The 237,438-nt window shown below is 33.3% G+C and overlaps 1 protein-coding gene across 1 annotated transcript; it reads right to left on the bottom strand.

Annotated features, from left to right (window-relative positions):
* Positions 1-15,312: 15,312 nt before the first annotated feature.
* LOC147064401 (neprilysin-1-like) lies at positions 15,313-232,188 on the bottom strand. Its single transcript, XM_085957925.1, has 13 exons — positions 231,269-232,188; positions 116,060-116,104; positions 28,137-28,382; positions 26,839-27,044; positions 25,332-25,511; positions 24,059-24,270; positions 22,747-22,963; positions 21,935-22,117; positions 21,102-21,264; positions 19,274-19,393; positions 18,120-18,316; positions 15,880-16,042; positions 15,313-15,708 (listed from the first exon to the last, which is right to left on the bottom strand). Exons 1-13 carry the CDS (start codon positions 231,642-231,644, stop codon positions 15,599-15,601), a joined length of 2,418 nt encoding a protein of 805 aa, XP_085814051.1. The 5' UTR covers positions 231,645-232,188; the 3' UTR covers positions 15,313-15,598.
* Between the last annotated feature and the right edge of the window lie 5,250 nt (positions 232,189-237,438).

Here is a 237,438-nt window from a genome sequence, read left to right as displayed (position 1 = left end):
GGTCTATGTGCAAAAAAAAAAATTTTCACAAGAGATGAAAAACACTTTGATAAATACCAACAATTTCAATGTTTTATGGGTATATTTTGAAAGATAAGAATTTTTTGTCATCTTAAAAATAATATTTTAAGATAACACGTATGTAATAGAGCAAATAATAAAAACATAAAAAATAAAAAAAATCTAAGTAAATGTATCAAATTGTACATCGCGTGTAGGCCCATCTTCCACACGAGCCAACGTTTTCAAACGAATTTGATAAGATATGTGGCAATATTATGAAAATTAAATTTCCCACCATGTGTATACTGTTATAATATACGCCCTTTAAATAAAATATAATCACTTTTGACAACAATGGTCAACAAGAGCCACATTCTGGATTTTCATAATATATAAAGAGCCACACCATAGTCACATTCTCACGTTGTACCTATTACATACAAAAAGTCAAATTTTATTAAATTAAAGGAAAATTATTATGTAGGTAGTTATTAATCAATTAATTTAAAGGAAAGCTCGCGAAAATATCAAGTATAAGGAAAGAAAATACCAATATTTTTATCAAGATATATTGGGAGCCGCACTTAATCCAACGAAGAGCCACATTTGCCCATGTCTGATATAGACCCTTTTTATACGCCTTCAATTAGAATAATATGTCTCTAAAATATATTGATCTATTCTTTCAACCAGGATCAATATGCTAGAATTTAACTTATATTTTCTCTCACAATCTGTACAGTATCATATTTTCATTCATTCTTTTCACTCATAAAGTTAATAATTTTCTATAGGTACCTAAAATGTTGCCAGTGGTGCAATTTTGTTCAGTGTTGATAAACATAGAATATAATAAATAACTAAGTATAATATTTAGCACATTGACCCAACTTTTATATTTTATAATATATTTTCGGGAGTAACAAGGAAGGGTATGAAATATGGGGTTTTATCTAAGTAATTCTTACCAAAATGGTTGGCCACCACTTCTTTATATCACATTTTTTTGTTAATTACATTTTCAAATCGAATAGCCATTTTCTGGATCCTTTGTGGCGACAGGTGACAGCAACTCATTTAGCATCCGTAATTTTAGCAACAGGCCCAGCGGTTCATTGCTAGACTCAAAGTGAGGGAATGTACCCAGAACCCCCCCCCCCCCCCACGCAATGCCCTAAAATATAAAAATAAATTATTATATTATTTTGGATTTTTTTGTGAACGAAATGTACAGAAAGAATCCATGTTTATTGAGCAAAGCTGCATTAGCATATCTATTTTCAATGTGTATTTGGATCCAGAGCATAGATCTAATAGGTTAACGAATGGTTGACAAAGATTTCTCATTTTATTCATATCTGTTAAGAATGCTTTTCTGCGCGACGAGAGCAGTGTTTCCTATGCAGAATATGGCTAAATAGATGAGGTAAATATTTATAACATTTACTCATTGTCCATAAATGACATCACAGATTTTGTAATAAAATAGTCTAAATTACTTAAAATTTTTGATCCCTCCCCCTTATAATATGTCTTCTATTATAGTTTTGACAGAAAATAAGTCAGAGTTGATGCCGCACCGAGCAAGAGAAAGCGATTCAATAGGCTTGATGTAAGTGAAGTCGGAATAGAAACCGTAACAATAATCAAATTTTCCCTCTGTAATTTGCGCACACTAAAAGAAATTACATCTGCACTTCATGTTCAAGGTTATATTGTTGCACTATGGCTGTTTATTCAATTAAATAATTATTAAAAAGTATACAGTAATCGGTAGAGATAATTGGTAGAAACCTAATCATATAAAAATTGCCTAAATGTTTATCAACGTTGCAAAATACAAGTGATAATTAGTTGGATAAACGGGGAAAGATACAGTTCAATACATTTAATTATGTTAATTGAACCTAACAAGCTATGTCCTAACAATTGTGTTTTTTTTTGTTTGGCGTGTCCTAGATACTATTGTTTCTGTCAACAATAATAATAACATGTAATATTAACTCTTAATTAATTGTATTACTCAAAGATGGTGAAAAAAACCTTCTTCTATAGAGATGAAGCTAAAATGTATGAAAACCATGTTCGATCCTGAGAGGTTCATATGGGCGTCGATGGAGTGGAACGAATATCATTATATATGTAGATATTTCCAAAGTAATAGCACCTGGATGCAAGGATTTACTTGCACCAATAGTGTCTATTTTAAACTATCTCGATAATAACTGTTTACACGTAAAAGTGCCAACTGTCTCTCCAATCTCATTCTTCAAGTATAAGCGAGACGCAATGTTGTCATCGTATTGGTGCTATTTGACAGATTCAGACAGATTCGGACAGATTTCGGACAAGTTCTTAGCTAATCCGTAGACGTCAAAATACAATGTGCGGTGTAGTTCTATTATTGTTCTACTGCGTATGCGCGCCGCCATTCAAGTACCAATAATTATTGCGTGAAAACTCAGGAGCTTCTGAACTTTTTAGATACATGCATGCAATCTTGCAACTTGCATGATAATACATAACATTACATGATAATAATAAATGATGTTAACACGTGCATTTTCTTGTTATGGCTGTGCTGTACTTATAATACTATAATATGTACTATAATACATACTGTCAGCATTAAATCCATGCACGTATAAACGAGGTATAAGTATTAATTCATATGATTGGGTAGTACATTACACTCTCAGTAATCCGTCACTCGATTATCCGACAACTACTATAATCCGCCGTTATTATTAGTAGTTGAAAGCAGAAAATCAAGTTCTATAATTCGCCGGTATTCGATTGTCAAATTCAGTAGTCCGCCGCGTCCAAGTATGCAACGTAGATGAGACGGGTTTATTTTGGAAACTTCTCCTGTGTAAAACGTACGTTCATCACGAAGAAAGTAATGTACCAAGGAGGAAAGTGCCCAAGGAACGCATCACAATTTTATTATGCCGTGCTCCCACACAAAATGAAGCTTTTGATCATAGGGAAAGCCAGGAATCCTAAGCCATTCAAGAATATCTGCCTCACTGAACAACTGGTTGTGTCAAGTGATTTACTGTTTTATTTAGTTAATAAATTTAGTTTATAAATATTTATAATTTAGTAAATACTTACTTGATTTTGATTATAAATAAAACCGTAATTTGTTAGTACAAATTTCTCAAACAAACTATTTTTACGAAATACCTATTTTATTTTTTACCATATTTTGTATGTATGCATTATAATTCGCTGCTTTCACTAATTGGACACTTTTATGGTTTTTGGGGTGGCGGATTACTGAGAGAGTACTGTATGTAATTAAATTCGACTTCAATTGTGACATGTCACACATCACTCATATTGCTTTATCAAGGTAGAACATAAAATTTAGGCAAATCTGGAAAGATACTCCCACGTCAATTGTATAATGTTATTTTTAAAACCATTTTTTTCACGTAAAACACAGAAATGCGAATGTAACATATGTAAACAAACCAACAGACTTCAAACCAGAACATGAGCCGGCATTTTGTCTTTTAGGCTGTCGATAGAATGAGAAAATAATAAACTTGTTACCAATAAAGCTAGATATACAAATTGTTCGATTCGAAAATCTGACTGTCTCGCCAATCTCATTTTTCAAGAGAAACCAAGATGCGATGTTGTCATTTTATAGTAGGTACTATTTGACAGATCGTGAAAATCGGTTAACCTCAAAATGAGTCTGCGAGGTGTAGTTCGTTTTTTTACTGGCAAGTTCGCCATTATCGTTCTCCTGCACAGGCGCAGATATAGAAGAAATCCCAACTATCGCGTGAAAATTCAGAAGCTTCCGAGCTTTTTTGATTCATGCATGATAATACTTGTTTACATTAGAGGTGAGATAGAAATAATGTCACCAGTTTGCGTACTCAAGTCTCGGCATGTACTACCCATACTCAGTACGTGCAGCCCAATATACTTGTTACAAAATATTTCGAACGCATGCTACGAGTATGAGATCTCAGCGTCTTCGATACTAACGAGTCCGCTAGCTAGTTGGTACTATTGCTACCTATGACATAATCGCACGCCGCGACTCACTTATGTATAAACAATAAGTGATAAATTTTGTGTAATATTGGACCACATTCCCACAGGCTTATTATGACAGCTCAAAACATGTTTGAAATAGAAAAAATCATTGTATATTCATTCAAGAATATTATAACCTAACAAAAAAACAGCTCATAAATTTAAAATGTGTTTAAAATCGACTCAGCGCTCAGTGTATTTTTTGGCGATTCTATTAAAGCCGATATTTCAAATCGTCATTCTCTCTCTTTCTCCCCAATTGAAATGTAGTATGAATAGTGAAGGATAGAAATGGTGACTATACTGTAATAATATGGAGTTAGTTTTAGTTCCAGTTGAGTACTACTAGTAAGTATTTTGGAACAAGTTTCGATACCAAGTAATTTTTTTTATACTGGTAGTAAGTATACTTAGTTCGGCGAGATAGTATGCGGGACTTAAAATGTCTTAACAGGCCAAAGTAGCATTTATTCGCAGACATGATTCTCTTGTTGATTTCTTCTGTAATGTCATTATGTCGAGTTACAAGAGATACAAGGTATATGAAACTGTCGACCGTATCAAACTTGTATGCATCAATATCTAACTTTGGTGCGCCTTCTCGTGGTGTGACATAGACAGGCATGTATTTAGTTTAGCCTCGTTTATTTGTAAGCCCATTCTTCCCATTCATCTCAAAGATTCGCTGGTTGGATGGAGCTACCAGTGACTGCAGTATTCTGAGGGTACCGAATTGGAAAGCGGCCACACTGGATAGGGACAGGTGGAGGGAGCTGTTGGAGGAGGCTAGGATCCAAGCCGGGTTGTCGCGCCCCTGATGATGATGATGAGTAAGTATACTTAGTCTTCAAAATCGACCAGTTTACCCACCTCTAGGTTACATGTGCATTTTCTTGTTATGGCCGCGATAATAGGTACTGTCAGCAGTAAATCCAATGCGCGTGTAAACAGGGTATAAGTCATTGAGAATATGTTAATATGTAAATAAATAATCCTTTTCAATCTAAAAATTATCCAACTAAGTGCTTGGAATGATCCATTGGAATATTCAGGAAAATGCTTATATTATGGAAAGATTATAATATGAATACGTGTATTAATTAAGGCGCTAAGTACCAAAAACAAAAAAACTGTCATTTTTATAGAAAAGTGTTCTACACACTAACGCAAATAACTTCAACTATGGTCTAAGTGCCTCAAACAAGTCAAAAAAATACAGCAAAATATTTAAACCTGTCGACGTTGTAAGTCCGTTGGCCTGTTTTATTTATAATGGTGTAAATAGCACTACAGTGGTCAACCTCATTCAATATAAAATGGCTGACGATGGTGTGTTGTTGCGAGTTCTTAATACCTAAAATGATAGAAGCTACCGTGATTGCTTCACACTGTAAAACCACATTTTTCAAAAGGTCTGCTTCATGAAATTTTACTGCAATGACTCGGTATTTTGTAACTACAGGCAATACTACTTTTTGGTACTTAGAGCCTTAATTAATACACGTATTCATATTATGACTCAAATAAAGAATTGTATTAATCTATGTTCATCTCAACATGATACTATGAATTATGTGTTCACGACCAATTATTAAATATTTTAGGAGTGAGTGGTCAAGCTACATCCTGTCTGAAATGTTTGGACATTCAAAATAAATGAATACATAATCAATAAATTAACATAACATTACATAACATAATTATAATATTAATATAATCGTGACAACTAATATAATTGTATGCATGCATTCAGTGGCAAACTTCAAATTATGCCCTGACCTCTTCAACATAAAAAAATGTATATTTCAGAATATTTTTATTTAAAAACAAGTAGGTAAATAATTAGCATGTGTAAATGTGTCTCCACAGAGTGGATTTTATATTAACATACTTACTTATTTTACAAGGCTGTTGTTCACCTTTTGCCCAACCCACTGGATCATTGCGCTGGACGAAATACAGATTGAAAATATCGTGTATTTTATTGTTGAGCCGTGTGTTTAAACCTGCTACCAACAGTTATGTATTTATATAAAGATGGTCACCATTTTTGTTGTATGTAGGTATTATAAAAGTATAAAAATAATAATATATTTCACAAATATTCCAGAAAATCTATATTGCAGTAGCGCGTTTAGGGTGGTAGAGGCCCGACGCACTGTCTGATTTTGAGGTCCCCACGATAAAAGATGAAATAAAACCATAAATTCCAAGTTTTGTTTGTATAAGATTTTTTTGATGATTTTTTTAACGATCATTGCGGAGGAATCATCCCCAGTGACCCGTGTAAACGCACATTCATCAACGATTCATCGAAAGGTTCTACTTTTTGATCATTTTTTGATCATGACGGATGATTGCAAAAATGCTGCACCTGCACACGCACACCGCTGCCCACGCCACGCATGAGTACTGTCATCATATCGACCCTTAATCGGCAGAACAACGTAAGCGACACTTTTTGGTAAATTGCGTTTTAAACTGAGAACCGTTCAATATCACCTAGCGCGTAAGTGACAAAAATATTAGAGCCCGATCTCATTCGCATGACATTTTTTTAGGGTCTGTGCCTTTTAGCGTTTTAACTTGTACCGCATTATAAAGTAGAGCAAAACAACGTAACCGACGTTATTTGATAGTGTAAGCTACGGTACGGTTTATTCGGTGGTCCGTCTGGTAGTGAGTTGTGCGAAAACCGATTTGGGAGCAAAGCTCGCGCCGTCCAGTAAAACTGGCTGAGATAAAATAAACCTGGTAATAGAGTTTATTAAACAATAATTACCCGCCGTTTCATCTCACTACTGTCGGAATAATCTACGAATAATAGTATCTTCCTGTAGATTTTTGAAATGTTCAAAATATATATAAAATTTATACTGAAAATTTGGATTCTTTGAATGAATCCACTAATGTCGTGATTCAGAATGTTTTCAGAAACGTATTTAATAGACAGTAAGTTCAACTTGGGTTTTCATCTACCAAAAAAGATAATAGTGTTCTTTTTGCGAGAAAATAACAAATATGTCTGGTGACAAGAGACTTCGGCTAATTGAAATGGATACTTAGAAATGTCCCCTTACCATAAAGGATAAATGCAAGGAGATGTTCTTTAATGATCTGGCCAAAAGTAAAAATCACAATGATGTTTTGTGCGCAAGTTTTGACCTCGAGAAGGTGCAAAAAACTCCGTAGTCGAAAATACGCATACTATAATGAAAGTATCTATGAAAGTGGAAAAAATAATGGATACTGCTTTTTATGGGGTGAAACTGATGGTAAACGTGGCAGTAATGAGATCTCCGAAATAATGCACAAATCTTTGGATAGGACTGACAAAGCGGGAAAAAATCAAGGATTTATTATACTGTGATTGGTAAGAATAAGAACCGGGCAACACTGGCTATGCTATCTTATATTATGAAAAATTCAACTTTCATTGAATTGATAGAAATACATTTTCTATTACCAGTGGGTCTATTCTATATTTATCGACCGCTAAAGTGATAAAGTGATAAATATTATCAAACTTAGAGTAGGTTTGTATCATAGAATTAGCACTTATAGTAACAATTACAATACGTTGATTGTAATTGTTGCAATAAGTACTAATACTTTCATACAAACCTACCCTAAGTTTGATAATATCTATCACTTTAGCGGTCGATATAGTATAGAATAGACCAACTGGTCGTACTACGATGCTGGTCGATTCCATTCATGCGAGAATTGAGTCATTTATAATCAGAGTAGTTTGGGCACTATCAGAATGACCCACCATCATTTCCAACGCTAGGTCATCATTTCATATGCAGAATTCCGTGACTGGAAATCTCTCGCTGCTACTTGCATTACTTCAAAGTTCAAAATTAAATTTGGGGAATTACAAAAGGCATAATTTAAAAAAACTTACCAAATATTGTACCTACTCTGGTGACAGTAGGACTAAACTGTTAGACCTAGAAAATGTCATCAGATCCCGATCAAATGCTGTGATGCTTTAAACGCCAGCCACCCTTGCTGTATAGTGCTAAATCACCAATATCGGAGATCGAGTATAACAATCTTAAAAGTATCCGTGTTAAATGTAATATCCCTCAGAGATGACGGATGAGTTTATGAAACTGCCACATAGATTATCAGTGGAAGATACTTTACCGGAATCCGATCAGGAAGATGTGAATGAGGATAATACAGCGATTACTGCTTAAAAAATAAGGGACAATAATTTTTTTGTAAGATTACAATTTTATTTTATCATAATTAGTAGGTCCCCGTACTTAATTATGTACGAGTAGATACGTACATATTTCATTTTGAAAAATAACAATACCTAATAATATTAATAATATAAGCAAACCCTTAAAAATACCAATCATTTATTTTTATTTTACCTATGTGGTTAAGTATCTACAAGCAAAAATTTTAATTTAAAAAGTATTTTTAATTTATTTAACAACGCCCCCTTTCGTGAAATAAATGGGATGTTATTTATTTTATTACTTAATTATTAATGCCCTGGCATGATAATTAGCATGAAATTTATAAATAAAAACAACTACGCCAAATAGCGTAAGCGACATGCCTGGAAAAAATATCGCGTCATAGACATAAGCAAAACAGCGTTACCGCCACTATCTCGAAAACCAAAAGCATTAATGCAATTGTTTTATAATTTCCGTATAGGCAGTAACCAATTATTAGTAACCACATTAACAGAATTCATTTTTAGAACTAATTACGGAAATAATTAAGAAAAAACCTTCTCCTCTAAAATTTATGAATTGTCGCTTACGTTGTTCTGCCGATTAAGGGTCGATATTCCCCATGATATTACATCTCATTACCCATGTATATTAGTATATTAGTCTATGGTTTTATCCACCAACGACTTTTTTTCTTATTCCTCTTTCTCTCGATGAAATTTCTGCATTCATAAAACAAACAATGACAAATTGATTGAATTCCAACCTGCAGCGCCATTTCACTTCACGCCATTTTGGAATGAATTGAGTATTTCACTTTCGGTGACACGTGTAAACAAAAAATGAAAGGCTCCATTCAATTCACTGCGGATGATCATCAAAATCTAAAAGTTTTTGTTTTAAAAAAATATATGAAAGCTAATTACAATACGGGAATAGATTATTTGAAGAATTAGCTTCAAACACTGATATTTATTCATTATGCGAGCGAGCGAGGCAAAATATTACCATTCTGAGTGCGCGCGACAACAATATTGAGGCACCTTTGAGCATTGACAAGAACCGACAAGTTTTGGATAACCCGCAGCAAGGCTCGGGTGAGCCGCGTACTGACTGAGCAAGCAGCCTCGCGAGGCAAATGCTCATTGATACTATTGATATCATTTATTTAGTCTACCTACTGGCCGATGAATTTGCAATGATATTGACAATAACATTATTATTCCATTTTCAAAATTAAATGAATATTATTGACAATGAAAATTCTAGTGTTACCAAATGTGGAATTAAGTTGCTTAGTCGTAAGTTGCTTAGTCGCCAAACCTGCTCTAGGCGATTTTTTAATAAAATTAGTTTTGAATGTACGTATGTGCTATATCGATTGGTCTACTTACTCAAGCTTTTTTTTTTTTCGACTATGTCCGATCCTAATAGGATCGTATGGGCCTCCACAGAGTAGAGGTTTGTATTAACAGATTTTGTTTTTTTTACGAGAAATGGATGTCAGCCACTTGCTCAACCTATTAGGTCCATGCCCTGACAGACACAAATTGAAAAACAGTGTACTTGCCAGACCCAGGATTCAAGGTTTCGGCGTTATAGTCCAACGCTTAAGCCGCGCGGCCACCATGGGTATAGCATACATTTTATTCGCTATACAAACGTCAGCACTACTAGCATTAACATCATTGTAAATGCACAAACAGTTTTTCATGGTTTACTCGAAGCTCAAAAAAACCTCCAGAGCGGATTTAATGACTAAGAAACTCAATTATCACTCATGCGTTTCACGGCCATTTCCCTTGCCGTTGTCGAGGGATTACTGTATTTTATGAATGTGAAAACTATCCAAATATAATATATTGGAATGATTCATTTCAATGTTCCAAATAGTTTTTTCATTTTGAATTGAATTCGCACCTTTATGTTAGAACAAAATATTAAAACTTAACATTAAAACGTAGAAATAAAAACAGGTAAAGCAAGGTCAATACAGGATTTATTTATTTTTATTGATACAATTAGTTTATTCACGTTAACTACAAAAATAATAATCGAGTAACTCATTACAAACATAATTTAATATTCTATCATATTATAATTTGTGTAAACATGTAAAAATTCACTATTTATGTATAAGCTATTAATTTATGGGCAAACACCCAGCAGGAATTTTTCTTTGATGGATATTAATTAAAAATTATTAGCAAGTTCAAGTAAGTTACAACAAAAAATCTTGGAGTGATCTGTGACGTCGATTAGTAATTAAAGTAATACATACTTACTTTGATTTAAAATACAAAAGCCGATCCCCAATAGTAACTCAATTTGGAAAGCGCTTCAGAGAGTATTAAGAGCCATCAGTTAAAATTTGTCACAATTAAGTATGGCGCTTATAGCATAGTGGGTCGTGAAACCAAAGAAATGCAGGTTCAATTCCTATTGGGTTATAATACAGTCGCATTCGGTTATTACGATCATGGATATAGCAAGATCTCGGATGTAACGAGGAAACATTCGTTGTCATTTTAGTTTATGATTTTCTCTATACATTTATTCACTTTTATAACGAGCTACTTATCGGTTATATCGAGCTAAAATATGGTCAAAAATTCTCTTAAAACTGTTAATGTGTCGATCATTTAAAAACATTTCGACCCTAAGCAATAAAATCTGACTGGACAGAATGCTGCTGGAATCGGATTACGTTTATGACACTAGTTAAACTTAATCGGTGTTTTCGCCAACAATATTGAAAAAGTATACACGCATATGGTTGAAATTGCATGTAAAACCTACCAGCGTTTATTACAATAATCAACTTCTTTTGTAGTTTATGAATGCCATGCTTGTTTCGGGGAAAAATTCTAATTCTTCCCATCCCATCTCGCATCTTCCACGTAATCCCATCTTCCCCGTAATAACCAAGTTCGACTGTATATTTTCTCAGAAGTGTTGTCAAAATTATGCATGTTCAAATTGTTTTATTTGAATACAGCATGTTGGAAATACTCACTTCTATATTTGGCTGTCTATATAATGCTTAATCGATGATTTTTTTCCCTGCATATTGCTGATTAAAAGGCGCAAAAAATCATGACTTTTTATTCAAATGAATTTCCTGACTAATTAATTTGATGTACCCATACATAATTGGTTTTGATGAAACTTATGGTGGAATAAAAAAAAAATGGTACAAAAATCTTTCATTAAATGTGCACATATTGATTTTTCAAGGTGTAATGACGATACCTTATTACATAAATCAATCAAAGCGTGGAACATTTTAGAATGAACATTTTCTCAGTTATACTAATTTCAAAGCTGTCTTTAAGTACATGCCCAAAAAACGAGATATTTAAACATATTATAATCACATTAATTAATGATTTTTTGTGGTTTAGTTGCTCCAAAATAATAAAAAAACATCCACAAAAGTTTGTTTACACGGCCTTAGAAAGTAATCAGTAGTACTCGCCACTTGCACTAATACTGATACGTGAAAACAGGTTGAATACTAATAAGTGCGAGTTAATAAAAATCCACCCTATTTGCTAATCGTTAGTAGTTACCCCCACCATAACTCCACTCGCACTTGCAACTTGTAAACTGTCGCATGTTGTCCAACTAATGTTTAGTGAAAAATAAAAATTCGAGCAAGAGTATGCGTTATTTATTTTTTTGTATTTGCTCCAGTGCTACTAATAACTTAGTGTTTTAAGTAGCTTAGTGGTTAGTCCGACTACCTAGTACTGATGATTAGTGCTAATCCCGTATAAACAAACCTTAACATCGTTGCCCTCGCACTTGGACACTGGATCGAGTATTTTCTCATATCATTTTCTTACCCATTTGACACTTGCATGGCACCACATATTATATGACAAATAAACCATTTCGATATTCAAATTTGTCACTGCAAATTTTACAGGTAATAAACTGATTCATGCACAACTGTCCGACTAGATAGGAGGAGCTTGTTAGTTCACAGTTTTAATACGTGGACCACTCGACGCGAACCAGAAGGCGCTATAATCGAAGTGCGGTTTAAAATCGGAGGAGCTTGTTAGTTCACAGTCTTAACACGTAGCCAAGAAGATCTTGTTATACAGTAGTGGTGCACTACAATACGGGTTCTTTCTCATGGTAACAATCACATCATGCTCACAGAATGTAGATAATTACATTGTATATATATCAGTGCGCGAAAGGAAGAGGGCGATAAGTCTTAAAAATCGAAAAATGAGTTAAAGATGGCAAATGAACTATCATACTACACATATGCACAAATGAGAAAAAGATAAATCAAATCAACACCTTTGAATTACTAAATTCTATACAGAAACATTGGAGTTCATTGGAGGAATGGTTTAAAAATTAATCTTCTTTTGCCTGTCCTAAAAAGTAACGATTTAAGACTTAACGCCTTCTTCCTTTAGCACACAGATATAAAGAGTTGATGTATTCATACTCCAATGAATAATGACATGAATATTTTGATCTATTTAGTTCAAAAAGACGTACATCATGGTAAAAGTCCTTACATTCTTTTATATGAAGATAAAATATTAAAAACTTCAACGTGGAAGGAGACATAATGCACGTTGAATTCAAACATATTTACATCCATTGCATACAAGCGCTGACAGAGAAGTGGGAAGTCTACAGGTAAATATTCAAATTGTATAAGTATATTAACACTAGGATTCCAAGTGAAGCGATTCGATTTAATATAATATAATATATTTCTGTGTCGTTGGATACAGCATTTTGAATTTAGTTAGAAACAATAGATAAATAATTAAATATTCAATTAAAAAGACATTACAATGAAAACACTTTTGGACTAAGCCATATTATAATATTATTTAATGGTATGAAGTATTTATTATATACAAAGTTTGATATGCATAAGTTTTTATATGTTTGCGTTTCATAAAAAGGAAAAGTATACCTACATAATATTTATTTCTTGACATCAGACGTAAAAGGTTGTATGTCACAAATTTGGAAATTCTTCAGGAAAGAACAATGAATAAAATAAAACAGTTTGGCACATGCTCAATGGTAAAATTTATGCATTTTTATTTTTTACAATTCTAATTTTTTTAAGGTCTTTAGGTACTCATCTGGACCATAGAACTTTAAACACCCAACTGCATAAAATGACTTATTACTTTGTCCAGTTATGTTATATGCCATGTTCATAAAAAACATACACCCCATCTTTTACTTTTGATTTAGTTACAGATTTGAACTGTTAAAAAAATATATTAGTGTTAATAAACTGTACGTCGTTTGGCCACCGTGGTCGGGCGGGCAGCGGCGTGTAGAACTCAAACGTATAACCGTGTGTGATATGCCCAAAAAAAAGACACTGTATACGAGCATTACACACACGGTTATACATTTGAGTTACGCACGCCACTGCCGCACTGCCGCCCGCCCGACCACTGCATTTTAGCACTAAGAGAAATCAAAAACTTACGACTTCCGCAATGTGGCATGGCAAGGTGCATGTTGGGCATAACGCGTAAAGATCACAAAAGAAATAAATGGATAAGGAAGCAGACAAGAGTAAGCAATGTGATATAGGTCGCTAAGCAGATGAAACGGCAATGGGCTGGACATGTCGCTCGGCGAGTAGACGACCGCTGGATAAAAAATGGTGTCATACAGTGGTACTAAACGCCCACAGGGACGTCCTAAAACCCACTGGATAGATGAGCTCATAAAGTTTGATAGATGTACGTGGCAGCAAAGAAAAAGGGACCGAGAAGAGTGGAAAGAGCTAAAGAGGCCTTTATTCAGCAGTGGATCGATACCGACTGATAATGATGATTATGACTACAAACTGATAGTAGGTATTTGTTGCATTAGATATATATAATTACATATTATTTTAAATCTTTTCTTTAATTAAATTTTATACTAATTTGCATGTTAGAGGAAATAAAATGATTACAATGCGAGATTTTTCATAATCATAGAATTCAAAAGTTATGTAAGCCTCAATGACATTGAGCTACTTTACAAGCTGCTTGTTGGCGAATTTACAATCTGATTGTAAACTCGCCCAGTGTCATCATCGAACAAGCTAAAGCTTGTTGAAAGTGAAAGTGAAAGCACAGTAGAGCGATAGTAGCGACCTCCTGGTAAAAAAACGAACTACTCAACACATTCTGTCAAAATAGTACCAAAAATGACAGTTTCAACTCGCTAGCTTGTTGGCTTCTGAGCGAGTGGAAAGTTTTGCGTGTCATCATCACAATCGCACTAGCTGACTCGCCCGCTTTTAAATTCGCCAACAAGCAGCTTGTAAAGTAACTCAATGTCATTGAGGCTTACGGTTACCTATTTTTGTTTTTAATTACCAGTTTAGTTGATCTTTAGATGTTTATTATAATACTTATATACATTTAGATATTTTTCTAGAAAAATTATTTAAAAAAAAACAGCATTATATATTTCACTTTGTGTCAATAGTGGAACTGAAGAATTTTGACCAATACTAAATGACGAGATTATTTCTTTATTAGCATTACAGGTTATAAGATAAGGTAGAAATTTAGTTACAATACTTATATTTTTACATACATAGATTAATCACAAGGATGTAAAAGGAGTAGAAATATTATTTTGACACTACAAAATAAAAAGTTTTTACACATATAAAATATTAAAAATTCTACAATTCCTTTGTTTAATAAAATTTACTAAAAACAGAACAGTTTTGAAATTATATTTATTTAAGTATATAAATGAATAAATAAAGCTATATAGTGATTCAATTAAAAATATTTCCATAATTCATTCTCTATAACTATTAATTATGATAATATTTAAATGATTTGACATCTATACAACAACGAGAAAATTAATATTAGATTTAGGTTTAATCGTACGCTTATGAAATTATATTTCCTATAATAATAAAAAATCTTAATGTTAATTTAATCCTATGAATACAATATACTTAATAGAATTAGTGTAGATATAGAGGATATTGATACATAATAATATGTATTTCTAATATAAATAAACAATACTGCTGTAACAAGCTTTTATTATTGAAATATACATTGAAAAGCTTTCATATTCGCCTGTATTGACAGAACACTTAAATACATACAAAGAAGAAGAAGAAGAATTTCTTCAAATGTCAAATAAAAAAGAAACCATTACAAATCTAAAAATTACTTCTATCAACTTCATGACGTATTTAATATAAAAAACCACTAATTTTATTATTATTAAAAGTCTGTCGACAATCATATCACAATGCATGAATTGATTTTCAAATGGTTGCTCCACAATCTTGTTTTGTATTGCGGTTACCAAACATCACATTTGTTAATTGGGTTCATGGGCGAACCCAGCGGACACCTGTAGGCTTCGGCGAAGTCTAGAGAATTAGACAGAGGTCCCATCACTCGTATAAGTCCTAAAAATAAACATAAATTCTATATTGTTTATATATTATGATTTACATTCAATCCTCATAAAGAACCCCATCTATGATCATAAATGGTGAAGTATGGTTAACGAATAAATGTGAACAGATATTTTTCATAAAAGTGTGTAAGATAAATCAAAGTTGTTAAAATATTCATACCTGGTGCGTGAACTGAAGATCGAACTTTAGTGAGGGCATCCTCAGGTCTCATGGATCCACACCATATCTGGGCATAGTTGAGGAAGAATAACTGGTCATGGGTGAGGTTTAGTCCTGGCAAATCAGGCTCTGCACCGTGCTGTGATACCCATTTACGATATGCCTGCAACAAAATTGTAAAGTCTGAAGGTCAAATTCACAATTACTCTATAGTTGGGCTTGGCCAGATTTCTGTTTTCTAAATTTTCTATCAATATCTATAACTGAATTCGAATTCAATGGGTTGAGGTGCTAAAATCCAATCCTTGTCAAAAGTATTGAGATGCTTACAATGTAAATTCCTATAACAAGTCTATTAATCCAGTGCGCAGAATTAGTGAAGTTCGTTCTTTCCTCATATTATGTTTTCATCTTATATTATCTATTTTTTGTCCAGATTATTAAATTTATACCATTGTATATTATAAAATATCAGTGGCGAGGGTGAAGGTACGCTCTTAAGATTGAACATAAATAGTGCACACTAAACTTTAGTGTGCACTATTTATGTTGGATCTCAACAGCTTACCTCCACCCTTTGCCACTGTAAAATAATAATAAAATTTATAGGATGGTTTTATTTATTTATAACATAGAAACACTTTGGGCCCACGTTGGTCGCCAGTTATGGTATGTTATAGTATTTATAAAATAGAAACACTTCCGGTTTTAGTATTTATTCTGAGTTCACAGAGATTAATCAACAATAACAGAGAATACTTCAAACGGTACATGAAAACAGATTAACAAGATAAGATGACTCGCTCGACCGAGTAACCAGATGAACTTGCCAAAGGATTAGTTCAGTTTAGGTTGGTATCACATTTGACAACTAGATACCACACTTATCACTAGAAACGAATCTCGATAGTGTAAGGTCGTTAGTCTCAAAATAGAGGACCTGTATGTATTTGATGTTATTTTCACACTACACGCTACAAAAATATAAACTGATAAAATGAAAACGCCACCGGCGCTTGTAAAATGTTTTATCCACTGAACAGATTAATAAATTATAAAATCCGAAAGCCAGTCACCATAGATCTAGACTTTGATGGCAGCATCCTGAATGTTCTCAAATATTCTCTCGACCATGTCCGATCCTAATAGGATCATATAGACCTCCACAGAGTAGAGGTTTGTATTGACAGATTTTGTTTTTTTACGAGAAATGGATGTCAGCCACTTGCTCAACCTATTAGGTCCATAACCTGACACACACAAATTGAAAACAAAATGTGTACTTGCCAGACCCAGGATTCGAACCTGGGACACACGGCGTTATAGTCCAACGCTTAAGCCGCGCGGTCACCGCGCCACACACATTCAATATTACTAATATTCAATGCGCATTTATGTGATAACCTTAAATGCATATTATGGCACTCGAGAAGCGTACCTTCTTACTACCACACCCAGAACGTAATGCACTTTACATCGTGTCCCCTGGTTATATTGTATTGACAAATGTAAAAATGTTGATATTAGGATACCACGTGGTACTGCACTAAATTCTATTTACTGCTGTACGAGAGAAATGTTAAAGTGGGACAGCATATAAAATATACTCCAGTTATATGCCATCCTAATTCGGATCACGTATAAGAGGTTTAATCTAGTATTTTATACGATATTATGTGGTATTATACTGACACAAATAATATAATTCCTATAGAATTTACAGATTTTTAAGGATTAAACTACTAAATTATGTCTCTTCTTCTTCTTCTTTGGCCATATCTGCTCCTTAATTGGAGGAATCCCTATCACTAGCCAGTCTTTTTGCATCGTTCCATGTCAAACCAGCATCCCATAGCTCCGCCGTATACACTCTAGAGATAGTATTCAGCGGCCTTCCAGGACGCCGGAATCCGGTTGACTTGAAGAACAGACAAAATAGATTGAGGTTTCCTTCTGGCTCAGTATACGGTTGCGCTGACCCTTCGTAAGGTGCCATGATTGCTACCGTAAAGCAGCACCATCAGAATGCAAGCGTCGAATAGGCGTCATTTGGTTTTGACGGAGTACAATCGTAAGTCCCAGACACTCCGCATTGAATTGAATGTCGCTCCATCCATTCCCATTCGGATAGCGAGCTCTCTCTGCTTTTTTTTACTAAATTATGTGCCTACCGCAAATTCTTTATCTTTGAGATATTCAGAACTTTCAATAAAAAATAAAAATAATGAAAGTATGCTCACCCTAAATGATTGCTTGAGTCCTCCATTATCGGCAATGTTTTCTCCCTGCGTCATTCTTCCGTTGATTTGCATTCCTATTTCTTTGATGCGATATTTAGAATACTGGTCAATTATGCATTGAGCACGCTCTCTAAACGCCTTCACTGTGGCATTGTTCCACCATTGCATCATGTTTCCGTCTTTGTCAAATTGTCTCCCTGGAATTATAAAATGTTTGTAATGTTAATTAAGGCTGTCAGGCTGTCCACTACGTTAAAAAACCTGTGAAAATTTGATGACAATAATAAGAAATTAAAAAATATTTAGTTACTTTTAACAGAAATACACAGGATAATCGAATGAATAAATATACAATATTTACGAGTGAGTGTGTTGGCGATACTGAAACTGGACTGAAGTGAGTTGAGTGAGCGTTGCAATAGTACCCCCCTCATAGTGAATGCGTCCACTATTGCTTTTATGTTAATGTTTAACCAGATACTCGAATGAATAAATACACCATGTTTATGAGCGCATATGTTAGCGATACTGAGAATGGCATTAGAGTGAGTTGACTGAGTCTGTAGAACGATGCACTGTTTTATTCATTAGGCCTTTTACACATGGCACATTTTAACTCGCGCGCATTCCAGGTACACGTGACCTCGTTGAGCCATCCACACTCGCGCCGTGACGACTGTTGCCCGCAGTCAAGGTACAGGTGACTTCATTAAAGTGTCCACATCCACTCGCAGCGAATCGTTGAATTCACATGTTGTTTTTCAATGTGTGTTTGAACCACAGTATAGAAGTAATAGTTTGAACGAATGGCTAACATCCATTTTTCGTAAAAACAAAAATCTGCTCATATAATACAACCTCTCTGCAGAAGTTTATAATATGATCTTCTTATGATCTAACCTGGTAATAAAAGATGTCTCTAGTGAAGCGAAAAATTTCAAAACTCATTTCATATTTTAACCATAGTGTTTTTTTATCTAGTGTCATTGACAAGCTGCCGCCTAGTGAATAAACGAATGAATATGTATTTGTATCCGGGACATGGATCTAAAGAGTTGTACGAATATCTAACAACTAATTAAGTACCGTAAAAAGAGATGTTAAAAATATAATAGTGATTTACCAATTATTATGTGATGAACATTATTACCAACCTTTATCATCGAATCCATGAGTAATTTCATGACCAATCACTACTCCGATGCCACCGTAGTTGAGGGATTTTGGGAAATGTTGGCTGTAAAATAACGGCTGAAGAATACCAGCTGGAATGACTGCAAATTCATAAAAGCAAAATTAGGTTCCTACTACGTTTTTCAGTTTATTGATAAATCTAAACATATAACTTAACTAAAATAAAGGACAAACAATGCTGTCGGCATCTTGCTTTGGTTACGTATTTATTTATATATTATTATATGCGATCTTACATGATTGTTCATCTAAATAATGATGGGTCATTGTATAATAAACTTCTTTCAGGCTTGTAACATGAATGCATCACAGTGCAGTCTTGGGAAATAAATCCCACAGTACAAGACATGACGTGAAGTTTACAACAAATGAATCAACTTGAAGTTAATTTAATCAGTGGCCTTTTTCCAATCTTCATTTTCATTCTGAAGCTCCATTCTCCGAGAAGGAGATGTGAAATTCTTTGAACCACGGCGATTTGCTAAGCCTGGACCTAAATCATGGTAGTTCCATTGAAGATTATGCATTTCTTTATTAAAACCTTTGATTTTAAGGATTATTTTTATAATAATAATATGTCGATGAACGAATAAAAGTGTATTGTGTAGTGAAATAATCGGTTTGCATAATTATGCAAAAAATGTATGGTATGTGTGTATATTAATGCGTCCCTTAACTTTTTCTATGCCTCACAATATTACTATGGCAGTATCTGACAGGCCGCAGATTTTTAACGACACACGTTGAATGTAGACCGAAGCTCTTACTAAAATCACTTTAATACCGATATTTTGTTGCTTAGCATTTCATACAGATGTCACTGTGTGTTTAATTTTTTGGATTATGAAAATCAGTCGACAGTGGTTAGTAATTTGAGTTTAAAGTCAAATGAGATTGTATATTTGTATGTGCAGCCTGTCGATCACAACCTCATAGAGCGAGATAACTCGCTAAAGGCATAGACCCGGTTAAGAAGTGTTTAGGTGTTAAGGTGAGTTTGTCCATCATTGCTCTAAATAGTCATTCATACTGTCATCTCCGAAAGATGAGGGAGGGTCTGAAGTAGGATCTGGTACCCCTCCCGGACCGTTGATAGTGTGGCAGATGAGGTAGGTATCGTCTTGCTTCCGGATTACCGGATTTCAAGAATAACTGCGTATTTTATTTTTCAAAATACATTGATTACTGCAAGTTACAGCGTATATGTACATTTAACGGAAATATTTATAAAATAAATAAATTCTAATTCGTGGAGACGCCGGCCGGACGCGGCCGCCGTCTCGAGAGCCTGAAAACCGAATAACGAACGAATAAATTTTGTCACTGGCCATATCCCTTGGTTAACTCTCAAAAAAACAAAAAAAAATACTATCTGCAAAATTCTGTCGCTGGAATTGACAATGAGAACAGTAATTATTCTTAATACGAATTTATGAAATAATATTAAGTTTAGACTTTGTTGGCGAAGTTTCAAAAGGGTGACTATAATATTTCTTACGGGCTAGAAATTGGGACGTCTCGTAATCGACCTCTGCATGTCTGCATGAATCCGCCTAATGATGGTTCAGGCCTCATGGCATTGGATCCTCTGAGGATGCCATGCTTTAGGCGGTATCAATACATACGATACAAAAGACTAAAATAAAGACTGCAAAATATGGAATAATTTAGATGAATGGATTATATTTGTACAATATGAGTGTATCCAAATCCAAGTACTAATTATTACTAATTATTTTAAGCAGATTTTTAATAACATAAATGAATTATTGTTCATGTTTAATTTACCGATATCATTTCTATTTGGATTGTAGAACGCGTTGACGATTGCCGGTTCCGTAGTCCATTTATCCTTATTGACAGGTTGCCTCAACAGTTGAAGATTGCGATATGCATCATGTCTCATCACACTGACTACGTTTAGAATAAAGTCATGTGTTGTTATGTTCAACTAAAAAATACAAAACAGAATTATAAAAGCAGTCATTATACTTTTTGAGCTCTTAGACATTGGCATTTTTTAGAAGTGTCGTAAACACCGAGTTTCTATTTAGATACGTGTTGCATACTTGACGAAAAAGTGGAGCCATTTTTTAGAGCTCATGCGTATACATACTGGTATTTGCGGCGCTAAGGATAAGTTAAGGTTTTAAGAAAGTAGACTTTTGAATAAGCTAACCCTAAGCCGGCTCTCACATTAAAACTTGTCTCGCTTGCAACGCGTCGAATATGTCAATGTGACGTCATCGTTATACACAGAACATTCGTTGCCAAATCGAGCTCCGTAAATTGGTCAAATGCAACTTTTTAGTTTAAAAAAACATCTACTGTTACAATCGACTAGTTGCATGCTTCTCAGGCTGCGAGTCGAAGACGCCAGGACGTATATGAAAACCTACGAATTGGTTATTCCTATATCGGCTCGCCAATTGCCGCATCCAAATATCTATACGTTTCGAAGATTACATGTGACTGTCGCTAGGTATATGTGCGATGCAACACCAAATTGACGTTCTTGGAAGATTTGATTTATGGCTGTGCGGCAGACGAGGCGAGTGAGATGTATTACATAGAGTCAGAATATTAATGTGTTATAAATAGTAAAATAAATTGCTTCCCACCATCAGATACTCCTTGCTTAGCTCTTCCGGTTGCTTTAGAAGATCGGGATATCCAATCCTTTCATTCATAGCGTTGGCCTTTTCTTTTGCCACCGCCCGTGTCTCGTCGTCCATCCAATGATTATGGGCCAGCAGCTCATTGAAAGCTTCTCGAATTGTGTGTATCATGTTCAAAGCGACTTCCTAAAAATATAATGAAATCTTTATTAATTTTACTATTTCTTTCTTTTTGTATTTTACGACGTGGTAATTAAAGTATATGAAGACGTAATTCCATGAAAAATGTCTCATAAGTCAGACAACAAAACAATAACAGTCGATTGCCTAAGAAACAAAATCTTACAGTTGCTGTACTAGAGGTAGAGTAGAAAGAATTGTCAACGTTACTGTCTGCTATAATCGATCTGTCGATCGAAACAGTCCATTTCATTTTATTTAATTAACATTAATTATTATAACTAGAATTTAGTTCCATTTAAATTTATTGTGTGCTACATATTAACATTTTTATTACATGACTTATGTATACTATGTAACAGGTACATTCCTTAATATAAACAATAAGCATATTATGAAACATAACTTTCAAAGATTGCTTGTCGGGCGAGGATTTTCACCACTTAATCTAACGACTCACGTAGAAAATATTTCCTTTATAACCACCCATCTGAATTGTTTTCGAATCCAATCAATAAAAGTCTACCATTTTTTGTAATAAGCAGAATTTAGAAAACAGAAAAGAACATCTCAGATGTATAGTTGTTAATTGTTAATGAAATATACATATAAGATTTTTTATTATCGATGCATACCTTGCTCCCGTGGTTGAAATTATCCCTGATGAAGAGTGCTGAGACAGCCATGCCAAACTTCTTGTTGGTCCACTCCACGCACATGGACCAGCGATGGCGCTCGCTCAAGATGCCCTGCAAGATCTTCCGGAAGTCCACGCTCGCTTTGTTGTATTCATCGATCATGTGAGGGATGATTGCGTAAACTATCCGCCACAGTACATAATTGTACACTGTCCTATTGCATTCATAAGAAACTAAATTATTACCTATATCATATTATACTTACATGACAATTGTCTGTCTTAATCTTATAGCGCCTGTAACTACACATGCATGGATTTACTTGCACCAATTGTGTGTATTATAAATTATCGCGATAATAACTGTTTACACGTAAAAGTGCTAACTGTCTCGCCAATCTCATTCTTCAAGAGTAAGCGAGCCGCAATGTTGTCATTTTATGGTACTATTTGACATTTCGTGAAAATCGGTAAACCTCAAAATTAGTCTCTTAGCGGTGTAGTTTATTTTTTTACTGGCAGGTTCGCTACTATCGTTCTACTGTACAGGTGCAGATATTGCACGATCCAATTGTCGCGTGAAAATTCAGAAGCTTCTAAACTTTTTTAATTCATGCATGCAATCTTGCCATTTGCATGATAATATGTGTTTACACGTATTCTTTTTTGTTATGTGCACGATAATACGTACTGTCAGCAGTAAATCCATGCACATATCAATACCCCAGTTCAATAGGGGAACAACTCATAAAACCTTGTTCCAAGATAATGGCGTTTGAATTTTTTGCAGTAATTCTCATTTTAATTTTAAAGCCTTGATTTCGATGAAAGTGTATGTTTTTTTATATTTAATTTAATGGAATTCGAAATTGTACATTTTAAAGAAGAATTAACTAATAAATTTGATTATATAACGGAATTACTGATTAATCTCAGAAAGGGTTATTCGATTTTATGACACATTAAAGAAATTTTTGATTGTTTTTTTTTGCTGAATTATAAAGAGAAAATTATTCTACATCGAATGGCATTCTTAACTCAAAACCTTTAAATTTTGAGTTGTTCCCCTATTAAAATAGGGTATCGAATTATAAACGGGGTATTTGAGCGGATTTGTTCTTAATTGTCATTACAAAGATCAAAGTTGAAGTAAATTACTAGTTTTGTTCTAATATGCAGGTTATATTAACATATTTTTTTGTAGGGAATGATTATTAGTGATATGCCTAATCAACTAGAATTATTTTCAAATATAAATATATTCATATTTGAAAGGCAATAGATTAATTTTAGTACTGCAATATTCAAACCTTGTATCCGTTTCCGCCAATATCTTTCCCATTCCTGTCAAATAAGGCATCGCATAGCTGACCACTGGTTCCTCTCCCGTTACTGGAACATCGAGGATAGTATTCAAGTAGAGCTCCCAATTCAGCTGTGGGATAGCCTTCTGCAATTCTGCCAGCGTCATTTGCTGATAAATTGAACTCGTGTCATGGCGATCAGCCTCCGATAAAGACACCTATAATTTGATGGTCAATTGTGTTAGACACACAGTGAAGATATTTTTTCAATATTATTCCACGGTTAGGAAGAAAACTCAAATGCTCTCCATCACAGCTATTTTAAACAATTAGCACGTTTCCGTTATTTTCATTGGTCCAAATTAACACGGAAGGCATTCAATACACAAGTTCAAAATTTAGGTAGGTAGACATGTCGGTCAAATTTGGGTATGTTCGTGCTGATGGATATGCCCGAACCCAAGAATTTTATATTGAAACGTCAAACATATCTATATAACCTACAATTTTATTAGTCATGTCATTGCGATTGAAGCACAAATGGCAGTGAAACAAATATTATATTACTACTGGCTGGTACTAGCCACTCTATATTTGACAGTTCACGAGGAACAATAAATTAAGACGGCGCCCGTGACGTAATTATATTTCAAAACAGTCTTGCATCTCAATTCTCAATATGTAACATTAACGTACGCTATCTCGCTCTAAAAATTAACACAGCCAAGATATGGACTAAAAAGATAGCACTTTTTACAGTTCAGACAGTTAACTTATTGTAAGATTAACTGCCAGAATACATAAAGTGATAAATGTTATATATTTATCAGATGTAGCTCTTTTTGGATCTCAAGTGATATGTTAGAATAGCCTCACAGATGGTCTGATTTGACTGGATTTAATATTATATCACGTCTCATGTAGATATGTCAGGTGACGTAGGATAATGCTAGGTGGCTGTAAATTGGATCATATGTAACATCGCCAGGTGGTTTTCTTTTAGTCGGGCTTAAACCTCAGTCACATAAGGATACCAAAGCTATTTTTTGTTCACTTCATTTTTGTATTCCTCACAAATTATTATTCGAGTAATCAATATAAGAATGAAAAAATTTAATAAAAATAACAGCTGCCTATATAAAGATATATAAGTATTGTAATATTAAAATATGTTTAAAAAAATAATATTAAAAGCTTTCAGCAGCCTTGTATGATAGAATATTAATTATTTTAGCAATGACTCAAACCAAATTCTTTCAATCAGTTTTGTATCACTCACATATGCCAGTTTCTTCTCAAACTCAACGACCATGTCAAGTTCAGCACCGACTTTCTCCGAATCCGCTCCCAGCAGCACGGCAATCCTGATCATCAGTTTGTGGTATGCTTCCATATCGTTGAGAGAGTTTCCTTTCAGATAATAGTCTCTCGATGGTAAGGTGAGCGACATTTGGTCAATCTGAAATTGAAACATTATAAATTGTGTTTGTCGTAAGCGCCTATTAATACTAAACTAGGTTCCTTTGTGTTTATAAAAGATAAAAATTAATTTACTTTTATTGGTGGCTCTACTATTCAAAAAAAGTACTTTTATTTCACATTAGGAAATTGTTACAGGCAAATACTAGAGACATCTAGTGATAGAATTATGAGACTCGCCAGTAGGTAGATACTGAAAAATTACCCTATAATAAACATACTTTCAACTCAAAAATAAACTTATAAGTAATTTAAGAAAATCTATTATAGATTGAGCGTTTGCTGAATACAAAAATGTTGAAATATAAAGATGGCATCTTCTACAATTTTGGAGGTTAAAATATCGGCAACTTTTTTGAAAATACTTCAATAAAATAATAAAATAAGTGGGATAAAAAGGTGCCCACAATATCAGCCTATAACGTCGTGGGTCCCAGGTGCGAATCCTGGGTCTGGTAAGTACACATATTGTTTTTCAATTTACGTATGAGTCAGAGTATGGACCTTATAGGTTGATCAAGTGGTTAACATCCATATGATCTTATTAGAATCGGATATAGAAAAAAAAAAAATAACATTAAGTAGGCAAAAAATATTATTAAGTTCACGGACGAGGGTTGTCCAAGAATTAAAGACCTTTATTCATTTTTGGCGACGCGGATGTTTTTTCTCTCAAAAAAAATGGCAGCACTGACGTGTAGCGTAGACTTCCCTCTCCAGAACGAGTGGTGAGCCGGCTCGGTAGCTGCTTCAGTATGACCTTTGCGTCCGTTTGAGATGGACGCTCCGCTGTCGAATTCCGCCGCCTGCGAGGTGCATTCAATCGTCTCACATCCAATTATGGTAATGTGATGAACCAGCGGAATGTCAGGAAGTGGTGTACTGAGTTTTCGAGTGGTAGTAACGATTGTTCATGATGAGGAGGGGAGAAGAAGGAGGTTTTTATAAAAACTTTTATAACTTGATAACTTATATTATTATAACTTAGTCAGCGTTGCAGGCGAAATTAAATTTCTTTTCCATGGATTTTAAAAATGGTGTTATTCTTTTCCTTCCTTTATTTCCCGTTCCTTAAAATGTGCTGCCTTTGCAGTATATGACCTACCTAAGCACGAGTTGTCACTGCGGCCAAAGGTGACCTATGCTGTTGTTCAGCTAAAGATGAAGTTGCTACCTACATAAAATATTGCTCGGCAAATTCTCGAAAATGTTCTTTAACCTATTCTGGCTAAGTTAGAGTCTACTCGCAGTCACATAATGGCGTAGCGCGGATGTGAACGTGTGACTACTTCTTACTTTGTTCGCACCTGGATGATGTTCACGGAGGAGTTCTTGTCGTCGGGTCCGACCCACATCTCCACCAGCACGCCCTCGTTCAGGTCCCTGCGTGCCTTGCCCAGCAACTCTTCGATGGAGAAAGGCGGAGATTTCCAGTCGGGAGTCGCCACTGGCCAGCCGCCGTATGATGCCAGCACCTCTCGCAGTTTCGCGTCTCCCAGCTTACCGATTTGGCCTGAGAAAAGAAGGTCATCAAAGTTAATAATATACGGAAAAAATATGTAATGCAAATATTGTTTGGAACCATCCATCCGTTATTTTTGTTAAGTCTTCACGCCTTTCTCTCTCATGACACTTTTTATTAAATTACGTCTTTCATTAAACTCAGTCAAAGCTCACTTGATTCCCAAGACTTGGGTATCAGCTCCTGAGACATTTCCAGGCGTAAACAACTGCTGATGTTTCACACAAACGTAGAGCCTACTGTTGAACAAGTTCTTGTCCAAGTGTTAAAACTTTAAACTAACACCCCCTAACCACTAACAGTCCCCTCCAGTGCAGTCCTGTCGCACATCTGTTTTCAAATGAGGAACGCCCCCAAATTTATCATTACATTTTACGCTTCCGTGGTGTACGGATATATCAATTTACGTAATTTATAATAAAAATATATCTAAAACGATCAGAATGATGTTAGAATTATTATTAGTAAATTTTTGGTTTATTGCGAAGAAGAAAAGGAGTCGCATCGAAAAAGGGAGACGATACATTATTTAAACACACCTTCAGCTCGCGTTGCCGCCATGGCAGGTAACTCACTGAGAAGTCTTCTATAATATATGACTACATCGATTCCTTGTTGTCAGACAGTAGTGATACTTTCAGACATACTATAACAATATGTCATAACAAACCAGAATAGTCGTTCAAATATGTCCTGAGAGCTTCCCAAGAAAAACTACCAAATACCTTCAAAAGATTGACGTGGCGTGCAGTCACTTAAAAGGTTTGGAGCCACTCTAATAGCAGTGACGTCCCTAGATAAAATGCCGCCCCTTTTTTTATACAGTATTCTTAGTTAAGGTAGCTATTTCTATTATATTCCAAATGATTCTCCTCGATTTGCCGCCCTTCGAGTAACTGCCGCCCCAAGCGACGCTCAATCTGTATACCCCCACGGGACGTCACTGTCTAATAGAGTTTGTATGATTCCTATAGCGCATGGATTCAATGAATTAAAGTAGTGATTAAGAACGATTAAAATTCACACAAAAACCTATAAAAAAAAATATTATGTTTACATGGTAATACTGAAAATGCTACTCACGAATATCCATACACGATAAGTAAAAGACTTTGGCCTTTGTTGTCGCTTCACTGTCGTGATCATTGATCGGCTCCTCGAGGACTTCTTTTAGAATTACTTGGAGCTGGTCTGCCAACACCTCGAATGTGCTGATGGATGCTCTGTCTTCGGGGATTGCGTGCTTCTTATTCCAAGTACCGCAGGCGAACTGAAAGAAGTCCGTGCAAGGGTCGGCTGAGTAATCCATGGCTGCCATTAGCGACGCCGCTGAAAAAAAAATGTAAAATAATGAAATCATAATATGAAATTGGAATATAACATAATAAGTGATATGTACTTATATGGATAATACATTCCGTTACCTTACTTTGAAAAGGTTCTAATCGCACTTGACCATATTTTGAGCTATGAGCGTTTGAAATTCGGAATGGTCATATTTCAACATAAAAAGACAATAGAACTGCGGCATACTGCTAATTCCCATATTTGACAACAGATGACTCTGAAATGAACGTATATGATAGAATATGGATAAGGGAACCTTTTCACACCAAAAAGTCATTTAGGCCAAAATGTCAATTAGAACTTTTTCAAAGTAAGGTAAGAATTCGTTAAAAAAACAAAATATTATATTATATAAATTTGGGTAGGTACGTATTTTTAATAATCCTAATAAAAAAAATCAATTAAATTAAATCCTAGAAATAAAACTATTGCTATACCAATAGTTTGAACGCATGGATTTATTTAGAGAAAATTAAAATTTGCTTGTTCGTTTTCTATCGTAGGGGTGTTCAAAACAAGTTATTTTGTCGGGCTTCTACGTCACTGAACGCGTCACTGATTTATTATACGACACACGAGGCCTGTGTTAATGGAACTCACTTACTGGCACAACCATCTGAGGCATCCAATGTTTGGTTTATTATTCTGATGAGGCATGTCTAAAAGACAAGACAGCGCGGATGACACAAACGGACAATAACGATCATTATAATTATCACACATTAGACAACGTGCATTCGATAACCATTCGTGGATGCGACCGGTCGCAGTAATAACCATTTGATACAAATTAAGAAAGTTATACGTAGCAGCTATACGTAGAAGGCGGGGTAAATGTAGAAGTCAGTGCCGCCTACTAGATTTTGTTCCCTCACACTGCCTTAAAAAATCAATAATACATTACTATGGATATTTTTTCGAAATAATCCCTTCCCACATATAATTATTCTGTATATACGGGCTATACGAAGATTACAACGCAGTTCCATCAATTTAAGATTGGGAGACTGCGATGGTTAGGTCATGTGCACCGTATGACTGACAATGAACCGGCAAAGAGAGTGATGTCCGGCAATACAATCAGGAGTAGAAGAAGAGGCAGGCCAAAGATTCGCTGGTTGGATGGAGCTGCCAATGACTGCCGCGTTCTAGGGTACCAAATTGCAAAGCGGCTACACTGGATAGGGACAGGTGGAGGGAGCTGTTGCAGGACCCCACACTTACACACACCAGTTACCCACACTGGATGGTCGCGCCCCTGATGACGATGATGAATAATGACGCAAAAGTAAATAAAGGCATTGTAGAAAACATGAAACTAAAATAATATTTTAACTATTATTAATAACCTTCTTTTTGTATGTGTTCGATAATTTTCCTAGACGGTACAGGGGAGAAAGATGGTTTAGGACATTTTTTTGAAAATTAACTGAAATAATTTGATACTATGAAATAACTAATGCATCTTCTCAAAACAATGTACAAAATTAGAGTTAATAATGGAGCTCTATGGAGCGGATGTTATGTAAATAGAAGGAACAGTTTTAGCCATAAAATTTTTCCTACGAACTGGGTCCTTGCAGAAAATCAAATACACATTGAAATACAACGTGACATTGTGTTTTGCCAGCCGGGATCGAACAAGCAACCCATGGCTTCAAAAATCATTACTAAATAATTACAAGATAAAAAGAACTTTTTACTATTTACTATTACTATACTTACAACGTTTTTAAATTTTCTGTTGAACCATATAAACTTGACTTGACTAGATTAGACGATCAAAAAAATTTGTACTTGACATGTCATATTGATTTCCATTGTAACGCACGTACTTATATATTAATAATTTAGTTGCTAGGACTCCAGACCCCTAGCAACCAATAATAGTATCGAAATAACTTTTCATACAAAACAGAATTAACTGAAAATGAATTCAATTCTACTTAGAGATGGCTAAAAGTTTTAAAAATGCACTGGCATCGTGTTCTGATATATTCTAAAAGTTTCAAATGTTTAGCTAGTCGGGAAGTTTGTTAAAAATCGATTGCAAGATTTGTACCGGACAAATAAGAATACGTGCTAAGAAAAACATTATAATAAAATAGTTTTTCTGCTTAAGATAACAGCAAAACATATTCAACTTTTAATGAATTGATGCAACACCAACATTTGGGTTGGGGCAAAAACAATACTCACACTGACGCATTGATTGCAAATCGTCTCTTGGCTTAGGATAAAATAATATGTTTTTCTCATTGTGTAAAAATCAATATATTTTGTATTTTTTCTCCATTTCTTACTAACTTCTTTCGCTAAATATATTGTTTTTTTATTATTAAAAAATAAACAAAGAACATAATTTTTATTTTCCAATCACATAGTTTTATTTCAAAAAGCACTATTTCCAGGAAATAGTCATGTTGGCAAAAATAATAATATTAGAATAACGAATTTAAAATACTATTCACACAATGCCAAGTTTGTTTTGCAGTTTGATGATTTCAAATTAATTTATTACACTATTTTTGATTAATTCAATCATAGGATTATGCTTGTGTTATTCGTTGTCATCCAGTCGTACCCAAGAGGTACAAAGCGTCCGCAAGGTAGACCTAGATACCGCTGGATCAATGAAATAATAATGATAAAGTTCTGCGGAAGTACGTGGCAACGCAACGCACAGGACCAAGAGAAGTGGAATCAGCTTGGAGAGGCCTTCATCCAGCAGTGGATAGATTCAAATGATAGTTTTTTGGCTCTACTGAAAAGTTCGATTTTTGGAAATAGTAGCTTTTGCATTATAACACCTCCGATTGCGCCAAATTTTAACTGTCAAGTGGTTAGAAATGTTTGCTGGAACACACCCAGTGCTCGAAATGGAAAATTTCACGAACAGGAACGCTGTATAATTTTCCGAAACTAAGTACTTATGCTAATCCTTTCTTTACGTACGTACGTACTTTTGATATAAAAATGCAACAATAAACTTTAAATTTCTTACGTGGATCTATATTGGGCAGGTTGGTAAGGATTGTCAGCGCCGCAGGCGAAATAATCTTGTTTTAACAAAGTATACCGTCAAAAATTGTATTATTCTTTATTTTTACTTTATCTACCACTATAACCAGTGCATGATACCTCTACCACCACTCGTCACTGATTATAACTTACTGTCTCATTTGGGATAGATAAGTTTGTAATTAATTAGTCATAACAAACAACATATCCACATAAGTACCTTATAGATTCAAATTAAAAAAATATTTACGTACTTATAGAAAATTTTACAAATTCCATTTAAATACGAGCACAGAATATCAAACATCAAGAAATAGTATTAAAATAGTGTTTAAAAAATAAAGAAATAGTATTAGAAAAAACAGTAAGTGCCTACCTATACCAAGAATTTATAAAATAGCGTTCACATAAACTCGTTCTCACGCAGGTGGAATATACGATTATCCGAAGCGATTTGGTTGAACATAGTTATTTCCTGCCCAATTATCATTAGCAATTATTGCACCTTGGCAGAACAAACAACTTAGATTATCAAGAAAGTTATAAAATAATATATAATAAAATCAATACTAAGTACCAATAATGGCAGAGTTCTCATTTGTACTGGGTAGATATAAGTTGGAAAAAGTACGTAGCCTAAATACCTAGCTCTCTTTTTAACTTTCAGAATACAGTATGTAAGCATATGTCTTGAGAAATCAATCGGATAAAACCATGGATAGTATCCACTATCCACACAGCTTTAAAGGATTCTCAAAGATTTATTTTGAACCTTCTCCACTATAAGGGGCATAAGGCCGTACCTACATCTAATAAAAGTTTCAAGTCATCCAAACAACGTAAACATAGCATTATTTGTAATTAAATTACCAATGGTGTGTCATTTTCATTTATATAAGATAAAACATGACGGAAGGTGAAACTCAGGTTGCTAAGCGCGATTCTTATAGAATAATATAAAATTGTCATTAATTAGTACCTACTATATTCAACATTATAAGGACTAATATTGTATTGTATGCATGTTATGTTACAATGGTGATGCTTTGGTTACCATTATTGTAATATACATCTACCACCGTATTTATTTAATAATCTATGACTAACACCACCTAAGATAATTAGATGTCCGCACTGGACACATAGGTACCTAATTTGTTAGTACCTACTTATTCTAAACGATTCAATCTATGTTGTTTGTCCTTCCCTACTCACATTATTATTGCCATGGAAATGATAATAGGTACCTACATACAATACAGATATTATGATAGTCGTACATTTTTATTAAAGGATATTCCTATATTTTTTTTAAACAAATTTACAAACAAAAATTAAGTAAAAGTTCTCTCCACACTACCTATGTATTATTTCTATTATTTTTAAAGTCACCAGCTACAATGCATGTAATAATAATTGTAATACAATAGGAACGTCCCAAATAAATAAACTCTGCAGAAGGCTATTCAATATTTTCTGCCCAAACCATCAATGGCCCAAACACATTTTTGTAGAAAAACTCATTCATTATTCATTGTGAAAATTGGGGTTTACGACTTGACTTATCATAAATATTTTTTTAACACAAGTCAAGTTGTTGAGATGATAATAATTATTGAATCACAGAACAGATGTTGCCACTGTATTGTCCACCGGAAAGAATTCCTAATGTTTTAGCAGATTTACACGAAGTACCTACTACGTAATTAAGCCTTCATTATTTTTATAAATATCCACAAAATTATCAAATTGTGCGTGTGGCCAGAATTATCTTAAATCAGTTTGGATACCAGCGACAATAGTATATAGGTATATATGTAATAATATAATTATGTAAAAATGGCGAATTTGTATCCCACAGGAAAGTACTTATTAAAAACGATAATTGTAAGGGTGATTATCCACTTAGTGTTACGAAGAAAAAGCGAATTTAACATAATAGACTTTTTAAAATATTATATTATAAAGCCTATTATAAGGAAAGTATTCATCCACAGGTAATTAATAAATAAATGTCAAAGGTTAAAAATTCTCCTCCTGTAATAGTATTTTGGTTAATTCGCCATTTTTACAATACACCGACGATATAAAGGTATTCGTACCGCCTGCTGAGAATTTTAACTAACTTTTAAGAGAACAAATTGTTATTAAAAAATATGTTCAACACAAAGTTAAAATTAAAACACAAAACTTACCAGAAGCAACAAAATTCACTTACAAAAAAGTATACTCATCATGACCTATGGCAAATAAATGAATGAATGTAGTAGTTATATCACAAGATTTATTGTACTATAGTCGCAATTCAACAATAATGTAAATTACAAAACAAATGTAAACATCGTAAAAAGAGGGGTTTACGACACGTCATAAGCTTTTTTTAACAAAAGTTAATTGTTGAGATGAATACCATCTGTTTCCACTTCAATGGTTATTGGAGTGAATTCCTAATGTAATGTAATGTGGTTTTAGCAGATTTACACGAATTACCTACTACTTTATTATACCTTCATTATTTTTATAAATAACCACTCAATATCATTTTTTAAATGATCAAATTGTGTAGGTATGTGGCCAGCGTTACGTTACCTGCGACAAAATATTTTTCAATAGTTTCGGTTAACACGTTTCGCCTGATGACATTTTTGACCAACTTTTAGAACAATGTTTTATTAAAAAATCAAGTTAAACACACAGTTAAAATTAAAACACAAAACTTACTAGAATGTAGCAAAAAAACACCAAACTAATAATATAAACAATTTTGTTTAGAAACGTATTTATATCTTAAATAATACAAAATATTTTAAAAGGCAACTAATAGGAATATTATAGCGGATTGCACGAGTCAAATTATCAAACTTTTTTGTACTAATTTAACCATCGAAAACACAATTCATTCACCCGAAAATAAATGGCGAAGTAATAATTTTTGTCACTCCGAATAAAATAATATAATAAATTAGTAGGTAAGTAAATTAACAATGCGTAAGTCAAAGGCAAGATTGTATTGAGATTTGAAATGTTTCATCCTTTAGAAATTATTAAACAATGTATACTTTATTTTTTAAGAGTTTTCAAATAGTGTCAGCAAGGCACATTTTTTTGGGTAATAAAGTAATTTACGCTTGCAGCTGGTTGTTTCTTGTTATTTAGACAATGCATTTAGGCATGGACATATCGACATAAAATAAGAAGGTTGAAAGAAATTTAGGGATGTCATAATTTTTATTTTTAACCCTTGCACGCCCGGCATAACATAACTTCGTTAATTTTTAATTTTGAGAAAAACTTTAAAAGATACATTCATATATAATTATCTCAATCTAACGAACCGCAACGCAATTTTAAATGAATCCACGAGCCGGAACGGTATATTTTGGAATTCCACGAACCACAACGGCGCTCCGGTGCGTTCCTGTCCATTCCGAGCGCTGAACACACCTGTTATATTACTAAACACATTATAACTAATTGTAAAATACTCTGTTAACTAGGTACCTACCTAAAAACTTTTCGGAAAAGTTGAAATGATTTATTTCGAATTACTTTAGTTTAGATTTATTATGAGCGTAATATTAAATTAATGATCCCAGATTTGTAGTAACAAAATTTCACTTTGAAATTTTTTACAATGGAATTTATTTTACTATAATTAATGCACGTATTTACAATCATAACAGTCTTTAAAATCCAGTGGAAATATACAATTACTTCACTGGTAAAGCACCGTTGGTAATAAATAGCTATGCTAGAAATCATAATATATTTATATCGGTACAAATCAAATAATAATTGTTGTCCTTTCTGGCACCACAACCCTACGTGAGCCTTGGCTTCTTGCAGCATCCGCCTCCTTCGAGGCCTGTTCAAACTTAAATTTAATTATTACACAACGTCTTATTACTCCGAGAGTCTGTAGGTATTGCATCGCGCCAATTCAGTATATGTAAACTGGAGGATTTGGAGCCGCACAAACAAAAACCAGCGTAATAGCTGCACTCAGGTCTGCGCATCTATTTTATACACAAGACTGCTTTCGGCCGCTACGACAGGTATCTAGGGTAGGTTTGTATCGAAGTATTAGCACTTATTGTAACAATTGCAATACAGCCGTCTAAACAGTCAAAACTGTATATCTCGCTCTAAAATGTTGCATAGCCAAGAGAGGTGCTGTTAAAACATAGCACTTATTGTAACAATTACAACTAACTTATTGTAATTTAATAAGACAGTAGTTTAATAATTTATTCATATTGAAAGTAACTTTGACGATTTTATACGTATAATATGGGCACCCACGGTGGCCGCGCGGCATAAGCGTTGGACTACAAAGCCGTGGGTCCCAGGTTCGAATCCTGGGTCTGGCAAGTACACATATTGTTTTTCAATTTGTGCGTGTCAGGGTATGGACCTAATAGGTTGAGCAAGTGGCTGATATCCATTTCTCGTAAAAAAAACAAAATCTGTCAATACAAACCTCCACTCTGTAGAGGCGCCCATATGGTCCTATCAGGATCGGACATGGCCGAAAAAAAAATATGGGCTGTTTCCTTATTAGACGCTCGTGTACTGGTCGATAATAGCCGATCACAACCGAACGTCAAAAAGTTCAGTTTTATGTTTTCGGACTATAGTACCGTATGATGAAAAATACTTAGGCTTGCGTTACAATCTCAGTCTATACCAGTAGCGCACCCAGGGGGGGGGGGCAGGGGGCCTTGCCCCCCCCCAAAATATGAAAATCATCAGAATGATTTTACACATTGAAATCGAAAGCTAATAAACTATACATTGTAATTCTTCAGCACCCTTTTTAGTAAAATTTCTTAGATTTTCATTTCTAACACAAAAATTTCGAAACACTGATGTCAGGTTTTTTTAGAAACCCGTTCCTTAATGAAATTCTCGGTGTCCACCCGAATTCTGGAGTGGTATAGGTGATGGCTAGGGAGGGTTGACAGGGCTCTAGCCTGGGGGCCCGGGCTGTGGGGGGCCGGCGTGTCGGGTTGACCAGATAAGTGAGATAAACACACATCATAAATTATCTTTAATAGTAAAAAAGTCGCCTGCGGCGCTATTACACTTCATGACTATGAACATTTTAAATTATATAATTGTCCAATATATTTTCAGATTATTATGTGTCGATACTTGACAGCTCCATTATTAAAGTAGATGTATTGAAAATCGCTAATAATTCACTGTATAAGTACCCTCAATTTGAACTAAAACACAATTTGAAAAACTTTAATGTAGTGTTTCACACTGTCTTTAATCTAAGCGGTGGATAGGGGGTCCGTCAAATACCATAGCCCAGTGGTCGGCAAACCCATTGGTCAATAGAGCCAAATATCAACAGTACAACGATTGATATTTCTTTTGAGAGCCAAATTTCTTAAACTGAAATTATATGCGTAGGTAGTAAGTAGGTACACTGCTAATTTACTTAATAAACTTTAGTTAACGTTTTAAGTCCTAATTAAATTATAGGTAGGTACACTGAATAAAACTGAATATCATAAGTAATAATGATCTTATTTATTAATAAAAATTAAATTGTAAGTCAGGTATCCATAAAAGTGAATAATGGCCTTGCATCTCCTTGTAAATTTTGGGTAAGTCAGGTTCGTATGGTGTTGATTTAATTTTAAGCACGATTCCAGGTTCTCATCAATAAATCGATTTCTCAATTTACTCTTGATTTCCTCTCTTGGAAATCTTTTTACTAACCACAAAACTTGCAATATTAACATTGTTGAAAGATTTTATTCAGTACCTACCTAATTAAATACAGAACTTTATTTTTCTTGACTCTTCTCCTCAGCTGCTTTCTTCCTTGCATCATGGACAGAATATTTAGCGCAAAATTACGAGTGTTTAGTTGTAGTATCTCTCTAAATTTGAATGCGCTAATTTTTCCCGACACATAAATAAAGGTCGGAAAGCCATTTAAGTTTTGAATAAACGCGAAGTCTCGGTCTATTCAACATTACATGTACGGTTATCCTCTTCCATTTTATTTGCTTCTTCTTTGTAGCCATGTCAAATATGGCAGAGAGCATCTGTGGCAGACCCGCACTCAAGGAGCCAAAGAGCCGCAGTTTGCCGACCACTGCCCTAGCCTGAGGGCCCGTTTCATGATGTGGGGGCCATGGTGTAGGTACACCGATTGCAATAGACAAAAGACCGATAAACGAGATATTAGGCTGTGTTGTATTGAGTAGGTTGTGTATAATTTAAAAGCAATAATACTTTTTTTGTCCATTTTCAATAAATATGTTGAAACCTCAATATTAAAAAACCAAAAATCTGCGATAAACATTCGGCGAAAAGAACGACTACACCTACTACGGTGGTGGTGTAAATCAAAAGAACATTTTTTTGGTGGAATTCGTAATAAATATTTTTCAATTTCAATTTCAATTTCAATTTTAATTTCAATTTTTCAATTTCAATTTTAATTTATTTTACATATTGTGGACATTACAAATTATAAGTTTAAGACGTTCACAAGCTCGTAGCTCTCTAGACCAGTGTTCCCAAAACTTTCGACATATGTGTACCTCTTCTATAATTTTCGTAACACTGAGTACTCCTCGTCAAAGAAAAATGCATATTAGTACTTTAATAACAATCAAAATATTATATTCCTTTTGTAGTACATAAACAAAATAATAATAAACGAAAAATAAAATTCATTCATAATAAAATATAAATAAAAGTTATATTATAAAAAATAACATTCATTATAAACCATGCGAATGATGAAATTATTTATGTTGAAACGACAGATCATTATAATTTGGTTCCCTGGTTATTAATTTTAATCTGAGATGCGGTTCCACACCCAAAGGCTGTTCCTTTTTTTGACTTAATGTCTACAAATGCTGAAAAAGCAGCTTCACATACATATGAAGTTGAAAAAGGCATGAATTTCAGAAATTTCTCGGTTAAAACTGGATACACATGTTGCATTTGCAACCTAAATGATGTTTAAGTACACTCCTTATATTTATTTTGCAAGAATCCGTCTGAAGCTAATAATTCCAACAATTGCTTTTTTTCCGCATGCGATACACCTTCTAGCATGGATGTTGTATTAATGCTTGTTGCACCAGGCGTAGCCATAACCCGGTGCAGCGCGTACCCCCACCAAACTCTTCCCGTATCCCAGGGGGTATGCGTACCACACTTTGGGAAACACTGCTCTAGACCAAGCGGGTAGCACAGCCGATATTATTTAAGTACTGTTTAAGTATACTAGGTACACATGTCCAGCATGGTCGCTGTTCACTTCCAATCCGCCAGTCGCTGATGACACGCTCAACGGTTACCGCCACTATGCCTCCAATTTAATAAAAACTAGGAAAAACTGTACAAATATATCGCCGTGTATTGTGAAATTATGTAAAAATATTTATATGAAGAAGAAAAAGAGCATATGGGACTAATTTCCATTATCCTCCTTCGGCCCCCCCCAATAATAAATCCTGGGCGAAGGGTGACTTTTGAAACGAGATGAATAGATACACACTAATTCGATGAAATTTCTATAACTTTACTCACTGACGGCATACAATTGAGCGATGAGTTTAAATTATGTATTTTCCTAAACATTTATACATATCAAAAATCATTAGATTATTCAAAATTAGGTATATTTTATTTTTAAAAACAATCTTTATTTATAATTAACTATTTCTTTTATTCAACGAATAATTCACAAGATTTAAGAATGTACCATTCTAATTATTGAACATACATAATTTTGAAAAACACTACTATTCAGCACACAAAGATGATACTAAAAAACATCACTATTCACGGAAAATAATTAGACTAATTTGTGAAAGACAGATGTCGCGCTGTTGCATAATTTTTAAACCTTTCTGTATAATACAATCCTACTTTCCTACATATACGATAGATGTCGTTGGCAAATTAAATAATTTTGATAATAGATTATTATATCTACGTCAATATGCAATTTAAAATTATTTTTCTTAAGAAGGTAGGCTTCAAATAATCGTCTAGTATGGATTCGTCGCCACATTGGTCTATACATATATATAGGGATTGCAATACCGGTATTCCAGTATTTATCAATACCGAAATACCGATTTAAAAAACCTAAAATACCGGAATTTTCGGTATTAAGAAAGCACACTCGTTTACGTTTTTGAAAATGAATTATAAGTTATGTCCTGCTAAAATGCAAATATATTGACTGAATCCAACAGAGGTGTAAAAATAATAAAACAAATTTCATCAAATATATGTATATAAGTAATTGTCGCGATGAATAATCATAATATTATTTCGAAATATAAAACATCCGTGACAAAAATGTTCAATTATTCTATAATTATTGATGACTGGACAAGCGTTGAATTTAAGAAGTTTTTCCTGCAGCCGGACTTATTTGCACTTGATGAACTTTTGAGGGCTTTAGTTAAAATTATCAATATATTCAAAGTATTTGTAAAAAAATCACTAGTTCTACAATAATTATGATCAATGTATATTTTTAAATATCAACATAATAAATGTAGGTATGTATATAGCTATAGTTATTGATACGTATCTACTTTTGTTTTTTTAATGTATAAGAAATACCGGTATTTAATAAGAAATACCGAAAAACCGGTATTGACATTTTCATTCGGTAGTGCAATCCCTACATACATACAGGAGTAAAATGTATGATCACGTAAATTTGGCTTATTCTCGTGTGTCGCTGATGAAATAGCATTTTTTTAAATAAACTATTTCAGTAGCCCTGATCTCAACTGTAGTCAAATAATATCATTATTATGTATTCAATATGTGAATTCGATAAGACGGAAATTAATGTAAATTCTCTCTCTATACACGATTGGATATATTATTGAAGTTTCAAGTTTTCCGTTGATTTGGCCGAGAAATTTCTTCACCTCTAGTTTCCCGATTTCTGCGCCAGCCGGACGGCGAAGTTCCTTTTTAAAAACAACTCCGTCTAGCAGCAGACTGATAACGAAATTACTATTCATGGCTTGCCACCTAATCAAGTTTGCGGTTACTCGTCCAACCGTAGTAAATTACAAGCTGCGAAACTTTCAATATGGCCTCCCTCGCGGGGTTTTTATTAAATTTATTTTTTAAAGTAATGTAATCATTATTTTTAAACACTTGGGTACATTTAGCAATGGCGATATAAGGGTCACAGCACAATGCATACATTTCATGGTTACACGTCATGTGACATTTTAACATACCTCTCCGACGACCCTTCTCAAAACAAATATGTAGTATAGTATAGTATAGTATAGATAGTTGCAGCCAGTTGGAGACAGTTGGAGACTCTTGGAGACAGTTCGGATTCTACGAATCCCGAATTAAATGAATTCACCAGCAATAATAGATTGTCTGGAATAATGTCCAGACGTACTCTGAAGGCGACTCCACCGATTGGAGACCAGATATCTTTGTCAAGAGTGCAATGTGCCTCTTCACAAAGGATCTTGCTGGCAAAAATACCACACAATAAATAATTATTGATTGCATTGTAAAAAAATCTGAGTTTTATTCCAATGTCCCCATAAATATATCTTTTATAAGCATTTTAGTACAACACTATGTAAAATCAATAATGAAATCATGCCGGTGTGGGAGGGTTTTCTATTTTTTTTTGCCGGTATTGAAACGGTTAAGAGCGTACATAAGTGAAACGGCAAATAATTTTCAACTGTATGTGGAACGAAATTACGGCCGCGTTGCCATTCGGAGAGCGATAGTCGAGGTGTATGCACGTCGATTCGTTTTGTCATGGCGTTGGATGAAAATATTCTTAAATCGTGTAAAGATGACTAAAAAATTTTACGTATGTACTTAAAAAAGAAAACATGTTAATGAATATACTATTATTATTACGAATATAATGATAAACATAACATAAAAAGGACGCATGTTGACCTTTTATGACAAATTATATTTCGTTCGGCTTGCGTCATTTGCACCCGCGACCCGCAATCCGCGCATAGCCTAGTCACGATCTTTTTAGACCATGCCTCAGCTGAGGTATAGCCTTAAGCAAGGACAGAACTCCAATCCATAGTATCATCGCATAACTACAAAAATATATTTTGTTTTTACTTATACTAGGGATGATTTACTTAGTTAAAATAGAGAGAGTCATTTTAAAATGTTGTATTACATCTAGTAGGTAGTAGGTTAAGACTTAAGCTTTCAATCTTTGATATCAACCATCTCCTCCAGTAGTCATCTTGAATTAATATAGTTTAGTTTTTATTAATTAATATTAATTAATATAGTTTTAACAAATTTTAATAAAGTAATTAATATATATTGATTAATATAGTTTAGTCTAGAGTCCGTATCATTTATGCTGGCGTTCGCGTCACGTCGCTCGCGGACGGAAAGCATTGTGTCATCGCGTTCGACTGTTGCAAGTTTTCAATGGAAGGGAACGAGAGGTAATGCAGTGTTAAGATGCTGTAGCGGGGGGGGGGGGGGGGACCGCACGCCCGCATAAAGAATACAGACTCTATATTACTAATATCCCGACTTCTAAAACACTTATTTTTTATCTCGGTATAATCACGCCAGATAAATCTCATTATATATGTATTGTGAAGCTTGCCTAACACTATTCTGCAACTCAAAATAACTTACAGATATTTGAATAATTATTAGGTATATGTACCTTTTTCAGTATCAGATTTATTTATGAATAGGAGAAGGATAATATCGTCCCCTTATTTGCATAAGGTCGTATGTGCAATTTTGGTCACTATTGAGTTGTGTATGCCACATTATGAAGAAATAAAATATCTTTCATTTGAAAAAGGTCCCATGTGAATCAGAAGATTTCTAGTGGTTAAAAATCAACATAATAGTTTTTTGTATGTGCATTCATTTTGTCAAAACATAATAGGCATTTTTTAGTATTCGACATAGCCAATTTGAATTATTACTTTATTAGGTACAATTTAGATAGTTAATAAATAAATAATATATTAAAAATAGTGTCAAATGTAAAAATACTATAAGAAATAGAATTGAAATATATAAAGTCGATTATCTCAGAATGTCCTAAAAGTCACATGCGACCTTATGCAAATAAGTGGATGAATAAGGCTTGTTTTTAACGTGCTTGATTCAGAGCCATATAATATGTACCACCAAAAATATGTAAATCCTACTGTTACGTTTAAAAAGACTTATAGTTACAAATAATGTTACAATACCATCGGTAGTCAGATGGCAGAGGGGCCCATCTGTAAATTTCTAAAATGTTGACGAGAGTAATAATAAGATTACAATTCAGTCTAGCGAACAAAATATTTGAGTGATTTTAGAATTATTTAACTTGTTTGGCTGTTTGTTCAGTTTGAAAAAAATATGCATATTCGTTTTAACTGAGATATTCGATATTATAAGGCAAATGGGCCCTTTTGCCATCGAAATGTTTTTGCAATTGTTACAGATGCCTCATGTTTTTTTTATTCCGATTAGTAGTAAAAAAATAATTTTACCATTACTATAAGAATGAGTAACATAGTTTTTACAAAATTGTACCAATCTCTCAGTATAAAAATGGCCATGTCTTTTGACTTTGCCTTGTTTATCCATGTATGTCACACCCAATGTGCGTATGCCTGGCTCAAAAAACGTGTGGCATTTGGTTTGTAATGCACTGACAGATGTGTCCTTTTGCCACATTGAAGATTAATGTATTTAACAGCGTTTGTAGTAGAAAACTTGAAAACAGAAAAAATGCAGATGGGCCCTTCTGCCATCTGAATACCGCTATATTTATTTTATTTTTCTCAATGTTGAATTAAGATATTGCATAACAGTTTAAGGTGACGCATCAGTGAAACGCCAAATAATTTTCAACTGTAGGCGCGACGAAATTTTGGACTCGCTGTCATTCAGTGAGAGAATGTCGAGCCAGAAACACGTCACTTTGCTGCGTGATGGCGACGGGTCAATTAATTCTAAAATCGTGTTAAGATGACTAAAAACGTTACCCATTTACTTTAAAAAGAAAACATGTCAATGAATATATTATTATTGTTACTAATAGAACAATAAACAGAACATAAAATGGACGTATGTTGGATTTATATGACAAATAATATTTCGTTTGACAGGCGTCATTTGCACCCGCGACCCGCAATCCGCGCATCGCTTAGCAACGATCTTTTTAGACCGTGCCTCAACTAATGCATGGCCTTAAGTATGATGTCACCATGGGAACATTATTAAATTTTATGTGGTATACTAAAAGTATCTAACTTCTTAATTTATTTTTATTTACTACAATTAAAATATAATTGTTCGGAAGACTGTTATTCTGACAATTCAGATAATTGTGTTTTATTCAGTTCAGTACCGAGTGAAATTCAAATTAAGTAATATTTGTCAGATAAATATAGCAACAACCCTCATTATATTACCTTTAAACAAAGCAAACGGTTCTTCTTTTTGTTTTACACATCCGGGATGGTGTACAAATACAGGCGACCCTCAAATTTAGTCATTACCATACAAGGGTAGATTTAACCGTGCAAATTATAATGTTATTATCTCTGTATCGTACAGATTGAAGAAATTGATCAATATTTTAATATTATAATATAACATTGTACCTATTAAGTAAACTTGAGTTTGACAAAAAAAAAACATCATAAGAATACGACAGCCTCAATTGGGTCCTGGTCTTCTCCAACAACTCTTTCCACCTGTCCCTATCTGTAGTAGTGGGACTGGGACAACTGGACGCCAGGACAATTGGGCGCCGCATTGTAGAATGAAATAAATATACGTTTGTTACGATTTTATACAGAATGTAGACGAGGAATAAAATTTATCTACTACTTAGAAGTTTTAATTCATTTTGCTCCTAATATAATGTTTTTATTGCGGATTGAGAATTATTATGCCTGAAGTTTTATATAAAAATAAAAGGTTAAAGACAATTAAAGCATATTTCTCACCAAGTATTAAACAATAATTTAAATATAAATAATAATGTTAAATATATATTTTAAAAGTAGACATATAGTTTAAGAACGTCTATTTATTTTCGAATTTCAGTCGATTGCGTGACGCCCAGTTGTCCCGTCGCCGAATCGTCCTAGACCCGTAGTAGTTGCTCTTCAATTCGGTACCCTACTAATAACATTGTTCATCATTCTGTAATGATTTTGAATATATTGACAAAATCTAAAATACCTCACTATAAAATACGACTTCCAGTCTTTGGAACACTAGATAGGTTAATACAATATCTTAAATTAAAAAAATATTTTTAGTATAAAAATTATATTTTTCACATATACCTAGTCATAATATGTATCAGAGTGATAATAAATAAAGAGAGTTAGTATTGTTCGACAAAATGAAGTTGTGTTTCTTACGTGTGACGCACAGTAAAATCTAATTTTTATTATTATTAACTTTACTATGAAACGTTATACCATCATGCTGCTTCTCAGTACGGTTACCAAATTATAACACAACATATTTAACCATATTTTCTCCTAAATTAACTAAAAATAAATACTACTAACTTTATATTTAACACAAAAACAATAAATGTAAGAAACACGTGTCACTCACAGTTTTTAAATGACTATAGTCACCCAAATCAATATTTACCGGCGACGTGTACAAAAAATATTTAATTCAGCCGCAGATATTCTATCTTTCTCTTACGCATATTGCGGAGATCTAATCGTGCCGAATGCTTTCTTACTCGCACTTTTACGGATCATTTTTGTTACTAAATTAAAACATTTTTTTAGATATTGTTCTTATTGTTATGGCACACGAAAATGATATCTGCGATGTTTTGAAAATAATATATAGAACCAATATTATTTACCGAAAAACTGATTGGGAAAATACGGTACTAATGCTTCAATAGTTAAATCACATTATTAACAATGATTTATTTAGAAACTAAGCTTTAAGTTATTTCTCTCTAGGTTACAATGGATGAAAATCATATGACAATGAATAAAGAAACACTTTGATTTGATTTTGTTATCCTTACTATAAACTCAGGTATACTGCCAGTGCGATAATTAGTTTAAAAACTAACCTTGTTGTACTCTTATACCAATGAAACCAGAAAGGTAAAATTACATTCGATATATTTCTATAATACCTATTTCAATTTTATTACAAGCCGTAAGCTGAAAGCCTTGAAGCAGAGGTGAGAATGCTCGATTATTGGAATTACGGGTACGAATCCAGAGACTATAATAATTGTGATGTATTGAGTTGAACGTATGGCTCATAACCTATCGACGTGAATAAAATACACTGTGATTTTTTTATTATTATGGTTTTTGTGAAACAAAGTTATTATTTACATAGGTGGGTACTTAAAATGCAATATTTTAAATATTTAGATTTTGGATATTTCTACGTTTGTAAATTGATTTCGAACTAAAAATCAGGTTTCATTTTAATCTAGTCTTTTTTAAACATTGATTTATTTAAATTATAGTGGATTTAGGTTTTCTACTATTCCATTTGAGTCGTTTTTACGACCTGGGTTTCGTCTTTCGGCATCTTCAGGCACTGTTTACACTCACCGAAAGGCAAATAAATACTGACAACGAATACTATTAACTCTAACTTATGTAACATATCAATACAATAAAGTAGGTAAAAACTTTATTACTTACCTACCTATGAAGTCAAGGGTCAGAATAACAAAATATACAAACAACTTATGGATAAAAAAAACCCTATATCTTATTAATAATATAATAATACACTCGATAAGCGTATAATAAATGATCAAAACCTAATAATAGATCATTAGTAATTATAGACAATGAAAATACTACACTCAAGAGGTGTAAAATCGTCCATTCTGGGAACAATGGTAACGTATTGGAAATTAACGGAGTTAACTAATGATATATATCTATGATATCTTCTGATTGATTTGCTAGCAGAAATCTGACAACCAGTTTTTATGTAATCCTTACAGTTTAAGAAATTCATCTGAATCACAAAATAATATAAGTACCTACAGTCGAACTTGGTTATTACGAGGAAGATGGAACCGACTGAATATGATCATTATAAGCATTACTCGTTATATCGTTTTATAACATTTTCGCGCCACGTTCTATTTAAGCATAGAACATAAAAAAATCTGAAGGCCAAGCATGGCATTCATAAACTACAAAAGAAGTTGTTTATTGTAACGAGCTGCCGGCGCTGGTAGGTAGGTACCTTCTGACTTCACAAAGCCTGGATTTTTTACATGCAATTTCAACCATAATATGCGTGGATACTTTTTCAATGTTGTCGGCGAAAACACCAATTAGGTACCTACTTAGACACTTAACTAGTGTCATAAACGTAATCCAATCCCGGCGGCATCCTCTCGGGTCGGATTTTATTGCTTATGGTAGAAATTTTTGACGATATTTTTGCTCACACGATAAGTAGCTCGTAAGAGAAAATCATAAAGTAAAATATCAACGAATGTGTCCTCATTCCATTCGAGTTCTCGCTATTTCCATGATCGTAATAAGTAATAACCGAGTTCGACTGTACTTACCTACATTTAAGAAATACAATAAAGTTTTTGCAATAATTTCCTAACTTTTAAAACAAACAAAACTTTATTATACAACTCCGAGACGTACTTTAATGTTTTAATTGAACCAACCCAGAAAACTTGCAGTGTATAAAAGGGGAACTGTGGGAAGAATTCCATCCGGTCATTAATTTTTTCAAATTGTTTGCTCGAAACGACGTCGGCGTCGGTGGGTAGGCTGGGGCTAGGGCTGGGGGTGTACACAGCCTTCCATTCGGCGAAGTCCTTTAAGGTTTGTATAATTACTATGACAAACACTTATATTTGAATAACCTTTTTATTCCGTGTCCCATAAAAGAGTTTCTACTCTGTGAAACGCAAACTGACTTTAAAAGCAATGTAGCTACCGATGTAATTTGTATCAGAATTTTTTAAATTAAAATAATTCAAGAGCCGAACACAAAAAGGAAGAAAATGAAACCATTGTATTACCTATTTTTTTACAGTATTATTTAAGAATTTAACTATTTACATATTCTCTCAGAGGCGCAATAATTCGAGTAGGTTCTGACATCTTCTACCAAGTTTATCTACCTGGTCCTATCAAGAGTATCATGACCAGCGTTGCCAACTTTTTTCTTACCAGATCTAGCATTTTTGAATAAGCATATCTAGCTTGTAAAATTTCCATCTGGCATATGGCGTTAAATCTAGCATTTTAGACACCGCACACAGCTTAAAACTTTTCGTAATAAAGCTAGAATATTACATCAGATTTCCTTGAAAATCAACATGCGGGTGATTCATACTTTATAAATTTTACTAGTACAAAACACCAGGTGGCAATTCAACCTATCAACATTCTTGTGGTTCAGTGTGTTCAATGCGTTGCAGATATACTATAATATATAGTGTGTGCATCTGTATATTGTGTCTTGCGCAGCGTTACAGAGAGATAACTCAAGAAAATAATATACATCTTATAATTAATACACTAAATGTTACATCCAAAATGACGACTAAATTTCTTACCTACATTAATTTTATATTTTATGATCTGTTCTAAAAAAATACTATTTTTTTTTCGATCTTAATTCTAATAAAAACGTTGTTTATTATTATTGTGACTCATTTTTTGAAATGTTAGTATCTAGGACAATTTTGAAATTTTGAAAAAATCTAGAATTTTATTCTGTCATCAAGCTTATTTTCTTACCCTATCTGGCATATTTTTCTGAATGTCAGTTGGCAACACTGATCATAACTGACAGCCCGTATCCGGAAATTTGTACGTAAACAGTTAACCGCAAGACACTTATTCGTGCGCCGCAGTAAGTGAAACATGAGTTCGTGTAACATTTAATCAATTGACGAGTTCTTCGTTGAACCTTTCGCCATGGAGTATATTTGTACGTATGCTACAACATGTGGCGAATTTTATGAGATGTCTTTAGTTTAGGTTAGTTTAGTTTAGGTTAGGTTAGGTTAGGGTAGGTTAGGAATGGAAAGGAAGGTGGGATGCCTCCACAAAGGGCAGGTGGACACATCAACTCGTCGGAAACCTAAACGCGTGGTGCGAAAGGAAACACGGCGAGCTGAATTACCACCTGACCCAAATGCTCACGGGTCATGGATGCTTCTCCAACTAACTTCACAGGATAGGGAAAGAAGCGACCCGCGAATGCCATCACTGTGGAGGCCATGACGATAACCCTGCACACACGCTGTTTGACTGCCCAGCTTGGGAGGAAGCCAGAAACACCCTAAAGGGGATTGTCAGCGAGGAAGCAATGTCGCTGACGAACATGGTTCTCTCAATGCTGGAAAGCACAGATGCATGGTCGGCATGGGCAGAATTCGCATCGTCCTCCTAACAAAAGGCAAGGGCATAGCTGCCTCCCTGAAGTAATGCAAAAAAGCGGATTCCGGGGGGGCTGCTGAGAAGAGGAGGGGGGTTTTAGTGGGTAAGAATCCCACACTACCATCAGTCAGTCGCCGCTGACTGCTGGTGGTGTCTTAAGAAGATTTCCCCCCGCCGGAAAAAAAATGAAAAAAAAAAAGGGGTTAATCTAATTGGAACAGTATTATTTGCAAACTATCGCCCCATTTTGTAAGATACGTACAAATGTATTCCACGGTGAAATGTTCAACGAAGGACTCATCATTTGATAGACTGTTATACGAACTCATGTTCGCGTACTGCGGCGCACGAATAAGTGTCCCACGATGAACTGCATACGTACAACTTACATGTAACCCTGACAGCCCTCCGATTCGGCGTCATCGACAGATCCATCTAGCCACTGAATATGGCTTCTTCTTTTACAGAATACTGTATTATTGAAAATCACCATCTACGGGATCCACTCGTGCTCAGATACACTTGCAAAATCGTAATGTAAAAAAAAGGCAATGATGAAAGTATGTAATTATTGCAGTCTGGAACCTGTACATGAAATCGACTGTATACCGGTGGCGAAGGGTCGAGGTAGGCTGTTAATATCCAACATAAATAGTGCACATTAAACTTTGTTAGTTACACGTATTTGTTTTTATTAAACTAAGACGGATGATGTTGGTAGTTTTTAAAAATCAATTAAACCCTGCCTAACCAAACCACTGTGGCCGCGTGGCTTAAGCGTTGGACTATCGCGCCGTGGGTCCCAGGTTCGAATGCTGGGTCTGGCAAGTATACATATTGGTTGAGCAAGTGGCTGACATCCATTTCTCGCAAAAAACAAAATCTGTTAATACAAACATCTACTCTGTGGATGCCCATTTATTATGATCCTATTAGGATCAGACATGGTCGGAAAAAAAACCAAATCATATTAGTTTTGGTATATTTTGGGTGATCCGAGAAAATTTTGCACACTTTTTCATTTTATACTTATTTGTTTTCGTTGAATTAGAAATAAATATTACTGATGTTATTGGTTATTTTTTTAAATTCAATAAGCTCTGCCTAAACCAAACTATAATAGATTAAAAAACATTATTATCTAAAATTATGTATGATTTAATGACATAATTTTAGATATTTTGTAGATGGACGAGTATTTTCGACTATTATCTATTATGGTTTGGTTTTGCAGTGTTCAATTATTGAATTTTAGAAACTAACCAACACCATCTGTAAATATTGTAGTCTTATTTCAATGAAAACAAATAAGTATGACTGAAAAAGTTTAGTGTGCACTAGTTATGTAGAATCTTAACAGCCTACCTCCACCCTCGCCATTGTCTGTGTACACCACATCTTTATATTATCTAATTGTTAGGAAATAACACAAAAATAGCTGAGATCCGCATTTAACGTTGTGGGAAACCCCTACAGTCCTCAATGCCATTGAATGTAGTAGTCGCATAGTGGTTACACGCGCTGTATGGACATTTATAAAAAATTGATTTTTTTTATTAAGAGCGTACCATAAGTGAAACGGCAAATAATTTTCAACTGTATGTGGAACAAAATTTCGGCCGCGTTGCTATTGGGAGAGCGATAGTCGACCTGTTTGCACGTCAATTTGTTTTGTAATGGCGTCGGAGGAATATATTCTTAAATATATGACTAAAAAACGTTCCGCATGTACTTGAAAAACAAAACATGTCAATGAATATACTATTATTATTACGAATATAATAATAAACATGACATAAAAAGGACGCATGTTGAATATTTATGACCAATTATATTCAAGTGTTTATAGATGGATGTATATTTGATGAAATTGTTCGCAGAGTAAAGCTAGGCTGGAGTGCTTTTAGCCGCCTGAAAAATGTCTTCAAAAATGACCTTCCACTGTGCCTAAAGCGCAAAGTGTTCAACCAGTGTGTGCTTCCCGTGATTACATATGCGTGTGAAACATGGACCCTAAGTAAAAGGTAGATCCAAAAGGTAGCACAACGTGGTATGGAGAGGTGCATGCTGGGCATAACGCGAAAGGACAAAAAGAGGAATGAGTGGATAAGGAAGCAGATAAGGGTTTGCGATGTAATAGAGTTTATTAAAAGCCTTAAATGGAGATGGGCTGGACACATAGCTCGAAGAAGAGACAATTGTTGGACAAATCTTGTCATCCAGTGGTATCCAAGAGGTACAAAACGTCCGCAAGGTAGACCTAGAGGCCGCTGGATTGATGAAATGATAAAGTTCTGCGGGAGTACGTGGCAACGCAATGCACAGGACCGAGAGAAGTGGAAGCAGCTTGAAGAGGTCTTCATCCAGCAGTGGATAGATTCAGGCTGATGATGATGATGATGATATTTCGTTCGGCTTGCGTCATTTGCACAATCCGCGCGTCGCCTAGTCATGATCGTTTTAGACCATACCTCATATGATATAGCCTTAATCTGTGCATTTTAATATTCGCTCTGTAAAAAAAATGAGGTTAGCCGCATATTTTAGATTATTGCCATTCAAATTTATCATTAATTAGTACATAAATACATTTTACTTACAAAATTCAGATATCACTTATTTTTCAGAAAAATATAGCTTTCAATATAATATTTAAAGGGTTGATAAACGCCAAAAGAGGTATTCACCATATATGATTGAAAAATGCTGCTCCAAATAATAATATAACCTTTCTTGTCTATTCTTTTATCAATAATAAAAACCTCTATAAATTAATAAGATGAATTATTCAAATGTGTACATCGTATCAAAATCAAATCAATCATATAAGAAATGAGATACTTCGAAAGAAACCCACGCACCCAACCAACAAGTTAGCATAGAGATCGTATTTTAATGCCCTCTGAAAAAAGGGAAGATTGAAAGAAGCCTCGTCTTCAAATACGAATGGATGAATTTTGAATGATGGTGAATGAAATCTCTACCTACAATGTATATATTTCTTTTTATACATTCTAAGTATATAACATTGACACGTGCCTTATATTAAATATGTTAAAAATGTACGTATATTAAAAAAAAAATAGAATATTTCCCGACTAGCTAGATATTTGAAACTTTTAGAATATATCAGAAAACGATGCCAATGCATTCTTTTAATACTTTTAGCCATCTTTAAGGAGAATCGAATTCATTTTCAGTTAATTCTGTTTTGTATGGAAAGTTATTTTAGGAAAATCCGTAAAAAGTAAAAGACTATTATTGGTTGCTAAGGGGGTGGTCCTAGCAACTAAATTATTAATATATACGTGCGTTACTATGGAAATCAAAATTAAATGTCAAAATGACATTTCAGTATTCTATATTTGTTTGTTTGTTTGTTTTTTTATGAACTTCATATCAAGTACAAGTTTAAGCATATTTAGCATAATAATTCAAATGAAAATTTAAAAACGTTGTATATGAAAAGTTATTTTTATCTTGTAATTATTTTTATATGAAGATAATAATATTATAACTGTCCATTTGAATTATGTAATTTTAAATTAATTCTACAGTAGCGCAGATAGTAGAGAGGCCGTCTCTGAAACTATGGGTGGAGATTCGCTCCCGTATCTGACTCAAATCACATGTTGCTTTTTGAGTATTTGGTCCAGAGCAAGAATAGGTTTGAAAAATTGATAGTAAGAAGAAAAATGTTTTCGGAAGAAATGCTAAAGAAAAATTTCTCGACGGAGTTTTCATTTCGGGCGGAAAAGCTAATTGTACTAAGGATAATTTTTTCAAATATTTAAAAAAGCTCCTGACTGTGATTATAGAAGATTTTTTTAACGGAAACTTATAAGAATCATTAATTGAGTTAGCATTTACTTGGTAGAATTCCATTTTACGACAAATAAAATGAAATATTAATTATATTTTCTTTTCTTGTTATAAGAATCAACAAATAGTCAAATAGCGGAAATCTTTAAGCAAATATGTATTTCACAAATAACCATTAATTAATTTACAAGTACATAATTGGTCACAGGTCACAGTTAGATAATTATTGGTAAAACACATTGGCCGAAATCCAATCGATACGGGTTCAAATGCCGTCCGGTTTTTGAGGTGTTCAAATTACTATTAAGATTTTAGAACTTCTTTTAATACGGAATTCGTATTCTTACGGTAAAGGTCACAAAGAAGTCCATAATTTCTCAACTTAACTACCACCAAAGAGCGTCTTTTCTCGAGGAATTCTTTCTATATTTCGGGAGAAGAACTGGTAGCAAGCAAGAGGATACCTGTTCACACAATTGGCAAGCATCGGGCATGAGATAACTACTCCTTACAAATTGCAGATACAAAGTTAACGCTTCCTGGCTTTAGGCTTCCATGAAAACATCGTCTAGGTATGTTTGAACTTGAGGTAAAAATTCGTCGCGGTGTACGACAGGGATATAAATTGTCACCTCTGCTATTTAACCTGTACTCAAGAAACTATTTTCAAGGAAGGAAGGAAGGAGGAAGGTGAATCGGTGGGTATTTTGGTTAATGGAAAAATATACGATGTCGATGACACTGTGCTGATTGCTGATAGCTTTAAGAGTTTACATCAACTGGTAGAAAGGGCTATTGAAGTCAGTAATTAGATTTAAAATGAGCCTCAAGAAAACCAAACTATTACTAGTATCAAAAAAGGCGACACCAGACAACAACACAAATTTTGTCATTAACAGCGAACTAATCGAACGTGTGACCCATTAAAAATATTTAGGTACATGGGTCAATGAGAAATGGGACCAGTCTCAGGAAATAAAAACTAGAATTAAGATCGCAAGGAGTGCCTTTCTCAAAATGAGACGCCTCCTCAGCAATCGAGACTTTAACCTAGGTCTGAAACTGCGTATGGTACGTTGTTATGTTCTCTCAATTCTTGTCTATGGAATGGAAGTATGGTTGCTAAACCAAGAGATGTCACGGAGACTTGAAGCTTTCGAGATGTGGCTGTACGCATCCTCAAAATTCCTTGGACTGACCGGGTGACAAATGTTGAAGTTCTCAATCGAATGGCTAAAGCCTCAATTACATTGAGCTTCTTTACGAGCGAATTTTAATTGGCGAATTTACAATCTGCCTGTAAAGTCGCCCAGTGTAATCATCGAATAAGCTAATAAGCAGGTTGTAAACACTCTACCGAGAAAAGTTGAAAGCCGGTCAACTTTACACGCTACACGCCGGCGTGTCTGCGTCTGCGCAGTAGATAGAGCGCAGTACCAACCTCCCGGTAAAAAAACGAACTACGTTCCGTCAAAATAGTCGCTGGCTTGTGGCTTCTCAGCGAATGGAAAGTTTTGTGTGTAATCATCAAATCGCAGTAGCTGAATTGCCGGCTTTTATTCGCCAATAAACAGCTCGTAAAGAAGCTCAGTGTAATTGAGGCTTAAGGACCGAGAAGTTCTACGTAGTATCAAAACCAGAAAGCTACAGTGCCTCGGCCACATTATGAGAGGACAAAGGTACAGCATTCCCCAACTTGTCATTCAAGATCAGATCAATGGTAAGCGTAGCAGAGGACGGCGCCGCATTTCATGGTTTAAGAACCTCCGTGATTGGTACGAGTGCAGCTCCACTGAACTGTTCCGGGTAGCAGATGACAAATCTACGATCTCCTTGATGGTAGCCGACCTCTGCTAGGGGATGGCACAATAGGAAGAAGATGTTTGAATTGAATTAGGCGTGGGTATTCCATGTGCACTTATATTATACATACGTGAGGTTTGAAAAAGTCCCCAATAGGTATGGTAAGATTCAGACTACGGAACAAATTGTGGAGTAATGTATTATAACTTCTATATTTCTTATATGTTTTTCCGCAGGAGTTTCAGTCTGAACACTGAACAAAATTGGAGGCTGTTGCATAAAATGGCTTTGCCGGTTCAACTATCACTTGTTTTGTGATGTTTTTTCATATTATAATTATGTAGTATTCTTTGGTTCGGCGGAGGATATGTATTGCAGATGAAAGACAGTAGTACCTAGTTGTTCGTGATGATGGAGGAGGCGAGAATTTATTTACTGTTTCAAATAACTACAAGGGTACAATCGATGCAATATAATAAATATAACGGCAATTCGGTGCGATGTGTCTTTAACGGAAACTTGTAATCGAGTGAGATGTCTAATCGATTCCGATTCGCTATTTATACTTACTATGAAATAATATTTTGAAATTATTATGAAATAATATTAATTCGCAATATTATGAAATTGCAACATTACGAAATCATAATATTATATATAAGTAGGTAGTGTGACACCCCCGTATGGTCCCCATTTGGGGATGTCTTTGTGTATCTGGAGAGGCCCGAATCGGTATCAAATCCAACAAATAGTAAAGCGCTGATTACGAAAATAAATAATAATAATATAGCCGAGCCGGCAATGCCGTAGATTATGACCGTTGAAATATTGCAACGTCGCCGTTTTTCGACAACGCTTTCGTTGAAAGCAAAGCACAAGATGGCGGGCAACGCTGCCAACAGCCAAATCGCAAGCGCGTACATTTCGTCCTCCGTAAAATAAATTATTAAAAATGTAACTATTATATAATATTAACTTAAAAATACCTTTCCGTTTCCAAAACAATTCCGGTGTGTTATTTGTTCACCTACACATTCCGAATCCAGACGAAAAACCAGACAACAAAATAAAAGTGACAGTTTGTTTTCACTTTCCAAAATGGAGGGAAATGATAGTAGGTACTAACTGATTGTACGTGAAAAATGAATATTTAATAAATAATATTATAATTGAGATCTGGGTTCCAGGAATCCGATGACAGTCACAAATATGATTACATATTATAATACTGATTCGGTTATTGCTTTTTGTAAATTCTTTCCGAGAAATTTATCACTATACTACACAAGGGCTCCACGATTTCAATGTTTTATAGTAATTACTCAAACATTTGATTGAAATTAAAAACCAAATTTAATCTGTCATTTCATTATTTTTAATGCGACTCTTGAAATCATCTAGGCGTGAAGCCACTAGTGCAAGAGTCCCGATTTCGCCAAATTGGTCCTATCGCCCCAAGATCGGACCTGTTGATAATAATGTGTGAGCCGACATATCTATCGTTTCTAAATCAGGCATCAGGACTAATCTAAAATTTAGTTTTTGTGACTTTACTAAAATATATATTTAATTACATTCGAAAGTGTGTTCGATCCCTTCCTTTCCATCCAAGATTTTTACTAAATTTTTTCTATGTGTATTTCTGAAGCTTTCCGAAATTATTTATTCGAAAAGTGTTTAGAAATCAAACTTGTTTATCATAGCAACCTTGTATATTAATTAGTCTGTTACTTGTTATCTTATAAGTAAAATACCGACTGTCAATCATAATAATAGTATAACAACAAAATAAGTTATAATAAGATATAGAATGATCAGTGACGTACCTAGACAAAATGCCGCCCCCAGTCAGTACCAAAATGCCGCCACATTTTTTTTAAACAGTAGGTACTTTTTATCATCTTTTGATGACTCCAATATCTAAAAATTGTATTGTATAGATACATTACTAACAAGATATATAGGTACCACTAAATCTAATTTATATGCCATCTCTGCTTCGAAAGACAATATTACGAGTCATTTAAACATACACCTGACAACTTCCTAAACTCGCGAGTGGCATATTTGGATAAATTTTAAATCAGGTATGCACGTGTCATTGCTGTTCACGAAAAACGTGATGTCCAATGACAGCGGAAGTAAACTAGACATCGCGAACCCGACAAAAAAATAAAGTCCTGCTAAAACTTTTACCTTTGTTTCCAACCAGTGAGCGTAGTTTTTTTAATGGAAAGATATTTTCGTTATTATTATTACTAAGTTTAGGTAGACATTTCTATATATACCTAATGATTCTCCTCGATTTGCCGCTCTTTGGGTAACTGCCGCCCCCAAGCGACGCTCAATCTGCCTACCCCCACGGGACGTCACTGAGAATGATGTCATAAACATAAAATATAATCAATGTATACTCACAATATGACAACATTCTCACTTGGTTTATCAAAAAAATACTCTGCGTTACAACGATTAATTACTATGTATTGTAAACCTCATGGGTTTACACTACACATCACTTCACTTGAAGAGTTTACCGTGTAATACTTACAGTAGCGTGCGGATATTTCAACTCGCCGGCTGAAGCAATTAATTAATTTCCGTATTCCGTAATTATACCCATGGCCCCCACAACGGGGGGCTGACAGGGCTCTAGCCTAAGGTCCCGGGCTCAGGGGGAACCCGGCGTGATGGGTCGACCAGATAAATGAGATAAATACACATCTTAAATTTGCTCTAATAGCAAAAAAAGTTGCCTGCGGCGCTAGTTTCCTTCGGGATTATTAGCATTTTAAAATATATGGTTGTTGGGACATGTTGAATAATACTCGACAACTCTATAATTCGATGTGTTAAAAAATCGCTAACTTACACTGAATTTTATTTGAACTCGAACACCATTTGAAAAACAATACTGGAGATTGTCAGACTACCTTTAACCATAGCGATAGGTAGGGGGGGGGGTCGCCCAAGATCCTGGCCTGGGGGCCTGCTTCAAGACGTGGGGGCCATGATTATACCCCATACGTAGCATAATAATATTATTTCAAGATATTTTTTAAAGGTTTTATAAAATACGTTAATTTTTATTCTACAATATCCATCAATAATTGTTTCGTTTTAATTTACATTACCTGTAGATGTGTCAGTGTATTCAGTCAATAGAAGTATCAAGGAGATATTTTGATCTGAAAAGAATACCTTATTTTAACTATAGAATATCTGAATACTTTTCACTCTCTTGAATCTCGTAGGTCTCTTCTTCTCTTGAAACACTTTTGCTTGTTAGCGCGAGGGATGGTTTCCAATCCTGGTGTCCTAATAAATTTGAATTTACATGCGCCTGCCAATTACCTACGTGGTCACAGCCATGATTTATTCTGGATCGGAACCGTTTCCTCGTGTCAAGCCTATCACACACCATTAGCGAGGGGTGCAAGACTAGTCAATGCGCTCCCCAACGACGTAAACATTTTCGGTGACGTGCTACGTATTTTGTATTCGCAATTTTATTTTTCTGTATAAAAATTGTGCTTATGGTTTTTTTTATTTATGATTATTATATTCGTGGACGTACAGGCAAAAGTCACTAACTCCAAATACACCGTTCTGAGATAATCAATGTTTTGTGTTTTTAGTATTCTTAAAATGGTTGTAAAATCTTTATTTTTTGAGTTATTCATTACTTTTATTTTTTTTATGTTCAATAATCTTAAATCGTGACTTCTGCCAGTCAAGCAGCATTACTTTTTCTATATAACGACATTAAAATCTCAATTTCGTCAAAACTGGAGTTAGTGATTTCTGCCTGTACGCCCACGATATAATATATCGCTGTTCTGGCAGAATACACTAATTCGAAAAAATGACATTTTGAGTTAGTACCTACCAAAATGTTCCTTATTTCCAACTTTACCGTCTGGAAACCTTCTTAATAAATAAACAGTCTTTATTTTAAAGTCATCCTTTTTACGAATACTTAATAAACTCACATGATAGACCATTATTTCAAACATTTTAACAACTTCAAAATCAAATTACTCAAAACTAGTATTCTCCAGTTAGTGTGTTCTGCCAGAACAGAGACGATATATTCTCTTCTTCTCTCTTGTGAGGGTAATATTTGTTATAATGTAAATCTCATGTTGTGAACGTCTTGAATTTAGATTTGTTATGTCCACAATGTTTTGTTTTGTTAAATAAATAAAATGCATTTGACGTAAGTGTCCTTAGAAATGCTATATTAGAATCGAATCGAACATCTTTTCCCAGATCATACTGTCCATTTATTTTATTTTTTGTTCTATCAATCGTCAATGACGACGCGTTTTCGTCTCTGATCACTGAAATTTAATCGGGAAATATCGCATTTAAAGAAGTATAACTTCAAATAATTACAAGATAAAAAAACTTTTTATACACTACGTTTTTAAATTTTCTGTTGAATCATATAAACTTGACAATTCCATGTATTAATAATTTAGGACCACAGAACAGATAATAAATAGATTACCGATAGGCAATATTCAATACGCCACATGGTGAAGCAGGCTTTTGAATGTGTGAGTGCCTACGAAAATGAAGCACGCATTATGCACGTGCAATAGTGTGTGTAATACACCAACATTAAATGAGCGTAAATGCATAAACCGGAAGCAGTTTTTAGTATTCGACGTAAAACGTATTCTTAACACGTGTGTAAGTTTAACCCGGATTCTTCCTTACTCGAGTCGGTTACCTGCTATCACCTTACCCGTTGTGTATTTCAGTTCCCATTATTTCTGAGTTTCTTGTTTAGGACAAATAAGGCAATTGTCAACAAATCGTTTTTTGCTATTTTGCAACAAATAAATATAGAATACTGAAATGTCGTTTTGATTTCCATAGTAACGCACGTATATATTAATAATTTAGTTGCTAGGACCACCCCCTCAGCAACCAATAATAGTGGATTGGATTACGGATTTCTTCCGAAATAACTTTTCATACAAAACAGAATTAACTGAAAATGAATTCAATTCTATTTAAAGATGGCTAAAAGTATTAAAAGAATGCATTGGCATCGTGTTCCGATATATTCTAAAAGTTTAAAATGTCTATCTAGTCGGGAAGTTAGTCAAAAATCGATTGCAAGGTTTGTATTGGATCAACAACCACCGGACAAACAAGAATACGAGCTAAGAAAAACGTGGTTAAATAAAATATGGAAACATATTGTAATAGTTAAGTGATTTTTCATTTTGTACTGTAGGTGAGTGGTTTATTTTAGGCGTATGGCATTGTGTGCTCCACTGGGAATACACACGTCAACGCAAGGCCTGCTGTTGACAAAGGACGTAACATCACAGCTCTGAAGAATAGATTAATTATATATACATGATAATGTAAACTGCCACAACAGTCGTATGTCATATTCAATTGCGGATAACTCGACGTCAGTGGGATTTTCTATACAAAGCTTGACTCTGAATGACATTTCATAATTATTATTATCATTCAGCTTCCTTGGCATTTTTCTTTTATGTGTGTTGGAATAAACACCAATATTAGATCCATACGTACTGTATTATAGTATTAATAATTTAGGAATTACCAATTACAATGACGATAATAATTTCTTTGAATAATAACGGAAATAAATTTCACTTGATTTCAACATGTGAGCTTTCTATCGGAAAGAGATAACCGTATACTATATGGACTCAAATTGTATTAGATTCAATATGAACATTAATTCAATTTTCATAGCTGATTTTGGCAAAATTGAAGAATTATTCAACAATGAAAACCTATCCTAACCTAACAAATAATCTAGTATATCGGCTATTTTCAAATTGCTGTTAGCTTCCTGTAAACTGTGAACCGACAAGAATCTTGTTTTATTTAGACATGAATTTTATGTCAGTAGATACTATACGACCCAAAGAGGTTGGACGGTCTTTAAAATACGGCTACTAATATAGAGCTATGGAACCACAGATACACAACATCCGCCACAAGATCAATAAAGCAGAAATTTATTCCAAACATAAACTCAGCCATCACTCTTGCCAGGAACATAAAAATATCACACAAACTCACACAGATACTAATAGGCCATGGAGCGGTGCGAGCTTATCTAAAAAGATTTAAATTGAGGGATAATGACTGCTGTACATGTGACGGCAACACATCTCAAACTGTATGGCATGTCATCAACGACTGCCCTATACTAGAAAGGGAGCGATGGACTCTCAGGACTCGGTGTAGACAGCATAATCGTGAAATTGACCTCCAAAAGCCTCACGAAGTACTAAGCAATAGAACAACACAAGACCACTACACAAAATATTTAATCCTGGGCATAAAGAAAATTAAAGATATAAATGGAGGAACCTAATTAGCCCCACAACAATGCAACTAACCCACCCAACCACCTTGTACGAAAAAGCAAGGGCATGGTTATTAATATTTAAAATATATATGCGGCCATATATTTCCGATACCTACAACATTTCGCGGTGAAGTGTGATATGGCGAACTGCATACGTACAAGTTTCCGGACACGAGTTTATAGATAATCTCCAATACGACTGAAAAAACAAAATGCAATATAACGTAAAAATACATTCAATAAAACTAAGGACTTCGGAACTCTTTTCTTATAGAACCACAACATAGGGTATTCAAATGTCATCTATTAGTTATTACGTTACATTCTACGTAAACGGGTGAATAAAAATGGATTATTAGGTATCTACTCGAATGGCTTGCATTTCGGATATGTCATTAAAATTTGTTTTTCTATGGGAGGCTAAAATTTATGCTACGAATAGGATCCCCAAGTGATTAAATCCACCCCTATCAAGCTAACATCTCTTTTTTAAATATGTATACACGATGCATGTACATATAAAAATACAAATATGGTTTATACTGTAAAATGTAAAAAAATCTCATTTATTGATTGTTGCCAATTAAACGAACAAAACTATTATTTTAATCATGTCATGCTGCACATTTTATTAGAGAATATTTGACTATTCGCTATAAAGTTGTATAGCGCAAACACTTATTTCGATTTTCCATATAAACTACCGCTGAAACTTATAGTTTTCAATTTCGAAGAGGAAGCTCTAGATTGATAAACATTTTGTTTGTGCTACGAAACTTAAATATCTGTTCGAGTAACACTATAAACTTTAACCAGTGAAGTGCTTTGGAATAATATTATTGACGGCGCATACAAAGCATACAATATCTATCTATCAGATATCTATCAGAATTCTTAGTATTGTATCAATCCAATAGAATAATATTTTTTTGTCTTGCGGTTTCACCTTCTATCGATGGTTGGTGATATAATTGCACTGCGACCTATCAAAATTCTGACATATAAAATCTCAGCATAAGTTAAATTAGATTTAAGTTTCAATGAACCGTCGCCTTTCAAGAGAAAGTTAACATGGATGAGTATAAAACAATGATATTCTACGGAAACTACACTTATAGGGACTTTGTTTTTAGAATTTTCTAAAAAATCACAATACATAAATCAAAATAAAAATTGTCTTTTTTTCAATGTCAATAAATAAAAAACTAATTAAATTATTATACTAATCAAACTTATTAATCTTATTAGAAACTCTTTGTGAATATTATAGATTGTTGATTTTTATTGAAATAATACAACAGCCACGAGGCCCAATTATACTAGTGTAGTAGCTGGTAGTAAAACACAAGTGTAGTGTTAGCAGTGAACCGTTCAGTTTGAGGAAACTACAAAAAAATCTCACTGGGAGTCAAGCCCGGAAAGCCGGTATGACGAGAAAATGCAATGGTCTCATATTCGAATAGTAAGAAATCATTCGCAAAGATTAATCTGGGTTTAGGATGGATAAAACATTCACCAGGCAAAAAAAAATGGTGGGTTCGAATTCCTTTCGGCCCAAAAAAAATCAAGGATTTTTATTTAATAAGTATGTTTTTGATGCTTATGTATTTCCAATAAAAGTACCATGTTATTATGTAAAGTTAAATACGAAATATATACATTTTTGTTCTTAAATAATATGTTTAGAATCTGTTTTCGCGTATGTGTTATACGCTAAGTCGGCTATGTTGAATATAATAACCGTATTCAACATGTGCATTCATAATATAAATTAGTACATACTACACAAATTTTTTATTTTATTATATGTCAGTATTTAATTTTATACAAAATATGCAAACTATATGAGTTAAAATTAGTTTTAATACATAATCGTGAAAAATATTATTTTAGAAGATTTTTATGGCAGTCGAAAAAAATAATATCCATCCTTATTTTGTGTCCGTTTAAATTTAATTTTAGTATCGTGTACGTACATGAACGTTTGGAAATATAATGAAATCTGTTAAACAAAATATTTAATATCGTTTACAACGAGTTAGTATAATTCGCTGCGCCCCCACATTTTCCTTCGGTAAGCCACTGCCCTAAAAAAGTTATAGTGTGACAGAAATCTTCCCGTGTCACTTGTCTACCACATGGAAATGATAAACTTAAACTCCATTCATAATATAATATTTTGTTGTAGATTAGGAACTCAAATAAGTACTTATGTTTCACAGAGCTTTGAAAGCTCGACATATTGTTATTATCTAGCATTGTTTTAGTAAACAATTTCAAGGATATATAATTGTTCTTATAAAAGCAAGCTAACAGTATTTTATTAAATTTTCCTCACATTTCGTGCCCCACTAATTAAAATTATTTATTTCTGATAAGTAATTTGATTCTTTTCTATTTGAGAAAAATCTTTGTGAATATACATAATTTGAAAACATCTCATGCATAATACACACTAGAAAAAATACGTCACCCGACGGGACTTGAAACTGCATCTGCTGGATTCGCGCCGATAAGCCGATAACCAACATTATAACGCAATTCGATAAGTATTCCATGTAACTACTACTAATTCAAATCGCCGTAGTTCAGTAAGATGCTCATAGCTTAATTAAAAGCATACTGACGCGAATCCAACAGATAAGTACAGGTTCAAGTGCCGTTGGGTGTCGTATTTTTTTCTACAAAATGATTTTTTCCTCCACCCACGGTAGCCGCGGGGCTTAAGCGTTTGACTATAACGCCGTGGGTCCCAGGTTCGAATCCTGGGTCTGGCAAGTACCTACACATATTGTATTTAAATTTGTTTCTGGCAGAGTATGGACCTAATAGGTTGATCAAGTGGCTGACATCCATTTCCCGTAAAAAAACAAACTCTGCTAATACAAACCTCTACTCTGTGGAGGCCCATATGATTCTGTTAGGATCAAACATGGTCGAAAAAAATATCCATGAGATGTTTTAAAGTTATTTATATTTAGTAGGTATATAGAATATGAATTGAAACATAACATTTTAACTGCGGATTAAGCACATAAATTGTTTTCAGTGCGTACAAGGTAGATGTATTCAGGTGACTTGACTGTGATAACAGATACACCACCATGACTGTCGAATATCTCAGTCACCTGCACTTTGCTGACGATATCTTTGTCTCCAAAATACCCACATCAAGAAAATCGCAAAAGAAATTACGTTTAAAGCTATACTGAAATCCTTCTACAATGGCACTGTGGGTAGAGTTGGGTATTTCCCGAGAAAGTCTCAATCTCGAGATTCGGGATTTCCAGAAAAGAATTCTTGAGAAATCGGAAAATTTCAAAAAAACCTGTAAAAATCCTAAAATTTCTGTAAAAACAAATTCCAATTTTTTTTTTTTTTTAATTTATGTAAGAAGACAATCAAAATAGAAGTAGGAAAACAAAACTAATTCAAAACATTAATTATTAAAATAGAATTTCAAAAAACACAGACTGTCAATCGCTGCGTCTGACAATCGCGTACGCTTTTGAGACACAAAATTCCCTGATGTTGCAAAAATAGCGCTCGTTTTGAGTCGACGTTAGCTTATTTCTATTAAATGCCCCAATCAGTCCTTGAATTGTGTGTTTTCTGTCCACTTTTTCCATATAGAAAACCGATTTTTTTCCCGAAATCCCGAATCCCGAGAAAAGATTCTCGAGATTCGGGATTTCCCGAAATGTTTAAAATTTCAATTCTCGAGATTCGTGATGAAAAGTCCCGAAAATTTCTCGAGAATTCCCGAAACCCAACTCTAACCGTGGGTATGGTAAAAGCGATTCTCAGTTGTATTGGCACTATTAGCATTGAAACACAGGTATTGTAGCAAACAATACTAATATAACAGCATTTGCCATAACCATGGTACCACTGTAGAATGATTTCAGTAAAAATTACCCAAATACAGAAGTAATGGTACAGCTTACCTCATAAGCCTCATAAATGGCTCTTACATCGAGTGAGTCAACAACTACGCCTATCTCGGACAATATAATATGTATTGATACATTATGAGTGGAGAGATTTCGTGCAGAAACAAACTGACATGGAGTGCAATCGGACATATTAAGGCTATACCTCAGTTGAGGCATGGTCTGAAAAGATCGTGGCTAGGCGATGCGCGGATTGTGCAAATGACGCGTGCCGAACGAAATATAATTTTTCATATAAATCCAACATGAGTCCATTTAATGTTTTGTTTATTGTTCTATTAGTAACAATAATAATATATTCATTGACATGTTTTCTTTTTCAAGTAAATGGGTAACGTTTTTTAGTAATCTTTACACGATTTAAGAATTAATACCCCCGTCGCCATCACGAAACAAATTGACGTGTTCACAGCTCGACGTTCGCTCTCTGATTGCCAGCGAGTCCAAAATTTCGTCGCACCTATAGTTGAAAATTATTTGCCGTTTCACTGAAGTACCGTCTTAATAGCATTTTTTAAATTGCCTTCCTATTGTGCCTATAGCGTAAAATCGGTGGCGAAGGGTGGAGGTAGGCTGTTAAGATCCGACATAAATTGTGCACACAAAACTTTTTCGTCATACGTTTTTGTATTTATTGAACTAAGATTACAATTTTATTTTATTTACAAATGGTGTTGGTTAGTTTTTAAAATTCAATTAAATCCTGCCTAACCAAATCATACTAGTTTTGTTATGGGCGATCCGAAAAAATGGTGCACGCTTTTTCATTCATACTTATTTATTTTCGTTGAATTTAGAACACATAATATTACACGTGATGTTGGTAAAATAATTAAGCCCTGTCCAAACCAAACTATAATAGATAACAAATATTCTTCTATATATAAAATATCCAAAATGATGTGTGATTTAATGACATACTTTTAGAAATTTTATAGATAGACGAGTGGGTACTTTTGGAATATTATCTATTATGGCTTGGTTTCGCAATGTTTAATTTATTGAACTTTAAAAACTAACCAACACCATCTGTTAATATTGTAGTCTTAGTTCAATGAAAAGAAATACGTATGCCTGATAAAGTTTATTTTGCACAATTTATGCTGGATCTTAACAGCCTACCTCCACCCTTCGCCATAGCGTAAAAGTATTGTGAGCGACCAGTGAAGACGGATAATTTCCAAAAGTAATGTAGCATGAAAAAGATTATATTGTAAATAATTACCACAAAATAAACAAAAGAATAGTGAGGCACAGACTATTATGCGATGTCAGAGTTGTAGGTACAATCTTATAAAATGTCAACGGGCCGAACATGTCGTTCGGTGAATGAATGTTGGAACTATTATGCTATTATACAGCGGTAACCAAGATGCACTACACGACCACAGAACCATCATAATATCAACTGGTTCGACGGACTCTCCAAATTGACAGGTTACATGTAAGTTGTACGTACGCAGTTCATCGTGGGACACTTATTCGTGCGCAGCAGTACATGAAACATTAGTTCGTATAGCATTTTATCAAATGACGAGTTCTTCGTTGAACATTTCACCGTGGAATACATTTGTACGTATCTTACAAAATGCGGCGATAGTTTCCAAATAGTACTGTTCCAATTAGATTAAGGGGGGACATGCTCGTCGAAGGTCAAAATTGAGTTTTTATTGTATTTTCAAACCATGATCCTGGACACTCCTTAAACGTTGTAGATAATCTATTTATATAATTTTGAAGCATTATTATCCTTTATAGTTATTTTAAACATTTGATGACTGCATGAAGTATTTTTGTTACATAAAATAGTATTCTTTTAAACCTCTCGCTCTAATGTTTTAGAATATAATCATATTTCGGTACATAACTGTGCAGTGGTGTTAAGATTTTTTACATTTATTAATTTTTAAACGCATTTATAAAACCATTAGTATAATTAATTACGAGATAATTTTTGTAAAATATTCACGATGAAAAATTATTCTTGTCAAATTTGGGATCATAGAGATTATCAACATAATTTTTCATCGTGAATATTTTACAAAAATTATCTCGTAATTAATTATACTAATGGTTTTATAAATGTGTTTAAAAATTAATAAATGTAAAAAATCTTAACACCACTGCACAGTTATGTACCGAAATATGATTATATTCTAAAACATTAGAGCGAGAGGTTTAAAAGAATACTATTTTATGTAACAAAAATACTTCATGCAGTCATCAAATGTTTAAAATAACTATAAAGGATAATAATGCTTCAAAATTATATAAATAGATTATCTACAACGTTTAAAGAGTGTCCAGGATCATGGTTTGAAAATACAATAAAAACTCAATTTTGACCTTCGACGAGCATGTCCCCCCTTAAGCCTAACCTAACCTAACCTAGTAAAGACATCTCATAAAACTCGCCATGGCATACGCACAAATATACTCCACGGTGAAATATTCAACGAAGAACTCGTCATTTAATTAATTGTTACACGAACTCATGATTCACTACTGCGGCGCACGAATAAGTGTCATACGGTGAACTGTTTGCGTACAAATTTCCGGATACGAATTTGACATTGGTGACAGCAAAAATCTAGGGATTCAGAAGAGTGGAAGGATCTAAAAGAGATATTTTGAGAAATCTACATAATATTATGTAATATGTAAATGTAAAGAAAAATTCTAGTATGTATGTATTAGTATGTACATATTTAATGAGAAAATTTTCTACGCCATTGCTTCACTGATATATTTTTAGAAGAAGTAGGTAACCCACGAAGACATTTCAGTTCACTCACAATGCTGAATAAAAAACCATCAAACCACTGAGAACTATCTTAATCAACAGTGGCGTACGAATACAGAAAAGTATGTACTTGCAAAAATATACAAAATAACATATTTTAACTAAGAATTTTGTTAATTAATGACAGTAGTTGCTACCGCATAGTAATTTTATTCGTATTGCAAGTAATTATTAGCAATAGTGTTCTAGATATTAAAATGTAAGGAAAATAAAAATACGTAAAGAAACAAATTTGTCACTAAGCTATAACAAGGTCTGGTTGTTTACACGACCTATACCATGTCGTAACTATAGGTAATTGATTGTATAAGTTTTACTAGAAGTATCTCTTGACCAACATCAATTTTATTATCCATACAATATTTTCTTCAAAAAACTATTACTCACGTAAGTATATATATACCTACAGCGATATTCAAGAATTTTACATCGTTTTTCTTAGCTCGTATTCTTATTTGTCCGGTGGACATTTCCCGACTAGCTAGACATTTGAAACTTTTAGAATATATCAGAACACGATGCTAATGCATTTTTTAATACTTTTAGCCATCTTTAAGTAGAATTGAATTCATTTTCAGTTAATTCTGTTTTGTATGAAAAGTTATTTCGACACCATTATTGGTTGCTAGGGGTCTGGGGTCCTAGCAACTAAATTATCAATATATACGTGCGTTACTATGGAAATCAATATGACATGAGTCAAGTACAAATTTTTTGATCGTTTAAGCTAGTCAAGTCAAGTTTATATGCTTCAACAGAAAATTTAAAAACGTTTATATAAAAAGTTTTTTTTGTCTTGTAATTATTTATAACATTCTGTCATTAAAAAAACAATAATTGGGTATTTATAAAGATGCTGACTATTGTTTAATGTGTACTCTACCTCTATATAGAATAAGGTTTGTTTCAATATCGTTGTGTTCACCATAAATAACCTTGAATAATACGAATTGGAGTGGCCCCTTAACGTTTTGAATAATCTCCATAGCAGATTAAATGAGTGTCACCAGTGGATTTATCCTTTCATATATTACTAAATAATGCAGCAACCATAGATAAAACAAAAAATGAAAAATAAAATAAAACTATCACCTATAATATAATTTCCGGCTGCCAATTTACCGTAAACCTCAATGATCGTAGTGGTTACATGTAAATTATACGTAAACATTTCACCGTGGCACACTTCGCCGTGCACTTTCTTATAGGAAAGAGATGACCGTATACTATACGGTCTCCAATTTTATGAGATACAATATGACCATTAATTCAATCTTCATAGCTGATTTAGGCAAAATTCATGAATTCAAGAATGAAAACTTAACCTAACCTAACAAATAATCCAGTATATCGGCTATTTTCAAAATTAGTTTGCTGCTGGCTTCCTGTAAAGTATAAACCGACAAGAACCGTGTTTATTTGGCATGAATTTTATGTCAGTACTATACGACGTAAAGAGGTTGGACGGTATTTAATATACGGCCATATATTTACGATACAACATTTCACGTTGAAGTAGTGTGATATGACCAATGACATTAATAATATGGACGAAGCATCTGGAAAAAAAATGACACTCACTTTTTTATCGGGTCTGCCGAATAGCATAATCTGTTCTAACGCCATTACAATAAATGTGATATTGCTATAAATTCCCGATGTTTTTTGTCGGGTCTGCTGAATGGTTCGGCTCGAACGGGTTCGCTCAAATGAACATTGACACTAGAAACACTGTTCTAACGCCATTACAATAAAGGTGATATTGCTATAAATTCCCGATGCGTGATATCGCATAATGGAAATTGCGTGACGTCTATCTATACATGTGCGAATGTCGCTATGCGCGAATTTACTTGCTAGCTACTGTACTGAGTGCGTTGTCCATTAATAATGTCATTGGTGTGAGTATTGTTTTCGCCCCAACCCAAATGTTGGTGTTAAAAGTTGAATGTTTTTTGTTCTGTCATCTTAAACGGAAAAACTGCTTTAGTAATCGTTTTTGAAGCCGTGGGCTGCTTGTTCGATCCCGACTGGCAAAACACATTGTCATGTTGTATTTCAATGTGTATTTGATTTTCTGCAAGGACCCAGTTCATAGGAAAAATTTTATGGCTAAACTGTTCCTTCTATTTACATAACATCCGCTTCATAGAGCTCCATTATCAACTCTTTTTGTACATTGTTTTGAGAACATACATTAGTTATTTAATTATTATCAAATTATTTCAGTTGATTTTCGAAAAAATGTCCTAAACCATCTTTCTCCCCTGTACCGTCTAGGAAAATTATCGAACACATAAAAAGAAGGTTATTAATAATAGTTCAAATATTATTTTAGTTTCATGTTTTCTACAATGTCTTTATTTACTTTTGTTGCTTCATTATTCATCATCATCATCAGGGGCGCGACAACCCGGTGTGGGTCTTGGCCTCCTACAATGTGCGAATTTACCTGCTAGCTACTGTGTTAAGTGCGTTGTACATTAATAATGTCATTGGATAAGGCGAACTGCATACGTACAAGATTCCGGATATAGATCGTAGTAGGGGTGCATTAGACTGCGCGTGCATCAGTCAGGTTTTGGTGATAAAAGATTTTTTCAATCATCCCCGTGATAGCTGTAATAGCATATTACACACCGTCTTTCGATTAACGAATTTCTACAGATACAACTTCTCAAAAAGATTGAAACTATGTAACAAAAAATATTGTAATCATTTAAATATACATTTTTTTTTGCAAATGAAAATAAGTCAAGAAATAAATATGTAGGTCGATGTTTCGTAAAACGGAAGCCGAGAGAAATAATATTAGGTAGTATTGCATTATTTTGTTCCACGTATTTTTATCCTGTTAACACAAATTGAAATGTCTGTCACTGCCATAAGTCGTAGAGTCCGTATCTCCACATAGAACTGGTCCCGGGGGAGCAATGGAAACAGGAATGGCGCGGATCCGAAACATAATATCCTCAAGTCAGAATAAATCACTGCCGACGACTCAGAATGAAAAGACGACGACAATGGTAGAATTTCGAGCGCACCATTTTTCTTGAATATTATCTCAAGTTTTTTCAACAATAAAGTGGGTAAGTTAGTATAATTATTGTATAGAAATAAAGATTACTTTTGTGTTTATAAAATTAACTACTTTAAATTCGCTGATAAGTCTAAATTTATAATATATATATATATATATATATATAGTATTATTACAGGACACGTAGCTCGAATACATAGAAAACGTTTGAAACTGTTCTGCAGTGACGTCCCGTGGGGGTAGGCAGATTGAGCGTCGCTTGGGGGCGGCAGTTACTCGAAGGGCGGCAAATCCAGGAGAATCTTTTGGTATATCGCTCATGAGAAGGCAATACCTCGTATGCCACATGACACTTTTTGTGGATGAGATGAAAAAATATCTATATTCTCTATGATTCCATCAAATTTATCACGTATTTTTCGTATTCTACTATTAATCTTAATAGTGATATACAAAATATGAAGAATTTTAATGCCTTGATAGTGCTAGAGAGAGTTTTCTTCATCTCGTGTTTTGTGGCATACGAGGTATTGTTTTCTCATGAGCGATGTATAGAAATAGCTACCTAAACTGAGTACTTAATAACGAAAATATCTCTCATTTAAAAAAATCAGCTCACTGGTTGGAAAAAAATGCATTAATTAACGTAAAACGTTTAACAGGGCTGTATTTTTTTTGTCGGGTTCGTGATGTCTAGTTTACTTCCGTTTCCCTTCGACGTCCTTGGTGACCAGAAACGACACGAACACGAATGATAAAAAATACTGTATACCAAAATGGGGCGGCATTATGGCGCTGCCCAGGGGCGGCATTTTGTTTAGGGACGTCACTGCTGTTCTGTACAATTATGAGATCGTGAAACGTCCAGGATCGAGAGGAATATAATAAACTTGGAAAGACGTTCATCTAGCCAATGAATGGTGATGATGATAATAATATCTAAATATAATAACATGACACACTTTGAAAAGGTTAAAACAACATGCCAACATTATTTTTTATGGACACCAATTCAAACATACAAACATTGCGGGATTCGCTATGAAGTGTTGTAATACAATAATAATCCCTTTATTTAACCAAAACTCTTTACATCAAAATGTTAACTTTACTATTCAATCGAAATCTATTTTCCTTTTTCAGATCGTATATCGATTTGTACTTTTTACTACACTGATACGCCTCTTTGCCTGACTACCTTGCATAAAATTAGATCAAATGATATTCACTTGTATTAATATATACATTAATAAATAAATAAATAAATAGATAATATATGTAAAAAAAAAAGTATTTTTAGAATAAGTATACATCATTTTCATCCTAGAGAGGAGTGCTAAGTAATGAAACTTGGGTATATAATACTCTAGCCCTCGTACACCGCCTAGTGAAAATTAGTTATAGGTATCGCAATCGATTTTTAATAACATTTTTGACATGTACCACGTGTCAGGAATCATCATAATTAGTAGAATCACGCGCGTATAATCAGATTATTTGACAGTTATCGACACATTTTACATAATAAGTTGTACTATGTACTTATATTCTTTTTACATCAAAATTAATGTTATTTATTCAGTTTACTGTAAAATTATATTATTTTATTTTATGTATGATGTGTATTTTATTATTAATTTCGTTTAGTTTAGTGTTTTCATATTTTAGATTGTTTTGTTTTTCAAATCCCACGTTGATCGCGGAATTTCGCTTATCGCGACCTTGTCCAAAACGTAGCCCCCGCGGGTTACCTGTACACAATTTATTATGTGCATTGATTATACGATAATACTTTGATGTACAACAGTGGCGAAGAGTAGAGGTAGGCAGTTAAGATCCGACATAAATAGTGCATAGAAAACTTTGTAATTTAAATGAATTTCCTTTCATTGAACTAAGACTACAATATTATTTGGATAGTGTTTGTTAGTTTTTAAAATTCAATTAAACCATGCCTAATCCAACCCATAGTAGATAATAGTCAAAAAATGTTCGTTTATCTATAAAATATCTAAAATAATGATATTAAACTAAACATAATTTTAGATATTTTATAGATCGAATGGTTTATGGTTTGGAGTAGATAGGGCTTAACGAATTTAAAAAAATCTAACCATAGCATGTGTAGTATATATTTTTAATTTAAACGAAAATAAATAATTACGACTGAAAAGTGTGCCTTATTTTTTTCGGATGACCCATTTTTTTCGACCATGTCCAATCTTGATAAGATCATAAATGGGTCTCCATAGAGTGGAGGTGTGCAATAACAGATTTTGTTTTTACGATAAATGGATGGCAGCCACTTGCTCAACCTATTAGGTCCATACTCTGACTCATACACAAATTGAAAAACAATATGTGTACTTGCCAGACCCAGGATTCGAACCTGGTACCCTCTACGCTATAGCCGCGCGGATATTGTGGGTGATAAGGGCGGATCACCCATAGCATACCTAAACTATTATGTTTAAACAAATGAGTATGATTGATAAAGTTTAGTGTGCACTATTTATATCGAATCTTAACAGCCTACCTCCACTACTCGCCATTGGTGTACAATTATTAATACATCAGAAATATACTCCCATACGTAGCTAAAACTAAAATATACAATTGGAAATAACTATAAAATAAACGTACTGAATATATCTCAGAGTAATGATAATATATAGAGAGGGCCTATTTTTCAGCAAAATGAAGCCGTGTTTCTAGCGTATAACGCACAGTAGAACAGTGATTTTATTATTATCAACTTAACTAAGAAACCTAATACCATCGTGTTGCTTCTCAGTACGACAACCAAATTTAAACACAACATAGTTAACCATAATATGTTCTATTAAAATAACTAAAAATAATTACCACTAACTTTATATTTAACACAAAAACAATAAACTTCAGCAACACGTGCTCGCAGTTTTTAAATGCATGTAATCAGCTAAATCATTTTTTTCCGGCGACGTTTTCAATTTTTTTTAAATTCAGCCGTAGAAAATCTTACTCTAACGGAGTCTAACGCATAGAGCGAAGATATAAGGGTGCTGAATGCTTATTCACTCGCACTTATGGTTCGTTTTTGTTCAGGCCTTGGAATATATCATTTTCCCCATAATAATCTGTACATACACTATTTGTAGCGGAATAGGTACAAATTAAGAACAAGTTTAGTTCTAGTTTGAACTTAAGCCGATACTTCAGTGAAACGGCAAATAATTTTCAATTATAGGCGAGACGAAATTTTGGACTCGCTGGCATTCGGAGAGTGAACGTCGAGGTGTGAATACGTCAATTTGTTTCGTGATGGCGACGGGGGTATTAATTCTTAAATCGTGTAAAGATTACTAAAAACGTTACCCATTTACTTGAAAAAGAAAACATGTCAATGAATATATTATTATTGTTATTAATAGAACATTAAATGGACGCATGTTGGATTTATATGACAAATTATATTTCGTTCGGCATGCGTCATTTGCACCCGCGACCCGCAATCCGCGCATCACCTAGCCACGATCTTTTTAGACCATGCCTCAACTGAGGTTTTCCCAGAATTCTGTCATTCTCTCGCACATTAATTAACAAAGGCGTGAAATCTCCACCAATTGAATTTACTAGGGTCCGTAATCCATTTGATAGAAGGTGCATGGATGATATATTTTACATCTCTAAATTTGCATTTATTTGCATGTGATAATTAATAATGCTTGACCCTAAAATAAACTTGAATCAGGTGGTCCATTTTAGGGTCAGCGATAGTTTGTAACTACATAATATACATTGAATTTAATATGGAAATTGCTACAATAATATTATAATATATATGTGGCTCACGATGGGCGTGTAGCTTAAGGGGGAGAGGCATGCCAGCAGAGAACCTAGCGGAAAAATACGAAGCTTGCAATTTGAGATTTTTTTTTGATAATTTACAATTTCTACTGTATTAATTAATAAACATGTATCTGAAAACATTAAAAGAATTTTTTATTTATTTTTTAATTTAAAGATAAACTTACAATTGTAAAAAATGTAATAAAATGTGAATTCGTTGCAGGATCACATCTTATTATTACATTATATTTTATGGTCATATTTATTATTAAAATTTAGTTTATTAAGTTTTAAATTTTTCGTTGTTTAGATTTTTGACTAATTCGTCGTTTTAATATTTTTTATATTTATTTTAAAAAACATTGATTTTTATAAAAATATAAATGTGTATAACTTGAAATCCTTTTTATTTATACCAAATTTTATTTTAGGTATGGTCCCAATATTGAAGCTTGATTGTAAATTATTTAAAATGTAAATTATCAAAAAAAAATCTCAAATTGCAAGCTTTGTATTTTTCCGTTAGGTTCTCTGCTGGCGTGCCTCTCCCACTTAAGCGCCGGTCTATAGTGTCGAGGGTCCCAGGTTCGAATCCTGGGTCTGGCAAGTATACATATTGTTTTTCAATTTGTGTATGAGTCAGAGTATGGACCTAATAGGTTGAGCAAGTGGCTGACATCCATTTCTCGTAAAAATAAAATTTGTGAATACAAACCTCCACCATGTGGAGGCCCATATGAACCTATTAGGATCAGACATGGTCAAAAGAGAGAAAAAAAGATTATAAATGTGGCTGTCATCGGATTCCCAGATCTCAATTATAATATTATTTATTAAATATTCATTTTTCACGTATAATCAGTCAGTACCTATATATAATATAATTTCCTAATATTATGAGATAGTGGATCTGCAATTTCATAAAATTATGAATTAATATAATATTTCATCATAATTTTAAAATATTATTTCATAGTGTAAATATGTATAAATAGCGGGTCAGAATTGATTGGATATCTCACTCGATTACAAGTATCCGTCAAAGACACATCGCACCGAACTACCGTTATAATTTATAATATTGCATCGATTGTACCATTGTAGTTATTTGAAACAGTAAATTAAGTCTCGTCTCCTCCATCATCACGAGCAACTACTACCGTATCTTATCTACCAATGTATAAAGGAAAACCACATATATATGAAATATTATATTATACGTAAATTTACATCATCTTCATATTATTACATACTAGATTTGTATTTTTTTTTTGAATATTTGATAATTTTTCAAAAATATTTAAAACTTTTTTTTCATCGGTTTTACAATTCAGCGTGAATCTTGGCCGTCTCCCAAAAAGGTTTCTCACCGGTTTTCTTTTACGAGAAATAAAACTCCACTTGCTCAAACTATTATGACCATGCACTCGGTCACACATATGTTGGCACATGTCAATTGGCCAAAAGCGGGATTAAAACCAACAACCTTCGACATACCAAATGGATACGTTACCATTCGGCCATCATGAGCGCGATAGGATACGGAGTTAACCGAAAAAATACTATTTATATTAAGGGCGGACGTGCTCAGCGTGGGTCAAAATGGAGATTTCGTTCTATTTTCAAAGCATGATCCTGGACATACGTTAAACGTTGTAGATAATCTATTTATATTATTTTGAAGCCTTATTATCCTTTATATTTATTTTAAACATTTGATGACTGCATAAAGTATTTTTATTACATAAAATAGTATTCTTTTAAACCTCTCGCTCTAATGTTTTAGAATATAGTCATATTTCAGTACATACATGTGCAGTGATGTTAAGATTTTTTACGTTTATTAATTTTTAAACGCATTTATAAAACTATCAGTATAATTTATGTTGACATTATTATAGTGAAATATTTACGATAAAAAATTATATTGATAATCTCTGTGATCCCAAATTTGACAAGCATTAGGCATTTTATTATTCAAAAAATGGGCAAGATTAACACATTTGAAGATAATTCTAACGATACTCATTATAAGCTATGTCTTTGACCATTCAAGTGTGATAAACATCCTACGAATAATGATTGCTTTATAATAATTATTGACCTAAGAATAAGGTAGTGTTTTTTTTTAAATACGCCATTTCTTTTGGCATTCCCAAGTGGTTAAGCTACAACATACGGCCGTAGCCATAAATTGACAAAATATAATTAAAGTAGGGAGTAAAATGATATTAACGCGCGTATTTGAACATGTATCTAACCGATTTTTTTTAAACGGTGCATGTTCAAATAAATAATAAGTATTATTATTATAAATATCAAAATTAGCTGCAAGGTTTGTAATAAACATTTTACCTGGCAGATCTGACTGGCGAACAATCGGGTTTGTGGGTTGCTCGATTATAACGTTCGACAATTTATTAAATATTAATTGTAGGTATTACAATGTTTTATAAATCCTTAAAATAGGGTCTCCTTAGCAAACTCGGTGTACTTATTTGAACTTCTATAAATGTAAAATTGCTTTACATATATATGTATATGTTTATATTATGTTCTCTTTTTATATTTTTATATTTTCATTTTATCGCTTTTATTAATTTTTTCTCTTCTTTATAATAATATTTCATGTCATGTTGTGAACGTCTTAAACTTATAATTTGTAATGTCGACAATATGTTAAAAAAAAATATTGAAATTGAAAGTAAATACCTCTGCATCTGAAGTTTGATTATTGGATTCCTCCTCAACCATAACTTTCAAACATAATATTATAAATAATTCTAGTGTAAAATCAACTAAGATTGAGCCACGTAGTAGTCGACTATTAATAATAATAATATTATATACCTATATGTGTCACTAGATTTCAAAATTAGCCATGTTCATAATAAATGAATAGGAGAAAAACAGCTTTTCGTTTTCTCAAATACACAGTCACAAGGGTGAAAGTTTATATTATATATTATATATAGTATAGAATATTTAAAATTAATAAATTCCACATTTTGATAATACAGAAATGTTAGAAAGCAGTAGTTCTTCAGCAATTCACAAAAAAGTCAAAAATACCTAAAGGTGGACTTGGCTGATTTTGAAATGTAGCGACACATATTATACTCTATCGGACATCAACACAAATAATAAATAATTCGTGATAAATTTCAAATCATATTTTATCGAGCATAATCAAAAGTACGTAGTTATATTTTCTATAATAACAACAATGAAATGTAAAATGTGGATATTTTAGTATAATATACTAAAATATCCAAATATATTATATTTAAAAGGCTTATTATTAATTTATCAAAATGAGTTATATTTACTTTTTAAATAATTTTATTTGTATAAGTCAGCAATATAAAAGTATTACAATTAACTATTTCTTTTATTCAACGAATAATTCACAAGATTTAAGAATGTATCATTCTAATTATTGAACATACATAATTTTGAAAAACACTTTCTGGGAGAGTATAATATTATAACCAACAAATAAAATCTTTGGAGAAATCCACGACGTCGATTAGTAATCGAAGTATTAGGTATTAAGAAACAAAAATCGATTGCCAAAGTAGCGTGATTTGGAAGAGCGCTGATGATGAGTAGGTATTAAAATTGACCAATAGTTAAAATTTGCCGCAATTAGTATGTCACTGCGTAGCATATTGGTAAATGCGACGGATGGGGGGCGTAAACCCGGTAGATACAGGGTTCGATTCCCCGTCGGGGTGGCTTACTTTTTTCAAAAAAGATTTTATCTATTGGTTATAATATACTCTCTCAGAAAGTGTTTTTCAAAATAATGTATGTTCATAAAAGTATTATTTTGATGCTAATATTGTATATTGTGCCAAAATTATAATATTAGCATTGATTGTATTAATTTGCTAATAGTTCACTGAAATTGAAATTAAAAGTAAACACCACGTTAAATACCAATATTCCATAACTGTGTTGTGACTTGGTATACGTCAAAAGACCAATAAAATGTGCGTTATCTACAGCGTAGAAACGTAGACCCGACGTTTCAATTTTGTAAAATATACCACTTTTTTATGACTCCAAGGAAGGATATTAATCCGTAAATCGGTTAAAACCGTGTGAAAAATATGAAGATTTCAATCAACTAAGAAGCCTGGTTAAAGTATTTGCAGCATATGTGGGATGCTAAGTGAGGGTTCAATCAGACCTACGCATACAAAATGATCTCGGACAGGGTGATGTCCTTGCTCGTCTACTATTCAATAATAATGCTGGTAAAAGTAAAAATCTGAATATAAAATCTAAACGTCATTAATCATATACAATAAAAACGTGCCAATCTTCAAAATGGGAAGGTAAATCAAGGACATATATAATACCTGCGAGTGAGACTCAAGACTTCAAGATCACCACTTATGATTATTGACGAAGAATTTCTTAAATTCGATTAATAAATGCATACATTATTTCTCTAAACGAAATTACCTAAGAAGTAAGTGGTTGGGCCAATTATGGTCGCATTCATCATTTCTTCCCACCAACCTCAAATCCCCAATTATTGTCACAAGACTAAGCAAGTCAGCAGTTACGGATCATAAGTCAACCGTAAATGCAAGTTAAGCTTAGTGACATCAAGAAAGAGGATGCGTACAGGCTTTTTATAGCTTTACGAGTAGTTTTAAGCATACTGACTTATTCAAAAAGTTAAGTGCATATCACGAACGTATCCAGTACAACTGTTGTGGAAACCATAACCCTATTCGATTCTCCGTGTAAACTCCATTAAATCAAACCACCTGTTTTCGTGTTATCGTCACAGGTGTCTCCTCAATCATCATATCATTCATGAAACGTGTAACGTGAGAGTGCCTATTAGGACGTGAGGGTATACCCCAGAAACCAGCTCCAGCCAGACTGCAGAATATCAAAAAGGTCACTGCCTGGCACCCTACCTGTAACCCCCCCTTTAGCATCCACGTGCATTATCACGATCACTCCACCATCATCAAATTACAGTTCACCGCAAAAACGCCACCAGTAAGTATAGAAGAATTAATTATTTATAAGATATTACCAAGCGCGGGATCAAACACGCATCTACACTCTGTTTTGGGGTATTCGAATCAGAGCAAAAATTGAATGGGTTGGGAGAATATCTAATCGTTCCTTGTAAAATATAACCCCCACCCTATGGAAATCGTAATGCTCCGCTGACCAGGGAGGATTTTTTTATTATTTTTATTATACATTTGTTTTCAGAAGAGCTATACATTATCATTACCACTAAAAGAACACTATTTATATCTGCTGATAACGTCAACATGTCTACATTGGTTAAAACTTTTTTGACAGATTGTTTTCTGTATCGGTAAAGTTTCTAACTATTACCAAAATATATTATATAATGTAATATAGCTAAACATAATAAAGCATTCAATATTAAGAATGAAAATCTTAATGCCCTTTTATATGAAAGTTTTTAATCTGCGAGGATATTAACTTATGAAAATTTTTATTCGATAGTCATAAAAATAAGATTTCATATAAATAAAAAGGATTTCAAATTACTTAAATACATTTTTATATTTTTATAAAAATCGATGTTTTTTAAAATAAATATAAAAAATATTAAAACTATGTATTAATCAAAAATCTTTACGACAAAACATAGAAAACTTAATAAACTAAATTATAATAATAAATATGATCATAGAATATATTGTGTAATAAAGACAAATTAACATTATATAACATTTTTTACATTTGTAAGTTTATCTTTGACTTAAAAAAAATTGTTTTCAGATAGGTACCTATAAATTGTAAATTATCAAAAAAATATCTCAAATTGCAAACTTCGTATTTTTTCGATAGGTGCCTCTGGTAGGTATAGGTAAACGACCAAACCAAACTTTAAATAATTACAAGATAAAAAGAAATTTTTATATACGTTTTTAAATTTTCTCTTGAATCATATAAACTTGACTTGACTAGCTTAAACGATCAAAAAATGTGTACTTGATAGAAATACTGAACAATGAAATGTCATTTCATATTGATTTTCATAGTAACGCACGTATATATTATTTAATAATTTAGTTGCTAGGATCACCCTAGCAACCAATAATGGTATCGAAATAACTTTTCATACAAAACAGAATGAACGGAAAATGAAATCAATTTTACTTAAAGATGGCATCGTGTTCTGATATATTCTAAAAGTTTCAAATGTCTAGCTAGTCGAGAAGTTAGTTAAAAATCGATTGAAAGATTTGTACCGGATAAATAAGAATACGTCCTAATAAAAACGTTGTAAAAAGGTTGGAACCACTGCTTTAAATCTTAAATAAATAGATAGAACGATATCAGATTCTTCTGACAGTGTGGCAGTGTTTCACTTTCAAAAGACACTAACACTGTTCCAAAGTGATATCGTCGTGACCGCAATGCCAGAAGAATATATCATTCCTCTACTCATAACTATATAATAAATTCTGGTAGTGAACAGTAAACCTTATCTGACTACCGGAAACCATGATACTTATAAAATATTACTAAAAAAACCCCGGAAACGTACCTTCGGCAGCCTTTTAATGATGCAACATTACATTGGCACACATCGACGTTTGAATCTCACCCACACATGAAAAGCGGAGGAAATTGCTTTTAAAAAATGTGCAACAGACTCGAAACGCCTGCCAACTGAGGCGTGTAATCCGTTTCAAATATAGAACTAGGGTATGATATTATTCCATTCCACACAAAATGTCATCTCGGATGATGGAATATAACAATTCGACTGTTTGAATTTTAGACATGATGCTATTTAACCACCAACTGAATAAGAAAAATTTATAGTACATGGTATAATTATTATATGTTTTTAAAATTAGAATTTATTAAATAAATTAAACAAACTACAAACAAACATTTGTTCAACGCGTGCGTGCTAACCTGTGCTCCTGTTCCTGTATGACTGTGAGACATGGCATCGTACTAAGCTTCAAAGGTCTCGGCTTTTGAGCTTTGAGAATCGATGTCTCCGCCAAATCTTAGGGGTACATTGGTACGACCGCGTTAAAAACACCTGTGTTCATGAGCGGACACAGCAGCCTTCGATGATTGGCTGGGACATGTATTCCGGATGCCGCTAAATAGTGCAACACTTCGTACCTTTGTGGCACAGTCTCAAGGGCTTCGTCGTCGTGGCCGTCCTCCCTCACCCTGCAGCGGTGCTTCAAGAGCGATCTACGCGCTGGAGATCTGGCATGGCGGGAGGCGCAAGAGTTAGTGATGGATCGAGTAAAGTGGCGTGAACTTATGGCTGCCCTATGCCTAAATGTTGGGTCGTGACAGGGTGAAAGAAGAAGAAATAAATTATATTTATAGTTTCAATTAGAACGCACCCACGATGACCGCGTGGCTTAAGCTATAGCGTCGTTGGTCCCAGGTTCGAATCTCGGGTCTGGCAAGTACACAGTCATATTGTTTTTCGATTTGTGTATAAGTTAGACTATGGACCTGATAGGTTGAGGAAGTGATTGACATCCATTTATCGTAAAAAATAAATCTGTTAATACAAACCTCCACTCTTTGGAGGTCCATAATGATCATATTAGGATCGGACAAGGTCGGATAGTTTCAATAAATTCGAATATGAGCACAATTTATATGAAGTTTATTGCGCTCCTTTATTCATTATCTTAGCGAAATCTTTCAAACATGATTAAAGCAAACCGAAACCTATTATCCATCTTATTTTTAATTGTAATCTTCTACGTTTATTTATACTACCTGTACCTAAATATAAATTATCTAACTTTGTTTCTATCAGTCGCGAAGGGTGGAAGTAGGCTGTTAGGATCCAACATAAATAGTGCACACTAAACTTTGTCAACCAACCATATTTATTTTCATTGAAGTAAGACTACAATGTCTAGACAGTGTTTGCTAGTTTATAAAATTCAATTTAAGACTGCCTAATCCAAGCCATAGTAGGTAATAGTCAAAAATATTCGTTTATCTATAAAATATCTAAAATGGTGCCATTAAACCATACATCATTTTAGATATTCTATTATATTTCGTCACTGTTCTGGCAGAAGACAGTAATTCGAAAAAATGACATATTGAGTTAGTTATACCAAAATGTTCCTTATTTCAAACTTTACCGTCTGGAAACCTTCTTAATAGATAAACAGTCTTTATTATAAAGTCATCCTTTTTATGATTACTTTTTAAACTCAAATGATAGACCATTTCAAACATTTTAACGACTTCAAAGTCAAATTACTCAAAACTAGTATTCTCCGGTTAGTGTGTTCTGCCAGAACAAAGACGTTATATTATACAGTCTTAATGAGTTTTAAAAAAAAAGCAATACCATCTGTAATATTATGTATTCTTAAATCAACGAAAACAAAAAAGTATGACTGAAAAGTGTGGACTATTTTTGTCGGATCTTCCATAGCGTACCTTAACTATTATGTTTTGGTTTAGGCAGTATTTAATTGAATTTTAAAAACTAGCCAGCACTATCTGCAAATTGTATTCTTAGTTCAATGAAAACATATAAATATGACTGACAAAATTTAGTGTGTACTATTTATGTCGAGCATTAACGGCCTACCTCCACCCCTCGCCACTGGTATCTATAGACGGTGAACAATAAATTTCAGCTGCTTATAGCGTTGGTCAAAAATGCTCTTGTCCTAAAAACATTTATTTTTCGGGATACGGATATTATGAATTAATTAAACATACATATATAATATTGAATAAATGAGAAAAATCCATAAGCATAAAATTTTGTTTGTCTCAAAAATATTTAAATACGCATAAAAAAATATCTGGCCCGATTCTTTCCGGGTCATCTATTTTCACAGTTCGATATTATATTATTAATAAATGCCATAAACATGATTTATTTAAAAATAATAAAAAAAATATGATTTACGATAAAAAGTCTTTTTGTTTAAGTATTATTAAATTTAGAATGCGGTTTTATCTATCACCATAGCCTAGTAACACACAAAAAAATATCAGATAGTAAATTGACAGACAGTAAATTTCTATAGAATAATATTATATATATATGTGTTTTTCCAATTTTAATTGCTTAATAATTCATTACCAATAGTTTTAAAGTCATCTGATGAACTTTCTTATCAATGAAAATATAAATGTTGTCACTTTATCTTGTCATGTCTAATTTAGGTCGCACGTCAGATTTGTTTTATACAAAGATAATATTATTGTCTATTACGTTTTTAAAATTATGTCTGATTAATTTATTACAACGTCATAAATGATTCATAATTACCAACATACTAATATTAAAATAATAAAAAAATACATTTAAGTACTTGATTGTACTTATATTATAAAATCATGTATTAATTTTTTTCTGATTTAAGTCTGATGTTTCCATTTTTATTGAAAAATAAAATAATATTATGAAGAGTTTGTATGAGAATTAGATGTCCAATTTTTGGTTTTTTACTTTCATACTTTTAGGCTCCAACTCTAAACAAGAAGAATTTCATCAACATGTCTAGTTAATATGTTATTTGACATTTTCAAGAAATTTCTTCTTCTTATTGTGCCATCCCCTAGCGGAGGTCGGCCACCATCAAGACGATCTTATCTTTGTCATCTGCTAACCGGAAAAGTTCAGTGGAGCTGCACTCGTACCAATCACGGAGGTACTAAAGCCACGAAATGCGGCGCCGTCCTCTGCTACGCTTCCCATTGATCTTTCCTTGAATGACAACTTGGGGAATGCTGTATTTTTGTCCTCTCATAATGTGGCCGAGGTACTGTAGTTTCCTGGTTTTGATACTACGTAGAACTTTTCGGTCCTTCCCCATTCAATTGAGAACTTCAACATTTGTCACCCGGTCAGTCCAAGAAATTTTGAGGATGCGTCTATACAGCCACATCTCGAAAGCTTCAAGTCTCCGTGACATCTCTTGGTTTAGGGTCCATACTTCTATACCATAGAATTTATTTAATATGTAGTAATTCATTGACTAAGTGGTTTTCAAACTTTTTCGTTTCACTAAGCAAAACCACACGTTGTCTTTCAAATTATTTACAAAGTCACTAGCACCTATCAGCCGATATTGATATATATTATTTGACCAACAGAAAAATATGATTTAAAATCATTATATTTCATTATTAATTTATTATTTTATTAATTCTTTTTATCATAAAAACAGGTAAATAGCCTCAGGGAAAGTAATGTAGCGAAACAGTAATGCAGCAGTAGTAGCAAGTGAAATGCCGTGTCCACACTGCTAACCTCATTAAATTTCGATAAAAATATTTTTTCCTCAAACAAATTTTGATAATTATCGTGAAATTTAATGAGGTTTCCAGTAACTTGTTGCCAGTGTGGACACGGCATAAGAGCCAATCACGAAGGCTTTGATAAAATCACATAAATATGTGGTGACCACACCGGGAATCGAGTCCAGTACCAGTGCCAATCGAGAGGGCAATAACCATGTTTCATGAAATCGCTTCGGAAATTGATATATTCCACTTACGTGAGGTGAATTTAGGTGAACGTTGTTTTATAAGTTTTTAATGTAGCGTCTATCAATAGTTCACTTTGTGTGCTTCCATCTACTTTCGTTTATGTTATTTTATTTCTTTTCTTATTTTATTACATATTGTGTTATTAACTCTCATTGCTCTGTATTTATATTTCAAAAATTGTTTAAACTTATTTTATGTCATCTCGTGAATGCTTTAAATTTTTATTTGTTATATTCATTACATGTAAAATAATTACATTTGAATTTGAAACTACAAGGGCCGCGTTTTGTCTTTTCTATTTGCAATCATTATGCAGGGACGAATATACTTTCAAATGTGTAGATATATATAAAGTATCTTTCTATTTCAAGTATGAACCACTGTAATTAACAATAAATTTTGAATTAAAATAAAAGTACATTATTTGCGTAATAACTACTTCATTTTACTATAGTATAGTAAATGTTTGTGTCGATAATTTACTAAAAAAAAAACAAATTCCTCGACCATCCAATCGCACTGACTTGAAAGAACAAAATCATTGTCTGATTGCTCAAACAAAATCCCGAAATTCAACACAACACGACCCCAATAAAACTGTGTCGACGGGTGAAACATTTTAAAAGAATAGAACCCTAAATATATAGTTAAGTTAATGAAACTTGAGTGCTACTGAACATTAACTGGAACGAATCCTATAAACACATACATACTCTGGTAATAATACTTAAACCTTTCTCACAATGTAGATATTCGTTTAAAAGAACATGTTCTATCATTTTGTCGCAGAATATAAATATCTTATACCAGATTTTTAAAAACACGATGGTAATAATGTCGTCTGTAAATTTTTATCGAATGGCTGAATTACAAAATCCGACTCACCGATTCACACCAAGCATCATGAGCAATCGCTAACCGTAAGTAGCTATTACACGTAATGATTCAGGTATCAATTCGATCGTTTTAGGGTTTGTTGTGGTTAGTGCATAACATACGTTGTATTCACGGTGTTAAAAATATGAGTAGAATACCTAAAATTACAAAATAAAAAGAACTTTTTATATATGTACATCGTTTTTAAATTCTGTCGAACCATATAAACTTGACGTGACTAGCTTAAACTATCAAAATATTTTGTACTTGACATGTCATATATTTCTGTTCTGATATATTCTAAAAGTTTCAAATGTCTAGCTAGTCGGGAAGTTAGTTAAAAATCGATTGCAAGATTTGTACTGGAAAAACAACCACCGGACAAATAAGAATACGAGCTAAGAAAAACGTTGTAAAATACCTTCTAGTCAACTTGGTAGTTATACTAAACAGTCTTCCATCGTTATTTATTACTTCTCTAGTTATTACTAAAATCTCATCGCTTACTGCTGGAGAATGTATTTAGATAAGTAGAAACTTTGTGATAATATTTAATACAAGCCATAGAAATCCGTGTAAGGTTTCTCTTTCGTTTGATACTTTCACGGACACGTACGTAATCTTTGATGCAATCATTAGCCTCAATCTGATCGAGCAATATTGTTTTTCTATTTAACTCACTACATTTCTAAAATTCGATAAAACCTGAAGGCCTTGTCCAGATAGTGAGATTCGACACGCGCGCATTCCAGACATGACCTCATTAAGTCGTCCACATATAATCATCACGTGTCACGAGGTGATCTCATTGCGCTGTCCACATGCACTTTCGCCGTATCGCGGCGAGACACGCGTCATCTAGACAGCTCGAAGTCTCCAAACGACAAGCCAATAAATGTCTTATGCATTGGACTGCGAGGGCCGTCAAAAACAACATTCTAAAATAAAATAAATATCATTTCATGACTTTAAATCTACTGCCGTATAATGTCCTAGAAGGTTTTTTTAAATACAATATTAAACGTAACAATTAGCAAAATATTTCTTTTTAATTGATCATTGCTCTCCTACTGCGGTAAGAACCATTTTAGCGAAACGTAAACATTCTTCCGAGCGTAAATACTTTGATTATCTTTGGGGCGGTTTTACTGAAGAAAACTTTTACAAAGAGCATTTTCCACTCGACCAACTTGTGAGTATATATATTACAATTATCTAAATTGAATCTATATTAGATTCCTAAATAATAATACCTTCACATTTTCAGCTTAAAGAAAAATATTTTTTCAAATTACAAAAAGTATTAATTTTCTTTTATATATATATATTGCATGATATTAATTGAGTCAGCAATACTTGGTAAAATTCCATTTTACAAATGAAAATATAAATTAATATTATCTATCCTTTTGTTGTATGATATCATTTGCAGTGATGCAGTACCTAGCTACCGTCTTAGTTCTGGTTTGTCTTTGTGGTAACAACATTTCTGATAAAATCAAAGGTATGTTAGGGGCAATAATATTATTGCCTTGTATTATAATCGGTACTTAAAGCTCATGTTTTGTTCATATTTTAATTTTTTTAGAGTTTTATGCAAAAATATCTCGGACAGCAAGTGCCCATAGACGGAAGCATGCACGATGAAATTGCTCGCAGAACAAAGCTGGGATGGAGAGCTTTCGGACGTCTGAATAGTATCTTCAAGAATGACCTACCATTATGTCTTAAGCGTAGGGTGTTCAACCAATGTGTGCTGCCCGTGCTCACGTATGGTTGCAAGATGTAGACCTTCAGCACGATAGGTGTCCAAAGGTTAAGATTCGCACAGTGAGGCATGGAGAGGTGTATGTCGAGCATCACGCGAAAGGACCGTAGGAGAAACGAATGGGCTAGGAAGCAGACAGGAGTACGCGATGTAATAGACATTGCCAAACAGCTGAAATGGAGATGGGCGGGGCACATTGCTCGCCGAAAGGACGGCCGCTGGACAAATGCCGTCATCCGATGGTACCCAAGGGGCACAAAACGGCCACAGGGTCGCTCTAAAAGCCGCTGGATTGATGAACTGATAAAGTTCGGCGGAAATACGTGGCAGCGAATGACACAGGACCGAGAGAGATGGAAGATGCTTGGGGAGGCCTTCATCCAGCAATGGATTGACCTCGGCTGATGATGATGATGCAATAATTACAATTTTATAAACCCACGTGCTGATCTTATTAGTTTATTGAACATACATAATTTTGAAAACACTTCTGAGAAAATATATTATAACCAATTGAAAAAAAATCTGTATTTCTATGATATTCTCGGGTATCGCGCCCATGCACATATAACACTATGCTAAAGGCGTCGTACTTAATTGCGACAATTTTTTTAATACTCACTGAAGCGCTTTCCAAATTGAGTTATAATTGGCGATCGGCTTTTGTATTTTACATCAAAGTAGGTACTAACTAACGGTTACTAACCGACGTAAGTAGTAATATTCGTTCGACTAAAGCACAGCACCCGGAATATGATAGTTAAGGGTCCAAGTGGCATTGGGTGCAAAATATTGGGCGCGATACCCGAGAGATGCTGGTTCGATTCCTGCGGGGTGTCTTGCTTTTTTCAAAAAGATTTTTTTCTGTGGGTTATAACATATTTTGTCAGAAGCGTTTTCAAAATTATATATGTTGATTATTACTACGATAGGTATTTGTGTTTTAAATAATATGTATTATTATATCCTACTATTCTAATAAAATATAATAAAGATACCTAATCATTTGCTTTATCATTATATACACTATACATAGTTTCGATCGGGATATACTTTTATATTCTGTTTTATTTATGGACAGAAGATTTCTGCTTGTGCCAACAATAATGTTATTCTAAAGGCCAGAGAAATAAATGAGAAAATCTATTTCGCTCCGACAGTGGGTCAAAATCATAACGCTTTGACCACATCGGAAAAATGTGTAGAGAAAGGCGATAAGATGGGGACGCTTCGGAGGCGGCGAAAGCGGCAACACATTCCGCTGGAGGGCGGCAATGTTTTCCCGCGAGACGCGCCCGGCCGGTGATTTCCCAGAGGAACGCGTGGAAAAACTTGCGCGTCGAAAGTCAGTGCCCGAAGCGGGCCCTCATTTATGATTATCTGTTTTCAGGGTTGCCACTATTACTTACAGCATTCCATATAGTTTCAACAAACCAATGGATTTTTTGTTACATATAACATATTATTCTTTTCAGTCGTTCTCTCGTGGCTGAGGATCATGACCATCCTGAAATGCAGACTTCTCATTGATGTCGGTTTTTATCCCAGTAAGCACCTACGTTTGGTTGCTTCGCATTCCGTAGAGGCTACCTAAAACCACCTATCTCACCATTTTATCTAGTCCGCGCTGAATAATGTCTAAATAATTACAAGATAAAAAGAACTTTTCATATACAACGTTTTTAAATTTTCTGTTGAATCATATAAACTTGACTTGACTAGCTTAAACGATCAAAAAAAATTGTACTTGATAGAAATAATACTGAAATGTCATATTGACATTCATATTGATTTCCATAGTAACGCACGTATATATTAACAATTTAGTTGCTAGGACCCCAGACCCCTAGCAACCAATAATGGTGTCGAAATAACTTTTCATACAAAACAAAATTAACTGAAAATGAATTTAATTCTACTTAAAAATGGCTAAAAGTATTTAAAAAAATGCATTGGCATCGTGTTCTGATATATTCTAAAAGTTTCAAATTTCCAGCAAGTCGGGAAGTTAGTTAAAAATCGACTGCAAGATTTATGCCGGACAAGAACCACCGGACAAATAAGAATACGAGCTAAGAAAGACGTTGTAATAACAAACATTTCAACATAATTTTAGATTTACTCAGATAATCCATTCCATAAATGTATTATTATATGTGCAAATACAGCCCAAGATAAACCTCATAACATGTATATATTCTAAATTGATGTCTTTGATTGCAGCGGTGGTTATACAAGAATGTCCACGGCGATGACAGGTGTGAAGACCCCCGTGTGAAAATGTTTTCTATGCGATAAAACTTTATTGATTAATTACTAAATACAAATACGAAACATATTCGACTTGTACCGAAATCAAAACGTTCACACTATAATGCGAGTGTTACTATAACTGTATGTGAAAAGAAAAAGATTGCCATCCAGATGAACACAACGAGATAACCATCAATATTTAGAGTAGGTACTTAATTAGATGAATAATCACGAAAATCGTATGAAAAACGTTTAAAAAGTGGGATACAGTGTTGTCGTGAACTGTTTTTAGGATAAATCTAGCAAATACGATGCAATTGGGCTCATCTCCCGACCCCAGTATTTCAAGGCCGTCACAAAAGCAAGTAAATTTTTCATTACCGATTTATAACGAAATACGACGTAAAAAAAGTATTTTTTTATTTTGTTATCACACATAACACTTGTCTTTTCTTTATAAATATTAATGTCCGCGAATATATTTATACATAATTAAAATGTAGGTGCTCGTGTATTATTAAAACTGTATAACCTTCACACGGAGGCGATATATAATTGATATTTATTTATTTATAAAAGAGTATTATGGCATTACAGCGATTGGAAAATGCGCCATAAAACATATTCATCTTTGACAATGTCCGATCCTAATAGGATCATTGAGAGTAGTTATGCACAAAGCAGCCAAGCCACAATTTTGAAAAAAATAAGTTATTGTGATTTCCATAATCTCACACGTTTGTTTTACGTTCTGCACAAATCAGCCAAGCTGCTGTCATACAAGCATCTCATATAAATGCGTTTTAAAGATTTTGCAAATCGCAGAATATGACATTTTCGATTTGCATAAAGCAACCAAGCTGCTGTCATACAAAAATGTCGTATAAATGCGTTCTAAAATATGCAATATTCGTTCTGCAAAAAGCAGCCAAATGATAATATTATGTACTTAAGTAAATTTTTAAAATCGTGACTGTAAAGTGTGTTTTTCTACATTCAATTAATAAACATTATTTTTTAAATTACATTATATGTATTTCATTTTATTATATATAATATAATATACAGATTTTTCATATAAAAAATAGTGCCAGGCAGCTAAATACTGATGTATAATTTACAAGTTTTTAGAATTATTTTCAGAATTTTGAAATTCCCATAATAATTTAGTAACTTAGAAGGCTATTTTTAAAGAAAATATTCAAAAATAAAGACTTTTCTTACAAAAATAAGAGATGGCTGCATTCTGCAGAATGCACATTCTAAAAAAAATCATTTTACTCAAAACACCTGGACTGCTAAAACACCAAAATTTCATAGATTATATGCTTTTATCTCTTCAAAAGTTATACAAAATCATATATATATATATATATAATATCTATCATTCAAAAAGTATACACAGTATACAGAGGCTTTGCTGATTTAAAGAAACACAATTTACATAAAAGTGCTTCTATCTCTGTTTGAGGTTTGTGTGGCTCGGCTGCTTTGTACATAACTACGCTCATATGGGCCTCCACGGTGTGAGGTTTATATTAACAGATTTGGTTTTTACGAGAAATGGATGTCAGCAACTTGCTCAACCTATTAAGTCCATACTCTGACTCATGCACAAATTAGAAAAAACAATATGTGTACTTGTCACACCCAGGATTCGAACCTGGGACCCACGACGCTATAGGCTGATGCTTAAGCCGCGCGGCCAACGTGGGTGTTATAATAAATACAAATTATAAAAATGACTTCTTTACAAATATCAATCAATATAAAATGAAAGTAGAAAAGAATGTAAGTATGTGCTTATGTGGATATTAAAGTAAAATGATAAATATAATTTTAAATTTAATTTATTTAGCCCGTCCACAAATAAATGATAGAGTTTATAAAAAATCAATCAACCTTTATGGTGCCATCAAGTTAATTGCACGATACACAGCATAATGAAACATCACATCCGTCCTGCGATAGGTTATCATGAAGACCGTATAGTTACGAGTGATATTGGTGGGAACATGAAAATTAATATTTGCCAGTATATACGGATTGTAAATTAACCCACGAAGAAGTGAAAATGAATGCTTTAAAAGTTTAAAAGAACAATCACTCTTCGGGTGGACAGGGGTTGCATTAATAGCATACCCAGAAGAAAACGAACGATTCATTTTATTAATATTATAATAAGGAAAGAATCCGTATTTCCTAAATCTCAATCACACTTCCAGATTACTCGTAAATATATATTTAAATTTTTCAATTCAACTATATATAAAAATAATAAATATCGGTGTTATGTAACTTCAAAGAGTTTTACATATAAGCCAGTCAGAAGTAAGCTATGTGGTCAGTTCATAATAATAAGGGCGAATCAACCATTTTAGCGAAATCGAGATTTTAATGAAAATACAATATGTACCATACTAGCTTTGTTGTGTAAAAACGGCGAATTTTTATCTCCACAGGAAAGTACTTAAAAACGATAATCGAGTAAAATTAAATTAATTAAAATTACGAAATAAAAAGCAAATGTGACATATCAGGCCTTTTCAAATACTATATAATAATACCTATTATAATGACAGTATTCTTTCTAAGCTTTATTATAAACTTATTAGATATTTATAATCATCTACAGGTAAAAAACAAATAAATGTCAAAAGTTAAAAATCCTCCTCCTGTAAAGTAGGATTTTGGTTAATTCGCCTTTTTTACAAAACACCGACGATATGCAAGATCGGTGTAAATGTTCGTATTATCTTATTCAATGGAAACAAACTCACTTATGAATTTGTTTTTAGATTATATTTGCAAAAGTGAATGTCTAGATTTGCTTGTGAATATAGCTGACATCATATAAATTTAATGTAGTATAAAGATTAGAACTAAAAATACTCATTCGACAACCCTACATAGCGTCCTTTCATATCCTTCAAAAGTGGTTTTCTATGAAAATTGTTGGCTGGTAATTGGCACTCTTTTCTCAGAGGCGCAATATCATAATAATTACTTCGTATATCATCAGTCGACGCTACGATCACATTATTTGCCTCTATTATCTTATTAAAATAACATCTCGTATATTATACATGTAATAATATCTATTATTTGTGTGGAATATAATATATAATATATCTATATCATTATTCATATCATAATAACCCAATACTTATCGATACAATAGCAAACGGTCGGCACAAAACAATTATTTAACCTTTAATTTGACATTAATTATATAATTTTATATCTAGAATAGATTTCTCATAGGTAATTATTATTTTTAACTTGTTTACAATGATTATTACTTACGCAAATAGTGTAAAATGGCTAAATGAAGGATTTCAAGTTATACACATCGATACACCAGTTTAATAGGGGAATAACTCAATATTTAAAGGTTTTGAGTTAAGAATGCCATTTGATGTAGAAAGGTCTTCTCTTTATAATTCAGCAAAAAAAAAAAAAAAATTTCTTCAATGTGTCTTAAAATCGAATAATCCTTTCTAAGATTAATCAGTAATTCCATTATATAATCAAATTTATTTGTTAATTCGTTATTAAAATGTACAATTTCATTGTGTATTGATGAATTCCACTAGATCAAATACAAAAAAACATACACTTTTATCAAAATCAAGGCTTTAAAATTAAAATAATAATTACTGCGAAAAATTCAAACGCCATTATCTCGGAACAAGGTTTTATGAGTTGTTCCCCTATTGAACTGGTGTATCGACATGTATATTTAAACTATAATATACTATAATATAAGTAATAGTATAATAAACTAAAGTATAAATAAACTCAATTTTAATAATAAATATGACCATAAAATATAATATATTAATAATAACGTTACTACAAATTCTGATTTCTTTTTTTACAATTGTAAGTTTATCTTTGACTATATATTTTAAATATTTTTCTTTTGAATGTTTTCAGATACATATTTATTAATTAATACAATTGAAATTGAATATTATCAAAAAAATGTCTCAAATTGCAAGTTTCGTATTTTTCCGCAGGTGCCTATGGTTTCGTCCACAGAACAGATAATAAATAGAATGCCGATAGACCATGGTTTCCCAAACTATGGGTCGCGACCCACCAGTGGGTCGCGAGCAAATATTGAGTGGGCCCTCGCCACTGTATACATGAATTATAAAAAATAATAATAAAAAAATTATACTTTTATTATTGAAAACCAAGTGCAGCCTAAGATGAACGTACTGTCTGAAATTTCCAGTCATGATGAAAAAGTTTGATTCGTTGCGTTGGATTTGTAACCCATTTCAAGACGACTTACCAACTAGTATGTCAACAAAAGGAAGTGAAGAACTCATTGATTTATCAGAAGATACGTCACTGAAAAATAGTTTCAATCGTAAACAGTTAACGAAATTCTGGCTCTCAGTTGCTGATAATTATCCTTGCCTGTTCGATAAAGCTATGAAAGTCCTCCTCTTCTTTACTAACTCATATCAATGTGAGGTCGGATTTTCGGCTATGGTTAACATTAAAAGTAAATACCGAAATAAATTGGATATATCAAACTCACTGCGATTAAAAGTAACTAAAGTTGAAGTTGATGCTAAAACTGTAATGAAGAAAAATAAGAAACAAATACATCGTTTCCCATTGAAAGAACTTTGTAAAAAAACCTTGCAGGTGTAGGTATTTAAGTAATATTTTTTTTTAATTTAAGTTGTGTTTCTTACTTCAACTGCTTTTCATTCATATTGGTAAAAAATATTTTTTTATTTCAATTAGAACAAATAAGACAGCATTAAATAGTTCCACGACTCGCCACTAGGGAATCTGAGCATTACCAATATTTATGCCCTCTTTTCCCTAAGACAGCTAAGAAGTGGGTCCCAAGATTGGAATTTTTTGTTAGATGGGTCGGAGCCCAGTCAACTTTGGGAACCACTGCGATAGACTATATTCAATACGCCGCATCTTGATACAGGGTTTTGAATGTGTGAATGTCCTACAAAAATGAAGCACGCATTATGCACGTGCAATAGTGTGTGTAATACACCAACATTAAATGAGCATAAATGCATAAACCGAGAGCAGTTTTCAGTATTCGACGTAAAACGTATTCTTGACACGTGTGTAAGTTTAACCCGGATTCTTCCTTACTCGAGTCGGTTACCTGCTATCGTCTTACGCGTTATGTATTTCAGTTCCCATTATTTCTGAGTTCCCTGGTTTCGTCATTAGACTGAGTTGGTATAAGGAATCCCAAAATAATGGGCGTATGGTCACCGTAATTATAATATTTAATATTTATAAATACATTCATTCATGATTGAAATATTAATTTATTTTTGAAACTTATATTATTTTAAATAAAATGACACTGAGTGTTTTGTCACGTATTTATACAAGCATAAATAAAGGTACAACCATCTTGACATATATTATTTTATGAAAGAGAAAATCAAAGACAAAATAATCGTTCTAAACCATGCTCATGCCATATACAAAGATGTTTATCTGCATGACTTCATTTCATTATAACATTATACATATAATATATACCTAGGTAGTTATTATTTGTAAAGTATATTTTTAGATGGAAAGGCAGGCAAAAGGTAGTTGGGTATATTAACATAATATGGCACATGAGTCATTTTACGAACACACATTATTAAATAATAGTGATATTATTTTACTCTGATTTTATTACCGTAGGCATTTCAATAAATTATTCAGACTTCTGATTAAATATAACGGATTTACAGCAAATGTAGACTAATGGTTATTTATTTAGTGACATAGATAAAAGTGGAATGAGTAGCGTGCGCAAGATATTTGCCCAGCAGGGTAAAACAAATAGCAGAAGGACGTCAGAATTTTTGTTTACATGCATATTGCAATTTATTTTTACTAAAATTAAACGTACATTTTCTATAGAGTTTTTAAAATTATCATATTATCGATATGTTTATCGTACTATACATTATTATAATAACAATAAATAGCAGAGATTGTTTTTTTCTTTGAAAAATCTCAAATTATTTAATCAAAATCAATCGACATTTTAGATTATATTAAGATTAGAGGAAGTGAAAATTTTATACTATATTAACACACATGGTATATCGTAAATGTTTTATAATTCTTGGCAACCAGGGAAAACACTTTTCTCATGGCAAATAATCGATTTTTCAAACGCGATTTGACGCGAGAGACGATTTATGTCAGCAAATTCAGAAATAATGGGAACTGAAATACCTAACGGGTGTGGAGAAACAAGCAACCAACTAACGAGTGTGGAAGAATATGGAATAAACTTAAACAAGTATAAAGAATACGCTTGTTGTTTGTTCTGATAGCTGCTCTCGTTTTATGCACTCACGCTCATTCAAGATTGGTGTATTGGTAATTGCAACACACACTATTTTTTTTATTTATAATTATTAATAACCATGTTTTTGCTTTTTCGTACAACGTGGTTGTTAGTAATTTTGAACAATTACAGACACCCAGGCTTTGAGAAAAACACATAAATATTGTGTGTCTTGACCGGGAATCGAACTCTCGGGTGGAAGGCAAGCGCCTTACACACTGCACCACGAGAGTCGCCTAGCAACACACACTAATGTACGTATATAATATTGTGTGGTTCATTTTCGTAGGACATCCTTCAACACATTCAAAACCCTTTGTCAAAATGTATTGTATTGGGGAAAAGCCTATCGGAATTATATAAAACAGTAAGCCAACAAAATATCGTAACTTAACGAAATCTTTAAAAAAATAATCAATATTGTTTCAAAATACACATTCAAATAAGAATTCATAAAACTAAGCAGGAAGTAGATCCTTTTTGAGTAGTGACTATTGTAGGATATTGTGACATGGTGGTCAGTCTTCTAAGAATCGATCCTGTTGTACTTCTAGCATGAATGGCAAAGAAATATTTAGGTACAAGCAGATCTTTTGTGTCACTTTCGCGTACAGAATTTAAAACAATTAAAAAACTCGTCGAGTACCATTACGCACGCCACTGCCTGAAATAGATTTATATCTAGTATTATTTGAAATCAACGACAACATAATATTATTATTATGCTATTTAGTGATTATAAGTACACATTTTAAAACTTTAGTACATACCGAAGTAATTGTGAATTAATTTAGTTATAACTAAATATTACAATGTTTTTATATTTATATAATTACAGATTAACAACAAAGTTGACATAAACTATAACTCAAATAATAAATATCTAAATAAAAAATGAGATTAAATCTCGCCACATTAACGGCCCACATGCCCAACATGCTCAACAGTCAAAATGGAGATGTTTTGGTATTTTCAAAGCATTAGCCTTAACATTCATTAACGTTGTAGATAATCTATTTATATTATTTTGAAGCCCTATTATCCTTTATATTTATTTTAAACATTTGATGACTGTATTTTTACAACGTTTTTCTTAGCTCGTATTCTTATTTGTCCGGTGGTTCTTTGTCCGGTACAAATCTTGCAATCGATGTTTAACTGACTTCCCGACTAGCTAGACATTTTAAACTTTTTAGAATATATCATTACACGATGCCAATGCATTTTTTTAATACTTTTAACTATCTTTAAGTAGAATTGAATTCATTTTCAGTTAATTCTGTTTTATATGAAAAGTTATTTTGACACCATTATTGGTTGCTAGGGGTCTGGGGTCCTAGCAACTAAATTATTAATATATACGTACGTTACTATGGAAATCAATATGACATTTCAGTATTATTTCTATCAAGTACAATTTTTTTGATCGTTTAAGCTAGTCAAGTCAAGTTTATATGATTCAACAGAAAATTTAAAAACGTTGTAAGTATATAAAAAAATATTTTTATCTTGTAATTATTTTTGTGAAGTTTGCAAGAAATACAATATCTGCAATATAAATGTAATTTACCAATCCCTTTCACATGTTGCTACTATCTTTATAAAAAAATGGTTTCTTTAAATTTTTTGTTAACAATAATTTTGTATGCTATTATTTGGGTAGGTATCTTTCTAGCTTAGCTTGGGTAGCTTTCTGGTTCATGGCGCAGTTATAGTTAAACTAATCACTGAGCGTGGTCAAATGGTATTATAAAAAATTTAGCACCCCTTCCTCTTCTACCATTTATCAAGTAACTCAGGAAAGCCACAATAATTAATCTTCACCCATTTGATAAGCTTTTAAACAAGTAGAGCTTAATTAGTTTGGTTGGATTAAGCACGGAGTGATGCATTTAAAACGGACGGATTTAGAAATTCAACCTTTTATAAGTTTGCTATAGAATTAGTTGAGAGCTGTTGTTTTCTTCTTGAATTAATGTAATATCCGAAATAAAATTACTACGTAATAATGTTTTAAATTCAATTGCTAGGTAAATCAAAATTATAAAATAATGTGTCATAATACTTCACTAAAATTTATGTATTTGTACAAATGATAAAATATAAGTGAAAACATCTTTGTGATTTAGAAATATTTGCGTTATGATCAGTATTTTGACTGTGTCCACAATGTGATTGTTTTTGGATATAATATATCGTCTCCTCAATACTATTACTAAATAACTCTGATTTGTTCACTGTTGGAAATTTAAACTTTACTTGATTAATATAAATCTAGGCTATAATTATTGTTTAAAATAAAAATAGAAAACTGTGCTTGTCTAATTGGGTTCAATTAAATAATGTTTAATTGTATGAAAAAATATTGCAGATATATTATTTTATTTATTTAATGCATTTATGGTTTCAATTCATCTAATATTTTCAAATATAATATTAATACAGTTCCCATTAACTTCTGACACACATAGTTTTATCATTTTGTAGAAGAGGAGACGTAGAATCATAAAATAGCTATCTCAAAAACAATGAAAATCAAGTTATCTGGTTGTAGTATTGAGGTGACGATATTTTCACCGAAAAATTGGAGTTTTTAGACATTTTCCTAATTTTTTGGAAGTCTGTATAAATTAAAAAATTTACTTTAAAAAAAAGTGAACCTTTCCGTTCTTTATTGCGAATTAGTTAGGCATGTTAATCTCGAAAATTTGACTAAAAATAATCGCATTACCCATGAATCGACAATCTAAAGGCCTTCGCAGGCTTCGCTTGTAGCTTAACCACTGGGAAATGCCAATAGAAATGGGGTATTTCAAAAAAATACTACCTTATTCTTAGGTCAACAATTATTATAATTATAAAACAACCATTATTCGTAGGTTGTTTTATCACATTTGAATGGTCAAAGACATAGCTTATGATCATAATCTTTATAATTATCTTCAAATGGTTAATCGTGCCCATTTTTTGAATAATAAAATGCCTAATTCTTGTCAAATTTGGGATGACAGAGATTATAAAATATATTTTTATATCGTAAATATAATGTTAACATTAATTTTACTGATGGTTTTATAAATGCGTTTAAAAATTAAAAAAGCTAAAAAAATCTTAACACCACTGCACATGGATGTGCTGAAATATGACTATATTCTAAAACATTAGATCGAGAGGTTTAAAAGAATACTATTTCATGTAATAATAATTACAAGATAAAAAGAACTTTTTATATACAACGTTTTTAAATTTTCTGTTGAATCCTATAAACTTGACTTGACTAGCTTAAACTATCAAAAAAAATTGTACTTGATAGAAATAATACTGAAATGTCATTTTGACATTCATATTGATTTCCATAATAACGGACGTGTATATTTTTAAATAATTTAGTTGCTAGGACCCCAGACCCCTAGCAACCAATATTGGTGTCGAAATAACTTTTCATACAAAACAGAATTAACTGAAAATGAATTCAATTCTACTTAAAAATGGCTAAAAGTATTAAAAAAATGCATTGGCATCGTGTTCTGATATATTCTAAAAGTTTTCAAATGTCTAGCTAGTCGGGAAGTTAGTTAAAAATCGATTACAAGATTTGTAGCGGACAAAGAACCACCGGACAAATAAGAATACGAGCTAAGAAAAACGTTGTAATAACAAACATTTCAACATAATTTTAGATTTACTCAGACAATCCATTCCATAAATGTATTATTATATGTGCAAATACAGCCCAAGATAAACCTCATAACATGTATATATTCTAAATTGATGTCTTTGATTGCAGCGGTGGTTATACAAGAATGTCCATGGCGATGACAGGTGTGAAGACCCCCGTGTGAAAATGTTTTCTATGCGATAAACTTTATTGATTAATTACTAAATACAAATACGAAACATATTCGACTTATACCGAAATCAAAACATTCACACTATAATGCGAGTGTAACTATAACTGTATGTGAAAAGATAAAGATTACCAGGCAAATGAACACAACGAGATAACCATTAATATTTTTTAGAGTACCTAATTAGATGAATAATCACGAAAATCGTATGGCATGATACCGAAACGTGAAAAATAGATGATGGCTTTGAACTTTTGTTTATAGTCTCGCATACAAAATTATGTGAATTCTGAATGTGTATAGTGTAATATATATAGTGTAATAATAGTATAATATATTAAATAGTAATCAATCTGATTGAGGTACACCCAGAGACAATATTGTATTCTTCTATTAAACACCCACGGTGGCCGCGCGACTTAAGCGTCGGACTATAACGCCATGGATCCCAGGCTCGAACCCTGGGTCTGGCAAGTACACATATTGTTTTTCAATTTGTGTGTGAGTCAGGGTATGGACCTAACAGGTTGAGCAAGTGGCTGACATCCATTTCTCGTAAAAAACAAAATCTGTTAATACAAACCTCTACTCTGTGCAGGCCCATATGATTCTATTAGGATCGGGCATGATCGAAAAAAACATTCTTTTATTGAGATGGAGTTTAAATCAATGGATGAAGTGAAGCTGAAAAGAAAGTTATTATGTCAAATGCTTAAATTAGCTGTTTCGCATTGCATTTCATTTGCAGCAAGCTTCATACCTGTTCTCTGTCATTTTATTTGACAGAGGCAATAAAAAGGCTTATTTAGTGTTACAAAGTATATTATTTATACATAATACACCATTATTATTTAACTATGTAAAAGAAAGTTACACAAGTTTCCATTATATTTTTTCACTTACAAACAATACAATATAATTATACCAAACGTACATGATTCATTCTGGGAATAGTTCAAACTCTTTATTTTTATATATTTTCTATACTATTATGACAAACAACGTATTTCCTTGTGAATTCTGACGCAGTTATACTATTTAGTTTAATAAACTTAGCCTGTTAAAAACCAAACGCCGCGTGTGGGAAATCTTTTCTTAATATCTCCTTTTGTGTTCTTCAACTTTTACCCAAACTGCACTTTTGGTAAAAGTTTATAAACTACTCACGAACAGAAGAATTAGTTTGTCGAGATAGTTCATAAAATTATTATCCAAGTTATTTTCATAATCTCTCAACTTGATTCATTCATATCTTTTTATTATTAAAACATTCCAAGTAGTAAATGACTGCTAATTTGTAGTAAAGTATGGTAGTTAGGCTAGATTAGGGATTCGAATCCCGGGATCCCGAGCTATTTTCAATACCTATGAATCCCAGGATTGATTTTTTATCAATTTTTATGGAAAATAAAATAAAAACGAAAATATAACAGAAAACATACCTTTAATAACAAATAACTACATTAGAAATAAACTGAATTTTCAACTTGAATGAAGTTTGATTTATACCCATGTATAAGTTGCCGATTCATTTTATTTTTTCACATAAATCAATAAAAATCAGAAAGATTGGAAAAACAATGCTTCGTACTATTAACAAAGTAATTCCACCATGATCTCATACGTTTTACGGCAGTTTCATATTTGGCTGACAATTAGATTTATGAAGCGGAAAGGCCATAATAAGTACACCATTATTTGCTTTACTATTTTAAATCTCGCTAACCCATTCATTAAGTCTTTATTATCAGAAACAACAATCTCATATTAAATTCACATTATTATTTATATTACAATATTATTTACTCCATTAAATTTATGTATTTTCAAGATTGAACGTATTCAATATTAACAATAAATGTCTTAAATAGTATAAATTATACTAGATTTATTTTTGACCGATTTTATCAATGTTATTTGTAAATATAAAAATTTTATATTAACAATGGAAAAAAATGCCAATCCCGGGATTGTCAAATTGTAATCCCGAAATCCCGGGATCAGAATTTTGGCTCGGGATTGGATTCTCTTGGCTAGATTATGCAAACCGTTGGGACTCAATCGGACAAGAGGATTTAAATCTCAGTCCGAAAGTTGTTAATAAAAAAAATATATATACAGTATTGTGCCGTATAAATCGTATAAAAATCTGAATGTATTTTTGGAAAAAAATCTTAAAAAAATTGTTCTATTGATTTTAAATAGAAAAAAAATTGGACAAAAAAGTCGATTAGATCGGGGGGAAAAATTGAAAGCAGAGCTAAAATACGCACGATTTTGATTTTAAACGGTAATTCTTGGACCAAAGTTTCTATATTTATATAGACGATCAATATTTCTATCTGCGATAGGTACTGAATTTCTCGTACACTAGTGGTTGGCTTGTGCCACGTCTGACCAGCTTTAGAGTCATGCTAGTTGAGTAAAATTCTAAAAATTCATAACGAAATTTTACATAACGAAATCTGGTTGTAACGCATTCACACTAAACATAAATTTAATTATAATATAGTCAATGTAAAAAAAAACAATATATTACATACCGATGCACAATTTTGTTGTTAACCAATTATTTTTTTATATGTAATAATCCCTAGTCTAAACAAACATACACATGTGAATGAAAAATGAACATTGTATGAAATTATTTCACTACGAGAGGGGTACTGTCAACCCTGGCTCAACAGTATTGGTATAAAAGAATAGATATTTACTTCATTGGAACTAGGCCAACTGGACGCCAGGAAAATTTGGCGCCGCACCGTCAAATGAAATAAATAGACGTTCTTTACGATTATACACAGAAAGTAGACGAAGAATTTTAATCGGTTTCCATCTACTACTTAGAAGAATTAATTCATTTCGCTCTTAACATAATGTTTTTTTTATTGCAGATTGAGAGTTATTATGCCTGAGGCTTTACTATAAAAATAAAAGAATTTTCTTTTCGTTGGAACTTAAACATATGCACAATTACATAATTGTATACATGTGCAAATTTAAATTCTCACCAAGTATTCAATAATAATATAATAATTTAAATATAAACAATAATATTATTAAATATATATTTTTAAAGTACCTATAATTCACGAACGTCTATTTATTTTCGAATTGTATTCGATTGCGTAGCGCCCAGTTGTCCCGGCGCCGAATCGTCCTAGACCCACTTTATTTGAGTATCCGAATAAACACAACGTATTATACACATTAACTAACCTCTCTGACGTTGTAATTTATACATATAGAATTAATATTTTTTACTAAGATTTAAAATGATCTGATCCAATAATAAATTGTCCTACGTGGTTTTCTGTTCCCCCGTGGATGAGAAACATTATTCACGTTCTTGGTCTGAACTGGAACTGGATGTGAGTGGAACACAGATACGTAAAGGTGCATGACCACTAACTGAATACATTGGTATATCAAGTCTAAGATCTTAAATCAGTCAAATAGTTAATAACTACAGTCTAAGCTACGTGTCCATTCTTCATTTTATTCCCGGCCATTCCGGTTGTGACCGAGTTTGTTTTGAAGCCCAATCCAAACAGCAGGGGTATTAAACAAACGATTAATGCACTATTATTGCGATCTTTATTTTTCACAATATCCATCTTATGATATTAGGGCTCGTCCATAAATGAAGCCATACGATTGCTCGTATTTTTGACAAATCGTTATACTTCATCACAAAATATTTCACAACACTGCCTAAATTATCCTTCATGAAAATCACAGATTAACATCACCAATTCCCGCGATTAGGGAGTGACGTCATATATGGATGACCCCTTATCTCAAAGCATATTCTTAATCTTTCATATAAATGCTAAAATCATTAAATAGCGTTCATCAATTTTATAGTATAATATATTATAATTTAATTATTACACCTGATTTTTATTTTAAATTGGGTCTATAATCCGAAGTAAATCTTGAACATCGCACAAAGAAGTTGATTTTTTGAGAAAAAATGATAAACACCTACTCGTTCAAGCTAATTGGTCAACGGTCTTGATCCAAAAACATAATTAAAAAATAATGGATATCCAAACGCGGGATTCGAACCCATCCACGGCTTTAGACCCGGATTACGGCGAGAACTGTGAATGACAAATTATTACGCATGATTAATAAGTAGTATGGACGCTAAACCAAGAGATGTCACTGATATTAGAAGCTTTCGAGATGTCACTGTATAGATAGATCATCCTCAAAATTCCTTGTCCTGACCGGTCGCGACCCGAGAACTACAGGGTTCTAAGTGAACAACTGCAGCAAAAAAGTTATGGGCTGTTGAAGTTTTGAACGCTTGTATTTTGTTAATTGTGAATGGTTTCAATTATTTTTTTAATTGAATATATCAATGATGGTACTGTTATGTTGTAACTATCAATAAAACTACGTTAAAACTAGTTTTTAATGGTTAATTTTATACATCATAAATTCAGTTAGAACTTTGTCCACCTGAAACTCAAACAATTCACCCTTACTACTAACTAACTGAAATTTGTATGGAAATCCTAATGATTCAGGACACATAGTTTCACTTTTCATGTTAAAATAAATAAAATTCTTGAAAGTTATCTAATAGAATATTTTTTTTCGGAGAAAACGTATGGAAATTGTTGGGAAAATGGAAAATTCGGAAAAACTTAAATATTTTTTTGTATTTTTTGTTTAATACCATTTTAAAATGAAAATTATGTTGAAAATATAATTTAATAAATATACAAAACTATTATTGATGCAACAAGCCCAATGTTTATTGTTCAATTTCAACTGGCTTGTTGTCTTCATCTACATCAGATACATTTATTGTAATTGTGTATACAAGATTGTTGTTACTAATGGCTGATGGAATGTTGTGTAAAAATTCTTCTATTAAATTATTCGCCTCAGTTTTATAATAATCTTCAAGCCAGCAAGAAGCATGTCTTTCAGATCCATCATAACATCATAATGATATTGTATAATTAATATACTAAATCTCTATAGTGTGAGAATTCTCAGGAATAGGGATTTTAGAATACAACATAACCATTTCTTCACCTGATCTACTGAGATTTGAAATATCTCAAACATTTATATCACTTCCAGGAAGACTTTTAAACCTAAAATATTAAATCTATGAATGAAAGAGCCTTAAAATACTCTCAGTATTTAGACATTATTATTAATAAAAGGTTAAAGAATAAAGTGTACAATGTTCGTTCGACATTCACATTATTAAAATAATCAAGTACGTTGGTATTGAAATTAACGGTTTGTGAATATGTAACTGTAAAGTCGTTTGTAACGAAATTTTATAAAATAACGATAATATAATTAAATCTGGTACTGTTTGGTTATACCGGAGGCAGCGGAAAACGCATTTTGAAAATAGCCGATAAACTGGATTATTTGTTAGTTTGGGTTAGTTTAGGTTCGGTTAGGTTGGGTTAGGTTAGGTTAGGTTAGGTTAGGTTAGGTTAGGTTTGGTTAGGTTAACCTAACAAATAATCCAATTTATCGGCTATTTTCAAAATGCGTTTTCCGCTGCCTCCGGTATAACCGAACAGTACCTTAAATCTTACTTACGTTTCATAATATTATTATTCATCTATTAGTGAGTTCACAATTTACTGTTGATATCAAATATCACGAAACATTTTTTTGAGGTTATGTATCTCTAAGCTATAGTAGTTTATGTAAATACTCATGGTTTATTGTTAAATACACTGCATGAAGTCTAAATAATAAATTTAAAATACAAAACAACAAGATTTTACTCTTCATATTGCAATTTAAACCATTTTAACAACTTTAAATGTATTCACAACCACGAAATGTCAAAGCACATAGAACTTTGTAGAACGACAGATCTTTTTAGATTCTGATAGAACTCTGTAGTACCACAGATATTTTGTAAAGTGCACATAGAACTCGGTAGTATTGGGGTTTAATGAAAAAATATAAGAAATATTGACCTCATATTGATATAGTATGTAGATAATGTGACTTGGAAGACTTCCTCATTATTACTTTAGTTTGGCCAAAAATCGACACTTAGAACCTTGTAGTTCTCGGGTCGCGCGGTGACAAGTTTTGAAGATCGAATGGGAAAGGACCGAGAAGTTATGCATAGTATGCATAGTATACTATTTTTGCGTAAAATCGATATATTATACTAACCATGCCCCTAAGGAGGGGCTGACAGGGCTCTATCCTAGGGGCCCGGGGTTAGAGGAGGCCCGGTGTGATGGGTCGACCAGTTAAATGAGAAAAACACACATTTTCTCGAATAATAAAAAAGTCGTTTGCTGCGCTATTTTCCTTAATGATTATTAACATTTAAAAATTTGTAGCTGTGTGGTGTTATTTGATGTAATATGATGATTGATGCAATTAAACCATTAAGAGCGTACATAAGTGAAACGGCGAATAATTTTCAACTGTATGTGGAACGAAATTTCGGCCGCGTTGCCATTCGGAGAGCGATAGTCGAGGTGTCCGCACGTCGATTTATTTTGTCATAGCGTCGGATGAAAATATTCTTAAATCGTGTAAAGATGACTAAAAAAACTTACGTATGTACTTAAAAAAGAAAACAAGTCAATGAATATACTATTATTATTACGAATATAATAATAAACATAACATAAAAAGGACGCTTGTTGAATTTTTATGACAAATTATATTTCGTTCGGTTCGCGACATTTGCACAATCCGCGCATGGCCTAATCACGATATTTTTTATAGTTATAGTAGTATTAGCCTTAATATAAATTAAACGTGTAGAATTTTACTTTATAATTATTTTAAGTGTTTCTCAAAAAATACACGGAATACCCTTAACCCCGGGGCTCCGCAAAAACCACTTGGAGAAAATCACACTGCCCTTAACCTTAAACGATAGGTAGGGAGGCCCGCCATAGAACCTGGTCTGGGGGCCCGTTTGAAGGATGTGGGGGCCACGATGCTAACAATATACCAAAGTTATAGTACAAATACTATAAGCATAATACGGTTGACAACACTGTGCAAATTACTGATAATTCAAATATAAAGAGAAAATAGGCCAAAGAGAATAAAACTTTACCGACTTCATTGATAATAATCAGTGGAAGGCAAAAGTTGAAGACGACTGTCATTTCTAGGCTCAGCCGGTCTGTTGCATTCTGTGCAAGATGCGACGTAATGATATATTACATTATTTGCATTTGCACACACCAGTGATTGCATACCAGGGTTCTGTCAAAATTAGAAAAACAGGCAAAAAAATGCAACTTTTTTATAATATATTATCTAATCAATAAAAAGAAACGTATCCAATCAATGCGAAGCATTTTGAAAGATTTGCTTGATTAGATTATAGTTTGGTGTTCACCGCATTAAGTTAAACAATGACGGTAGTAAAATAAATAATTACAAGATAAAAAGAACTTTTTATATACCACGTAGGGTCTAGGACGATTTGGCACCGGGACAACTGGATGCCACGCAATTCGAAATTAAATAGACGTTAGGTACTTATAGGTACTTTTAAAAAATATATTTAATATTATTATTTATATTTAAAATATTAAATTATGATTTATTATTATTTGATGAGAATTTAAATATGCACAAGTAAATAATGATTTAATCGTGCATATGTTTAAGTTCCAACGAAAAAATGAGTTTTTTATTTTATATAAAGTCTTAGGCTGACTGCCATCCATTCTGCCCTGAGAGAAGCGGAAGATCGAGAAGGATGGAAAGTCTTGGTCGCTCAAAGGATGGCGAAATTTAAATGTAGTCACGATCCTCAGCCATGAGTGCACGACCAAGAAGAAAGTATAGTAATTCTCAATCCACAATAAAAAAAACATTTTGATAAGAGTAAAATGAATTAAAACTACTAAGTAGTTTTAGCATCTATTTTTCGTAAAAAAAAATCTGTTCATATAAAACCTCTACGCTGTGGAGGCCCATATTACGAGGGTGGGTCAATAATTCCTTAGAAAAAAGCATTGAAACAGTTTTTATTTTTGTATTTTTTTTTATTTCTCAACATAATCTCCTTGGAGCTCAATACACTTGGTTAGACGTTTCTCAATTTTTTTTAAACCGTCAGAAAAATAAGTTTTCGGAAGGTCCTCAAAATAAGCATTTGTCCGATCGATGACTTCTTCATTTGAAAAAAAACGTTGTCCACTTAGCCATTTTTTTAAGTTTGGGAAAAGGAAAAAGTCACTGGGGGCTAAATCTGGCGAATACGGTGGGTGGTCGACCAATTCGAACTTCAATTCTTCAATTTTAGCCATTGATCGTAAACATGTGTGAACACGGGCATTGTCCTGATGAAAGAGGATTTTTTTCCTGTTTAAATGAGGCCGTTTTTCTTCAATTTCGTTTTTTAGCTGGTCCAATAAAAATGCATAATAATCCCCTGTTATTGTTTTTCCTTTTTCCAAATAGTCAACGAAAATAATTCCACGTGCATCCCAAAATACAGTAGCCATAACCTTACCAGCTGATTTTACGGTTTTCGCCTTCTTTGGACATGGTTCGCCTTTCGCAATCCACTGCTTTGACTGTTCTTTCGTCTCGGGAGTATAGTGGTGTATCCATGTTTCATCTACAGTCACAAAGCGACGAAAAAATTCATCCGGATTGCGTTGCATGAGCGACAACAGGGCTATAGAGGCCACCACCCTATTGCGTTTATTGTCGACTGTGAGCAAACGCGGCACCCATCTTGCAGAAATTTTTTTCATGCCCAATTTGTCATGTAAAATAGAAATGACGCTAACTTTTGAGATCCCTGTAACCTCAATTATCTCACTCAACTTTAATCTTCGGTCACTTAACACCATATCGTGGATTTTATTGATCATTTCTGGTGTAGTCACCTCTACAGGACGTCCTGAGCGTGGTTCATCCTTTGTTGATGTACGACCACGTTTAAATTCATTTAACCAGTTATAAATAGTTGCAAGTGAAGGAGCAGATATGCCGTGAACTAAATCCAACTCATTTTTTATTTCCTTTGCTGTTAACCCTTTTATATTAAAATGTTTAATAACAGCTCTAAACTCAATTTTCTCCATTTTTGTAAACAAGCAATTTTTTTTTTAAATGTACGAAAATAAAAAACAATAACCCGACCAATCTGATTGAAACTTCGCAGCATACTGAATCGGTAGTGCCGCTGCATGAAAACAAACCGCTTACAGTACTAGTCGCGCCACCTGTCGGCTTTTCTAAGGACTTATTGACCCACCCTCGTATCTTATTAGGATCGGACATGGTCAGTTAGTTTGATTATAGGTTATGATTTATTAATACTATTAATATAAAAAATAATTATTATTTAATTTTATAACAAGACAGTTTTTCAAGCAAACTAAATGGAATATTATATTTGGAGGTTAAGCACACATGCCAAACTCATTCAAAGTGTTCCTGGTCAAAATAAGTTGGGAGTCACTGATATGGCAATTATAGTACGTATCTCACCGAAGAGCAAGTGCGCCTCCACTCGACATCACCGTATCCATTGTTGGGACGCAGGTTATCTTGGTGAATGGTGAATGCAACAGACGCCCGGAGTAACTAGATTGCATTTTAAACTATTCAATGCGGTAACATCTAGACCTGGCTAGGATTGATTACATATACCTAACAGATTATAGCATGCCGTAGCTTAACTATCTACTATTTTCCATGAAATGGTAACCAAATGTAATGTTTAATATTCCGATGGAATTTATAGTTCAATTTATTACAACGTTTTTATTAGGTCGTATTCTTATTTTTCCGGTGGTTGTTTATCCACTACAAATCTTGAAATCGATTTTTAACTAACTCCCCGACTATCTATACATTTTAAACTTTTAGAATATATCAGAACACGATGCCAATGCATTTTTTCAATACTTTTAGCCATCTTTAAGTAGAATTGAATTCATTTTCAGTTAATTCTGTTTTGTATGAAAAGTTATTTCGGAAGAAATCCGTAATCCAATCCACTTTTATTGGTTGTTAGTCTGGGGTCTAGCAACTTAATATATACGTGCTTTACTATGAAAATCAATATGAAATGTCAAAATGACATTTCAGTATTATTTCTAGCAAGTACAAATTTTTTTGATCGTTTAAGCTAGTCAAGTGAAGTTTATATGATTCAACAGAAAATTTAAAAACGTTGTATATAAAAAGTTCTTTTTATCTTATAATTATTTTTATTAATTACATAATATTTAAAATAATTTGATTACTCGTAACAGTCGTAAGTAAGTTTTTTAGGCAAAATATTGGAACACAAGATCGTGATAGTCATATTAAGGTTTTACTTTGAAATTATTCCTCTACAGGGGAGATGTTGCATATTAATTTATAGTGCTAGTACCCAGTAACAAAATTAACACTCGTAAATTTTGTGATACAGCCGCCATCTTGGAAAATGGCGTGCGATTTTCGGTTTTTCAGCTATACCTCATCAACGGTTAACAATATCGAAAAAATATTTTATATAAAAGTTGAAGAAAATTAGATACTCATTGAAAACAAAAAAAATATTGTAGGTATCTGCAACGGTTAACGGATGATTAAATGATACGAAAAATATTTAATGTATTATTATTAATTTAATTATTTAGGTATGGTCACAATATTGAAGGTCGATTTGATATAAATAAAAAGAATTTCAAGCTATGCACATTTATATTTTTATAAAAATCGATGTTTAAAAATATTAAAAATATGAATTAGTCAAAATTCTCTTCTAAAATTCCATAAATATAATATACTATGTTATAATAAGATGGGGACGAAAACAAAATTCACATTTTATGACATAAAAAAATCTTTTTAATGTTTTCAGGTACATATTTATTAATTAATACGGTTGAAATTGTAAATTATCAAAAAATGTGTCAAATTGTAAGCTTCGTATTTTTCCGCGAGGTGCTTCTTTAAAAAGGCTCAGTAAAGGCTTCACCTTAATTAAAATACTTGAAGAATATCAATAAATAATAAATTATATTAAAATTCATTTTCAGTAATACTGTGGTTAGATGCCGCTAGTAAAACTACCGTAACATTGCACTTCGCTCAGAATATTTTGTTAATAATTAAATTAACATTTTTTTTTCTGACCATATCCGATCCTAATAGGATCATATGGGCCTCCACAGAGTAGAGGTTTGTATTAACAGATTTTGTTTTTTACGAGAAATGGATGTCAGCCACTTGCTCAACCTATTAGGTCCATACCCTGACTCACACACAAATTGAAAAACAATATGTGTACTTGCCAGACCCAGGATTCGAACCTGAGACCCACGGCGTGATAGTCCAACGCTTAAGCCGCGTGGCCACCGTGGGTGTATCGATATACGATCAATAAATAATTATCCAAATATTAAGGCTATACCTCAGTTGAGGCATGGTCTAAAAAGATCGTGGCTAGGCGATGCGCGGGTGCAAATGACGCATGCCGACCGAAATATAATTTGTCATATAAATCCAACATGCGTCCATTTAATGTTCTGTTTATTGTTATATTCTTCTTCTTCTTCCACCCTGTCACGTCCCAACATTGGGGCATAGGGCAATCACAAGTTGGCGCCACTTCCCTCGGTCCATCGCCAACTCCTGCGCCTCTCGCCATGTCAGACCTGCAGCACGTAGGTCACCGCTGCAGGGTGAGGGAGGGCCGGCCACGGCGATGGAACCCTTGAGGCTGTGCCACAAGGGTACGAAGTGCCGCACTCTTTGGCGGCATCCGGAATACGTGTCCGTAATAATTACGTATTAATTTTTCTATTAGTGACAATAATAATATATTCATTAACATGTTTTCTTTTTAAAGTAAATGAGTAACGTGTTAATTCATCTTTACATGATTTAAGAATTAATACCCCCGTCGCCATCACGAAACAAATTGACGTATTCACACCTCGACGAGTGCCAGCGAGTCCAAAATTTCGTCTCGCCTATAGTTGAAAACTATTTGCCGTTTCACTGAAGTATCATCTTAATAATAATCGATAAGAAAAAATAGTTTTCCACGATTAGACCTAGATTATTTTCAAAAATAATCTAGGTATCCAGAGAGTAAATTTCGCATTATTATCATAATTATTATTCGTTGCCCGCAAAAGAGTGTCCGAAGTTAACGGTTCATCACGTAAAATGACCCGTTCAAAGGGACAGTATGGAAGTTGGGCCAAGCACTTCCGGACGGGTCTTTTCATGCGGAAATCGTATCCGTATCCCAGAGGTAAATTATCGTAACCTAAATTTTCGTTATTCTGAATCCGAGAGGTAAAATAATTTCAAAGCACGTCACAATATTTTAGCCATCGCAAAAACAAAACGATGACAGTATTTTTCCTGCAACAATCATTTTTTTTAGCATGTAATATGGTAGGAATGCTTTTTGCTTTCATTATAAGTAAACCGGAAACATCTACGAGTACTCCTTTTGATTCTAGAATTAAATTGAAATTTTATTTCATTATTAAGTTAGTTTTATTCTTATGTTAGTTCCTCATGAGTCATGACTAGGGATTCCAATCCCGGGATCCCGAATTATTTTCGATACGTATGAATCCCGGGATTGGTAAACATAATCCCGAAACATTCGGGATAAAAACGAAAATATAACAGAAAAAATACTTTTAATAACATACAACTACATTAGAAATAAACTAAATTTGAATGAAGTTTGATTTATTACCCATGTGTTGCCAATTCATTTTATTTTTTCACATAAATTAATAAAAATGAGAAAGATTGGAAAAAACAATGCTTCGCACTGTTAACAAATTGATTCCACCAATTTTTAATGCATTTGTAATTTTTTATTTTAATTGAACTTGTATTTGTCATTTTTTCATAAATAAATAAAACTGTTTTACTTTCACATTATTATTTATATTACAATATTATTTCCTCCATTAAACCTATGTATTTCCAAGATTGAACGTACACAATATTAACAATAAATGTCTTAAATAGTATAAATTATACTAGACTTATTTTTGACCGATTTTATCAATGTTAGTTGTATCCCGGGATCATCACATCGTAATCCCGAAATCCCGGGATCAAGATTTTGGCTCGGGATTGGATTCCCTAGTCATGACTGAAGCCTACTGCGCGACTCAGTTTTACCCTTATTGGCAGTGATTTACAAGTTACAAACTTTTGGTTTAGCCTTTCTATTTGGAGAGAGATCTTTATCAGAATTTTTGATCTGCAATCTGACTGTCTTGTGTTAGTTTTTTTTTCCAAATTGTCCTTTTTCTTACGGACTAATACTGGACAAAACCTGGAGAGTCCTGAGCAGGCAACTCGAACACCTAGTATTATAATGACATATTATTTTCGTTTGTTTTACAATGTATATAATGCCTACCCTTTTAACGAGAAGAAGTTACAATAATTAACAAACCACATATATATATATATATATAATAGTATACTAGTGTAAGTGTTAAAATACAATATAAACAATAATATTATGTACATACACATCAAACGGCCCCGCTAGAAGCCCTACTCACCCTACGCTACACACGCAAAACAACGATGCACACGCAGTATTTAAGTTTTTTTTTGTGATTTTACCGAGGCTTTGACTGCGAAGTATTTAAGTTAAATAGTCAATATTCATTATCTCGAAAAGTAGATTGACATCATCTATGTTTCTTTGCAATTTTTATCTGGAAACTGTTCTGAAGGAATCTATTAGTGAAGGTGTCAGATCGACAGCGTCATTAATATTTTATTGAAGAACGTCATATGGAGGCCCCATGTTTGGAGTACCGCACCGCCCTCAAATTTTAACAGAATATATTAATTAAGGAATTAGCACATTTGTACCGAATTGCAGACATATACGGGAAATTGTCGAAAATTGTACGTGACAGAAAAACTTAAAAGAAAAACCTTAGCCGGTTACATCTAAACTCGTCTCGTCTGCAACGTGTCGAATACGTCGATGTGACGTCATCGTTATTCACAAAACACACGTTACCAAACGGAGCTCCGCAGATTGGTCGAATTCGACTTTTTAGTTTTTAGTAAAACATCTACTGTTGCTATCAACAAATCGCATGCATCGCGGGCTACGAATCAAAGACGACAGAACGCATATGTTCTACGAATTGGTCATTCCTATACCGGCTCGCCGATCGCCGCATATTTCGAGAGGTTACTTGCAACTGTTCCTAGGTAAATGTACGCGGTCTTAATATGCAACAACGGATCGACGTTCCTAGAAGGTTTGATTTATGGCTGTGCGGCAGACGAGGCGAGATTAGATGTGAGAGCTGGCTTACAGTTTTTAGACTGTCTTTTTATTTTTAAAACGATAGGACAACATAAAAAATATTCTTTCATTATATTGGTATATTAAAAAAAATATATATGTTAAATAGCACATAATATATGATAGTTTACGTCTATGGTGTAGATGTTATGGCTCATAATCTGAGAATCGATTCACAAAAGGACAATGATGTAGAGAAAGAAGCTACTGCCTCAAAGAACAGGCCGACCTTTTTGCCCCTCCGGACATAGTGTAGTTCTAGTGTGTAAACTAACCGGGATAAATTGGGCCAGCTTCTGCATTATCCATAGAGAAAGATAGAATAACTACCTACCTATTATCGAAAGGTTTTCATAGATAATTTAGATGAGTCCTGTATATTGGAAACCATAATAATCGAAAGCCTGTGTATCGTATATTAAAAATAACTTTCGAAAAAACGCAATTTAAGATTTTTCTACCCCTTGATGTTCATACAGTTACAGTTTTTTTGGTGTTAAGAATACTTTGAGGTTTCTGTTATATTTATACTGATAATAATATATGCTATTTTAGGTACACAATCTGGCGACGCATTTTACAGCGGACTGTAATTTTTATATGATTATGGTGGTGGATTTAGATGCTGGGGGTCGGTTACAATGGACTTAGTCCAGGCACTAACTTTAATGATGTTCAGCTGTCCGGCTGAAGCTGGTCCCTAGTGCATGCTTTCACATCCTACTTGGGTTTATATGATCAATGAGGAGACATCCTGCGCCGGTATCACAGCTGGACAGGTGGTTTGGTTTACTGGTTTACACGACGGTTACACTGTATGCGCTCGAGGTCTGCACTTAACTTTTTGAATCAGTCTGTATGCGCTTTTAATTACTCTTTAACGCCGGCCAAACTATAACAAGCCTAGACGCGCCCGTTGACTTGCGGTAACTATTGTTTTTTAATCACGGTCCACTGATGACCCGTAATGATGAGTTGCGCCTGGACTTGTGACAATACTGAGAATTTGAGGAAGGAGGGAAATAAAGTAATGATGGCGATCATAATTGGCCGAACCACAATCATAATATGTCTATGACACACTCTGGGATACAGATATATTTTTGTTTATATAATATTATTTTTATCATTGGAATTGTTTTTACGGCAGCAGTGTTTTTTTAGTGTATGCAGTCATAAAATAATAAGAAGACAGTTATATTGATTATTGAAAAGTATTAGATATGTTTTTCCAATCAGGCCCATCTCATTACTGGAAAAATGTGCATTTTACGAGTTCAATTTAGGGGATGGCCAAAAATCCGTTTTTGTTTTAATTTACGTGAATTTACTAACCTCCACCCTTATCAGTGATACAATCATATCTGAATAAAAACTACAATACATATTATAACAGATGCACTAAACGTAAAAATCTATTTTAGCAGTCATTGCTAGATGAACAGTGTAGATATTATATTTTTATTAGCTCTTCAACCCGGTGTGTAACTCGGGCGGGATGCCTCTCCCGTTTTTCAAATAATTTAATATGTACCTAATATTTTTCCACGTCCGAGAAGAAGAAGAATAACTCATATGTGATTGATTGATGTTATGTTGCGTGTTTAAAATAATATATATGTGTGTATGAAAATACTCACCAGTTCTGACGCATTCTTCTGTGATGCAAAAAGTTTTTCTTCTATCTGAAAAGAAACAAAAAGAAATATTAACGTTATTATTTTGTATTTAGCTTAGTATTGGATTTTTAAAAGCAAAGTTGGTATCAGTGGCTTACATAATTAAATATATACGCCCACGATAGCCGAGAGTCATGGGTCCCAGGTTCGAATCCTGTGTCTGGCAAATACACCAAATATTGTTTTTTTAATTCGTGTTTGAAGTCAGAGTATGGACCTATTAAGTTGAACATGTGTCTGACATTCATTTCTCGTAAAAATAAAATCTGTTAATATAACGTCTACTCTGTGGAGGCCCATATCATTCTCTAAGGACCGAACATGGTTAAGTAGTAGTACTTAGTAAGTAGTAGTAATATATAAACATAATCGTGTTCATAATCCACCGGAACTTATTTATGACAATAATTGTACAGATGTTGAATTAAATTATTACACCCGTTCTTTGAACGGGGTACCAGCCTTTCGTATAAAATATTATATTTGCCTAGGATTTTGTAATTCTTAATGTTAAATCTCTCAGTCGTAACACAACTAACCGATTGACACTTCATATGAGCGAGCACAATTTATATTTAATATTATTATATCAACACACAAATATATTTGTTTCGAAGTGAGATGGAATAGGGAACAGGCAGGGTAGGTTGGGTTAAGGGTTAAAGAAATGAACCCTGGTTTTATTATCTCCTTCCAAATAAATATCAATTAAATTATTACAGATAAGTTTACAGATTATAATTTAGATGGGTGAAATCACGACTATGCGTTCTGATGAATTGTGAAATCGATCGGGTAAAGTGCAACGATAACCTTACGGTTGATTCTTTGATAACTGAATGACTATGTTGCTTTCTTCTACTGAGTGTTTTATATTGATTCGATACAATAGAAAATGCTGCTATCAACTACTTGAATATTTTTGATAATCACGCTTATGAGGTTTATTGTGCAATGCATGATTCGTTTCGTAAATTATAAACAATTGATTTTAATTTGAACAATTATGAATAATCATTGAGTCAGCTTGATTTTCATACAAACAACTTTTGTGCATATTATGGTTAACTTACATAGCATTATTAAAATTTATTAATTTGCGATATTATTGATCATTAGAATTATTATATTATTTTACTAAATTAGCTTTCTGTTGAAATTTGATTGACTCACATAAATCGCTTGTTTTGCAATTTTAACAATATTATGTTGCAAGATATTATATTGTAGTTATAATATACATGAATATACTTATGACAACCCATCATTAATACACTATCGTTATTTATAGATGAAAGCTTTTCTTTCAAAACCGAATTAGTGTCGACATAACGGTCGCTGCTCTGAGATTGCCATTTCTATTAATTTCTGATATTATTATTTCACAGAAATGTAAAAAAACGAACAGATCAATACTATCGATCACTAACAAAAAAGTTATTTTATAAATTGATGTGCAGTATTACTGTAAATTTTGTAATAATAAATATGCAATTATGTAGATAATCTTATATTTTACTCATAATTTACAATTTAAAATGCTTTAAATAACCAATACGATATTATTATGGTAAAATATCAAAGACAACCTTTGCAATTCTATGAAAAATGCTACGTATTTCTTGTTTAAGTACTAATTATTATTCATGAAAATGCGTAAGTGTTGGAAAAGAGTTTTTTATTTTACCAGGTAAGTAACAAAATACGTGAAAGCACGTTACCTCTCGCAATAAAAATGTTTACGTATTTCAATTAACTCTTTCTTCATACATAATTCTAAAAACACTCATGAATAATTACAAGATAAAAAGAACTTTTTATATCTTACAACGTTTTTAAATTTTCTGTTAAATCATATAAACTTGACTTGACTAGCTTAAACGATCAAAAAAATGTATTTGATAGAAATAATACTGAAATGTCATTTTGACATTCATATTGATTTCCATAGTAACGTACGTATATATTAATAATTTAATTGCTAGGACCCCAGACCACTAGCAACCAATAATGGTGTCGAAATAACTTTTCATACAAAACAGAATTAACTGAAAATGAATTCAATTCTACTTAAAGACGACTAAAAGTATTTTAAAAATGCATTGGCATCGTGTCCTGATATATTCTAAAAGTTTCAAATGTCTAGATAGTCGGGAAGTTAGTTAAAAATTGATTGCAAGATTTGTACCGGATAAACAACCACCGGACAAATAAGAATACGACCTAATAAAAACGTTGTAAAAAATATAGCCAATGAAAAAAAAATGAAAAAAGTAAGACATCCGGCAGGAATCGAGCCTGCGTTTCTTGGGTATCGCGCCCTCTGCATCACCACTATGCTACGACTGCCATGCTTAATTGCGACAAATTTAAACTTTGGCCTTATTAATATCTACCTTCTTCAAATTGAGTTACGGTAGGTGATAGGTTTTTGTATGCAAAATTAAAGTATTTATTACTTTAATTACTAACCGACGTCACGGATCACTCCAATATTTTCTGTTGTAACTTACTTGAACTTGTTAATAATTTTAATTAAGTATTTCTTTTATTCAACGAATAATTCACAAGATTTTAAGAATGTACTTACTATTCTAATTATTGAACATACATAATTCTGAAAACACTCATGAGAAAATATATTTTCTTCTGCCGGGTCTTACTTTTTCAAAAAAAGATTTTTTCTATTGGCTATATTTTCAGAATTATGTATGTTTTACGTATTTTGTTAGAGTAAGCAGACTACTGGATGCAAAACCAGGCCAGAGTGGTGATCATCTATATCTATCCATATAATTTTAAAATGCATTCTCTGCATATTATCATGATTGAAGTATTTTTAGTATTCTTCAATATATTTCTCAAAATCATATCTTACAAAAATCAGTAGCCTTTCCAGAAATCTTAATGTTGTCTCGTGGGAGATCGGGGGTGGGAGGATTCCGTGGAATCACGTTTGGGAAACGCTGCTATAGTATGTCCCCTGACAATACTCTTTACAACTGAAATACTTACTTACTAAAGTACACGAAGTTACAAACAAAATAATAAGCCAACTTTCAACTTCATTATTGCTACAAAGCTTGCGTTTCTACGGCAATCTAGCGACTGACAAAGTAAGTTTTATCTGTCTTTGTTATCATAAACTTCTTCAAAATTTCGTTAAAATTATATAAACAATGATATACCTGCTTATAGTAATTATTAGATTACGGCAGCCACCAGTATATGATTATGGTAAAAAAATTACAAATATTTTAAACATTTTTTTTTAAATTAAAAACACGAATTACTGTTGATGGAAAAGAGCCGCTACACCGGATAGAGGAAAAGGTTACAAATACGGTCTTCTTAAGGGTGATCACATCAAAAATTGCGTTTGATTCATTTTGTAATATATTTCAATTGAAATAAAATAAAATTGCAATTTGTAATATATTTCGGTTTTAGGACCTCAGAGTAATAATATAAAGAGAGTGTGTATTGTTCAGCTATAAAATTATGAAGCCGTGTTTCTTGCGTATAACGCACAGTAAAACCTCATTTTTTTATTATTAACTTAACTTTAAAACGTTATACCATCACGTTGCTTTTCAGTACGGCTACCAAATTTAAACACAATATAGTTAACCATATTTTCTACAAAATTAACGAAAAATAATTACTATCAATTTTGTATTTATCACATAAACAATACCTGCTCACAGTTTTTGAATGAATGGAGTCATTCAAACCAATATTTGCCGGCGATGTGTACAAAGTATATTTAATTCATCCGTGGAATTTCTATCTTACTCTTACGCATATTGCGGAGAATATAAGCGTGCCGAATGCTTTCTCTTTTTTTTTTTTGTTTTTCTCTTTGTTTTTGTTCAGGCCTTAATGAGGACCAAATAACCTAAGAAACTGATGGTTTTCGGTAACCTCCGGAGAAGACGAAGCAGAAGCTAAGCGCTGACGCGCTTTAGCGACAATGTGAAGAAGCTTATTGGAGACAGCTTTTACTCTGCCCTTAGAAAAATATAAGTACGTGACTTATGATCTAATTGTATACGAACAGACTCGCAGACTTATGCCGATCATGGGTTCGTGTGCAATTGTCAACATTAAATAGCAATAATTACTCACAACGACCAATCTATCACCTCGTAGTAGTGTTGCATGGAGTCTCCGCCCACGACTCAATAAAATATAGAAAATGACATTTCTCGATCGAGCCAGACGGCCAGTACGAGTCGCTCGTATAATTAAATTTTTACATACATAACTTCAAAACATCTCAGATATATGATAAATAGATAGATAGATGTTCAATATATGGAATGTTACAATCTCAAAATCTTATGAATTATTCGTTGAATATAAGATATAGTTTATAAAAATTAAATTTGTATTTTACTAATCTCTACTAACACATGGACGTGTATGTCTCATTAAACAAATTTAATTTTTTTTGTTAACGTTTTATCACATCGCAATCTTTAACTTTAAATAAATCTGATGATGTCAGACTTAGCAAAGAACTTGCAGACCCCACGATTATAGGGATATCTACAGTGACGTCCCGTGGGGGTAGGCAGATTGAGCGTCGCTTGCGGGCGGCAGTTACCCGAAGGGCGGCAATCGAAGAGTATAATTAGGAATATATAGAAATAGCTACCTAAACTTAGTAATAACGGCAATATCTTTCAATTAAAAAAATCAGCTCACTGGTTGGAAACAAAATGTATTAATTACTATAAAAGGTTTAACAGGACTGTATTTTTTTGTCGGGTTCGCGATGTCTAGTTTACTTCCGCTGTCCTTGGACGTCACGTCCTTGGTGATCAGCAATGACGTGATGTGCAGATTTTCGAGTTTATCCAAATATTTTCACTCGCTTTGGAAGGTGTATTTTTAAAATGTATCTGAAACCGTGGACTCGCAGTATTGTCTATTGAATCAGAGATGGCATTTAAATTAGATTTAGTGGTATATATCTTGTTCGTAATGTTTCATACAAAACATTTCTTAGATATTGGTGTCATGAAAGGATGATAAAAAATACGGTATAAAAATGGAGCGGCATTTTGGAGCTACCTAGGGGCGGCGTTTTGTCTTGGGACGTCACTGGACATCTATTTTATGCATTCCTCGCAGCCGGGACCTAATATCAAATACTTGTAGTTTTTGGGAATCTGTTTTCCGAAACGTAGCACAATCTTGATAATTTCAATAATGTTTTATATAGACAAACTGTGTGTTTCATTATATCACCTGTTAGCGTTAAGACGATACTTCAGTGAAACATCAAATAATTTTCAACTATAGGTGCGACGAAATTTTGGACTCGCTGAGAATCGGAGAGCGAACATAGAGGTGTGAACACGTCAATGTCTTTCATGATGGCGACGGGGGTATTAATTCTTAAATCGTGTAAAGATGACTAAAAACGTTACCCATTTACTTGAAAAAGAAAACATGTCAATAAATATACTATTATTGTTATTAATAGAACAATAAACAAAACATTAAATGAACACATGTTGGATTTATATGACAAATTATATTTCGTTCGGCACGCGTCATTTGCACAATCCGCTCATCGCCTAGCCACGATATTTTTAGACCATGCCTCAACTGTGGTACAAGCCTTAATGATCTTCCTTGTTATTTCATTACTTATATTGTTGGTAGTACTAGGTAACTAAACTTATATATTTCAGAGATTTGAAAAGAATTCACAACGATCTTACAATATAAGTGCAATGATAAATTGGCCTTAACTATACTGAGTACCTAATAATTATATGGGATAATAAAATAACACTTACAAGTACCTATATCAATCTTCCCACTTAATGTTATATTTGGACTCTAGGTTAAATGTAGGAGTAGAATTGAGGAGACAATCTTCCAGCATCATGCTGCTGGCGACTCGACGTTTAGTATTCTGACTGAACTGCCATTGTTTCTGTAAGTGAGATGGGCAGTGCCGTAACACTATAATCAAATTTAATTAATTAATTCATATTAATATATAATTATGTACATATTCATACTCATAATCAATAATCTAATACAATTAGGTATAAATGGTTTTGTTTTATAGTGTACTGTTTTTCATAGTATTTACTATATTTATAACAACTGATGTGACGTGATATTCATAACAATTATTTTTAGCATGGATACATGCCTTTGTCTTGACCTCCCGGGCAGATTCGTTACGAAAAATCGCACAGGCGTCACGGAAAATAATGTCACAGAAGTTGCGCGGCCGTTAGAGACTCCAGTCGGCCGCGAGCCTTTCAACCAATTTTTCAGCCAATCAAATCAGCTAATTTTCACACGGTGAACACGACCTTCTCTAATCAATAAAATTCCACCCAATACAAATATTTTGATAGAGCCATGTTTTCGAAAAACCGTTATTTTGCAAGCAGAATTAACTTAAAAATTCTATATTGTCAAAACCTTAACCTCCCATGTGGTATAGTTGGACAACTTAACCGCTAAAATACTTAGATTTCTTTCCATGTAATGCATGAAATAGACGGGCTTATTTATTTATTGTCTCTATTTATTGATATTGTTGACTCTGTTTATATCTTGTCACCCCTCTGAATATCTTTTGTTTCTTATATGTATATGTAATAAAAATACTTTATGCAGTCATCAAATGTTTAAAATAAATATGAAGGATAATAAGGCTTCAAATTATGTAAATAGATTATCTACAACGTTTAAGGAATGTCTAGAATCATACTTTGAAAATAGCATAAAAGCTCCATTTTGGCGTACGCTGAGCATGTCCCCCCTTAACAGCGGCTTTCTGATTAATGGAAAAGAATTGGAAGAATATATTATATAGGTACCTACCTATCTAAATCGATAATATTTTTTTTTTGCGTATATATTATGTATACTTTTCTAAATAAGTACCTATGTAGATAGTATCTATATCGGAGTTCAATAAAGCACACCGCTTAGCAAAATTTCGTTTTATACAAACTATAGCCAAGTTGGCAGTTCAATCTCGTTGCGTATATTTGTTTACATTATTTTATATAACGCTGTTATTATCTTGGGTAAAATAATTATAAAAACCTTTTTACAGTCCGCGCTCACTTATATAAAAATTAATTCGAAAACAAAACCATTTAAATATAAAATACGAGTGTTATAACTTTTATATAAAAGTAAACTCACCACAAAAAGTAAAGAAATCATACACTTTTTAAGAAGAATACTTTGTAAAAAGTTTTTAATTTTGCTTTTATAACATCACGTATTCAACAGACGATTCTAATTAAAAGGGGAAGAGCGGGTAATACGAAACCGATTCCACAATCGTTGCATAATATTATTAACGCAAACAAAAAGTAAAAGTGGATATTTTACAAATTCGGTATAAAAGTTTTATCATCTGTTTACTTTGAAATTTGTTGCAGAATTTATTATCTGTGACGCTTGATAGACAAACGTCACGTCATCGAAATACAGTAGAAACCAAGGCCTGAACAAAAACGATGAATAAGTGCGAGTGAGAAAGTATTCGGAACCCTTATAATATCTGCGACACGCGCTAGAGTAAGATACAAGGTTTACAGATGTGTGAGATGTTTGCTATGGTGTCGCCGCCAAATCTTAGTTTGTTGCTTAACTAAGCGTCGATAAACTGCGAGCACGTGTTGCTAAAATTGAAATTTTTTATGGTAAACATAAAGTAAAGTTAAAGCAAATTATGAATTTGTCTTTTTTGTAACCTCTGACTAGATAGGTAGGTAATGGAGTTTTTACCTACTTTATTGTATTGATTACTATATAAAGTAGAATTAAGAGTGTTCGTTGTCAGTTGTGTTTGCCTTTGGCGAGTGTACACGACGCCTGAAGATGCCGAAAGGCGAAACCCGGGTCGCAAAAAACGACTTAAATGGAATAGTACAGAGCTTGAATCCATTAAAATTTAAATTCAAATTCCATCAAGTACCTTCGGTCGATAGTATTAACATGTTATTCAGATAAATCAAGTTATTCCATACAAAAAAATGTTGCTTGAATTTTATGTTTAAAAATTTTATTGTCTAATTGTGTATAATTCACATATCCAAAGCATGGACCCAATAGGTTGAGCAAGTGGTTAACGTCCATTTTTCGTAAAAAAAAACTATTAAAAAACCTCTTTGTGAAAAGGCCAAGATCCAAATCATATTGTAGAACCGAGTATATGCATTTACTAAAAGTTTAATTAATATCAAATGGTGACAAAGTCAGTTAACGAATGCTTGGGATATCCTCCGCTAGGTACTGATTTTATGGCACAAAACCATCAAGGTATATTTCATATAAAGTAAGATTTAAATTAAATGCTACGTGCAACATGTATAATATCACTATTCTTTTCTTTCGACCATGTCCGATCCTAATAGGATCATATGGGCCTTCACAGAGTAAAGGTTTGTATTGACAGATTTTTGTTTTTTTTTTTTACGAGAAATGGATGTCAGCTGTCAGGATGAAAAACAATATGTGTACTTGCCAGACCCAGGATTCGAACCTGGGACCCACGGCGTTATAGTCCAACGCTTAAGCCGCGCGGCCATCGCGGGTGTATCAACTGATTATACAGTTGTATATACCTTCAATGAAGTGGATCTTGTAGAAATGATTTAAAACTAAAGGTCTGTCAGATGTACAATGCGACTGAATGGTTAGTAGAAAATAACCGATTATTTTAAATGATGGTTTATAAAAAAATGTCATTAAAAAGAAACTTAATATAATTATGAAGTTTTTTTTATATCTACGTCACTCACAATGATTCTGAAAGTAAATGAGCTGGCAAATATCATTATAAAAAGTTATTCAAATGAAAGCAAATCGTATGCAAGCGACGAGAGAATACTCACTTGCTTTTTGCATTGTTTTGTGGATTCTCTTATTTTTATCGTTAGGTAGTAAAAATAATACAGTCGCGTTCTCCTCTTTTGAAAATATTTAGCACTACTTTTCAATACGTTTTAATGAATTATAAATATGTCATTTTTATAAACAATTGAAATGATTTACATTCATTGCATTCTTTCAATGAGGGTACAATCTTATTTTAAAATGAGGTTTTTACCAATCCAGATATCCGAGTCAATTGAAAATAATAAATAAGTTACACCAGTGGAGAATCGGGTCATTGTTGTTGATGAGAACCCAAGAAGAGAAATTACAATTTCAAAAAAATAATTGTAACATATTTATTATGAACACAGGAACACAGGCCGCCTGAATAGTGTCTTCAAAAGTGACCTTCCACTGTGCCTAAAGTGTTCAACCAGTATGTGCTTCCTGTGATCAAATATGCGTGTGAAACATGGACCCTAAGTAAAACAGAGATCCAGAAACTTAGAGTAGCACAACGTGGTATGGAGAGGTGCATGCTGGGCATAACGCGAAAGGACAAAAAGAGGAATGAGTGGATAAGGAAGCAGACAAGGGTTTGCGATGTAATAGAGTTTATTAAAAGCCTTAAATGGAGATGGGCTGGACACATAACTCGAAGAAGAGACAATCGTTGGATAAATCTAGTCATCCAGTGGTATCCAAGAAGTACAAAACGTCCGCAAGGTAGACCTAGAGACCGAGAGAAGTGGAAGAAGCTTGAAGAGGCCTTCATCTAGCAGTGGATAGATTCAGGCTGATGATGATGATAAGTATATAGATCGGTGCATACTGATAACTCCGTGTAACTGGATCAAGTGTTAGGGTGCTCAGAGAGTCCTTCATGTTGGGATTAGAATGGAAAGTGGAAATGTTTCTTTTTCAGTAAAACTAAAGAAAAACTTGATATTTTCACATCTCCACGAGGGGTTGGCTTGGTAAATTTTTTGATATTTTTAACACAAAACATTATCTATTTTTATGTGACACGATTTAACACGATGCCAATGCATTTTTTTTAAATACTTTTAGCCATCTTTAAGTAGAATTGAATTCATTTTTAATTAATTCTGTTCTGTATGAAAATTTATTTCGACACAATTATTGGTTGCTAGGGGTCTGGGATCCTAGCAACTAAATTATTAATATATACGTGCGTTACTATGGAAATCAATATGGCATATCAAAATGACATATCAGTATTATTTCTATCAAGTACAAATTTTTTTGATCGTTTAAGTTAGTCAAGTCAAGTTTATGTGATTCAACATAAAATTTAAAAACGTTGTAAGTATATAAAAAGTTATTTTTATCTTGTAATTATTTGAAGTTATACTTTTTTAAACGCGATACTTCCCGTGTAAATTATTTCAGCTTCAGTTCCATCAGGATAGAATAGGGCTTTTCTTCAACATCTTTGTTTGAAAACCATTATGTTATATTGTTGTTAGTGATTCATACGAGCGACATATGCCTCCGGACGAATGACGACAGAATAGTAAAGTGTGTAATGTAAAATGTGTGCAAATGTCAGGAAGTAAGATCTCATGTCGCTTTCAATGCACGACTGACTTTGAGTCTAAGGGAGTCGAAGAATTTGAATATTTCTAATCTAATACTTAGCGTAACTGTCTGAAATTGTCTTCACCTACCTACACATAATAGGTTCTGTCATAGAATGTCTTTATAAAGACGAAATTTTGAACGAAGTCTGTCAGTAATATTTTATATTATTTACCAATATATATATATGTTACGCTGAATGTGTGAAATTGCGTATTACATAAAATCGGCAAAATGTTGCCTATTTCATGAAATATGCAAGCACGTTGCCTTATTCATGAATTAGACAAAATATCAGCTGAGTGCGTGAATTCGGCAGTAGTTTTTCTGCTTAATTCATATTGGATAGTAGCGCTACGGTGGTGTTTTTTGCAACTAAACCAAATGTGTCAAATGCTCATGCATTGGTCAAAATAGATGGTCGCGCTCCGGTGGTGTTTTTTTTTGCAACTAATCAAACTAACCAAATATGTCAAACGTCATTGATTATATAGAAATATACACAATCAATAACTACAATGACGTTCATATCCATTTACTATGCCCAAAAAAAATCTAGAACTATAATATGATAACGGAAGAATTTTATTAAAAGATATTTTCGCGATTTGATTCGTGCTTGGGTCTCAGGCAATGGTCGATTGTTTGTTTGCGATAGTATGATTTGATAGTTTGTTCACACTTGTTAGCTAACCTCAAAATGGACATTCAGTTGAACTCAGAATTAAAAAACCTACCCTACCCTAACCTAACCTAACCTAACCTAACCCAACCTAACCTAACCCAACCTAACATTACCTAATAATAATAATATTATGTCCAATTATAACTAATAAAACCATCCGTATTAAATTTACTCTTTCTACTGTCATGTTGACAGTTTAATAATTCCATACCCTGCCAAATTCACGCACTCGGCAGATAAATTGCCTAATTTATGAATAATGCAAGCCCGTTACCTTATTCATGAATTAGGCAAAATATTGGTGATTTCGTGTAATACGCAATTTCACACATTCGGTGTAACATAATATATATATATATATATAACTTTTGTTAACTAATGTTACCCACATAATATACGTATGTAAATAATAGTGGAAAATACTACTTTATTTTGGAAAGATTTTTTTTTTTTTTTTTACTTATGTATGATATTATTATCCCCGTTTGATTTTTATTAATAACTGTGTAAAAACTAAGAGATATTCAAAATGGCTGTCACACACAGTGATTTTCATCTCTGATATTTTTCTCGAAAAAATAAGCTGCATTGACTGCTTAAGTTGTGATTATATTGAGATGCACGTCGCACACTGCCATGCTATCACGGCGGTAAATTTAGTCTATAATTTCGTCATACGAAATGCAGAATATTTTGAACAATCACCATATCTGTAAATTCTATGATGGAGAGTGCCAACTCTAATGTATCAGTATTTTGAATTATTATTCATTACCCATGGTAATTTCAATTAATTTTAATAGTTTATACGTGTGCGTACGTTAAAATTACTTACGATATTACATCCATAGATTATATTTTGAACAGAACCCAACCTGAAAACCATAGATAATAGACAACATTTTTATAGTTTAGAAGATACATAGTTCTATCCGCAAAAAACACGCAATTTTTACATAAGTCGAAAATGTGTAGGCATGTAGAAAATGATAAAAAACGTTTGTTGAGTCATACAGGTGTCGATGCAGTGCGGTACAATGTGAGGTGACCTCATTGTGGTTCTGGTGATTTCGGCAGATTTTGCTAACTGACAATGTTCGTTTAAAGGTTCAAAATGTGCTACGGGATGAAAGTATCAGTCTGATAACATTTTAAACTGTTATTGGTTACCTTGCTTACTGTGACGTCACGTGATAGTACGAGATGTGCAGCATAATATTATTATCACAACTTTAATTACAATCAACCAAGTCAGTTGATTCTGCCTTGTTTCTGGGGTAAGTAGGTATATGTATTTATTATTAACCCGGCACAAGTGATTATGTTTGTTTTATAATAATGAATGGTAAAAGTCGTACGTGCTTTGTTGTAATTGCCAAGATTCTATATAAACAAATATTTCAGGAGACTACGCGTCAGTACGATGGTGAAACATTAAAAAATCTCTCAAATATTTTGTTTGTCAGTGCATTAATTGTACAATGTTTTCTATCAGCGGTGTAATCCAAAAAATACAATGTTTATTTTGTTTAGTGGTAGATATATGTTTATAATTATGGACTAGGCGTTATGCTAAGCCACGGGTTGCCAACCTATGGGTCGTGACCTCGAAGGGGGTCGCAACGGGTTTTCTGTGGGGTCGCCAACTTATACATTCAACTAAAAAAATATTCACTATAATTCAATTTTTATTTTTAATGTTGTCTCGAAGTTTGAATAATTTCATATTTTTTTTTAAATTAAAATAAGTGTAATCTAGGTACGCTATTCTGTCACAGTTGGTTGAAACATGTGTTGAGAGTTTGGGAATGGTGAAATGCCTCTATTGTTTGAGGCAAGTCAGTGTGGTAGATGAATCTGAAGGTGAAATAAATGAAAAAATTAAGGAGGAGATTACTGGGCATCTCGAATCCCTTGAAAACGAACTTCAGCATTACTTCCCTGATCTGAAAAAAGAAGAATCTATATTGACACGAAATCCATTATCTGCTTCCCTTGATATAGCCAGCATTCCCGATGAATTACAAGATGAATTCTTGGATTTGCGAAATGATTCCTCGGCACGTAACATGTTTAATGAAAAATTGCTCACACAATTCTGATGTGGTATGTATCATTCATGCGATGTCGATACTTGCCTTTAGAGTTTTAGTTCCATTTGTGTCTACATATTTCTGCAAGAGTGGATTTTCAACTCTTCTTCGTTTAAAAACAAAAGAAATAAATAAATTAAATGTTGAGAATGACATGAGGTTGGCGTTAACAAAAACTCACCTGCGAATTTTGGGCTGGTTAATACGAGTAACATGCAATTTCAATCATGACATTAAATTCATTATTAGACATAATTTAAAATAAAATTATACTAAAAACTATGTTCGTTGTTTTTTTTAATTGCCTTTTTCAATTGCATCAGGGTCGCGGGTTCCATTGATTTTATAAAAAGGGGTCGCCACCCGAAAAAGGTTGAGAACCTGTGTGCTAAACAATACAAAAGTGCCAAAAGTATGTTAATAACACCGCAATATTAAAGTTTTTACACTGCGTTAATTTTTTTCTTTGTAACTTATCGTATAAAGTAATTCTTCACAAACGTGAATGTAATAAGTAAATAAAAAATTGCAACTTCTATATCATAATTTTGTTTTTTTTATACGTAAAAGTTTGTAACATTTTGATTGCTGTAGTATAATATAATATACGTAGGTATATTTAATTAGTTGAAAAATCGTATAAACTGTTTTTTAATCAAAAGTTTCTCTGGCGAGATTGTTGATCAGTGGTCGTAGAAGAAAATCTCGCTACATAGAATAGCTTCAAAATATTTTTATATTAAACCTTGAATATTATTAATCCCACAAATGAGTAGTTACCCCGTGGTGGAGTTGTGGCAGAGTACTCCTCTTTTAATACTTTGGACGCTGAAAACGCATATGCGCGTAATGACCAGGCGGCCGATCGATGTAATTAACGTGCATTTTAAAGGTGCTAATTAAAATCTCATTATATAGTCAGCAGCGAATGAGTTCAGGAGTGGGTAGAGGATTTAATTTATATTTATGGCAAAAATCACACGTTGTTTTTTTCAGTGTGTGAAAATGACAAAAAAAATAAAGGTAGAAAAATAACCAATATTTTATTATTAACTTTGTTTAAAAAAGATTAAATTGCAATTATTGCACTTGAGTACATATTATTAAAGTTTTTTTTTTATTAGAATGAAAGTTCTTTCGATATACCTAATAACGAGTACGAGAAATAATCGATTATTCAACATGTGTTTGATTTAGAGAAAGAGTCCAATAGTATATCGTCACTGTTCTGGCAGAAGACACTAATTCAAAAAAATTACATATTGAGTTAGTTATACCAAAATGTTCCTTATTTCAAACTTTACCGTCTGGAAACCTTCTTAATAAATAAACAGTCTTTATTTTAAAGTTATCCTTTTTACGATTACTTAATAAACTCACATGATAGACCATTTCAAACATTTTAACAACTTCAAAGTCAAATTACTCAAAAATAGTATTCTCCAGTTAGTGTGTTCTGCCAGAACAGAGACGATATGTTCTAAAAGCGGAATTTGAAATTCTGAACCATCTGGTAAAAAAAAATGTGAACCTCCCTCCCTTATATCATAAAAAAACAAAAGTAATTTTTCGAAAAAAAAAAATATGAAATATATTTTGATCGCCTAAAACCATACATCCACTGACTAGAGAATATTGCGCCGCAGGCGAACTTTTAACTGCATTTATAACAATGAAAATATTAAACGAATGTAAGAAGATAAGACTATTTTACAACGTTTTTCTTAGGTCGTATTCTTATTTGTCCGGTGGTTGTTTATCTAGTACAAATCTTCACATTTCAAACTTTTAGAATATATTAGAACACGATGCCAATGCATTCTTTTAATACTTTTAGTCATCTTTAAGTAGAATTGAATTCATTTTCAGTTAATTCTGTTTAGTATAAAAAGTTATTTCGACACCATTATTGGTTGCTAAGCGGATGGTCCTAGCAACTAAATTATTAATACATACGTGCGTTACTATGGAAATCAATATGACATTTCAGTATTATTTATATCAAGTATGTACAAATTTTTTTGATCGTCTAAGCTAGTCAAGTCAAGTTTATATTATGATTCAACAGAAAATTTAAAAACGTTGTATATAAAAAGTTCTTTTTATCTTGTAATTATTTCAGAATTAGAACATTTAATTAAGGGTAATGAAAGATGAGGAAGGTTCGTTTTTATCCAATTTATTAGGCAGGCACCATGTATTTCTCAGAATTTCTCGAATATTCGTACGTGCTTTCTTTAAAGTAAGTTTTGCACACCACATCTGTGACAATTAAAGATAAAAAATCGTATGATATATATTTATATGACCTCAAACGATAGAATGGTATTTTATTAGAGTTATCCCAATGCATGATTCGACGTGCTGAAATATGATAGTGCACCTTGAAGTTTCGTTATTATCTGTAAAAAGGGCTCCAACGGATATCGGTCTCGTACACTGCAGTGTCTTGCACAATGTAGTTCCGTCACTAGTTCGTTTTCCGTTTAGTTTACTTTTTGAAATATGTATATTGTTTTAATATTCCAAATAATTTCTTACACGCATTCCGTATTGGGAATTTTGAATGCAGTTCAATTTTCGAATCGAATGATTATATTACGTATGGTTGTAAGTATTGGTAACCAATTCATTATTGTTATCTTCTATTGGCAGCCTTAAAAATAAAATAGTGGCTCACAATCCGGTTTGAAGTATTTTACTTTATTTACATCACCATATTACTTTATATGATTTTTCATCTTCAAAATAATGACCAACGTATTGTTTTTGCTGCATATTATAATGTTGACAAAGGAGTTTCCATATCTAAATGTCATATTCAAATATCTGTTTTGTTACGGAAATATATGAGTTGCCTGAAATACCAAATTTAAGTCGAATTTAATTATACACTATCTAATGAAATGGAGTATTTAAGACTATGGCATAATTTTCAGGTTTTTTTTTAATATATTATTTAATATATGTAATTAACTTATCTGGTAACTCTGAAATTATAATTGAAATATCATAGCTGAAGTGTAAAATTCTCTTCAAATGAACCAGCACCGCAAAGTCACTTATTGCTAACTTAATCAGTATAATAGAGGACCTTTATTTACTTCAATTTTATAAATTTAGGTTCCATCTATATAGAGTATATATTATGATAGAAGGTCATTTTTAACATCGTTGTTTTAATCCCCGTTTTAAATTAAGTTTACATTATTTTTTTACCTGCAGCCTACCGCCTGCAAAACTAAATAATATATAGAGATATCCGTAGCATTCTTCACATAGTCAGAGTCAGACCATTGTGTTGGGGACGTCCCTTTTCCGCGTCAACCCTCCAATATTCTGCTTTTCAAATGGTTGTCTTCCCTTATGGCTATGAGACCAAATGACTACAGAACTTATTGGAAACATATGAGATTTTGCTTTCGAAATAGATATAACCATCATCCTTATTTACCATCTATCTATGCGCAGTGGCGAAGACTCCATACTAGGCGATTATTTAAAGCCTACCTTCATAAGAAAAATATTTTTTATTTTCATATTGACGTATTTATATAATCACGAATAATAATATATTCAATATGCCCAAAACATATATCGTATAATTGTCATAATTTTACGATCTTTTCCCATATTTCAATAAGCAAAATCTATGGCATCTCTCGAAAGTTTAATAAAATAAAACACACCGCGTTGCGCTACACATATTGTATAGGATTATTTCGACGTGAATCGTCGGGTTTTTCAATATGATTTTTTTTTATCATAATTTCAAAATGTCTGGCGTCCCGCATACAAATCTACAAGTTGTTTTGTTAGCGCTTACGTCGAGAGAGCACATTTATTAAAAATAATTAATAAGAAGATAATTTAAAAAATAATTTCTATGGTATTCAATCACATAAATATGTATTGATTGTTGTTAAAAATATAAAATAATTTATCTCGTGATTTTTATTTATTTATTAGTTCACTCATTAGACAATTTATATATCTGATATTGTACCTACCTAAGTCTGTGTTTAAAATATAGATGTATTTTAAAATATCTAGTTTTACGGGTTAAATTATAAATTGTTATGGAACATAATATATACACAACAACGGTTATTTTCAAAGATGATAGGTAATATATTTTGAGCATATGTTACATTTATAAATGTTTAGGAAAATACATAAGTAAGTCAAACCAATTGCTTATTTTTATAAACTAATTATAACAAACCAATTAAGCTTTTGAAATTTCATCGATTTAGCGTACCTATTCATCAGTAGTAATATTGGGTTCTTCTTATTTCCCGTAAATATATCTGACAAGCATGGTTACTCCCACAGCCTACCTCTTTCAAAAAGTCACCCTTTGCCACTGATCTATGGAATCCTTTGAATGCGCCCCCAAAATCACATCTCATCGATGCCATAAAATGTATAATTTGTTATGTTATTTTATGTGATTATTATGACAGGTCAAAATTTTTTCCTGAGATCTTATTATAATAAAATTTGAAAAAAAAATTATATAGATAATAATTTCCATTCACCAGATGACCGGAAAAGCGCACTCGGCAGCGTGCGCATCTGCTTATTGAAATAACAATGCATTTATCTATTTATTGAATAAAATATAACGGTTTTTTGTCACGTCAGGTCCACGGATTCTCTCTCTTGGGAATGTTCGTATACCACGCGTAAAAAAGTTTTATTAATTTTAATAATAGTAAAGTGTATTGATTTATGTAACTTATACAAAACAAATCTCTTAGAACAATCACAGATGCCCCATGGTTTGTACGCAATACCAATCTCCATAGAGACCACGTCTAGAAACTTTCTAAAAAAATCAAAAAATCTACAGCTCCATGACAGAGACTTCCCAAACCAGTCTATCAAAAATCTAAACAATTACGATCCAGCCATCCCCACCAAATTTCCGAGACCACTAGCAGTACTGCTCTCAAAGTCTTCTTAGTTTATATTTTTCCCTACAATATGAGACAAAAAAGAGGTCATTTGGTAGCTTCTCCATCTATATAGATATAAAAAAGTGCAGTGCTGATTCAGTCAATTCCCACGACAAAGAGCCATGCGCTTTTTTTAATAGGTATACAAACGCTAATACTACAGATGACGAGGATAAAAGGCCGTTTGGCCTTGGTGCCTCATATTAATTTTACCTATATATTATAATTAAATTGAAAATTATGTGACTCCTATTTACATCGAAAATTTTCTCATCTAATTAGTAATTTATCGATTTAAAAGTGAACTAATTGAAACGATTAATATAAGTGTCGATTTTTTTAATTGGAATACAAAACATTCCAAACTGACACCCCCCGTCGATCTAGAGAAGAATTCAAAATGGCTGCGCGGGAGCAGGCGAAAAGCGACCGGAAATTAACATTCCGCTTCCATTTATTGACATCATCATTTCCTCCGTAATGCGGAATAACAAACATGGCGGCCGATTGTAGCGCCGCCAATTGAGCGTTCCCGTTTTTCCCGCCCAACGGCGCGCTTCAAGACTCATTTAATATCCTGAACACACCGAGAAAATCGTAAAAAAGACATCCACGCGGTAAAATTGTCCAATTTGCCGACAGTTTAATCGCTTCTCGAACACTTCTGAATTGAATTTGTTACCCGACAGCAGTGACTTTCAATCTCGTTCGTTAAATATATCGTATACATTCCCAAATTAGGTTTTGCCGATATGTTGGGATTAAATGAATTGATAGGCGATCGTAATTTATACGCCTCCGGTATTATACGGGTATATCTGTAATTCAGGAATTGCCAAGCAGATTACATTCAATGGCGTAGATCAGTGATTACCAAAGTGATAGAATACAATCGCACATTAGAATACAAAATAATATGATGCGTTAGGCCACTCAAAACCAATGACATATTAAATGGACAACTCACTTCATATCGGCGCGCACGAGAAATTGTGCATGAAAGTTATTCACAGATGTATAGGTAGACGTCACGTGACCATATGACGCACCATCTCCATTATGCGATACAAGCTTTGAGAATATATAGTAATATAACCCTTATTGTAATGGCGTATTAGTTTCATTGCGTTAGAAACAGATTATCGGTTACTTACGACTTCTCGGAGATTAGACGCAAGTGAGCCCAGCGTATCACAGGCGTATGTCCAATGGTTTCTGTCATTCAATTGCAATGAATAAACATTCATTAATATCTTAAAATGGCATTTTATCAATAATAAATAATACTAACACATGAAAAGTGATATCCCATCTTTCTTGGAGTGTTTAGTAGATTTTTTTACAATTTTAACTAGGCACATTGGAATTTTGTAACACAATAATAACGGCGGAGTCGAATCCGAAAGTCAGAAATTTTGTATTGGCAGACCCAGCGGTGTCGCCAGACTGCTTGCAAGCAGAATGTTCATTTGAGCGTAGGATACCGATATTAAAATATGAATTTCGCCATCCGGCAGACCCGACACAAAGTGAGTGTCATTTTATTTTCCAGATGCTTCGTCCATATTAATGTCATTGCTCAAAATGATCAGAGAATACAAATCGATACATCAAGTTTTTTTATTTGTGTGAACAATGTTCGGCGTTTTGAAATTAGCATGGATACATTCTTTTGTCTTGACCTCCCGGGCGGATTCGTTACGAAAATTTAAAGTCACAAAAGTAGCGGCCACGAACGGCGCTTCGGGAATGACGTGTAAACCCGCGCCCCGCAATTTATTTTATTTTCTTTCAAATTTTGACAAACCAGCATTCAGAGGATCAGTAGGCAAAGCATGTTTCATGTTTAATAATTTTAGCCGTCAGGGTTTAATTTTTATGAGAAATAGATGTTTTATGATACGTTATGCATGTAACATAACAAACATATCGGATTTTAATGGGTTTCTACCAAAATGTGTCATTTTATGTGTTTTGATGTGATTAAACATTATTCCTGTAGGTATATGAGCATACATCGTAATGAAATAACTATCTTAGAAATAGAAAGCATCAGTTGTTTATTCTTCCAAAGTGCAGAACCAACCTGCCACTGGTAATGCCAATTGGGAGGGCGATAACTATGTTCAACCAAATTGCTTCGGGTGTTGATATATTCCACTTACGTGAGGTGAGTTTAGTTGGACGCTATTTTATAAATTTTAAAAATAGGGTTTTCTTAGGAAACTCGGTACACTTCCTTGAACTTCTATAGATGTATAATTGTAGTTTCACTGCTTTTGTATGTTTATATTATGTTATCTTTTCATATTTTCATTTTTATCGCTTTTATTACTTTTTTCCTTCCTTATAATAATGTTTCATGTCATGTTGTGAACGTTTTAAACTTATAATTCGTAATGTCCACCACATGTTAAAAAATCAATTTAAGTGAATTGATTTGAATTGAATCGCATTTAGGTATATGGTTTTTCACCGGTGCGTGACACTTTCTGTATTTTACGTCACATTTTAAACAATTTTATTTATTACTAAATAATAATCAACGTATAATTTTTGGTTGACTTACTAGAAATAGACTAAACATGATCTCATAAAGGGCAATAATCCGTAAAATGCTCCGATTTTAGACAAATATAGCTGTATTAATACTATCGACCGAATGTACTTGATGGAATTTGAATTTAAATTGTAATGGATTTAAGTTTTGGACTATTCTATTTGAGTCGTTTTTGCAACCCGGGTTTCGCCTTTCGGCATCTTCAGCCGCTGTGTATACTCACCAAAGGCAAACACATACTGACAGTTTAATTAATACTATCGACCGAAGATACTTGATAGAATTTGAATTTAAATCCATTAGAATTTAATTATAGCTGTATTACAACACTTCATTTATAATTCAAGTTTTAGTGTTTAAAATTTGATAATTAACAAATAGCCTGCGCATCTTTGTGATTGGATTAAAGCACTTGATGGCGATTTCAGATTATTTATTGAATTTTTCGAAATAGAGGCCTGTTTTCACTTGTTGTTATACTGTACGTAAGATTGACTGACGCGGTACGTAAAAAAACGCAAGTAAATATATACGTATTTAAGTTATTTATATAGAATAATATAATCTCTCACCTATTAGAATTAATTATATTAAATGAAAGATACATTAAAATATACTTAACACTTAATCCACCAATTTCATAATACTATGTTTCTCATTTTAATCTGTTATAAAATTTAGTTTCGCTATTTTATATTTAATAAACAAATGTTATTGCTTTTTTTATATTAAAGCTTACAATATCCAATAGGAGTAGCACAATTTCAATTTACTTTAAATGAATTTCGGCCATTGTATATGCTATTTTGGTTAATAAACTATATATATACAACAAGTGTCTATAGATGGATTATATTTGATGAAATTGTTCGCAGAGTAAAGCTAGGCTGGACTGCTTTTGGCCGGCTGAATAATAAGAAGAAAGAGTAGCAAAACGTGGTATGGAGAGGTGCATGCTGGGCATAACGCGAAAGGACAAAACGAGGAATGAGTGGATAAGGAAGCAGACAAGGGTTTGCGATGTAATAGAGTTTATTAAAGCCTTAAATGAAGATGGGCTGGACACATAGCTCGAAGAAGAGACAATCGTTGGATAAATCTAGTCATCCAGTAGTATCCAAGAAGTACAAAACGTCGAGGTCGCTGGATCGATGAAATGATAAAGTTCTGCGTAAGTACGAGGCAACGCAATCCACATGACCGAGAGAAGTGGAAGTAGTTTTAAGAGGCCTTCATCCAGCAGTGGATAGATTCTGGCTTATGATGAGGATGATGCTATAAAAGACCTACTTAAAATGATATATCTGTCAAATCGGTTGAAAACCACTGTCGCGAAAACTCGTGCTTCAATCGTTCATTTGGTGTAATGAGAAAATTCCACTTTCAACTCTAAAATTTTGGCAAAAGAACTTTAATTACTATATAAACATAAACCCAAATATAAACAATATTTTATGGACATATTTCAACTCAACACGGGTTTTATGATGCACGTAACAAATTTTATTTTATGTTTTCAACCCCTTTATGCTCGGTGAGTTTTCTTTTAACATTTTAACACCCTCCACAAACCCGAAAACGCTAATAAATACTATAAAAATATTATGATAATTTTATTCATAATGATATTTTACAAAAATTGAGCTACATTATTTAGATTTTACAAGTTGGTATGTATCAATTAAAATCACCAAATAAATCTAGATTTCATTTATAACGTCATAATGAAATATGTAACATTAAAACGTGACTATACGATCTTTGTTGAAAATACATAATTTGAAAACACTTCCTAGAAATATATAACCACTAAAAAATATGACGTGAATCCCCAGAGGCTCCGGTTCGAATCTTGCTGGGTGTCGTAAGTGTTTTCAAATTATATATGTTAAATAAAATAATGTTACATTCTTAAATATTGTGAATTATTCGTTGAATAAAAAATAGGTTATTAAATTATTACCAAATCCAAGTATTTTAACTATAATTTGCAGAGATCCTGTCACTGTGTCACCTGGTACTTCAGTGAAACGGCAAATAATTTTCAACTATAGGCGCGACGAAATTTTGGACTCGCTGGCAATCGGAGCGAAAATCGAGCTTTGAACACGTCAATTTGTTTCGTGATGGCGACGGGGGTATTAATTCTTAAATCGTGTAAAGATGACTAAAAAACGTTACCCATTTACTGAAAAATTGATAAAGAAAACATGTCAATGAATATATTATTATTGTTACTAATAGAACAATAAACAGAACATAAAATGGACGTATGTTGGATTTATATGACAAATTATATTTCGTTCGGCACGCGTCATTTGCACAATCCGCGCATCATCTAGCCACGATCTTTTTAGACCATGCCTCAACTTAGGTATAGCCTTAAGGTAATATTAAAACTTTGATTTAAAATACAAAAGCCGATTGCCAAAAAGTAACGCATTTTAGAAAGCAATTCAAAGAGTATTCTAAAAACTTCCAGTTAACATTGTCATAATTAGATAGGACGCGTATAGCTTAGTGATCGAGCACATGGGCGCAAAACCTGCTGGGTGTTTTATAGTGTGTATATATTTCTTAGAAGTATTCACAAATTATGTATGTTCAATTAGAGAATGTTACATTCTTAAGTCTTGTAAAAATACTTTAAACAATTTTTGCCAATGAATATCATTATATGTGAATAAAATTCGGCGTTGTCTGGCCTATATATTATAGTATTATAACATGGCTATAATTTATTATGTAGCCAGATAATTAAACCACAAATATGAACCTTACAAAGTATATAAAAGTTTTGTTGATAGCTATTGCATTATAATACGAAAATTAATATTATAGGCAATCCGAATTAGGATGGCATATAGTTGTAACATACATGCTGTCCCGCTTTGTCATTTCTCTCACGCAGTGGTCAATTGAATTTAGAGCAGTACCACGTATTATCTAATTTCAATATTATTGTCTATACGATGTAACATTTTACAAGCGTCGGTGGCATTCTAATTTTGACTTGTAGCGGTCTTTATCTAGGTTCTGATAGTGACGTAAATTAATTTAACAAAAACGAGTTAATAAAGGACAGCAGCGTGAGTTCATAGTTGAACTACGTTATATGATTATTTATTGATGTTACATACGTCAAAAGATTGGGATAATATGTCCAATATAGCTATCAGACTTCTTACATTATAATATACTTACAACATGATACCTACATATATATATATATATATATATATTATTGGATTCCATGACAAAACAGAACAGTGACAAAACATAACATAACAAAACAGAACATGACAAAACAGAACAACGATAAATATAACTATGACCTTTCAGGAAAAAAAGATTAATATTGAAATTGTCCTATCTCTATTACGTTGATAGATTTTTAATAGCACAGCTTTTCAATACGCCATAATAAATCAAATTGGATACCTAATTTCTGCATTCCTAATTGCTGGAAAGCCTCAAATAAACGGGATTTTGTCGGCAAGCTTAGGATATCTTATCTAAATTAATATAATATGTTCAAAGTGATTGGGTGACTAGGTACAACAAAATAATGACCTAACCTAACCTAAATAGATTCCACAAAAATTAATGTTTCATTTTTCCCCTGGCTGTTCTGTTTTGTCACTGTTCTGTTTTGTCCGGTAAATGTATCATATTTGATTCGCAAATTGATTTTTTGTATCTAAGACCTAACCATAGAACTATTGGAAAACACTAGGTACCTATCTAAATAAAATGAGAGGAGGGGGTGTGGAAAACCGTGTCTGGAAACCTGTACGTATGCAGTTTGCCGTATCATACTTCACCGTGAAATTTTGTATCGGAAATATATGGCCGTATATTAAAGACCGTCCAAAATTCATGTGTAAAAAAATAGGGTTCTTGTCGGTTTACACTTTACAGGAAGCCAGCAGCAAAGAAATTTTGAAAATAGCCGATATACTGGATTATTTTTTAGGTTAGTGTTACACTCTCAAATGGTGCCCATTTGGGGATGTCTCTGTGAATCTGGAGAATCCCGAAACAGTACCAAGCCGACAAATAGTAAGGGTTGATTACGAAAATAAATAATAGTTATCCGGCAACGATGTACATGTTTGGCGCCAAAATTTAATATTGGCAACGCCGCATTGGTACCGCTTCGTAAGCGGCCGTTTTTTTTTGACGCGACAGAACGCTGCAGACTGTCAAAAAGTAAACATTATTAACTCGCGCTACGCATAAAAAAATTATAAAAATGTACCCATTAGTAGATATTAACGTAAATAAATCTCGTCGTTTCTGACCACAATCCGGTGTGTTATTTGTCCTCCAAGGATACCTCCAAGTACCGAACCCAGGCGAAAAACCTTAAAAAATAAAAGTGACAGCATCTTTTCACTTTCGTAAATGGAGGGAGATGACATTAGATTAGGTTTTCATTGTTGAATTCGTGAATTTTGCCAAAATCAGCTATGAAAATCGAATTAATGTTCATATTGAATCTAATAAAATTAGAGGCCGTTTAGTATACAGTCATCTCTTTTCGGTAAGAAAGCTCACGACAAACTGTGCCACGGTGAAATGTTATACGTATAATTTACATGTAACCGTGAAAAGCATGCAATCCTTGCGTGATTCGAAAAGGTATACGACAAAAACTATATACAGTGTTTTTAGGTTTATATCGACAATATACACCAAAATTTAAATTTTAGATTTTCATATCGCACCCGACCTTTTAATGATTTTAATATATATACTTATCATTAAATATTTTGAGATTTTCTAATCTAAAAAATGTATGGCGTTAACACTTAAACAAAATTAAATACTTACGTAACAATACACACCTACATATAACGCACTTAATAATGTACCTATACCTAGAGTCCTCTATAATGTATTAAGATAACCATTATATTCTGAGAGTTTTCATGTAAATTGTTGACTCGAACAGGGGCGGAAAATGTAATTATACAGACATTCTCCATACTGAAACAATAAGAATTTGGCCTTCATACCTATCTAAGAACAGGAATTTTTATAATACTAATTATAATAAATTTATAAACGTCACAGGTGATAAACTATTTTTATGATAAACATCATAATTATGTTTTACTAAAGCGATTAGATTACAATTGATTATATAAATTATATTAAAATCTACATGTGCTTTTTTAAGTATATAGCTATTTCGGTTGTATCCATTGATATACTACTGGATGAATCATATGCTTCTTAAAATGACGCCCGATTTTCAGCGAGTCGGCCTTTGTTAAGACTTACTGAGTAAGCCCGGTCTAGCTTGCATCTTACTCTAACTAATAGTCAGCGCATGACGACTTGTTCTGTCTGTTTTGCGTTGCAGCCACCCTTAGGTTCACTATTCCAAGAACGCAAATTTAGTTTTACAGCCAGGGCAATACGGGTGAAATTCGGGAATCCATGTTAACGATCTTAACGCATTATACCTACAAGGAAATATTATAAGACGATATTCGTTATATCTTTTGTGGTACATTTTTAAAATGACACTTGTATGGGAACTGCTCATCTAGTAGTATATCAATGGTTGTATCACCATTATCAAGACTACTATGGTGCTACAACCGAAATAACTGTCGACTAAAAAAACATCTAATATAATTTATACTATCATTATTAATTGTAAAATGGAATTCTAACAAGTAAAAGCTGATTCGTTTATTAAAGATATTATTATTCGACTGTTATTTGATCATGGCCCCCACATCCTGAAGTGGGCCCCAGGCCAGTATCTTTGGCGGGCCCCTCTTTACCTATAACTAAGGTTAAAGGCAGTCTGACGCTCTATAGTGGCGTTTTCTAAATGGTGTTCGAGGTCAATAGAAAATCAGTATATGGCGATAATACATATTACAAATTGAATTAATAGGCATATCTATGTAGGTATCAAGTTATAGCTAACTTTGTAGATCAATGATCGCGACAATAATCATTGTATATCTGTTCTCACTTAGTTAGTTAATAGCCTAATTATTACAAAATTATAAGTTGATAAAATAATAATCAGTACGTCATGATTGATAAAAAGAAAATTATTCGATTGTAAGTTTTCGACCGAAGCACATCGCTCAGTACTATGATTCACATTATTGTAACAATTGTACACATGTACTTACGCAATTTAAATAAACTCACACCCTTCATAATCACGACAACGACTTCTCATCTCTCCTCGTCACAACACCATTGGCCCTTACATCGACAACCCCTACAAGTATATTGTTAGCGATGTTTTACACATCAAATTATTATGTAGTTGTCGAGTATCAACACACAATAACCAAAAATTGCATCACTCAACCATATATTTTAAAATGGTAATAACCCGCGCGATTTTTTTACTATTAGAGTATTTATTATTTAAGGTGTGCTTATCTCAATTATGTGGTCCACCCGCCGTGCCGGGCTCCACCTGAACTCTGGACCCTAGACTAGAGCCCTATCATCCCCTCCCCTCCCTAGTGGGGGCCATGTATTTGACAATTATTTATCTGTGTTTTTTCGACTTCATTAATCTGACTTATTTAAGTAAATATATATATTATAAATTTATTTTCAGCCGACATTTTATGAGGAAAATTTAAATTTTCCCTAAATTATTAATATCTATCACTTGTCGGTAGTTGAGACATATTTATTATAGGCACCTATCTATAACTGGAGAGTGTGGCGAGAGACCGGAGTGAGTGGAGAGCGGTTGTGGAGGAGGCCAAATCCCACCCCGGGATGTAGCGCCGTGGAAGAAGAAGAAGAACCTATCTATAACTTAGGCATCCCTAATATTTTAGTCTAGAATCTATATGAATTAATACAAATAATTATGAAAAACCTTATGGGTATTAATTTAAATAAAATTAAAAATTTAGTACTTAATATAGGTACATAATTTAATAATGAACAGGACCGGCTTCATCCGCTTAAAGGATCATTGTCAAGCTGCTAAGAATTACAAATTAATTTCGTTTGATTTTAATATTATTAATATATAATATAATGTCTCTCCGCCTGGTTATTGAGACTACGTCAAAAGCTGAAAAGAAATTATTAACTTTTAATAAATCATAATAATTATGTAAAATATTTTGATATTCGAACCGAATATAATATTTTTTATAATCAATTTCTAGTAAATAATAATTACTGCATAATATATCATATAATAATATAATATGAGTAGTTTAAAATAAGTGTAGAACTAACTAACAGATTTTTACGACGGATACTGGGTGTGCTTGGACGTTGGACCAGGCTCTGCCACGTGCTGCGGATGCCAAAAGAGAACCTCAATCTGGCTTGCCTGTTCTGGCTTCAAGCCAACTAGATTCCGGCATCCCGGAAGGCCGCTAAATACTCTATATAGTGTATATGGCGGAGCTAGAGGATGCTGGTATGACCTGGAACAATGCAAGAAGACTGGCGAGCGACAGGGATTCTCTGGGGTGCTGCGTGGTGTCCATATGCTCCAATTAAGGGGGGATATGGCCGAAAAAAAAGATGAACTATTCACAAAAATATTGAATTACCGTTAGTTCTTTGATACAACTCATATATTTACGTGGTGATTGATTGATAAAGAAAAAATGCATCTAATATTATATCTCTTATATTTAAAAACTACTAAAATATACGATTCACGATGGCCGTGGGGCTTAAGCGTCGGCGTATAACGCCGTGGGTCCCAGGTTCGACTCCTGTGTCTGACAAGTACACATATTGTTTTTCAATTTGTGTGTGAGTCAGAGTATGGACCTAATAGGTTGAGCAAGTGGCTGATATCCATTTCTCGTAAAAACAAAATCTGTTAACCTTAAACCTACACTCTGTGGAGGCCCATATGATCAGATTAGGATCGGACATGGTCGAAGTATATATGTGTCGCTAAATTTCAAAATCAGCCAAGTTCATAATATATGAATAGGAGAAAAACAGCTTTTTGTTTTCTCAAATACACAGTCACAAGGGTGAAAGTTTATATTATTTCGAATATAGAATATTTAAAATTAATAACATCCACATTTTGATAATGCAGAAATGTTAGAAAGCAGAAGTTCTTCAGCAATTCACAAAAAAGTCAAAAATACCTAAAGGTGGACTTGGCTGATTTTGAAATGTAGCGACACATATATACGCTAGGTACCTACATAATTCTAAGGATACGCATAAGATCATCACATAAGTAAAATAACACCAATAAAGTGACGAAATCAATTTGGTATTCTAACACATAGTAAAGTAATAGAATATATAAATATTATTTAAAATAAAGTCGTAAACTAGTCTGATTGAATAAATAATTTAATCATGATGATAGCTAGTAAAATAAATAATATAATGTATTGTCATGTAGCACATATTCGATGTTTGTTCCCGCCCAAGCCAACCTTGCCAAATTCTCAGATTTCCTAACCCTATTAATTCAATACAAATTAGGTAAATAATGTCTTTACCCGGTTACGGTAAACCAGTTCCAGCAATGTGGCTTAACCTACCGCAACCGTAAATTAATTAAATTCACCTGCCTGTACAGGTACACTCCTCCCATTTTATGTTAACAATCGAGCAGCCACCACTAATATCATTTAAATAATATGCTAAACTACTACGATGCAATGCAATTTCCACTGCGGAAATCTTCAGAAGATGTTTTATTCGATAAATATTTTCAGCTGAATTACGACACAATCATATATATTAGGCGGCTCTCGTGGTGCAGTGGGTAATGCGCTGGCCTTCCGCCCGAGAGTTCTGGGTTCGATTCCCGGTGAGGACACAATACTTATGTGTTTTTCTCAAAGCCTAGGTGTTTGTGATTGTCCAAAATTACTAACAACCACCTTGTACGAAAAAGCAAGGACAAAGAATTAACTTCAAATATATAAATTTACCCTATAATCAGACAGCAAGAAATACTTGACAATGTTGGCTTCACCTCAAATATCAATCTGAATAAGAAAAAAGATACCTACTCGGACTATAAAAAATAATGATAAAACCCGGAATATCCAAGAAGACAACAAACATTGTAAAATTAACCAGATTTGAGTAAAAAGAAAAATAGTCTTACACATCATATATTTATTTCTTCGTTAAACTAGGTTCTTTGGGTCTATTCTATACTTATCGACCGCTAAAGTGATAAAGTGATAAATATTATCAAACTTAGGGTAGGTTTGTATCAAAGTATTAGCACTTATTGTAACAATTACAATAAATTGGTTGTAATTGTTACAATGAGTGCTACATTTTAACAGTACCTCTCTTGGCTGTAATAAAATTTAGAGCGAGATAGACAGCTTTGACTGTTTAGACGGCTAACTTATTGTAACAATTATAATACCTCAATACAAATATGTAATAAATACTATCACTTTAGCGGTCGATAGTCGCCTTGTGTATAGAATATCATCATCATCAGCCGGGGTCAATCCACTGCTGGATGAAGGCCTCCCCAAGCTTCTTCTAACTCTCTCGATCCTGTGTCGTTCGCTGCCACGTATTTCCGCCGAACTTTACCAGTTCGTCAATCCAGCGGCTTTTAGGGCAACCCTGTGGCCGTTTTGTGCCCCTTGGGTACCACTGGATGACGGCATTTGTCCAGAGGCCGTCCTTTCGGCGAGCAATGTGCCCTGCCCATCTCCGTTTCAGCTGTTTTGCAACGTCTATTACATCGCGTACTCCTGTCTGCTTCCTAACCCATTCGTTTGGGTTAACGAACGAATGGGTATATAATATACCCGCTGACATACATAATATCGTCATTCGTCACCTCAATACTACAATTATTAGATAACTTGATTTTTACTGTTTTTTGAAATAGCTATTGAAAATGATTGTATATTTCCTTCTGTACAAAATGATACAACTAGGTAAGTCAGAAGTTAATGGGAACTGTATTAATGTTGTGTTTGAAAATATTAGATAACGTCTTTAAAACCATAAATAATGTATTAAATAGAATCTTCAATTTGCCGCCATTCGAGTAAATGCCGCCCCCAAGTGACGCTCAATCTGCCTACCCCCACGGGACGTCACTGAATACACAGATATTATTTTTGCAAATATCATTATCCACGAATATGCAGATGTATTCTGAATTAACTACTAACTAACTAACTAATAACTAACATTAAAGTGAAAATTTTCTAAATACAAGAATTCTAGACGACAGATGAATCAAGTGTAAGCTGGAAAGAATACTAAATATGATATGATAATGTTGTATATCAATAAGATTAATCGATAGTGTTAAACAAATTTAAGGGACCCGTTAAATGTGAATGACAACGACGTAGGACATTGCCGACTCAAGTAGAAAGCCAATACATTCACAACGACTGGTCCTACATTTTTCGCCCCTCCTGTTGTTGTCTATGGATGACCTGTCATTGTTCTATAGAGTGCTCATACTGACGCGTCTGTCGTGTTCACACAGAGAATGGTTTGATTTGAATAGATAAGTTACAAATAATACAGTATCATTAACACACCTTCTACAAACGTAATGCATAGATCAATGCTACATATTTTTTGGAAATCGATTTTACCACCGGTTTTTGTGTGAAGGACTAGTCTGATTTGCGAGCTGATGGTTAACAGGAATGTATATTATTTTGAAACGAGAAAGGGCGAATCAATTAATTGTCAAGCAATCTAGGATCTGATTTTGACAGCTGAACAGTGGACCACGCATTGCTTGTGCAAAAAGATATGCTCAGGCTTTATAAATGTAAAGATGGCGCTGCGTAGGACCACACTGAGTGAACGAAACAAGGGAAGAATTCAATGAATGAAATCAACATTGAAACGTAGTGAATTTGTTCTTTGTGTTGGAATTTGGCCGTATTGAAATGTTCAATATGGATGGATGAGAGAAATGCATAAGTGAAATAGAAGAAACTCTATATACTGCATGTATTCCTACAATTTTACGACGATTGTCATCTTGGCGCGGGTAAGTTTAAATTAATTGCATGAAAAAAATATGCACATTCGTCACAACTAGAGTGGGTATTTCCCGAGAAAATCTCAATCTCGAGATTCGGGATTTCTAGAAAAGAATTCTCGAGAATTCTCGAGATATCGGGAAGTTTTAAAAAAAACCTGTAAAAATCCTAAAATAATTGTAAAACAGACAAATTCCAAAAAAATATGATTTTTATTTATTTATGTAAGAAGGCATATAAAATAGAAGTAGAAAAACAATAATAATTCAAAACATTACTTATTAAAGTAGAATTTCAAAAAACACATACTGTCAATCGCTGCGTCTGACAATCGCGTACGTTTTTGAGATAGAAAATTTCCTGATGTTGCAAAAATTGCGCTCATTTTGAGTCGACGTTGGCCCCAATCAGTTTTTGAACGTTTTGTGTTTTCTGTCCACTTTTTTCATATAGAAAATCGTTTTTTCAATTAATATTTAATAATAAAGAAATTCCAAATCCCAAGGAAAGATTCTCGAGATCCGGGATTTCTCGAAATGTTAAAAATTTCAATTCTAGAGATTCGGGAATGAAAATCTCGAAAATTTCTCGAGAATTCCCGTCGGGAAATTCTCGAGTCACTCTAGTCACAACTTGAAATATCAAGTAGCTAAAAAATAAACAGATGCTTAATTAGTTAATAATCAACCCCTAATGATCATCAACATAAAACCGTAATGTTTCACGTACTAGATAGCAAATACAATGCTCTGTTAATTCAGCTACGATAGCCAATAAACATAATAAATAACTTTCTGTGTATACGGAAGATAAATATATAGATACAGTGCGAGCTGCCCTAGGGTTGGAAGTGAGTTAACTTCTGATTGGATTCTGTGAGATTCTCGTAATTGAATCAGTTAGTGTAACAGTCACGGGCCACCGTTTGATTAACTCCTAAACGTAAACTTTATATAAGTTGAGACGTCCATTAAACTTCAACACAACATCCATAAACATTACATTCCATGATATTATATATTTTAATTAAAATTTTACAAAATACTCTTATAAATCATACGTCGAAATATAGTAGGTTTGTGATGATGTATGGCATTATGTACTACACTGTGGAGGCCGTACAACCGTCAGTAAATAAATATTCTACACTAATGTCCCCCACTTAATGGCCCCCACCAAACCACATCCGCCCCGCACCACACCTGATCTTAATCGGGCGTATCACGGAACCCTACGTTTGGATGTGAAGCATCATTTTTATTTTTATGACTGGGAATGTCTCAGGAGCAGTTACCCAAGACTAAGGTCGCCATGCACTCAAATGTGCTTTGACTGAATTTACATGACTTTAGGTTAAGGTACCCATGGGAAATATGGGCACGCGGAGGCAATATTAAAAATTGTAGTAAGTAACAAATTAAAGCTAATACACAACTGCCGAACATTCTAAGTGAATAGATCTTCACGTTGGCAGTATGACGCCTCAAATTTTCTAAACGCAATAAAATTGGCCTTTGTGGCGACCAAGTCGGACGGTCCGATGAGCCCAACAGCTGGTTGAACCGACTTGAGCATCTCTTTCCTTTCCGTACACATTCTAGGACATTCGCAGACTACTGTCCGACAACAAGAAATCGGCGATAACAGGAAGTCTTTTTTTAGAAGACTTTTCAGTGACGTACCTGTCATGGCGGCAATGCGTGCTAGAGGCGTGTTTAAATAATGTATCGGCCCACCTTTTAGATGCGACTCTTTTTCTTCTTCGCAATGAACCAAAAGTTTACTAATAATAAATCTAACCTCACTCATAATTGTTTTAGACGTTTTTAATATAAAAAGCTTCAAATTACGTAAATTGACAGATCCGTACAACACGGGAGCGTGAAATGATAAATTTCGGGGCATTACTTATTTGAAAACAGAAGTGGGATCAGCTGCATTGGAGGGGATTGTTAGTTCACAGTTTTAACACGCGGATAAGAAGTTCTTGTCCGACAATAGTTGCTACATGATGTAAAATAATGACTCTTAATGCTATAACCCAAAACTAAAAATAATTTATCGTGTTTTCCATTGTATAATTTAGCCTTCCCCAACCAAGTAGAACAATCTGAAGTGAATAATGTTAAATTAACAAATTTAACTGTTTCTCTTTTAAAGCCACCATTTAATAAATTCTTATAAGTACATAAAGCAACCTTCAATCCAAACAGAAGTGGCAATAGTGGCATGAAATCACCATTGCTCATTTCAAATCGGCCCGCTTAACTATATTGAGATAATCCTAGTTAACACGCACAATGACTAGAGACAATTTTCCATCTGGCTTAAAAAAATCTCAGTGCATCTTAGTTCTGCAATATTATTAAAAGCTTTGCGCCTTCGCTGAACTTTGAATTTATCAAGCAGCGGTTCTTCCTCATCCACAATGTTTCTATTATTTTATTGATTGTGTATTAAATATAATACACTAATTTCTACCTAAACGCAACCACATTTATCCACTTCTGAAATAACTTAAATTAGAATCGAGTAGGTATATTTACTTGTGATACATCTATGGTACATTCTTATATAAATTGACATATAATTTTCAAATCGTATTTTATATCCGAGGCTATACTTCTTTATATCTTTCTGCCAATATGTTATAAAATAATTGTAATTTTGTTTAATACTTTCCATATACTCGATATGCTAGTACTGCACTATAAGCATCTGTCAAACTAATATTAGGTTTAAACTGTTTTATTTTATCCATTACTTGGATGTCAGTTTATTTTAAAATTTTAGAATTTGCTTTTACCTATATGTTTGCTCTCTCCTTTTCCTTTTTAATACGTCTTCTCTCTCGCGCTCTTTCCTACATAGTATATACATATCTTTCCTCCCATGCATTTCAGACAGATTAATATGTGTCATTGAACCTGGCTCATCCACGTGCAAACCGTAAAATACTCTCAAGCTTTCCTGTCTTTTCGTTACTTCGACTGTATTCCAGTATCAAATAGAATTCACAAGGTTTATAATATGTTGGACCTACGGGATTCTGGTATGACTTTGGGAACAGCCAAGGGATTGGCCAATGAAGACGGTGAAGCTCTGAAGTTTCAAAAGATTAATCGTAAAATATTTTGAATTATTGACAATATTTTATAATTTGGTCAATACAGAAGTGCCCAGTCGACTGCAATTTCCTATTTGTGATTTATTTTCTTTCATAGTGAATACATTTGTGTAAAATGTGGATTTTGTAATATTTCATTCGGTATGTCAGTCTGATAACGTTGTCACCCCTCGTTTACATTATCGCTAGGCAGTAAATAAAATCCTGAGATGTATCCATTTATTTAAGACTTTAGTGTCTTTATTGCTGCGAAACGAAAAGGACTTTCTTCAAACTAAATGAGTTTTAAGTACTTACGGTGGATGAAATCAAATTGTTATCAGTTTTCGAACAGTGTTTAGTTGTATTTTACTTATAAATGTTTTAAATTTAATATATGAACAAATAACAATGTATAATACATTTTGAACAATTTAATAACTTTTATATAATGTTTGAGGCTTTCACGGTTGTTTTTTATCGTAGTAGATTTTTGGGTTTCCACTGTGTGTCCTTCTTCCTTCTTTACTCGGCGTTTCGGGCTCGTTGCAGAGGCCATTATCAATATATATCATCTATCATATCATCTCTTGATAATGGCCTCTGCAACGAGCCCGAAACGCCGAGTAAAGAAGGAAGAAGGACACACGGTGGAAACCCAAAAATCTACTACGATTAATAACTTTTAATAAACCATTTCTTTTATTCAACGAATAATTCACAAGATTTTGAGAATGTAACATTCCATATATTGAACATACATAACGTGAAAACATCTCAGATATATACCCACTATAAAAAATCATTATATTTGAAAAAAATACGAGTGATTTGAGCCCGTATAACCACTGGTATCGCGCCAACTGTGCATTAACCAATTATGCTACGAGTCTCCTATCTAATTGCGACAATTTAAACTAGTAGGTCACACATGAAATGCTTATCAAATGTCGTTAGTATTGATTGTATATATATCTGAAATGTTTTCATGTTATATATTATGTTCAATTTAATAACTGTTAATTTTTTCCTGTTCCGCTACCTATTTATATGTGTTTTGTTTTATTTTAATAGCTGCGCATCTATTCTATACACATGACTGCTATAGGCCGCTATCGGCAGCTATCGAGTGTAGTTTTTCATTTTTTGTTGTATTGAAAGCACTTATTATAACAATTACAATAAGTTAGCCGTCTAAACAGTCAAAACCGTCTATCTCGCTCTAAAATTTATCACAGTTAAAAGAGGTGCTGTTAAAATATAGCACTTATTGCAACAATATTACAACTAACTTATTGTAATTCTTACAATAAGTGCTAACACTTCGAAACAAAAAATGAAAAACTACGCTCGATAGCTGCCGATAGCGGCCTATAGCAGCCTTGTGTATAGAATAGATGCGCTGATGTACCTAGTAAAAAAAAATAATGTTACAGTACCGACTGCATAATTTAATTAGACATATGGCTTGTATTGATTGTTCTACTACCTGACGCAGGTTGACAATCGATGGAGAACATTACAGATGTAGTCATCACTGAAGATTCTAGCCTTAAGAAGCAAGACAAAGAGAAGAAGAAGAATGATGAGAAATGAATGCGTATGCGTGAATCAGGTTTCATTTAGAATAATCAATCTTATAAAATACAATACTCCAGTGGTTGAATAAGTCTTTTTGTATGCAAATCGTGACATCTTGAACAGAATACAGTTTGAAAAGAACAGCAGAAAAAATGAAATGGTGACGTTTGAAAAAAAGTCAAGCAGTGAATACGTAATATAAGGTACATCCTTATTGTTTAGGAAGCGGAAAGTAAAAAAAAACATTTCCGATAGGGTTGCCAGGATGTAATTTCTGACAAACTTTGTTAGAGGAAATCTTTTATGACTCTCTTGTGAATACATTATTATTATTTACTTCACAAAATCGTAGTTTTATTGAATGCTATTGTACGCATTTAAATTTTATATTATATGATTTTTGATATCGCTGCAAAGGTGATATACCTGTAAATTACCTAGGTACAGTTAAAATTTATGCTCTTGAGCGGAGTATATTGACAGTTTTTGAACAAGGATAACGGTAAAATTGTTACGTTTACCTTAAGATGACCCATATGATTGTCCACAGTGTATACCTAAGTATATTTTACTAGAATATCAATACTATCGACCGAAGGTACTTGATGGAATTTGAATTTAAATTCTAATGGATTTAAGTGTTCTTGTAATTTTAGTGTTCGCTGTCAGTGTGTGTTTGCCTAAAGTGTACACACGGCCAGAAGATGGCGAAAGGCGAAACCCGGGTCGCAAAAAACGACTCAAATGGAATAGTACAAAACTTAAATCTATTAGACTTTAGATCCATAATAGTCTTTCATCATCATCATCATCAGCCTAAATCTATCCACTGCTAGATGAAGGCTTCTCCAAGCTAATTTCAATTCTCTCGGTCCTGTGAATTGCTTTACCACGTACTTCCGTAGAACTTAACAATGTCATCGATCCAGCGGCCTCTAGATCTACTCTTATCTAAGTGTCTAAGCTATCTAATGTGTCTAATGTCTAAGCCCATTTCTATTTGAGATTTTTAGCGAACTCTATTACATCGTAAACCCTTGTCTGTTTTTGTATCCAATCATTCCACTTTTTGTCCTTTTGCGTTATGCCCAGAATGCACCTCACCATACCACGCTGTGTTACTCTTAAGTTTTTGGTTCTCTTTTTTATTTAAGGGCCATGTTTCACACGCATATGTGATAACGGGAAATACACACTTGTTAAACTGGTTGGTTGGTGATACAATATCAATTTAATAAAATATTTTTTTATTCAACAAAATTCACAAGATTTAAAAATGTAACGTTTTTTATTGAACATTTGAAAACACTTAAAGTTTTGTGGTCAGAGCACATGGGGAGAAATCCTGAGGGGTGCAAGTTTGAAGCCTGCTGGGTGTCGTTTTTTTTAAAGATTTTTTGTAGTGGTAACATATTTTTCACAAGTGTATATATGCACCAGTAGCGAAGGGTAGAGATAGGCTGTTTAGATCCGCCATAAATAGTGCACATTAAACTTTATTAGTCATACGTATTTGTTTTTATTGAACTAAGACTACAATTTACAGATAGTGTTGATTAGTTTTTAAAAATCAATTCTACCCTGCCTAAGCCAAACCATAATAGTTTATGTATACTTTGGGCAATACGACAAAATTGTACACACTTTTTCAATCATCCTTATTTGTTTTCGTTGGATTAAGAACACGTATTACATTACACATATTATTGGTTAATTTTTTTTTTAATTCATCCTAATCCAAAGTGTAATAGATAAAAAATATTACTATGTATATCTATAAAATAGCCATAGTTATGTATGATTGAATAGCATAATTTTAAATATTTTATAGATATACGAGTATTTTTTGACTATTATTTATTATGGCTTGGTTTCGCAGGGTATCATTGATTTTTACCAACACCGTCTATAAAGTGTAGTCTTATTTCAATGAAAACAAATACATATAGCTGAAAAAGTTTAGTGTGCACCATTTATGGCTGATCTAAACAACCTACTTCCACCCTGAACCACTGGTATGCATAATATCAATAGCTTAACTTATTTAATCCACAGGCTAAGTTCAATAAAATGATGTAAAAAATTGTGAATTCAACCTAAAGACGTTGCCGATGAAATAATATGAACCCTTAAGGGCGGACGTGCTCAGCGTGGGTCAAAATGGGGCCTTTTTTCTATTTTCAAAGCATGATCCTGGACATTCCTTAAACGTTGTTGATAATCTATTTATATAATTTTGAAGCTTTATTATCCTTTATATTTATTTTAAACATTTGATGACTGCATAAACTATTTTTATTACATAAAACAGTATTCTTTTAAACCTCTCGCTATAATGTTTTAGAATATAGTTATATTTCAGTACATAAATGTGCAGTGGTGTCAAGGTTTTTTACATTTATTAATTTTTAAACCCATTTATAAAACCATCAGTATAATTTATGTCGACATTATTGTAGTGAAATATTTACGATAAAAATTATATTGATAATCTCTGTGATCCCAAATTTGACAAGAATTAGGCATTTTATTATTCAAAAAATGGGCAAAATTAACACATTTGAAGATAATTCTAAAGATACTGATTATAAGCTATGTCGTTGACCATTCAAATGTGATTAACATTCTACGAATAATGATTGTTTTATAGCAATTATTTACCTAAGAATAAGGTAGTATTTTTTTGAAATACGCCATTTCTATTGGCATTTCCCAGTGGTTAAGCTACAACATACGGCCGTAGCAATAAATTGACAAACGATAACTAAAGTAGTGACCTAATATTGTCAAATCACCGAGGAGCTTTATTGGTAACTTTTATTTAAAGTTTCATAATATTTGTAAAATTGCACAGTGGTCTTACTATCACTTCTATTTTTTCAAATTTTTTAAATATTAAATTTCTTTTGTACCCGTTTTCTCCTCTGTGGCGTAATTTATTAGAAGAATAATTTTATTGTTGTGTTTATTCATTGTCCTAGTAGGTTTTACAGTCAGTTGAAATTTATTATTGAAAGTAGCTTTGTATAAAAATACAAAAGGATTGAACTATAATATACTATCATTATACTTAAACCTGTCTGTAGTACAACATTCGATAGCGATTACATGACGTTTTAGTATGATTAAATTGGAAAAAAAATATTTTTATATAATATTGCGGCGTTCAATTAAATACGCAATGTTGCTTGTAAGTATTATTAATGTGACGTTTCTTCTAAATTATCACGCGCCATTATGTAAAAAATACCTTCTACAAGCTTGTAATACTAATACGAAACGTTTTATATAATCATAAGCATGAAAAATAAGTTTCAGAGTACAAGTGTGAAGTTTTCCACAATTAAACTTACAGTAAAAAATTATATGTACGCAATTTAATCACTAACTTCAGTAACTGCTGTTTACCATTATTGAAAAAAAGCAATTCTTCAACATCTTCATTAATATTAATATTAAATTCTGTTTTTTAAATGCTAATTATATTTTTAGTGGTCTAATCACAGTTTTATAAGTACTATGGCTATTACAATAATGCATCCACGGGACTAGTATAGTAAGCCAGCAAAAAGCTCTGTTAATTTTATAAATTTGCATTTTGCTACCATTATCACAGACGGACTAAAAAGTGTACGATAATACCAATAAGTATTCATATAAACTATGGTGCATACATTTCTCAGCTACCCGAAAATCAGTCCGCCGCGCTCCGTCTTTTGTAACGCATCCCATCAGAAAGTGTTGTTTCAAAAATGTAGCTAAGTCAAATTAATCCTTTCATTGTATGGGGTTCACCGGGAACATGTAAGTTAATTTCGTTTAAATCGTTTTTTTTATAATTTATTACTCCCTTTCTTGTCAAGAAATTCCTCTTCTGAGTTTTTGTCATCGATTGAAAAAGTGAGCATAAGGCTTTATGTATCCATTGCCTAATAAGTTATTTAATCGATTTATAAAGATGTAATTGGCAACCCTTTTCCGTTATTTCGCTCTATCTGACGCTGCAGGCTTGCCGTAAACAAAACGAAGCGATGTTCCTGACAAGTCAACAGAGCAATCAGCCCGACAGCCAACAAGGCTACTATTTGTTCTACACTTTTCCCATTCGTTCTACTCGTCTCACTTTTATACTGACTACTACATGGTCTCAACTTGCAGTGGCTTACAAAAAATATAACGTATATAGATATCTACATACTCCGTATGATATTCATTAAAAAGTACTAAAAGAAAAAATGTAGCGTTGTAATTTCATGCGTATGAGAAGGAAACCATTTCAGACAATGATCGAAACTATACTAGTATTTCATAATTATTGTTTTCATAGATATATCTCGGGTACATAAAAAACTAATAGGTAATCAATTTTAATATTTTTAACCTTAAATAATACTTAGATACATACACAATAGTAAAACTATTTACAAAAAAATGGAGTACCGCTGGTTTAAAATTATCTTGTTGCTTCATTCCGTATTTATTAATATTATTTACTATTACTATTTTAATTATCATGTTAAATTACACCTCAGAATAAGGGCCGCTTATTGGAGCGCCGCTGGTTTAAACCTATTTTATTGCATCATTCCGTAATTATTATTAATATTTATTATTACTCTTTTAATTATCTTGTTAAATTGCACACTCATAAAAGGGACCGCTTATTGGAGCGCCGCTAGTTTAAAATTAGTTTATTGCTTCGTTTTGTAATAATTAATATTATTTAATATTACTATTTTAATTATCTTGTTGCACACTCAGAAAAAGCGCCTATTATTTGAGCGCCGCTGGTTTAAAATTATTTTATTGCTTCATTCCGTAATTGTTAATTAGGAAAGTTAACAGAAACAAATTTGAATCCGCCTAACACAACGATAAATATTTCAAAGTATTACGCAACCCGAATGCAATATAAATTATAAAAATTATGTGTTACATCGCGGCCGGTCACAAGCAAAAAGTACACTCTGATCTGTTTTCCCAAACGCGCACAAAAGAAGTATAACTTCAAAAAATATCATTATAACGACGTTAATATTATGTATCTTAATAAGGTCGTAGCTCCATGAATATTTGTGCAGGTGCAATAACAAGTTGGTCTATTCCAGTGGTCGACAAATCGCGGCTCGCGAGCCGTATATGGCTCTTTAGCTCTTTGAGTGTGGCTCTGCCACAAATGACCACGTACGGGCTAAAACAATGAAAGAACAGTCAAAATATATTCGAATATAACCAACTAGCTAGTCGAATTTTAACACCTGGAATAGTATTCCTGACTCATTTGATCAGTTGAAAAAACTAGCGTTTGCTGTTCTTTCCCTTTCCGGTTCTATATATTCATGTGAACAATCTTTTTCAAGCATGAACCTTATCAAGAGTAAATTGAGAAGTCGTCTTATTGGTGAGAACCTGGAATCGTGCCTAAAATTAAGAACAACAACATGCAACCTGACTTTCCCAAACTTGTCAAGGATATGGAGGGCCATTGTTCACATTAAATGTTTGTCATGATTTAATTTTTTGGATACCTTACTTACAATACAATTTAATTTTTATCAATAAATAAGATCATTAATAAGTATGATATCAAGTTTTATTCAGTGTATCTATAGTTTTATTAAGACTTAAAACTTTAATTAAAGTTAATTTAGTTAATAAGCAGTGTACTTACATAATAGTTTAAGTTTAAGAAATTTGGCTCTCAAAAGAAATCTCAATCTTTGTACTGTTGATATTTGGCTCTCTTGACTAATGAGCTTGCCGACCACTGTTCTATTCGCAGGATTTCCTCGGTGAATAACTAGCGGTCTTTCTGGCTCCTGCTTTCGAAAGGCGTAATTGTGTTTTAAAAGTCTATAAATGATTTAAAATCTTTTAAAGAGTTTGCATTTCATTTTGGAGAGAACGTTAGTAGAGATGAGGTATCCTCTGTCCTTTCCCTTTTAATACATAATTCTTGTATTATTTTATATTATTGTTAACATTTCTTTTTTTACACTTGTTTAATTGACAATCTCAAAGCACTCCATTGCTTATTTTAAGTCATTTATATAATGTTAACTAATGGAAAAGAGTATCTCTTGTAATTAATTCGACGCATGATATCTTTCATTATAATGTTATACAAAATTTAGAATGAAATTTAACTGAATTTCAGTGATGTGAACTGTACCTATTAATAAGCTATAAAACAATCGCAACATTATTGGTAGGTTTTTTTCTGATTAATGATTGTAATAAATTATTAATTAATAGTATGTTTGGGCCAATTATGGTAGCGCAATCCCAGCCAAAATTTCTAAACTACCCACACAATGATTGTACCGCGCCCAGGCATGGTATAAACAAATTTAGTTACCTCCAGACCATAAACGCATTAATACGTGCACTCGTTACTCATTAAGAATTATCAATTCGCCTTCAATCAAACTCATTTCCCAATCATATATTAGATAAAATACAGAGTGACTCAAAAAATATAGTGTAATCGCGCGCGAGAGGTAGTGCTAGTGAGTGAGAACCAGACCAGGAATCCAGCTTCATAATCAGTAAGGTCGGTGCCTGAAATCCTTGGTATAACCCCTCCCCCAGCATCCGAATCATCCCCGTCCTATTACAGTCCACTAAAAACCATAGCCATAATATTTTTAGAGAATAATATCAATATAATATATTTTACAACGTTTTTCTTAGCTCGTATTCTTATTTGTCCGGTGGTTCTTTGTCCGGTAAAAATCTTGCAATAGATTTTTAACTAACTTCCTGACTAGCTAGACATTTTAGGATTTATCAGAACACGATGCCAATGCATTTTTTAATACTTTAGCCATCTTTAAGTAGAATTGAATTAATTTTCAGTTAATTGTGTTTTGTATGAAAAGTTATTTCGACACCATTATTGGTTGCTTGGGGGTCTCGGGTCCTAGCAACTAAATTATTAATATATACGTGCGTTACTATGGATATCAATATGACATTTCAGTATTATTTCTATCAAGTACAAATTTGATCGTTTAATCTAGTCAAGTCAAGTTTATATGATTCAACAGAAAAATTATTTTTTTAAATAATTTATATGTTATACCGTTATACACTATTCTTAGTTTATGCTGAAATAGTTTAGTTTTTTTTTGTTGTTGTGATAAATTGTGCACTCGTTCAAGTCATCATACCAAATGGTTTACGCATAATTTCAAGTACAAAATATAATTGTATATACTACTAATGATATAACGACAATATTTACGTGTAATGTATTTATCTACGCCAATGGCAGAAGGATGATACATTCACGGTTGGCGTTGTCATGTGACTTTTGTCTATGACAATCTGGTTAAACAATACTCATGTATTTTTCACGGTAGAGGAATCTTATATAAACAATATGTACTTACATCATTCGTGTTTCTATGATATAGGAATAAAGGTCAAATTTTCATCCATTTTCTTTGGATAAATATTTATTTATAAAAAGTCTTACTGATTACATAATGGACAGAGTAAACCTAATCAACATTTATTATATATTTTTAATTGTGGTAGTAGTATACGAAACAGATTAACGGCGCACATGCTCAGCGTAGGTCAAAATGGAGCTTTTATGGAATTTTCAGAGCATAACCCTGGACATTTCACGTTGTATAATATAATCTATTTATATAATTTTGAAGCCTTATTATCCTTTATATTTATTTTAAACATTTGATGACTGCATAAAGTATTTTTATTACATAAAATAGTATTCTTTTAAACCTCCTGCTCTAATGTTTTAGAATATAGTCATATTTCAGTACATCCATGTGAAGTGGTGTTAAGATTTTTTATATTTATTAATTTTTAAACGCATGTATAAAACCATTAATAAAATTAATGTTAACATTATATAGTGACATATTTACGATAAACAATTATATATTATAATCTTTTTGATCCCAAATTTGACAAGAATTAGGCATTTTATTATTTAAAAAATGGGCACGATTAACACATTTAAAGATAATTCTAAAGATACTGATTATAAGCTATGTCTTTGACCATTCAAATGTGATAAAGATCCTACGAATAATGTTTGCTTTATAATAATTATTGACCTAAGAATAAGGTAGTATTTTTTTGAAATACGCCATTTCTATTGGCATTTCCCAGTGGCTAAGCTACAACATACGGCCGTAGCCATAAATTGACAAACGTCCTTAAGGATTCAAATTTAAGATATTAGTGTAGTTTCTTGCTTGCATTTAGCTCGTATTTACTTTCATGTATAATTATTGTATTCAGTCAAAGTTTGTTTTGAAATAAAAAAATCCGAAATTCTTTCACTATTTAATGTACGTTTTAGTACTTACAACAAAATAATATAAAGCCCATTTCATTGTAAAACCTCTTAGAAATTATTTATCCCATTATTATATTTAGTTTCCGTTACTATTATAAGTGTATTTTATTAACTCATTTGAATTTATGTACATTTTTAGAAGGGTTTTGTATAGTCAATAAAATTGCAGTATTTTTTCTTTGACGGTGTAAATTATTCATAGTGGAAAAATTAATAAAATAAAACACAATAATATATATTACTTATTCTACATAAGTTATGAATGATCAGGACGGGTGTCGTTTATTTTTTAAGAGGAAATAATTAGAATTTTAATTAATCTTATTCATATCTGGTTAGGCCATTTATATTCCCATTCCATTCCCTATCTCATCACCCACCTCCTAATCCCCAGTGTTATTGTCACCAGACAATGTATAAGCAATTATGCATCATGAGAGACCATGTTGCAATGAGATTCAGTTGCATCTCGACAGCGGACGCGTGCGGGCTTCTAATAGCTTTCCGTCGCTTAAGTGATTGACTCAATAGATACAGACTCATTCATAAACCATCATCATCATTCATACACCCTCACATATAATCCATAAAACTGTGTCACAAAGTGCGGGAGTGTACGAACCGGGTGTACCAAAACAACGATACCGCCCGAGTAACAATTGAAACCAGACCACGGAGTCATCAAACATCATCACATAGGTCACTGTCTGGCATTCTGTTCCATCGCCCCCGCCTCTAGATCTGACCTCCTCATCTTCCCTTAAAAATAATTACCATAAATAGTCCACTTAAAAGTTCAACCAATATCTTCAAAAAGAGTTTCTTTAAAATTTGTTAAATTATGTGGAATACGTACTGCATGTTGTTTTTTATTTGATTTAATAAAATTACAATAGGTAGAGAAATCGAAAATATAAAGAAAGACGAAATTATCACATAGGTACATAGTTATTTACCTACCTACTTATGGTTAATATAAATAAGCTACACACAAATATAATAGCAATTTGAAAGAATAAAACATATTTCCATAAAAATTTGGCAATTGAAATCAGAGAAAAAATTAGAGGTCTTTTAAAAATACTCTCAAATAAAATATTAATAGTGTAGGTCTCTCTATATGGAAGTAACCATATGTCATTGTATATAATATATACATATAATATATCATAATAATGTTAAACTATCCGTGTAAATATTTCATTATTTGATTTAATCAGTAGGCTGAGGCATAATAATTGCAATTTGACCGTACTATTAATATATATTGTATTAGTGCAGTTACAAATATATGACTATAAACTCTATCCTTGCACTAAAATAAGAAACCGATATTTAATATATAATTTTCCTTAAATTGAATATAACTATAATACTACACCACGTTTAGTTTTGTTTGACTGAAGGTCACGTATGTATCGTATATTATTTGTGTAAATTTTCAGGTGTCGCACCCTGACCTTTTAGTTCTAATGTACATAAATAAATATAAATACTTAACGTTATTGTATTTAATTTACTTTTATCTAAAGTTAAGCGCTTTTATTTCTAAATCCCGAGATCTTTAATCCGTTTTATTGTCGAGACAAAAGGCTGCGCTTCGCATTTCTACAAAAAATCCCCGTTTTGAATATAAAGCACGCGAATTTTCTTTAATCTTGAATAAAAAAAGCCTTCAGCGGTAACTAAATGGTGTAAAAGCTCAAAGCTTCAAGTAGCAAAGCGCCTTGGCTGAGCCTTAGATAAGGCGGAAATTATTACGGAGCCAAGTAGTGACTAGTAAGTGGGCCAACCACATCTATCGGCCTGCCACTGAGTTAACTTTACTCCCAGGAAATATATTACCTATGTAAATTTCACCTTTGGATATTATTATGATTTAATAGCATAGTTTCAAAATTTAATATCAGCATGTTGAATATTATTACAATCAAATTGAATATATAGTGGACAGAATGCTAATTAAATTCCCACATATTACGTATGTTATTTTATGTTTTGGGGAATATATTATTATATAAGGCGGAATAACAATTGGTGGCCAGAAAATAAATAACTTAAGATTCGCAGATGATACCACACTAATCGCTGCTGATGAAAGAGAACTCACAGAGTTGCTACACCGGGTAGAGGAAGAGAGTCGCAAATACGGCCTCCTTATTAATAGGAATAAAACCAAATTAATGGTTGTTGATCGGGCCAACCTTCTACCAACACCAAGTACACTCCAAAACCTCGAAACAGTCGACGAGTTTGTATATCTTGGATCGACCATCAGTGGAAAGGGCGGATGCGAAGCGGAAATAAGAAGGCGCACACAAATTGCAAAAAGTGCGATGACACGCCTTACCACTGTATGGAAGGATCGGGGAATTTCGATTGCCACAAAAATGATGCTTGTGCAAACATTAGTGTTCTCGATATTCCTATACGGAGTCGAGTCGTAGACCCTGAAGGCAAGAGAACGGAAGGCAATTGATGCCTTTGAGATGTGGTGTTGGCGCCGAATGCTTTGCATTTCTTGGACGGAGCACAGGACGAACCAGTCAATCATCCAGAGACTGAAGATAAAGGAACGGCTCTCGACGATATGTCTGAGAAGAATTCTGCAGTTTTTTGGACATATTGTCAGGCGCGCACCGGACAACCTGGAGAGACTGGTAGTTTTGGGTAGCCTCCAGGGAAGGCAAAGCAGAGGAAGAGCGTCTGCGCGATGGAGCGACCAAGTGAAAGAGCTGACTGGGGGCACCATCCATTCTGCCCTGAGAGAAGCGGAAGATCGAAAAGGATGGAAAGTCTTGGTCGCTCAAAGGATGGCAAAATTTAAATGTGGTCACGATCCTCAGCCATGAGTGCACGACCAAGAAGAAGAGATATGGATATATAACAATATGATGGAATAGAACCAAAGCGCTCGATTTGAATCTTGCATCTGGCAAAAATCACTTATTGTTTTCCCAATAGATTTGTCAGATAGCTAACAACCATTCCATTCAATAAAGATTTGAAGCGTCTAATTCCAAAAAGCGTTTGGTCAAAATCGAGAAAAAAATACGCACGTATTTTTTGTATAATTTTACACAATGTGTATTGATCTATAAATTCCAAAACGCGACAAAACCCTACGAAAAAAAATATTTTAAGTCTCGATTTATTACAAAAAGCGCCGTGTTTCATATTATTTAAAGCATGGTTGATTTCGAGCGTGTTTAAGTCAACCAATAAGGGAACGTTAAATATTGGAAATGGCGTCTCCCATGCTGTAGCATCTGGTAAACTCATGACAGTGCCACGGAAATATGTGCCTTATGCCGAATAAATTAAAAAGTGAGGTACAAGTAGCGCTACGTCCAATTTTATTTTGCCTATATTTATTACATTTAAGAGTTTATCGGCTGAAACAAATTGCCATTTGGTTCTAATTTCGACATAGAATACAACGGAAAAAATAATCTCACGTTAAAACAAATAATTGAAGCTTGAAACATAAAAACGTTGTTTCCCGCAAACATCGAATTGTGGACGTATCGCTTTTTGTAATTGGATGCCTCATTTTATTGATGTACCTAATGGCTTAAAAGGATCCTCGTCAAACAGCCATTAAAAATAACCCCAAACGATAATTTTTCAACCTGTGTTTCCCGCAATCCCAAGATTTTATCCAAAGTCCGTTGGTTATCACGAGGACAAGCTTTAATTCGCTTCTTTGAGCTGCAGCAGGTGCGAAAATCAATGAATCGTTTATTATGGGTAGGCCTAGAATTTTCAGGTGCTAAAAAATGAATAATAGGTACCTAAAATATGTAGATATAATTGCAAAATACGATATTAAAATTTCATAAATATGTGCTTCAAATTTTCGAAAGTGAAATCTGACGATTTGATCTTAGCAAATTTTTTGAAAAACTTCTTTCCACTTTTGCAGATGTTATTATTGCGTATGTAAATGAAACTATTTCTGAAGTCAAAAAAATTGAAACATCTGAGGCATCTGATGGATTTTCCAAAAGAGGTTTAAAATTATGCAGCGTTTGAAGTCTAGTTTTTTTTATTTAAAACACTATTTAATTTTGTACTTATTTTCATTCCAATCGGTCTAGGAACATTGAAATTTTGTTTTAATGTGAAAATATGTGCTTAAACCTAGAATATGTAAAAATATGCAATTATACAAAAATATTTAAATATAGGTGCTAACAAATAGGGCTTAAATGTTTCAATATTGTCTGAAACAAATAGATATTTTTGATATTTTATTGTAGGGCCGCTCAAAAAAGTATTAAAATACCTAAGAATGCTAAGCCTAATTTATGGGTGTGGAAAAAAACGTGAAAATAACACTTTTCTCCCTTTTCTATGAGACCATAATATTAACATTATTGTAAATGTCTTAATAAATAATCCAAATATATTTCTAAATTTATTAACCTGGCAACAATCATATGCTATCTTTGTATTAAGAATAGATTTAAATTTATATTAAAGACAGTTCGTTAAGTATACATTATAAGTTATAATACTTATAACCATTGTAAATTTTAAAATATGTAATAATGAAATCTTCGAAATAATCACTCAACCAAAAATTTATTACGATAATAAAATATTAGCACAGAATAAATATATAAATAAATACATGCACTTAAACACACAATATAATATAATAAATCAATATTGAATACATGTTTCAAGTTGATTGACAAGATTTATTGATATTCACTTGTCTCGTTTGTGTAATGATTGATGTAGGTGATGGTTAATGGGTACATATCCACGTCGTGCAAAGAAAATTATAATTGACAGAAGCTAGTAGATTTTCTACCGATAACAAAATATGCGACTTCTACTGGAGTGGGATATAAAAAGAGACAAACCCACATAAGATCACAATCATTAAGGTTATATATTAAAGGGAACCATCTTTGTGGATCTCTATTGTGTGAAGGTAGTTCTATTGGAATCCACAAACTGAATCCAAATACACACATTGGACAATAAAAACAATTTCACTCAGTTGCAGGATTTAAAGCTATGAGACTCAGTGAAAGGCGCGATTTGGTTTAATATTATACTATAGATCTATCATCATAAATTGGCATTTCAGCGAGGGCGCTAGTATGACATTGAGAATGTTGCCATAACTAACAAAAAAAAAATGGTTATTTATAAATTTTTATTGGTAGTAGATTTATGTAAAAATATTATTAAAATAAAAAAATAACATAATCAAAATAAAAACGCGTCACTTTTTTCACAAAAAAAAATAATAAAAAAAAGCGAAAATAAATTAAATTAACTCTTAAGGCGAAGTCTTCACTGAGCCTTTTTTAAAGAGGCACCTAGCGGAAATATACGAAGCTTGCAATTTGAGACATTTTTTTGATAATTTACAATTTCAACTGTATTAATGAATACATATGTATCTGAAAACATTAAAAATAAAAATATTTTTTATTTTAAGTCAAAGACAAACTTACAATTGTAAAAAATGTAATAAAATGTGAATTTGTTCTATCGGTCCGCACCCTATTATTACATATATTTTATGGTCATATTTATTATTAAAATTTAGTTTATTAAGTTTTCTAAGGATCACCTAAGCGATTTTTGACAAATTCATAGTTTTAATATTTTTTATATCTATTTTAAAAAACATCGATTTTTATAAAAAATATAAATGTGTATAACTTGAAATTCTTATTAATTATATCAAATCAATTATTGTTTAAATATAAATAAAATATTTATATTAATATAAATAAAAAGGATTTCAAGTTATACACATTTATATTTTTTATAAAAATCGATGTTATTTAAAATAAATATATAAAAAATATTAAAACTATGAATTTGTCAAAAATCGCTTAGGTGATGCTTAGAAAACTTAATAAACTAAATTTTAATAATAAATATGACCATAAAATATATGTAATAATAGGGTGCGGACCGATAGAACAAATTCACATTTTATTACATTTTTTACAATTGTAAGTTTGTCTTTGACTTAAAATATTTATTTTTTATTTTTAATGTTTTCAGATACATATTTACTCATTAATACAGTTGAAATTGTAAATTATCAAAAAAATGTCTCAAATTGCAAGCTTCGTATTTTTCCGCTAGGTGCCTCTTTAAAAAAGGCTCAGTGAAGACTTCGCCTTAAGACAGTAAAATAGTATCAACATCAATGGAATTTTAAATAAAACACGATAACTATAAATTACACAAACAATTTAAAAATTATATAACTACTATAATGGTTCATTTTTTTTTTCTTTTATTTTGTTAACTGTCAATTCATGGTGGAACTGCATTGTATTGTTGTTTTTATTTAATAAAACGCAATTTTTTTTTTTGTAGTACTTACTCCGCTTTTAGTCAATAGATTAGGACCGGTTTCGTCTGCTTCAGAGGGATATTTTCAACTGAATACATTTTTTAAAACAATATTTATCAAACAAAATCCAAAGCGATAGAAATAATATAACAATAGGTACAATAGGTATAAGAAAGTGATACGAGATAAGCCATTAAATGATTTTTTGGCGAATTTATCAGAATAGTACTTCAGTGTATCAAAACAAGCTATTATTGTTTTACTTCAGTTTACTACGACATATTGCAGGATTTTCTTATTATACTGTAACAAAGTCCAGGAATAAGCTCGACGCCAGATTTAATAATTCAACTTTCTAATTTTGTGCTAGATATCAAGAAGATTTACTTTTTAATTTACATCCCAAAGAGGTATTTATTACCCCTGTGATTGTTTAAAGTTTAAAGGATCTGAAGGGCATGGGTGATCCTAGTGATACTATGGAGCGTAAAAGAGCATGTGGGCGATATTAAAATTAATTAATAATTTTAGATATTTAAAGAAATGTAATTTAAAGAAATGTAATTTAAAGAAATTAGTGTTCTCGATATTTCTATACGGAGTCGAGTCATGGACCCTGAAGGCAAGAGAACGGAAGGCAATTGATGCCTTTGAGATGTGGTGTTGGTGCCGAATTCTTCACATTTCTTGGACGGAGCACAGGACGAACCAGTCAATCATCCAGAGACTGAAGATAAAGGAACTGGATACTGCCGAATATTAAACTGCTCGGGGTGCGATATAAATGTAATAGTGCAGGATCCCATAGACTTTTCGTATACATAATATGCGGAACGCATTCTGACAATTGGAACGCGTTTTAGCCCCGTTTTAACCCCGTTTTAACCCCTAGAACCCATTCCAATTGTCAGAATGCGTTCCGCATATTATTTATACGAAAAGTCTATGGGATGCTGGACTATAATGAACACAGTAAGCGCCATAAATTATTACATACGATCTCATAAAACAGATTCATATTTCATAATATCATATATATGCTATACATATTACATGCGTTGTAAACCAAGTTGCAATAAAAATTACATTTGTGCCTTGTCAATTTACCGGGATTTCCACAGTGTTCAATCAGATACAATAGGTACACTGAAACTCAAATATTTTAGTCGAAACTTTTACAACCTTATATTATAATCCAACCCCCGAGCCAGAACGAGAAGGCTTTGCATATGCGCAGAACTTGTTTCTAACAAGTGCCACTAACTGTAGCCATCTTGGAAAACAGCGGCCAATTTAAATCGTTAGCCATTTAAAAAAAAACTAGTGCATGAGATGCATAGTAATTTAAAAATAGTCTTAACACAACCGTCACTTAAATAAATTCAAAACTTGTATATTTTTCATTTGTTCCATTCAGTGACTTTTGCGAGTACGATACAATAAATATCCATATTTAAAATGTGTAGGTACCGACTTTTACTTTTATTTAAGTTTTATTTATAACACTTTTCAATATTTTTAGCCATTAATGAGATATATCTGAAAATTTAAAAATCGCCCGCTATCTTCTAAGATGGCGGCCCTAGCACAACATGTACGCGTGTTGATTTTTGAGCACAAACACTATGCAAATGCTCTCCTTTACGGGAATTATATACAGGTAAAACCTTAAAATTACTGGACTAAAAAGGTAAAGTTAACAATGGAGTTTTATTCAACATTTATGAACAAAGTTTTTTTATTTATCAGATTAATAACGTAACTAATAAGGTTATATCTGAATGAAACTATCTCATAATTTTACAAGTAAAGTACAAAGCTACTGACTTTTTTGCTATTTGATTATTAAAACTGTGATCTTTGAATTATTTATGTTGTATATTTTCATATTCAACGCAGCACTTAATTGAAAAAGTTTGTTAAAAAATTTGGATGGTTTACCGTAAAATATGAAAAATTCCTCGCGGTTGATCCGAGAGCTGCGAATCTCTGATTGTTTTTTTTTCACGATAATTATATTTAAAAATAATACTGAAAATGCTTTGTATTTTTAGGTAAATGCTTTCGAGGGAAATCAAGCCGTAGTGCGAAATTGCGAGTGAAAACAACTGAAAACGTTTCATAATTTAACAAATTTAATAAAATTAAAAAATATACCGACAGATGAAAAAAGGGGGGTAATTTATTTATATTACATTTATCACACTTGTTGAATCTGTATTTATAAACATACCACATTAACGTGAAGTTCAACGATAGTTTTGACAGAACACAAGACATGGTTATTATTGTCCGAAGTGCGCCGAGTAACAATAATCACATTAGCCCTGCATACATCTTACGCACTAAAATAAATTAGGTTAAATGGTTATCGATCGGGCTGAGCTTCTAAAATCACTAAGTATAGTCGTGTTCGACCGATTTAGAGCACTTGATTTCTGAAAAGAATTACTGGAAAAATACTTAAATGAGAGCATCTAATTATACCGTATTTTTTTTTCGACCATGTCCGATCCTAATAGGATCATATGGGCCTCCAAAGAGTAGAGGTTTGTACGAGTATTAACAGATTTTGTTTTTTACGAGAAATGGATGTCAGCCACTTGCTCAACCTATTAGGTCCATACCCTGACTCACACACAAACTGAAAAACAATATGTGTACTTGCCAGACCCAGGATTCGAACCTGAGACCCACGGCGTGATAGTCCAACGCTTAAGCCTTGCGACCACCGTGGGTGTAAATACTGTAATTTAAGAGATTTTTAATATTTTATTCATACAATGAAATCAAATATGATCATATTATAATATATATACGAGATTCTTAGCATCACATAGACGTAGTCAATAATAACCCCCCCTGTTCTAATATGATAATTTATAATTCATTTTCGATTAGCCTGTAGACTCTGTTTTCATCAATGATTCCAATGGTGATCACGCCAAAAATTAAGTTTTAGGTTGACTGCAGTTATTAAATTCAATTATAATTAAAAATAATTTTTAATTATTTAACATAATTATCTAATTGCTTTGTAGAAATAATTATTTTGAAATTTATATATATACAATGTTATTTATAAATTCTCGTGACTAGCGGTAGTATAATAGAATCAGTGCACCCAGCGTACTCGACATATTGACAACGATGCGAAAAATAAGATTTGAAAAAAATTACAAAATTAATAGATCCGCCTACTGCACTCAGTTTAGTTAAAAGAATATCAGTGACAAAGAATAAAATTATTTACCATTTTCCTTGATTTGTGAAGAAAAACTCGGCGCTTTGCGCCTCTATAATATGTGGTTAATTTTCTTAGAACACTCACATTCAAAATCCTGCATCAAAAAATAGTGTATTGGGGATTTATTAATCTGTTCTGTGGATAAAAATATTCATTAAATACGATGTAAGTAGATACTATTAAAAATCGAATAACGCAATTTGATAAGCGTTTCAAGTAAAAACTACTAGTTAATTACGTCATAATTATATAAGACGCCCATAGCTTAATTAGTAAAGCACATTGGTGCTAATTCAGTGGCTACAGGTCGTTTAATTTTTTAAAAGATTTTTTCCTAGTATGTAGATGCAGTACCAACATAATATTTATGTCTGAGATTTTTTAATATTACGTATGTTCAAAATATATTAAATTGTAGTTATGCTCGCTCTTCAACTAATTGCATCACTGTTTTGAAAGGGAACTCTACCAAAATACTGACACAGTTTACAGATTATAATTGAGCCCTCAAAAAGTGAAGTGGGCCAAGTGACAAAATGGTAAAACTTTCTTATTGAAGGTTTTAGTTTATTGAACTTTTTACATCATTTTTTGTATGGAGCTGTATTCATTTTTGTTATATTAAATGGAAGTTTATTACATAAACAAATAGAAAAAAGTATTTATGGATAATATTGATTGTAATAAGATAATAAAAGGGGTGAGTTTACTTCACCTGTACTTATTAACACAATCGCTGCGGGCCTTTTAATTTCTTTTTAATTACCGTATTTAAATAACATGCTAACTGGATCAATCGGCTGCTTAACGGGGACACGGCAGCCGTGTCATCCGCGTCGAATGAATGTCACTTGGCTCATTTTAGCCTATGTTAGTCGTTTTCACCTCTACATACTAAGAGTACTTGGCTCACTTTTGGATAAGTTAGTCATGTTCACCATTATGTGAGAAACTTGCATGAATGCATAGAAGTGAACACAGCTAACAAGCATGTTACCTTAGCAACATGCGTGTTACCCGTGTTCACTTCTATATGATAACCACACGGCGTTAACCAGTTGGTGAGAACGGTGAAGTGAGCTAATGACTTTGCTCACTTCACCATTTGACAATATAATACGATAGCTCAGTGAATATTTTTATTTTATATATTTACTTAGCTCACTTCACTTTTATGATAGGTTATGACATGTAGAATACCATAATGCACCTAACTCATTTTTTTCAAAAATGTCGGTTGGCTCACTCGAATTCTCCTTGGCTCAATTGATGTACGATGTACTTACATATATTATAATATTAAAGTCTACAGCAGCTATGTACCCGTATAAATATGAGAACGCGTGAGTGCCCGTAGTCCTTAATTGAAGCGGTATGTACGTTTAGGACTCAAAATGAGAAACGATAGTTAATGGCAAAGTGGCGCGCATGAAATCAATACTACCACAATTCTGAAAGCTTCTTCCATCATGATCTATAATAAATATTCATGTGAATTTCAGGAGCACTTACGACACTGACTGCAATGACGTGCAAAACTTAAAAGTAAACGGGTGAAACTTTTTCATGAAAAAAGCACAAATGCATATTATTATGCCTCATAAAAGCTCACATTATATGGCGATATTTTAATATCAGCTTAAAATTATAATAAATAACTTCATTCAGACTTTACAACAAATCTTTTTATAATACCAATACTATCGACTTTTTCAGGCATCTTCAGGCGCTGTATATACTCATCAAAGACAAACATACACTAACAACGAAGACTCTTAACTCTAGCTTATATAATAAATCAATACAATAAAGTAGGTAAAACTCCATTACCTACATATCAAGTCAAGGGTCACAATAAAAAATTTACTTAACAAACAAATTATGAATAGTTGAAGTGTTAGTAAAAAACTCCATATCTTATTAAGAATAATATACTCGATAAGCATATTATAATAAATCGTCAAAACCTAATAATAGATCATTAGTACTTATAAAATAAACAATAAAAATACTACACTCGAGAGGTGTAAAAAAGTACTGTACCATACTGCTGAGGAATTTATTGATGAGCCTATTCTGCCTGAAGTAAGAAGAGCATTAAGAACGCTGAAAAACAATAAAGCACCTGGAAATGACAGGATAACAGCCGAGCTGATAAAGAATGGTGGCCCAGCCCAACACTGGAAGCAAATATCCACAAGATAATTCTCAATATTTGGAAAAAAATAATTTTACCTGAGGAATTGCTAAGAAGGACGCCTCCTTAGCAATCGAGATCTTAACCTAGGTCTGAGACTGCGTATGGTACGTTGTTATGTGCTCTCAATTCTTTTATATGGTATGGAAGTATGGACGCTAAACCAAGAGATGTCACTGAGACTTGAAGATTTCGAGATGTGGCTGTATAGACGCATCCTCAAAATTCCTTGGACTGACCGGGTGACAAATGTTGAAGCTCTCAATCGAATGGGGAAGGACCGAAAAGTTCTACGTAGTATTAAAACCAGGAAACTACAATATCTCGGCCACATTATGAGAGGACAAAAATACAGCATTCCCCAACTTGTCATTCATGGAAAGATCAATGGGAAGCGTAGCAGAGGACAGCGCCGCATTTCGTGGCTTAAGAACCTCCGTGATTGGTACGAGTGCAGCTCTACCGAACTGTTCCGGGTAGTAGACGACAAAGATAAGATCGCCTTGATGGTGGCTGACCTCCGCTAGGGGATGGCACAATAAGAAGAAGACCTGAGGAATGGAAGATGGGTATAATCGTGCCTATTCTGAAAAAAGGAGACAAAACAATGTGCGATAACAACAGAGGGATCACAATTCTAAACGCAGTTTATAAAGTTTTCTCATCTGTACTGTATAGCAGGTTAATGATCTATGGTGAGGAAATCCTGGGAGAATACCAATGCGGCTTCCGACCAAATAGATCCACCATAGATCACATCCATCTCATGAGGCAAACTATGGAGAAAGCGCACGAATACAGCTTGACTCTTCACTACCTGTTTATTGATTTTAAACAAGCTTTCGACAGCGTGAATAGGGATAAGATGCTGCAAAGCCTAAAAATACTGGGAATTCCCTTAAAACTAGTAAGGCTAATAAAGACCACACTGACGGATACTCAAGCAGTTGTCAGTGTTCAAAATGAGCAGACTGAAAGCTTCAAAATCGAATCAGGTTTGAGACAAAGAGATGCGCTATCCACTATGGTATTTAACCTTGTGGTGGCATCCATAGCTCGTGAAACCAACATAAGAGTATGAGTAGATATGTGCACTTATGCTGACGATATAGTAATTACAAGCAGATCCAAACAGAGGATGATCGACCATGGTGGCACTATAAAAATAAAAGCAGAAAACGCTGGGCTGCATATAAACCAGTCAAAAACTATGTATATGGTCAGCACACGCGATCAGTTACCGCTGCAGAATATAGACATAGGACAGCATGCATATGAAGGGGTGGACCAGTTCACGTATCTCGGATCCAGCCTAAATACCCAAAATAAGACAGCAGAGGAGATAAAAATCCGCCTTATCTCCGGAAATAAATGCTGGCATACCTGCAAGCGACTGGTGGTGTCGAAAATTCTAGGCCGAAGAAGTAAACTTCTATTATATAAAACAATTATAACGCCAGTGGTCACTTATGACTGTGAGACTTGGTCCTTAACTCAAAACGAGGAAAATAAATTAGCTGTCTTCGAGCGCAAAATACTCCGCAAAATCTTTGGACCCACGTTGGAAAATGGGAGCTACAGAATAAAAATGAAACACAAGTTGGAAGAGCTGATTGAACATATTGGTATGTAAATCTCCCACCTCCGCTCCCGTTATGTATATGCAGCCACGTCATACGCGGCCGGCTAACATAACCCTTACGTGTGCCAGATCAAAGAATTTAAGCCCTCATTTTGTCCTGAGCAGAGCCGCACGGGATTGGTGATGCAACCTTACACCGAAGTGCGAATGCATGATGTTAATTTATATGGCAACTATCAGAGTGACTTTAATTTGAAGAGTCTCAAGGGGAGTCGAGAGTGTCCCGCTCCCCGTACGCTCTGGCGAATTTAGTAAAGGCCGCAAAATTGGCCTCGGTTGCCACCATGTCCGCGTGTCCTATTGGGCACGAATGAGGTCGGACCCGGGCAAACAACTCCGTTCGTTCGGGGCCCATAAGTAGACAGTCCCACATGACGTGCTCTGCGTCCTGCTGGTCGTGTCCACATGAGCAACCCGAACCATGTCTTGCCAAACCAAGCCCCTGCAGTTTGGCCGCAAAGTTTCCACGGCCAGTCATGAATTGACTAGTCCAGTGGGTCGGCACCAGTCTCCTCGTCATGTGTCTCACCGAGACATCTGGAAAGTATAGAAAAGTCTGGCGGCCCTTAGAGGAGGCCACCCATCTCGCCTGCCATGCCGCATATGCGGTCTTGTAGACCAGCTCAGATACAGTCTTTCTGTAGCTCACGCCCTCCACTCTCGATGGCGGTATCAGAGGGACACCGGCGAGAGTTATATTGATCCTCCTCATAAGGAGAGTCATCTATCCTCTAATTTGAACGTGCAAGTCGAGGGGAAAGACCCCCGCAAGGACCGCCAGGGCATCCGTAGATGTGGTCCTATAGGCTTTAGTAAGGCCAATTAGAGCAGCCCTCTGTCCGCTAAGCAGAGCCCTCTTCACAATTGCTTTGGTATGCCACACGCTGGAGGCATAGCCAGCTTTGCCCATGAATATAGTCTCGTAGGCGATTCTCAGGGCACGAGGTTTTAGACCCCAATTGTTGCCCGCCAGGCGAAGCTGATTGAACAGCAAACAATCATAAGATACTGTAAGTGCCAAAGACTACGATGGGCGGGACATGTGGAGAGAATGCTTGAAGAAGGCTTGAAGTTAGAGCGCCAAAAACCGACCAAGAAAGAGATGGGCTGACGCCGTAGAACTGGACTGGCTTCATATAGGAAGACCCGTTAACTGGAGAAGTGTGGCGAGAGACCGGAGTGAGTGGAGAGCGGTTGTGGAGGAGGCCAAATCCCACCCCGGAATGTAGCGCCATGGAAGAAGAAGAAGAGGTGTAAAATCATCCATTCTAGGAACAATGATAACGTATTGGAAATTAATGGAGTTAACTAATGAGATATTATATCTATGATATCAGTCTTTAAAGGTTATTAGTTAAACAATAATTAATATTCAATAAAATTCTTAAATTATATACACAAAATTGTGTATAATATAAAAGACCTAAAACAGTGTGTGTCAATCGGTGTGCCGTGAAATACTGGTGTACTTACTGCAAGTATCCTATTAGTGTGTCGTAATTTAATATACTTAATAACATTTAGGACATTTTCAACTCTGACGTGGACGAAACCGGTCCAGATATAATTAATAAAAGTGGAATAAGTACTATAAAATCGCGTTTTAAAAATAAATAAATTAATAATACGATGCATTTTCACAATGAATTGACAATAAAGTTAACACAATAAAAGAAATAAAGTTTACTTATAACCATCATAATAACATAACTTCAAATCTTCTACACAACCACACCCATGCCAATGATTGGCAAATATGCAACAAGCTAAACACAACGTTGCAGCTCATGTAGGTACACAAACAATTTCCTCGGGACAAAACACTATGTACAAACATCGTCCTTAGCTAAGATCATGTTGTCTATGGTACACCTCGTCTTAAAGCTTCGGTCGTTTTTTCTATTGAAAATAATACCATATTGAAAAATTCTCTTTCCTATAGTTTAGGTAAATTATTTAATAATTGTTAAACGATGACAAAAATATGACAACTGCACTTTATAAATGCAATAACTATAAATACATATTAATATTTAATTATAATACTCTTATGTTTCCGTTGTAGGTCATTATACGTGATTCTACAGGCACCGCAAGATATTTTTTTAACATGGTAAGTCCTTATAATCAATACTTTTTAAATTGATTTTTAAATATATGCAAATCATTCATTATAGGGAATATCATATCTCATTATAATTATTATACTGATGCTTGGTATCAGTGACGTCCCGTGGGGGTAGGCAGATTGAGCGTCGCTTGGGGGCGGCAGTTACTCAAAGGGCGGCAAATCGAGGAGAATCATTAGGTATATTATATAGAAAGCTTAATAAACTTAGTAATAACGGAAATATCTTTCCAATAAAAAAATCAGCTCACTGGTTGGAAACAAAATATATATATTAACCCATAGCTTACGGGCCGCACAAAATTGTGTTTTTGCTAATTACTTTTCAAATGCAAATTAACACGTTAATTACAAAATTAATTAAAAGGGTCCGTAAGCATTGTGTTAATTAGATAAGTACTATACAATTTTCAACAGGACTTTATTTTTTTGTCGGGCTCGCGATGTCTAGTTTACTTCCATTGTCCTTGGACGTCACGTTCTTCACAGTCACTCGCCAGTTATGGAAGTTGCCAGGTGTATTTTTTTTTAAATGTACCTGTCTGAAACCGTAGACTCGCAATATTGTCTATTGAAATAGAGATGGCATTTAAGTTAAATTTAGTTATATAGGTAGATACCTATATCTTGTTAGTAATGTATCTATTACACTATTCTATTATAACACTATTCTTAGATATTGGAGTCATGAAAGGATGATAAAAGTACTGTATAAAAAAATGTGGCGGCATTTTGGCACTGCTTAGGGGCGGCATTTTGTCTAGGGACGTCAGTGCTCGGTGTGCTGGGGAAGTTTGGCAAAGAATCAAGTGTGCTACATTAATACAAACATTGAAGAACACTGATTTAAAGTATATCATGTGAAATGAGTTCATTAAATTATTTAAACAATATATCATCGTTTATCTTTTTTTAACTTTTTACTCGTGGCACCTAAATCAGATAGGTACTTTAAAAGTTTTTCTAAGCTTTGAACTCCCCCCAGTAAGGTTTGCTTATGTTGATATTTTAATGCAATATTATGTAAATATTTTATTTAATATTCTCATAAATAAAAGTTTATGGATTTCGTGCGTAACCCTTTCGTAGCTTCACCTTTTAATTTATATACTCGTTTATATAGGGAAAGTAAAAGTTTTATGAATATGTGTTTTTGTTTAATGGTTGTTTATTTTAGATTTCTAAATACTTAGGAACTCGTTCATTTAAAAATACCTATTTAAAATTGGTTATTTTTTGTTATTATATAATAGTAAATAGATGAAATCAGATTGTATGTATCTATTTTTATAATTGGTTGGGCCAATTATGGTCGCTTTTCCCACCTACCTCAAATCCCAAATATTGTCACAAGACCAGGCGATCAGTAGTCACGGGTAATGAGTCATCCGTGATTACGTTACATGCAGTTACTTCAAGACGCGCCTAGGCTTACTATAGCTAAGACTATCGCGCCGTGATCCGACACAATACGAGCGAAGCCGCGTTAACCACAGAGTGACTCATCCAAAACGCATCTGATCGGCCTTCGTTGCGCCAAATTTTATATGGTTTGAGCGAACGTCGCGTCTATCATACATGCTCAATTTTTCATCATCATTTATCCCAAAACCCATCAGAACCATCCGTTTACCAGTGCGTGAGTGCGTGAACACCGAACCAGCTCCAGCGCGCTAGCCCTCTCAACATAAAAGGTATGTGCCTGGCATCCTGATTAACCCCTCCCCCTAGATTCTTAATCCACAAGCATTTTCAAATTACAGTTCACTGCAAAAAGCGCAACCAATAAAGAACAGTAAAGTTTCAATATTATAAATACGTATAAAAATAGAGAACAATAAAAAATATAAAATAATAGTAAAAAATGTATTACGAAGAAATACAACATAATATAGAAAAAAATTGAAGATGAAAAATATATTTTTATAATCGTAAACGGACAAGTTAACATTTTACTGAGAGTACCTACAGTTAGTTTTTTACTGATACTACCCGATAGTAATGAATTATATTTCGATATCTACACGCCAAGTCTTGCAAAAATATGCCACCTTTGTTTTAACAGATCAAACAGTGACAGTTTTGATGTTCAATACACGTTATTTTTAATTAATTAAAATGTATACTTAACATAACCGTTAACTATTCATTTCATTCCATCTTAAGGTGTCAGTCAGGTTGTTAATGACAAGAATTGATGTGATCGTTATGGATAGAGTTAAATTATTTAATGTGAGTGATGATATGTATGTTTACACTGTTTACAGTATATTATGTCGCATGATAATCGCATGTAGTACCTCTCTAAACCAACCAATGATTGAATAAATATATTTTTTTAATTGTCTTCTTTATTCTATACTAAACTGACAAAACATACACACAAGATTTGGTAACCCTCGGAAACAAACGTACCTACACATAAGTACATATTTATCCTAGGTAACATTTCATCTCAAGTGTGATTCAAACATACACCTTTCGCTTGCTGAGTGAATACTCTAGCTACTGAGTTATCAACTAAACTGGCTTATAGTGCGACTTGTATATCAAGTGTTCTATATCACTACAGTCCTTTCTGGAAATAACCCCGCCCGTTTGATATTGCGTGGAGTTTTTTTCAACATTAATACTTTGGACGCGGAAGACGCACACGGCGCGTAATGACCAGGCGGCCGATGGATGTAATTAACGTGCATTTTAAAGGGGGCAATTAAAATCTCATTATCTCTTCAGCAGCGAAAGCGTTAAAATGCCTAAACCTTTATGGAAGCAGATAAAGAGCATTATATCGAATGTAGAGGAGAAACAGAAAAAAGCTTTTAATTCATCACAATGATGCCCAAAATAGAGTATCTGCTATGAAAAGTCAACACGTAAGGAGCATACCACCTAATAATATCAACGCGCAAAAACCACGTGACGTAACCGTGTCAGCGCTGTGACGCAGAAGTCGTGATATAAAAGTCGTACTGTACTTGCGAATAAGTAAGTTTCAAAGAGTATTTCACATTTCCATAAACAAATTAGGACCATATCTATAAACAATAACAACATTGATTATTTTAATTAAAAACGACGCCCCTGTACTTACTTGCAAATGATTTTTTTTATTATATTAACTTTATTTAATTCCTAGCTAAATATACCTACCATGCCCCCCACATCCCGAAACGAGCCTTCAAGCTAGGATCTTTGGCGGGCCCCCTACCTATCTCTAATGTTAAAAGCAGTGTGACACATCACATTAACATTTTTCAAATTTTGTTACAGCTCAAATTAAGGGCCCTTATTCAGTGTATTAATAACTATTTTTTTCTATTTTTAATACATCTACTTTCATCATGGAGTTGACGAGTATCAATATGTAATAATAAAAAATTACATCGGTTAATTATATAATTTTAAATTAACAAATGTTATGAAGTACCATAGCGCCTTTTTTTACTTTTTTTAACTATTAACCCATTGCAGACAGATTTAATTTTTCAGGATCATTTAAAAAGGCACACTGATTACTAAAATTGATATAACTCTTGTATTATTCATTCAATTCAAATAAATCTTTTAAATATTTATAGGTTTTGAATTTTTCTATTAAGTATTTATATTTTAAGTAAACTTTGTGTATAAGTGGAATGAAAAAAACATGTCAAATATAGTTTTTTGGTTTTTTTTAGCTTTTTTTTATACAAAATGACATAGATAAAAAGTCTATGATAAAAGTAAATAATAAAAGGAAGATATACTAAAACTGGAGCTAAATATAATACTCTTCAAGATATTTAGAAGTTGGAGGGCCATTTTATGTTTATTACTGTCTCAAACACCTCATACCTAGCGAACTGATCATTATTTTGACAAATTTAAATAAAAATAGATTTTATAAATCAAATATTTCTAAAAAATATATTGGACCGTATATAACTAACATCATAAAATGATAGCTACATATATTATTAAGTAATTTCAACTTTTAAAAAAATCAAAATATGATTAAAAAAAAATATTTTTATCATGTCCTGCATCCTGTAACACCGGCGCCAAATTGGCGCCGATAGGGCGCGATGGGAGCAAAGTTGTGATGTATGTTACTTATCTGGTTATCGCTACGCCGGGCCCACCCAGAGCCCGGGCCCCCAGGCTAAAGCCCTGTCAGCCCCCCCCCCCCCTGTGGGAGCCATGATACCTACATAAGATCTGAGAATATCGCATTTTTAAATAAAATATAATAAAAATAATATGTATCTTTTTCAAATTTCTTGTCTGCAAAACGTTGGAAGGTAATAATTATTACGACAATTTTAATGTCAAAGAAATGTTTCAAACAATTTAATATAACTTAATAAGTACCAACAAACTTGCAATTTAATATATCGTTAGAATAATAGATACGTTCGCCATATTATGGTGCATGTGGAATTTTCTATTAACGTTACTGACGCATTTCTCGACTGTGTCATTAGCACTCACTTAGTTTACGGTTGCCAGAAGGTACTATCACACCGCTGCTGTCAGAAGGGGATGTTTATGATTAAATTAGAGGCTTGAACGTCAGAATAATCCCTTTGCGCTTATTCTCTGACTTGCGCCAAGACAGCGGAACCCTGAACATGACGAATAATATTATAATAATACCACACACAATACATAATTCATGACAGCCTTATAGTAATTACGAGAAAGTTTATCCAGTAATTTCAATTAACTAACTACGATGATGTAAATAATGGTTTGTAATACTTAATTGAATATCTAAACATTTCTCATGTGAAGTAAAGGCGATACTTTAGTGAAACGGCAAATAATTGTCAACTGTAGGCGCGACGAAATTTAGGACTCGCTGGCAGTCTGAAAGCGAACGTCGAGGTGTCAATGCGTCAATTTGTTTCGTGATGGCGACGGGGGTATTAATTCTTAAATCACGTAAAGATGGCTAAAAACGTTACCCATTTACTTTAAAAAGAAAACATGCCGATGAATATATTATTATTCTTACTAATAGAACAATAAAATAGATCTAATAAATAGTTGATGATTTCACATACAAATTGAAAATTTTTGACCCGCAATCCGCGCATCGCCTAGCCACGATCTTTTTACAACATCCAAAACGCTGCCCACTAGCCGCGAAATGGCAGTGGAGAAAACTCCATACTAAGGGGCACTGATTCGAATCTTGCTGGGTGTCGTTTTTATATTATGTTTCTATAAAGTGTCTTCAATAAAGAGTTAAAAATAGCGATAGGAGGATAAAATATCATTTAGAATACAAAAATCGATCGCCTACCGTACCTCAATTTGGAGAGCGCTTACGAGCAGGTATTAAAAAGGCCAATAGTTTAAATTTGTCGCAATTGAGCATAGCAGTCGTAGCATAGTGGTAATGCACAGACGCAAGAGACGCAGGTTCGATTCCTGCCGGGTGTCTTACTTTTTTCGAAAAAGATTTTTTCTCTTGGTTATATTTTCTCATGAGTGTTTTCAGAATTATGTATCTTCAATAATTGGAATGGTACATTCTTAAATCTTGTGAATTATTCGTAGAATAAAATAAATAGTTAATTAACATAATATAATACTTGTTATACTGTAATGACCTTAGTTCTAAATTCGAATACCGGATGATTTACGATGGTATATCTATAAATAATAACAAGTGTACTTTTTTGAAATAAGTATGTATGATAGAATCATTGACTTACTGGAAGACAGTATCTTAAGAATAAAATAATTCTCCTAAACAACTCTGCTCATAAACATCTGGATCTGCTCATGTACATTTCTTTTTTTTATAAACAAAATTATTTTTCGTAAAAATAATTTCTCCTGACGTGTCAACTTTAATATTGAGATTTTGCATGTAGATCTGAGTTCCAGTAACTGTTATAAGTTTATATAGTTTGGATAATGTTTTCAGGGCTCAAGGGATAACCCTAAAAGTTAATTATTCTCTATTAGAGGGCTAAAGTTATTTTATAGTTTGAAACAAATAAAGTCAGTGTATAGAATTAACAAAAACGTTGTTACAAAACAATTAAAATGTAATGTTTAACTTAACTTATTTATAAGGATTTAGAACTGACCGTGTTTTATTTGTTTTATTATAGTTTGTTATTTACTGTCCGTAAAATACGTATTTAGCCCTGAATTGTTTTGTTTGTCTCATTATATCATACAATAAGAACTTTTTATATACAACGTTTTTAAATTTTCTGTTGAACCATATAAACTTGACTTGACTAGCTTAAACGATCAAAAATATTGTACTTGACATGTCATATTGATTTCCATAGTAATATGTATATATAATATATTAATAATTTAGTTGCTAGGACCCCAGATCCCTAGCAACCAATAATGGTGTCGAAATAACTTTTCATACAAAACAGAATTAACTGAAAATGAATTCAATTCTACTTAAAGATGGCTAAAAGTATTAAAAATGCATTGGCATCGTGTTCTGATAATATATTCTAAAAGTTTCAAATGTCTAGCTGATTGGGAAGTTAGTTAAAAATCGATTGCAAGATTTGTACCGGACAAAGAACCACCGGACAAATAAGAATACGAGCTAAGAAAAACGTTGTAAAAATGTAATACAGTATTTAAAGCACATCTGAACATCATATTATTCGAAATAATCTTCGTGTCATTTTTAAGTTCATTGTATTTTGTATTCATACGAATATAACATTTATTTTTATCAAACCAGTTTTGCGAACAAAAATTTTACAACATGTTCTTCGATTTACGGTGTCATTATATTTTTACTGTGAGAGACTTATCTCAGTAATATTTTGATTGAAATTTGTGGTATGACAGCAATAAATAAATGTTTTTTTTTAATTTAATATTTTTACATGGAATAAAACCTGAATCCGTGAGACGTATATTATTATCTATCAAAGCCATCAACCACCAACCACAGGCGCAAAAATCTAGCCCAGAACTCAGGGAACTGGGGTGAATTACTCTATAAATGGAGTAAATGAAGGCAATGAAAGCCCAAATAAAAGTTTATATTATGTATATTATTTTGAAAACATAAAAAAATAATAAGACATAATTTTGAAAAACACTTTCTGAGAAAGTATATTATAACCAATAGAAAAAATCTTTTTTGAAAAAAGTAAGCCACCCCGACGGGGACATCCGTCGCATTTACCAATATGCTACGGCGTGACATACTAATTGCGACAAATTTTAACTATTGGTCAATTTTAATACATACTCATCAGCGCTCTTCCACATCAAGCTACTTGGCAATCGATATTTGTTTCTTAAATCAAAGTAGGTATCTATTACTTCGATTACTAACCGACGTCGTGGATTTCTCCAATATTTTTTATGATGTAACTTACTTGCAATTGCTAATAATTTATAATTAATTTTTCAAAAAAGATTTTTTCTATTGGTTATAATATACTCTCTCAGAAAGTGTTTTTCAAAATGATGTATTTTCAATAATTAGAATGATACATTCTTAAAATCTTGTGAATTATTCGTTGAATAAAAGAAATAGTTAATTATAAATAATAAGACTTTTAATATTTTTTTATGTAAAAGTAACAAAATATGCACCTACCTGTCATTTGCAACAAGGATTTTTGTACTATTCTGAACTATAAAATAATGCAAAGAAATCGCTTGAACCCTGAATAAAGTATCCAATAAATATGTTAAAAGCATTCTTTGGTTTCTCTAAATCCCTAAAAATCGTTAAAATATGTTTTTAGTTTTAGTCCTGATGTGGCATTTTTGTATATAAAAAAATGAAAGCACTCTCTCATTTCAGAGTTTGTATAAAAATTAGTGCAGTATTCCCAGAGGCTATTTATTGCCTCATTTTTGCTCCATTTTAGGCTCGCCTTCTCAGTGACGTCTCGAGACAAAATGCCGCCTTTAGGCAGTGCATGCCAAAATGCCGCCACATTTCTTATACACAGTACCATATATCATCCTTTCATGACTCCAATACCTAAGAAATGTGTTATGTGGGTATCAGGGAACTCAGAAATAATGGGAACTGAAATACACAACGGGTAAGGCGATAGCAGGTAACCGACTCGAGTAAGGATGAATCCGGGCTAAACTTTCACACGTGTTAAGAATACGTTTTACGTCGAATACTAAAAACTGCTCTCGGTTTATGCATTCACGCACATTTAATGTTGGTGTATTACACACACTATTGCACGTGCATAATGCGTGCTTCATTTTCGTAGGACACTCACACATTCAAAAGCCTGCTTCACCATGCGGCGTATTGAATATTGCCTATCGGTATTCTATTTATTATCTGTTCTGTGGTGGGTACATTACTAACAATATATATACCACTGAATCTAATTTAAATGTCACCTCTGCTTCAATAGACAATATTGCGAGTCTACGGTTTCAGAGAGGTACATTTAAAAATACTCTTGACAACTTCCAAAACTCTTGAGCGACTGGTAAACATATTTGGATACATTTTAAATTAGGTATGCACGTATCATTACTGTTCACCGTGAACGTGACGTACAAGGATAACGGAAGTAAACTATACATCGCGAACCCGACAAGAAAATCTCTCTTATTTCTGTTATTACTAAGTTTATATAGCTATTTCTATATATACCGAGTAATTCTTCTCGAATTGCCGCCCTTTGGGTAACTGCCGCCCCTAAGCGACGCTCAATCTGCTTACCCCTACGGGACGTCACTGCGTCTTCTATAGAAGAAGGTTTTCTGCAATATCTGTGTTATCGAAGTTTTCTGACATAAAAATCTCTAATGTTGATTACCTACTATGGAAACAAGAACATTATTCTAAAACTCGAAATTTTTAATAATAAGATTTTGTTTTTAATAAAATACTTATTTTTTTATGTCTATTATTCTTGTTATTTTTTATAACTTTTTTATTTAACAATTTTGGTATGTCGCGAAATCTTAATTAGTTTTCACCATCTCGAAAGGGTTGAAAAACACTGTTTTAAATTATTATAGAAGGGGATAATATTACTAAACATAATAATATATTATCAGAGACGTAGGATTTGAACCGGCGAATTTCACAGGTGGACACTATGTCACCACTCGACATTGAAAGTTACAGTTACCTACCTATTGGCGGGCACAAAACTATTGATAAAGATTAATTATTCGCAGTCACGATTCGCAAACCAGCACGAATACAAAACGTATGGTCGCCGGTGACTAAAATACATCATTCAATTTTGATAATGGCCAGACACACGAAGTGGACCAAGGCCAACTAAGGTACGAAATTTATGAGAATCTTTCGAAAATGGCCCATAAAACTGGGCATTTATCAATCTCAAACTCATGAATCAGCTCTAATCGATGCTGAAGCAAATAAATAATATCCCCTATTCTTAACCAGCATAATATAGTATTACCAAAACAGTGGAGAAAGCCATTATTTTAATTAAGTACCTTCTTATGCCTACTTTCTTTAAAAGCGCTTGTACACGTGCATGGATTTACTGGCAGCAATTGTGCGTATTTTAAACTATCGTGACAATAACTGTTAACACGTAAAAGTACTGACTGTCTCTCCAATCACATTCTTAAACACTAAACGAGTCGCGACGTTGTTATTTTATGGTAGTGAAAATCGGTTAACCTCAAAATTTGTATAGTTCGTTTTTTGCCAGCAGGTTCGCCACTCTCGTTCTATTGCGTAGGCGCAGATCGAAAAAATTCCTACTATCGCATGAAAATTCAGAAGCTTCCAAACTTTTTTGATTTATACATCCAAGCTTGCAACTGCAGGATAATACATGTTTACCCACACATCTTCTTGTTATGGCCGCGATAATACTTACTGTCAACTTTAAATCCATGCACGTGTAAACGAGGTATAAGGTTCGCCTATAGTAAAATGGTCTCCAGACGAAAAACAATGTTTTATTAAAATTACAACCATAAATTATTGTTGATAATCCTCTCGTAGTTTCAAAACTCAGCATTGTCTTCTTGTATTGAAAGGACCATAAATACCCATAAATGGCAGGCACTGTATTTATTACATTAAAGGGTTATAATATTATAATAGAGCCTTTTAATACACATAAATCGTCTCTTCGCGTTTGAAAAATCGATTATTTACCATGGAAAGTCTTTTCCCAGGTCGCCAAGAGTTATAAAACATTAACGATATACCATTGGGCAATATCGTATAAAATTTTCACCTCCTCTAATCTTTATACAGTCTGAAATGTCAATTTATTTGATTTTGATTAAATAATTTGAGATTTTCAAACAAAAAAACAAGAATAGAAGAAACTACAAAAAACATTGTTCACTGTGGGAGCATAATATGTCAATGTAAACCACAATTCATCTATTTTGGAATCTATTATAGAATAACCTATGTAGTATGTGAATTATTTATTTATACTGTACATTAATGATATTATAATAAAAACTGTATTTCAATTTTTTTGTAGCGTGTCTTTAAAAAAATACCACTTACTTCAACTCTATCGTTGGGAGTCGACTTTTATTTTAAATAGATAATATGTATTAAAAACTATTGCACGCTTTTCATAAATGAGTAAAAATCCCTCCCTATCCACATTATAATTTTCAGACGGTGGCGATTTTGGTTTCCATGTTAGATATCTCATCCTACGGACTACCAAAAACTTTTAAAATCCATTATATAATTCAATATATATAATTTGACACCTAAATTGTATATACTTAATGAAATAATTTAAATTTTATGGTAGGCGCTTTTGGGTAGGATAAATTATATAAGGTTGCTACCCTTCCTAAACATCGACAATAAGACATACGCTTAGTTTACACGTAGTTTTCATCTTAAAAATAAAGCTTACACAGGTGGCCTAAAGGTGATATTGTGTCACCGCGCCTTTCCGAGTTATCCCCTCTGAAATTTTTGTGTGGATTCTCTTGAGCATACTCAAATAATCCTGCGACTACGCATCAATTCAAGGATAATATCCGACGTGAAATGGTTGCGATTCCTCGGAGAAAATACAAGCGCTTTTCGAAAATTTCAAAGCAGGATTAGAATAATGCCATCGCATCATCGCTACGGTATTATCCAGGACGATTTTTTTTTTAAGATAAATTATAATCGATACTATTTATATTTTCAATATTAATAGTAACTTACAACAAACCAAGAGTTTAGAATTGATTCACGGTGCATTTTATTCTTGGTTTGTAAGATTATTTTATTTTTTATTTTTATTCCGCGATATGTATTAGCCCAGGGCTACTTCAAACGTGAACCTGTCACTTGCTACTAGCGTTGCCAATTTAGCGTTTTTCTTTCCAAATCTAGCATCTGCTTTAAATGTGTTGAAAAAACGCTAGATGTTTAGTTTATTTATTTTCACGTGCATCAAATTTCTGACTATCAGATACTTAATGCAGGTAGATCGGTACTTATTTTAGTGAGAAATAAAACACGATGAAACAATTTAATGCATTATTTTATTTATTAATAATAATTTAACAATTATTCATCTAAAAGGTATGTTCTTTAATTTTCTATGTCTGTCCTACAAGAAAGAAGATCTCGTCTTCAAACATGAAATGAAACTTGAATGCCGTTGACACAATATAGGTAGGCATTTGTTATTAATTTTGAAATATATTTCTGTTAAAATGCGTGATTTTTTACACGTATTGACATTTTTTTCGATTTTTGCACTTTTTTCTTATGATACGCATAAATTTACTTTCAATTTTATTTTCTAGAAATCTTACGTTTTTTCATTCCAAATAGCTTGTTTTCGTACCCTGTAGGCATGTTTTTGTCAGGTTGGTAACACTGCTTGCTACTATCTACTCTATGACAACATCTTCGCAGCGTGTTAAAACTGTAAACGAACATGCTCCTCCCATTTTAACCGCACTTCCATTATAACTAACAAGCTCCTCCCATTTAGTAGACAACAGCGCCTTCCTTGACGTGGCCAATAAGATGTTGTCGTACAATATATGAGTTGTCCAGGTGAAAAACCTTGCTATCCCCATAATTTTTCGATTTTGAGATTTTGGTACCCCTGGATTCTACCTGTCTCAGGCTACACGTATATGGGCTACATGCCACACAAATATGAAACCAGCTGTAAACCCCTGTATAACCTAAATAAAATTAATTTTGAAAAATCCAGTCGGTTACAAAACCTGCTATATTTCTGATGATCTCGGTTGCAGTTAGGGTGTAAAACCAGTCGTCTTCAGATTTTAAACCATAATATCAATCTATTTTAAAGCCTGATTACAAAATGCTTTTGTGTACTAACTAGTGACGTCCCTAGATAAAATGCCGCCCTTAGGCAGCGCCAAAATGCCGCTCCATTTTTTATATAGTATTTTTATCATCCTTTCATGAGTCCAAAATCTAAGAAATGTGTTGTATGGATACATTACTAACAAAATATCAGACTGTAATTATTCGCAAATCTGCACGTGTCGTTTCTGGTCACCAAGGACGTCGAAGGGCAACGGAATTAAACTAGATATCGCGAACCCGACAAAATCAGTGAGCTGATTTTTTTAATGGAAAAATATTTTCGTTATTACTAAGTTTAGGTAGCAATTTCTAAATATTCCAATTCTCCTCGATTTGCCGCCCTTCGAGTAACTGCCGTTCTCAAGCGACGCTCATTCTGCCTACCCCTACGGGACGTCACTGGTACTAACTAACGAAATATTTTTTTTGTTAAATTTTCTAAATAAAAGCATAATGATATCTTGCCTAGAAGTGTCAAAAACAGTTTTTATCATTTTGACAAAAATCTGTACAAACCTTAGACTATAGATACACCTAGACGCCACCCGTTGCATTGCTAAATAAAGCCGCGTGCCTTGCGTTTGGTTTGTGGGCGAGCGAACGCATTCGTCTACAAATGTTCGAGACCATAGACCATTTCGCTAGTGCTCGCCCAAAGTGCTCGCACTAGACGCTCAGAATTAAAATATAATTTTCTATTTTTTTACGTTATATAGTATTTTTAAGCGGTCAAAATGCAACCATTAGGTAAAGATATCCATAATTTAAGTTATTTTAAAGAAACACTAGGTCACTGATATTAAAATATATAATAAAACACAAATAAATTATCACGAACATGTATCAACTTACCTATGAAACGTAATACCATCTTCTTGCTTATCAGTACGGCTACCACATTTTAAGACAACACACAGAACCATCTTTTCTACACTAAAAATATTTACCATTGACTTTATGTTTAACACAAAAAATATCAATTTTAGCAACTCGAGCTCGCAAGTTATCAACGCTATGTGAAGCGTTTCGCCCCGATTTGATGGCGATACTTTTAGAAACTAGCTCACAGATATGTAGACCTTTTATCTTACTCTATCGCGTGTCGCAGAGATTATAAGAGTGCCGAATACTTTCTCACTCGCACTCATGCATCGTTTTTGTTCAGGCCTTGGTACAAACACACTCATGTATTATTATTATCATCTCCATGGGGAGGGATACATTGAGTTACATACGAATATGTAAACCGTTATTATAGTGACAGTGACCCAGCTAATAAATAGTATGTAATTGATTACCGCTCTCAATATTCCTCGAAGCAATTTGCGTTTCGATGACCAACGCCATTTATTACTTTAGAGGTCATATTGGCATGTTTTAATAACAATTTAACCCTTCTCACACGCATTGTAGCATAGCTCGTATTTATAGCGGGTAACATGCTAAGATGATTATTTTTTAATAATAACCCGATCAATATGTGAACAACTTTTTTTCATTTTGAACATACATAACAATATTTCGATATATATTATTAAACTATACATCTTCCATATTATATAATATATCACGTTTTGTACTAATTGCAAAATTGCAATGTTGTCAACGTTATATTAAACTAACTAATGATAAAATTGTATAGGTTAACAGTTTAGCAAAATAGTAAACAACAACATCGCAACTGTTAATAACTGCAAAATATAAATTTAATAATTATAAATTAATAGATAGTATTATATTTTTTTAATAATTCAATAGTTTTTTATCACTGCGATGTTTGAATAAATAAATGCGCGTACCGTGGATACAGTGTCCCTAGAATTTATTATTTTACAACGTTTTTATTAGGTCGTATTCTTATTTGTCCGGTGGTTGTTTGTCCAGTACAAATCTTGCAATCGATTTTTAACTAACTTCTTGACTAGCTAGACATTCTTAGTTCTTCGCTACAGCGTACATTCATAGAACTTTACAAACTCGTCTATCCAGGGGGTTTTAGGGCATTCTTGTCATCGTCTCTTGGGTACTACTTTATGGCGACATGTGTACACTCGCCGAGCGAAATGTCCAGACCATTGCCATTTCATCTGCTTAGCGACAGTAACAACCCTAAATAAAGTGCCGCCCTTAAGCAGACTTAGAACGCCGTCCCCTTTCATTTTACCACGTTTTTCTTCGCTCGTATTCTTATTTGTCCGGTGGTTGTTTGTCCGGTACAAATCTTGCAATCGATTTTTAATTAACTTCCAGACTAGCTAGACATTTGAAACTTTAAGAATATATCAGAACACGTTGCCAATGCATTCTTTTAATACTTTTAGCCACCTTTAAATAGAATTGAATTCATTTTCAGTTAATTCTGTTTTATATGAAAAGTTATCATTTTAAGAAAAGCTATTATTTCGGAAGAAATCCGTAATCCAGTCCACTATTATTGGTTGCTAAGTGGGTGGTCCTAGCAACTAAATTATTAATATATACGTGCGTTACTATGGAAATCTAAATGACATTTCAGTATTCTATATTTATTTGTTTGTTTGATTTTTATTTACTTCATATCAAGTACAAGTTTGAGTATATTGAGCATAATAATTGAACAGAAAATTTAAAAACGTTGTATATAAAAAGTTCCTTTTATCTTGTAATTATTTATATTTTATCGCCCTCCGTGTTTTATTTATCTTCTGTAAATTAATTAATTCAAATGGTATTTTTTTATTTTTATTTGAACTGGTAAACAAGTAAACGGCATTAAATACTATATTTACCTGATTTTTGCCAACAATACATTTTATTTAACTTATACTTTTGTAGAAAGCACCATGAATTCAAAGCGCTGGGGAAAATCTCGTAATTTTTACTATTGTTACGAATACAATGTAAATTCATACGATTTTTACGGAATCATACATTGTCATCTTGTTTTTGAGAAACATAGAATATTGTTTTTTATGGATATACACAAGTAAAAACGATATCTCCTAAACGAGTGATATTGTTTATGAGTTTCTTAAATACCACTGACTTATAATATGATATGATGTTTTAGAGCGCCGACGCCCAACCCTTGGGTCGCGCTGGTGTTTTAGGGGATATAATGGGGATACAAAATATATTTTTTTTAAATATTGAATTAAGAAAATAAATAAATATTGTATAAAAATACATAAACATTTATGTCGAATTAAATTTGGGTGTGTGAACATACGTGATGCGTACAAGTTAATTACTTTTATTTTGAACATACATAATTTGAAAACACTTCTGAGCAAATATATAACCAATACAAAAAATCATTTTTGAAAAAAATACGACATCCAGCAGGAATCAGACCTTCGCGTCCACGCACATCGACCACAATGCCATTGACATCCTATCTAATTGCGACAAATTTTAACTAATGGCTCTTATAATACTCTCTGAAGCGCTTTCTAAATTGAGTTACTATTGGCAATCGGCTTTTGTATTTTAAATCAAAGTAGTTATTAATTATATTAATTACTCACCGACGTCACGGATCACTCCAAGATTTTTTGTTGTACTCGTAACTTACTTGAAATTGTTAATAATTTAATTAACTATTTTTTTTATTCAACGAATAATTCATAAGATTTGACTGTAACATTATTTTTATTGAACATACACAATTTGATTATAACATTGTGGTCGATGTGCATGGGCGCGAATCCCAAGAGACGCAGGTTCAATTCCTGCTGAGTGTCGTATTTTTTTTCAAAAAAGATTTTTTTCTTTTGGTTAAATATTTTCTCAGAAGTGTTTTCAAATTATGTATGTTCAATAAAAAGAATGTTACATTCGTAAATCTTATTAATTATTCATTGAATAAAAAAAATAGTTAATACTTTTATTTTAATATATCACAATTAGAGTTGGGTATTTCCCGAGAAAATCTCAATCTCGAGATTCGGGATTTCCTGAAATGATGAAATTTTGAATTCTCGAGATATCGGGAAATTTAAAAAAGCCTGTAAAAAATCTAAAATCAGTGTAAAAACAGACAAATTCCAAAAAAATATGTTTTTTTTATTTATGTATTTATGTAAGACAAAAAAAATAGAAGTAGGAAAACAAAAATTATTCAAAACATTACTTATTAAAATAGAATTTCAAAAAACACAAACTGTCAATCGCTGTACGCTTTTGAGACACAAAATTCCTTGATGTTGCAAAAATTACGCTCGTTTTGAGTCGACGTTGGCTTAATTGTGTTAAATGCCCCGATCAATCATTCAACGTTTTGTGTTTTCTGTCCACTTTTTTCATATAGAAAATCGTTTTTTTTTTCAATTAATATTTGATAATAAAGAAATCCCGAATCCCGAGAAAAGATTCTCGAGATCCGGGATTTCCCGAAATATTAAAAAATTAAATTCTCGAGATTCGGGATGGAAAATCTAGAAAATTTCTCGAGAATTCCAGTCGGGAAATTCCCGAAACCCAACTCTAATGACAATCCCCTCAGTTCTTTTGTCACGATATAATATTTATAGAAGCTGAAGTGAATTCATAATAATTATGTAACCACAGACAAGGTGAAAAATAAAATCATGATTGATAATGATAATCCACATATTGTTTTCTTTACCATATTACAAATTCAGTTAATATTCTAATATGACAGGGGTGGCTGTTTATTTAACTATTACAGAAAATGATTATCTCTTGTTTTAGAGACTTTAAAATATATAGATGCGTTGAGATTATTCTGGTATTTTGATTCAGTAAGTACCTACCCATCTATGAAATAAATTATTACAGAGCTTATGGATTGATTTTAGAGCAGCGTAAATAAAACAGTACAATAATTAAAGCCACATTGTCGAATCGCGAGAGTTGGAAGACGTCAACGAGTTAATTAAAATGTGGTCGTGATTTGAGAATGTAGGCCATCTTGCGATGAGAGACACGTACACCTCGGGAGAGAATGGACATCAATTATTTATTTATCAAGAGAATATACAATATACACATTTAAAGACCATCGTGTTTATGCATCAGACATTTGGAATAAGTTGATTTAATTTTCTGACAGTTACAACTGGCGTTAATAATTATTTATTATTCATCTAAGCATGACATCATTATTATAAAACGATGATGGCTACTTTTTATAGTCGACGTATGGCAATTTATTATTCTAATATTGAAATTAAAAACAGTTGCTTCGTATTAAGAGAGCTATGGTAAAATGCAAACTATTGCAGCATTTCGAGAGCTTTTTTTATGTGCCAAAAACGAACGTTTAATACAGTGATTGAGCAGAGCTCGAAATGGAAAAGTTTACAAACAGGTGCGTACGACAGTTTTCTGCAAATATTGACATAGTTATCAAATTGTATGTGCATTTCATAAAAATAAGTGTGTTAGATTTTCTATTATACGGCCTATCTAGCTCAGACGGTCAAATTATTTGTTCCACGATACAGAGCGATAATTTTACTGACTTCACGAACAGAAACGGCGCTCCGGTGCGCTCCGGTCCATTTCGAGTCCTGGGTGATTCCAAACCAGCGACTCTAGATCTATCTGTAGTTAAAAATTCAAAACTATCATTAAAAACCACTTCGTATTTTTTATTTGTATTGAGGATTGAACTAGTAGAAATGAAATATATATATTAAATAATAGGAGTGTTCAGATCATCTTACATATTACCTAGGTTCCCACCACCACCCGTCATGTATGTACAGCCATTGATATGCACGGCCGCCTTCCATTACGCTATAAACGTGTCTGAAAGACGTGATTTTAACTGCCCATTCTGTCCCCAGACGGAGCCGCACAGGATAGCCCTGTGTATCCGCATACTGAGTGTCACGAGTTGAAATGGATGAGTCTACAGAGGAGTCGGGACTATCCCACTCCCCATATGATGGTGCAAATTTCTCGAATGCCACAAAGTCCTCGGTAGTATATAATCGTAAGTATCCCCGTCTGTCATCTTACACACTGTTACCACCACACTAATAAATGAAATTTGTATTCTGATAAATTATTTTGGTTGGCATAATCATTTCAAGCCTTTGAACCAAACATGCCAAGTTTAATTTAAAGTAGAATTCAAAATATAGTGCCAAAATATTGTACATGGGTAATGGAAATATATATATATATATATCGAATGCAGAGATACTAACTGCAATGGCCGCTACCTAAACCATTGAAGTTAATCCCTCCAAACCAAAACCCGCCACGCACCACATTCGGTCTTAATTGAGCGTATCACGTGGCCCTACATTGGCGATGTGAAGCATTTAGTTCAGTTTTAGGCCGAAAATGCCCTAGGAGAAGATACCCAGGAATATGGTTGTTACGCTCAAAGTGAGCTCTGACTGAGTTTAAAGAAGTTACTTTCTAATGCAAAGTGCCGGGGAGAGAAGAGCAGAAGGAAATTATAAAATAAAAATGATTCTAGTGTACATATAACAAAAATAATGAAGCTAAAGCAACAGCTGGTTGGACCGACTTGAGCATCTCCTCCCGTTCGGACCATATTCTAAGACCAGGGAACTCAGAAATAATGGGAACTGAAATACCCAACGGGTAAGACGATAGCAGGTAACCGTCTCGAGTAAGGAAGAATCCGTGTTAAACTTACACACGTGTCAAGAATACGTTGTACGCCTAATACTGAAAACTGCTCTCGGTTTTTGCATTTACGCTCATTTAATGTTGGTGTATTACACACACTATTGCACGTGCGTAATGCGTGCATCATTTTTGTAGGACACTCACACATTCAAAAACCCTGTTTCAACGTGCGGCGTATTGCATATAGCCGATCGGTATTCTATTTATTTTCTGTTCTGTGTCTAAGACATTCCCAAAGGATGTGGTTGGCATCCTGAATCCCCCCTCCGCATGGACATGTCGGACGGCTTACAAGTCCAAGCTCAAAGAGCTTGCCAGCGAACCCACCGTGTCCAGTCACAAATTAACGGGTGTGATGGTCAGGAGTCAGATATTTGGTTATCTCCAATCGCTACCTGAACCAACCAAAAGTCAATCAAAAAATATCGACCATCTCGATCATGCCTATTCAGAATTGATATGTAACCAACCGAACTTACCCGCTTGATATTAATTCCTATGCCTACTCTTTGCCAATGTATTATATACCTAACTATAATTTTAAAAAATGTATCCGTACTGTTTAAAACCTACACAATGTAAATTCCTTTGTTTGTATAAATCATGATGACCATGTAGTAAATTGAGTTTTTATATACACATAACCACCCTTAAACATACACGCCCACTAGACCTTTTGTCACCCCTACAAATATAACCCAAAGTCCTTTAAAGTCTATGTTACAATACATTGAAACATGAGTCAAACAAGTAATTGCTTTATTTTATCATCCCATAACAACTTAATTAAATAGATTGTTGTCTGTTTAGTGAAAGTCAACAGCTAACAAATTTCGAGAATAGCGGATATATTGGATTATTTGTTAGGTTATGTTAGGTTATCATCATGGTTCTCACAAGGGGGGGGGCTGACAACGCTCTAGCCTGGGGGTCCAGGCTGCAGGGGGCCCGGCGTGTCTAGTTGACCAGATCATAAATTAGCTTTAATAGTAAAAAAAGTCGTTGTGTAATATATTTTCTGATTATTATGTGTCGATATTCAACAGCTCCATTATTAAAATAGATGTATTAGAAAACGCTAATAATTCACTGTATAAGTACCTTTAATTTGAACTAAAACACAATTTTAAAAACGTTAATGTAGTGTTTCACACTGCCTTTAACCTTAGCGGTAGGTAGGAGGGCCCGCCAAAGATTCTAGCCTGAGGGCCCGTTTCATGATGTGGGGGCCATGGTTACCATACTTGAGTTCATGAATTTTGCCGAAATCGTCTATGAAAATCGCCGCTGTTCCCGCCTGGCTTCCAGTAAACAGACTTGTACCATTGAATATGTTTACCTGACATATCGCATGAGAGTTTGCTAAAAAACCTCAAATGGAAATGGGTTGAACACATAGCTCGAAGAAGTGTTGGTCAAATCTAGTCATTCAGTCGTACCCAAGAGGTACAAAACGTCCGCAAGGTAGACCTAGAGGCCGCTGGATCGATGTAATGATAAAGTTCTGCGGAAGTACGTGGCAAGGCAACGCACAGGACCGGGAGAATTGGAATCAGCTTGGAGAGGACTTCATCCAGCAGTGAATAGATTCAGAAAAATGATGATAATATCCTTTTTCAAACACTAAATTACATTAATAAACTTAAATAAAAATCATATTTTTTTAATAGTAATAATGAATCATTGAGAACAAAAGCTCATTCATTATTAAAATTGAAAAGTGTTTAAAAAAAATTAAAATCGTTTTACTTTAAACTCGATTTATGTAATTTGGTCACTAGTGTACTTGCGATAGTTCGATCCTCAATACTTCAACCATTTTTACGATATATTTTTTTAAATTTAAAAATGCAGTAACCCTTAAATCAATAACAGTCAATAAAAGTAGCTGTTTAATTTATGTACATATAATTCTACTTTTGATACAGTACAACCGTATTGAGTTTACATAACGTAAATGGGTAAGTATAAATTAGATGTGGATAGTGAATTTGAAACTGCATGCTAAATTTAATACCAGTATTGATAATTCATTATTGCTTGACTACAGCGACTTATTTTGCTTGAATTCGATACAGGTGTGCGATACAGAATACAGGTGGTTCTAGTAATCTATATATTATACAACACGCGTCGTGTGATGTAAACATTACAAATTGTCGGATTTTCTTTGTTTGACGGTGATTAAATTCAACAAAAATAAAACCAGGCACTCTGCATAGCCAATCGACTAAACAATACAATGTAGGTACATATGTCTTCCAATATCTAAATATTACCTTTCAAAACTGCCATGTCTAGGGTAAATAGAATTTGGGCGACTAAATATATAATATTTAATACTCCGTTTATACATGGAGGTTCGTATGATCTTATTAGGATCATACGTGTTACGTGTATGGATTTACTCCTGATAGTACGTATTATAATAGTTCAGAAGCTTCTAAATTCACATAATAACTGGTACTTGCATGTTAGATGCGCATGCACAGTAGAAAGGTAATGGCGAACCTGCCGGAAGAAATACGAAATACACCGCACAGAATATTTTGACGTTTACCGATTATCTACGAACCTGTCAAATAGCACTATACAATGACAACATCGTATCTCGCTTACACTTGAAGAATGAGACTAGAGAGACAGTCAGCAGGTTTACGTGTAAACAATTATTATCGCGATAGTTTAAAATACACACTATTGGTGCATGTAAATCCATGCATGTGTACAGGTGCTATAAGTGGAAGAATGAATCATTCATCAGAAAACTCCACATTCAATTGCAGCAACACTCAACACTTTGGTTGGATTTGGATCACAAAGGATTTGGTCAGGTGGAAAGTCGAAGAGGACAAGAAAAGGCGCCTTCCAGATCGATGAAAAATAACGTCACGGGTTTTCCACTAACAAGCCACTTAATATCGAGAAGAGTGGAGCCAAGTCCTATATGAGGTATTCATTCCGTTAATGATCTTCATTTGTGAGGTCCCGACGAAAGAGAGCAAGAAAGAAATTGCTGATCTTCTTTATATGCCATTAAGAGCATATATCAGTGAAACAGCAAATAATTTTCAATAATAGGTGGGACGAAATTTTGCACTCGTACCAATCGGAGAGCGGTAGTCGAGATGTGAGCACGTCAATTTGTTTTGTGATGGCGTCGGAGGAATATATTCTTATATCGTGTAAAGATGACTAAAAAACGTTACGCATGTACTCGAAAAAGAAAACATGTCAATGAATATATTATTATTATTACTAACATAACAATAAACATAACATTAAATGGATGCATGTCGAATTTTTATGACAAATTATGTTTTGTTCGGCACGCGTCGTTTGCACAATCTACGCGTCGCGTAGTCACGATCTTTTTAGACCATGCCTCAGTTGTAGTATAGCCTTAAAATGTGGAAACATTTACAAGAAAAATAACGCATCTGGATACATTTGAGATGTGGTTATGAATGAATATAACATAGTAAGTATATTATTTCAAGCACACGAATGACTATGTCCTATAGTAAATCCACATTCAAAATAGGCCTTAGACGTCATGCGTAAGACTAATGTTTGGGTTTTAGACCATATTACCCGCAGGAGCGCTAGTAACATGGCCTCCACAAGGGGGGGGCTGACAGGGCTCTAGCCTAGGGGCCCGGGCTCAGGAAGGCCCCGGCGTGATGAGTCGACCAATAAGTGAGATAAACACAGACCACAAATTTGCTCCAATAGTAAAAAAAGGTCTATATATAGTATAGCGCTATTTTAATTCAATATTTATTAATAATTAAAATATTTGATTGTACGATGCAATTTTTAACTGTGTGCCGATACTCGACAACTCCATAATTCAAATGGATGTAGTACATATTAAAGATACGAAAAATCGCTAAAAATAATTTTACCGCGTACACCATGGAAAACGCTATTGTATCGCATCACGCTGCTTTTACCCTTAGCGATAGGTAGGGGGGCGCCAAACATCCTAGCCTGGGGGGCCGCTTCAGGATGTGGGGGCCATGGCTAGTAATCACCAAAAAAGTCAAAGGGAGAAGATGCCCTAAAAATAATCTAACTCGCTCTGTAAGCAGGCTTAGTATTTGCTCCACTAACCACAACTAAAAAGAAAAATAAGAATTTTATTTGTCTTATTTTTAAATAATGTTTTTTAATTGATCGCGTTTTGTTTTATACATTTCAACAACTCATGGAAATGCGAGGCCAATGGCAAATCACTATCAATATGTAAGCACATGACAGTTATATTTGATTTGTTGTTTTATATTATATAATATATAGACCAATAATACACCAATGTATTTATAAATTATTATGATTAGTTGATAGACGCAGGTGGGATAGGTAGGCCACAACTAGTGCACACGAAATATTGTCAATCAAACGTATTTATTTTCATTTAAGACTACAACATGCAGATAGCATTGGTTAGTTTTAAAAAAATAATGAAACCCATCGTAAACCAAGCCATAATAGATAATAGTCAAAAAATAGTAGTATATAATATATAAACTACTCAAATTGTGCCATGAAATCATACTTAGTTTTAGATATTTTATAGATAGAGGAATATTTTTTATATCTTATGGTTTGGTTAAGATAGGGCATAATGAATTTAAAAAACTAACCAACACAATCTGTAATATGTATTCTTAATTAAACGAAAACAAATTAGTTTGACTGAAAAAGTGTGCACTATTTTTTTCAGATCACCCATATCATACCTAAACTATAATGGTTTGGTTTAGGCAGGGTATTATTGATTTAAAAAAAAGAATTAACACTATCTGCTAATTTTAGTCTTAGTTCAATGAAAACAAATACGTATGATTGAGAAAGTTTAGTGTGCACTATTTATGTCGGATCTTAACAGCTTACCTCCACCCTTCGCCACTAGCTGTCAATATGCATAATATTAATAATTCTATGTTGGTTGTATATGCAATCAATCAAGGCCCTGTGTAATACGAATAGCGTTCAAATTCAATTTCAATTTAACTTACAACACTATTGAGATCGGATATCGAGTCGAAAAACTTGGACTTGGCGATGGTATATTTTTTTTTCATTTATTCTGATCCAAATAAATATAATATTATTATATAACTCTGGAAATTTAACATTTTCCTTTAGTATGCGGAAGCATTTCCGAATATACCTACATTACATACCTACTTATTATAAAAAAGGTGTTAGAGTTTCTGTTTAATAACAAACATACATAAATTATACTCACTAGCATATGGTGCGGATCTAGACAACGTGACAGATAGAGCATGTTTAGTTGCTAAACACAGTTTTCCTCTTATTTTTAGTCTATATAATAATATATATGTCATAGAGAATTCTGTTTAGTTTTCCACTTGCAGTTATTTACACGAACGTTCAATTAATTTATTCATTACACCGATAAGTCATTTAGAATAACTTAATATCTATAATTAATGCTAATTATTTTGAAAAACTCATATTTACAAATTGTCCTTAAAAACGATTCCGAATACCGAATTTTGAAAAAGTAAGACACCCAGTAGGAAACAAACCTTCATCTCTCTGGTCTCGCGCCCATGCACATAAACCACTATGTTATAGGCGCCATACTTAATAGCGACAAATTTTAAATAATGGCTCTTAATACTCTCTGAAGCGCATTCCAAATTGAGTTGCTATTGGCGATCAGCTTTTGTATTTTAAATCAAAGTAGTTGTTACTTTAATTACTAACCGACATCACGGATAGCTCCAAGATTTTTTATTGTGACTTACTTGAACTTGATAATAATTAAAAACTATTTTTTTTTCAACGAATAATTCACAAAATTTAGGAATGTAACATTCTAATTATTGAACATGTTCAATTAAATGGAGACCATCAGTTGTTTATTCTCCCAAGGTGCAGAACCAACCTGCCACTGGTAATGCCAATTGGGAGAGCGATAACTATGTTCAACGAAATTGCTTCGGGTGTTGATATATTCCACCTACGTGAGAATGAGTTTAAGTGGACGTTGTTTTATAAATTCTTAAAATAGGGTCTGCTTAACTCATCCGGTGTACTTCATTGTACCTATCTAATTTATCTACGGATCTATCTCTTTTTTTATGTAATACTGTTATATTTATATATATTTGTTTCTAAATGTCACGTTGTGAACGTCTTAAACTTATAATTTGTAACGTCCACAATATGTTAAAAAAAATTTTTTTTTAAATATTTAGATATTGTAAAACGATTAAATCCAATTTGATTGTAAGAGTTTAATCGTAAATCTACGAACGATGTGACACGTCAGTGGTGAAAACTGTCAATTTATGGGTAATTTATAGTACTAAGTTATTACCTAAATCATCAAAATAAACGTAATCTCGCAAACAAGTTAAGTCGCTATTGTTTAATACATTATTTTAAAAATCACAAAAAACGGTCGCCAATATTATTAGAATTTATAGATAACAACACCTCGGATAGGCAAATTTTAACGTGATTAGTATAACACAGATTGCTTGAATTTTGTTTAAATCTTTGAACTTAATTTACTTGATTTTATTTACAACAGGACTGTCCTGATTCAGATTTCCCTCTGATTAGTGACGGACAAAACATCGAGAGCGTCGACAGCTTCAAGTACCTGGGGGTAGACACCACGAGAGATGGCATTTTGCAGAAAGAGCTCGTTATCCGAATGGGAACGGCTGGAGCAATATTCAACTCGATGCGGAATGTCTGGGACTCACGATTGTACTCGGTCAAAACCAAATGCCGCCTATTCGGCGCTTGCATTCAGACGGTGCTGCTTTACGGTAGTGAATCATGACACCTTATGAAGGCTCAGAGCAACCGTATACTGAGCTGATGTTTGCGAACCGCACGCGAGAACGCACCAAGCAGCCTCTCATCAGGCTGAGAGTGAAGAGGCGACGTTGGATCTGGCTCGGCCACGTGCTGGGGATGCCAGAGCAGAACCTCACCCTAGCTTGTCTGTTCTTCAAGCCGACCGGATTCCGGCATCCTGGAAGGCCGCTAAATACTATCTATAGAGTGTATACGGCGGAGCTACGGGATGCTGGTTTGACCTGGAACGAAGCAAGAAGACTGGCGAGTGATAGGGATTCTTGGAGGCGCCGCGTGGTGTCCACATGCTCCAATTAAGGGGCGAATATGGCCAAAGAAGAAGATTTTATTATCATTAATCTTACTAGATAATTGTTAATATCTTATGTTTTAACAATTCACAAGAATATAAAGAAATAATTAATACGTGTATTAATTAAGGCTCTAAGTACCAAAAAGTACTATTGCCTGTAGTTACAAAATACCGAGTCATTGCAGTAAAATTTCATGAAGCAGACCTTTTGAAAAATGTGGTTTTACAGTGTGAAGCAATCACGGCAGCTTCTATAATTTTAGGTATTAAGAACTCGCAAGTGTCAACACACCATCGTCAGTCATTTTATATTGAATGAGGTTGACCACTGTTGTAGTGCTATTTACACCATTATAAATAAAACAGGCCAACGGACTTACAACGTCGACAGGTTTAAATATTTTGCTGTATTTTTTTGACTTGCTTGAGGCACTTAGACCATAGTTGAAGTTATTGGCGTTAGTATGTAGAACACTTTTCTATAAAAATGTCAGTTTTTTTGTTTTTGGTACTTAGCGCCTTAATTAATACACGTATTCAATTATTTTCAATGTTAAATAATAATGTCTTAATCATTTTACAACGTTGATAGATTTTGCTTGGGTATAACATTTTTTCACGTTTTCAATTCACAGAGATCATTGTACGATTTAGCCGTTATTATACTAAATAAATTATAGTTGGTAAACCTCTGAGTGCATTGGCATTGTACGAAGAAACCACAAGAAAACGCCAATAGCAAAAAAGCTAAAATCAACATATTTAGTCAGATACCTACTGAAGGTACCTACTGGTATTCTTCAATACGAATATATTTGTATTAACAAATTATACTTAAAAGTTATAATATAATAATATCTATAATACATTCACGTCATATTCATAGTCATCGTCAAATCAGCAATTATTTATCCACGGGTAAAGATCTTTATGGTGCATGTCGCGTACTATCACGTGACGTCACAGTAAGCTACCGCTACAGAAAAAGGTGTGTAATGTCGTTTTTCTTGGTGTTAAAAATGTTATCAAACTGATGCTCCCATCCCGTAGTGGTTACATGTAAATTGTACGAAAAACATTTCACCATGGCACAGTTCGCCGTGAACTATCTTATCGGAGAGAGATGGCCATATACTATACCTACAGTCTCCAATTTCATTAGATTCAATATGAACATTAATTCAATTTTCACAGCTGATTTTGGCAAAATTCATGATTTCAACAATGAAAACCTAACCTAACCTAAAATCCAGTATATCGGCTATTTTCAAAATTTGTTTGCTGCTGGCTTCCTGTAAAGAATAAACCGATAAGAACCATGTTTTATTATGCGTGAATTTTATGTCCGTACTATACGAACCGAAGAGGTTGGAAGGTCTTTAATATACGGCCTTATATTTCCGATACAACATTTCACGGTGAACTGTATACGTACAAGTTTCCGGACACGTCCCGTAGCATATTTTGAACCTTTAAGCGAACATTGTCAGTTAGCAAAATCTGCCAAAATCACCAGAACAACAATGAGGTCACCCCACATTGTACTGCACTGCTTACATTGCACTGCTGTACGACCACCATAAAGACTTCTTACAGACCGCATCTGATAATATAAAATATATCAATTGTCAAAAGGAAAACAATAAATTAAAAAAAACAAGCCAAATATTATATAAGATGTATCAAACGACAATATCCCTTCTTATATATAAGTCTCCTACTTAATAGCTTTTTCATAATAAACATCTGAAGAAATTCGGGCTCTCTAAAACAATCAATTTGAAGTGAACAACAGAACTTTATTTACTTATAGCGACAACCTGAGATTTTTTTTCGCGTGAAATAATATGAAAAAAGTAAACATCAGAAGTATAACTCTTTCAAGAAATTTTAACAATTTTTTTTATAAAAATCAAAAATAAGACCTTTCTATAACAAATAGCAGTATTAACTCAAAACCTTGACATTTTTAGTTGTTTCTCTATTGAATTCCTAGCTAACATGTAAATATAATATATTCACAATAAATAAAAAGATTTGTTTGTGTTATTAATTATTGTTTGATTTTTAAGCACGCGCTTCTCAACCCACGCTCCAACTCACGTTGTTGAAAGTGCGCTATTTTCAAAAAGTTTATTTTGTGAGATTATCATGATCTACATGAAAGTTCACTAAAAATCCACAAAGCTCATATTATCAACATTCTAGTCTATGAACTGCAAGTTTCGCCAGCCTTGGTCATGTAGTTTATATGAGTTATAACCAGGGAACTCAGAAATAATGGGAACTGAAATACATAACGGGTAAGGCGATAGCAGGTAACCGACTCGAGTAAGGAAGAATCCGGGTTAAACGTATACACGTATCAAGAATACGTTTTACGTCGAATACTGAAAACTGCTCTCGGTTTATGCATTTACGCTCATTGGTGTATTACACACACTATTGGACGTCCATAATGCGTACTTCATTTTCGTAGGACACTCTCACATTCAAAACCCTGCATCAAGATGCGGCGTATTGAATATAGCCTATCGGTATTCTATTTATTATCTGTTATGTGGTTATAACCAAACAACAGACAGACAATCACAAATTGTATTATTTGTGTTGATTATTGTTAGTATTATAGGTACCTTTCTACATAATGAAAAAAATATCATTTTCTCTATATATGGTTAGGTACTGTGTTAGTTGGTTGTGCATTTTTTTTAAGAAAGAAAATATGATGAATAGTTTTTAATATAAGGGATGTTTGGAGATTTTACCCTGAAATGAACTTCTGGGCCCGTTATAGGGGAACAGCTCTTAGATTTAGGTGCATTTCTCTAAATCAGTGCTCCGCAACCGGTGTGCCGCGGCACACTGGTGTGCCGTGAGACGATTCTAGGTGTGCCACGATGCAATAGCCAAATTTGTGTACATGGCTGGTAATATATTTTAGCACCTGCATGAACTTAATAAAACAATGCAAGGTCAGAATGAAAATATATTGACGTGCTCTGATAAATTAGCAGAATTCAAAAATAAACTCGAACTTTGGCAGAAGGAGTTAAGACAAGGATCTCTACAAATGTTGCAAAGGAACTACAAGACCACCATTGAAAACAAGCAATCAATTTTGGATCCGTCTCAAAAACATTTAACTTTGCTGCAAAAGAAATTTCATCAGTACTTTCATACAATCAATGCTACTGGATACGAAACCTTTTTGCAACCAATGCCGAAAATTCTATAGAAGCGCTTTTCCTATAAATTCGAGAGGAATTTGTTGAATTGATAAATGACGGGACGCAAAAACTGAACTTCGCCGATGTTCCATTGATTAATTTCTGGATTTCGGTTAATAAAAAATATCCTCGGATTTCCGACAAAACTATCGCAGTTCAGCTCCCATTTCGAGTCAAAAAAAGTCGCCTATTTTACTACGCTAGTATTAATATTTGAAAACATCTTATTGTAGGATACCATTTATTATTATTGTGTCAATACTCGACAAATAATATTATTCCTAACCCGACAACTAACCATAATTATATTAATATAATATAACCGTACGAAAAATTGCTAAACATAAAATCAATACCATTAATTTTACCTCGAACACTATTTTAAAAATGCTATTTCAGAGTATCACGCTGTCTTCAACCTAGCTATAGGTCGGCGGACCCGCCAAAGATATTGGCCTGGGGTCCCCTTTCAGGATGTGGGGTCCATGTTTTGGTGTATAAATTGTTTTACGTGTGGTGTGCCGCGGAATTCTGGGAAGACCTTTGGTGTGCCGTGGGTGGGAAAAGGTTGCGGAGCACTGCTCTAAATGGGTGAAACCATTCGTTTCTGTGATAGTTATGAAATTGGGTGAAAATATCATATATTACGCTAAAATGTAATTTTAATTCCATGATATTAAATGCGCGTGTGAATGAAATTTCCATAACACAAAAGAGCTGGTATTCCCGCATGCCTTGTGTGAACTCTTCGTTTTATTCAGAAATTGTACAGCCATTTCTTATTAAAGCAATGAAGCACACCCCCGCGTATAGTTAACCATTAATTTAAATATATTTACGCGTGACATCCTTGAAATCTCAATATTGTGTAGAATATTTTAATGAAATTAAGCGTATATTGTTGGAATATTAATTTTAAACGTACCTGGAATAAAACCAAGTTAATGATTGTTGATCGGGCCAACCTTCTACCAACACCAAGTACACTCCAAAACCTCGAAACCTGCGATGACACGCCTTACCACTATAATATGGAAGGATCGGGGAATTTCGATTGCCACAAAAATGATGCTTGTGCAAACATTAGTGTTCTCGATATTCCTATACGGAGTCGAGTCGTGGACCCTGAAGGCAAGAGAACGGAAGGCAATTGATGCCTTTGAGATGTGGTGTTGGCGCCGAATGCTTTGCATTTCTTGGACGGAGCACAGGACGAACCAGTCAATCATCCAGGGACTGAAGATAAAGGAACGGGTCTCGACGATATGTCTGAGAAGAATTCTGCAGTTTTTTGGACATATTGTCAGGCGCGGACCGGACAACCTGGAGAGACTGGTAGTTTTGGGTAGCCTCCAGGGAAGGCGAAGCAGAGGAAGAGCGTCTGCGCGATGGAGCGACCAAGTGAAAGAGCTGACTGTGGGCACTATCCATTCTGCCCTGAGAGAAGCGGAAGATCGAGAAGGATGGAAAGTCTTGGTCGCTCAAAGGATGGCGAAATTTAAATGTGGTCACGATCCTCAGCCATGAGTGCACGACCAAGAAGAAGAAGACATTATTCGTTTATATATATTTGCAACAAAAAAAGATAATCCAGATTAAGATGTATGTATAATCAGCGTTAAGTGATTAATCACTCTCGCGTGATTCTTAAAAGCTCGTCTCTTCGAAAGCTAATTAAAAGCTTCGTCGCCAGAAATAGAACACAATAACGGCGGCAAAATTTCTGAAAGCTCATTAGCCGACACATGATTTTGATTCAAAGAACACACATTGTTGTTTTCTTTGGATTTTCAATTTTGTTTCGTTTGTTCTCGAAGGCGAATTGCGCCTACGTGATAATACAGAATGATGCCTTTGGGAAAGCTCAAACAATGAGCTGGATTTTCCCCCAAATACCGGTTCGATACGCGCATCGTTACACCGAATTTGTCAGAACTAAGTAATGTATTCACGTCGCCCTCGTACTATGTCAATATTTTTCGCCAGATTTAACTGTATATTCTTATTTTTTCAATAAAATAATATTTTTTACATTATGTAGGTGCCTATCTACTTATTTAAGGCGATGTCTTTACCTACCAGTGGGTCTATTCTATACCTAACGACCGCTAAAGTGATACAGTGATAAATAGTATCAAACTTAGGGTAGGTTTGTATCAAAATATTAGCACTTATTGTAACAATTACACGAAGTTGGTTTTTATTGTTGCAATAAGTGCTATATTTGAACAGCACCTATCTTACTGCTGTTAAAATAAAGCACTTATTGCAACAATAAAAACTAACTTCGTGTAATTGTTACAATAAGTGCTAATATTTTGATGCAAACCTACCCTAAGTTTGATACTATTTATCACTTTAGCGTTCGATAAGATAGAATAGAGCCACAGAGGTACCAAGCGGAAAAATGCGAAGCTTGCAATTATTTGTAGTTAGTATTAATTAATATCATATACCTATATATCAAATCGAGCTTCAATATTGGGACCATACCTAAATAAGAATTATTAATATAAATAAAAAGGATTTCAAGTTATAGACATTTATATTTTTATAAAAATCGATGTTTTTTAAAATGAATATTAAAAAAAATATTAAAACTATGAATTAGTCAAAAATCTCTTAGGTACTGCATAGAAAACTTAATAAACTAAATTTTAATAATAAATATGACTATAAAATATAAATGTAATAATAAGATGGGGTCCTTTGACAAATTCACATTTTATATATTTTTTTACAATTTATTGTAAGTTTATCTTTGACTTAAAATAAAAAATATTTTTCTTTTTAATGTTTTCAGATCCATATTTATTGATTAATTCAGTCGGAATTGTAAATTGTCAAAAAAATGTCTCAAATTGCAAGCTTCATATTTTTCTGCTCGGTGCCTCTGGTAGGTAAAGTCATCTCTTTAATATAACTGGGCACCGACTTAATTCATTGTTATATTAATTAGATACCTAGGTAAGTACTTACAAACGTTTTTAATTAAATTATTATTATTTATAAATAAAAATATATTATTATTTATAATAATAAAAAATGACATGTATTTGGAAACTTGGCTATGTAAATATTGCAGAAACAACACATATTTATTTCCATCAATATTAATTGATAATAGCAACCTTATCATTGGCGGCGATGCTCTCCTGTAACTGTAGTATTAACGGTTTGATCAGAATGCTAAGTACTAAACAAACAATAGTAAACAGATTGAGAGAAGTATGGATATCTGTGATAGGAATGTGTTTGGAAGAATAGTCGAAGTACAATGAAGATGTGTGCACACTTTATGAGGATGAAAAGATCACGCGGCATATGAAAATGTAGAGACTGTGCTGGATCAGCTACGTACACAGAATTCTAGAGTATTTGCAGGACATATACGTAGCTCCTGAGGGTAAGAGAATACTTGAACGACCGACGGCTGGTTTGAGCTAAGAGTGATTTAAGGATGATTGATCAAAGCAACTGGACCATCCATGATGCGAAAAGTTTTCGGAGGAGGTCAAGCCATGTCGACAATTGAAGTGACAGAAGTAAATGTGATCTACCCACTATGTGTTGTGCAGTGATTGTTTGAATCATCATAATATGCTTCGTGATTTTTTTTAGAAAACAAACCTAGAGAAATAAACCAATTTATAATTAAAACGTATGTTGCATGAAGAAGAAGAAAAAACAGTTTAAAAACTGAATACGTGTATTAATTAAGGCGCTAAGTACCAAAAACATAAAAACTGACATTTTTATAGAAAAATATTCTACATACCAACGCCAATAACTTCAACTATAGTCTAAGTGCCTCAAGCAAGTCAAAAAATACAGCAAAATAATTAAACCTGTCGACGTTGTAAGTCCGTTGGCGTGTTTTATTTATAATGGTGTAAGTAGCACTGTAGTGGTCAACGGCATTCAATATAAAATAGCTGACGATGGTGTGTTGACTCTTGCGAGTTCTTAATACCTAAAATTATAGAAGCTGCCGTGATTGCTTCACACTGTAAAACTACATTTTTCAAAAGGTCTGCTTCATGAAATTTTACTGCAATGACACGGTATTTTTTAACTACAGGCAATACTACTTTTTGGTACTTAGAGCCTTATTTCATACACGTATTCATTACTGAAGAATTCCATTATTTATATAACAGGTTATTTTCTTTTATTTTTGTGATATATTATAGGTTAAAACTGTTAAAAGCTAAATGAAATAATGTTTGAAAACATTTCAGTTGCCTAAATTATATAATTAGATTGGATTCTGAGTCAATTATCACACATGTGAGAAAATATTTGCCATAACTGCAAAGTACGGATACTTGATATTATGTTAAAAAATATACGTCACATATCTTAATATTATTTTATATTTAAATTACATATTCTTGGCATTGTGACTCAAAACATAAATTAACCTATACACAGGTATATTGTACGCACAGTGAAGTTTTCAAGGTTTCAATTTCATATGTTATACTAAATAATTAATTATTAACATTGCCTTATAATATAATTACTATTTAATATATAAGCCGTATAATTTTAGTTAGTTAAGGGCCGACATGCTCAGCGTAGGTAAAAATGGAGCTTTTATTGTATTTTCAAAGCATGATCCTGGACATTCTTTAAATATAATATATTTTAATATAAAGCAATCATTATTCGTAAGATGTTTATCACACTTGAATGGTCAAAGACATAGCTTATAATTAGTATCTTTAGAATTATCTTCAAATGTGTTAATCTTGCCCATTTTTTGAATAATAAAATGCCTAATTCTTGTCAAATTTGGGATCACAGAGATTATCAATATAATTTTTTATCGTAAATATTTCACTATGATAATGCCGACATAAATTATAATAATGGTTTTATAAATGCGTTTAAGAATTAATAAATTTAAAAAATCTTAACACCACTGCACATGCATGTACTGAAATATGACTATATTCTAAAACATTAGAGCGAGAGGTTTAAAAGAATACTATTTTATGTAATAAAAATACTTTATGCAGTCATCAAATGTTTAAAATAAATATAAAAAATAATAAGGCTTTAAAATTGTATATATAGATTATCTACAACGTTTAAGGAATGTCCAGGATCATGCTTTGAAAATACAATAAAAGCTCCATTTTGATCTACGCTGAGCATGTACCCCCTTAATACTTTGTACGCGGAAGACGCACCCGGCGCGTAATGACCAGACGGCCGATCGAGTAATTAACGTGCATTTAAAAAAAAAAGTCATTATCTACTCAGCAGCGAATGAGTTAACATATAACAAAATAAAACAATAAACACGTCAATAGAATTTCAATTTAACGCGCCATATTTTTTAGATTAATTTAAAAATAGAATAACTCAACATAACTACGTTTTTCCCATCAAAACTTCAAAAAGAAGATAAACAGTGAGGTGATGTTTGTTCACGGAAAACCATTACATTATTTCACCATTTTGAAAACTATTGTTTATTTTTAGGCAGTCATAATTCGCACAAATAGGCTTGCCTGGCGATATGTAGCCTGAAACCGGAAATACCCTATTTATTATCGAATGTCCGTGACAGAAGAATCCATCAATAAAATGAATTAATTGATTGGGACGTCACCTATAAATCATCACCATAATACACAAGGGTATTTATTATACGTACGCTTATATATTATTTCACATAGAGTGTGACATTATAAAGAGATAATCCCTAAAAACACAGTTAATAATGTACTTCGGTATATAAGCTTCAAATTTATTACTAGAATATTTCAGCATTTGTTAGTGTGACCACAATATACTACATTCAGGCCCGGTCCTAGCAAGTTTGAGACCCAATTGGAAAATGTGCGAAAAGTTATACGAATAGGTACCTACTTCAAAAAACAATATAACAATTTATCGGATTTTTTTAAAATAATAAGACCATTTACCTGATCAAAATTATTATAATTATTGACAAAATCGTGTATTTTTATTCATAATTTAAATTTTTATCTTCATTCAATAATCACAATCAATTAAGTAACAGATGCAATGTCAAGCCATAAAAATACTTGAGCTCCTTGGCTTAGACTTTAGTACTTACAACATCTTCCATGTTGCTGATGAGCACATTTTGAATGTGTTTCCATGCTAGTCACCCTGATTAGCTTTATTAGAAACACGTATACTTAATATAATTTGCGAATCCTATGATTCTTAATGTATTTTAAAATTAAACTTCCAATTTTTGTGTTATTCTTTTTGAAATCACATAGGGCGCGGTTCTGATTGGGCACAATCGTTCCAATCGCACTAAAACAGGGTCTGAATACATTCCAATCAAGAATAAGTAAACATGTTTTTTACAAACTAACATGTTCTCATAAAATATCGTCACATCTTGAAACCGAATCTTATAACAGCGCCAACGCACCCGCGACGAGCATCGGCCTATAACGTCGTAGGTTCCAGGTTCGAATCATGTTTCTGGCAAGTACACATATTGTTTTTCAATGTGTGTATGAGTCAGAGTATAAACCTAATAGGTTGAGCAAGTGACTAACATCCATTTCTCGTAAAAACAACATCTGTTGATACAAACCTTCACTCTGTGGAGGCCCATACGATCTTATTAGGATCGGACATAGTCGGATTTTTTCCCAATCAATTTGTGAATCCGGTATGGTCTGGATCATTAGTGCTGGTGATGTGCTGCCTATTTCCATCCCATAAATGGGGTTGAGAGAATGGACTACAATCCTCATCAATCCTCATATAATTATGTTACATTATGCCGTGTCCACATTGACAACAAATTGTTGGCAACATCATTAAATTTCACGATAATTATAAAAAATAAAAAGTTTTCTAAATCAGATATTATGTCAAGTCAATGTTCCAACTAGAGTCTGACATTATAAAGAGAAATAACTAAAAATATGTATTATGTATATTCATAATAATATATTCTATTATCAGTACCACAGTGTTACATTCTAATCACATAACAGGTCTGATTCCAATCATTCATGTTATGTAGGTATCTCAGCAGGCTAGTAAATCTTTATAAAAAGGTCGTCACATCTCGAGATATCGAAAATCGAAAACGGATATAATATACGTTTCACATAAAGTTTGATATTAAAGACGGACAATTATTACTAAAAAACACTACCTATTATACTATATTATTACGGTTCAAATTGAATATCTTATTCCGTTTATAAAATTTATTTTATATGAGTATAATCAGTAATCACTGTTTCACATTCCATTCATTAATTAGTAATTATGTTTTTAGCCGATTAGCATGCATCATAAAAGATCGTCATATCTGGAAAGGTAATGTTATAACATAACTGTGCTAATTTGTAAAGGTTTTCTAAATCTACATTATAAAAATATGCATGTAATTTATTATCACATGACACTGGATAAAATAATATTGCTTTAGAAATGTTTCGTTACTTGAATATACAGCGGTGAAATATTATAATAAGTGCCGTGGGTTGCAATTGAAAATTTAAAGTAAATAATTGAGGGTTGTTATTGTGTCGGTAGAATAAGGGGTTTCGAGCTTGTTTAGGCTTAGGAAAATACGAAGGATGGAGAGGGCGTGGAAAGACACGGCTAGTTTCTGTCTAATAATTGCACTCAAAACTGCAGAGTCTAAGATTGAATGGCAGAAGATCGTCGACAGATCAGAACTGTTCGAATCAGTGGAGACCTTAACCACCAACTAAAAACAACTCTAAAGCTTAGAGAATGGTTCATTTATAACCCAATTACATTTTTCAGAATAGGTATATTAAGGGATGTATTTTAATTGGACAATAAATTTATTAACGCCTTACGTATTTACCTACAGTTTAACTCTCACAATTTCTTGACATTTTTTATTCTTTGTCAATTTCCCATAAAATTATTGTTTATATACTTTATTTTTTGTGCTTCTTCTTCGTCTTTAACTAAACAAATTTATAAAAATATATATTCATATTATAATAAATTATATTATAAAAGTTAAAAAATACCTTCGATTAATGTTTAGTTTTATCCGTTTCATGATTATTAATACCCACTGTTCTTTATTATTAATATGTACTTATATTATTGTTATTTCTCATTAGTAAAACGTTACCCAGTTATAACGATATTACAATTGATTGTGTTATTAGTGATTAGTTATCTAATGATCAATTATTTAGGGTTTTGACGATTTATACGCCTATTGAATGTATCATGTATCATCCTTGATAGGTAGGTGATAAAGTTTTTACCTACTTTATTGTAATAATTCATTATATAAGTTAGAATTAACTGTATACGTTGTCAGTGCGTATTTACCATGTGCCTGAAGATGCCGAAAGGCGAAACCCGAGTCGCAAAAAACGGCTCAAATGGAATAGTACAAAATGTAAATCCATTAGAACTGCTTCTATATTATATATCGTCATGTTGTGAATGTCAATTGCCATTTTCGACTACAGAAGAAATCTATTTTCGGTACATGTTATTATTATTATTAATATTATTATTATTACAACGTTTTTCTTAGCTCGTATTCTTATTTGTCCGGTGGTTCTTTGTCCGGTACAAATTTTACAACCGATTTTTAGCTAACTTCCCGACTAGCTAGACATTTGAAACTTTTAGAATATATCAGAACACGGTGCCACTGCATTCTTTTAATACTTTTAGCCATATTTAAGCAGAATTGAATTCATTTTCAGTTGATTCTATTCTGTATGAAAAGTTATTTCGACACCATTATTGGTTGCTAGGGTTTTGGGGTCCTAGCAACTAAATTATTAATATATACGTGCGTTACTATGGAAATCAATATGACATGTCAAAATGACATTTCAGTATTATTTCTATCAAGCACAAATTTTTTTTGATCGTTTAAGCTAGTCAAGTCAAGTTTATATGATTCAACAAAAAATTTAAAAACGTTGTATATAAAAAGTTCTTTTTATCTTGTATTTATTTAACTTGTTTTCATTATAACTATAAAAAAATGAATATATTTTACATCTTCCAATATTAATTTATGGACACCGAAAGCTGTCAATAAATGCTATGGGTTATATTATATTTGTATACGCAATATATGTATGTAGGTACATATGTGTCCATGAATTGCCACGATGTCGCACTCGGCTCATTTCACTTTGCAAATTGCCAATTACAGAGATCGGATGTTTTGCAATGGATACCGGCTCAGGTACTCTGACTTTTGTCACGAAACCAAGTGCAAATACCAGCTCAAAGCAAAGCTATTTATATGATATAACAATAATATAATACAGGTCACATTATATACGAACTCGCCGCCTTCCAGGCCATAGTGAAAATGCTAAACTGTACGTGCAAAAATTGCTTAGCACTTAAACAATATTTTTTTAATACAATAAAAAAGCATTAAGACGGTACTTCAGTGAAACGGCAAATACTTTTCAACTATAGGTGCGACGAAATTTTGGACTCGCTGGCAATCGGAGATTCGCTGTGAACACGTCAATTTGTTTCGTGATGGCGACGGGGGTATTAATTCTTAAATCGTGTAAAGATGGCTAAAAAACGTTACCCACTTTCAAGTAAAAAAGAAAACGTGTCAATAAATATATTATTATTGTTAATAATAGAACAATAAACATAATATTAAATGAACGCATGTTGGATTTATATGACAAATGATATTTCGTTCGGCACGCGTAATTTGCACAATCCGCGCATCGCCTTGCCACGATGTTTTTAGACCTTAATGTTAGTAGATACCACTAATGCTTGAACGATTTCTTGTATCTAATAATTACATGAACCAAACCTTTGAAAGATCTTTCTCTTGGAGAGAATATCAATAATCAATAAGGGACAATACCCAATTGACTAAAGTTGTGATTACTTATATTGAGATGCACGTCGCATACTGTTGCTGTCACGGCGACAAATTTAGTGCATGGTGTCGTCATTTTGCAGAATATTTTGAACAATCACCATATCTGTAAATTCTATGATGGAGAGTGCTAACTCTAATATATTAGTATTTTCATGGTAATTTTAATCAATTTTCATCAATACAGTTTCTACGTGTTCGTACGTTAAAATTACGTGCGATATTACGTCCATAGATACTATTTTGAACAGAACCCAACCTACAGACCATAGACACCACAACATTCTTATAGATCGTACATAGTGCTAACCGCTAAAAACAAAAAACACGCGATTTCGACATGAATCGAAAATATGTAGGCATGTAGAAAATGATAAAAAACGTGCATTAAGTCATGCAGGTGTCGATGTAGTGCGGTATAACGTGAGGTGACCTCATTGTTGTTCTGGTGATTTCGGCAGATTTTTCTAACTGACAATGTTTGTTTAAAGGTTTAAAATGTGCTACGGGATGGGAACGTCGGTCTGATTACATTTTAAACACCAAGAAAAGCGACATTACACACTTTTTTCTCGTAGCGACAGCTTACTGTGACGTCACGTGATAGTACGCGACGTGCAGCATAATATTATAATCACAACTTAAGAGGTGCCATTTCAATAGACCGGAAATAAATCGAGGATTGGGAGATTTAATACCATGGTGAGTGGCAGACGCGTACACATAGAAAAGTGCCATAAGGAGATTCACACAAATTGACTTTGTAGCGTACGACTTGCTACGGAGTTCGGAGGGTCCATAACCAGCCAATGTCACTGGCTTCTGCTTCTTGTAGACCACGTTACTTTCATCGCGGACTTTCGCACTCTCCCGATTATGCCGAAATGGCAAATACAAGATAACCTGAAGCTGTAGAACTTACTCTCCTCCAAATCTCAATGTAGCAAAAATGGACGATGCCTAGCCGCTGAAGGGCATCCTGGATAGCAGGCCGTACGGTCGCAGGTCGATATGTTAGACCGGCCGCAAGATACTGCCCCAAGATAGGGGTAGATGGAAGGTATATATTCTTAGAGAAGGCTAAAACTAGTCTTTAATTATTGTTCTTCTTCTTATTGTGCCATCGCCTAGCGGAGGTCGGCCACCATCAAGGCGATCTTATCTTTGTCGTCTGCTACCCGGAACAGTTCAGTGGAGCTGCACTCGTACCAATCACGGAGGTTCTTAAGCCACGAAATGCGGCGCCGTCCTCTGCTACGCTTCCCATTGATCTTTCCTTGAATAACAAGTTGGGGAATGCCTCTCATAAAGTGGCCGAGATACTGTAGTTTCCTGGTTTTGATACTACGTAGAACTTCTCGGTCCTTCCCCATTAGATTGAGAACTTCAACATTTGTCACCCGGTCATTGTCATGTCATGTCATGTTATGTCATGTCATTGTTAATGTTGGTGATGTGTGGTGATTGTATTGTACGTCAGTACATTTTGTAATGAAATAATCATTTATTAAAAATTACTACCCCATGCTTTCAAAAAGAAAATAATATTCTTTACTGGTTATGTTATAAATTATAAAAGCTAAAATTATTCGTGTTCAGAGTATAAAAAACAAAATACATACAAAGTAATACACACCTAATACTTGTAATACATATTATTATAATATATTCTAGCTCATAAAGGCATTTTTATACTATAAGACAGGGATGGCGAATCTATGGCACGCGTGCCACCAGTGGCACGCGAGATGATTTTGCATGGCACGCAAATGTTTCATTTTGAAGAGAAAAGAAATATTACTATTTTATATAGGTACATTTCAAAAAAAAAATATATAAAAAAGGTTTACAAAATAAATATAAGTATTAGTAGGTACTTAAGTACTTACTTATATTATAATATTAAAAAATAATTACGACATAGCCATGCGCATTTTCTTCGGTTTTTTCTATTATGTTTAGGTACCAATCTATGCGCAAACGGAAACGAAATTCATGCATAAATAATGACAAATCGCATTGTATAAAAAATTGCAGGCTAATCATTTTAAAAAATAATCATTACGTTTAATGTAAATATACGATTGCATAGGTCGGTCCTTAGTATCGGGGAATCAAAAATAAAAATATACAATCAACAAACCTCATGAAATTAATTATCGGCAGTCATTCAAATATAATAACTGCTTGTTATTTTACCTCAAACATAATCTCTAAAAATGGAAAACCGCTCAGTGATGGAGAATATAATATGAAAGAAGAGTGGTTTAAATGCTTCCACGATCTTTTCGAGTAATTTGAAAATAAAGAAAAAATATTCAAAGAATTAAAAGATATGCCTTCGGCTAGAAATCCGGTGAGAGATAGAATATCAATAACTCAAATTTAATTTATAAACCTTTTTAATAGAATTCTTAACTAACTATTTTTTTAGAAAAATTTCGCCATAAAAAACTGCTTGGCACGTCGGACAGTTGAAAAATATTATTTGGGAAATTTTGGCACGCGTACGTAAAAAGGTTTGGCATCCCTCATATAAGAGATTTTTATCAGATTTTTTCTTTATGGTGAACGTTGTTTATTGTAATATTACACGTTATGAATGAAAAGATCTTTTGGTTTTTACATTGTACGATTACAATGTAAATTTTCAGAAGTGTATAGCAGTATTATCTTTTTTATTGTATATGCCTCGTAATAGTAATGATGGGCAATTATTCCACCCCACGCTAATGCAAACAAATTGAACAAAAAGACAGTTAAAGAGGAATATAAGAAACGAGAGATTATCTGCATAAGTAGGTGCTCAAAACTGAATTAAGACAGTTGCGAATGACGCCGAGAGACGTGAACGAGATAATAATATTATTAAATAAGAAAGAAGCGTTTTATTTTTATTGTCTATGGATGCCAGATGAAAAAATACGAATTCAGAATAAATGAATTTGTAAGGAGGAGATTAACGGACTTGTAAAAAAAATGAAGTAGGTATTATCAAAATGAAAAATTATGGCGTTTTTTTCCGAAAGCTATTCGTGAGTTTGAAAAATTGTGTGATTTTTTCTACCGGAAGGACAAAGCAGGACTTTCAGTCGAAGAGAAGGACATCATCCTTTTGAATATCATATTGTTTACCTTATTCTGCATGTTTTTTTTTTATCACGTAACACTATGTTGGCTATAGAACCAACAAGCCAAGTTAGATAAACAAACCGAGACTAATTTCGTAAAATTAAATCAATTTTTTTATGAAATTAGGAAAGTGTTAATATTTGAAATCACTCAGGAGATGCCTGCTAATTTATGAATTAGTAAAAAATAAAATACCGTACTTTTTTAAAACTAATATGCTATATAAAAAGAACTTAGTAATTTAATTGGCATTTACGTCGTATAAATCCGCAATAATGGTTTTAAAACAAAGTTTTGGTACAGTTCGGTTATGAGAAATACAGCGGAAAACACATTTTGAAAATACCCGATATACTGGATTATTTGTTAGTTAGGGTTAGATTAGGTTAGGTTGGGCTAGGTTAAGTTAGGTTAGGTTAACCTAACAAATAATCCAGTATATCGGCTATTTTCAAAATGTGTTTTCCGCTGTATTCCTCCTAACCGAACTGTACCAAAGTTTTTTTATAGTTAATTCTACGATATTTGAATTATTTATATTGACTGCTGTTTTGGTTTATAAAACCATCTTCATAACAATAGTGAGACAGCTAATTTTCAATACTTACAACTCAATGCTTGCAACTTCTATGACATGATAGAAAAAGAGTCTAATGTACTCGTAATCGCATTTTCTTTATGTATTTCATTATTCATTTTGATCATTATTACAGCGTGATCATTATAAATGCGCTTAAACATTTTGATGATATGCACACATAGTTCGGTATTTTACAACGTTTTTCTTAGCTCGTATTCTTATTTGTCCGGTGGTTCTTTTTCCGGTGGTTCTTTGTCCGGTACAAATCTTGCAATCGATTTTTAACTAACTTCCCTACTAGCTAGATATTTGAACTTTTAGAATATATCAGAACACGATGCCAACGCATTTTTTTAATACTTTTAGCCATCTTTAAGTAGAATTGAATTCATTTTCAGTTAATTCTGTTTTGTATGAAAAGTTATTTCGACACCGTTATTTTATTTATTTTATTTTATTTTATTTTATTTGGGAAACCTCACAGTCGACATTGAAAGTACATATTACAACTTTTTACATAATATACAAGGACCAATAATGGGTTTCCACATTTATTATTACATTTATATTAAACTAAAACAAAGTGAGATAGAAGAAACAACTTTAAAATAAGTATATAATATAAGGTATGTGTTTACGTGCGTGTGTATATATGGGTGAGAGTGCGTGGGAGTAGGCTTTGGTATTTATTGCGGTAGTGTGAAGTTAGTTTTGTATGTTTTTTCGCAAATTGTTTTTGTGAATGTGTCAAATGTTAGGTGTAAAATGTCTGTATCGCTGAAAAAATTATTGTACGTAGTCATTATTCTAACGAATACAGCATTACTAGCGTAGTTAGTGTTGTGTTTAGGTATATGGAATAATTTTTGAGAGCGCGTGCGTTTCTGGGGTACATTTAAACATATGCTGGACTGCACTATTTCGATCGAGTCAATGGCGTTATGTATGATTTGGTGTAGGAATTTAATGTCGTGGTCAGTGCGTCGTGATTCCAGGGAGTTGATGTTGTAGTTATGTGTGCTGGTGGAATTATGTTGTGTTACTTGGGTTGGAGGTGATGATTTGTGATATCTTAGGTGCTTGATGAATCGTTTTTGTACTTTTTCAAGTCTGATTTTTTGTGATTTATAGGTGGGTGACCAAATAGTAGAAGCAAACTCTAAGATGCTGCGTACGTAGGAGAAATAAAGTAGTTTTATGACGTGTGTGTTGGTGAATGGCTTACCTGTACGCAAAAGAAAACCTAATGCTTTTGAGGATTTTTGTGCAATGTGATCAATATGAGCATTAAAGTTTAGTTTTATATCCAATAGGATGCCCAGGTCTCTGACTACCGGAGTGAATGGGATTGGCGCGGAGTTAATTTCATACTGAAATTTTATTGGTGTACGGTTTCTTGTAAAATAAATAGATTGAGACTTGGAAGCATTTAGAGTAAGGAGATTCTGGTCACAGTATGATGTTAGGCGTTCTATGTCTTCTTGCAGTCTATGGCAGTCAGCAAGGCTATTCACTTCCGTGTATAGCTTTAGATCGTCTGCATATAAAATATGGTTTGCGTGTTGAAAACACTTGCCAATGTCATTGATATATGAGTTGAATAAAAGTGGCCCCAGATGAGAACCCTGGGGAACGCCTGAGGGAATAGAGATAAAGTTTGAGCGGTGTCCACCAATAACTACGGCTTGGCATCGGTTGTGAATGTATGAAGTAAGCCAGCGGAGTAGATCTCCGTGAATACCAAGTAGTTCTAGTTTCTGGATCAGGATAGTATGATTAACTCTATCAAAGGCCTTAGAAAAATCGGTGTAGATGGTATCTACTTGCGATTTTTTATCCATGGAATTAAGAAGATAACTAGAGAATATAGCAAGATTTGTTACCACCGACCTGCGTTGCATGAAACCGTGTTGTTTTTCGCTAATGTTTTTACATATAGCAGGGTAAAGTTGATCATATACTATACGTTCGAAAAGTTTACTGAGTACTGATAGTATCGAGATTGGTCTGTAGTTTTCTGCTCTCGAAGTGGAGCCGTTTTTGAAAATTGGGATCACAAACGCTTCTTTCCACTTGTGCGGAAATGTACCGTCTCGGAGAGATTTTTTGAAGATTATGGATAAGGGGTATGCAAGCTCATCTGCGCAGTTGATTAGGTAAACTGGAGGAATATTATCGCTTCCTGTGCCTTTGCTTACATCAATGGTTTTAAGGTATTTCAGGACGATGTTTTCGGTGATGATTATTGGGTTGGGTCTGGGGTTCTAGCAACTAAATTATTAATATATACGTGCGTTACTATGGAAATCAATACGACATGTCAAAATGACATTTCAGTATTATTTCTATCAAGTACAATTTTTTTTTTGATCGCTAGTCTAGTCAAGTTTATATGATTCAACAGAAAATTTAAAAACGTTAAAAAGTTCTTTTTGTCTTGTAATTATGTTTACTACTTAGAAAGTTTTATTTGTAACTTTGAAATATTTTTGAGTATTTAAACAGTTTTAGAAGAGATTTATTAAATAGGTTCATATTAACCCTAATTATGCTATCAATGAATTTTTTTAAATGTATTTATTCATTATTTAACTTGCTCCGTGAACTCGATGGCCTTTCTCATATAGATTCACAAGTATAGGATGACAGATTGAATTCATAGCCACTCTTTATGAGTATGGCGAATACTGAATCCATCTTACCTGTTTTCCATGAACCTATGTGTTCTTTATACCTAGTCATAAACATTCTGCTTGTCTGGCCCAGATAAACTGCCGGACAAGATACACACTGTAGCAAATAAACAAATATTAACTTATTAGGATTTGGGTCATGAGTACCGCTATGTGTTCACCCAGAATGAATAACAACTTGTGATGCCACCCAATCATCCCCTCCACCGAAATCAGATGGATGCTTTATCAAGAAACGAACACGTTGGTATTTTATTCGCATAGATAATTAAAATCAATGTTGTTTCTTGATCCATAACCCAACATTTATTTACCCTTTCTTCAAACAGTTTGTAAAAATATTGGTGGATACTGTATTGATAACAATAAACTTCAATTATTAGGTACGCAATATTTCCTTAAAAATATAATTCCCAAACCACTCACCCCCACTGTATGAATATAACAAAAGATACTAACTAAACATTTACTTTATAAATATTCTATCACAAGTTTTGGTATAAATATTGAATTAATTAAATCGGTTTATTTGTTAAACATACTATTATTAATAATATTGAACTATCTGACTTACTGCAGGTATTTGTATTTACTTAAAAATATCATGGATACATTATAATACAATAATATAATATATATTTTTTTAAACCTGTCCGATCCTAATATGATCATATGGGCCTCCACAGAGTGGAGGTTTGCATTAACAGATTTTGTTTTTACGAGAAATGGATGTCAGCCACTTGCTCAACATATTAGTATCATACTCTGACTCATACACAAATTGAAAAACAATATGTGTACTTGCCAGACCCAGGACTCTAACCTGGGACCCACGGCGTTATAGTCCAACGCTTAAACCGCGCGGCCACCGTAATATATAATATATATTAACGATTAATGTAAGATACACGATGGCCGCGTGGCTTAAGCGTCGGCCTATAGTTTCGTGGGTCCCAGGTTCGAATCCTGGATCTGGCAAGTACACATATTATTTTTCAATTTGTGTGTTAGTCAGAGTATGGATTTAATAGGTTGAACAAGTGGCTGAGATCCATTTCTCGTGAAAACAAAATCTGTTAATACAAACCTCCACCCTGTGGAGGCCCATATATGATCTTATTAGGATCGGATATGGTTAGAACAGGAATATATTATATATTTAATCAAACTATATAAATGATATAAACATGTTTCTTAGATTACGTTGGCACTCTATAATTCAGTGCTTCTCAAACTTTTTCATACCACGGCCCCCGAAATCAGAAAAAAAACAAAAATTTTAGTCTTTAGTAACCAACAGTACTCTATTTACCATTAATTATTATTATAGGTATATTTTTATTAAAAATAATAGAACATTTTATTTACTTTCTTGTAAAGCAAAAATTAAAAAAAACAAACAAAAATTATCTTCAAAATATTTATTTCAAATACTGAAATATTTCGCGGATCCCTGGCAGGAGCTCCAGGGCGCCGCGCCCCCTAGTTTGAGAAGTACTGCTCTATACTATTATTGTGGAACAACTTAACCTTGAAATTGAGCAGATTCCGATTTTTTCTACTACGCACGAATTACATAGGGTAAATATTTTTATTGTTACCTCCACGCTTGGCGTCGCTCTAACTACGTCATATTTTACGTCAAAACTATGGAACTTTACGGTTATGTGGTACATATATATATATAGTCTTGTTTTGGATGCTCACTGTGATAACGTAGGTATCTACATTTTTTCAAGTATTTATATTTTTATCGGTGCCAACATGGAAAATCACTCAGATATCAACGCCAAATACTTCTAAGTACATTGAGAAACTCTATTCAAAAATTTCCCTTCCTGTTATAATATGGAGAAAAATATTTATGGAGAACTGTGACCGTAGGTACCCTATTATACCAGTTATGCGGGTCTATTCTATACACAAGGCGACTATTGACCCCTAAAGTGAAAAAGTGATAGTATAATCTCTATATATATAAAAATCTCGTGTCACGATGTTTGTGGTCGAACTCCTCCGAAATGGCTCGACCGATTTTTATGAATTTTTTTATGTATATCTGTTAGGTATGAGAATAGGTCAACAAGTATATTTCATACCGTTAGGTGATTAGGGTATCTCTATCCAGAAAAATTTTCTTTTATTTTTTTGACAATTTTTTTTTAATATTTTTTTTTATTTGGCATAAGAAAATACCCCAAATTTTAACCCTCCTACCCCCACCCTCCCATTTTTTAATCGCGATTTTATTATTTTTGTATGAACAAATTTAACCGTCGTTCGTATTTCAAACAGAACGAAATTATTTATATTGTTTAATGACAGATGGCGCTACGTCCGAGAAGAATTAAAGAGAAGCGTCGCGTCATTTTGACATTTCATTCGGCATATCACAACGCAGTGCGTGCAAAATTTTGTACGATTTATTTTAATTTATCTATTTTTATGTGCGTGTATTACAGTGCACAATGCCAGCAAGACGCAAGGGGGGCCATTTAGGCCGTCGAACGAATAAAGCAACAAACATGCGAAATATTAGAGCAGAAAGAACAGACAAACAAATCCAACAAGAGAACAAAAACGTGCGTGTAAGCATGTCGCAATTGCGTGCATCTCAATCATAAGAGGCACGAGCTGAACGAAATTAACAACGACAATTGGAACGGAGCCAAGCGCGCCGGTTCGTAGTTGACACACGCAGAGCAAATGACCGACAATGCCAACAAGTACATCGAACATTTACATCCGCTTCGTTCCTTCGTCTCGCATTCGAGTACGAGCCAGATATTGAATATTCCGCTCATCCGAAAGTGCTTATTGGTGCTATGGACAAAGAATGTCCCCATTGTCATGCGCTCAAATTCAAACATGAGTCCACCGGGATGTGTTGCGCATCAGGAAAAGTGCAACTACCAGAAATTGAGATACCACCAGAACCATTGAACGGCTTGCTCATCGGCACGATTCCAGATTCAAACCTGTTCCTGAAGTCCATTCGCACATTCAATTCATAATTCCAAATGACTTCGTTCGGAGCAACAGAAATAGTTCACAATACTGCGGCAAATGGTCAACAATTCCATTCTACGTTCAAAATCAAAGGCCAAGTATACCACAAAGTAGGCTCATTGCTGCCAATGCCAAACGAACCACATAATTTTTTACAAATCTACTTCATGGGCGGTGAGGACATCAATCATGTGGATGCACGTTGCGGCTACAATGGCCTCAATTCGCCTATTTCCAGGCGCATCGTCGGCGAACTGGACGCCCTATTGAATGAGCACAATGAATTATTGAAATTCTTCAAAGCACACATGCACGAATTGCAACGTGTCAATCACGCTATTGTCATCAATCCTGATAAAACACCAGCTGGAGAGCACGTGCGTCGATTCAATGCACCTGTTGTTGACGACATTGCTGGAATCATGGTTGACGACCGCACATCGACGCGAGAAATCGTGATTCGAAGAAGAAACAATAATCTGGAGTTCATCGCTGACACACACCGTTCATACGACGCTCTCCAATATCCGCTAATTTTCTGGAAGGGACAAGACGGATATTGCATAAACATTAAACAACGAGATCCTGTCACAGGTAATTCATTCATTATGAACATCATTAGTCATTTTGAATTGAGAAAATGAATGGTTGATGTTTTTTTGTTTTTATCGGCGGTCATCGTCTACAGCGCTCTATTCCTCTTTCTGTCATAGATCCCATCCCCACACACTTACGATACATTCGTTATTTTTTATTTAACAACCAAAATATTCACTAGAAATAATTTATATGGCAGAACAACGTTTGCCGGGTCAGCTAGTTTATTATATATTTGTATTGAGGTATTACAATTGTTACAATAAGTTAGCCATCTAAATAGTCAAAACTGTCTATCTCCCTCTAAATTTTATCACAGTCAAGAGAGGTGCTGTTGAAATATAGTACTTATTGCAACAAAAATTGTTTTATTACGTACCTACCCTAAGTTTGATAATATTTATCACTTTATCACTTTAGCGGTCGATAAGTATAGAATAGACCCACTGGTCTGGGAACGGAGACAGTTCCCATTAATTTTGAGTTCCTGAACCGTTGGGTATTGGAATGCATGCCACAAAATATTATTTCTTTCGGAAAAAATCTAATTTCATTTGGCACGATGACGTCGCTCAATTTCATACGATTCTAAGATTGTTTTATAACGTGTTAGGGTATTATAAAGCAAAATTACAAATTGAATTTTACGAATTTGAAAAACTACGTAAATATTTTTTATTGTGTAGTCAAAAATTTATATTTAAAACTGTATGCCATAACGCGAAAAATATTGTATAATCTCTATATATATAAAAATCTCGTGTCACGATGTTTGTGGTCGCACTCCTCCGAAACGGCTAGACCGATTTTTATGATTTTTTTAATGTATATTTGTTAAGTATGAGAATAGGTCAACAAGTATATTTCATACCGCTAGGTGATTAAGGTATCTCTATCCAGAAAAAGAAATCTTTTATTTTTTTTTTTAATTTCTTTTTGTATTTTTTTTATTATTTTGCATTAAAAAATACATATAACCCCAAATTTTCACTTTCCTACCCCTACTCACCCATTTTTTAATCGCGATTTTATTATTTTTGTATAAACAAATTTAACCGTCAGTCGTATTTCAAACAGAACGAAATTATTTATGTTGTTGAATGACAGATGGCGCTACGTCCGAGAAGAATTCAAGAGAAGCGTCACGTCATTTTGACATTTCATTCGGCATATCACAACGCAGAGCGTGCAAAATTTTGTACGATTTATTTTAATTTATCTATTTTTGTGTGCGTGTATTATAGTGCACAATGCCAGCAAGACGCAAGGGGAGCCATTTGGGCCGTCGAACGAATAAAGCAACAAACATGCAAAATAGTAGAGCAGAAATAACAGACGAACAAATCCAACAAGATAACAAAAACGTGCGTGTGAGCATGTCGCAATTGCGTGCATCTCAATCACAAGAGGCACAAGCTGAACAAAATCAACAACAACAATTGGAACGGAGCCAAGCGCGCCGGTTCGTAGTTAACACACGCAGAGCAAATGACCGACAACGCCAACAAGTACATCGAGCATTTACATCCGCTTCGTTCCTTCGTCTCGCATTCGAGTACGAGCCAGATATTGAATATTCCGCTCATCCGAAAGTGCTGATTGGTGTTATGGACAAAGAATGTCCCCATTGTCATGCACTCAAATTCAAACATGAGTCAGCCGGGATGTGTTGCGCATCAGGAAAAGTGCAACTACCAGAAATTGAGATACCACCAGAACCATTGAACGGCTTGCTCATCGGCACGATTCCAGATTCAAACCTGTTCCTGAAGTCCATTCGCACATTCAATTCATAATTCCAAATGACTTCGTTCGGAGCAACAGAAATAGTTCACAATACTGCGGCAAATGGTCAACAATTCCATTCTACGTTCAAAATCAAAGGTACAGTATACCACAAACATTGCTGCCAATGCCAAACGAACCACATAAATTTTTACAAATCTACTTCATGGGCGGTGAGGACATTAATCGTGTGGATGCACGTTGCGGCTACAATAACCTCAATTCGCCTAATGCCAGGCGCATCGTCGGCAAACTGAACGCCCTATTGAATGATCACAATGAATTATTGAAATTCTTCAAAGCACACATGCACGAATTGCAAAGCGACAATCACGCTATTGTCATCAATCCTGATAAAACACCATAAAACACCAGCTGGAGAGCACGTGCGTCGATTCAATGCGCCTGTTATTGACGACATTGCTGGAATCATGGTTGGCGACCGCACATCGACGCGAGAAATCGTGATTCGAAGAAGAAACAATAATCTGGAGTTCATCGCTGACACACACCGTTCATACGATGCTCTCTAATATCCGCTAATTTTCTGCAAGGGACAAGACGGTTATTGCATAAACATTAAACAACGAGATCCTATCACAGGTTTTTCATTCATTATGAATATCTCATTTTGAATTGAGAAAATGAATGGTTGGTGTTTTTTTGTTTTTATCGGCGGTCATCGTCTAAAGCGCTCCATTCTTCTTTCTGTCATAGATCCCATCCCCACACACTTACGATACATTTGTTATTTTTTATTTAACAACCAAAATATTCACTAGAAATAATTTATATGGCAGAACAACGTTTGCCGGGTCAGCTAGTATTACATAATATACAGAAGAGTTGACGGTCATCAAATATTAAAAAAATAAACACTGCCGTCTCTCAACTCAAAAAGGTTGGCCATCCACGTGTTATTATAACGTGGTGGATATAGAAATGAAAACAACTTGATGATTTCCCACGCCAGATTATCTACACTCACTTAAAGTAAATCCAGAGCAAACACGTCGCCAAGGCGGTAAAAATACACCCCAGATTTTCCCAAAATGGTAGCAGCCTTGAAATAATATGCGAAAAGACTTTGTTTTTCCAATTATAAAACGTTACAAAAAAAGCAACGGTGATTTAGCTTTTTATGAAATGAGATAAACTTTAGAACATTAATAATGCTTTGTCGACAAATAAGTACCGTGATATTCATAATTTAAAAAAAGTTTATTTTACCTAAATTTATATTTAGTGTCCTGAGTGTATAACAGAAGTACCCACATAAATGTAAATTTAATGGAAATGTTTAATACGTACAATACTATAAAGAATGATAATCTGTGTTAGGCTTATTTTTAATATTCTTTTTGATAACGTACGAATAAAATTGGGAAAAATAATAATTTTAGTTACTACTGTCATAGGGATATTATTTATACTTTTATATATCGTTGATAATAAAGTTTTCCATTCTTTTTTCTCACTATCCAGATAAAAACACTGCCGGATTTAATCTATAACAGATATATATTGGTGACTAAAAACAAATTGAAACTTTCCTTTGTGCTTTTTGTTTTAAAAATTACTTACAATATTGTCAATTTTGATATTTAATACTAAATTTACATTGAAGAAAGTGGTCTTTGTCGAACATCACCAACGGTGTTGATGTAATTAATTTGTGTCAATCTGGAAAAAGATTTTTCCCTTTGCCAAATTGATTTATGCTTCAGGCTTCGGAGCTCCTATTAATTAGGGTTTCCTGAGTTATGGAAACCTAAATTTACCATAAAACAAAAAATATGTACATATTCGTTTTCAACTATTTGTGTAGATAGATATTTACTGACAATACTTAGCAAAACTTTTATTATTACACAATTATTGTAATATTATTTTTTTTTTGTGAAATGAAGAATGAAAAATATAAGTATATACTATATCTCCTTCTTCTTTGACCATGTCCGATCTAATAAGATCATATGGGCCTCCGCAGAGTGGAGGTTTGTATAAACACATTTAGTTTTTACGAGAAATGGATGTCAGCCACTTTTGCTCAACGTATTAGGTCCATACTCTGACTCATACAATTGGAAAACAATATATACTATATACCAGTGCACCGCAACCGGTGTGCCGTGGCACACCAGTGTGCCGCGAGACGATGCTAGGTGTGCCGCAGAGCATTGCTTCCAAAAAATGGTTGCAAAAATAATGCTTACTAATAGCCAAATTTACGTACATGGCTGGTAATACATTAAATTTGAGCACCTGCATAAACTTAATAAAACAGACTGAATGAAAATATATTGACGTGATCTGATAAATTTAGGAGTTAAGACAAGGATCTCTAAAACTGTATCAAAGGTCCTACCAGACCACCAACGAAAACAAGCAATTAATTTTGGATCCGTCTCAAAAACATTTAACTTTACTTCAAAAGAAATTTCATCATTACTGTCATACAATCAATACGTCTGAACTCGAAACCCTTTTGAAACAAATGCCAAAAATTCTATAGAAGCGCTTATGCTATTTTCTGGATTTCGGTTAATAAAGAATATCCTCGTATTTCTGACAAGGCTAGGAAACTAAGTAAGTAAGGCTAAAAACTTTTACGTTCATTGAAACAAGCTCAGGTATCGTAATTAATTACCTAGTTTTTTATTGATAATACAAATACATATAAAAATACATATATATAAATATGTACATTTGGTTCTTCGTCATGCGTTATGTATATTTAACGATTTATAAAATAAGTATGTAATGTAATTTTTGTGCATGTCCCCCACTATCCTGCGGGCCCAAGCTCAGGGGGGGCGGCGTGGCAGGTCAAGCAGATAAGTGAGATAAACACAACTTACAAATTTGTTCTAATAGCAATCATACGATTGTACGTTATAATTTACTGTTATTAAATAATTATTGTTTAGCCGCCAACCGCCGCCATAATAATTCTAGTGAATGTATTAATAAATACAAAAATCGAAAAACATAAAATCAATACGATTAATTTTACCTCGAACACCATTTAAAAAACTCTATTTTAAAGTATCACACTGTCTTTAACCTTAGCGATAGGTAGTGGGTGTCGAAGATTCTGGCCTGAGGTCCATGTTTTGGTGTATACCAATTGTTTTACGTGCGGTGTGCCGCAGAATTCTGGGAATACCTTTAGTGCGCCGTGGGTGAGAAAAGGTTGCGCAGCACTGCTATATACCTACTACAATTCTATTTCCGTTCGATTTGTTACTTTTTTCTCTCCATGTTGTTATAAATGTTAATAATATAATATATTACCTACTTCAGGATTATAATGTAGCGACATTATTACCTAAATCAAAATAATGTAATACATAATATGTAATAATATAATATATAATATTATTTTGCTTATAGCCCACTATATACAGTCAAGATCAAACTATACATTTCTGTTTCATAAAAATATTTTCTATCATAGAATTATCCGTAATTATTTCATTCAAGAGTTTTGATAAATCCATAACAATACAAAATACTATTCATACGTTATTAGAAAATAAATCCATTACATGATTTAGACCATCATATATTATTATATTCGCTTAAATATATGATATTTATTATTAACAACATTATTCTAACATTATGTATTAAATTGATAAAATAACGAAACAAAAAACTAATATCATTTGTATGATGACAGAAAAAACATTTTATCAAAATGATCCACACATTAAAAAAAAACACACACAACTTTAATATGAATCGTAATGCCACCTATTAAGTCGTGAAGAAAATAACATAAACCATTCAAAATCAATTAATACATGTCGTATTTGAGACTAAATAATAAAGCGTTCAAGATTCTCACCATCAGCCGCCGAGCTGCACTGCTGTCCGCTCATCTGCAAGACGGTACTCGCCAGAATGATGCTGATGATGAAGAGAACCAGTGCGGCTCCAATCCAGAACTTCTTCTTCATCCTACCGCAAATGGAGTCGTCATTGTCGGTCTTCGTCAGAACAGTATGCGCCTTGGACCCAGGTCCAAAATGAACGACCGTACTGCGTGGAGCGTTCAGATCGTCGAGAAGAACGCCGGTTGAATCATCGCTCCCGCCGTTTTCCTGTGGTGAACATAGATACCCGTTATTTCCAGCATTCTTCCATGGCTTTCCATCGTTCTTGACATCTTGCTGGTTGACTTTTCCTCTCACCACGATCGCTTCCTTGATAGGCGATGGCATTTTAAAAGTATTTGGAACAGTTTTTACTGTCCCCTTTTTATGGTACGGACATTACTCTGTATTTAATAATCTAATAAGAAAATTAGTTTTCTAACGTTTTTATTACAAATAGTTTTTAGTGTGCGTTGTTTTAATATTTTATTTAGGTTAGGTTAAATTTCTTTTATAATATACTTAAAGATTTTATGTTATGATTATTATGAATGCTCGACAAAAAATTAACACCAAATATAACTGGACTTTTACGTGTGTTTTATTTTTCAATCTTTCATACGAATCACAAACTAAATTTAAGCGTTGATGTTTTGTTTCTTTATAAACTCCGTGTTAAGTTCAATGTCTGGAATTTTGATTGAAATTAAGTCACTTTGCTTCACAAACCAACGTGATTAGACGTCAACGTCACTACTATAATGCCTTTGTAGTCGGTAAAATCAAACTTCAACAAAGTCATGAATGTTTAGATTGAGAGTGCGAAACGATCGTCGATTGGGAGCAAGCGCTCGTTCGTCCGACGTCTGTTTGGAGCGCCGTCGACGGAATGAATACATTCGGCGTCCGCACGCCGTTATATTCCTTCGAAGCGGAGGAGGGATGACTCCAGAGGGAAAGGGGGCGAAGAGTAGCAGCGGGGAAACTGAAATTCTTCGCACTAAGTCGCACCCCCAGGCTTAAACATTTCGTGTGAAAATGCAGGAAAACTTGTGAATTTTCACCCCAAAACTACTCATGTAGCGTAACATTCAAATCGATTTCATATGTAGGTACTTTCCTCATACGAATATTCTATATAATATACACATCACACAATAGCCAGTATCATAATATTAAATCCCTTGCTGGAATTAAATCTCAGAACTCATGAATAAATTCAATCATTTATAATTTTATTCATTAATTAATATGTACGGGTGGCATAAAAGCTCCACACAGTGACGTCCCGTAGGGTAGCAGATCATGCATTTATTAAGAGCGGACCATTTTAAAGGGCGCAAATTATAAAAATACACCACATTTGGGAGCAGGCTCCGTAGAGATGAGACATTTATTTTGCCTGCGGCGGAGTTGTATTTCCACTAGACGTCTGTAAATGTATACACACACAGTCTTATATCATAATTATAAATAGTTATATATAATAATATATATACAAGATAAAAATAACTTTTTATATACAACGTTTTTAAATTTTCTGTTGTATCATATAAACTTGACTTGACTAGCTTAAACGATCAAAAAAAATTGTACTTAATAGAAATACACAATAATGAAATGTCATTCCATATTGATTTCCATAGTAACGCACGTATATATTATTAATGATTTAGTTGGTAGGACCCCCTAGCAAACAATAATGGTATCGAAATAACTTTTCGTACAAAACAGAATTAACTAAAAATGAATTCAATTCTACTTAAAGATGGCTATAAGTATTTTAAAAATGCATTGGCATCGTGTTCTGATATATTCTAAAAGTTTCAAATATCTAGCTAGTCGGGAAGTTAGTTAAAAATCTATTGCAAGATTTGTACCGGACAAATAAGAATACGACCTAAGAAAAACGTTGTAATAAAAAATCATAAAATATAGTAGGTACTTATATTTATATGATATGGGGCGGTATTTTGAGTCTGTAATCCTTTTTTTAGTGACGTCGCTGGATCCATACGAATTTATAACTCACTAAACATATTATTTCACAGTATTTATTAAATTAAATAAATAGATCAATGTAATTTTTTTCAACCTCATTAAGGTCACTAAGACCATTCCAATTTGGAAAAAAAATGTTTATTCACTCGAACATAATATGCCAGGTACCTAAATAAAAAAATGACAACACATCATTTATGTTGCTTACAGTTTATGTGCGAAATTTCGTTTTAACGAGTGATTTTCGCCTGCGGTGCTTACAGTTTCTAATTAATCAAAGCGTCAATGTATGTGCAAATCACATTTTATTTTTGTTCGAAATGGCCGCAAAGATAATTATGTAAGTGTTGTTATATAGGAAGGAATGAATCTACATAAAATTTGATATGTACTATAATTGGAAAGAGGTGGACGTCACTGATAACTTTTCATAAAATCAAGATATTATAATATAAATTATTGTATTATCTATTGTATACCGTATTCTTACAGGCTAATATATGTAAAATTAAAATATCGCTTTACAAATAATCATCACAGAAAAGTAAGTTTTCCTTAAAATATACATGTTTTATTTCCAAATCGAAAAGTAGGTATCTACCTACACCCTCTCTGTTGATTTTAACTATCATTGTAAAAATCTTATTATGTACGATGGATTATATAACTATAATTGTTCAGATAGTTACTATATACTCGCGAAGCCAGCTGTCTTTGCTAGATATTCGATTCCGATTGGCGTCCTAACCACATAGTGGTGGATTTTATCATAATAATAAAATAAATCTAATAATAATGATTCGCTTTGACTTGTGGTGCTTTATTACTGAATGTATAAGCATAAGGTATTTAAGATGGCAGCACAGTTTTTGCTTCAGGGTGGACTTTATCTCTAATGTCAGACATGGTTTTTTTTGAACAGTACACTCTCTCTCTACACTTTCTACAATCTCAGTAGTCTCTAGTCACTTTTGTAAGGATAGTTTTATTTTTCAGACATTTAGATTGTTGCGATAAAAATTATTATGATTCGTTTTTCGATTGAGCAATAACAAAATGGATTGGTCAAAAATCATTCTAATGAATGTCAAGAAAAAGTATTCTTATAATAGTATCCATATAATATGATATGATACGATACGATACTATATGATATGATATGATATGATATGATATGATATGATATGATATGATATGATATGATATGATATGATATGATATGATATGATACGATACGATACGATACGATACGATACGATACGATACGATACGATACGATACGATACGATACGATACGATACGATACGATACGATACGATACGATACGATACGATACGATACGATACGATACGATACGATACGATACGATACGATACGATACGATACTATACGATACGATACGATACGATACGATACGATACGGTACGGTACGGTACGGTACGGTACGGTACGGTACGGTACGGTACGGTACGGTACGGTACGGTACGGTACGGTACGGTACGGTACGGTACGGTACGGTACGGTACGGTACGGTACGGTACGGTACGGTACGGTACGGTACGGTACGGTACGGTACGGTACGGTACGGTACGGTACGGTACGGTACGGTACGGTACGGTACGGTACGGTACGGTACGGTACGGTACGGTACGGTACGGTACGGTACGGTACGATACGGTACGGTACGGTACGATACGATACGATACGATACGATACGATACGATACGATACGATACGATACGATACGATACGATACGATACGATACGATACGATACGATACGATACGATACGATACGATACGATACGATACGATACGATACGATACGATACGATACGATACGATACGATACGATACGATACGATACGATACGATACGATACGATACGATATGATATGATATGATACATAATGTAATTTCTCATATTAAGCGTGAAATTATTTATTAGTAATAATATTATAATTCTATATACTTATTCTATATAATTCTATAAATAAAATATAGTGAACTCATATTAAAATAAATGTCTTAATCATTGATTATTTATGTTAATAGAAATGTTATATTTCGGTGTTTTCTCCGATTTCCGTATATTCTAATTTTTTAAATTAACTAGTACGACAGAAAATAAAAGAATCCTTTATAATCGGGTCGCTTAAGAAAAAAATGACAATCGTTCTCCTATTAGTTTGACAGATAAGTATCAGTGTTGTGTTTTCAGATTATATTTTTATAGTAATTAATAGAAAATATGCATTTATTTATTGTTAAAACTCATACGTACACCAGTGTTCAGATTTAAATAGTATTGTAGAATAATGATTATTATATGTGATATATCGAGTATATAGAAAGTATTAAACGACATTGGAACAATTTGATTTGTGACACAATGGATGAAAAGATATGAAAAAGTATAGTGTCGGATAAAAAACGCGTTTTTTTTTAAAATAGTATTCTCTGATTTCGGGACTGCAAAAACCGAAGTGAAAATGCAAAAAAAAATCAACAAACTGACGTTTAAATAAAAAAAATGTGTGTTATCTAAAAGATCTTAGCGTATTAATAGTGTTAGATTAGATGTATTAGAATAAGGGTTCACAAACTTTTTCGTCAAAGGAACAATTTTGAAATCAAAAATATTTGGTGGGCCGCCCTTTATTTTGTTAATATTTTCTATTTTTAAGAAACATGAGGCAAAAAAATTAAAAAATATTTAATTGTGTAAACCTATATTTTTAACTAAATATACATTATTATTACTTTTATTAATATACGTACTAAAAAATAATATTTAATTTTTTTCACCATCTGATTTATGCAATTGTTTGTTTGAAACTAAATCCTCCAAGCCAGGCTCAAAGTTTGTGGTGTGAAAACGCAATACAGATGCGATATGGTTGTCTGTTAATTTTGATTTACGAGTATCAATGCTCATTGTAGAAAATGTTGTTTCACTATTATAGGTACTTCCAGATAAAGAAGCATGTTGAACTATATTTGGATATACCTCAAGTGAAAGTTCTGGTACAAGTCGATTATGTGGAATACAGCGGTAAACACATTTTGAAAATAGCCGATATACTAGATTATTTGTTAGGTTAACCTAAGCAAACCTAACCTAACCTGTAAAAGTCAATTAAATTCTTATCACGTTCAACGTTCTCTTGCAAATCTATTAATTCAAACTGCATATTTACGAGAACAGCGTCCGGGTTACATGAAAAACGATCTTGAAAAATATTAAAATGAATACAGATTTAACATAAATTTCACAGGACACACTTTGTGAACCTCTGGATTAGATCATTCCAAAGGACAGAATGAATAATTAAATTCTAAGGAAATCATTATTACTGGTTGATTCCGAATTGTTATTTATATCAACCTGAAAATAATCACGAGCATCTTTATATACGCAAATTAATTCAAAACAACACACGTGGAAGATTGGATAAGAAAAAACAAAATGTAAAGGTATTATACAGTAACACTAGAGTTTCTACAGCATGTTTGTATGAAAAACAATCTTAATTGAGTCGTTGCTATGGTAACTAAATCTAATTAGAAAACAAACAATCTATCTATGTATTTATGTGTTAAAAATAAGAACGCTGTTAATCTTAGTATTTATTGAATTTGAAAATGCTAAAAATAATATTTAAGTCATTTTTACTTCGTTCCAGAAATACATATTATATAAATTAAATTATTTTTATTTACACATTTTTGAATAAACATACATATCTCAAATAAAAATGAAGGCTATTGGGGTCGACAGCCATTGTTTTCTTTCGAGTGTCAATTTTATGAATCCACAATCTTCAAAGAATAAATGACATAACTACCTAAATCTTCAGATAAGTACATCGTAATGTCATTCACATATTTATTGATATATAATGTGTAAATTTTTCTCTGGATTCATATCGTCACATTAATACTACAACTAGATAACTTGATTTTCACTGTTTTTTGAGATACCTAGCTATTGAATATGATTTTACATTTTCTTCTCTACAAAATTACGTCAGAAGTAGGGATTCCAATCCCGGGATCCCGAGCTATTTACGATACCTATAAATCCCGGGATTGATAAACATAATCCCGGGATTTCGGGATTGATTTTTTTATCAATTTTT

The sequence above is a fragment of the Rhyacophila brunnea genome, unplaced genomic scaffold (genome assembly GCF_057557595.1).
Source record: "Rhyacophila brunnea isolate RB1 unplaced genomic scaffold, BYU_Rbru_1.0 scaffold_7, whole genome shotgun sequence".
Lineage (NCBI taxonomy): Eukaryota > Metazoa > Arthropoda > Insecta > Trichoptera > Rhyacophilidae > Rhyacophila > Rhyacophila brunnea.
Note: the sequence above shows the minus strand (reverse complement) of the source record. Positions and strands in the feature narration are given on the sequence as shown.

Coding starts and splice junctions, on each gene's coding strand:
- LOC147064401 (XM_085957925.1), bottom strand. CDS start 231,644: ATGCCATCGCCTATCAAGGAAGCGATCGTGGTGAGAGGAAAAGTCAAC. Junction 24,271..25,331: donor TTGAGAAGAAACTGGCATAT/GTGAGTGATACA, acceptor ATCAAATTATAG/GTGTCTTTATCGGAGGCTGA. Junction 19,394..21,101: donor TCCAAATAGAAATGATATCG/GTAAATTAAACA, acceptor ATGAATTTGCAG/TCATTCCAGCTGGTATTCTT.